Consider the following 243,848-nt stretch of genomic DNA (forward strand, 5'->3'; position numbering starts at 1 on the left):
TCCACATTGTGAAATTAAATGGTCAATTCTTAGTCCTGTTTGTACCTGGACTTTCAACAGGATTTCACAGAATGAATTATTCCTACCTCCTTAGATACTTGACTCAATTGGCTTCTAGGACACATGCACTTTGTTTTCTTCCTATCATCCTTAACTGTTTTTCCACAACCTCCTTTGCTGGTTCTTTCTCATCTATCCAGCTTTTTAAATTTAGCATGCCCCTAGACTTGATCATCTTTTCATCTCTATCTTCCTTACTCCCTTGGTGATCTCATCCACTCTCCTGGTTCTAAATACTTTCTTTCTGCTAATGACTCCCAAATTCATATCTCTAGGCTACATTCCTCCTGAACTCCAGGCTCAGATATCCAACTCCCTACTCTCATCTCCCCTTTGATATCTCAAAGTTAATATGTCCAAAACTGTACTTCTGATCTCCTTCCCATTATCAATCATAGTTCTGAAAAGAAACAGATGGCACACTTACATTGGGTAATTGAGGCCAATTTAATAAAGGATATTTACAGGGTGCAGGGCAACCACAAGGCACAGTGCAAGCCCTCTGTGCTGATAATGGAAGTCATTGTTCTACCCACCTTAAGCAGTGCAGGGAGAAAGAAGTATCTGGAACAGAGAGAGAAAACTGTGTGAAGAAGGACAATTGATAGTATCTGTGACCCTCGGGAGGGGTATGCAGCCAGCTTAAAGCAACTGCTTCTTCCCTTGAATCTCTTACCACTATTCCCCAATGGCTGAACATACTCGGAAAGAAAGCCAAAGGGCAAGAGATCCAATTGATGTATTCAACAGAGGTCAGCTTCCTGGGGCACAGAACAGAGTGGAGGTTAGAGAGTGGCTCTAGAGGGACAAATAAAAGATATCCTTCCCACTTACAAAACAACTCCACTAACAGTCTTTCCCATATCAGTTGACGGAAAAGTCATCCTTCTTGTAGTTCCAGCCAAAATCGTTGACTTCTTTCTTTACCTCACATTCAGTGAATCAGGAACTCTCATTTGAACTATCTTCAAAATATATCCAGATCTTGAACATTTTTCACCACTTCCACTGCTCCTCCTTGGCTGAGCTACCAACCTCCTACCAGGTCTCCCTACTTGAACACATGCCCTCTATAAAGCAATTTTAAACAAAGTAATCAGAGTAAGGCTTTGAAACATAAGTCAGACCAGGCCATTCCTCTGCTCAGAATTCTTCAATGGCTCCTACTCTCCCTCACAAGAAAAGCCCAAGTCCCTACAATGGCCCAAGAGACCCTGTAACCTACCTCTCTCTCCTAACCTCTCTGATCTCATCTCCTAATTCTCCCTTACTTGTTTTCCTTGCTCCGGCTTTGCTGGTCTCCTTGCTGTTCTCAAACACAGAAAAGAAAAACTCCTACTCTCAGGCCTTTGCATTTGCTGTTCCCTAGGCCTAAAACATTCTTTTTATGGATATCCACAAGACTAACTCACCTCCTTCAAGCAATTCCTCAAATATCAACTACTTCATGAAATCAATTTCAACCACTTCATTTAATACTGTAATCCACCCCAGACCCACCTGGCATTCCTGATCACCCTATTGTAAAAACTAGATAGCACTTTTCATCTCTTAACATGTTACACAATTTAGTAATAAATTGCTTATTGTATATTTTTTATTGTCAGTCTCCTTCAATAGAATGCAAGTTCCAGAAGGGCAAGGATATTTGTCTATTTTGTTCATTGATGTATCCCAACAATCTAAAACAGCTCCTGTCACTAGTAAGTACTTAATAAATACTTGTTTATTGATTGGACTAAATGGTCAAGTCAGGATTTGATCCAGAGATCATGCTTTCAATCATGACTCTATGTTGAAAACACTTTCAGACACTGTGGTCTTTTAAAATGAAATTCATGGGCTGGAACAACACTTTATGAATATTTATCTGAATAATAGTTCTTTAGAAGTTCTTAGAGAACTTCAGGTGGTAGAAGTCATTAACAGGCATCTTTGCAGAAATACAAACGCTAATATTTAGGAATCAAAAGAGGAAACTTGAGGGCAGATTTTATATGCCTCTTTTTAAAAAAGATGATTTGGAAAATTATACCTCTTACCTTTAACACATGTTGGAAAAATTAATATATTTTCAATTACTTAGAAAAGTAACATACACAAGTGATGGCCAAAAACATAGAAATTTAATTTCCTGCTTAAGAGAACAATAGTTTGTACAATCATGGAAGATCAGATTTGAATCTAATTCAAATTTCAATTAGTATATGAATTTGTTCCTATACAACTTCCTCAGGGATAAACTCAGATATATCATTGATGAGGCTTTCAGTTGACAAGACTTCCAGTTTGGGCAGCTGCTGTGAAACATAATCATTAGCTTAAAACGTCATGACCATTGTGAACTTCTTCTGCCTGGAGAATTCTAACTTCTCATACTCCCTGCAAATTCTGATAGCTGCTCTTCACATTGCCCCAAGATACCAATAAATTTCAATAACCTCTATAGTTTATAAGATCTGTGTTCCTCAGTCCAGGCTGAGGAACTACATGAGGAAATTTTTATTTAAATATTGGTACCAAGGCTTGGCCTTTATATTCTGACTCAGTTGATGTGGAATAGATATATTTTAAAGCTTCCTTGTTGATCTTAATGTGCAGGTGGAAATGACAGACATTAAGACTTGCTGGAATCTGGAAATTATGTTTTATCTTTCATATTTACACTTTATCTTTGTATGACTTGGTTCAATAATTTCAATTCTGAAGGCATTGATGAAATGCTTGCAATCTGCTGGGCACTGTGAGACACTAGAGATAGGGAGCTAAACAAAATGAATACATCTGCCCATGTGTAGTTTTCAGTATAATTATGAAGAACATGGCAAGGAACAAGGAATCACAATTCACAATAGTCATTTACACCTATAAGAACAATCATTTGTTCTCCCTCTACCGATAGAACTTGGGTGTAATGAGAGATGTATTTGATAAATATGTGTTGAGTATTTGAATAATGTCAGATACAAAAACTACTGAGTGTGGGTGGTGCAATGGTGGCTCAGTGGTAGAATTCTCACCTACCACACTGGAGACCCAGGTTTGATTTCTGGAGCCTGCCCATGCAAAAAACAAAGCAATACAAAACAAAACTACTGAGTGTGATGGATTAAGAAATTTGTTTCCTTTAACAAGTTCCATTCAATGAAAGTGAATTAAGCAGGGATTCCTTCACACCTTAGTGCAGATTTCTCTAATCATAATTTATTGTTGGATAGAAGGGATGCTGGGACATTTGACCTTGAAGAGTATTTTAGATTCCTTGCCTGCTCAAACAAATACCATGCAATGCATTGGCTTAAACAATGGGAATTTAATAGCTCACGGTTTTGAGGTTAGGAAAAAGTGCAAATCAAGATATAATCAAAGTGATGCTTTCCCTCCAAAGACCGTGGCATTCTGGAGCTGACTGCTGATGACCACTGCTCCTTGGCTTGTCACATGGCAAGGCAGGTGGTAGCGCGTCTCCTGACTGCCCCCTTCTCTTCCAGATTCTATTGATCCACAGCTTCTGGCTGCTCTCTCTGTGACTTTCTCTCTCTGTCTGAATTTCATTCTGCTTATAAAGGACTGTAGTAATAGGATTAAGAACACTGTGAATTGAGGTGGGCCATAACTAAAGTAACTTCATCAACAAATCCTACTTACAGTGGATTCATATTCACAGGAATGGGTTAAATTTAAGAACATGTTTATTTGGGGGTACATAGATCTCCAAATCACCACTGAGATGTATCTACCTTTGGGAATTAGAGAATTGTCTGAGATCAATGGTTGCATGGGAGGTCAAGGAAAAGAAGTGGGAGGTGAGAGGCAAGTTCACTCACTCTAGGTGCACTTACCTCTTCCTATCTTATCATACTTGGGGCCTCTGCACTGTTATTTAGCTATCTCCTTTTCATTCAGATCTCAGTTTTAGTATCACCTCCACAAAGAGGCTTCCCTAATCTCCCATACTGAAGTGGCTAGCAGATACTCTATCACATCAATCTTTTTAGGTCTTCAAAAAGTACTTTTTATCTGATATTTTTCAATTTATATGGTGGCTTATTTACTTTCTTTACACATGACAAGAAGAACATTTTTCATTTCATCACATTACCTAGAATAGGGATACTGAAGAATATTCAATGAATGTCTGCTGATTGAAATGTTCCTCTTCATTGTAAGTCATATGAGAATCAGCACAAATTTAACACTGTGATCATGTCTATGTTGGGGCAGCACCTGGGCCAGAAATTGAGTCCAGGTCTTCCACATGGCAAGCAAGAATTCTACCACTGAAATACCCTTGAACCTCCTCCATTCAGTTTTTAAATGTGTCTCCCTCCATATGTGTATATGTAATCTGTACAGACACACAGAGAAGCAGATATGTGGTATGTATATTACAGGGAATTTTGTTCACAACAATTTTCTTTTTTGGGGGGGTGCATGGGTCAGGAATCAAACACAAGGCTCCTGCATGGCAGGCAAGAATTCTGCCACTGAACTACCTATGCCATCTGTGCCTTGTTATTCAAAATGTCCTTATTAATCACCTTCCATATGCCAGGGAATGAAATAATCTTATTTTTCCAAAAAGGAACATCACTAAGACCATCTTCTATATACTTTGTACTGGCTATAGAAAAATATTGTTTGGGTCTCACATTTAAAGAAAGAAGTGGGGGCCAAAAGTAGTCCCAAAAGGCACAGAATGTATTAAAAGGTAACAGTGCACATACTGAAAGATATATTCAACAAAAAGACTCAATGTCCAAAAAATGAGGCTTTTGAGTCTGACTCCTAGCCACATAGAGCATTCAATATGTGTTTGTTAAATGAATGAATTTGAGAGAAAGAACAAAGATCAGATCAGCACAAGGGGCTTGTGGAACCAAGCGGCTTTTACTTAGCTAATCAATATTAACTAAGGATTGATGTTGCAAAGAAAATGGTGGTTCAGTTTCTCTTGTTTGTTTGCAGTAATAAAATAATTGTTAAGAAAATCGTAGAACTTACTTAGGGCCCCCAATATACAGACAATTGATTTTAGAATGACACGAATGATACAAATCATGATGTCTTTAAATTCAGCAGCTGTATAAATAGGTCTGAATTCCCTGGGGGTAACTGGTAAGAAGATGTTGTGGTTGATACCTTTAGCTTTGTTTTTCTTTTATGATTGGCTGCATACCAGATGTCTAGAAAAATGATGTCCAAGCAAAGAGAACTGAAAAACGGTTGCACGAACATCAGTGATACAAAGAAAGTAAAGGAGAAGAGAAAAGAGCCCCAGCTTATAAAGGATGGCCAGCGCAGATGAATGGCCTCAAAGGGACTAGTTCTAGTCAAGATGCTCAGATAGGCTTCTAATGGTCCCGTGGATGCTGGAACAGGCCTTATGTATGTGCTGGTGCATCTTTATTTGCATATCAAATATATAATTAACCAGCAATGCAGCAAAGAGATAGGGGAACAAATAAGAACACGACATTGAAAGGGCATATCCATTTCGTTAAAAACTGGAATACAACCAGACGCTAGTGTATACAAAGAACAAAGAATCATCTTTTTGTAGCAGGGCCAAAATCTAAAACAAGAGCAATGTACAGTCCTCGCCTGACCAATAGAACTCCTAGAGCTGGAAGACAATTTGCAGAACAACCAGCACAGCTCTCTACTTTACTCTCAGAGAAATAAATTAAGGCAAATCAGACAGACTCAACTAACACTAATCAAGCTTATGTTATGAACCATGTTATGTATGTAAATGATGAATTAGACCTGGTAATGTTAAGGGACTTTATCATTTAGATGAAAAAAGAGACCGATGATAGTTAAATTCTACATAATGTAGTGAGTGAAAAATACAGGTTTGTACAGAATGCTGTGGGAGACCCAGGGAAGCAGACTACAGGAAAAAAAGTTTCCCTAGTAATCTCAGGACAGTAGCATTTGGCAAAATTGTCCTGGAAAAAACAGAACCTATGGTCATCCAACTTATTTAGGGATTATCTACTCCCTACTAAGGCAGAGGTCAAGGAAAGATTTTGGATTTTATTTAAATGAGGAAGGAAGCCATGAGAGGGCTTAAAGAACCCTCATCATGTGGTCTGGTTTGTATTTTTAAAAGATCATTCTGGCTTCTGTGTGGAGATTGGATTGCTGGGAACCCTTTAGAAGGCTTCTGCAGTTGCTCAGGCAAGAAATGATACCTGCTGTAGTTATGGAAGGGTGTGGAATTGGGAAGATGGAGAGGAATAAATATAATAAATATATTGGAGGTAGAGTTGACAGGACTTAATTATGGGTGGGAGATAGGGGGTGAGGGAGGCTAGAGTCCAGCAACATAAGCTACTGAGCAATGAAGGTGTCATTTACTGAGATGAGAGTTTTCTTTATGTATCAGCAAAAACTTAGCTTGATCAGGTGCTAATAATAATAATAATAATAATAATAATAATAATAATAATAAACTAATGATAACAGCAACAAACTAACCTCTTTTGATTGCCTATGATGTGTCCAATACTATTCTAAGGGCTTTCCATGTCGCAGCTCATTTAATTTTTATAACAGCCCTATGAGGTAGGTATTATCATTATCGACATATTACAAATGAGTAAGTTATAGCACAGAGAGATTAAATAACTTAAATCATACAGCCAGTGAGAGACAGAGGCAGGTTTGATTCTAATGAAGGACCTGATTCCAGAGCTTACCTCTTAACCTCCACCATGCTCCCTGTCTATCAGTTTGACTTCATGATCCCAGCCCATATCCCTAATTCTAACCATTTGCCTCCAAAGCTGCAAGATGCAAGCTTTTGGAAACAAGTTTCTCAGGAGAGAAAGTGCAGGTTGACTCAACTTAGAATCGTCACTGAGACTGGAACACATATCTCTTCTTCCCCAAAGATGTTTCAGAAGAGAGCCACTGAAATCAGAGGGTCACACAATCATCCTAAATGCAACTGCAGTTCCATTGAGTGAGTGAACATTAATTCTGTGTTCGCAGCATTCGGTAGGCTAGGAGGGGTCATCCTTTCTTCCTCTGCCTTATTTTTCACATTTAAATTGATGGGAAGTCCCATGAATTAATTATCTGGGAGGCAGTCTTGCAGCATGGTTTAAAATGCTGTTCTGGAGCCAGATTCTTGGGTTAAGATTTTAGTATTAGCTGGCCCACTTTGGTGTACTGCTTAACCTCTTTAAGTCTCAGTTTTCCCATCAGGAAAGGCAATAATAAAACTATGCCGGAGATTAGCTCGCTTTTCACCAACTTCATTTTCCTTTCCTTCTGGACAGAAAGCTAGACTGTATTTTCCAGTCTGTTTTGCAGTTAGGTGTAGCCATGCAGCCAAGCTATGGCAGAGAAGGTAAGGACAGGAGCTATATATGCGACCTTCAGATCTGGCCCAAAAAATCTTCCCAGTGACACTCCATTCTTTCTCTTCCCTGCTTGCTGGGTGAATACAGAGAATCTAGTAGAGAATGCCAAGCCCCCAGGGATGGCAGAGTCACAAATTGCAAGTCTTTGAATGACGATGCAGAAAGCCCCCTGCTGAGTGGGAACATCCACATTGGACTTTGGGTAAACTTCTATTGTGTCAGGCCAGCTTCTGGGATTTGTTTATAAGAGCAGCTTGAATTACTTATCCTAACTAGAGCAAATGCATAGCTTATAGTTTTAAATTGTACTAAAGAATCTATGAAGTGTCTGTTACAGCTAGAGAATAAGGTATGCCTCCTCTGAAATCATGCTGCTCTATATTGTCTATGTGAATGACTATCTAGCCTACTTGTATACAAAAGTGGGGTGAATAGATTATAATAAAATCAGCAGATCAGCAGGGAGATGAGGACGTGTCACCTAGGGGAGTTCAAAAGGCTAAGCTCTGCAGGCTTCTCTCATCCTTCCCAGAGTCCCCATGACCTTACTCTGCAATTAGTGTCACCTCAACATGATTCCACAGCCTTGCTGAAGATGTATACCAATCTATTTATAACTACCTACAGCCTTTCTTTTGGACCCCATTTGTAGCACCCTGTGCTAGCCACTGGCTAGAAAAAAGACCTTAAAAGTTAGAAAATTGAACACATCAGATAGATTCAGAGATGTGTGTTTAGAAATTTAATTCATTTTTTTTTTCTTTTCTTTCAGGTAAAATGTTTGTAAAAATTGAACTGGGAAGTTTAGAAGTCAAAATACCTTTGTAATGTGTCATATGTACAGTAAGTTATTTTCCTGAAAAAGTTGATTCGCAATGATTATTTTTGTGAAACATAACACATATACAAAAAAGCAATAAATTTCAAAGCACACCGCAATAATTAATTATAGAACAGATTTCAGAGGGTGGTATGGGTTAGAGTTCCATAATTTTAGGGTTTTCCTTCTATCCGTTCCAAGACACTGGATACTAAAAGTAATATCAATAGAATGATTCAGTAGTCAGACTCATTTTGTTAAATCCCATCTTCTCTGTTATAACTTCTTTTTCTCCTTTGTTTTTTTTCCCAATCTTAGGGGTATTTGGGATATGCCTATTCTAACTTTTCCACATTGGAAGGGACTGTCAATAAAATGGGATGGGGGATGGAAGCAGTTGATGTTCTGGAGAGGCTGGCACCTCTGAATTTCAGGATTTATCTGTCCCAAGGACCTATCTGCAGATTGCAGGCTTTGGGAAAGTAATCATAGTGCCTAGAACCTTTGGAGAATCTTATATAATGCTCTAGGTTTCTGGAAGTAACTCGTAGGCATAACTATAGGTAGGGTTAGATTCTCAGCTACATGATCAAGCTTCACAAGAGCAAGCTTCAGGATCAAGGGCTAGGTCTATTGACTTGGGAGTTCCTAATATTTGAGACAGTGTCTAGGGTTTCCCTGGTTATAAAGTATAATAGTTCCATACATTTGCTCCCATCCCTCAAGGGACTTTTCAAATACTATCTGATTATCTGCTCAACATACTCTGGGATATATCTGGGCCTTACAATAAGCTCTACAGAATTACAAGCCCTCATTACCATTTTAGGTCTCCAGTATTTGGATTGTTTAATAAGCTACACAGACAGATTGAATTAGATTATGTGCTACAGAAAATTTAAGTTTTAGACAAAATAAACCTCTCTCCCTTTGGTCTCACAGAATAGGTAAAGTTATAAAATACAGACAATATCCTCCTTACTCCTATATTCTGATTTATCTTAGTCCTGACCTGATCGACTTCATTCTTATTTCTAATTGAAACTTGATCTCTTTCAATTTCTATAACAGTTGTTATATGTGACAATGCTGCCTTTTGGAGCTGCAGAACTCCTACTCTGAGTCTTAGGTGTCACACATATACTCAAAGTTTCAGCAAAATACCAGATCATACATATATAACTCAGCCTCCTAAAATCTAGAAATAACAATTAAATCTCTGGACTAAATGTGACTGCTGAAAGAGCTTACAATCTAGGGGTTAATTTTCTTTTAAGTATTTTCTAAATGTGACAACACAATATTTGCAGTTTTGCTTCTGGATTAATTTGAATCACATAATGTCCTCCAGGTTCATTCACATCACTGTGTGCCTCATGACTTCTTTCCATTCTTTAGCATCACAATATAGAATTATATGTTTATACCACAGTTTGCTATTATACTTCTCAGTCAGTGCATCCTTCAGCCATCTCCATCCATTGGCCATCATGTATTTAAAATCATTCTTGATAGATTCTTAGATTTTCCTTTTTTAAATTTTATTTTTTAATTTTTGCTGATACACATTATATGTTCACATACCATGTAATCATCCAAAATGTATAATCAATTGTTCACAATCTCATCATATAGCAGTGCATTTATCATCACAACCAACTTTTTTGTGAAAAATAACATAGATACAAAAAGGCAATAAATTTCAAAGTACATCACAAAAATTAGTTGTAGAACAGATTTCAGAGTTGGTATGGGTTACAATTCCACAATTTTAGGTTTTTATTTCTAGCTGCTCTAAGATACTGGAGCTTAAAAGAAATATCAATATAATGATTCAGCAATCATACTCATTTGTTAAATCCTATCTTCTCTGTATAACTCCATCATTGCCTTTGATCTTTCTCCTACTGTTTACGGGCATTTGGGTTATGCCCATTCTAACTTTTTCACATTGCGAGGGGCTGTCAATAATATGGGATGAGGAATGGAACTAATTGATGTTCTGGAGAGGCTGGTCCCTCTGCATTTCAGGATTTACCTGGTCCAGGGACCCATCTGTAGGTTGTAGATTTCTGGAAAGTCACCCTAGTGCATGGAACCTTTGTAGAATCCTATATAATGCTCTAAGTATTCTTTAGGATTGGCAGGAATGGTTTTGGTTGAGGTTTGGCAAGCTATGATAGCTAGCCATGTCTAACTGAGGCTTGAGAGTGAACTCCAGTGTAGCCTCTTGACTCTATTTGAACTCTCTCAGTCACTGATACCTTATCTGTTACACTTATTTTCCCCCTTTTGGTCAGGATGGCATTGTTGGTCCCATGCTGTCATGGCAGGCTCATCTCTGGGAGTCCATATTCCATGTCTCCAGGAAGACTTTCATCCCTGGATCTCATGTCCTAGTAGAAGGGATGGCAATGATTTCACTTGCAGAGTTGGGCTTAGAGACAGTAAGGCCACATCTGAGCAACAAAAGAGGTCCCCCGGAAGTGACTCTTGGGCATACTTATAGGTGGCTAAATTTCTCTGCTACATCCATAAGCTTCACAAGAGCAAGCCTCAAGATCAAGGACTTGGACTATTGATTTGGGTGCCAATGTTAGACACAGCATTAGAGTTTTCCCCCTATACCCCCAAATTATACACTCTTTGTACAAGAATCATACCTTTGCAGTAGTTCATGTAAGATCTTATTTATATTTATAGTGTTAATCAGTGGGACACATGGTCTATACAACCCCTTTTAATCATGTTCATCTTCAATATGATAATATTACTTATAGATCCACTAGTGAGCTGCCTTCAATTCTATCTATTCCTTTACATTTAAGTCCAACCTCATTAGCTAACTGCTCACCCTCTCTAGCTTCCCCATATCTCTAGGTCCCCTATATTCTGTATTTTAAACCTCTGATTTTACCTTTACCATGGTTATAAAAGTGGAATCATACAGTATGAGGTATGTGTCTGACTTATCTCACTCAGCATTATATCTTCAAGGTTCATCCATCTTGACACATGCTTTAGGACATCATTTCATCTTACTGCTGAATAATATTCCATCATGTGTACATACCTGATTTTGTTAATCCACTCATCTGTTGATGGCCATTTGCATTGTTTCCGTCTCTTGGTGATTGTGAATAATACTGCTATGAACACCGGTGTACAACTGTCTGTGTCACTGCTTTCAGCAGTTCTGGGTCTATACCAAGTAGTGATATTGTTGGGTTACAGGGCAACTCAATAGTTTTCTGCGAAACCACCAGTCTGTCTTCCATAGTGGCTATATCATTATACATTCCCACCGGCAGTGCATAAGTGTCCCAATTTCTCCACATCCTCTCCAACATTTGTAGCTTCCTGTTTGTTTAATAGCAGCCATTCTTAAATTTCCCTATGAAAATGGACATCTCTTCATGTGCTTTTTAGCCATCTGTGTTTGCTTTTCTGAAAAATGCCTATTCATATCTTTCAGCCATTTGAGTTGTTTGTTCTTTTGTTGTTGAGTTGTATGATTTCCTTATTTACACAGGATATCAATACTTTATTCTATGTGTGATTTCCAAATATTTTTTCTTGTTGAATTGGCTGCCTTTTCACTTTTTTGACAAAGTCTTTTGAGGCATAAAAGCATTTGATTTTGAGGAATTCCCATTTATCTATTTTTTCTTTTGTTGCTTATGCTTTGGGCATAAAGTTTAGAAAACTACCTTCTATTACTAGGTCTTGAAGATGTTTCCTTACATTTTCTTCTAGGAGCTTTATGGTATGCATTTTTATACTTAGGTGCTTGATGCACTTTCAGTTAATTTTAGTATAGGATATAAGGTAAGGGTCCTTTTTCATTCTTTTGGCTATTGATATCCAGTTCTCCAATCCCCATTCATTGAAAAGACTATTTTGTCCCGGTTCAGTGGATAGGAGAGCTTTGTCAAAGATCAATTTACCATAGATTTGGTGGTCTATTTCTGCATTCTCAATTCAATTCCATTGGTCAATACTCTATCTTTGTGCCAGTACCATGCTGTTTTGACCACTGCAGTTTTAGAATAAGTTTTAAAATTGGGAAGTGCTAATCCCCACATTTAGTTCTTCTTTTTAGGATGCTTTTAGCTATTCAGGGTCTCTTTCCCTTCCAAATGAATTTGATAACTAGCTTTTCCAAGTCTTCAAAGTAGGTTGTTAGAATTTTGATTGGTACTGCAATGAATCTGTAGATCAATTTTGGTAGAATTCACATCTTAACTACATTTAATCTTTCTATGCATGAGCAGGGAATGACTTTCCACCTACTTAGATCTTCGATTTCTTTGAGCGATGTATGTAGTTTCCTGTGTATAGGTCCTTTACATCCCTAGATACATTCATTCTTAGATACTTGATTCATTTAATTGCTATTTTGAAAGTAATTTTTTCCATAACTGACTTCTCAGTTAGGTCATTGCTTGTGTATAGAAATGTTACTGATTTTTGCACATTAATTTTATATCCAGTCACATTACTGAATTTGTTTATTAGCTCACGTTACTTTGTTGTAGATTTCTCAGGATTTTCCAATTACAGCTTCATGTCATCTGCAAATAATGAAAGTTTTATTTCTTTCTTTACAATTTGGATGCCTTTTATTTCTTTTTTCTGCCTGTTTGCTCTAGCTAGAACTCCTAGTAGAATGTTAAATAATAGTGGTGCAGAGGGCATCCTTGTCTCATTCCCAATCTCAGGGAGAAAGCTTTCAGTCTGTCTCCATGCTCAATGGGTTTGTCATATACGCCCTTTATCATATTGAGGAAGTTATCTTTGATTCCTACCTTTTGAAGTGTTTTTATCAGAAAAGGATGTTGAATTTTGTCAAATGCTTTTTTAGCATCAATCGAGATGATCATGTGATTTTTCCCTTTCAATTTGTTTATGTGCTATATTACATTAATTGATTTTCTTGTGTTGACCCATCCTTGCATTCCTGGTAGAAACCCCACTTGGTTGTGATGTATAGTTCTTTTAATGTGTTATTGGATTTGATTTGCTGGTATTTTGTTGAGAATTTTTAACATCTATGTTCATTAGGAAGATTGATCTATAGTTTTTCTTCCTTATAGCATCTTTACCTGGTTTGGGTATTAAAATGATGTTAGCTTCATAAAATGAGTTAAGTAGTGTTCCTTTTCCCTCAATTTTTTTGGAAAAGTTTGAGAAGGATTCTTGTTAGTGCTTTTTGGAATGTTTAATAAAATTCCTCTGTGAAGCTATCTGGCTTTGGGCTTTTCTTTGTAAGAAGATTTTGTTTTGTTTTGGTGCATGGTCCAGGAATTGAACCTGGGTCTCCCACATGGAAGGCAAGCATTCTACCACTGAACTACCCATGCACCTTCTGTAGGAAGATTTTTGATGCCTGATTGAATCTCTTTAATTTTTATTGGTTTGTTGAGATCTTCTATTTCTTCTTGAGTCAGTGTGCCTTCTTGAACCAAGGTACCTTTCTATGGATGCCTTAGATTGGACATTTCTATAGCCTTGCTTTAATTTGGAAATTTTCACAGCCTTAGTACTATAAACTTGCAACTTAATAAATTCCCCTTTTTAAAAGCTGTTCTGTTTCTGGTGTATCAGTTTGTAAACTAGAACAGATCTTTGTAACAGAGAACTGGGGTGCTGCTGCAGTTTGCAAATATCAAACACGTAGGAACGGCTTTTTAAATGAATAAGGGGAAGATTTTGGAGGAGTTCTGAGGAGCTTGATAGAGAAGGCCTAGAATGTTTTGAAGAGACTGTTGGTAGAAATGTGGACTCTAAGATACTTCTGACGAGGTTCTAGACAGAAATGAGGCACATGTTATTACAAACTGGAAGGGAGGTGATCTTTGTTTTAAAATAGCAGACAATCTGGCAAAATTGACTAGTGGCTTTGGCTGGAAGGCAGATTATAAAAGCCATGAATTTGGATATTTAGCAGAAGAGATTTTCTAATTAAATGTGGAAAGTGCAGCCTGGATTCTCTTTGCAGTTTATAGCGAATTGTAACAGAAAAGAGAGAAGCTGAGAACTGAATTCTAGGGTACAAAGAAACCAGAAATTAATGTCCTGGAAAATTCAGGCTTCTGGGAAGGGAGACCCCAGAGAATAGTGCCACACATAACCAAATATGGAACCAGTCAGCCATTTCAGAAAAAGCCTAGATTGAAGATGGAGTTATCCAGGAAGGATTTGTGGAAACTCATTTTGCCTGATGGGCATGATCTGAGGCTACTGCATAGAAAGCCAACAACAGTGTTGTGTGCTCTGTATAAACAGAACCACTGCCAGTCTGGACTAAGTGGGATAGAGAAGGGACATATTGGAGGAAAAATATCTTCAGAGGCAGAACTATGGAAGCTAAAATCTGAAGTCAAGAAACCTCAGGCCAGGAGAGTGGACCCACCCCAAGCACATGGAGAGGGTGAGTTTTCCCCGAAGGCAGAGGATGGGCCTTCCACCTCATTGCAGTGGAAGAGCTATGCTGACTCAGGCCTTGGAGATGGTAGAACACATTCCTTGGGGACTGGAGAGCCTCGCTGCCATCACATGGAGGGGTTGAGTGTGTGCCCTGGAAATGGCAGAGAGCCCGCATGCGGCTGCAATGCTTGGAGAGGGTGGAGCCAGGAAAGGGTGGTCTTCCCAGTGTCCCCCAAGGTTGTATGAGGAGAGAGGCAGGCTGCTGCACAGGGCTTTGGAAAGGGTGGGACTGCTGCTTTCTAAAGCCCTGAAGATAAATGACTCTCAGACTTTGAAATCTAATGGACTTTGCCCTGCAATTTTTTGAGACGGCTTGGGCTCACTGACCCCTGCGCTGTTATGTAGGTGCAGAGGGATGGGGCAGGGATGCATGCATGTGCAGGACAGGGATCATTTCACACAGAAGTGCATGTGAGCACTTGCCAGGCATGGGAGCAGGGCACTTGTGCCAGGGGGCTGGGCAAGGGTGCAGGTGTGTGGGGCAGGGAGGGGTCAGGTGCAGGGATCAAGAGATCGATACACAGATGTGTGGGTGCCTGCAAGGAGGATGTGGCTGTGCATGTGTGTGGTCTGGGGGGCAGGGTCCTGGTGTGCGCATGCGCAGAGCTCAGGGGCAGTGTGCATGGTTAAGCCTGCATAAGCTGGGGTGGATGTGGCCTGGATGCACAGTTTAGTGCTTGCCCAGGGCTGGAGGGGCATGGAGCAAGTGGGCACATGTGCATGTATGGGTCTGGAGGGGCTGGACTCTGATGTATGTGTGCACAGAGCTCAGGGAGTTTGGGGCAGGTTTGCGCCGGGCGGGTGTGCTTGGAGCATGGTGGGGTGGGGACGTGAGGGGGTTCAGGTGCCTGTGGTGTGGTCATGGGGTAGGGGTGGTGCACGTGGGTGTAGTGCATTCAAGGAATGCATCTTGGTTTACTTCCTTGTCCCTGTCTCTCTGTCCGTGCACTTCTGAGGGCTCTGGGCTCCATTTGGAAACAGATGAGTTAGGCTGTTTGTGCTAGCTGGATGGGCTACAGTTCTCTGCACCTCACATCTTCAGCATTTGCAATCAGGGCTTCCCTATGTGATGTGGGAGACCCTCCCAGGTCACTTACAGCCTGGAATTGTTACCCCAGTGGTTTTTCTGTCCTTCTCTAGCTGTTCCTTCAAGCAGGGGTGAACTCAACCTATCCTATACCACTATCTTCCTGAAACTAGATTTTCTTTTTAAGCTTTTTGTTATAAAGTCAAAGTCCCAGAAATGTTTCAGAGATTCAACAGAGCATTCAGCAGTTGGCAACTTGAGTTTCCCCCAATAGGAATATTTTGAACAAAAGGAAAACTTAAGTCATTTAATGGACTCACTTGTAAATTTACTTGTTTCTATATATCCTAACAAAATTTCTCTAGAATTATGTTGGCAAATAAATCTCTGGAATCTTGATTTTAATTTTTCCAGTTTACTTTCAGGTTCTTAAGATCTTGTGCTCTGTCATCCTCACTCACCATCCTGTGTTTCTAACAGTATCACAAATCTTATTTTATGATACAGAGTTGCCAGCAGATATATCACTTGGGTGAAATAGAGAATATTTCATGATGTTTACAATGGCCTTGTAGATAAATAAGTCTATCAGTTCAAAGATACTCATGTTTACAGAAACTTCTCATCATTGGAAATTTTCACCAAAAGAACCAAAATGTGCCTAAAGAATAGGGTTTTTCAGCTTCCTTAAAATGCATGTAATTATCATATAGATATAATCCCAAGGAAGCCACAGACATATGGCTTAGTCCCGGAGCAGTATTCTATTGAAAGATGTCTCATCCAGACAAGATGTCCAATCTTTGCATGCTAATTTCAACATTCATAAAGAGGATACAATACACAAACCACAAAGTTATTAAAATCATTTCTCCTGCCCTATTTTATAATTTTGCCAAGCCCCTGGAAGCCTCACACTTTCCTATACCAGGAGAATTACTTATGCTTCCAGACCATTCCCTCTTCCAGATTTTTCTCTTCCTAAAGGTAATCATCCTCAACAAAGGATATGCCTAGTCTACACTCCTTGGACATTGTAGTTCTCTTCTGTGATGTTTGTTTTTCTGTAAAAAAAATTCATCTTCTTTGCTTTCGGCCTTTCTATCCTTTCCTCATTCCGTTAATTTTGCAACATGCAAGTCCAAAGAATCTCCTGGAAATGTCGGAGTCTTCTCTTGTCTGCAAGGAAGGGTAAGGAACAGAGCTGGTCAAGTAAGAACTTTCTTCATATAATAATTACTTTAGAACCATCATATTTTTAAAGTACAATGCCAAACAGTGACCTAAAATGCACTTGTATAGGCCCATTTCCAAAGAGCATTCCAATTTAAAAGCAATGCTTTGTGGAAAATGGAGAAAGCCGTTTGCCTCTGGTAAATGATTCAAGAATGTTCAATATGATAGCACCATCTCTAAAAGGCGTCACACAGCTGAGCAAGATAACATAAAAGTCCCCTTCTGTCACTTAGTAAAAGAATAGCTTATTCTCCCACTGGGACTAAATTAAAAGATGCAGCTGATCTATCATATTTAGCAGCACTCCCATAATGCACAAAAACTTCTGGGGCACTGATTAGAAGGAGAAAATATCATCTGTCTGGTAGAAAGAATCTGTAACTAAAACAAAAGTATTCTTATCCCTGACTAAACATTTACTATCAACAATCTGTCTTCTGTATGTGCCTGGAAAAAACAACACTCCCAAATACACACACACACACACACACACACACACACACACAAATGTTCTCTTCACAATAAATCTGGTCTAATGAACAATTACTCAGGAATAATTTTTTTTAATCTTTTAAGCAAATGCTTTACAAACAAACACGAGGATTAAATATACTTGTTTTGGTAGAGGAGGTTCATGGATCACTTGTGCTAGTTTGAAAAAAAAGAGGAATTATTTTCTAAGCCCTTATTATGCTCATTATGTTACTTATTATTTGCAAAAATAGGTTTCATTAATCCAAAATTAACTGTCTAGGATCTTTACTCTAGGTTTCAATTTGACAAATGCACAGGCCTGATTTTTCTTATGCATGTGTAATATTTTTCCTGTAGACAAAGAATCTTTCTGTGCCTTCATCTTCAAAAACTGAAGCACGTTCATCCCAAAAGTTGTCATTTACAGCAACACAGATTCCCTTTCTTAAGGAGATCTAAATGTTGGGTGGCCTTGGGTAAAAGACCTTAGCCTTTGTGAAAATATAAACAAAGTATTTCTTGGAATAATAGATAAAATATATTTTACTTCCCAAGCTACACCATCAAAAGAAAGAAATTTCAATTTAAAAGATGCTATTCTACAATTTAGAAATTGTAATTATAATTTATTATTATAATTACTTCAGTTTAAATTTTTCTTATACACTGACAAAGTGTTTTACATTTGAAATAAATTAAGAAGGAAATAGAAAAAGCCTATTATAAACCAAATTCATGAAAATTGTTCTAATTTTCTTATTGTCTTGCAGTGGTTTGATACACACTGTCTTCTGTATGTGCCTGGGAAAAACAACACTCCCAAATACACACATGCACACACAAACACACACACACAAATGTTCTCTTCACAATAAAAGATGATATAAAAAATCCTTACGTAAAGTACTTTGGGAATTATTTGTTACAGGGAAAAGAAAAACATCTAATTATATATCATGTATACTATTAATAATTTATTGATTTGGATTTTGCTACTCTATAACATTTTTGTCTCTTATACCATTTATAACTTTTCCTTATTGTTTCTATGTCTTTAAATAATAAATACATGATATATTTTTACTTAGGAAAGCTTTTTTTTTGTTTTGCCTGGTAGGCACTGGGACTCGAACCCAGGTCTTTGGCATGGCAGGTGAGAACTTAGGCTCACTCTACTTAGGAAAGCTTTTAACTGTTTAGCTTGTTATATATGCCCCAACATGTCAAAATTGCGCTCACAGATGCTTAATAAAATTATCTGAAGATAAATCACAAACTATATATACTGACTTACATGGTAATAAGATGTTTATAAGAATAAAACTGAGCTATCTCTCCAAGTCTTATATTTGAATTGAATGAGACTCCCGATAGAATAAGTAGAGACAGTCTGGAATTCACATCCAAGAAAAGGAAGGTTGGAAGCAGTCCCAAAGGAGAATGATAAACATATTCAGTTTTTGGAAAATGGATCAGATGGGAAAGCAACTGCTCTTGTTTAGCATAGAAAAGAGGGTTTGTTCACACATGTTTCTCAAGCATATAAAGAGGAAGGTAATTAGCTATTTTCTCTCTCTCACTCTTTATTGAGAATAAATTCAAGGACATGTTTGTAGAAAATAATTGTACATAGTTATTTTTTTAAATACTTTGACCAGATGCTGAACCAAGTTAGATGCACCATGGAGAAAGGTTGTAGATAAATCTGGCCCTATGTAAATTGCTAAGCAGGAGGTTTGTTTCTATTCCTTAACTTTTAGTGCTTTGTTTCAATCCAATGACCTTATCTTTCCATCATTTAAGACACTAAAGATACTCAATTTTTAAAATCTTTTCTTATCTAATTTATCTCAATTTATGATAAACTCATTCATGTTATGATAGGTAACTTAGATTGTTAATACCTAACTGTATTGCTCCTCAGTTAAACCCAATAAATATTTCTTTAATTCCCACTGAGAGACAGGCTTCATTTGCCACTACTATGGAAGAGGTTTCAGAACAAATGAGCATGTGGTTAGAGGCAAACGTATTTAATTTGATAAGAGAAAAGGCTTTGATTCTTGTGTAACATACACTTAATGGTTATGAAACTACTGAATATTGTACATTTGCTTTCCCCCATCTATAGAAGAAATATTCTTAACCTCATAGGGTTATTATAATGACTCAATGAAATTATTATTATGAAATACTGATATTGTTGGTACTACCATTTTGATCTTTCCATCATCTTTGAAATTTGGAAACATTTAGAGAGAATCTGGGGATCATTTCTACTCAAAGACTACATAAAGGAAGGGAAAGAGAACAGTGGGAGGACAAGTACATTTTCTTATTAGGCGAAGTGGATAGATAAAAATAAATATAACAACAATATTAAGAATAATTCCTAACTTCTGTATGATGAAGATGGTGAAGATGTTCCAGGGTGCTGTTTCCCCATATATTCTTTGAGCAACTAGCAAAAACTGGCAGAGCCATCTTCCTCAAAACTCTAAATTAGTATGTTACAGAAACTGGGTCAGTGCTGAATCAAGAAAATACAGCTTATATGTTATCTCTCACAAAAAAAGAAAAAAAAGAGTAAGAAGAGTATAATAGGGAAATAGGATTTAGCAAACGAATGTGACTGCTGAATCATTATATTGATATTTCTTTTGGTGTCCAGTGTCTTGGAGCAGCTAGAAGAAAAAATGAAAAATCATGGAACTGTAACCCATACCAAACTTTAAAATCTGTTCTGTAACTACTTGTTAGAATGTACATGGAAATTTGTTGCTTGTTCGTATATATGTTATTTTTCACAATAAAAACAAAACATTAAAAAAAAAAGAAAATACAGCTTTAAGAAATGGCAAGAGAAGCTAGGAGCACCCTAACTGGCACAGTCTCCAAACCTCTCTAGCACCATATGGAGATCCCATGTGGATCTCTGGTTCTGTTCCAGAAGGAGCAGAGTAACTCCCATGTGTATACTACAATGCTTGGATGTTGGTGCCAGTCCAATGGGTAGCAGCCTAAAAGGAACAGAGGAGCAAAGTAGAATAAAAAAATAAGAACCTCCAGTAAAGGTAACCATATGAATAATTATAAATTCCAGTACTATTGTATTGTATTGTGGCATGTAACTCTACTTTACTTCTTACAGATTATAAAATACAAATACAAAAAGTAATTATAAATCTATGGTTTGGGACATATAAAATATAAAGATAATTTCTAGGAAGTACATTAAAAGGGGTAAAGGAACAGTGTACGGGTATGCTATTGAAGTTAAGTTGATATAAAATCAAATGTGATTATTACTTAACTAGGATGTTAAATTTAAGCCCCATGAAAACAGAAAAAAAAATCTGAAAAAATATATATACTGAAGGAAGTCAGAAGAGACACAAAATGGTACATTACAAAAAAGTCAAATAAATATTAAAGTAGGCATTAACAGAAGAATCAAGGGACAAAGAAATGGATAAGACACCAAAGACAAAGTAAAAATATTCTAGATGAAATATTACATTATCAGTGGTTACTTTAAATGTAAATGGATTAAACCAGCCAGTGAAAAGGTATGTATTGGCAGAATGCAAAAAAAGCATGACCCAACTATATACATTTAACAAAAGATTCACCTTAAATTCAAAACACACAAAAAGGATGAAATTGAAAGGACAGAAAACCATATACTAGGCAATTAGTAACCAAAGAAAAGTTTAGGTACCTATACTAATATCAGGCAAAACAGACTTTAAATAAAAAACTATTATGAAGGGCAAAGAAGGTCACCAAATACTGATGAAGGGGAGAAATCAACAAGAGATGTAACTATTACAAATATACATATACATATGCATATATATATATATATATGTATTCCAAATGGCAGGCACCAAAATATATGAAGCAAATATTGATTTATTTAAAGGAAGAAATAGTTCTATATAATAGTAAGAGACTTCAATACACCACTTTCAATAATGGATAGAATATATAGAAAGGTGATCACCAGAAAAACCAAAGCCAAATAAAGACACCAAAGAAAAAACATTTATAGACCCATATCTCTTATGAAAATAATTGAAAAAATCCTCAGGAAAAACTATTAGCAAACTGAAAGTAACAGCACAGGGAATGAATTATACACCATGTTCAAGTGGGATTTATCCCAGGTATGTAAGAGTGGGCCAACAAAAGAAAGTCAATTAACATAATATACCACATTAATAGAATGAAAGAAAAACAAAAAGCCATGATCATCTCAACTGACACAGGAAAGTCATTTGACAAAATTTCAGTTCCCCTTCTTGATAAAGATACCTAGAAAACTAGGAATACAAGGAAACTTCCTCAGTATGATAAATGGCATATATGAAAAGCCTGCAGCTAACTTCATACTTAATTGTGAAAGACTGAAAGGAACGAGACAAAGGTATCCACTATCACCACTGTTACTCAACATTGCATTGGCAGTTCTAACCAGAGCAATTAGGCAAGAAAAATAAATAAAGAAACCAAACTGAAAAGGAAGAAAGAAAAAATTTCTTCATTGTAGATGGCATGACCCTACATATAGAAAATCTTGAAAAAAAAAAAGCTCATAGAGCTAATAAATGAATTCATCAAAGTGCCAGAGTATAAGATCCACACCCAGAAATCAACAGTGCTTCCATACACAAGGAATTAACATTTTGAAGAATAAATTTAAAGAAAAAAAAAATACTTTTTTCCATTTGCTAAAGCTACTGGAATGGAATCTAGCAGAAATAGGGTGGCTTTTACAATGGGGATTTATCAGCTTACAAATTTATAGTTCTATGTCCATGAAAATGTACAAATTAAAGCATCAACAGGATGATATCTTTTCTGAAGAAAGGCTGCAGGCATCTGGGACACCTCTGTCACATGGGGGGGCCCCTGGCTGGTGTCTGCTGGTTCTTCTCTCCTGGGTTTCACTGCTTTCAGCTTCTGGCATCAGTGGCTTCCTCTCTCAGCTACTCCAGGGGCTTTTTCTCTCTCTAAACTCTCTCTGGGCTTTTTCTATCTTTTATCCTCTCAGAAAGGACTCCAGTGAAAGGATTAAGACCTGAATTGGCTGGGTCTCATCTCAATTGAAATAACCTAACCAAAAGGTCCCACCCACAACAAGTCTGCACCCACAGGAATGGATTAAAAGATGATGGGCTTGGGTGCATGGATGGTTCAGTGGTAGAATGCTCGCTTTCCATGTAGGAGTCCAAGGTTCAATTTCTGGACCATGTACCCAAAAGAAAAAAAAAAAAGATGATGGCTTTTTCTGGGGTACATAATAACTCCAAACCACCACAAATAATGTTTGTAATAGAAACTAAAAAAACTAAATATCTAGAAATAAATTTAATCAAGGATGAAAATGACTTCTACATGGAAAACTAAAAAACATTGCTGGTTTATTTGAATATCATATTACATGGGATCTTGAATAGGGTGTGAGATCTTGTTGGTTTATACAGGTTACTGTGATGTCCCAATATATCCCAGCATAATTTGGGCACAGAATAAAACAGCATTCGCAAAGTCCCCTTCAGGGACTGAGGAGAAAGGAGGAAATATTCAACTTCCCTATCCAGGAAATTGCTGATATTTGTGCAAGCAATAGGGACAATCAATTCTAAAGGCTGAACCCTTGAACATGGGGCTCATCATTATGAAACATTCCTACAAAGGAGAAGCTAAGCCTATTTATAATTATGCCTAAGACCCCCAGAGAACCTCTTTTGTTGCTCAGATGTGGCTTCTCTATGCCAATTTGGCAGGTTGACTCACTGCCCTCCCCACTGCGTGGGAAATGACTCCCAGGGAGTCATCTCCTTGACAATGTGGGGCATGATTCCTGGGAATGAGGTGGGACCCAGCATCATAGGATTGAGAAAGCCTTCTTGACCAAAGGGGGAAGAGAGAAATGAAACAAAATAAAGCTTCAGTGGCTGAGAGATTTCAAACAGAGTCAAGAGGTTATCCTGGAGGCAATTCTTATGCATTCTGTAGATACCCCTTTTTAGTTTGTTATGTATTGGAGTGGCAAGAGGGAAGTACCTGAAACTGTATTCCAGTAGTCTTGATTCTTGAACACAATTATATAACTGTATAGTTTTTACAATGTGACCATGTGACTGTGAAAACCTTGTGGCTGGCACTTCCTTTATCCAAGGTATGGACAGATGAGTAAAAGAATAAGGATGAAAATAAATAAATAATAAGGGTGGGGAGGATAAAGAGTAAAAGAAATTGGGTAGATGCAATACTAGCAGTCAATGAGAGAGATGGGTAAGGGGCATGGAATGCATGGGTTTCTCCTTTTTCTTTTCTTTTTTTTCTGGTGTGATGCAAATGTTCAAAAAATGATCATGGTGATGAATACACGCTCTGTGATGATATTGTGAGCCATTGATTGTATACTTTAGATCGATTGTATATGCTGAAGATATCTCAATAAAAATACATTTTTCAAAAATACTGCTAACAACATGAAAGAAGACCTAAATAAACGGGAGGGCATTTGATGTTTATTCACTGAAAGAGTAAATATTTTTAAGATGTGATTCTACCCAAATCAACTTACAGATTCAATGAAATCCCAATAAAAATTCTAGCAGTTTTCTTTGCAAAAATAGAAAAGCTAATCATCAAATTTATGTGGAAGGGTAGGGGTTCCTGATTAGATGAAAAACATCTAGAAAAAGAAGGATTCACGATTGCTGATTTTAAAACTTATTACAAAGCTACAGTAATCAAAACAGCATGGTACTACACAAGGACAGATGTATAGACCAATGGATTTGAATTAAGACTTCAGAAACAAACTTTCACACCTATGGCCTATTGATTTTGACAAGGGTGCCATGTCTGCTCAATGGGAAGAACAGTCTTGTCAACAAATGGTGTTGGGAAAATTGGATATCTATATGTAGAAGAATAAAGATGGACCCCTACCTCACCATAAACAAAAAAAATTTAACTCACAATGGATTAAGAATCAAATATAAGAACCAAAGCTGTATATAAGGAAAAAAAACTATAAAAAGTCTAGGAAGCATCTTCCTATAGGGAAGCATCTTCAGAACCTGTGTGAGGTAGTGGTTTCTCAGACTATACACCAAAGCTTGACCAACAAAAGGAAAATAGATAAATAATACTTCATCCAAACAAAAAATTTTTGGCATTAAAGGACTTCATCATGGAAGTAAAGAGACAACCTACAAATGAGAAAAAATATTTGAAAACCACATGCCCAATAAGGTTTTGAGATTCAGAATATATAAAGAAATCTTGCATTTCAACAACAAAAATACAAACACCCAATTAAAAATTGGGTAAAATATTTGAATGACCTATAAACACATTGAAAAGTTGCTCAACATAACCAGTCATTGAGGAAATGCAAATCAAGAGCACATTAGATATCATTTTTCACCTTCTAGAATGGCGACTGTTAAAAAATGGAAAATAAAAAGTGTTGGAGAAGACATGGAGAAACAGAAACATGCATTCATTGTTGGTGGGAATGTAAAACGGTGCAACCACTGTGGAAACAGTTTGACTATTCATCAGAAAGGTAAGTGAAGAATTACCATATGAACCTGTAATCCCACTTCTAGGTATATACCCTCCAAAGTTGAAAAGAGGGAAACAAACCGATATTTGCCCACCAATGTTTATAGTAGCAATATTCACAGTTGCCAAAAATGGAGGCAACACTAGTGTTCTTCAACAGATAAACAGATAAACAAAATGTGGTATTGTGCTAGTTTGAAAATATTATGTACCTCAGAAAAGCCATATTTTAATCCTGATCCTATCTCATGGAGCAGCCCTCTCTTTTAATCCTGATTCAACACTGTAGGTTGGAAACTTTTGATTAGATTATCCCATAGAGATGTGACACACCCAATTGTGGATGTGATCTTTTGATTAGATGGAGATGTGATTCCACCTATTGCAGGTGGGTCTTGATTAGTTTACTGGAATTCTTTAATAGAGGGAGCATTTGAAGAAACTTTGGAAATGACAGAAACAACAGAAGCCTCAAAGCTGACAAAAAGGGCAATTGTAGGTGCTTGGAGAACAATTGCTTCAGAGAACAGAGACACGGATGTTTGGAGATGCTTGGAGCCCAGAAGATGTTGCTAGATGTTAAGCTAGCCTGAACCTGGAGAGAGTCATAGGAAGCCAAAAGATGAAAGCCAGCCCTGGAGAAACAAAGTGAGGAACCCCTATAGGAACAGAAGCTGATAGCAATGGAGCCCAGGAGCAAGGGACCAGCAGATGCCAGCTACATGACTACATAGCTGACAGAGGTGCTCTTGACCCATCGGCTTTTCTTGAGTGAAGGTAACCTCTTGTTGGTGTCTTAGTTTGGCCATTTTTATAGGCTTAAAACTGTAAATTTGTAACTTATTAAATTCCCTTTAAAAAAGCCATTCCATTTCTGGTATATCACATTCCAGCAGTTTGCAAACTAATACAGGTATATGCATAAGATGGAATATAATACAGCTGGACAAGAGTAATGAACTTCTGACACACGCAACAACATGAATGAACCTTCAAGACAGTATATTGAGTGAAATATTGTATTATCTCACTCATACGAAATAATTAGAATAAGCAAATTCACAGAGCCAGGAATTAGTATGAGTTACCAGAGGCAAGAGAGAAGATGCTGAATGGTGAGTTAATGCTTAATTGGTACAGAGTTTCTTTTTGGCATGATGGAAAATCTTTGATAAGTGAATGTATTTAACACTACCATATATTATATGTTAATGTGCTTAAAATCAATTAATGTAATAAACATAGGAGTAGAATGAAGGAAAAAAATACATGATTATATTAATTGATACAGGAAAGGCATTTGACAAAATCCAGAACCCTCTTTTTAAATATTTTTAAATTGTGAAATATAACATATATACAAAAAAGCAATAAATTTCAAAGTACACCTTAAAAAATAGTTATAAAACAGATTTCAAAGTTTGGTATGCATTACAGTTCCACAATTTCAGGTTTCTCCTTCTAGCTGCTCCAAGACACTGGAGACTGAAAGAAATATCAATATAGTGATTCAGCAGTCATTCATTTGTTAAATCCTATCTGTTGTAAACTCCTCCTTCTCCTTTGATTCCTCTCCTGATCTTTAAGGATATTTGGGCTATGCCCATTCTAACTATTTCATGCTGAAAAGGGGTGATGACAATATGGGATAGGGGGATGGAATTAGTTGATGTTCTTGGAAATGCTGTCCCCTCTGGGGGTCAGGACTTATGTGGTCTAGAGAACCATCTTGACATTATAGGTTTCTGGAAAGTAAACTAAGAACGGGAAATTTTGTAGAATCTCAGATAGAGATCTAGGTGTACTTTAGGGTTAACAGGAATGATGTTGGTTGGGGTTTGGCAAACCATGGCAATTAACAATATCTAGCTACAACTTGCATGAGAGTAGCCTCCAAAATAGTCTCTTGACCCTATTTGAACTCTCTTATCCATTAATACCTTATTGTGCTACATTTCTTTTTGCCCTTTTGGTCAGGAAGGCATTGTCAATCCCACAGTGCCAGAGCCAGGCTCATCCCTGGGAGTCCTGTCCTATGTTGCCAGAGAGACTTTCACCCCTGGATGTCATGTCCCAAGGGAGGGTAATGATTTTACTTGTAGAATTGCGCTTAGAGAGAGAAGGGCCACACCTGAGCAACAAAAGAGGTTTTCTGGAAGTAACTCTTAGGCATAATTACAGGAAGTCTCAGCTTCTCTGCTGCAGAAATAAGTTTCCTAAGAGCAAGCTTCAAGATATTAATAGGCTTTGCCTATTAATTTCGGAGTCCCTAATGTTTCAGAACCCCGTATCGATAAAAACACTTAGAAAACTAGGAATAAAAGGAAACTTCCCACAGATGATAAGGGACATACATAAAAAAGCCATAGCTGACGTCATCCTCAATGGTGAAAGACTGAAAGTTTTCCCTCTAAGATCAAGAACTAGACAAGGATCTCATTGTCACCACAGTTATTCAACATTGCACTATAAGTCCTTACCAGAGCAATTAGGAAACAAAATAAATAAAAGGAATGTAAATTGAAAAGGAAGAATTAGAACATTCCTTTTTTGTAGATGGCATGATCCTATAAACAGAAAATCCTGAAAAATCCACAAAAAAGTTCATAGAGCTAATAAATGAATTCAACAAAGTGTTATGGAACAAGATCAAAAAACAATAGTGTTTCCATACATAAGTAATGAACATTTTAAGAAGAAATAAAATAAAAATCCCATTGGCAATAGGAACTAAAATAATAAAATATCTAGAAATAAATATGACCAAGGATATAAAGGACTTGAAAACAGAAAACTAAAAACATTGCCAAAAGAAATCAAAGAAGACCTAGAAAAATGGAAGTATATTTCATGTTCACAGATTGAAAGACTGAGTATTGTTAAGATGTCAACTATATCCAAAGTAGTTTACAGATTCAACTCAATCCCAATAAAACCCCCAACAAGATTCTTTGCACAAATGGAAATGCCAGTCATCAGATTTGTATGTAAGGGTACGGAGCCACGAATAGCCAAAACTAGTTTTAAAATGAAGAATGAAGTTGGAGGATTCACAAGTCCTGATCTCAAAACTTATTTAAAGCCACAGTCATCAAAACATTATGGTATTGGCATAAATATATAAACCAATGGTATAGAATTGAGAGTTCAGAAATCAACTCTCTCATTTTTGGCCAACTGATTTATGAGCAACTGATTTTTGACAAAGTGGGGCAAACAACACTCAATTAGGAAAAAAATAGCTTCTTTGACAATTGGTGTTGAGAAAACTGGACCTCTATTTGCAAAAGAATGAAGGAGGTCCCCTACCTTACCTTATACAAAAACTAACTCAAAATGGATCAAAAACTTAAATATAAGAGCCAGAACTATTAACTCTTAGAGGAAATATAAGGGAGCATCTTCAGGACTTGGTGGTAGGCAATGCTTTCTCAGATCTTACCCCAAAGCACAAGAAACAGAAAAAAAATAATAATAAATGGGACCTCATCAAAAGTTAAAACTTCTGTGCATTGAAGGACTTTATTGTGAAAGTAAAATGACAACCTATACAATGGGAGAAAATGTTTGGAAACTACGTATCTGATAAAGATTTAACATCCAGAGCATATAAAGAAATCCTTGGACTTAACAACAAAATTATGAATGACCCAATTAATAAATGGACAAGAACTTGAATAGATATCTGTCACAAAAAGATATACATATGGCCAAAAAGCACATGAAAATATGCTCAATTGTTAGCCATTAGGGAAATACAAATCAAAACCACAATGAGGTGTCATTTCACACCCACTAGAGTGGAGAGGATATATTCATTGTTGGTGGTGATGTAAAATAGTGCAGCCACTGTGGTGGACAGCTTGGTGGTCCATCAAAAAATGAGGCATGGAATGACTATATGACCTGGCAATCCTGCTTCTAGGTATATACTCAAAAGAATTGAAAGCAGGGGATTGAAAAGATAGATATTTGCACACCAATGTTCATAGCAGCACTGTTCACAATTGACAAAATATAGAAACAGCCTAAGTGTACATCAACTGATGAATAAACAAAAAATGATATTTATATACAATGGAATATTATTCAGTCATAAAAAGGAACAAAATCAAGATACATGTGACAACATGGATGAACCTTGAAGATATCATTTTGAGTGAAATAAGCCATGTAGAAAAGGTCAAATGTTGTATCATTTCACTGATACAAAACAATTAGAATAAGCAAATCCATAAGGTTAGAATCTTGAATATAGGCTACCAGAGGATGGAATGGGAATGTGGAATAGGAAAGTAAGGCTTAAAATGTGCAGTGTTCCTATTTTCAATGTTTTGGTAATGGATGGTGATGAAATTAGCACAACATTGTGAATGTAATTAAGGATAAAAGAGGAAATAGCCAACTGTCAAGAGAATTTGTGTCTAATATAGTGTATGAATGATAACAGTATGGTGTGATCTATGAAAAATACATTGAAAAAGTGAATAGAAAATAAAGGATGACTTAAAAAATATGGTGTTTTCTGTGAGTCTATTTCTGACTACACTGATTGACTAAGTTCTAAGAAGGAAAGCTCATTTTAGAAAGTAAATACTGTGTAGTACAATTCACTGTCCTATTTTATTTAATATCGGATAAATAAAAATTTCAGTATGGTGAAATAATTTAATAGTCACTTATAAAGAGATTTTATACAAATATGAGCAAGAGCAAATTGTTCTGAAAATTAAGCTTAACTATTGTAAGCATATCAGAATTATTGCAAATTTTGACGCTGCATCCAGCCTAAGTATATAGTTTCCTCTTTCTGAATCTAATGCTAAACAATTGCTTTAGTTCCCTGTTCTGCTCATGCAGATACCATGAAATTGGTAGGGTTAAACAATGGGAAGTTATTTGCACCCAATTTAAGAATATAGTTTCCTCTTTCTGAATCTATGCTAAACAATTGCTTTAGTTCCCTGTTCTTCTCATGCAAAAACCATGAAATTGGTAGGGTTAAACAATGGGAATTTATTTGCTCATGGTTTTGAGGCTAAAAGAAAGTCCAAATCAAGGTCTCATTAAGGCGATGCTTTCTCCCTGAAGACTGTGGCATTCTTCAACCACAGAATGTTGGTGATCCTTGGTCCTTAGTTTGTCACTTGGCAAGGTACATGGCCACATCTTCTTGCCCCTCCCTATCTTCTAGTTCCATTGATGTTCATCTTCTGGCTACTCCATCTGTGGCTTTCTCTCTCACTGAGTTTCAGTAATAGGTTAAGACCCATCCTGACTGAGGTGGGCTACATCTTAACTGAAGTAGCCTCGTCAAAATGTTCTACTTATAATGGGTTCACACCCACAGGAATGGATTAAGTTTAAGAACATGTTTTTCTGGGGGTACACACAGCTCCAAACCACCACAGTACATATATGTCACTTTTTAATCGTCTCATCTCTTTGCTCCTACTGTTCTCCGGAGAGATTTAATTAACTCTCTGAAGAGATTTAATTGTGTTAAGAGTTATGTATTAAAATACTTATGTTCTTCTGAACATTGGCATTGAACATTATGAACAAGTTTAATTACAGTAAGTTATTTTGATTTTATCTATGTTGCCTCTTTAGGTATACAGGTTTTTTATAACTATTTTTGAAATAATGTGGAACTTAGAGAAATATTTAAAATAAATACAAATATGAATCCACAGTGGTCCAAACAGCATGGTACTGGCATAAAGATAGATATATTGACCAATGGAATCAAATAGAGTGCTCAGATATAGACCCTCTCATCTATGGACATTTGATCTTTGATAAGGCAGTCAAGCCAACTCACCTGGGACAGAACAGTCTCTTCAATAAATGGTGCCTAGAGAACTGGATATCCATATGCAAAAGAATGAAAGAGGACCCATATCTCACACCCTATACAAAAGTTAACTCAAAATGGATCAAAGATCTAAACATTAGGTCTAAGATCATAAAACAGTTAGAGGAAAATGTAGGGAGATATCTTATGAATCTTATAATTGGAGGCGGTTTTATGGACCTTACACCTAAAACAAGAGCACTGAAGAAAGAAAGAAAGAAATGGGAGCTCCTCAAAATTAAACACTTTTGTGCATCAAAGAACTTCATCAAGAAAGTAAAAAAACAGCCTACACAATGGGAGACAATATTTGGAAACGACATATCAGATAAAGGTCTAGTATCCAGAATTTATAAAGAGATTGTTCAACTCAACAACAAAACGACAGCCAGTCCAATTACAAAATGGGAAAAAGACTTGAACAGACACTTCTCAGAAGAGGAAATACAAATGGCCAAAAGGCACATGAAGAGATGCTCAATGTCCCTGGCCATTAGAGAAATGCAAACCAAAACCACAATGAGATATCATCTCACACCCACCAGAATGGCCATTATCAACAAAGCAGAAAATGACAAGTGCTGGAGAGGATGCGGAGAAAGAGGTACACTTATGTCAAATGGTGCAACCACTGTGGAAGGCAGTTTGGCGGTTCCTCAAAAAGATGAATATAGAATTGCCATATGACCCAGCAATACCATTGCTAGGTATCTACTCAGAGGACTTTAGGGCAAACACACAAATGGACAGTTGCACACTGTTTATAGCAGCATTATTTACAATTGCAAGGAGATGGAAACAGCCAAAATGTCCATCAACAGACGAGTGGCTAAACAAACTGTGGTATATACATACGCTGGAATATTATGCAGCTCTAAGACAGAATAAACTTATGAAGTATGTAACAACATGGATGGACCTTGAGAACATTATGCTGAATGAGAGTAGCCAAAAACTAAAGGACAAATACTGTATGGTCTCACTGATATGAACTGACATTAGTGAATAAACTTGGAATATGTCATTGATAACAGAGATCATCAGGAGATAGAAATAGGGTAAGATAGTGGGTAATTGGAGCTGAAGAGATACAGACTGTGCAACAGGACTGGATACAGAAACTCAGAAATGGACAGCACAATACTACCTAACTGTAATGTAATTATGTTAAAACACTGAATGAAGCTGCATGTGAGAATGATAGAGGGAGGAGGGCTGGGGACATAAATGAAATCAGAAAGAAAGATAGATGTTAAAGATTGAGATGTCATAATCTAGGATGCCTAGAGTGTATAATAATAGTGAAATGTACAATGTACAAATTTTTTAAATGTTTTGGCATAAGGAAGAACAAAGGAATGTCATTATTGCAGGGTGCTGAAAATAGATGATAATTAATACTTTAAAATGTCACCTTATGTGTAAGACTAAAGCAAAAAATGTTTATTTGTTACAAAATTTAGATTTTGACTACAGCATTTCCTAATATAACTCATGTAGACAGTTTGATTGAATGTCATAAGTACTTGGAATCTCAGGTAGCACATGAGATTTTGTTGGTTTGTCCAGAGTGATCCCCCGATGAATCCCAGAATGATTTGATCAGTGACTGGAAAAGTATTTGCAAGCCCCCTTCAGGGAATGGTGAGAGTGGGGAGAAATTCAACTTCCCCAAGTTGAATTCTTGATATTCTCACAAGCAGTGTGGACAACCAAAGCTATAGGCTGAGCCCCCAGGCTTGGGGTTTGTTCACATGAAACTTAACCCCACAAAGGATAGTTCAAGTCTACATAAAATTTAGGCCTAAGAGTCACCCCCAAGAGATCCTCTTTTGTTGCTCAGATGTGGCCCCTCTCTCCAGCAACACGACAAGCAGTCTTACCACCTTCCCCCTCTCTGTGTGGGACATGACTCCCAGGGGTGTGGACCTTCCTGGCAACGTGGGACAGAGATCCTGGAATGAGCTGAGACTCAGCATCAAGGGACTAAGAAAAACCCTAGAATGAGCTGAGAATTAACATCAAGGGATTGAGAGAAACTTCTCGACCAAAAGGGGAAGAGTAAAATGAGACAAAGTGTCAATGGCTGAGAGATTCCAAACAGAGTCCAGAGGTTATCCTGGAGGTTATTCTTACGCATTAAGTAGATATCACCTTGTTGTTCAAGATGTAGTGGAGAGGCTGGAGGGAATTGCCTGAAAATGTAGTGCTGTGTTCCAGTAGCCATGTTTCTTGATGATGATTGAACAATGATATAGCTTTCACAAGGAGACTCTGTGAATGCGAAAACCTTATGTCTGATGCTCCTTTTAGCTACTGTATCAACAGAAGAGTAGAACATATGGAATAAAAATAAATAATAGGGGGAACAAATGTTAAAATAAATTCAGTTTGAAATGCTAGTGGTAAATGAAAGAGAGAGGGAAGGGGTATGGTATGTATAGTCTTTTTTTCTCTATCATTTTATTTCTTTTTCTGTTGTCTTTTTATTTCTTTTTCTAAATCGATGCAAAGTACTAAGAAATGATGAATATGCAACTATGTGATGATATTAAGAATTACTGATTGTATATGTAGAATGGAATGATATCTAAATGTTTTGTTAATTTTTTTAATTAATAAAAAATGTTTAAAAAAAAAAAGACAAGTAACCTAATTAAAAAGTGGACAAAAGACCTGAATAAATATTTCTAAAAAAAAAAAAAAAATACAAATAACTTTTTTCCTGAATAACTTGATGTTATTTGCCAACATGATGTCTGGTACCCACAGATATGCTAATATTTCCTCAAATATAAGGACATTCTCCTTCATAACCACAATAAACCATCAAAATAGGAATTAGCATTTATCTATCACTACCATCTAATCCACAGGCCCAATCAAATTTTGCAAATTGCTCCAATAATATTTTTTATGTAAAAAGGATCCAGTCCTGGATCACATGTTGGATTTAGTTGTCTTTAGTCTTTTTCAGTATGGAACAATTATTCAGCATTTCCTTGACTTTCATAATCTTAATACTTTCAAAAATTACAGGTGGCCAGTTATTTTGTAGATTGTCTCTCAGTTTGAGTTTATTTGATGTCTCCCTATGATTAAGTTCAGATTGTTTGTCAGGAACATCATAGAAGTGATGCTGTATTTTTCCCATTACAGCTTATCAGATGGCATAAAAGTTTGATTTACCCTATTACTGGTGATGTTGATTTAAATAATTTGATTAAAGTGGTGCCTGCCTGCCTTCTTAGCTTGTCTAGCCAGGATTTTGGTAGTCTTTTGTTGCTCTATTGTTGTTATGGTCTGTGGGCCCAAGGTGCTGCCCTGTGGGGTAAGGTATCCCCCAAAATGCAGGCCATTTAAGGGGCAGAGTGTGGGATCCAGGGTATTTGAATATATAAACAGCCTGCTGCAAAAAATGGCTGCCTGAAGAACTTCTAGGTCTAAAATGCTGGGAGAGAATGATTCAGCACCTGTTATATAACCATGATTCAGCACACATTATGTAATCTTTTGGCATGTTGCCACCTTTGTGTAACAATGGTATAAAAACATGTTGCTACGTAGATTGCAGTGCAGAACGGAATGATTAAAGCATGACCACTCTACCAGCAGCTCCTTGTACTTCATTTCAATTTGCTACCAGGCCAGAATGACCAATTCTTGAGCTGGGACCTGACAGCGCTCTTTACAAAAATGTGTATACACATATATCTATCTCTCAATATTGAAAACTATAAATTCAAACATATATCTCCATTTTCAGTTCAACACAGCAGGTTCCTTTTAGTTTTCTATTACTCTCTTCTTTGGCAGTAAGGAATCTGGCTCCCATTAACTTTAATATATTTACTTATCTTACATACTTACACCACCCTCCCTCCATATCTAGCCAATCTCTCATTATGGCCGCTGCTCCTCCCTTTGCCTGACAAAGATGACTTCTCTATCCCAACATCCTGCCCTAGGCTGCCCCACATGCAGATGCCCTCCTCGTTTGGTTGGACTGCAACATGATGCCCTGGACCTTTCTGGCACTACTTCCTACCTAATCCCCATAAGCCTACTTCACTCAGCCCAATTTAATGAAATTTGGACTGAATTGTTCAGTAATAGGTAGAAAGTGTCTATACAGTCTCTGTAAATTGTATCAAACCATGCAATCCTTTTCCATTCATGGGTTTATTGAGAAATAATTAGTAGTTCTAAGATAATTCAAACTAACCTCCATTAATTTATATTGGTTTTAGCATAAGAGAAACTGATTTTATTTTCTTGCTATTCTAGACACAATAGGTAAAAATTTACACTGGATCCTATGATTCCATAAAATCAGTCAGGAGGCAACATTGCTGGTCACAATATCAGTTGTTCTTAAATTTTTTGTAGCAATGAACACATTTGGGATTCTGATGAAACTATGGACACTCTCCCCAGAAAATTTCACATATATGTTTGTATTCAAGCATCTTGCCTTGATAGACTGATAGCTTATTTAATACTGATCATTATATATCCATTTTATTTCATGATGGCTCTGACACTGCTAAATGCTGAGTTACAACATTTAGAAAACATTCTTGGAGGATTCATGGAATGCATATCAATAATCTTTCTCCTTTATGAAAGGACTACTGGGCAACTTTAAGAAGACTCCATATTATAAAGACTTCTACCAAACTCAATGCTTTCTAAATGGTGAAAACTAACTAGCACACTGAGTCATACTATTTATGTACAAAGATGGACCTAAGAATATCAACTGCTGAATCATGGATGGACAATAAACAAATGAAAGGATGTTCAACTTTATGAATAACCAAGAAATCCACTTTAAAATCACAATTAGATACTATTACTCACTCAAAAGACTAGCAAAAATGAAGAGTCTGACATTACCAATATGGCACGATCCCCACTGTGGACCAATGTGGGCCCTTTATACATCCTGATATCAGACAAAAACAGTGGATTCTCTGTCCATTGTACATAATGGCCAACCCATGACACTAGGGTTTTAAAGCAAGAAAGAATGTATTGCTAAGTGCTAAGCAGAAGATCAAATGGTCTATGGGCCCAAAAATCTGTTTCCCAGAGTCTGAGTTCAAGGTTTTTATAGATTCAAACAAGGGGAGATGGACTGGTTACCATTTTAATAACAAGAATAAGCAAAAACTAAGAGAGATGGCAAGTATAAGCGGAAACAAGGGGAAACGGACTTGTTACCATATCAATAACAACTATAAGCAGCTACAATTTACAAACGTTAAAGAGTGGAGCTATGCTAGAAGTAAGCTAACCATTACAAGACAAGTCAGTTCTAAGCTGGTTAGTTCTGAACTGCTCAAGTTCCTTCATTAACATTAGGCAGATGCGTTGGTAATCACAGGACCTTAAACTGAAAAAAACAGATAAAGGGAGTATAAATGACAAGGGTTTTATAATTGCAAGCCCACAAGATAAAGACTATACCGTTATACAATCATTATCAAAGACCAAGCAACTGGATCACATTTCAGCAATTTTAGGCATATCCTTCTGGCTATTCTAATACTCTAGAATGTAAAAAGAAGTATCTATATATTGATTCAGTAATCATAATCATTTCTTAAATTCTAACTTCTCAGTTATAATCAGTGTAGATCAGCACAACCTTTTGAAAACCAATTAGGAATTTTAAGCAGGTGAAGATAACATATACCAAAAATCAGCAACCCCACTCCTGGTGTATAACCCAAAGAAAACCACAAGAAAGTAGAAATATATCAAACACCATTGTTTGTATTACTAAAATAATGGAAATAAACCAAATGTTCATTGGTTTATGAAGAAGAATGGATAAATAAACTATGGTACATTTATGATAAAATGAGTGAGCTGCAGCTTCCACATGGATGAATCTCATAAACACAATATTGGGCCAAAGAAGTCAGAGAAGTACTCATACAGTAAAAATCTATTAATATAAAGCTAAAAAAAATTAAAGAGTAAATTACATTGTTTGAGAATATTTGTGTATGTAGTAAAATGAGAAACATAGAATTGGAATTGTAGTCACCTTAGGGGGAAGGAAATTAGATAGGATTAGACAGAGGGCCACAGGGGACCTATTCTACTTCTTAAATCCACAGCTGGTACACAAATGTCTTTTCCATTATTATTTTTAATATCTTATGCGCATGTGAATATTCTTTTCCTGTTCTCAAATATTTAATTTTTAGAAGTTAAAAAGCAAATGCCTCTCGAGGTTCTTGAACATTATGATGCTATAGGTGATTGCTATTATTGTTAGGAGGAGTGGATTTTCTGAGGCCAAATATATACCAGAAGTTTTGACATGTTTCACTTACTCTACTTTTAAAGCAGATATTTTACCTCTTTCCACAGGTTTAAAAAAAAAGATTCAGAACACATAAATAATAGTCCAAAGTCTTATGGCTAAGTAGAGGTGAGGTAAACATTTGAAGTATTATCTTCCAGATTCCTGACTTTGGGGGCTTCCTGCTCTACCAAATGTTACAAAATGTTTCCACACGAATTAGTTCATTTAATCCTTTCAAACACTCCAATAGGGGAGGCACTGATAGTTTCATTTGTAAGATAACGGAACTCAGAGGGGTTAAATGGCTTTCCCCAGGTCTGGATCAAAGAACTTAAATCTAAGTTTTTCAGTTCCTAAATTCAGTGATTTCCTATTCAAGAACATGGAGTTCTCGCCTGCCATGCTGGAGACCTGGGTTCGTTTCCCAGTGCCTGTCCATGCAAAAAATAATAATAATAAAATAAAAATAAAAAAGAACATAGTTATTGCCACCTCTCTTCTTCACAATAAAGTCTAGACTAATTAGTGGAGAAGATTTAAATTAACTTCCGTTATGTAATAAATCTTATTACCTCCACTGTGTACTAAAACTACCTGTAAGAATTGATTAAAATCTTCTGCATCATTTTTAGCTTTCTTTCCACTAATACAAATAATCAAAGCAACATGTACCAAGAATGATTTTATATTCTGATAGCTTCGAAGTGCTGATTACTTTTCCTTGTTCCCAGATCCCTAGTCACAGGTCCTGTTTCTAAGGAATGTCCTGTTTCTAAGGGATGAGAAGACCAGGCAGAGGTTAAATGATTTGCCCAAGATCACAGAAAGAGTTCCTAAGAGAGTCATCTTTTCTGATTGCCAGTTCTAGGCCTTTATAATATAAATGAACTTTGCTTAGCCATGAAAGGAAGTTCCTACTTATTTTTTCCATGTCCTCCTCAACCTTTAGCTTATTCATTCATCTAATATGGATTCCAGAACTTTGTTCTGTTAGATTTAAGAACTTCTTAATCTTTGATGGCCAGAGAACCAAATGTATGGAACGCACACTGTCCTCCAGAATGCTATTTTGGTTCCACTTGAAAAAAGTGAGTGCAAAGGTTGTGACTGCTGTGACTCTGATTTTTTTATGATTTGCTTTTCTAGTATAAAATAATTCATGCAAAAAATAAATATAAAAACAAAACAATAAGACTCCATCATAGATTTGAGGTACAGCAATGGGAATTATATTTTATTTTCTCTGGAACATTGGTCTCTTCAAGTCAGTACGTGATAAGAAAATTTTGTAGCAATAAATATTGAAGTATAGTGGTTTTGAATCAGTGGTTCTCTTTAAATTATAACTTATAAACATACAGGAATTCAAGGTCCCTGTTTCTACAGCTCTAGGAAGCCTGAGGGCATCAGGTGAGGTTTGATGTGTGGAGATATATGAAGTGGGTGAAACAGAAAGCCTGTGAATCTTTTTTTACTTGACTGGGGAAGTCAGAATATAAATCTCTGTCAGTTGATCAGTTGATTGACTGATTCATTAATGGATATGCACACATACAAACAGACAAATATTCACATACAAGGAATAGCATGCAGACACATACTGACATTATACAGCAGTGAAAAAAAGCAACAGAAGTCTCTCATTTTAAAACTGCAAACAAGGGGGTGCAAGGGTAGTTCAGTGGTAGAATCCTCACCTGCCATGAGGGAGACCCGGGTTCGATTTCCAGTCCATGCACTTCCCAAAAAACAAACATCAAAACAAATAAACAAAAATTCAACAAATGGTGCTATGATAACAGGATATTCACATGGAAAAATAATGAAATGTGATCCTGTCATATAGCATACAAACAACAACAAAACTGCAATCTAAATCTAAATGAAGCTGTTGCTTGAGTTCATCTGGAATATAGTAAATGCTTTACTCTAAAAGCCTAATATTGGGACATCTGAGCTGCCATTCTAATGTCAGATGACTGAAATTTCGAATGTGACTATGTATCTATGTATCATGTACTATGCGCATTTTACATACATTCTCTTATTTAACCCACACAACCTTCACAGGAGGGAAATATTACTATTAGCTTCAGTATTAACTCTTCAGAGGACAATGAAGCTTGGAAAGGTTAGATGCCCAAAGTTACATGGCTGGTGAGTGGTGGAACCCAGATTCAGATACTCGCCTTCTGTCCCTTCACCCATGCCACGGTACTATGTTGACACATGCATCCCCCAAATTCTATCCTAACGTTCAACAATGTGATGTCATTCTGGTGGACTAGTGTTTTCTTGTTTCCAAATGGAATAACTTGCACACGTTGTATATTATAGGGAAAGAATAACAGCGTTAGGGTAGAGAAGTGCATCTACCTTCCGAGTAACTATACGGAAATATTATCCAGACCATGTCATGGTGATATCTTAAGTCCAGACCCAAGCAATTTAGGTGAACCAGAATGGAGGGTTCTGGGAGAGGAGGAAAGGGTCAGTTGAATATTACACTGTCCTGTTGCATTCATTCTTCTTTATGTATTCTCTGACCTGAGAGAGCACAAAATAGCAAGGTCAGCCAAACAGATGTGGGGACAAAGCTTACCATGTGCTAGCTTTCTCCAGAAACTAAAGTGAACATCAAAGTCAGCTTTGAAGTTTAAAAGAACTCATAAAGACAGCCTGAGGGTCTGTGAATATGTGAAGGGTGCTATTTCTTTGGCAGTGTGGTAGATTTTGAAAGGGGAGAGTGAAGGAAGGGGTTATGGTTTAATTGAGAAAACAGTATCTTTGGCTCCATTGTCTGTTACTTCCACACTTGTTTGTCTCACAAGGTGGTGAACTCCATGAAAACAGGCAGGATTTAGACCCTCTGGTTCTTTACTGTCACATAATGAATAGTTCAGCACAGGTACTATATAAGAATAATAATTCATTCATACATTTATTTATATTTATTAATAGTGATTGATTATTGATAGAGCACATGCTATGTACTTCTGTTCTAAGTGCTAGACATACAAAAGTAGAATAACTAAAGTCCTTACTGTCATGGAATAAGCAAATCAGTATAAATATATATAACATTAGGTGGTGTAAGTTCTATAAAAAAAAAAACGAAACAGAATAAGGAGAAAGAACATAGAGAAGAACAACAGTGGGTCAGGAGCTAGGAAGACACAGAGTGTGATCAAGGATGACCTCTCCACTAAGGGGGTATTTAAGCAGAGAGCTGATGGAATTAAGGGAGTTAGAGTGCAGATATGAAATAGGAGTTTAACATACTCAATAATTTTAATCACCTAACATCAGCACCTCCAAGCCCCACCTGCTTGAGTGCAGGAATTCCAGAATCTACTTCCCAAGAATATCCAGGAATCAGCAGACGCATTTTCATATGTTCATGGATTAGACTTGTTCATTGGTTTAATAGCCTACTATATACAACATAACCACATTGTGCAGTTTTTAATATCAGCTAGTAAAAACATTTCGTTCTCAGTTTATTGGCCATTTCTCCTAAATAGTGAATGGAAAGAGACTAGTTCCTATTTCCTACATATGAGACTTGAGCTTGTATGCTATTGCATACAAGCAAAAAGAAGTTTGAAGTTATTACTTCAACTTAATGAACCATTTCAAGCTGTTCTGATAGTATACCAAAGAAGTTTTCAGTCATATATTTAATCTTGCGGATGATTCGGTATTGGACCACATTCATTGGCTGCCACTGAACAGGCATTTAACTTACAGGCTGATTTTTGACACAACTTCACACTAAGGTGAGAAGTACAATGCCCTACGCTATGAGGGTAACAGATGATTACCCTCAGGGAGCTGCCAATCTGGAGAGGCAAGCAAAAATTCTCTACAGCTTTTCAAAAAATTTATTCATGGGCATGCTCCAGCTTGATTCAAATCTAGCAAGGCCCTATGCCAGGTGCTTTCACCTAATTCATCCCATTAATTCCTCAGAGGAATATACAAATCTACTAAACTGTCTTAAGGACAATGAGGCTTACTATTTTAACAGAATGGAGTAGCCCTACATTTTCCTACTCAATCTTCACTCCGCACAGGGGGTGTAATACTTTTCTTTAAAGCAAAGGTGTTTAAATGATCCAAAACTTGTATTTCTTTCTGAGAGGCGCTCATAATTTAGTCATATATATGTGACCAATATAATTATTCTATGGGTGATTTAAGGAATTTCTCCAGGGTAATTTTGATTATATTTAATTATTGCATTGCTGTCTGACTTTAGACTTTTATTCTCCTAGGTAAGATGTGGTTTTGCTCTACAATTAAAGTTAAAAATAGACACAGTTAAAGGTCTCTGGTCGGAATGAGCAGCATTCCTTCTGGACCCACTCACAGATGAGCTCTAAACGGTTTGTAATTAAAATTTAAAGAATGAAACTTTTAATCCTTCCACTGCTCTGACTTCAGCTTCTGTCCTTTCGTAGGACTCACTCATGCCATGGATTTTATAGTGCAAGTATAATAAACACATGTTATTTGCACTAAGTAAACAGTTGCATTTATAAATCTGGAATGCTGTTGAGAGACAACTGGCCTTAAAAGAATAATTTCCAGGCACCATTTATTGAAGAGACTGTTCTGTTCCAGGTGAGTTGGCTTGACTGCCTTATCAAAGATCAAATGTCCATAGATGAGAGGGTCTATATCTGAGCACTCTATTCGATTTTATTGGTCGATATATCTATCTGTATGCCAATACCATGCTGTTTTGACCACTGTGGTTTCATAATATTCCTTAAAGTCCGGCAGCGTAACTTCATCAAGAAAGTAGAAAGACAGCCTACACAATGGGAGACAATATTTGGAAATGACATATCAGATAAAGGTCTAGTATCCAGAATTTATAAAGAGATTGTTCAACTCAACAACAAAAAGACAGCCAGTCCAATTACAAAATAGGAAAAAGACTTGAACAGACACTTCTCAGAAGAGGAAATACAAATGGCCAAAAGGCACATGAAGAGGTGCTCAATGTCCCTGGCCATTAGAGAAATGCAAATCAAAACCACAATGAGATATCATCTCACACCCACCAGAATGGCCATTATCAACAAAACAAAAAATGACAAGTGCTGGAGAGGATGCGGAGAAAGAGGCACACTTATCCACTGTTAGTGGGAATGTCAAATGGTGCAACCACTGTGGAAGGCAGTTTGGCGATTCCTCAAAAAACTGAATATAGAATTGCCATACGATCCAGCAATACCATTGCTAGGTATCTACTCAAAGGACTTAAGGACAAAGACACAAACGGACATTTGTACACCAATGTTTATAGCAGCATTATTTACAATTGCAAAGAGATGGAAGCAGTCAAAATGTCCATCAACAGACGAGTGGCTAAAGAAACTGTGGTATATACATACGATGGAATATTATGCAGCTTTAAGACAGAATAAACTTATGAAGCATGTAATAACTTGGATGGACCTAGAGAACGTTACGCTGAGTGAGTCTAGCCAAAAACTAAAGGACAAATACTGTATGGTCCCACTGATGTGAACCGACATTCGAGAATAAACTTGGAATATGTCATTGGTAACAGAGACCAGCAGGAGTTAGAAACAGGGTAAGATAATGGGTAATTGGAGCTGAAGGGATACAGACTGTGCAACAGGACTAGATACAAAAACTCAAAAATGGACAGCACAATACTACCTAATTGTAATGTAATTTTGTTAAAACACTGAATGAAGCTGCATCTGAGCTATAGTTTTTTTGTTTGTTTGTGTTTTTTTACTTTTTTATTTTTTATTATTATTATTATTTTTTTTCTCTAATTATCATTCTATATCTTTTTCTGTTGTTTTGCTAGTTCTTTTCCTGAATCGATGCAAGTGTGCTAAGAAATGATGATCATACATCTATGTGATGATATTAAGAATTACTGATTGCATATGTAGAATGGAATGATTTCTAAATATTGCGTTAATTTTTAAAAATTTTTTTAATTAATAAAAAATAATAAATAAATAAATAAATAATAGGGGGAAAAAAAGAATAATTTCCAACTCTCTTCTTTACTCTAATGTTGAACATTTCTACATTGTACTTGACCTAAATTCCATGCTTAACAGCTTTCCCCCCCATGTGGCATGTTTTCAAGTGCCAGATATAAATGCATTCAGCTCAATGTGAATGTGTAAGTTAGTGTATTTTCAACTCCATACAAGATATCTTTTTTCCTTTTATTTAAATTTTCAAGGAAGATTTTGTTCATCTAGGCAAAATTTACTAGAATTTATTTGTACAAGCTATCAACTATAGTAGTTAAGTTCAGGTGTCAACTTCGCCAGGTGATGGTGCCCAGTTGTGCTGTTGCAGGGACTTAAATCATTAGCATGTGAATTTCATCTATGCCTGATTACGTCTGTGATCAGCTAAGGGGAGTGCCTTCCACAATGAGCAATTAAATTTAATTTAATTAGCTGGAGGCTTAAAAGGAGGAGACAGAAGAGAGAGAAGGAGCTCACACCCAGATGTTTGGAGATGCAGAAGGGAGACCCCGAGAAAAAGCCCTTTGAACCCAAGAGCCAGGAGTGAAGACCAGCAGACATCACTGTCTGCCTTCACATTTGACAGAGAAACCCAGATGAAAGCTTGCTGCCTTTCCTTTGAGAAACTGTAAATTTATAACTAAAGAAATCCTCTTTGTAAAAGCCTATCCATTTCTGGTGTATTGCACTCCAACAGCGTTAGCAAACTAAAACATCAACCAAATATCTCAATGTTTTCTTACCTTCATATGAAGAGCAGATGAGGGCAATAAAGGGGCCATGTGGAATATTTTGCAGCAAGATGATGGAGAAGAACCTGTTTCTGGATACCATGATAAAGTCTAAGGCAAAGCAGAGAGAATGCTGATATCCTATGGTTACTCTGTGGCTTAATCTTACTAATGGGTCATTCCGGAGAGTCAAAACACTATGCATGCCGTGTGAAAGTACTGTGTGCATTCTTAGGTGATCATAAATCCAGAAACAACTGGACCCAGAAATTATTTCAGAGCAGTCATAATTCTAATATTTTCTTCCCTTGCTTTACAGCTAAATTATTTGTTATGCCACTTTTTAAATTTTAACAAAAATATGCACATTGGTCATAGAGTAAAAATTCTTTAGTATACCAATATGTGAGTCTCAGCTGAAAACTCTACAGAAAAGTGATATTTGCAAGCCTTTACTATAATGATGGTGTTAGTAAACCATCATCAGTAGGAAATGAGTTTTGAGTTATTTTTATTAGGCTAGGTTGGGATGCACTGTGTTCTCTTGCTCATCCTCTCTGTGGGACCAATGTAAGATATTAAGCTTATTTAGGAAAACAATGTATTATATATTCTCCCATGAGCCAACCCTCCTCTCAAAGGCTCCATTAGAACACTATTTGGTGATGGGCTGCTAAATATACTTCTAAGGAGTCAAGTTTTTCAAATCTATATGGAATATCTAGTATGAGGATATTTTTTTTAAAAAAGAAAGCATACTGAATTCTGCCAAAAAATTGAGATTTAAATCTCAGCTCTACTACTCACTGGCTGTATGTCTTCGTATATATTATCCAAGACTCTGTCTGAATACAAAGGAATCCACAGTATTTATCTCACATAGCAGTTGAGATAATGTGAACTAAACCCTCAATAAGTGTTAAGTTTCCATTTTCCTTTGAAGTTCTACTTGTCATAGCAGTCTAAAAATAGTTAAATCTGTTTTTCACTTCCAACCAAGATGGAGTAATAGGATATGGATTTACCCACCTATCTAAAACAACTTCAAAATTGAACAAAATATATATTTTTAAAAATGGAACATCAAACAACAATGGACAGTGACCCTCAAGAGAAGAAAACAGCTTATAAGCTGTTTATTTTGCAATAAATTTCAAAGTACATTGCAACAATTAGTCATAGAACAGAATTCAAAATTTGGTATGGGTTACAATTCCATAATTTTAGGTTTTTATTTCTAGCTGCTCTAAAATACTGGAGACTAAAAGAAATACCAATATAATGATTCAGCACTCACACTCATTTGTTTAACCCGACCTTCTCTGTATAACTCCACCATCACTTTTGATCTTTCTCCCACTCTTTAGGGGCATTTGGGCTATGGCCATTCTAAGTTTTTCATGTTGGAAGGGGCTGTCAATAATATGGGATGGGGGATGGAACTAGTTGATGTTCTGGAGAGGCTGGCCCCTCTGCATTTCAGGACTTATCTGGTCCAAGGACCCATCTGGAGGTTGTAGGTTTCTGGAAAGTTACCGAGTGCATGGAACCTTTGTAGAATCTTATATAATGCCTTAGGTATCCTTCAGGGTTGTTAAGAATGGTTTGGGTTGGGGTTTGGCAAGTTATGATAGTAGCAATCTCTAACTGAAACTTGCATAAAAGTGACCTCCAGAGTAGCTTAGCTTCCTGACTCTATTTGAACTCTCTCAGCCACTGATATTTTATTTGCTACACTTCTTTTCCCCCTTTTTGTCAGGATGACATTGTTGATCCCATGGTGCCAGGGCCAGGCTCATCCCTGGGGTTCATCTCCCACATCATTAGGGAGATTCACATCCTTAGATGTCAGGTCCCATATAGGAAGGAGGGCAATGGTTTCACTTGTAGAGTTGGGCTTAGAGAGAGAGAGAGAGAAGCCACATCTGAGCAACAAAAGAGGTCCTCCAGAGGTCACTCTTAGGCATACCTATAGGTAGGCTAAGCTTCTCTGCCACATATATAAACTTCACAAGAGCAAGTTTCAAGATCAAGGGCTTGGATTATTGATTTGGGTGTCCCTAAAGTTTGGTACAGTATTAGGGGATTTCCTGATGGTAAAGTTCAATAGTTCCATATTGTTCCTTCCATCCCTCAAGGGACTTTGTCAATACTTTTTGATTATCTGCACAATACATTTTGTGATGTATCTAGGTATTACATTAAGCTTTGAGGATTAGAGGCTCTCCTTTTTATTCAGGGCTCCCTGTGTTTGGATTGTTCAAATGATCTATCCAGACAGGTTGAGTTAGATTATGTGCTACTGAAAATTTAGGTTCTGGACTAAATGAAACTTTCTTCTTTTGGTCTCAAAGAATAGGTGAAGTACTAAAATACAGTCAATGTCTTCCTTATTTCTGTATTCTTAATGACCTTAATTCTGACCTCATCAGTTTTGTTCATATCTCTAAATACCAAGTTATACATATATAAAACAGCACCTCAAAATCCAGAAATAACAATTACCACTCCAGACTAAACATGACTGCTATAATAGTTTACTATATATGATCTTCTAATTAATAAAGGTAAGTACCCTCACTTCCTTCTTCTAGCTTTTATTATGCTAGTTTCATTCTTTCTCTCTACTAATACCTTTCCAATATGTCCTCTTTTCTCACATCATTGTTGCAAGAAACCTTGAAGGAGAGCCCAACCCAGTTTTCTAAGATCATAGTAAGATCATTGAGATAGGGTCAACCCTATCTCAATCCCAATTTCCACTGTTCTTTTCTTACTTTTTGGTGGGAAAGTCCTCATTTAGTCATGACAAATCTAGTGGATTAGAGTGATATAGTAAGGGCCTAGATGAGAATGTTAATTTTGAAACTTTTCTCCTATATTTCATCTCTTCTGCCAAAAAGAAAAATTATGCTTTTCTTTAGTTAGCAACCAAACTTCATGTAGAAAAAGAATAATTGCTATCCTTTGCCTTTCAATTTTTGAGAAAAATGCAGCTTATATAAATGACAAATTCTATGAAATCAGAAAGAAAACATGTATTTTTCCTACAACATTTGTCTTTCCATGATCCACAGCACTGCACTGATCTTTAGTGTTAGAATGGGTTACAGTCCAAAATTATGGGAAATATCATAATATACTTAGGAAAATAAAAAATAAGCTACTTCTCAGGTAAAATGCATGTTTATATATGTGTGTGTATGACTGTACAGGATTCAAATTCTAAAACAGAGAAAGGTGTGCATAAATGCAAACCATAGAGTAATTAGTTGCATGTTAACTGTATAAGATCAAATGAAAATGAATTATAAAAATAAAATGCTTGAGTTCTTGCTTCAGCAGCACATTTACTAAAATTGGAATGATACAGGGAATATAGGCATGGCCCTTGCACAAGGATGATATGCAAATTTCTTCCATATTTTTCTGTAAGTATAATTAAGAAAGCTGAGTGTATGGTTGAAAGGGGAAGTCTAGGGACATGTGCATCACTAGAAGGAAAGCTAGACACAGGAAAACCTGTTATGGATGATGATTGTAGTTAATTGTACAAATAAGGAAAGTTTGTACATGAACTAGAACAAATGTATACCCTACTACCAGGTGTTAATAATAGGGTGGTATATGGGGAAAATGCAATTAATACAAGTAAGGATGATAGTTAACAGTAGCATTGTAATAGTCTTTCATCAATTGTAACAAAGGTACTATACCAAAGCTAAGCGTCAATAATTGGGGGAGTGGAAGGCATAGATTTTTTGGGGGGGGAGTCATGAGAACATTCTCAAATTGATTGTGGTTGTGAATGCATAAATATGTGAATATACCAAGAGTCACTGATTGTACATTTTGGATGGATTATATGGTACATCTACTTCCTTTGCTCAACATTATGTTTCTGGACTTCCTCCATATTGCTATGTGTAGTTGCAGTTTGTGCATTCTTGTTTCTGTGTAGTACTTAAGTATATAAATATATATCTATTTCCTTGTCCATTCTAATATTGATATGCACTTGAATAGTTTCCAGTTTCTGGTTATTATGGTTAGTGCTAATATGAACATTCCTATGCATGTCCTTCCATGAATACCTATGTGTATTCTTAAATATATTTGTTGTGTCATGTTTATTCAGCTTTGATACACACTGAAAATGGTTTTCTGAAGTGGTTCTATCAATTTAACCTTACAGCAGCAGAGAATGAGAGTTCCAGTTGCTCCACATTCTCACCTGATATTACTAAAGCACTTACTGAAATTTTTATTTTTATTGTATACTATAGTTAGAAAAGCAAAGTTTGAAACATTTAGCTTTTCTATATTAACTTATAGGAAAATGAAATAACTTGATTAATCTTTGCAGTAAAACCAGCTATATTAAATCTCTCCTGATTAAAAAGAACTTCTGAGAAAGACCCAAAAGATATGAGTCTACTCAGAATATTGTTTGCATGAGAAAGCACTAAGTGACATAATTGTTCTAATGTGTAAATCAGAATCAACCTATGGTTTTTGGCTGAAACCATAGGTTCTAATACTAGATTGGACAGTATGTGAGTTCACTACCATGAGGAAAATTTTAGATGGTTTGGAAGGATTGGAGTGAAGTAATTTCCCTGTGCTGGGTATATGAATCTTGGGCAGAATTCATTCTGAGATATTGAAAGTTAGATTTTCTGTATAGCTTATAATATGAAAATAAGTGGACCAATAATAGGCTAAGAGATTATTTTCAAAGTTCATTATTTAAGTGACCCCACATACCACAATTCTTTCCAAATTCCTTTCTGATGTCTATACAAATCATGCTACAAGGGAAATCAGTAAAGTCAAAAGTATATTCACATCTCCATTTCTATTTTGGTTTACCGAAAAATTAAAATAATTTTGGATCATTTGTCTTCATTTTTTTAATTTTAGAAATGATGAAAAAAATGGAGTTGACATAAGATATATGTGTCTCTCAAACTATGTGAAAGCCCAGAGCTATGACAATCCAAAGAACTATTTGACAGAAGCAGTGGTAGGAAAATCCATCCTTGTAACTCCTTTCTAAAAATCTGCCATCAGCAATTTTCCACTTTTCCTCACTGTCAGCTGATAACCTTATATCTGGATTGTTACCAATATCAACATTTCCCTCTCCTGGATATTGTTGTTAAATTTCTCTTCTGAAAAAACAATGCAAAGACATGCCCATATACTTTGCCATCTAGAGATCATCATACTTCATTTACTCATAACTCCTTTTATTAAAAAAATATCAGTTTATCCCTAAGGGAGTATATAAGAAATTTCAAAAGGAGTCTGGAGATAACAAAACTTTAGAATCACTAATGTGATCTCATATATAAAATATTTTAAAGAATCTAGTATAAAATTTAAATTAAATTTATAAAATAGCCCTCCCTAGATATCTCTAAGTATAAACTACATTTAAACTTGATAGGAAAAGTCATGAAATATATAATACCTGAATTTATTAATATATGAAGATTCTGTGAGCACATTAAGAAAATCATTCTCCTCCCCTTACGTTTAGATGAAATGACTCATGACTGTATTACATTTATATCAGACTATAATCTGTTAGTAGGAATGAACTCTTCTTTGTATTAATCATCACACAATAATTAATAAAATGCCATATATATATAGTTATATTGTGATAATGAAGTAATTATTTATTAAGAACTAAATGTAAAAGATGATAACTAAGTTGTATTAAGCACTTGCAGTGTATTAAATACTATGGAGGACCTTTTTTTTAACACTTACTTTTATCAGTAACCCTAGCATCATTTCCCCCATTACAGATGAGGAATCTGAGAATCAGATAAGGCAACTTGTAAAAGATCACTTGAACCCAGGTCCGTTTGACCCCTTAATCATCATGCTTTCTCAAAAGAAAGTGCCTTTGTCAAAAAAAAAAGTTATGTATGACAAGGGCATGCACTGGTCATCAAATAAAGACATATTTCAATTTGCATTTCAATCATCAACCACTAAAAGTCCCTTGGCAAATTAGACATTCACTTTAAGGCATCTCCTGACCACATTATAATGATGGTGGATTTTTTTTCTATTAAGCTTCTCATCATTTCAGGAAGAAGTCATGGTCTGCAAGGAAAAGCATTGTTGAAAGATGTACATTACTGGGCTTCCTCAATTTTGCTCCTGTAACAACTAAACCCCCACACTGGAGATGATAGCTTAAATTCAGGGATTACACCTGGGGACCCAGAACATGGGGTGGTTGGAAGGACCGATTTTGCATTCAGGTCAGCAAATACTTAAAACACAAGACACAGACAATAAACTGCATGGGTGTGGGAGGAGATATTAGATATGTAACTCAATACAATCCTAAAATGTTAGTCCTAATGACTGGAATTAAACAAAATTTTGTGGCTGTTCACAAAGAAGGAAAGGATATCACATGTCTTTGAATGAGTGATATTCAACCTTCAAGCATCCTGTATAGGACTTCTTTATAACATTGTGTCCCTCAGCTCTGAATCAATCTGTGAAGAATGATTTCAGCCAAGCTCCTCCCAGAAATTGGGGTTAGAGATCACAGCTGCTGAGGCTGTCCGTCCCTTGGGCAAAAAGTGGGCAATGATTGACACCGTTGCCTATCTCCATCAAAAATAGACAAAAGCAAGTGGAGTTTAAAAAACAAGAGGAATGATTAGGTGCTCAAGTGCTCAAGTGAAAATATTTCCTGATATTAGTAACTAGTAGAAATCACTACTACCATTTATTGAGCACTTGCTGTTTGCCAGGCACTAAGCTAGAATTATTTTAACTCTCATAAGACCCTGCATGAATAAGTACTTCCACCATTTTATAGATGAGGACTTGGAAGTTTGAAACAGTAAGATGCTTGCTCAAGCTCAAGCAATTAAATGGTGACTTAGCCAGACTAGCATCCCAGGCTGATATGACACAAAAAGTCAAGTTCTTATTACCACAGAATATTTCTCTAACTACAAACTTTGAAACATTCAGTTTATGGAATGATAGCAGTGTTAATATAGTAAACATGTTGGGAAGTACTGGGTTAAACTTTAAACAAGTTGCTCTACTACAGACTTCGTCAAAATGGAAGTCACTAAGCATTATGAGTTTCCAAGGGTGGGTTCTAGTTTCTAGCATTTTATAAACCTGCTTTACCACAGAAATCATTTTTAGCTGTCATAATTAAAATATCCAAGAACCCATGTTACATGGGACAGAATTTATGAAAATCTGTGCTACACTAATCTGCTTCAAAGCCTCCTTCACTAGTGACCTTAAAAAAAGAGGAAATTCCCAGAATCACAGAATCATGACGGTTCAAATTCCCAGTGGTTACTCAATTTCCCTTGTCTCCAACGCATAATGCCTTTCTTGTTTGTCTGTGTTGATGATGACTTTATGGGTGACCAATTCCACCTCCACATAACTCTCGACTATCAGGAGACTCTCCACTTTCTATCATCCGTGCTTTCTCCTACTAGGTACTCCATGATATCAATTCTTGCAATGCACACCCTCCCCACCCCCAAAACAAAACAAAATAGCAGAACAGGTCCCTTACTACAAGGTGTGGTCTCCATATATTGCATTTGCTCAGTATAGATAATAGCCAGGGCATGGTTGAATACAGCAAGTTCCTAATTTCTGCCTCATGTGGGCATGAAAAACCTGGGAGCAGGGAAATCCTAGACTAGGGGGCTGTTTGTCCACACCTCCACTGACACAGCAAAACAATTCCTGTCCAGTGGTGCAGCTTCCAAGAACCCCCACCCTCTGATACTTCCCATGGCCCCGGTCTGTGTGTGCATGAACAGAAGGCTCACAGTGAAGTCACTAGAGAAGGAGATAGCAATGCTCCCCCTACCTCCACAAATGTCCTCCTAAGTTGCTTTGTGAAGCCAAATAACAGTCTTGAAAGCCATGCTGACATGAGTGTCAGGCACACCCTAATGCCTATGAATTACGGCAAGTTGTGTTTCAAAAGTGGCATGGTTTGCACTCCAGCAGTGTTAGCATCATCAGACAAAAGACCACTACAGCTCCTCTCTGCACAACAAAAACTTTCTCACTAGTTGTATTTCCCCGTATAACTGTTGTCTAACAAAAATGGTATGTGTTTCTTCTCCCCTCCTTGAGATACGGTAATTTGGGAAAGAAAAATACAAAACAAACTAAACGAAAAGATAATATGGAAGTAACTGATATATCATTGTCAATTCTCTCAATGTCTGAATTCTATACTTGATTGGAAGTTTCTGGGAAGGAACCAAGTCTTATTTATTTCTCTAATCTGTACAGTTCCTAGCACAGTGATTTGTAGTTAATACGCACTCAGAAAAAGGCAGAATTAATTGATGAATTAATTTAATCCAATTACTTGATTTGAAAGAAAAAAAGGAGAAAAGTCATTAAGAGATAGACTCACCAATTTCAAATAAGACTTTTTCTTGGATAAATTTCAGGAATATTTTATAAAACCCTGCAGGACAATTAGTTACTTGGAAATACAATATGCTACTTAAAATTGTATTTAATTGAATTTAATAAAAGTGACTTTATGCCTTTAATACAGAATCTGCTTGAACCATCCTAAAACTATATTCTCCTTCTTAGAATTAAAAGTGTATTCAAATTTTCTTCAATTCATGATTATTTAGAAATTAGCAAGAGAAAAAAAAATGCCCATTATATAATCCTAAATCTATTTACATGAGGATGTGAAAGCTATTTTCAATTGTTATTCAACAATGTTTCTGATTTAGAAATTCATGATATTTCAAGCACAATCTGAGACTTGGATTTTAGGCTGCTAACTACCTTGGAGAGCTGCTGCTAAGTCCTCTCCCTCTTCATTCCATAAATAAGGGAATTGAAGCCCAGAGGGGTACAGTAGCATGCCTAATGTAGCATAGAAATTTACTGGCGAATTCAGGACTAGAAACTGAGTTTCCCAAGTTGCCTCTCTCTCTTTCCAGCTTTTCCAGACCTAATCTATTCTAGCCCTGTTGACCTGGGGCAACTCTCCCAATAGGGCAAAGTAACAGCTTCATTAAAGAAAGAAGTTTTGTGTTATGTTGTTTTTCTCTGAAAACGCAGTTTCACACCACCCCTTCATAGGGGTGGCTTTGGCTTTAAGAATTTTTTCCTTAGGAAACAGAGATCTTATTTGTGCCAACAATATATCACAAGAGGTGAGCAATTACACTGTGAGCAAGACATTGAAAGGAAGAGTTGTCTGATAACCACATACGGATAGTGACTAGAGGAGTAGCTTTAATAGTGAATTAATCCTTTCAAAACCACTTGAAGTTCTCCAGCCTTTTCTTCTATTATTTAAAAAACCATTGAGGTCCAGGAATTGAACCTAGGTCTCCCGCATGAAAGACAAGCATTCTACCACTAAACCACCCATTCACTCTTATTTAAAAAAACTTTTACAGGGTTAGCTAAATAACTTATAGGATATATCCCTTAAAGTTTTAGCATAATGAAATTTCTCAAACAGGCAAACCTGGTTAAATAAAAATCCAACCCAACAGAGTTAACCATATGAAATTTCCTTGAAAATACCAAGCAATGAAGTTACTGAGAGAAGGAAAAAGTTTATTTGGTTTTGGGACCCAGACTCTAGCTATAATTGTATCCTTAATAATTGGTTCTCTTGGTGATTACTTTGTTTTCTATACCTACTTTTTTTATTAGAGAAGTTGTGGGTTTACAGAGCAATAATTTTTAAAATACAGGATTCCTATATACCACCCCACCAACAACACCTTGCATTGTGTGGGACATTTGTTTACAACTGGTGAAAACACATTTTTATCATTTTACAATTAAAGTCCATGGTTTAATGTTTGTATGTTCCACAGATTTTTAAAAAATTTTTATTCTGTTACCATGTATGCAATTTAACATTTCCCCCTTTAATCACAACCCATTCAAATATACATGTCAGTGCTGTTAACTGCATTCATAATGTTGTGCAACCATCACTGGTGGTGACTTTGTTTTACTAGCTCAGCACCTTACAGAAAATGCTAAGTTTGGCACTTAATGGAAACATTGTGTTTGATACATTCTTTAGATAGACTTTACTTATTTTATTTATATATTTCCTTTTATTTTGCCATGTTTTTTGTATAAAATATGCAAGCATTCTATTGTCTTTGCCAGGAAAAAAAAGGACATCCCTATAACAACCTAAATAGCATCTACTCCTTAGTGGAGAAAAACTTTTTCTAGAACTATAGTATCTTCTGGCATGAAAGAGGTATATTTCCCAGTTCTCTAGGCTTAAAGGAATCAACAGATAGAGAGGAAAAGAGAAGCACGTGCCTGAAGTCCCATGTCACCCTGGGTCTGCTGCAGAGTCCCATCCCCCTGAAAAAGGAGGTGAGCCTGGCTGAGCCGTGGGGGCAGATGGGCGCTGTGACCTGTCACTCAATGTAAATACTGGGGTAGGACTCCACTGCAAGCAGTTCATGAGCCACAGAGCTCACCTCTCCAGAATGGACCCTGCGGGAGAAGACCACCATCAACTTCACCATCTGAATAGTGTTTTCTCTTGAAGACTCTTTTTAGCAGCAGCAAGGATTTCCTAAAGGTTGGGAATGCTCACATTTATTGCTTTATTTGCTGGCTGTTGAATTCAGGGAAAAACTCCACCATAAGAATTCCTTAGGAGCACTGAAAGGTCTTTTGTCTCATCAAATTCTGTCCTTTTACAGCGCTTTTTATCTAGAATTTCTCTAATTGTTAATAAGTCTAGCATTTGTTCTCAGCAGCCTTCTCTGCATGAAACACCCATGTTGGAAAAGTTCAAAAGGACTCTGTATTCTCTAAAAATGATCTGCTTGGGGGAGTGCATTTCTAATAATTCCAAAGCTCATTCTATTGTCAACATTCCTACATTTAAGCAATTGTAAAATCCACACATGTCTTAAGTAGCCAGAACTTCAAGGGGCATTTTGAAGAAATCTTCAGCAGAATCTGTGTAATTGGCCTTGACATCAAAGAATTCCTTTTCAATAATAGAGTATTTACAGCCATATTCATATTTATATTCTTCCAAAGAATAACATTTAGTTCAATTACTATCCATGATCATAGATAATCTTATCATTACCATCTACAGTAAGCTATTTTGATTAAAAAATCTGGTTCTAAATAATTGTCAAAGTTTTAGTGACATACACATATGCAGGGGCATTCAGTAGCATTATATTTAGTGCTATTATAAATAGTCAGATACATTTACTAATGTTCATTCAATTCCTGGAAACTTTCATATTTATATGATATTCTTAACATTATTCTTAACAATATGTCTAGTTTGACATTTTTTCTCTAACATGCCACCCATGATTTTTCTCTCTAACATACCACCCATGGCTACTCACACAATTTAACTCATATTGAGATACTGTGGGCAGTTGCATTGTATAGGATGCAGGCCCTGGGATGGGTTACTGCTATCCAAACAGATTTTGATGGGCAGCTGAACAGGCTCACATGAACTTTTAGCCAGGGGTCCTTGGCCAACCCCCACCACTGCATTAGCAGCCCTGTGAGGGTCCATAACCAGATGCCAACAGGCCAATAAACTGCAGGTCCAGCATGTAGCACAATTATTTGGCAACATCTCAAATGAAAGGTGGCAAAGTACAGTGGAAAGTGGCTTGGGAGTCAGACAGACTTAGGTTTAAATTCTCTTCTGACATTTAATCTGAAAAATAACCTTGGTCAAGTTATTTTACAGTTCTCTGACCTCCTCAGATAAAATTAATCACAGTGAGTTATAGTTTAGACACATATTTTGAGGAAAAAGCATACATCAGGTGTACTTTTTACCAAAATATCTATATTTATTTTTTGCTGAAACTGTTACGGCTGATATAAACACTTTGCAATCAAAAAACTTTAAAAATGTTTTTCTATTTTCACTAAACAGAGTTTATTGTAAAGAGAAATACTAAATGTTTTCAGTGTTACTTTTAGAATGCTACATATTTATAATATAATAATATTCTACTTTTGGAAAATTTAATATTTAATTTTCTTAAAAATGATATTAACATAAATTTTCCTTGAGCATTTTGTGCAATTCTCTTAAGTACACACTGATGATTTCACATGTACATATTCCTTTCATGTTCTAATAGCAGAGTTGTTTATCTCCTCATTCAATCAGAATATTTTAGATGAATATTGAAAAATTATTGGCATTTAGAAAATCATGTAATCAACAGGCAGGTATAGCTGTAAATGATATGCATATTTCATTACTTTTAAACTGTACTCATTTTTTATAGCAAATTTCATATAGATAACTTATGACATTACTTTTGATATACAGTTATATTTATAAATAAGGTACCTAACTCTGCTACATGAAAATTTACTGTCAGTATCTAAAATTTGGAAATGCAGAGTGCATTTCCATTTCCTATTGGTATATAATTTATGTATATGTTATCTGCATATGTGTTCACATATATCATTATAGATAAATACATAGTGTTATATATTAAATGTAATAGCAGTATATGCTACTAATATTTTCCTCTATCCCTTCCTCTAGCCACCATCTCTTTCCATTCCATCTCTTCTTCTACAATCACTAGTAGTTTTGATATTGGGTTGTCCATATTCATTAATTAATCATGATAGCATACACCAAATAATTTTGTTTCTGTGCTCTGTATTCCTTCTCATGGTCTCTCCATCCTCCCCTAGCTTCCATACCTAACCCAACATAAATACATAGGCCCATGTATATGCATGCACACATACACACACACACACACACACACACACACACAATGATTCGAGTCCATACCTATAGTGAGGGCTGCCTTAACCATATCAAAAAATTATCTCATAGAAAATATTATGTTTGTATATAGGTGAATTATAAATATAGCATAGAATATATATATATACATTTACATATGCATGTACCTTCAAGGATGCCCATATATAGAGCATGGGCATCCTTGCCCATGCAATTGTATAATTGCGCAATTATACAGTTGTATAATTGTGCAATTATACAGTTGTATAATTGTGCAATTATACAGTTGTATAATTGTAATTATTCAATATATACACACACATATTTTTGTTTCATCCTCTTTGGTCAAAGAATATGTTCCTTCCAGGTGATGGTACACAGAAGAGGCTAAATGTCCTCTTTGTAATCCCTGAGCCTGAGAGCAGAGAGATGTTGCTCACAGACCCTCCCTTTTATCTATAGCATTTTCCAGGACATAACTTGGAGCAGGTTAGAAGATGGAAAGAAGGAACAGCACCCATCCTCTTGGTATTTCTTTAGATGTGCAGCTACAGCTTCTGAAGATGTTAGGCTTGGATATTTTCCTATACTGCATTTATATTATGTCAAAATAAACACAGGCAGTAAGAGAGCTGTTTTTTTTTAACATAAAAGACATCTATTTTTTAAACATAAAGTCATTTTATTCCTAGCTCCTGGTAGCATACCTAGCCCATAGTAGGCACTCAAAAATATAGCTTAAGTGGCTGGCTGATGAATGAATGTAGTGTAAACTTTGTTCAAGTAAAGATTAACAGAAAAGTGGGAAAGAAGAAATTTCTCTTCCCCATTTTCAGGAATGTATTACTATGTATTCTGAAGACAAGGAAGAGAATTTGAGGTCTAGAACACATGTGATATCTCCCAGCTATGCAAAAAAAAACTTGATCAGTTTTCCACTGGGGAATCAGAGTCACAATCTGGTTACAGGACTCTAGACATGAAATGAGGTCAAATAGAAGAAATCAGAGGGAGATACATTAAGTCCAACCATACTCTGATCCCATAACATGTTGGGAAAGCAATAAAAACTGTGTTCTCTTCATGTAGCCTCGGTCAGTGTTCTAGTTTGCTAGCTGCCAGAATGCAACACACCAGAGACAGATTGGCTTTTAATAAAAGGGGATTTATTTAGTTAGTTCTTCATAGGAAAGGCAATTAACTTTCAACTGAGGGTCTTTCTTACGCAGGAAGGCACAGGATGGTCTCTGCTGGCCTTCTCTCCAGGCCTTTGGGTTCCAACAACTTTCCCCAGGGTGATTGCTTTCTGCATCTCCCAAGGCCTGGGCTGAGCTGTGAGTGCTGAGATGAGGTATGCTGAGCTGCTTGGTCTGTGCTACATTGAGTCTCTCATTTAAGCACCAGCCAATTAAATAAAACATCATCACAGCAGGCACGCCTCCTAGCCGACTGCAGATGTAATGAGCAATAGATGAGGTTCACAAGCCTTTGGCTCATGTCCACAGCAACAGAACTAGGTACCTTCACCTGGCCAAGTTGACAACTGAATCTAACTACCACAGTTAGTCTATGCAGAAAACCTACAGGCTCAAGAGAAAATGTATGGAAAACAAATCTCTTAATGACAGTCGAGTTTTATCAATAGCCTATTGATCCTATTGCAGCTAACCTTGTACTAATGATTGCTTAGGGTAAATGACATATTAAAGTCCCATAAAAATACCTTCCATGTATAGAGCAAACATTCTACTGACTTCCTAAATTTAATGCAAATCCTGGAAACAAAACAGGCTCTGAGATTTGGCCACTGCCACCTTTAAATAGAGTGGCAATCAAATCTTCCTCACAATCTTGTTGGAAGTGAGTTACCACTTAGAAATATTGACAAAGGATGCTTAGGATACATTTGACCAGGCTCCTCTAAAGAAAATAGAAATCCAGCTGACCTTCCTGATCTCCCCTGACTCAGCATTTGCCTAGACTGATGCATTTGCATACATTACATGCAGCCTTATTCTAAGTTGGTAATAAAAACATGGCAAGATGAGATACGCACCATGTTTCATGCATTTTAATGACCTAATATTTGTTAACTTGGAATGAAATATAAAATATATCCAGTTTTAGCACCCTAGCAAGCTGAATGCTTGGCCATCTGTTCATTTCCAGCTTTTATACTTCTTAGTCATTTTACTTCCACATTTAATTGTAACTGCCACTTTTATGCTGATGGTACATATCCTGAAACCCTTTTTAGTGTCTCTTTTTGGTATTCCCTATGATCATTCAGTGCATCTAAAATGATGGCTTAATCTCAATTGCTTTTAAATTTATGTTTTAAATTCAAGAAATGTTTTCTTGAATAACACATTTCTATTTTCCTTACCTTATTTCTTGCTTCATTTTTTACATCCGTTAACCAAGTCCTTGGTCTGGTCATCAGAACTGTATAATTTTTCTTTCATATCTTACCCTCTCTATTCTATCACAGCTGAAGCTTTCAATCACATTATCCTATTGCATGTATAATTTTGCTTTCACATTGCCACCTACTCTACTTAATTAAATAATTTGTTGACACACTCAGATTCTGTTTACTCTAAATCTAGCATTCTAGCCAAGATAATTACATTCAGGGCTACAAGACCTTCCCACGGGAAAATGCTGAAGTAGGGAAAATTTGTCTTTGAGCTTTCATCACAGGGCTTATCAACTCTATTTCCTCTCTTCTTTCCATCTTTTTTTCCTATCTTAGATTCCCAGGCTATTACGACAAATACCACACAGCGGGTTGGCTTAAACAACAGAAAAGTATTGTCTCACAGTTTCAGAGGCTAGAAGGCTTTCTCCCTCCTGGGGCTTGCTATTGTTCTTGCCAGCAATCCTTGGGTTCCTTGGCTTTCTCCATCACTTGGTATGTTGGCTCCTTTTTTCTTCTGCTTTTGTTAAATTCTGGCTTCTGGCTCCTCTCCATAGCTTTCTCTCTGTTATGAAGCCTCCAGTAATGGGATCAAAGTTCATTCTAGTTCAATTGGCCACACCTTAACTGGTGATAACATCTTCCAAAGGTCCTCTTTACAATGGATTCACAGCCACAGGAATGGGAATAAGATTTAGAACAATGTTTTTCTGGGATACATAATTCAACCTACTACACAAACCTCCTCCCTCTTCCTTCACAACATGAAGTGGTAATCCATCCTGGATATTCCTATCCATTCTTGATTTTAAATACTTTTACCCATTGTCCTTAAATCTAATTTTAAGTTCCTTTTCTTTATATGGTTTAAAAATATGGTGAAATTGGGTGGTGCAATGGTGGCTTAGTGGCAGAATTCTCACCTGCCATGCTAGAGACCCAAGTTTGATTCCTGGAGCCTTCCCATGAAAAAAAAAAAAAAAAAGGTGAAATGAACAAGATTCCAATTCTGATATTCCAATGAAAATATTAACAAATAAGAAAAACCTGTCAGCTCTTAAGCACTTAGGTTAGTTCAACTCTGCTGAAAATGAGATTTATTGTGTGTCAACTGTGCCCAGGGCTCCATGATTGGTGCTAGGTGTGAGAAGATGAGTAAGATTCTGGGACTTGAATTTCCAAAGCTTGGAGTCTAGTAAAGAAAACAGACACAGAAACAGAGAAGTATAATATCATATGATGCCATGACAATTATTTGTATGGACCTTGAGAGCACAGACAAAGGGCAACTATTCTCAGCTACTCCCCCTTCATCTACATATCCTGTTTCCTTTCTAAAGCAAATATTTCCTGATAAGGATCTTAAGGAATAATAATACCTAACAATTATTGAGAAGACACCATATACCAGGGGTTGACCTAAAATATATAATATATATCAGCTCATCTAATTCTCATAAATGACCCTATTAAGTTTATTTTTATTATTCCCATTTCATTGAAGATAAAAACAAGGCACAGAAAGATAAAATTATTTCACAGAGTCAGGCAGAAAGTGCTAAAGATATCATTTGATTCCAGTCATTTTGGCTCTAAAGCAGTGCTATCCAAAAGAACTCTCTGTGATAATCTAAATGTTCTATATCTGAACTGCTCAGTATAGTAATCACTAGGCACATGTTGAAATTGAACATTTGAAACATGATCAGTGCAACTGAGCAACTGAGGTTTTTATTCTTTATTTAATTTAATTAATGTAAATTTTGATAGCCATGTATATTGGATAGCACAGCTTTGACCTGCTCCTGACCTGCAGATCTGCCCCTGACCACTAGACTCTACTCCTGTCAGAACAAGGCATTATTATTGAGGTGAAAATGAGGGAGCAGTCAGAAAAAAATATCTAGTGTGAGCATCCATCAGAGAAGTATAAAGTTAATAGCTGCCCTAGAAAACACCTCAGGACCTGAAGGAATGAAAGCTCTAAAGGTGTAATAATCAACATGAACTTGAAATTTAAGGGATGGCACATCCTACCAGTTGTCTCTCATCAAGGCACTTCCATCTAGCAACAGAAGGTACCAGTTAGCTCAACTTTATTCTTTCCAGTAGTCTTAAGAGAAAGGATGGGAAAGCCCTTAATTACTTTATTTTACATCAAGCTCTGTGAATTACTGGTATACTAGACAAATGAAAAACATAAGTTAAATGGGGGGAGGCTCCTGACATGGATATAATATAAATATTGATAATAATAATAATGCCATAAGGCCATTTATTGAATATCTTATATAAGCCTAGCAGGCAACTTCCATGCATTTTACATTTAAGTTATCATTTTTTCCTCAAGAAGCTATAAGGTAGGAATTATTGGCTTCAACTTACAGATAAAAATATCAAAGTTGAGGGAAGTGGTAAAGCTTGTTCAAGGTCATATATATGGTGGAACCACACCTTGAGCTCCCACTTATCAGTCTCCATCCAAAGCTATACTTTTTCTTCTGTACAAAGAACCTTTCTGCTAAAACTGCCTCACAAACATCTGATATCTGGATGTTCAATTCCAGCCTCGAGACCCAACTTCAGTATCTCCAAATTACTTAAACAAGTAGAAGACATTGTGAAGGTTATTGGGAGGCTCTCCGTAAATATTGTTGCCCTTTATAATTCATCTTTTTAGACAAATTTAATCTTCCTGGAGCAGAGTTTCATTCATGTCATCTAAAAATCCTAAAAAAGTGCTTATAGAATCAGGAATAAATACCCCAATCTTTCACAGAACTAATCTGATTTTATCTATTAGTAGAAGTTCATTTAGTATCACATGTCAATGCGAAATCTCCATCGCTGTCCAACTGGTTCCCACACTACCCACAGACACTTTTCTTCAGCCTAAGGGTTCCCTCCTTCTCCTCCATCTGAAGTCTATGCATCTCATAATGTGCAGGTCAATTCTGTTCCTTGGCAAAGCCCTCCTGACTCCTCCAGCACCACTGGCCTCTCCCATCCTTGATCTTCCTCAACTATTAGGGACTCTGCCATACATTTTGATATGTACTCATATTCCATGATATATCAGGTTCTTTCATGTGTATATCTCTTGATATGTCTTATAATTGGAGAATATTGTAGAGGGGTCATGCAATGATCAGGAATGTTAGACTTTGTGTGGTCTCTAGTTTACTTTTTCCACATTCCACTGTGATCTCTTCCAGGGAGGCTCCATTCATTATCTTTGTACTTTGCTCACTGTTCTCAGTGTCTTCTTTAGTACCCACCAAATAGTGTGTACTGAATAACTGTCTACTGGGTGATATTCATAGTGAACTATGTGCCAGGCACTGTGTGAAATAATGTTTATGAATCATCTCATTTAATCCTCACAGAACCACACAAGGCGGGTGTGGTGGCACATGGCACACTGCCTATGCTCTCTCTTCAGCTGAAGCTCTCATTTCTCTGGCTCCCAGCTGTGTTGGTGGCTGGATCACTCTACAGGCATTGCCCTCTTCTGTTGAGTCACCCCACCAAGGCCAGGCTTCCTTCTCTGACTGGCTCATGCACAGGTTTAAAGGCTGACTCCCTTGCTTCAAAGTGGGTCCACTCTAAAGGCCATCCCAGCTCTGGAGCTCTCGATGGGATCAGTGAGACCTTTTCTGTGGCTGCATTGCAGTTCAATTCCTCCCTCTACCCATTCAGCTTCCCACATTCTTCCAAAGGTATCGATCCCAGGACATTCCTCCCCAAACACTCTGCAGACAAAGATTGTATTTTCCAGGGAATCAACTTAAGACAGTGTGCATCACTATTGTAATTATTCCCATGAAAATGAAAAAAAAAAAGGGGCTTAGGGAATTTAATTTTCTCAAATTTAATTAAGCAACGGAAGAGGAATGCAAACCAAAGCAGATTATCTAACTCCTGAACTCTTACCCATCATGATGCACTGTCTCCTTGCAGCCTTAAAAACAAATGCATGCACAAATAAATGACCACCTCAGCACTGTGAAGTGCCTCCCATTCAGGGTCATCGGTGCCTTTGGGCCTTTCACCAGGGCAAAGAAGAGGGAGTGGACTGAATCTGTGGTATATGCTCAGAAGAATACAGCAGGATCTAGGATCTCTAGGTTTGCCTGGGGCAAAGCGCCATTGGAATCACTATGACATGCACAGGCCTTATGAATGAAATGCTTATATAAAACTGAGATGAATAAACTACAGACAAAATAAGAGTATTTAAATTTTTTAAAAATTATTTTCTATTGAAGATAATGATCAGCTGTTTTTGGTTAAAAACAAGTAACCGAGGAAATGATTATAAATGTACTTATGCAGCATCTAGGTTAAACATGGGAAACAATTTTCTGACAATGAAGATTGAGTCATTTTAAGTATATTGGATGTGGAATCTTTTCCTATGAAATAAAATAATAATTATCAGAGAAGCAATAGAATATCTTGGGTATAACATGAAATATTGAGAACATACACTGTCATAAAAACTCCACATGTACAGAGGCTTCCCTAGCTCTTTTTGTGAGCCTTTGTTTGTGTGTGTGTGTGTGAGAGAGAGAAAGAAAGAGAGAGCACCTCTGTAAAAATTATTTTTCTAGAAGAACATTTTAATTTGAGGTGCATTCTAGCAAAATTCTGTGAAAGTTTGGACAGAACACATACCTGGCAGTCACAATATGCAGTAAAAGGCCCTCTTGTTTAAATACCCTGTAAGAGGAAAGAATAAGTGGCTATGAAATGCTTGCACCCTCCAAATTCTATGCCCATTTTGAATCTATATTAACTTCTTTAATCCCTTGTTTTCATTTCTCTCCTTTTCCTTAAAATATTACATAAAATCAAAATAATTTTTAAATATTTCATCTCATGAACTCATTCAACAAGTATGTATTATCTCCTACATGCCACCTGCTCTACTAAAAGTGAGGAAACTTTTGTTCTAGTTCTGGCCTAAAAGCATAAACCCTGAAGAAGCCATTTAACCTTTTTTTAATCTCTGTGTCCAAATCTTCAATATAAGACAAGATAATTGGTCTCCAATGCTTACGGGACCAAGCAAATAACATAGATGAACATTAAGCTGACACGCATCATTTTCATATTAACCAAAAAAGGCACATTCTTTATTTCCACAAAGAAACTTGCTCTCTTCATTTTTTAAAATATGAAGCCCTCTCAGGATATATTTTGTTTTACCATTTCTGACAGAATCAGAAATATTTCTTTTTTCCTTAACTCTATCATAAGAAAATAAGAGCCCACACGCAATGATGAATGCCAACTACCAACCACAATATGGCGCAACCATCAGGGAACACAGGTACAATGTCACACTAGAGAGCTCAGTTCTTTCTACAAGCAGCACTCACTGTTCAGGTAAGTCTCAGGATGCAGACTCAGCGCTGCTTAAATGTTCCAAATTATATACAGAAGCCCAATATGTAGATTTTTTATTAGTAATCCATCATTATAAAAATGTAGGTAATCAATTTTAAAAATTCTACGAACTCTATTTGGGGCATCACTATGGAGAACAAACCACATATGACTGGGGCCAGATTCAGCCTGGGGCCTGTCAATTTGAGACTTTGTGACTAGTTTATCTCTAAGCTGCCTTTATGCTTAAACAGTTATATGATTTTCATTAGGATCACAATGACATGAATCCAATTAAAATCACAGCGGCAACTGCCAGAAGAGAGAATCTCAATGTTACATGTGTTCTGAAAAAAAAGAGTCATCCTAAAAGAAGCCATTCATTATGTTAAATAAAATAGCTGGTAATAAGAAGCTAAGAGGAAAATCATTAAAATTTAAATCAGGAAGTATAAATGTTTAGGGGCTGGTTACTAACAGTCCATGTTTAGGTCCGTGAACTGACATACCTTTGATATTTGATACAACTAACATTGATCAAAAGTTATATACGTTTTCTAAAATGGAAAAATCACTGTGGTATATTATTGATCGCATTTTTGCATCAGCAGCAGCCATCAAATTCTATGTCAGTGGGCAAGTGCAAAGCAGTTTCTTGATAGCACTGGGCCATCTTATATTACTGGTTTCATGGGTTGAGTAGACACATGACTTTCATTAATATGCATCCACTATTGTGTCAGTTAACATATCACAAAGTGACTGCTGGTATTTAAAAATAGTTCCAGAGAACATAATTTCACAAATAGGCATGCCATTTATTAATTGTATGACCTTGGCATGTTACTTAACTCTCTCAACTCATTTCTTCACCTGAAAAATAGGAACTGTGGTAAGGATTAATCAAAACATTATATGTAAAAGGCTGACACAAGGTAGGCATACTCAGTAAATGTTGATTGAAATGAAAGAGTGTGAGCAACCAGATGGTTTTGTTTAGAAGATTCTGGGAAATCTAGGATAGGTTTCTCACCAGAATATCCTAACACACTAGTGTGGGAATAATTTGAGATTGTGCTGAGGAAATTGCACACAACCTAAAGCTCATCTTATCCCTACAAGCAGCAAAATCACCGAAATGTGAACTAACCCATGGGGTAAAAGACATATGAACATATACCCAAATAATAAAAGTGACTGAGAAGTTCCAAAGAAACTTTTCATGTTTTTAGAAACTAGATTCTTTATTATTTCTGCAGTTTGTTGTAAAGTGGCTGAATGTATTCCATTACATTATCAGTTTACCAATTGATAATGTAATTGATAATACCAATATTATCATTACCAATTGATAATGGTAAGAAAATTGATAATTATTTCTATTACACTTTACAACAAAGCAGAATTGATACAGCTAAGGAGTAGCAGGACTTTGAATTCATGCTATCCAAGCTCAGAATTGCCAAAAATTCAATTTATCTTATAAAAATATCAGAGACTGTGACAGAGACAATCTAACCCCATGAAACTCTTTCCTTCCATTACTCCATGAAATCATTCCAGGTGGCCAGTTTCTGGGCCATTGTAATCCTTCAAATAATTCCTAAAGTATGATATAAGAACATTCATCAGGAGTGGAGTTGAAGTTCGGGAGAAACTTTTAGCTGGTAGATGATTTTGTGGGGGAGAGATTCTGTCAAAATATGCAGTAATTTAAAATTTCTGACATTCTGAGTTTGTGTTAATATTTGGGCCTTAAGTGAAACATTTTGTTCTTCTAAGATTTGTATCTAACCACCGGTTCATTTTGTAATCTCCCCTGCCTAAAATGTGGTAGAGAGATAAGATAGCCCGAGATATAGGCTAACAGCTGTGTTTTTTCTGGCAATTCAAGCACTTTGAATATAGATCTTGGCAGTTAAAATTCTAGCCTGAAATTTCTGCACTGAAGTTCTTTGAGAATTTATCAGTTTGTTTAGGGAATTCTCAAATGGAAATGAAATTATTCATGTTTTTATAGGCGGTTCCAAATTCCAAATTGTGTCAAGGGTAAAATGTTTCTGTTTGAAAAGCCAAGGCAGACTTAAATAATTCAGAAGAGGATGATATAATGCTGCCTCAGGAACAAATTAACCAGCTTTAAAAGTTTGCTGATTATTTCTATAACTTTATGCAATAATTGGATGTAGTTTTTTCTTACCCTTAAGGAATTGGAATTTGGCTTTCATAATAAACCCATAAGGCCCAGTGAATTACAAATAGTTGTCATAAAGAAAGTTTTTATTTGTTTTTTTTTGTTTTCACATTTGGGAAGTTGTCTCTCTTATGAGTTCTGCCAGGGACATGCTCTATGGGTATTTCCATGGTTGCCGTGATTGTGATGTGGGTACCTATTTTTCTTTTTCTAAACAATTAAGACTTCAGAGTCTTCAAGAAGCCCAGTTGCCATACAGATTCACAGATTCATTAGCCAGACATTTTTCCAGGCCACATACTTCTTACCAGTCCTTCCTGCACTCATAATTCAAGCTATGGAATGGGAGTAGGCTACATAATATTAAGACCCAGAGAAATGTGGCATACATTGGAATTGTTGAGAAGTATTTGAAAGATTTTGAATTAGCATTGAGAATTTTTACACCCAAGTTTGTATACAAGTTAGGATTTCTACAAAGGCTATGAGCTAGCTAAACCGCCAATAGCATAGGAACCAAGGTCAAGTTTTGCTTAGTTTGGAACTGAGGAATTGAAGGTTTAAATTCTAGGTAAGGAATTGAAGGGAGATGAAAATATGTATAAATAGAAGAGTGAATTATACCAATGAGTAAAGGTCTGGTGGCTTTTAACTCAAAACCTTTGGTTTTTCCATGGCACAGAACTGCATGTGTCTGCAATTATTTTTTATGTGGAAACTAAGGAACTAATTTCAAACTACGCATGGATACCTGGGTCCATCTGCAAGCACAGAACTTGGTGAGAAGTGATGAGGAGTAGAAAACCACTATTCATCTTCAAGAGAAACTGATAAGAAAGCTATTCTTGTAGGCTCTGTGTGCCAAAATATTTTGAAAGCTCATGTTTCTGAAAGAAACTCTGACACACCCTGAACCATCATAGTAAAAGCATAGGCTGTTAAAAGAAAAGTTTAGGAAGAAAGGTCTTGGAACACAGCCTCCCCGGGAATTTCTCCCATCCATAACAGGAAAAAAAAATAGTGGAAAACACAAAACCAAATACTTTGTTCCAAGTGTGAAAAGGGGGAAAGAAAGTATTTTTTTTAAAGCATATAAAAGCCAAGTCAAACCTTTATTCAACCTGATATTGTTTGTGATTTGCTTGGTTTTATGGTATCAGTGGACAGTTTCAAAAGAAACTGAAGATGGGGAGATAATGTGATCATTCCATCTCCATTTAGAAGGGTCTAACACTGACGTATTAATCCTTACAAGGACTTAAAATTTGATATTCCAGGTTAGTAGATATAATTCTTTGAAAAAGCAGGTTTATTAAATAGAAGTTACTGACATAGCTTCATCAGAATGAACATGCTTATCCCATCCACTTCCTGTTTATTCAACTAAAATGACGCAAAGCTATCAATTTTTATTTCCTTGCAGCATTTTAATTACAGAGCATATTTTTCCATCTCACAACTTTCAAAACAAAGTGTTTTCTCCATTTATTTCTCTCAGCATTTGAGAAAAAGAAGAAAAGCTAAGATGTCAGTAATATATGAAATTTCATTATCTGTAGGACTTGCAGTAAATAACTTTATCAACTTAATGTGCTTGAAAGTTTAGTATAATTTATATAAATCTGCAAGTATCTGAACAGTTGTAAAGTTCAGAAGTCCTATTTTGTTATTTTCATGGAATTAAAAAAATTCTTCAGTGTGTAAATATATATACAGCATAAAATCCGCACCACCCCCCATGTAACGATTTGCTTATATTAAATGCATTCATAATATTGTGTTACCATCAACACTATTCATTACCAAAACTGTTTTACCACCCCAAAGAGAAATTCTTTACCCTTTAGGCAGTAACTCCCATTCTTATTCCACTCCACCCCCAAACCCTTGGTAACCCGTAATCTATTTTCTATCTCTATGTATTTGCTTATTCTAGGTATTTCACATACATGGAATTATACAATATTTGTCCTTTTGTGTCTGGCTTATTTCATTCAACATGACTGATATCTTCAAGATTCATCCATATTGTAGCGTGTCTCAAAACTTTATTCCTTTATGGCTGAGTCATGTTCCATTTTCTATATATACCACATTTTGTTTAGTCACTCATCTGTTGATGGACATTTGAGTTGCTGTTGTGAAAAATGCTGCTATGAACAGCAGTGTACAAATATCTTTTCAAGTCCCTATTTTCAATTCCTTTGGATATATACCTGGAAATGGAATTGACAGGTCATATGGTAATTCTATGTTTAACTTTCTAAGGAATCACCAAATTTTTTCCACAAGAACTGCACAATTTTACATTCCTACTAGCAATGAATGAATATTACTTTTTCTCCATAACTTCTCAAAAACTTATAATTTTTTGGTTTTTAAATAGTAGGCATTCAAATGGATGTGAAACAATCTTATTGTGGTTTCCCTAATGGTTAATGATGTTGAGCATCTTTTTGGCCATTTGTGTATCATCTTTGGAGAAATGTTTATTCAAGTCTTTTGCCATTTTTTTTAATTGGGTTGTTGTTTTTTTTGTTGTTTAGTTGAAGGGTTTCTTTATGTATTTTGAATATTAAATCCTTATCAGATATGTGGTTTCCAAATCTTTTCTCCCATTGTATAGATTCTCATTTTACTTTTATGATAGTCTTTTGCTGTGCAAAAGTTTTAATTTTGATGACGTCCCATTAATCAAATTTTTCCTTTGTTGTATGTGCATTGGGTGTAAAGTCTAAGAAACCATTGCCTAACAGAAAGTCCTGATGATGCTTCTCTACATATTCTTAAAAGAGTTTTATAATTCTGGCTTTTATATTTAGATCTTTGATGCATTTTGTGTTGATTTTGTATACAGTGTGAGGTAGGGGTTCACCTTTTTCTTTTGCAAATGGAGATACAGTTTCCCAGCGCAATTTGTTGTAGAGACTATTCTTTGCAACCGGTTTATGTATCTGTACTTGTGTCAGTACCATGCTATTTTTATTACTTTGGCTCTGTATTAAGTTTTAAGAACAGGAAGTATGACTCCTCCAACTTTATCTTCCTTTCCAAGATGGCTTTAGTTACTCAGGACACCTTACTTTTCTACATAAATTTGATGACTGGCTTTTCCATTTCTGCAAAGAAAGTTGTTGGAATTCTTACTGGGATTGCATTGAATTCATCAGTTGCTTTGGGTAGAACTGACATCTTAATATGTCTTCCAATCCATGAATATTGAATGACCTTCCATTCATTTTGGTCTTCTTTGATTTCTTTTAGCAATATTTTATAGTTTTCTGCTAAATTTATTCCAAGATTTTGACCCTTTTAGTTACTATTATAAGTTGAATTTTTTTTCTTGATTTCTTCTTCTGACTGTTCATTGCTAGTGTATAGACACTACTGATTTTGGGGTTTTGATATCGTACCCTGCCACTTTGCTGAATTCATTTACTAGCTCTAGGATAATTTGTTGTGGATTTTTCAGGATTTTCTCTTTATGGGATCATGTGATCTGCAAATAAGGAAAGTTTTCCTTTATCCTTTCCAATTTGAGTGCCTCTTATTTCTTTCTCTTGCCTAATGGCTCTGGCTAGAATTCCCAGTACAATGTAGAATAACAGTGGTGACAGTGGGCATATTGTCTTGTTCCTATTACTAGAAGGAAAGCTTTCAGTCTTTCACCATTAAGTGTGAAATTAGTTGTGTCGATTTTTTATATGTTGAGGAAGTTTCCTTGTATTCCTAGTTTCCTAAGTGTTTTTATCAAGAAGCAGTGCTGGATTTTGTCAAATGTCTTTTCTGCATCAATTGAAATGATCATATGTTTTTTTTCCCCTTCATTCTATTCATATGGTATATTACATTAATTGATTTTCTTATATTGAACCACCCTTGCATACCTGGGATAAATCCCACTTGATCATAGGATATACTTATTTTGATGTGTTGTTAGATTTGGTTCGCTAATACTTTGTTGAGGGTTTTTACATCTATAATTATAAGAGATATTGATCTGAAATTTTTATCTGTATCTTTATGAGGGTGACACTGGCCTCTTAGAATGAATTAAGGGCAATTTTCTATTTCATCATTCAAAATTTTCATCCTGTCAGATAAGAACCTTTCAATTAAAAGGAAGTAACATTCATTTATTTTGTAGATAATTATTAAGCATCTAACATATGCCAGACAACAAGTAGGCACTGGATATGAAGGTATTATCTAGAAAGAAAATGCCCCACAAAATCTATAGTCATCCAGGTTAGAAGATAGACAATTAAAGATACACAATAAAGAATTCTAAGGTATAAAGACACAGACAGTCTTATAGGAGAGCACATTTCAGAAGTATCAACCCTGATCCTGTGGAAGAGAAAAATCATTTGTGAATAGGACCTTTGAAAATGTTATTAGTTAAGGTGTGTGTCCAAACTGAATGAGGATGGCTTTAATTCGATATGGCGGAAATCCTAATACTCAAAGGAAATCAGACAAAGAAAGAGAAGCCATGGAAGCAGTCAGAAGCCAGAAGTCAAGAAAACTGAAAAGAAAAGGGAAAAGATGCTGCCATGGACATTGTCATGTGGCAGAAAAGCCAACAATCAAGGGCCTCTGGAAGCCAGTTCCAGAACACCCCAGTCTTTGGGGAGAAGGTATAGCCTTTTGGACTTCTAGTGTCAAACTGTGAGCCAATAATTCCCCACTGTTTAACCTCTTTTTTGGTATTTGTTTTAATAGCTGTGAAACTAATATAGGGGCCAAAAGAGTGTGATAAGGATGGGGATGGAAAGCAGTGGATAGATTCAGGAGACAAATAGGAGTAGAATCAATAGGAATTGCTGATTTTTTGGTTTTACAAAGTAGGAGGTTTGGTTTTTTGATTTTTTTGTTTTTTGATTTTACAAAGTAGGAGGGGGAACAGTCAACAGTGATTGCAGTAGTGGGTTACTGAATAGTTGGATGTTGTTGAAATTCACTAAGATAGAAGGCCCTTGAGTAAGAGAGGGTTTTGGGGAAGAGCAAGGGTTCAATTTGTGGTATGTGTAGTTTGATGTACCTGCGTGATCTTTGAGTAAAAATGTTTAATAAGCAGTTCAAATAAATGGGTCTGAAGCTAAAAAAGGAAGTTTGGATTGGCAATAAAAGTTGAACTTCTAGCTCAACACAGAAATTAAGCTGAATCTCAAACTGTTAGGAAGTCACAATCAGAATAGAACATTTTTTCCTTTCTATTTTCATGACACTTGGCATGCCACACTTACTAAGCATTAGCTGCTGCTGATGACAACTTCCTGGTGTCAGACTAGTCTTCAACTTGCAATGCTGAACTGTTCTGATGGGGGCCTGACCTAGTACAATTTCCAAATTGCTTGACAGCCAAAAGAGGTGAAAAACTCATTATGAGGCCATCTGTCCTGAGATTCTGTCCTGATTTCCAGGCCAGAGAAGTTTGAATAATTTTGAAAAAATTTAAATAGCACACAAAAATTGGTAAGTTCATTTGCTCTCAGACCCATATCCTAGACTCTTGTGCACTAAAAACCTCTAAAAGTTAAGCAAGGGGGCAGTATTAGCAAATAGATACTCTAACTGCAGTCTTAATTTCAGTATAAAATATAATTTAACAGAGAATCATGGGTTTTCTCATTAAGTTTACACACTTTTATCACTAATAATTTGTTTTATCTATTTCTACGCTGTCTTTATTCTTGAATTAAGGTATATTCCTATCCAATAAAGTTAAGATAATAGTAGCAATGGAATTAATCTACTAGTCAATCTGAATCTCCTGCTTATTGCAGAGACTCTTTCCTGGATTCAAATATTTTCTTTCTTACTTCTTTCTAGTCTTGTCCTCTTCTTTTTCTTTCTTTTCTTCTTTCTCTTTCTCTCTGCTCCTTTCCTCTGTGGTTTGTTTCTTTCCTTAGGTAAGGAAAGATCTGAGTCAGAAAGACATTTTGAGTCAGACAGATCTGGATTTGAATCAGAAATCTACTCTATTTTACTTACATGCTATGATTCTGCTTCCTAAGTTTTAAATACTTTTAAATACTAGTAATATCAATTAATAATATTGATGATTTATAATATTGCAGAATCAATTTGAGGGTTAAATGAGAAAATATATATGAAGTTCACTGCATAAAAATGGCTTACTGAAGTTATTTCACAAATATCATTTATGTTCTCTTTCAATGTGTTATTTTTCCTCCAATAAAAGGCTACTAGATCTCAGCATTATGAGACTTGTTGAGCATGGGTAAATCAGATTCAATGAAAACAGATAGAAATGAGATTCAGAGATGAACAAAAACATAATATTTCAACATGGTAAAGGAGACAGCTACTCTTTCAAGAATTTTAGGGTAAAGAGAAATAGAAAAATGAAGCAATACTATCAGTGAGAATCAGAGTCAAGGAAATACTTTTGTTGATGGTCATTGGTTATTTTTTATTTTAGGATGAGGTAGACTTGCAGATGGCCATAATAAGAGAAGGAATCCAACAGAAACAAAGAATATAAGAATGAAAGAGACTAATCATAATGAAAGATTCTATAAGAAATGGAACATAAAAGCAGCATCAATAAAAGTGACTGTAGCTATGAAAACAGCCAAGAATTCTCACCTGCCATGCGGGAACCCAAATTCAATTCCCAGCCAATGCACTTGTTCTAGTTTGCTAGCTGCTGGAATGCAACACACCAGATATGGATTGGCTTTTAATAAAAGGGGATTTATTTTGTTAGTTCTTCAGAGGAAAGGCAGCTAACTTTCATCTGAGGTTCTTACGTGGAAAGGCTCAGGGTAATCTCTTCTGGCCTTCTCTCCAGGCCTCTGGGTTCCAACAACTTTCCCCAGGGCGATTCCTTTCTGCATCGCCAAAGGCCTGGGCTGAGCTGCGAGTGCTGAGATGAGGTATGCGGAGCTGCTTGGGCTGTGCTACGTTGCGCTCTCTCATTTAAGCCCCAGCCAATTAAGTCAAATGTCACTCATCACAGCAGTCATGCCTCCTAGCCGACTGCAGATGTAAATCAGCAACAGATAAGGTTCACCTACCATTAGCTCATGTCCACAGCAATAGAACGAGGTGCCTTCACCTGGCCAAGTTGACAACTGAATCTAATTACCACAGTACTCAAAAAAAAAATTCAACAAATGCTCCTGTGATCATGGGATATTCACATGGAGAAAGAATGAAATGTGACCCCCCCCCACTACACAGTATATAAAAAATTAAAAATTAAAAATAAATAGCAACATGAACACAAAAATCCTGCTAGGGAATGCAAGGGGGTTCTTTGGGGACCTAGGATCATTATGACATGGGGCATCAACCAGACTTTTACTATTAGCCTGCAGTGTCAAGGATATCAGTGGATCTGTAGCTAATCAGAACTGAAGGACACTGCAAAAGTCTCCTATATGCAGTGCCTTTTCCTAATGCCTTAAATGACAATGGCAACTACTCATTTATATGTCAAGTGGTTAAGAGTTATATAGCTTAGTTAAGAGCCTGTGCTTTGGCATGCACAGACCTATTTAAATCTGAACTCCATCATTTACTTTTTGGTATAATCTTTAAAAAGTTTTTAAATTTCTCTGAACCTTGGTTTCCTTGATTCTAAAACAGGAATAATGATACCTATAACACAGAATTGGAAATAATGTTTGTCAAGTACTTAACGGTGTATTTACATACAAGACACACTTTTTTATTGTAAAATGTTAAAGTACTGTGATTTGCCTATTTACTTATTATTGAATACTTGTTGGCTTCCATTTCTTTGTATAAAACAGAGTATATCTGATACCATATACTTGCAGAGATTTGAACTGATATCATGATGACCATTGTTAGCTTAAGTGGTTAAATGAAGAGACTGTGCCAGGATTTGAATGTGAGTTGAGCTGATAGGGCTGCAACATTTCCCAGAAGAAACCTAGAAATTTTGTGCCACAGGCATATATGATGCAAAAATTATCCATGGTACCCAACTTCAACAAGAGAAACAAAGGAACATTTTTATTAAAGATTTCAAAGGCTGAGGGTTGATTGAAAATTTGGAACCATATTTCATCAGGTTTAAAATTCAATGTGATTGTTTCCCAATGTGATGGTGATTACCAACAAAAGTTCAAAATACAAAAATTCAGAGGTAAAAAAAGAATGTCTCATTCTACTATTTAATTTAAGAAACCATTATTATTACTGTTATTATTTAATATGTATTGTATTTAGTCAGTACTTTTTGCTAAGCCAAGCTATTAAAATACATTTTTAATGTAATAAAATCAGAATATATATGGTTTGGTTCAATAGTAGGCTAGTTTAAAGCTGCCTTTCCTTTATCCTGAGTTCATGTTCTATGAGGAAAAATGAAATGTAACATCTAAGTCCCATTACGTAATTAAATCAAATAGTGAAAAATATTTGCAAGGCTTATTGATACAGAAAAGAAGTGCTTCTCAAACATTAATGTGCATACAAGTTAGCTGGAGATCTTGTTAAAAGGCAGATTCTGATTTAGTCGGCCTAGGGTGGGGCCTGAGGTTTTGCATTTCTCACAAGCTTCCAGTTGCCAGAGGAGCACACTCTGAGTGGCAAGGAGGCCCTGGAGTCCAGCAGTGGGTATGGAAGACCAACCACATGTGCCCTTTCTTTCATGACATAGAAGGCATCCGAATGTTCAACTACCTGTTGCCTGTCACTTGGGGGTCTCTCATTTTTTAGCACAACAGCTCTCTGATGTTGTGATGCTGTTAACTGACTTATACCCATCCACATTTCTTTATCCAAATGATGGATTTTGAACAAATACCCAGAGGAGCCGTGGTAACAAGGTGACATTGTCTGTTAAGATAATAGAGCAAAATCAGGACCAGGAACCTAACTGATTATCTGTCAGAATCAGGCCATTCCTTCATATGCCCCTATGGTGAATCTTAAGGTAGGTTCTCTGTGGGAAATTATAGCAAATTTTTCTATTGAGATTTTTTTTTTTTTCTGGTGGGCCTCTAAGCATGGAGTGGTTCCTCTCTACTTTCTCTGGTATAAAATAAACTCAGATTCACATTCAGTTGCAATAGGTTTTATCTTTACATTGATCAATTATTTTTGAAATATTTCTAAACAAAAATATTTGAATAGAAGAAAAAACTTAAAGAGGCGCTATGTCCTGATTTCTTTTAAAATTATTTGCTTCACTGAACACAAGAACTGTAGAAGAACTCAATACTCTGGTTTATCTTAGTTTTTCTTAGTGTATGCTTTCATTAGATTATTTCTTCTTCTAAAAGCAGTCACCCTCTTTAGTTACTGAAAGCAGAATAATTGTACCCAATTGCCTTTAATTATGATCAGAGGTAGTAATATCGTATAATGATCTTAGGAAAGGTTGTCAAAAGTGTACTCCGCATGAGGATTTTCACTAAGCTGTGAGCCATCAGACATTTAAGTGTTTTATCTTTAAAACCAAATAGACTATCAGAGGTCCCATGTTTTGTTTAGGCAATAAACATCCTGCCCTAACCTTGGGTGAGTATGCAGCATATCACTTCAATTGTTGAGTGAGTGATGGTTGTAAGCAGAACAGTTGACACCTATACCAAACCATTATTCTTGAAACAAGGCAATTTATAAACTCAGAGAGGAAGATTTTGCTAGCTGGTTGTTTATATTTATATTTGCTACCTTGGGAGTGTAATAGCCTTACTTTAGAACAAGTTGTATATGTACAGATACGCCCTAAATTTTACAATAGAGTAAGAAGGTGTTTTTTTGTTTTGTTTTTTTGTTTTTGTTTTGGTCATTTCTATTTTGCTTTCTGGATATCCTAATTTAAATGACTCTTGAAGGGGTTTTGCAAATTTATCTTCTTACACTTCACCTATCTTCTGGGCTGAAGAGCTGGTGCAATTGCTTCAATAATGGAAACCCTGACTTATATTTCACAAGTATTTTCAAAGGCGCTGCAGCACAATGGGCACTATATCCTCCTCTCTTCATTCCCTTGATAAGTATGAAAACATTCTGGAGAAGAGGTAGGCACAGCCTGTCACTGAGAAGCCTGAGTTCTTGTTCCCCACGAGAGTCATTTATCCTGTCACTAACACAACAACGCCTTACTTAAACTACCTAGACAAAAATAGATCTTACCTTGAGCTGGAAAAGCAGTGGGATGGAGAAGTACAGAGAGTCAAGTCTAAATACTTCAGCTCTGTCTGTGAAAATGGTACCCCTTTTGTAGGTAACCTTGGCCAGGTCAGTTCACTTAAAGTTGCAAAAAATTGATCCACCTTTCCTTTTAACCAAGTAAACAGCCATTATTTTAAAAAATAATGATGAACAGAGACAAAGAAAATGCAGCAAATTAACTTGAAGTTGCTGGGACATAAGTTTAGCTCACAAATGGGATAGGAAATAAAATACTGAATTAAAAGCATGTTAGTTTTGAAACAAATAAATTCAGTTAATGATTGTATTATATCTATTAACTTCTTATAGGATGTAGCTATTAAAAGAAAACTCACAGTTTTGACAATTACCTTTGCTTCATTACTGTACAGTTGTTTTATGAGGATTGCTATCTTCCCAACTAGATTACAATTCCCTGAGAGCAGCAATCATGTCAATTTCATTCATGATTTAGGGAAAACTTATGAAACTTCTGGGCTGTCAATGAGGTAATCATGGATAAGAAAGTGGGAAAGGTTTCCAGTCTGGCCTCTAAGAACTTCTCCATATGTAATAAGGGAATAAATTATGCTCTTGTACTACCAAGTCTCTAATTCCTCCATTCCTTACAGTGGTACAGCTGGATTAAATTAGAAATATAGTGAGGACTTGGGGGCCAGATGGCAAAGACAAAGACATTTTGCACTCTTGACCCACCTTATATGTGTTGGTTCTGCTACTTTCATATCCAGGATCTGATTGGGGTATATTTTACCTTCCTTGGAGTTTAAATTCCTACTCTTTTGTTTTAATGAAATTGATGTATCTCTGTACAGCAACTCTCAGTTTAGGCATTTGTTTTGTAATTTAAAAAAAACCCTAATAACTACCATTTACTGAGTGCCTTTAAATGACAAGTATTCTAAGTAGGTTATATAATTAAATCCATCAAAAATTCTATGAGGTAGCTATTATTAGTTCCTAACTTAGAGAGCAAGAAATTGAAGCCTAGAGATCTTATCCAACCTCACACATCTGGAAAGTGAAGGAGGAGGATTAGCACCCAACTCTGCCCAACTACAAAACCTGAGCTCTTAACGTGGGAATCTCAAATATCAGCAACTTATTCTAACCTTGGAAAATAAAGTGTCTATATGCTTGTGAGGTTGAATGGCTACTGAATAAACTATGTACTGTCAGATAGTGAAATTGATAGAGCAATAATTTTGTTCATGCACAGCTAACATACTGCTGTAAATGTTGCTTAATTATAACTAAGATGCAGTTGAAAGCTGGAATGTAGTTGCAGAAATATAAATCCAAAGTTTTTGGATGATAAATTCTGCATAACCTACATGGCAACAAGAGATATACCAGATTCCTTAAAATGAATGTTTGTTCCTTTCCTCTATGATTTCACTCATAATAGAAATTAAAAGAACTGTCAATGAAGATCAAAAAGAAAGTGAAAAGAGTCTTTTCTCATGAGCTGGGAGGAGAAACTTGCAATATTCATAACACACAAAAACGATTCCTATAAATTAATTTTAAAAAGAAAAAGAACCCAATAGAAAAATGAACAAAAGACTTAAGGTGGCTCTTCAAAGAAGAGAAAACACAAATGGCCAACAGAAAGGAAAACTATATAGCCTCATTAGAAATCAGGGTGATAGAGCACTATCATGTAATATACACCAGATTAGCAAAAACTTACAAGTGTATTTAAGATATGGAACAACCCAAGCACTTACATATGCCTGGTATGAAGGTAAATTAGAGCAATCACTTTGGAAAGGAATTTTATCTTATCTAGAAAAGTAATATTTAATAGGGAAAATTTTGTCCATGTTTACAAGGAGACAAACGGTTCATAGCAGTATTGTGTATAATAGCATAAACAAACAAAAAAGAGAAGAAAAGAAAAGAAAAAGAAACTGAGAAAGAGGACAAGAAAATCAACCCAAATATCAATCAACATATCAACAGTAAATGGATAAGTAGATGATGATATAGCCTTGTGATAGAGTATTATTTAGTAGTGAAAATAAAAGTACACTCACATTTAACAATATGAGTGACTCTTGGGAATTAAAGATTGAGAAAACAAGCAGAAAAATACATAGAGTAAGATTGCATTTATAGAGCTTACTGGCACACAAGACTAAAGAATATAGCAAGGGAATGACAACACAAAATTCAGGTCAGAACAGGGATGAACTCTGAAGAGAGAAGGGGAAGGATGGGATATTTGAGGGGATCTCAAAAGATATCAAAGTTAAATACAGTTCTCTAAGGGGGAAAATCCAACTTCCCCATGTGATGAATTCCTGATATTCTCACAAGCAGTGGGGACAACCAAAGCAATAGGCTGAGCCCTCAATCTTGGTGTTTGTTCGTAAGAAACTTATCTCCACAAAGGATAGGCTAAGCCTACTTAAAATTAGGCCTAAGAGTCACCCCCCAGAGAACCTCTTTTGTTCCCCAGATGTGGCCTCTCTCTCTCAGCTGACATGACAAGCAAACTCACTGCCCTCCCCTTCTCTATGTGGGCCATGACTCCCAGGGGTGTAAATCTTCCTGGCAACATGGGACAGAAATCCTAGAATGAGCCAGGACTCAGCAGCAAGGGATTGAGAAAACCTTCTAGACCAAAAGGGGGAAGAGAGAAATGAGACAGAATTAAGTGTCAATGGCTGAGAGATTCCAAACAGAGTTGAGAGGTTATCCTGGAGGTTATATGTACACATTAATTAGATATCACCTTTTTAGTTAAGGTATATTGGAGAGGCTGGAGGGAACTGCCTGAAAATGTAGAGCTGTGTTCCAGTAGCCATGTTTCTTAAAGATGATTGTATAATGACATAGCTTTCGCAGTGTGACGGTGTGATGGTGAAAACCTTGTGCCTGAAGCTCCTTTTATCTACAGTATGGACAGATGACTAAAATATATGAATCAAAAATAAATAAAAGGGGGAACAAATGTTAAAATAAATTTAGTAGATTGAAACGCTAGTGAATGAAAGGGAGTGATAAGGGGTATTAGAAAAAATAGGGGAAACAAAGGCTAAAATATATTGGGTAGATGGAAATACTAGCAATCATTGAGAGGGAGGGTTAAGAGGTATAATATGTATGAGTTTTTTTCTTTTTTCTTTTTATTTATTTTTCTGAATTGATGCAAATGTTCTAAGAAATGATCATGATGATGAATATACAACTATGTGCTGAAATTACTGATTATATACCAAGGATGGAATGATCATATGGTAAGAATGTTCATGTTTGTATGTTGTTATGTTTAAAAAAATTTTTTTAATTAAAAAAAGTGACTTGAACAATAAATAAATTTCTACTGGGTTAAAACAAATAAATAAATAAAGTTCTCTTATTTTTAAACTTGGTGATGGATTCCCAGGTGATTATTGATTAATTGCTATTTTTATCTAGTAATAGATAAAACTTAGCAAATAAAATGTGTACTAATAGATAATAATAGTAGTAACAAAGTTTGTAGGAATGGTTGGTGATGGTTACATAATCTTCCCTATCTTTGGTAAATTTTAGCTGTCTCAAGACCATAAGAAAAGTCCATTTTTTGGTAAGTTTTTGTAGTAAGAAATTTGTTTTTTGCTGCTTAGAAAAGTGTATTGAGTAAATCTGAGATATAATAGTATAGTACTTGGAGGAAATTTAAGTTGTTTGATCCTCTAAAGTAATTAAAAAGCAGCAAAATAATGGCTCTGAAGGTTCAATGTCAATTTCAGGTTAAGGAGCTCTAATTACAACCTGTTGGGTTGATTGTAAAACATATTTTAAGTGAGATAGCTGTTTTATTGCATCAGTTATATTTTGTCTCCTTTCTAATGATTTTATAGACCAGTAGTAAAAAAAAGAAAACAGTATGACAGAGTTGCATCTGGACATGTTCCAAATATTATATAATTGTTTTATAATGCTTTCTCCATAATACCAACTGTTCATGTGCTCCATGTATAGCAAGGGTAAAACAGCAGCTATAAACTCAATGAAGTCATTTCCATCAACTCACACTTTTGAACATTATTGATCTCACCTTTTTCTCCAATACTAAGATATGAGACCCAAGCGTAGCAATTTCTTGTTGCAGTTGTTCATTTGCTCCCCATGCCTGTTGCAGCATGACTTGATCATTGTTTAAATGCATTTATAACTCCAGAAACTGAGGGCAGAAGAAAAAAAAAGGGCTGTGTTAGGCAAGAATTCTCTGTTTTATAATAAAAGAAGCCATTGAATGCCAAAGCCAGTTATGTAACAAACCCCAACAAGGTCTGCAAAATTCCACCAGAGAATGAAGCATGATGGGAATTCTCAAAGTCAGCTCTAATTTCTTTTTTCACTTCAGGAGTTCTTTGTTAAAAATACTATATTAATCATTAAAAAATGGTTTGGCAAGACTTCAAAAGTAGTTTAATCTGCTACATTTTATGGCATTTCACAGCCAATTCATTTTTTTTTAACAGTTTCATTCGTTTAATAATTACAACAGATTATCTGACACATTCCCTTTTATAAGCTGGATTTCCCCTCATGTACTATAGTTTATTTAGCTTTTAAAAAAAGTCTCTATTTCTTTACAGGATAGTTTCATAAATATTCACAATGTGGGATTTTGTGTTACATGTTTGTTCAAGGGGCCTTAGCCAGTACTGAATCCATCAACAGTAATGGTAATACACTTTGCTGGCTCTGCATCTTTCAGATTTTAATTAAAAGGAAGCCTGTGGCACTAAGAGGGTAACATATTGAAGATTTGTGAGTAGCAACATGGCAAAGAGAATTACAATTGTAAATAATTGCTTCATTGTCCAAATACTTGAGTCTCGCTGAATTCTGGGAGGCAGCGGGGTCCAGTGGAATCCGTTGGACAACATATCCAAATTTTAGTTTTCTCAAATTGCAAAGTGAAATGATAATACTGTTAACAAACTCAATTGCAGAATGAAATAAAAGACTTAATTTGCTAACTAAACCTAATTGTGTTTTGTTTCAGGGGCATTCATTTAAGCATTGTCTGGAATTTAATATCTTTAAGGTAATATATGCAGACCCAATTTAGTAATGCTGCTCACAGGGTGATCCATTAAATTTCAGTAAATGTCTGAAGTTCTGAAATATTTTCCTTAAAAAAGTAATATATATGTGCACATATATATATATATTATACATATACACTCACATATATCCATCACAGTAAACTTTTAATATAGAAATACTCTCCTTCCTCCAAGCTCTGGGTGGTATCTTCTCAGCCAATGAAATCTAGTCAGTACACAATGTGTACATTTATTCTTGGCTTAAGGGTATTGGTGCACCGTTACACAAAAGTCCTCTGCCAAAGAGAATCCCCTCATTTTTCTGAGTTAATAGATTCTAAAACATGCATTGTTTACTATGTTGTGGATGTTCTATCTACTTTTTATAGTGTGTTATGGTAAACAGTTTTGTAACATAATAAATGACAAAAAGTCAAAAAGTGCAAGCAATACTTGTACCTAAATGAGGTGGAAAAGGGGGGAAAGTAACCACAAGATACTTTCAAGGAAGTGAGGGAATGCTGAGGAACCAGGGTGTAAAGAACATTAAGCACTGAGGGGTGTGTGAAGGTCATTTTGACCTTCATAAACATCATAAACATCAGTGCACACTGGAAGGCTGACTGATGGAGTGATTGCCAGTGTTGATGGTTGAGAGCACCTCCTTGGGACTTTCCTCCAATGAACCCACATAGACATGATCCAGTGAGCACTGCAATTTCTGGCAATACGTCCCTGGAGTAAACCAGGTGACATGTACCCAAAAGTTTCTGGAGATATGATCTCTTTTGGAAAGTAATTTTTAAAATATAGCTTTTATTGGGGTAAAGGTCATTTGAGAAGCTGGTTAAATCACGAGGCACATTATAGTGCGGAAAGATGGAACACATCTTGCAAAAGGGTGCAAAGGCTAAAAGCATGTCAAGAGAGAGAAAATAAGTTGATCTAAATCTATATCTTATACTAACCTTGTACACTTTATACAAAGTGGAAGCGACCTCTGTCTAGGGAATTGAGAGGCTTAAAATGGCCAAAGAGGTGAGTAATTCAATCCATAAAGGCTGATCTTGCACAACCAAAAGTGATTGACACATAAAGTAAGTGGTTAATGAATGAATCCATGAATGGCACACATCACCCAAGTAAAATTAGCCTCTGGCTAGAAAGTGAAGGCCAAACTTGTATTCTACATAGTAGACAAAAGGTTAGAAAAACTGCAGCAGCGGGAAGATTCCATAACAAGTACACACCTTACCTCTATTGACTTTCAAAATAAGGTGATAGCTACATTATGCATCTAATCAGAAAACACAGAGCTTTCTTGTAGCTACTGAAGGAAGAACTTAATGGAGATTATTACATGTCTTTATGTATGTATATATATATTGTTTGCAAATACTTAACCCTGGTATGTCTTCTTTCTAGGTACATTTAACATGAAATGCATCCATGATAATCAATCAAATTGATCTTTAGAAAATAAAATTTGTTTCCAAAAGCTGGACTTGCCTCCCATATATTTAATTTTCATATTCTCATCAAACATTCCCCTCATTGTGATATCTAAGATTTTCAAATAGGGATAGAAAATAACTGAACTCTTCCACATTCCCTTTTTTTCATCTTCACCATTTCTGAACACATATATATTAAGGGAGAAAGAAAAGTTAAAGAAATATAAGAAAATCCTCTTTGTAACAAATAAAATAACTTAACCAATATCTACCATTTTACCTATTCCTACTGAGTCACTGAAGGTTTGAGGGCTAAAAGATTCAAGGAGAAGAGGAAGGACTGAGAAGGAATGGCATTTACTCTCTTACCAGTGACCAAGCTCACTGTTAGAGCTGGAGAGCCCGGGGTCAATAAGATCAGGTCCCTGCCATTGTGTAACTTTCATTCTAGATGTAGGAAACCTAACAAATAAATTCAGTCAACTGCTGATATTCATGGTGGTATATTCTATGAAGTCACTGCAAATTGTATTAGTGAATACTAAACCACTGTTTCTAGGGGAAATATAAGTTTAGGTTCCCACGAGCCTCTGGTCACATTTTGTCAACCAATTAATACATAGCCTTGCTTTTTCTTTTCTTTCTTTCTTCCTTTCTGTTCTAGTTTACTAGCTGCTGGAATGCAATATACCAGAAACAGAATGACTTTCAAAAGGGGGAATTTAATAAATTGCTAGTTTACAGTTCTAAGGCCAAGAAAATGTCCCAATTAAAACAAGTCTATAGAAATGTCCAATAAAAGGCATCCAGGGAAAGACATCTTGGTTCAAGAAGGCCGATGAAATTCAGGGTTTCCCTCTCAAGTGAGAAGGCACATGGTGAACACAGCCAGGGCTTCTCTCTCAGCTGGAAGGGCACATGACGAACACGGCGTCATCTGCTAGCTTTCTCTCCCGGCTTCTGGTTTCATAAAGCTCCCCGGGAGGCATTTTCCTTCATCTCCAAAGGTCACTGGCTCGTGGACTCTCTGCTTTGTGGGCCTGCAGCATTCTCTGCTCTCTCCAAATCTCCCATTCTCCAAAATGTTTCCTCTTCTATAGGACTTCAGAAACTAAACAAGACTCACCCAAATGGGTGGAGACACACCTCTACCAAATCCACTTTGACAACCACTCTTGATTAAATCACATCTCTAGGGAGATGATCTAATTACAGTTTCACGCACACAATACTGAATAGGGATTAGAAGAAACAGCTGCTTTTACAAAATGGGATTAGGATTAAAACATGGCTTTTCTAGGGTACATACATAGTTTCAAACCACTATACTTCCTTTCTTACTCTTTCTTTCATTTCATTCTTTCTCTCTCTCCCCTCCTCTTCCTTCCCCTTCTCTCTTTCCTCTCTTTCTCTCTCTTTGTTTTTGATAGCCAGGAAGTAGTTTATTGGTGGACACTAATAAACTTTGTGGGTAAATTGCAGGGCCCACCACTTGTCCAAGGGGCCATGATAGGGGACATATTTGACCCCACAAACATCTAGGATGAGATGCTTCTCAGTCACCATGCCTTTGAACTCATCAGCATTAAACTTGGTAAACTTCTCCTTCTTGAAGGTGTGGATTTTCTGTTGGCCAGGGAACTTGAAATCAGCTCTGCACAGTGCCTCAAGCACTTGCTTCTTTTTGAAGCTTGGTGCAGGTGGACATGATGACTTGACCAATGTGGACTCTGGCTACTGTACACCCAGACTTTTCAAAGGTACCTTGCATACCAGTCTGGACTCTAGATTGGGGATGGCACAAAGTCAGACATGACCATCAACAGGAGGGGACTGTCTCTAAGGTCCCTTAGGGAAATCCATATAAGAAACAAGCTGCTACACTGCCAAGGAGGCTTTTGCACACCAGACCCCACAGGGAAAGGGGGATGGTCAGCTTAATTGGCTATACATGTGTTTCTTTTTAAAAACACTGTATTTAACACATATTGTTGATTCATTACTACTGAGCTTACAGCCACAGCATTGTAACTAATGCCTGAATGAAGAGTATCTAATATGCAGATTTTCTCTATAAGGTACAGCACAGCATTCTTACTCTTAGGAACACTAGTCAGCACTTCAGCATTACTCTTGGGAACCACTTTAGTAAAATCCCAACAAAAAGCACAAAAATGCAAATAAAACAAAACAAAACAAAAAAACATGGGACTAAGTACACCATGAAAGAGATACTTACATATGATTTCTGAAACAAGAAGGCAGGCAGAGTACACTTTTGGTCAACCTCAACTTGTGAACATGCATATTGGGCAACTCAAATTTTTCACACTGCCATGTCTGCAAAGGACTGAAAAAACACAGCAAGTATTGATTTGGGGATTACAAATAAATTTTAATGAGCAGGAAAATTTGCAAATATGGAATCTACAAATAATGAAGATTGAGTATAATAATTAATTATAAAAGTGTGTTATGAAAAAAATAAATAATGGCTGAAAGGTAAGAAATAGCTGTGTACATATTGGGAGTGAAGACCTTTAAACAGAGTATCCAAAACAAAATGAGAATGAGTTGGGCATAGGAAGAGTGGGGAGGCATTTCCTAAAGAAAGGCAACCAGTACAATTGGTTCTGAGGAGGAAAGAGTGTGAGGAACTAAGAAGGAACAGAGACCCAAAGTGAACCAGAGTCCCTTCTGCAAATATCCCACTAGTTGATTTACGAAGAATGGACAGAAGGCCAGCAACAGACATAGAGGAGATGTTTCAGGGGCCAATAAGAGAAATGGGCAGCTGGGACCAAATGGGACAGAGGTGGCAGAGATGAGTGAAGAGATGTAGCTTGCTAATGGAGTGGGTATGGGGATGCAAGAATAGGGAACAAGCAACAGCGGCTCTCAGTTTCCAACCTTTCTCAGTGCATGTGGGTGGTCACTGATGCCACATACTGAGATGACCAGATCCAGAGACTGGGAAACAGGTTTGGGAAGAGGAAGGGTGGGGATGGGGGTGGCTGAAATCAAGAGATCAAGAATTCCATTTAATGCTCTTTTTATGGATTCACTCTGGGGATTTACTCTGTCAAAAGTGGCAGTAAATAGAAATTCACCTACAAATAACCTTATCACTGATCCTGTCAGAACCATGATATAAGTACTTTATAAAATGAGGGGATTACAAAAATTGAATACTATAATTATTCCTTTCAACCTGACATAACAGCAACCATGTGAGAACTATAATAAGTCCCACTCAAGGCATAGCACATTTTGAGGTTCTCCAAGGAAAGTATTCACTCTGTGTGGAAGACTCATTAATTTAATATCCAGGAATGTGTTGGTGAATACAATAGTACTAAAAATAAGTGTAGAAGTCTAAAAATAGTAGCACACATTCCTCTCCATAAAATGCTTTCTCTAAGAGATTAACAAGGGGTTATTACTCTTGTTCATGAATCCTGGCCATCAAACATGTGACCATCAAAACAAGTAATTTGCTAAAGCTCACAACCTGAAAAGTTATTATTGTTTTGTTTAAAGTCCATCATCTTTAGGGATGGGAGAGTTTCCCCATTTTCCTTGGACTTCCGTGCTACTGGAGTTGAGGAGATGCCTGGTGGTTACACATGTACTACCTTAGTTCAAGGTCTTGGCTAGAGGACAAATTATTAATTGTACCGCTGTCTCAGAGGTGTACAAGATCACTCATAGAAAGCTAAATACAGTCCTCGCGCTGTATTGGTAGTGCCAGTGCATTAATATTTCCATGTGCCTTATCAGCTGGTCTTCAGAGATGTATAATTCATTCTTGTATCTTTCTAGAGAAAGAGCTTTCCCAATCAGGTCAATTCAGCAAACATTTAGGGAATGCGTATCATGTTTTAGAAACTATGCCAGAGGCTGAGGATAGAGTTAATATTGTATTGTGTGTGTGCATGTGTGTCAAATTTCCACTTTTCTCTTTTTTAATAGTAGCTACTTTTTATTGAGCACTTTGTGTGTTCCAGTAAGTAATGTAAAGTTATCACACTTTAGGTAGTTTCAATGAATAACTCAGAAACAGTTATTTTTGCCAGAAATTTTATCACATGTATGAGATAGCCTGAATAGCTTGTCTGGATTTGCCTGGGACTGCCTTTGTTTTTCTTTTAATTTAGGTAAAATTCATTTAAAACAAAATTGACAATTTTAAAGTTAGCAATTTAGTGACATTTAGTACATTCACAATGTTGTGTAACCACCACCTCTATCTAGTCCCAAAATATTTTCATCACCCCAAAAAGAAACCCTCAGACTCATTAAGCAGTCATTCCCCAAACCCTCCATCTATTCCCTGGTAACAATTAATCTTTTTTCTGTATTAATGTATTTACCTAATCTGGATATTTCATATAATTGGAAATTTATGATATGAACCTTTTGTCTCTGGCTTCTTTCACCTAACATAATGTTTTCAAGGTTCTTCCACATCATAGCACTTACTGGTACTTCATTCTTATTTATGGCTCAATAATCTCACATTCTATGTTGTTTTAGTTTCCCCCTAAGACAAATCCTACCAACGGGTTGGTTTAAACAATGGGAATTTATCAGCTCACAGTTTTGATGCTAGGAGAAGTCCAAAATCAAGGCATCAGCAATGCAATGCTTTCTCCTGGTCTTCTGGGGCTGGCTGTCAGTGAGCCTTTGGATACCTAGGCTTTTCTGTCACTTGGCAATGCACATAAGGACGTCCTCACCTTTCTCTTCTGGGTTACACTCACTTTCGGCTTCTCCGTCTCCAGGCGGCTTTATCTTCATGAAGTTCCCAGTAATAGGGTTAAGGCCCACCCTCATTCAGGTGGGCCACACCTTAACTAAAAATAATCTTCTTTTTAAAAGGTCCTACATAAAAAGAGCTCACATCCACAAGAAGGGATTAAGATTAATGGCATGCTTCTTTCTGGAGCACATAATTCAACCTACCACATATGTATATACTACATTTTGATTATCCACTCACCATTTGAGTTATTTCCACTTTTTGGCTATTGCGAATAGTGCTTCTTGGGACATTCATGTCTAAGTTTTCATTTGAACACCTGTTTTCAATTCTTTAGGGTATATACATAGGGGTAGAATTGCTGGGTCATGTGGTAATTCTAAATTGAACTTTTTGAGGAATTTGCTAAACTATTTTCCACAGTGGCTGTACCATTAACATTCCCACCAGCAATATAAGCAAGTTCCAATCTCTCCACATTCTCGCCAATACTTATTTTCCTCTTCCTTTTTTTTAAGCATAGCAATCCTAGTAGGTGCAAAACAATATCTCATGGTGGTTTTTCATTTACATTTCCCTAATGACTAATGATGTTAAGCATCTTTTCATGTATGTTGGTCATTTGTATATCTTTAGAGAAATATCTACTGAAGTCTGTCCATTTTTAATTGGGTTGTTTGTCTTTTTTGTCATTGAGTTGTAGTAGTTCTTTACATATTCTGGATATTAGACTATTACCACATATATGATTTGCAAATATTTTCTTCCAAACTATATTATTATAACGATAATGATGTTTCTCCCTTTAGAACCGGTTTCCATAGCACTCATCACTTATTAGAATGGCTTGGGAGTTTTAAAAAAAATACCAACACCTGGACCCCATTTCCATCCTATTGAATCAGAACCTCTGGGTCCCAAGAATCAGCAACTTTAAAAAACTTCTCAGGAGATTCTAATACACATCCAGGATTGAGAACAACTATTCTTCACTCTTAGAAATTCTTGTCCTTTTGGTTGTGAAAACTGTGGGTCCCTCTTTCCAGAAAAATACAATCTGAACATTTATCAAAATAAAAATATTATGTATAATTTCAAGGGTCTGTGCATCCCTGACTTAGACTATAATCTTAGCAATGGTAGGGACTGGGTTTCTGTTTATTTTTTAACTTTGTGTAATTTTGGTCTGACCCTCTCTCTGCCCTCCCCACTCTACTTCAGAAAGTTGTACTGTGAGTATTGGTATAAGAACAGACATATAAACTAATGGAATAGAACTGGGGATCTAAAAATAAACCCATACTCTATGGCCAATGGATTTTTATCAAGAGTGCCAAGTACATCTGTGGTGGCTTGAAGCTGTATGGACCCCAGAAAAACGTGTTTTTAAATTTAATTCATTCCTGTGGATGTAAATCTATTGTAAGTAGGGCAGTTATTTTTTTTGTTTGTTTTCTTTTGTTTTGCATGGACAGGCACCGGGAATTGAAGCCTGTAAATAGGATATTTTGATGAGGCTACTTCAGGTATGTGTGGCTTACCTCGATCAGGATGAGTCTAACTTCTGTTATTGGAGTTCTTTACAAGAAAATGGAATTCAGACAAAGAGAGAGAAAACAAGAGACAGAGCAGCCAGAAGTTGAGTATCGATGGAATCTGAAAGAGAAGGGAGAGGCCTGGAGAGGTCACCATGTGCATTGCTGTGTGACCCAGGATCACCAACAGCAAGCCCTAGAACACCCCAATCTTTGGGAAGAAAGCATCTCCTTGATGCTGCCCTGATTTGCACATAATCCCAGCCTCAAACCTGTAAGCTAATAAATTCCTATTGTTTAAGTCAACCCATTTCATGGTATTTGCTTGAGCAACCTAAGAAACTAAAACAACATTCAATGGGGAAGAAGTCTTTTTAACAAATGGTGCTGGGACAACTGGATATTCATGTGCAAATGCGAATAATAATTCCATCTACCATACACCTGAGGCTTTGTGGAGGTTAAGTGACTTAATACATGTAAAGTACATAGAACATGGCTGGCACAAATTTTAAGCATATTACCAAGCAAAAGATAACAATGTATGCATTATTTCCTCATCTCTAAATTTTTGTGCAAGTTATTATTTCTAAAAGCATTGGCTGCTGTGCTTTCTAATCTTACCATGAAGAGTATATTTACCCAAACATGGAAAGCTCATAGATTTATGGGGCTCTGATTCTTCCAAACACAGACTTCCCGTTTTCACTCTAACTTATAATGACAGTGACTCAAAATCACTGCAAATCAACCTCCCTGGTTGCTTGAGTGAAATGACTCAGTTATCGATGTCCAACTCTTGGGCAACAGATGTTAAAGTGAAAAAATAACCCCATAACAATTTCCCCTAATTAGCACCTTTGTAAGTAAACTGAACAGGAAGACTGAACAGTGCTAGAAACTAAATTACCCTCTCATTTATCGGTGATCCTTCCAGCACAGCGTGATGAGTCACTGGCAAACAGAGATAACTCCTCTGTGCCTCTTCCTTGAATAAACAGGAACTTCAGTCTTCAAGGCTATATATTTGGCCATTTTTAAGGGCACTTTAATCATTCTCCATTTTTAAAAAATCTAATGTTCTCGTAATATCTTCTTTCTTTTTTCCTCTTCCCTTTCATTAACACAAAATGAGATAACTACACTTTTTACACAGTGATTGACTCAGCAATTCAGCTATTTTTTATGAGGCCCTATCAGGAGCAGCACAAAAATATTACAAAAATAAGAGTTAATGAGGTAACCTCTATGGCAAAAAGCAAAGGGGGGGGGGGGTGTTAAAAGACAAAACCTTAAGAAGGTCCCAGTGAACATCAAATGATAACAAATGATTACATTTGTTGTTCTAATATGAAATCCAACATTCATATGAGAATGTTTTTTCCTGAGTTACAATTCAAGATTACTTGAGAATAGGCTCCAACATCTCAAATATTTCATTTGTATGCCATAATTTCTATATGATTCAGTTCCATATCAATTTGAAGCCCAGGAGCCCAAAGTAAGTGTATTGTATGGAATTGAAGTATTTTTCTCTCTGTCTTAAAGATGAATTTATTCTTGGAATAAATTTACTCTTATCCAACCTTTAATATATAGCCATTATCACAGACTCTTGGGACTGGAGAAAAAAAAAAAGACTTAAAGCCCTAAAGGGCCCTCTACTCTCAGCCAAACCATTTTTGGAACCCATCAAGTAGAGAGGTTTGAAACCCAATCTTGGGATTCTTTAAGGATGCTATTTTATAACATCTCCCAGTAAATTCTTCTGTAGCTTTGACCATATAGAATATGGAATACCTGTAACGACATGTATTTCCACTCTTAAAAAAATATCTCATCTCATAGTCACATTTCTCAAAAGAAATTTCTTAGGTTATCAGATTATCTTCTTATTTTCCACATCATTTTACACAACTTGTTATAATGACATTTTTAATGAGTTCACTGTCACCAGTTTAACCTCTCTTATCTTCTCGCTCCTTTAGTGCATTTTCTTTTTTTTGTTTGTTTTTTTACATGGGCAGGAACTGGGAATCGAACCCGGGTCCTCTGGCATGGTAGGCAAGCATTCTTGCCTGCTGAGCCACCGTGGCCCACCCTCCTTTAGTGCATTTTAACAAATGATACCATTTTTATAAAATATTCTCTTTCTGTTTACAGGATTTATTTTCAAGCCGCCTTTTTGATGATGTTTGTTCACCATAGAGAACACTGCTGTGTGCAATGTTCTATAAAGGGTCCATACTCCTTCTGTGATGTAACCAGAAACACACACAAGTGATTCATCCAAGGTCATGGATAGCTGGAATATTTTTGCCTCAGTGACACGGAGTCAAAATCTCTTTGGAAAGAAAGTACAAATGCTGATTTATGAAAGTCTTTATCAGTTTTCATTGCTTGTTAGACGTACATTCCCTTGCAAAAGAACTCATAAATGTTTCTCTTTCACAAAGAATGTTTATCTGGTGAGTTTCTTTCCTATGCGTCTGTAGAGCAATGTGTCTTAGTTTAGTAAGTATTCACTGATGCTCCCTCTTGGCCAAGCACAGTACTCGAGGATGGGGATAGGAGGATGCACAAAACCAGACCCATACCCTGGAGGAGGAGGCAGAATTGTGGGGATCATCAACACATAATATCATTTCAGTACAAATGGCCAGTTCCCTGAGGAAAGAGTCCAGAGGAATGGAACAGTGTTAGAGAAGGCTTTCTGGAAGAGTTGCCGTAACAAAATTTCTCATTTAATTTTTAAGGAAATACCTATATAAAAGAAATTAAAAAAATAAAATTCAGTGTTTATGAGAAGTAGTCTGGATAGGGAATCTGGGAAGGTGAATATTGGAGGATGGGAGTAGGGAGAAGGTAAAGTATTAGTCAAATGCACCACTTGAAACAGGGAAAACATTTCCTTTTTGATGCTTATGCAGATTTGATGACCCTTTGCAGGTCTGCTTCCAACTCTACTTACTGTTTTTTCCCAAATACACAGACAGTGTGTTATTATTATCTGGATAGCTTTAAACAAACATATACCTGAAGCCTTATTTCCAGAGAATGGAGATCTAGAGGGGACCCTTGGGATGTACTTATAATGTAAGAACCCCAGGTGATTGTTTCAAAATGAATTTGCCCTACCCTCTGGATGTACCACATTTGGGAATCACATTCTAAACCACTGAATATAAAATTTTTATGAATTTGAGAACAAACAGCTTCCTCATCCTCTGCTTTTGGAACTTTTTGCCTGGAGATTCAGATGTCTACCAAATATAAGAAACCCTGGCCAAGACAGGATGTGTTTAATTTGTATTGGTCTCATTGGGTGCCATCCACATGCTAATTCAGGAACAGGGGTTTCTAGACAAAATAATTATACTAATAAAGCACTTCCATATTTGATATGAGTTTTAAAACACTTAACAGCAGATCCTGTCAGTATTCCCACCCTTATTCTGTGACTTTTTAATGGGTTTGGGCCTTTTCCATCTGCCAAAATTTGCATCTCTAGCTTGAGTACGATTTTTCAGAACTGAGTACCAGGGAATGAGAAACCCTCAAAGGCAGCCCTCCACCCAATCCTCAGGAATTCTTGTGTAAATGCCCCAGCTCAATGCTTCTGAGGCAGGGTAATTCTGAAGCCTGTGTTTATAGTTTCCTAGGGTTTCCCCACTGGACTAGGTTCTTGTCACTCACTGTAGTAACTAGCTTAACGACAATGCACCCTTTATTGTTTGCCTTCCCTCTATTATTCCCTGCTTTCCTACTGGTATTCCCTGTACCTCCTAAATAAACTTCTTTCACTCAAATTCTGATCTCAGGATGTGCTTCTAGGGAAACCCAAATCAAGAAAACACAGCCCATTAAAGATAATAATATCTTCAAGTTCTACTAGTATTTTATAAATACACTAAAAATAAAACTAAAGTTGCAAAATAATGAATATAACAGAGGTCAATTTAACAACAACAGTTTGTGCTTTATCAGCTATTTTGGGAAATAGACAACCATACAATTGCTTAATTTTGATCCCAGAAGCATAATATGGTTTGCACACACTTGGAGAAAACCAGTGTTAAGGCTTTCATCACAGAAGGATTAGTCGGTCGTCAATCCAGACAAGGGAGGTGTGGGGAAAACCTGAAGAGAGGTGTTGAATTTTTATGTACGTAAATGTAAATATGGATAATGAAAACTCTTGAGGGACTGCAGACCTGTTGCTTCTCCAGCTGACTCTGATCAGAGCAGAGTAGTTAATAAATCATGACACAGACATGTGCTTGAGCTAACTTGTGCCAGCTCAATAAAGCCTCAAAAATTTTCAGGAATTTTGCAAGTCAGATGACTTCACATTGCAGTTTGAAGTTGGCCATGCTGGGAGTATTTATACCACAGAAATGGACAAATACTACAAATCAGGGCTTCCTCCTCCTCCTCTTTCTCCTCCTCCCCCAAAGAGCCATCTCTTAAACACTTGCCAGCTCAAGACTGTATCATGTGGTTGTCATTTACTCATCCTATCATTTCGTCAAACTGACTGCAACAAGGAGACCAACGACTGGATGTAGGACACAATTCACTCTCCTGGTGCCCTGCAAAATTGTCTGGGATCGTAAGACATCAAAAGACATTGCTTAGCTAGGTGGTCTTTACACTGGGATTTGCAAACACTAAGGGGATTTGCAAACATAAATAAATTTGAGGGACTAAATTTCCAGATCATCAGCTTCCAGATATGGTCTTTCCAAAAACTGATTTGCTGAGAATGAGACAGACAACATCTCCCTAGATCTTCTACCACTTCATAGAAGAAAGGCAGAGCTCACACTTACACATAATTTGCATACTGACCAGTTCAAGGCCCCAAACAAAGGCATAAAGAGAAGCAGTGCTTTGGGAGAAAACCCCTTTCTTTAATGGTTAATCAAGGAACCTATCTTCCCTTGTTTTATTTACATATCTGTTAAGGTGACATTTAGTATGAAAAAGAAAGGTTTCTCAGTGATTTGTATGCTCCAGATGATTTGTATGGCATGTTAATATATCTCAAGAAAATTGCGTTAAGAAATAAAGGGAAAAGTTTTTAGCTCATTTTCTGATTTTGCTGATTTCAAAACAGCCTAAGAAATATAGATGAGGGACACTAATTATTCTAATTGTAACTGGAACATTTTATACAGCTACTCAAAATGTTAAGATACTTGGGAAAATCCATGGTTATAAATTTTACATTTCTTCTTTGCTATTCAGTATGCTTTATGCATAAGGACGTCAAAACATATTTTATCCAAACATAAGAAATATTTAACTCTATACTCACCCCTCCTCATCTTTTTCATTTTACAAAATTTTCAATATTTTCTACCTTTAATAACAAAAAATGTACTTATTTAAACTTGCAATTAAAAAATTTAGATGCCAACTTAAAAAGTGACTTAAAAGGTGCATAATTTAAAAAAGTCCTTTAGTGGGCACATGAGCAAAGAAGTTTGTTTGCAGGTCTAGGTCACTCCCAGAGCCCTGGTCATATCTTAGAGAGTTGGGCCTCTTTGTTTGGACTGGGAGGAAACGAGCACCCTTCCAGAATACCTAAAAGTTAAGAGGAGAAAAAAGAATCTCTTTGAAGAATTTACTCACTCACAGTAAGTGTTTCATCATAGTTGTTATTTAACAGAGAAAGTTCCCTTACTGAGTGAAATCAACTGAAATTTGTGAAAAGGGAACCTAGAATAGTTTTAAAACAGTGATCTTTGAGTGATGTGACGGTGGCTCAGTGACAAAATTCTCACCTGCCATGATGGAGACCTGGGTTCAATTTCCAGTGCCTGCCCATGCAAAAAAACAAAAAACACAGTGATCTTTGAAAAAAATTATATCTGTGCTGGTTTGAAGTTGTTACATTCCCCAGAAAAGCCAAGCTCTTTTAATCCAATCCTGTGGGGGCAGACCTATTGTTGGGTAGGACCTTTTGATTATATTGCTTCCATGAAGATGAGACTCCACCCATTCAAGGTGGATCTTAATCCTTTCCTGTAGCCCTTTATGAGAGAGAGCTCAGAGCCAACACAGAGAGCAGAGAGATGAAACCAGACACAGATGTCTGGAGATGCAGAAAGTAACTGCCCCAGCAGAAGCCAGAAGGACACACAGGACCCGAGAGAGCCATTTGAAACCAGAAGCTGGGAGAGAAGGACAGCAGATATCACCACGTCCCTTCCCAAGTGACGGAGAAACCCTGGACATCATCAGCCTTTCTTCAGAGTCAAGGTATCTTTCTCTGGATGCCTAAATTTGGACATTTTCATGACCATAGAACTGTAAATGTGTATCCTAATAAATTCCCTTTGTAAAAGCCACTGCATTTCTGGTTTATTGCATTCTGGTATCTTTAGCAAACCAAAACAATACCCATTTCCCTATATATCTGAATACTGACTATTTTCATTTATTTTAAGAAGATTGTTGAGCAGAAAAAAAGAAAAAATTCTTATCCACAGCCAAGGGTATATCTGTTGCTTTGTTTTCTCCAAGTGTAGCCAAAGTTACCTTTTCTTAGATCCTGTGATCTAAGTGTGCCTCATGTCAGCTCTACCATGGTGTCATACCAGATACTAGAGGTCTGCATTATTAATAGTATCACAGCAGAAAATCTGTTCCTGACACAGACTAAACCTGAGTATTTATGAGACACCTGCATAGTCATTGAGAGTTCGTGTTGGCAGGACATGTCAAATTATTGCAACTTCTAAGAACAAACCTGTTTTTCTTCTTTATTAGGAATTCCAGAAGTTATGGTCTCCTATAAAATTAAAATCACTTGGGGATAAAATTTATATTCCTCCAGAAAGTTCCTCCCAACGTTAAAGATGATGTATTTGTGAACTTCCTTCAAACTGGCACAGCAACAGTCATCTATGTTGATTGCTCCAATAAAATTATCAATTTAAAGCTATCTCATTTTGGCAATGTGCTGACTACATTCAGCCATGTTGGAGGTGTGTGGCAGATAAAATTCCCTTGATTGAGAAAAAAGGAAATGTTATGTTTGATAAAGCCAGTAAACAGGCCTTATCGAATGGCAGGTAGCAGCAGTGTCAGCACTTTGTTAAAAAAAACTACAGACATTGTCTTACTTTTCTGGTATAAACATAGGAAAGAATTCAGAAAATACACTGTGTTTCAGTGCAAAGAGTCTGTTTCTATTTTGTTTTCTAGAAATGGGAAAGAAATCTATCATGGGAGTTTATCTGTTTGCATGCTTAGGAAAGCTTATTTTAAAAAGTCTTTTCTCTTGCAAACATGTTAGGTAATGTGATGGTTTGGGGGCTTATGGACCCCAGAAAATTATGTTCTTAAAATTAATCCATTCCTGTGGGTGTGGACCCATTGTAAGTAGGATCTTTGGTAAGTGATCTTAAGATGTGACCCACCTCATTTAGGGTGGGCCTTAGTCCTCTCACTGGAGTCTTTTATAAGAGGATGAAATGTGGAAAGACACAGAACCTGAGCGAGAAAGCCACAGAAAAAGAGAAGAAGCCACCGAAGGCAGAAGCTGGAAGCAACACAACTTGAAAGAGAAGGGAGAGACCAGAAGATGCCACCATGTGCCTAGCCATCTGACAGTGTCCAGGACTGCGTTTATGATGCCTTGATTTGGACATTTTCACAGCCGCAGAACTGTAAACCTGTAAACTAATACATTTCCATTGTTAAAAGTCAGCCCATTTCTGATATATTGTATTTTGGCAGCTTCAGCAAACTAAAACAGGTAGTACTGATTTAGCCACTGCTTTTTACATTCAAGGCATGGAGTCAAATGATTAGTGCATGAAGAGAAATGAAAGATTTAAAAAATTATTCTTGTTAAAATAATGGGGAAAGCAAAGCTAAGAGGACCTCATTTTAGAGAGCAAGGGGAAGGGAATAAAAATGATTAAAGATTTTGATGATGAAATTAACTGAGCATTTCAATATGGAGGAAGACACTCAAATGGCATTTATGAAGGGGAGCAGCCATGAGTTTTGCTTATTAGTCAATGATGAGATGTAGGAGAGAAGGCTTAAGAATACCCCCTATTCATAGACACCTTCAGGGGCAGGTCCTCCCTCCTGCCTGTCGCTAAAGCCTCAGCAGTCCTGTACTTGGCAGAAGCAGATAAATGGCTACATTCCCAGCCTCTTTCTCTCCATCTTTTTCCATTTTCTTCTCTGTCTCCCTTCATGGTTGTGCTCACTTTGTCTGGTGGTCTGTACTCATCACACATCTAAGTCTGAGCAGCTTGTTGAGAAGCTTTAATTTGTTGTATGTAGAAACAAAATATCTTATTTCTTGCAATAATGGTTTCCAAAGATTCTGTTGATGCTATCCCTTTTTTACTCCTTGATGATCATCTGGTGTAATATTTTCAGCCATTTTTAGTTATCAGAACAATCTAATTCCAGTATTTAAGACCTGGTACATTCATTTTAAAACTTAAATGCTTCAGGATTCAAATATTTTTCCTTCCCTCTCCTCAGCACAGGCTAAGTTCATTGTATGTAAGTGTGTGTGTATGTGAGTGTCTTCAGAGAAGCATTTTGATTTGCTTTGGCAGGCCATTTCCCCCTCCTCTTTTCAGTGCTAGCTCCCCCAGTGTTAGGGTAAAGAGAAAAAGAAAGAATGACAATGCCTCCCCATTTGATGGGGCAAAGTTGCAATTTTCTGTATTGTCCTCCCTATTTCTCTGACCTTGAATAACTGGCTTTGAAGTTGTGTGCATGTCAGGGAACCAAACACTGGTATCCTGGAGGACACACCAAGGGTTCTTTAGAGGGCCATCCTTTCCATTGCATGGTTTCTGACTAGGGGGTGGACTCCAGCCATACTGCTCACCTGTTCTTGGCTTCCACCATTGGCCGTCAGACCCATACCCACTGCTGTAGGGAATTCCTCTCCCAGAAAACAGCCCAGCCACATTCCAGGGAACACATGCAACTTCCTTGCCACCCCAAATGGTGGGAGAGCTCACTGTATCTGTGCACCTGTCTTCTTGGCCTGTTATTTTGTTGACCTCTCCCCACATCTCAGCAGTAATGCATTCCAACTTTCAAAGAAGGGGTTATAACTAGCTTTTGACTTCGCAGATGGAGCAAAAGAGTTCAAGCACCCTCCAGAAACTTTCTTGGGATTGCCCTTATTGTCTTGGGAGATGATGATGTGTGTATGCAGAAGGAATAATTTCTCTCTACAAATACTGCACTTCCTTAAAGGCCACTTTTTATCTCTCAACCACCCATGTCTCCTTCTCCCTTATTAACCTGGATGGGGAGAGGGAAAGTGGTTGGCTACGGGGCTGGTTCTCAGCATGGCACCTCTCACTACACTCTTGGGAGGTAGCTGACTCAACTCCTGCTCTCATTCTAAATGAAGAATATGAGGTACTTGGTACCTTTAATCCCCCACCAGGACAACAAGAAAAGTACAATTTGGTATTCTGTAATATGTGGCTTGATCTGGAGCTTCTTGATCTTCTGTCTCTGCAAGAGAGTACCGGTCTCCTGCTCCTACCTCTTTTGATTCTCAGTCAGTGCTCCCAACTGATACTTGACTTTGGTCAGGCACTTTATTGGTCCCAGTATAGCACCTGGTACATGGTACTTTACTTCTTGTAGTTACAAGATAAGGACCAAAACCTATCATTAACTCAGACTCTCTGAGAAGATGGCAACAAACTGAGAGAAGGGGAGAGATTAAGGAACAGAATATCTGCTGATAGCTCAGCTTCTCTTTTCATTTTCTTGAGGACCTTTAAATGTATTTCAGCCCATCTTTACAAACAATAACCTTCTCTAGATGTCCATTGATTATACTACCTGTTCTGGTTTGCTAGCTGCCAGAATGCAATATACCAGAAACAGAATGGCTTTTAAAAGGGAGAATTTATTAAGTTGCAAATTTAAGTTTTAAGGCCATGAAAATGTCCCAATTAAAGTGAGTCTTTTAAAATGTCCAAATTAAGGCACCAACAAGAGGTTACTTTCACTCAAGAAAGGCCGATGAAAGGGGAAAGAGAGAAACGAAACAAAATAAAGTGTCAGTGGCTGAGAGATTCCAAACAGAGTCGACAGGTTATCCTGGAGGTTATTCTTATGCATTAAATATCACCTTTTTAGCTAAGGTTTAACAGAAAGGTTTGAGGGAACTGCCTGAAAATGCAGAGCTTTGTTCCAGTAGCCATGTTTCTTGAAGATGATTGTATAATGATATAGCTTCCGCAGTGTGACTGTTTGATTGTGAAAACCTTGTGTGTGATGCTTCTTTAATCTACCTTATGAACAGATGAGTAAAACATATGGATTAAAAATAATTAAATAATAGGAGGAACAAATGTTAAAGTAAATTTAGTAGATTGAAATGCTAGCGATCAATGAAAGGGAGGGGTAAGGGGTATGGTATGGATGAATTTTTTCCTGTTTTCTTTTTATTTCTTTTTCTGAATTGATGCCTATGTTCTGAGAAATGATCATGTTGATGAATATACAACTATGTGATGAAAAAAAGAATGTTCATAGTGTATGTTGATTGGTTTTATCAATAAAAATTTTTTTAAAAAAGCTGACGAAGTTCAGCATTTCTCTCTCAACTGGAAAGGCACATGGCAAACATGGCAACGTCTGCTGGCTTTCTTTCTAGGCTTCTTCTTTCATGAAGCTCCCCCAGGGGCATTTTCTTTCTGCATCTCCAAAGGCCTCTGACTATGTGGACTTTCAAGCTTTTCCAAGATGGTTCCCTCTTAAAGGGCTCCAGTAAGTAACCCCACCTAGAATGGGTGGAACAACTCCATGGAAGCCATCTAATCAAAAGTTACCACCCACAATTGAGGCAGTTACATCTCCATGGGAACAATAAAAAAACTACTGGGCAGCAATATTGAATGAAGATTAAAGGACATGTTTTTTCTGGGGTCCACCACAGATTCAAACTGGCATACTACCCATCAGAGACTCTGGGATAACTTCCCATCCTACCCCAACCTTGAGGAAAATAATTCACTGTATTCCCCTTTTTCATGGTTACTTCTACCATAAAAGTGATCTAAAAGATGTATGCTTCTCCCCAGATAACATATTCCTATTTCAATGACTGTATCAGATTTTCCAACTTTCACCATCTCAAGGGAGAGGTCTGTTGGTGAAGTTTTAGCAGCTTCATTCTGAGTTTCACCCGAGTTGCATGTGTATAATTACCATTATTGCAGAAATTAAAATGGGTATGCTAATACAAAGCCAACACATGGCAAATTACAGGCAACTGCCTAGGCCCCATGCTTTGGGAACCATAGAAATCACCGATGTTTGGGCAGCAGTTCAGAAGACATTTAGTGGAGGAAAACATATCTCAGTGGTTGAGGGGTGGAAAATATTTGAATATATTAGACATATAACTCAATCTGTCACTCCTAACACCATCACTAAGGAAAAGGGGGTAAGATAGCCCTTTCCCAAGAAGCTAGGCCTACTGATAATTATGCCTAATAGTCGCCCTCAGGGCACCTCATTTGTTGTTCAGATATGGTCTCTCTCTAAGCCAGGTGAACTGACTGCCCTGCCCCCCGGGACTTGACTCCCAGGGGGTGTAAGTCTCCCTGGCAACATGGGACATAACTCCCAGGGATAAGCTAGGACCTGGCATCAAGGGATTGAGAAAGACTTCTTGACCAAAAAGGGGAAGAGAGAAATGAGACAAAATAAATTCTCAGTGGCTGAAAGATTTCAAATATAGTTAAGTGGTTATCCTGGAGGTTATTCTTATGCATTATATAGATATCCCTTTTTAGTTTATGATGTATTGGAGTGGCTATAGGGAAGTACATGAAACTGCTGAACTGTGTTCAAGTAGCCTTGATTCTTAAAGATGATCGTATAACTATATAGCTTTTACAATATGACTGTGTGATTTTGAAACAATTGTGTCTGATGCTCCTTTTATCCAGGGTATGGACGGATGAATTAAAAAAAAAAAGGATAAAAAAATAAATAATAAGGGGACATAAAGGGTAAAAGTTGGGTAGATTGAAATACTGTGGGTCAATGAGAGGGAGATATAAGGGGTATAGGATGGATGAGTTCTTTTTTGTTTTCTTTTTATTTCTTTTTCTGGAGTGATGCAAATATTCTAAAAATGATCTGGGTAATGAATAAAACCACTATGTGATGATATTGTGAACCACTGATCGTATAATATGGTTGGACTGTATGAGTGTGGATCTTTCTCAATAAAAATATTTAAAAAAAAAAAAAGATTGCCTTTTCCCTAAGACATTCCTCAGGGAGCCCATGTATAACTTCTTTCCTACACACACAATGTTTATAAAATGCTATTATGTTAGCCCTTAATGATTTTAGTAACAAGATTCCACTTGTTTCAGAATGTTGACAGAGAAAGGAAAACCACAGAAATGATATATTTATTTGGAAGTAATTTCAAAACTCTGAAATTATGGAGCTGTTATAAATGGTCTCAGAGGCCATGACTTCCAGAACTTTTTCCAAATCTTGGATTTTATAGGAAGAAGTTACTTTTCCCAAGATTACAGATACGCACATGGAAATGAAAATAAATTCAAAATATGTCTCTCTCTTCTCTAAAGATTTATGTTATTAATGAGTAAGATAGAAACAGAACTGCTCAAGAAACCAATTGCCTTGTCCCCATTTTCTAAATACCTGAAGTACAACATCATCCCTATCCTTGATTATATTCTTTCAAACAAAGCACACCTAAGGTTATAGCTTTGATTTTTTAATTTACCTATATTGATAACAAATTGCTATAAATCATTGCATTATACAGCAATAATCTCTAATTTTGTCTCTTGGTGGCATAAAAGAACTAATCTGCCCTTCTCCAATTAAGTATCTAATTCCTAGGAAGTAAATTGCCCTTCATAAGTGAGCAAGTTAGTAAAGAACTAAATTAGAGAGAAAATAAGTATTTATTCCTTAGGTACTTAAAGAACAACTGATAGCAAGTCATTTTGTCTTTGTGAATCTTAATGTGCTCACATAATGGGGATAATAATAATTATATATAATTATACACATAGATTATCACAAGTTTATGAGGTTTATTTCTAAACACTGTCTGTAAGGTAGTGCTGTGCTATAATGTTTAACAGCATTATAAAGCTATGCTAGCAATCCTGCAGCTTCAGAATGTCCTGTAATTCTTGTACTATACAGCTATTAAGCTGAAAGTATGTGAATCTTAAAATATAAGATCTGTTTCAGGGCCTAACCAATGCTCTCCAGGCACATAATTCTGCATTTTCTCCAAAGAAGGAGGAAGTAAAAATAGCATCAGGAAGCTGCTGTTGGGGCCCTTATAATTGCCCAGCCTTATGCACTTTTACATTTAACTTGCATAACTATCCTTCGGGGTAAGTATTATTATTCCCATTTTAGAGACAAGAAAATTCTTATTTTCTAATCAGAAACAAGAGGGGAATTCTAGATCACCTCAAGTTTCCTCCAAATTGGTTATATACCCAGTAGAGGGTATAACATTTCCAAGCACATTTAAGGGGAACTTAAACCTATTAGTTTATCAGGGCCTGAGGGGTAGAATCTTGCTTGGGCTTTTGCTTCTTTTAACCTTACAACCAGGAGAGAAGAAAAAACATAAAGCAGCTAATTGTTTTATTCTATGTCACCTTTTACAAAGTTTTATTTTTTTGTATACTGTATCGTGGGGTTGCATTTCATTATTTTTCCATGTGAGTATCCCTTTATTACAGCAATTGTCGAATTTTTGTTTGTTTTGCTTGTTGTTGTTTTTTTTTTAAAGAAAGACAGAGAAGGAAGGAAGGATGGAAGGAAGGAAGGGAGGAAGAAAGGGAAACATTTTCTTATATTTTGTTTGTTTGTTTGTTTTTTACATGGGCTGGGGCCGGGAATCGAACCGGGGTCCTCCGGCATGGCAGGCAAGCACTCTTGCCCGCTGAGCCACCGCGGCCCGCCCCTTGTTTGTTTGTTTTAGGGGAAGTGCATGGACTGGGAATTGAACCAGGGTCTCCCTTATGGCAGGCAAGAATTCTATCACTGAACTATCCTTGCACCCCTGTCTTACAAAATTTTGATAAGGAATTACTTCATAATCTTGCTTCTAAAGGGAGAGTGGGATGATCTCTAGTTGTAGTCTGCTTGTAGGCAGCTTTCCTTCTAACACTGACTTATCCAAATGCCAGCTTCCTCATGAACATGTAAACAGCAAATACTCACCCTAACATTTGTCTAGGTGTGTTAGCAGCAAATTTGCCAGTTAACCTTTTGAAAATTTCCCTTTTCTTTTCCATCAGCAACACCACAATGTTAACTAGCTTGCAATAAATAGTTGTCCTTACATTTTACCCTATTGACTGAAAGTAATTCCTAGGAGTTAGTTGACAGTTGAGGTAAATCTTAACTTGTCTGGATTGATTTCACCGCACAGGGCAGCAGATACCTCTCTCCATCATCCCTATAGGAGCTGTTCCGCAATTAAGTGCAGCAGCATCCCAGGCTGTCGGAGAGAAGCTCACAGAGACCACATCATATTCCTGTGCCCAGCAAGTAGAAATGTATGCTAATGAACAAATGTGATAGAATATGAAGCCACAGGACCACAAAGATTTGGAATGAAAGCTCAGATCATGTTATTCCACAAGTCAGTCAGGACCTGCCTAGATGTAACAGATAAGTGCTGTGTAACAAATTGCCACGATTTTCATGGCTAGAGACAAAAGCCATTTATTATCTCGAGTTCAGCAGGCCATGAACTGGCTATCTCGGTGAGGTTCTCTGCTTCAGGTCTCACAAGACCAGTGTCAAAGTGTCAGTCAGCCTGAGCTTTCATCTGGAGGATATGGGAAAAAACTCTGCTCCCAAGCTCAATCAGGTTGTTGGCAGAATCCAGTTCCTCTCTACTGTGGGAAGTGAGGTCTCCATTCCTTGCGAGTTGTCAGATTCTACAGGCCACCCATATTCTCACATTCCTTATCACACGGTCCCCTCCATCTTCAAGCCAATAGAAAGATATGAAATCCTTCTCTTGCTTAGAATCCCTCTAAATTTCCTTCCTGCCACCAGCAGGAACAAGTTCTCTGCTCTTGAGGACTTGTGTAATTAGATTAGGCCCACCTGGATAATCTTCCTTTTAAAAGGTCAGCTGTGCCATAAAATATAATTAACCCATGCAAATGTTCCAGAAATAAGGGGACATGGAACCTTAGGGGACTGATTTTAGAATTCTGCCTACCATGGTGAGCAAGTAGAATTAATTTTTAAAAAATTAGTCTTGTCATAGGCTCAAAAGATGGAAATATTATAAATGTAAGCATGGGCAGTCTGAAACAATGATGAGAATCATGCCTAAATTTCTGTACACAGAAGTTTCAAAGTTTCAAAGTTGGACTGATATGGTATATTAGTAAAATACCAAATAAGTATCTTAAAGAAATCAATCAATGTCATTTGAAGAGAGTACTAAAAGTGCTTCAGCACATATTTTAGAGAATATGCTAAAATTTAACCTTGGCCAAAATATGAGGCCATTGTTGTTCAGCCAGACCCCATGTCCTTTGATATCCTTCCTTTACTCACAATCAGTGTCTTGAAATTAGCCCTGATCTGTCTTGCACTCCATCTCCTGGCCAGTGCCCCTATCCCTGAGCCCCCAGCACAGCTGTGATTTACAGCCTTGTATCGCATGCCCATCAGGCTACTCTGGGACTAAGCACAGTGGCCCTTCCCTGAGCAGGCCTGTACTGGCTTCTGGCTGCTCTGTAAGCAACCTGCGAGGATGTTCCACTGCAAGCTGGATGAACTCCGTGACTGAACCCTCTTTCACACCACATGTCAAGGAAACCTGCCCTGTGTTGAAAGGATCACTGGGTCTGTCCTGGATAAGCTTGCAGCTCTTCTGAATTCCCTTTTTTGGTATCCTATTTCTTATGCACTTTTTTCTTCCATTTGTATATGATACAAGTATATCATTTATTTATTTCACTCAAGTTGGTTGTTTAAAATCACCTGTGTCTCCTCTGTGTTTGGTAAATAATATCTCTTAGATTATATACTCCTGCAGAGTGGCAAGGAACCAACAAACATTAAAATGCTTTGTGAAGTATTTACCCAGGAATGATTATGATCATGGTGTTAAGATGGTCTCAGGAGATATGTTCCTAATTTAATGACTATATAACACCCAAAGCTATAAGGTTTATAAAACCCATGTTTATAAATGGTAAATGGTGGCCACATTGTTGGAAATTGGCAAGTTGTTGGAGGAAGTTATTGAAGTACCTTTTCCTGTGTGACTGGAACAAAAACCGTTATCAGCTAGTCTCTCAGTAAGCAGAGCCCCATGTTCCTATAGATTCAAACCTATCTCAGAGCCTGATGTCAAAAACTTCTTTTTTCTGATAAGCATCCATTTTTAATTTTGATTAATGATTAATGTATTTATGCAACTCAAACAAAGTTGTCTTCTTTAGTCACTACATTCAGTAAAAAACAAGAACAACAAAACAAGAAGTGTTGACCTATCTTGGCATTTTCAGCTGAAATGTAGACTTTGTGAAATTTCACACATTTTTCTAATAGGGGGCCTTAATCCAAGCAGAAAATTTTGAGTACTGTAGAGGCAATCATAATTTTATCAATTTTTAAAAGTAAAAAACATTTCTAAGTAGTTTTGTCCATAGACTGAAATGTCTTTAACATGGCTGAAATATGCTTTGTCTTTCCCCTCTATCTCATTGTGTAATTCATCATTGATTCCAGATAATAGAAATGAAGCAGTATGACAGATGTGGCGGTCATTTCCTGATAAGATTCCCAGAATCATCACACTCACCTTGAGAAGTAGACATGTGGAAGCCCCTGAGGGTAGAGAAGTGATGGGTTTTCATTCATCACCAGCATTGGTGCCAGACCTTTACACTGTCCGGTAGCTTTCCTGCCCACTGGATCAAAATAAAACTCTGTGGCCAAAATATTCAGCGACAGATGGCTCAGTTTCATTGCTATAATGTCCCCCTTTGGTCTCTGAGAGGATGACTCCTAGAATAGAAATCTGGCAAATCAGAGTGCTAACAGAAGCAGAATTTCCCCAGTCACTGATGAAACAAAGAACTTCCTTCTAAATTCTTTTCCTGTAACAGCACAGAGTAGCTTCTCTCCTCTCTTGTAAGCCATCTGACATGGTCATGAGTGCATAGGCTAAGGCATGTGTCCTAGCCCTCCTCTGACCCTGACTAGTTCAGTGGTTTCAAACCTGGCTCTCAGTTTCCTCATCATTAAATTGGGTATCATAATAGTACTTATCTTCTAGGATTCTAGTGGGGACAAGAGAATATAATGAAAGGATTTGTCTAGATACCCAGCCATAGCTAAACACTCAATAAATGGTAACTATTATTATTTTTCCTATTTGATTAATCTTGTTTTGTAAAAAAGAAAAATGCATATAGCCTAAAACAAGATGCACAACAGATTAAACCTAATAATGGGAATGATATTTTGTTATAATTGTTCATTCAGGTGGGACTTGGACTAAATTAGGTTAAAGCCAAGATTTTAGCAGAACTTAAGACATAATTACTTGCTCTTTACACAGTTGATGTCTCTAAAATTAAGAGATTGTGACCCCAGCCACACCTAAGAATCTCACCTAACAAAATTTTTCACAACGCTCCTTAGAATTGGTACTAAATTCCATTTTTTTTTTTGCTTGCTTACCCATTTGAGAAAATGTATGACTTTTTTCTAGCACACGTATTTACATGAAGATCCTGTTTCCTTCTAACTTGACATTTCCTAATCTGTGTCCTGGAGATGTGAATTTGGGGGGCTGTTTTCCAGTTCATTTTGGCATTATTGCTTCACCATTTGGCAGCTAACAGCCCAGTTTTACCACAATTATCTGAATAGTACCACCCCATCTGAAAGCCTTTCACAACTGCCTTCCTCTGCTCCATGGACGGCCTGGGTCTGGGTCTGCTCTCCTATTATGGTTCCCATCCCTTATGCTCCTAAAGGATGGCAGAAGGGAATGCGGGTGCTCAAGTCCAGACTTCAGTTTGGGTTTAGTCAATACGTTTCATTGGATTCTTAGCTTTCTTTTTTCAAGATTCTTTCCAAACTGAAAGCCACAGAAAGCTAATTATGTTCATGTTTTTTGAAATTTGCTCACAAGCTTTTTCTCTTATTATGATCAATTTGAGCATTTGTAGTTAATTGTTGGTTACTAAGATGCTATACATACATTACTTTTAATTCTTATAATAGCCCTATGTAGTAAGTGCTATGATCCTCATTTTCTAGATGGGAAAATGAAGAATCAGGAAATTTAAGTAACTTACTCAAGAATCCACAGCTAATGGCTGCCCTTCCTACTAAACCAAGATGCCCAGGAACACCTTTTGAAGGACATAACAGATGTTCTCAAATGTTAATATAGATAAAAGTCACTTGCAGCAGCAGAATTCTTGCCTGCCATGCCTGAGACCTGGGTTCATTTCCCGGAGCCTGCCCATGACAAAAAAAATAGTTACCTGACATGTTTATTAAAAGAATACCCCATGGAGTCCGTTCCCCAAATTCGAGACTCATCCTCCCCACCTTCCTTTCTGATTCAGAGGGTCTGGGATGGACCCAGGCTCTACCTCTTCAACAGGATCTCCCGGGAATTCTGACAGAGGCCACCTGTGCAGCACACCAGCTCACAAGACACAGCCTGGCTCTGTCTTCCCAGCCATGCACCACTCCAAACAAAGCACCGCTTTTCTTGCTTCTTGCCTCCTTAAAACCATAACTTAACTGAGTGCCAATAATGTCTTTTATAATAAAGCCAAAGCTGAGTGAGATTTTCCAGAATTCAGGTTTTGTTAAGAGGAGAATTTTAGCTTGTGGTTTGATATAACTGGTTCTTCTGTTCTCTTTCCTGCACTGATTTTTTTGTGTCATTTGATAAAATAACTTACCCTCATTGTGTCTCACTTTTATCTCTCCAAATGCAATGTGAAAATTCAGGTCCACCACTCACTCTAAAAGACTCTAAAGAGGAAAATTATGATGATGGAGAAGCTCAAGAAGATCCTCCAGAGAATCTGGTGTGAGTTCTCAAAATCTAATTAATCTCCAATACAAGTGTGACATTGATTTTATCATGGTCGCCATTTACTATACAATACACAAGCTATAGCACATTTAGTCAACATTTGTGAGTCTAGGGTGCAGTAGGTTCCAGTGTACAGACTTTGTGCCCTTGGTAAAATTATTTAAAGTCTTTGCTACTTGTTTTTTTGTGTATGATTTGGGAACAGTAATGACATTATCAACCTCATGGGGTGTTGAGAGTGCTCACTTAGACTTTAACATTAATAGTCAGTGGCAAACTAATTGGTCCAAACGTTTTAATTTTCAGTACTTTGGCTTCATACTATTTATAAATCAGCACATTCATTATCAACTCCCTGTAATATGCTGGGTGATTGTAAGTGTCAGAGGAAACAAATATGATATTGTACCTTCTCTTAAGAAAATCACACTTAAGTAGGGGAATCATCTTGACATGATACCTAAATCAATTGACTTGGGGAGATTTTTTACAACATATTTAGAAGAGAAAGCCAGATACAGAAAATTGTATATATTATGACCCCAGTTTTTAAAAATAATTAACAAATAGTTACCAACTCCTCTATGTTTTTATATGTATACATATAAAAAATATTTTTGCATGGCACACAATTTATAAATTATATGTATACATATATGCATATATGTCATTAAAACAGGTTACTCTGGAGAGTGATTAAAGAATAAAGGAAAGAAGGGAGGCAAAGGAAAACATAAGGAAATAATATGACTGTTTTTAAAAATATAGAGCTGTTCATCATAAAATAAGCATATATAATATGGCTCCATTAAGTAAAATGCTATGCATATGTATATAAATACACACATTCACGTATATGTAAATATGTATACATACACAAAGAGATCTATGAGAATAGTCAAAATACAAATAGTAGCTAGTATTAAACTTCAAGGTAGTAAGATTTAAGTGTTCTTAACTTTTTTCGTTATTGCTAGACATTTTTTAAATAATGAAAAATTGTATTAATAACTAAAAAATGATTTTGGGTGGGAAGGACTATGTCAAAATATTTATTATACTTGTCATTTTTTTTCCCTTCTGATGTATTGTTTTATTCCATCTTTTCCAAATGTCTGTAGCAGGCATGAATTACTTTTATACGGGGAAAATTATATTTTTAAATTGGTATCTTTAATGATAATAAAAGGCAGTGAAACAGAGATACTCTAGACAGCCAAAGTTGCTTCAATTACCCAAATAAAGCAAAATGTGCAACGAACTCTTCTTTCCCTTCTTTAATTTCCTTCGGTAGTTTTCAATTGTGTAAATCCTGAATTTGTTGAAAGAAGCTAGTTTTTAAAATACTTTACAGTGTGTTTCACTTAATTTTGCCCACTCATTCTTACTTCCTACAACATAACATGTCTAAAACTGAACTCATTACCTTCCTTCCCACCTCAACCTACTTCTCTTCCTGTCTCTCTTTTCAAGATGAATGTCATCACCATCCTCCAAGTTATTAAAAGTGAATAGTATTTGGGAGTAACCCTAGATTCCTTCCTCTGGTTCACTGGCCCTCTGCATCTAGTGAGTCAACATTTCTCTTTATCTCATCTGCTCTTCTCCAGTGTTACTGTCATCAGTGCTACTTAAATTACAGCAAATATCTTTATATCAGGCCTTTTGCGTCCATTTTGAAAATTTAATCAAGTATCTCAATAAAAGAATGTCCAAACTTCTTTACACACTATGTGAACAGGTGTCTTCACAGTGTCGCTTCCTTCAAAGAACCGGTCTCCTCCAAAACATGCTGTACCAGGAACTGTCAATCACAGTGCCCTCACTTCCCATCATATTACAAGGGCAGGCATAACCCAAACCAGGGTGTGAATGTGAGTCCTATCCTGTAGACTCAATTTTTGGTTTAGGGACAGGCATGTGGTTGGATAAGGTCATTCATTGTATCTGAAGAATTTCTGCTAGAGGGAAAGCTCTTTCATGCTTTTGATGTGTCACAGATTAATTTAATAGTCCTCCCATTAAAATGAGTTACCTTGAAGTATTCTCAGAGGCCCTGGTTGAATAGTACAGAAAGATACAGAGCAGACCAGTTCCTTTGTTTGTCTTATAAAATGATGTAGGTTTACATCCGCTTTAGGAAGCAATCTAAAAAGGTAACTTGGCTAGTAGTGATATATACTTTGTTTTAAGTGCAATTATTCCAAATAAAATAAGTTATTAGGTCAAACCCCTAATTTCAACTAGGCTGTCAATGTTTTCATTTCCCACATTTTAGGATTTCCATAGCAACTGTCTGTTTGGGGCTTTTAAAATGGATTTATAATATACATTAAGAAAATTATACATATAAATATATAGCTCTATAAATTTTCATAACTGACACAATTTTGCTACAGTATAATTCCATGTGCATAACTAAATTTTCATATCTCTAAGGGTGGGACCATGTTTCATTTTTAACATCACTTAGCTCAATCCTGGATCCAACAGTAATGCCCAGTGTTGACGTCATTGTTCTCTACCTACCAGACATGGACATTTTACACCAGAGCATCATCATGTAGAAAGACTTCTCCACCATATCTTTTTTTTTTTTTTTTTAAAGGAAAGACAGAGAGAAGGAAGGAAGGAAGGAAGAAAGGGAAACATTTTCTTGTATTTTGTTTTTCCGTTTTTTGTTACATGGGCTGGGGCCGGGAATCGAACCGAGGTCCTCCGGCATAGCAGGCAAGCACTTTGCCCGCTGAGCCACCGCGGCCCGCCCTCCACCATATCTTTTTAAAGCAATACTAATATTATCTAACATTTATCTAGTGTTTATAGGTACTATTATTATCTCAATTTTATAGGACAGGAAATTATGGCACGAAGAAATTAAGTATTTGATCAAGATCAAATAGCCAGTAAGTTGAAGAGCAAGCTTCCAAGATAAAACCTATTTTCCCAAAAATAATTTAAGCCATATAGTCTCCCCAGTACAACTATCTTTTTTTAGGGAATGAGAAAAACTTTAAGACCAAAGGATGGAGCCTGGTTTTCTTTAAAGAACATTAGCAGTGATTCAGCCTTGGAGGGAAAAAATAGTTGAATGAACTTTAATAGCATTTAATTATTTTTTTTCTGTGCTGTACGGCAGGGTTGCATTTCATTCTTTTTCCACGTGAGTATCCCATTGCTGCAGCACCATTTGTTGAATTTTTTGTTTGTTTGTTTCTTTTGTTTGTTTGTTTGGGAAGTGCATGGGCTAGGAATCAAACCCAGGTCTTCGCATGGCAGGTGAAATTCTACCACTGAACTACCCTCGCATCCCCTCTAACAGCATTTGATAAAGACCAGCAAGAGCACATGTTATAAATTACACTTACTTTTTGATTGTAGGCACCTGCCATTTCTATCTGGATTCTATTCACCCCTGTGGCACTGCCTTCTTGAATTTTTCCATATTGTTGCTTGTATGGAGTCTCAGGGATCCTTAATTTAATTTTTTTTCTGGGGGATGGGATGATACTTTGGAGTGGGCAGCCTGCCTCACATCAAAACGTCTTTTTTTTTTTCCTCAAGAAGATGGATGAGAAAGTGAGATTATTCATGGGAGCAATGAGAAAATACCAACCAAGAAAACTCCCATAACAACACATTTATTTAATTTGTTAAAAGGTAAGAAATCTACAGATTTTCAAACATATGTTAAAAATAAACCAACAGTTTTATTATGATAGTGTAATTTGAAAAGTCATACACACTTAGAGATTTGGGGGTTATACATCTATGTTCTGATTTTGATTCTCTTATGAATACTCTTACTAAAAAAAAAAAGCAGGCTGTACACCTAAGTGATTTATTTCCTTTCCTTAGTTGTATGTTTCTTTTATATAGCTAAGATGTAGGAAGAAAATTTGGTGAGACTTTAAATACAGTTGAAGTAGAGAAAATAATATACACATTAATTTGATGCCTCCTCAAGGCAATGCTCTTAAAGAGTATAGTTAATCAAATATCTTGATTCTGAAATAGATAGCACTCATGAATATTGTTTAGATTATTAAGATCTGCAGACAAGAGATAAGAAAAAATAATGATTTTGAAAGACTCCCTTGATTAAGATTAATGCATTGATTTAATTTTAAAAGAAAAACCCTAAATTATTTAATAAATTATTTTTTTAAATGAGATTTTCATTTTTTCTAGCTAACAAACTACAGCAGTTGTAAAAGATTTTGATACACAGTCAATATTAGGGAGAAGATGGTCCTACCCTTTAACAAATATCTCTTCTATGATGAAAAGTCTTGATGAATGTCTTTCAAATAAAGTGCAGCAACCACAATAGCTGCCAATCTGCAGTTTCTTTATTGAGGATCTGAATAACAATAAAGAGATAATTCCATTAATGTCAGCCCCAGCTGTTTTCCATGCAGCTCTGTAAATTACCAGGCAGGTTCCCATTGTGTTTCCCAATGGACTCCCCACCCCCACCCCACTGCCCCTGCAGGGAAAAATTCTCCTAACAAATGGTTTTGAGAAAGGGAGTTTGCAATTCTATTTAAAACCTGCACAATCATAAAATTTTAGAGCTGGAAAGTACCTCAAAAGTCTTCTCATCTAACTTCATGTTACAAATGAAGAAACTGAGGCCCAGAGAAGTTCAACAACTTGCACAGAATCATTCAATAAGTTAGCAACAAAACCACAATTATAATCTATGTCTACTGACTGTTAATAATAATAGCTAACAATTTTAAACATGAACTCTATGCAAGCACTGTTCTAAGTTCTTTATATTGATGTGTACCAGTCTATGCAATTGGTGGTATCTCCATTTCCATTTTACCAATGAGGACACAAGCTTTGTGAAGTTAAGTAACGTGCTCTGGATAACAGAATGAATAAGTAATTGGGTGGAAAGTTGAACCCAAGAATCAGAATCCAGAGCTCAGTGTTCATTTTGCCCATGGCCTGAAACATTTATCTACTTCCCAGCCACCTGAGTAGCTAGGCCCCCAAATAATGCTATTGCTGTCCAAATTTATTTTTCAATTCTTAAATATTTATTAGCACTATTATTTTATTCATTTAGTAACAGAATAATGACGTCCCCAAAGATGTCCACATCCTAATCCCAGAAATTTATGAATATGTTACTTACATGGCAAGAGGAAATTAAAGTTGCAAATAGAATTAAGGTTGCTAATCAGCAGACCTTAAAACAAGGAGATTATTCTGGATTATGCAGATGGGCCTATAGTGATCAGAAGATTCCTTAAAAGTGGAAGAGGGAGGCAAGAGAGGAGAGTTAGAGACTATGTGACTATGGAAGAAAGGCACAGAGATGCAGTGTTTTAAATTTTAAAAATGGAGGAAGGATGTGTGCTGGTTTGAAAGTATTATGTATCCCAGAAAAGCCAGGTTTAATTCCTGATCCGGTTTTATGGAAGCAGCCATTTCTTTTAATCCTGATTCAATACTGTAGGTTGGAAACTTTTGATTAGATTAATTCCATGGAGATGTGACACACTCAGTTGTGGGTACGATCTTGAATAGATGGAGATGTGATTCCACCCACTCTTGATTAGTTTTGATTAGTTTCCTGGAATCCTTTAAAAGATGAAACATTGCTAGTTTAATCCTTTAAAAGATGAAACATTTTCAAGTGAGTCAGAAATGACAGAAACAACAGGAAGCTACAGAAACAACAGAGCAGACAAAAACTTCAAAGCAGAGCTGACAGGCAGAGAGCAAAGATACAGATGTTTGGAGATACTTGGAGCCCAGCAGCCATCACCATGAGATGTTAAGCAACCCAGAACCTCGAGAGAGCCAAGGGAAGCAAAGAGGCTGAAAGCAACAGAGCCCAGGAAATGGAGACCAGCAGATACCAGCCATGTGACTACCCAGCTGACAGAGGTATTCCTGACCCACAGGCCTTTTTTGAGTGACGGTAACCTCTTGTTGGTGCCTTAATTTGGACACTTTCATTTCATTAGAACTGTAAACTTGTAACTTATTAAATTCCATTTTTAAAAGTCATTCCAGTTCTAGTATATCGCATTCCAGAAGCTTGCAAACTAACACAGTGTTTAGGAATGCAGGCGCCCTTTAGAGCCACAAAGGGCAAGAAAACAGATTCTCCCCTAGAGCCTCAAGAAGGGAAAGCAGTCTTGTTGACCCCTTGATTTCAGTCCAGTGAAATCCATTTCAGATTTTTGACCTCCAGACTAAGAATGTGTTGGATAGCATATTGTGGAACCAGTTACATCAGCAAGAAGAAATGTACTATATGCATACAGAAAAACAGAAGTCAATCTTAAAAACATAATGCTGAATGACAAGTATAAGAAACAGAATGAAGGCTGAGGCTCAATAAAATTTATGGAAATTAAAAGCTATATACCCTTGCGCGGGCCGGTAGCTGCTGCTGGAGCGGTGGCGTGTGGAGGAGAACCGAAACTGGATGGCTTCTACAGGGAGCCAGGCCTCTGATATAGAAAAAATTTTTGGATTCTTCAGTGATGGCGCACCACCCACCAAAAAGCCCAGGAAGCTCCTTCCCAGCTTGAAAGCAAAGAAGCCTCAAGAACTTGTGCTGGTGATTGGCACAGGCATCAGTGCTGCGGTGGAACCTCAGGTTCCTGCCTTGAAATCCTGGAAGAGGCTAATCCAGGCCTTACTAGATGCTGCCATTGATTTTGATCTTTTGGAAGATGAGGAGAGCAAGAAATTTCAGAAATGTCTCCATGAAGACAAGAACCTTGCCCATCTTGCTCATGATCTCATCCAGAAACTCTCTCCTGTGAGTATCCTCCTAAGTGCTGTGGCATTTCACATTTCTTAAAACCTTGATGAGCATGCTGAATGTAACAGGGATATTCATTTCTATTTAATCGATTTGTATAACATTTGACTGTTCTGCAAAATGTTACTTGATGGATCAGGTTCAGTGTAGTTACCTTGACCCCTTTTCCCTTTGGTTGGGTGTGTGAGTGTAATGACTGTTGAGGCCTTTGTATGTAGAAAAATTAGTCTACTCGATCCCTTTATCATGTACTTAGAATTATTTTTGTGGGTGATCATTGATTTGCATTTACTTGTTCCACATTCATTTCTAGAAAAATTATGTTCGCTAACATCCATGCCTTTTAGTGAACCTTAGAAATACTGGAAATATTATCATCATATAGATAAAGTAGGACTAGTTTTTAATGTTCTTTTAAAAGGTGATGACTCAAAAAATTTAAAAAAATTGAAAAACAAAACAGTTTTTTTTTTTGGCATGGGCAGGCTCCAGGAATCAAATTTTGGAATGTATTTGACTTGCTTTGAATCTCCACTGTAGAAGTGGAATTATTTTTCACTGTAGCATTTTTGAGTCTTTTTCTTGTTCTTTTCTCTGAACTGTAAAAGTAAGGTCATAAAGGCATTTGGCAAGGGTGGAAGAAGCTTCCATGTTACTAATAGCTAGTACTGAAAAGTTGTTTTCATGTCTCTTTAGCAATTGTAAAACCTTCATGAGCAGATGAAATAGAAGCATTAAATATTTTAATCGATATTCAAAAGGGAGCACATTTTTATATTCATGAAATCATTTAAACTGATTTGAATAATTGAAAGTTTCAGCACATCTAAATGCCCTAATCTCAGAGGGGGCCACCTATATCTAGCTATGGATTGTGTGTTTTGTTTAGAAATCAGTAACTTTCTTACTTGAGCCAATACATTTTCACTTATTTATTCTCATAACAATTCCATGTTATGAGAAGCTTTCAAGTTATTTGAAAGAATTCCATGACAGAATTCTGCCACTGAGGTGGCTCAGTGGCAGAATTCAGTGGCAGGCGAGAATTCTGCCACTGAGCCACCATTGCACTGCCCCAAAACAAAATTTTAAAAAGGCAGTCACTCAAAAATATTTATTAAGAATTTCAGTCTCATTTTTTGTCTTGTTTTATTTTATCAAACTGAGTTGAGTAGCAACGTGATAACTTCTGAAATAATTAAAGGGCCTCTGTGTCTAGCATGTTTTAAAAATTTCTTAAAAATTATGATTCACTTGAGATATATTTGGAGACAACTGAGTTGCTAAAGCATGTTCTAAATCTTAATAAGTCAGGGTCACCTTGAAAATAATATAATTCTTGGATACTAAAAAGTCTATTCTCAGGGATGAGGTTTTTTTTTTTTTTCTCCAGGTCCTAGAACTACCAGAAAGATATGTCATTAATGGTTAACCTAAAAGATAAGCAGTTAAAAGTAATTTTACCCTGGTTCATGACTCATTACAGAAGCTTAGGGTTTTTTACTTTTTCTTTTCATTCCCTTACCCTTAATTGAGACAAACTGTTACAAATCTAAAGCAGCATAAAGAATTAATAATTTTGAAAGAGCTCATGAAACCCCACTACCTCACATTATATACTAAAATTAAGTCTATTAGATCAAAGACTTAAATCTAAGAGCTAAAACTGTAGAAGTTCTTAGAAGAAAATACAGGTGTAAATCTTGAATTAGGCAGTTATTTCTTAGATAAGACACCAAAAATACAATCAAGAAAGGAAAAGAAAGTCTAGAATATATTAATATATATGTGTATATATGCTTAAGGATATATAAAAACTGTTTTAGCTCAAAAACAAAAAGACAATCCAATTGGAATGGACAAATAACTTGAATAGCTTTTTCTTCAGAGAAGACACACATATGACTATTAAGCTCATGAAAGGATGTTCGGTATTGTCAGTTATCAGGGAAGCGCAAATCAGAGCCACAATGGGGTGCCATTTCACGCCATCTAGGATGGCTATAATCAGAAAGACATGTTGGTGAGAATGTGGAGAACTTAGAACCCCTTACATTACTTATGGGAGGTGAAGAGGTATAGCCACTTTGGAAAACAGTTTGGCAGTTCTTCCAAAAATTAGACAGTGAATTGTAAGAATCAGTAATTCCACTCTTACGTACATGCCCATAAGAATGGAAAAATGTGTTCACATACAAACTGTACACGAATTGTTATAGAAGCATTACTCATAATAGCCAAAAAAGTGGAAACAACACAAATGTCCTTCAGCACATGAATGTATAAATAAAGCGTGGTATATTCATGGAATAGTATTCAGGCATAAAAAAAAAAGCTATATACCCAACAACTACATACTTAATAAATATACAAATTTATATACAAAATATATTATATACAAATATATTCAAGGATATTACAATTACATATAAATTCGAGTATATGATCAACTCAGTCCTGCTGCCTATGGGATGATGCAAATGGGAATGAGAAAATGAGAGTCAACAAGCTAAAATACATATATAAAACAATATAGTATCACTGCATGGGCTGTTCATGTGGTGTACCAAAAGCCAAAATATATATTTAACACAATTCTTTGTTCTACAATCCAGAATAAATGCTATAATATGAAATAATACAAATCAATAAGGGGTAGTGTGCCAGCTTGAAAGGATTTATATACCCTAGAAAAGCCGTGTTTTAATCCTAATCAATCTTGTGGGAGCAACTGTTTCTTCTAATCCCTACTCGGTAGTATAGGCTGGAAACTTGATTAGATTATCTCCACGGAGACATGGCCCCACCCATTCTACATGAGTCTTGGTTACTTTACTGGAATCCTTTAAAAGAGGAAACATTTTAGAGAGAGTCCCTTTTTTGAGAATGATGAGAGCAGCAGAGACACAAAAACTACAGAGTCCACCAGCCAGCAACTTTTGGAGATGAAGGAGAATGCCCCTGCACTTGCTTCATGAAGCAAGAGGCCTGGAGAGGAATCTAGTAGGCGTCACCATGTTCACCATGTGTCATTCCAGTTGAGAGAGAAACCCTGAACTTCATCGGCCTTTCTCGAATGAAGGTAACCTCTTGTTGGTGCCTTAATTTGGACATTTTTATGGACTTGCTTTAACTGGGACATTTTCTTGGCCTTAGAACTATAAACTAGCAACTTATTAAATTCCTCTTTTTAAAGGCCACTCCATTCTTGGTATATTGTATTCCAGCAGCCAGCCCACTAGAATAGGTAGTAATACACAAGCAGTTCCTAAATACAAACCCACTGATCAATGCAAGTCCTTAGTGAAAGTTTCACCAATACTTGGGAAAATGAGAAAAGGAATGACATTTTAGTGTACAGTGTATTTTTCTTAAAGCCTAAGTATATTCAATTTAAAGAACTGTCTTTCAGGCTAAGGTTATTGCTTTCTTTTTTTCTAGGGTAGAAAGAGGGGAGCTTTCCTTCATAAAATGGTGGTGAGAATAGATAGTAATTTTTTTTTTAAATATTCAGTCTTTTATTTAAAAACTATTAACAGTCATCAAGATAAATAAAGCTGTTCTAGAACATAAACTGTTAGGTCTATACTTATTCTGCGTATCCTAAGGGCATGCAGAAGTGGTGGATTGGATTTTGGATGCTAATAGAACAGGCAATAGGCAGTTATAAATGGATACATTTCATGCCAGGAGGGAAAAAACAGACAATTTAAGGACGTGAGGAGTTATGAGCAGGAATGTGGTACATATTAAGAATGGAAGAATAATACAATAAAATTACGCAATGTATATAAGATAGAAAAAGTTGTGAAGAAAATATCAGACGTGCACATAATGCATATGTAACATAAGAGAACACCTGTATAAAATTCCAGGTGTTTAAACCAATTTACACATACAAAAAATTCTGTCCAAGCTCTGAGCTTGCATGTGACAAATGTTTTCAGTGGACATGTTAGGGAAAACCAAAAAATACCTTCAAATAGTTTTTCTCCTACAAAAATGACATGAGATTTATTATTCCATACTCTTTCAGCCAGCAAAATGAGTTCTACAAAGACTGAAATATGAATAAAAAAGGAAAAGAAAAAGGAAAAAGGAAAGAGTCACAGTTCCACAAACTGTTTCGACTTAACAGCTTCAGTACCTTTGCAGAAGCATTTACACAAATATAAGGAACATTCATCCACAGCATTGAATATATCACAATTATTTGCAATTGACAGGAAAGTCTAGAAAACTTTAGAACCTACCAATAATGCTTCTAGGACACCAAAAAATGTAGTTCCAGTGGCTGCAGTGGCATGAAAGGTGTTCGTTCTATTCACAAGTATTTACAAGATCTATTCAGAATGGTAAATTGTTATGAGAATAAATAAGTGAAAATGTATTGGCTCAAGTAAGAAAGTTACTGATTTCTAAACAAAACACACAATCCATAGCTAGATATAGGTGGCCCCCTCCGAGATTAGGGCATTTAGATGTGCTGAAACTTTCAGTTATTCAAATCAGTTTAAATGATTTCATGAATATAAAAATGTGCTCCCTTTTGAATATCGATTAAAATATTTAATGCTTCTATTTCATCTGCTCATGAAGGTTTTACAATTGCTAAAGAGACATGAAAACAACTTTTCAGTACTAGCTATTAGTAACATGGAAGCTTCTTCCACCCTTGCCAAATGCCTTTATGACCTTACTTTTACAGTTCAGAGAAAAGAACAAGAAAAAGACTCAAAAATGCTACAGTGAAAAATAATTCCACTTCTACAGTGGAGATTCAAAGCAAGTCAAATACATTCCACATACTGTTTTTAAAGAAAGTACCAAGTCTTAATGAATCTGAGACCACTGAATGAAGTCTTTTAACTCTTCCCATGATGCTGAGAGGGCGCTTCATATTCTGATCTCTGAGTGAATCTCTTTATTCTCTGTTTAAGAAAAAAAGTTAAAAAGAAAAAAATAAATGCTGTGGGATTGTCAAACAGCTTATCTTCAGGATATCATTCAGATCTGATAAATCCTGATGGGAACTGGTATAATCAGAATTCAGTACCATCCACATTGGAATATACATGGAATATTGTTTTTTAAAAATATTTTTCTTGAGAAATCTTCACATACATACAGTCCATCCAAGTATACAATCAGTGGCTAACAACAGCATCACATAGTTGTGTATTCATCACCATGATCATTTTTAGAACATTTGCATCACTACAGAAAAAGAAATAAAAAAGAAAAAACTCATACATACAATACCCCCTTACCCCTCCCTCTCATTTATTACTAGTACTGCAATCTACCCTTTTTTTTTTAATTTTACCCCTTATCCCCCTCCCCATTATTTATTATCCTTATTTTTTTTACTCATCTGTCGGTACTCTGGATAAAAGGAGCATCAGACACAAGGTTTTCATAATCACATGATCACATTGTAAAAACTAAATAGCTATACAATTGTCTTCAAGAATCAAGGCTACTGGAACACAGCTTAAGAGTTTCAGGTACTTCCCTTTAGCCACTCCAATACCCCATAAAATAAAAAGGGATATCTATATAATGTATAAGAATAACCTCGAGGATAACCTCCTGACTCTATTTGAAATCTCTCAGCCATTGAAACTCTATTTTGTTTCATTTCTCTCTTCCCCTTTTTGGTCAAGAAGGTTTTCTCAATCCCATGACGCCAAGTCCCAGCTCATCCTGGGAGTCCGGTTCAATATTGGCAGGGAGATTTACGCCCCTGGGAGTAGTAGTCATCTTTTTATATTCTTACTTGCCAAAATTTAAAAAGATAGAGACTTTATATTAGTCCACAAAATCACTCCCTAAATTTTGTCTGGCCTCTAAAATCTACATGAGAACATGGGAACTGCTGAGTCAGATTGTTTATCTGGCCCCTGTAAGCTCTGCAATTTTGTGGATTTCTAAATGTATCACAACATGCCTGGGAAAGAACTGGTTTGAGAAACTGAATTTTTCTAAATAAAAATTAAATTATGGGTAAGTAGAGTTTTCAGTAATGATGAACCTAATCATTTGAACCAACTCTTCCACTACAAATGACTAGAAAAGCTAGCAAAGGATGGGAACATGTCTTTTGTGGTGAGGCCAGCATTTGGGCTTTTTCCTCCAGATCATCTGCTGATTGTGGACAAGGCAAATTAGAAGCTGAGCAGAACTGTGGACAGCATCTTGGAGCTAGGGCAATAAAAATTTAAGTCCAAACCTACCAAGGAGGCAGAACTGGTAAATTTCCCATGTTTGGGGTTGGGATACCAAAGGATACAGACAAAAGTAGGAGTAAACCAGAAATAGGCCAGATTTTTCAGAGACAAAAGCCTAACTTCAAATCATTTCAGTCTCTGAAATGGGATTAATATTAGTCTGTGTCTTTATTTTCTCTATCCTTTTGCCATAAGACAAAGTAAATTCACTCTGAGAGAATATAGCAAGTATCCTAGGTTTCAAATTGTTTTTTACAATTTTCAAATCAATGTCCACCATGCAATCATAAATAACTGGACATATGAGGAAACAAGATAACATACCCCAAATCCAGAGAAATAGAGAATAGAAACAGTCTCACAGAGTTCAACTACTATTCAAGGAAATGAGAATCAAGATTGAGAGTTTTAATAGAGGAATGGAAACTACAAAAGTAAATGGAAATTCTGCAGCAAGAAAATACATTAACCAAAATTATCACCTCAATGGAGATTAAACAACTGAAAATAAAATTATAAAACTAGAAGACAAGTAAGAAGAAATTATTCAGAATGAAGGACAGATACACAAAAGGATGAAAAACACAGTTAATAATTTAAAGGACATAGGCAAAACAGTGAGAAGCACTAATATTTTTCTTGAAGTTCTGGAAAGAGAGGAGAAAGAGGATGGATGGAACAGAGGCAATATTTAAAGATACAATGACTGAAAATTTCCAAAACTGATCAAAGTCATAAAGCCACAGGTTCAAGAAACTCTATGAACCCCAAGAAAGATGAATAAAAAGAAAAATCACAAAGACACATAATAGCAGGCCTTATGAAATCCAAAGACAAAGAGAAAACCTTAAAAGCAGCCAGAAGGAAAAAAGATTGTCTTCTAAAGAGCAACAGAAACAAAGAAATCCATAAGACAATAGAATATCCTTCAAAGACTGAAAGAAAATAACTGTCAACCTAGAATTCTATATCCAGCCATATATACTTAAAATTGAAAAACAAAAATTTTCAGATGATGTAAAGCTGAGAAAAAAATACCACAAGCCATAAATAATGAATACTAAATGTTCTTTAAATAGAAGAAAATAATTGCAGATGAGATCAGAGATGCAAGAAGGGATAAAATGCCATGCAAGGGATAGGTATATGAATAAATTGTTGTTGTATTTAATATACAACATTACTATATGTAAAAAATAATATATAACAGTAATGATAAAATCTTGTGGGTTTTTACTATAATAAACAGAGTGAATTAAATTTCCTGACAAATCATAGCATGGGAGAGGATAATTGGAGTTAAAATGTTCTAAGTTCCTTGTGTTGTCCTGGAAGACAAGTCAAGGATACATCTTTAATTTCTAAGTAAATCACTAAAACAATGTGTGACAATCAAGCCAATGGGGGGATGGTTAATAAAAAGGGCAAGAGGGAAAAGAAGAAATATAGACAAGCTGGGGTAAATAGTTATCAAAATTAAAATGGTAGATTTGAAACCACATACATCAGCAATTACCTTAGATATAAATATATAAAATATTCTAATTAAAATAGATTATCCCTAGGAATATTTTAAAAACATCTATGTTCTTTCTACAAAGATACAGAAAGGTTGAATAATAAAAGTATTTAAAAATAAATTCTAGCCAGAGAGCCAAATATTACATGGTACACAGTAAATTACTAGAAACTACCCAGAGGTCATAAAATCAACGTACACTTAAATGGAAATAATGGAGTATTGAAACATCACAAATGACCCAAAATCATGGTTAAGGAAAATTAGTCTAAACAAGGCTGGTCTAAATTTAGAACAAAATTATATATTAAGGTAAAGTTACAATAAACAAAGCACAGATAGGTAAAAACTCTCACTCACATGTTTAAAATTACACCCACTCTCCAGAATATATTTACCATTCTACACCCATCATGATCAAACAATGTAACGGTGATGTTATTAGAGTTCGGCATTAAACAAATATCATATAACTTGCTTCATTAGAAATTATCAAAGAAGTGATAACTTTAGAAGTCAGGATGATATTTAACTCTAGGGCAGAAGAAGGGGTTAGTGATTGAGAAAGGGCATGTGGGTAGTTGCTGGCATGCTGGCACTATAGTTACTATCTTTTAAAAAAAAAATAGCAGTCATTTTACTGACTGTGTTTCTCTTATTTTCCATTACAGTGGGATTCAGTTAGACTGGGAAGCATCTCGGAGACATATTCACTGTTCCTCCTGCTCACTGCATCCTCCGTCCTCAAAGCGTGGCATTTCCAATCTTCACCTTGCTGAAGTCACAAGGGCACAGTGACTGGTTTCTATGCAGTTCTGAACAACAGGTATGAATATGCAGTTTTTCATTAATTCATAGTAATTTTAGTATTATCAAAACATTAAACAAGGTAAACAAGGTAAAAGCCTCCATCACTCCCAGAATAAACTTAGTATTTGGTGAGCAGGGACAGTTTCTCCATCACTACAATATTAAACCATTAAGAGAAGCAGCAGGTGGGTAAGGACAAAGCCATGGTTCATATTAAAAAAATAATATCAGCTATTGGTAATTCACTATGTTCCATGCACTATGCTTTATCTCATAACAACCTCTGAGATGATATATAATTATTTTTCTGATTTTCAAATGAAGAAACTGAGGCTTATGGAATTTACAAGTTTACACTCATTACAAGCAGAACATAGAACTAAGATTTAAGCCTAGGCCTTCTCACCCTGGAGATAATTTTAGACCTCTTCAAACAGGCAGCTGTGCATAACAAAGGTCCAAACAGACAGAGGCTCAAGCTTGACCCAGCATAAAGCTATGAGTAACAGATCATGAAAATAATGTTTTTTTTCCAAAATTGATGAGTCTATGATGGTATTACACAGGCTATTTGTTTAAACTGTATTATGTAATAAAAGAAAAGAAAAACTAAGAGTGTGGAAAGCTGTTGATTTTGTAGGAATAATAATCACTATTAGATTATTATAATTAGAGGCCCCTCTCAAGGCCCAGCCTCTTCAGGCATGAAATTGAAAAGAAAAGAGATGTACATTTCCAAACAATCCCCACCCCCATAAACCCAAATTGCTTATGTGAAGTCCCTTGAATATCTCCTTTTCCAACCTACCTAGCTTTATTTTATTCATTATTTAGTTCCATTGCCTTTCATATCAAATCAATAGTTTTCAGCCTCTCACTAAGGTTTCTAAATCCCATTGCTTTATTCACTTTCTTCTCACTCTATTCTGTTTTCATTTTTCTGTCCATTTCACTCTTTTTATTTAATTCTGCTTCTGTGAACACTATAAATATTTCTGCCCCTCTGATTACCATAAATCCTCTGCCAACATGATCTTTATTTTTTTGGCCTCTAATATTGCTAAAATAAACACCATATTTGCGTGACAGCTAACATCTATATAACCCCCTTGCATGTATATTTGCAAAGATGTATTTGTTAGTTGGTAGAGTTTTTGATAATACTGATGGAGACTGATGCTATAGTATTAATTACAGAGTATAGATTTATTATATAGATTCATTAACATTTAATTACATATCTAGCAATGATTTTTAAAAAATAATCACTAGAAAGTAAATTGTTAAATGGAAAATAATATTAGTAATGATATAACAATTATGATGATAATGAATATGGTAATCATCACTATGATAATAAAGATGACAATGTTAAATTCATGAACTAAATGTCACTGTACTTGTCCAGTGAAAAGTACATTCCTTAGGTGGTAGTAAATACAACAAGCCTCTGATGTTAGACTGTAGTCATGCCACTAATATCGTCCTTTACAAAATCTCTTATATGATTTTTTAATTCATTGTATTTCCAAAGGCATTGCCAGATGCCAATGAATACATGAAGAGTATAAAAATAGAAAAATAGAACAAGTGTCTTGAAAGATTATCGAGTATAAACATGATTTCCTATTATCAACTTCTGGAACACTAGGAAAAGCAATTCTCATTAAACCCTGTGTTGTAGATGATCTAGGTTTTCATTGACTTATATAACTGCTTTTGTCAGGTGACTCTGACAGTACCATCTATCATTAGATGGAGTGCCAAAGGATTTTACGCATTGTTTTTATGTGGTTCTGACAGAACAAACAAGATGAGCGTAAAAACCTAGGAAGAGATGGAAGTATAAAGTCCTTGTTTCCTTTTTTTTCTGTGTTTCTATGCAACTTTTTCTGGAAGACAGAAAACAAAAAATTCACTGTGATCAAAGAAGGAGAGGAAGAAAAAGAAGAAAATGTGGCCAAAGTCAGGACATGTCAAAGAAATGGGGAAAAAAATAGTCTTAATTCACCCATTATAATTCTAGCTTCAGTAAGGATTAAGAAAGGGATATTATTCTCATGAATCCTAGAAAGAACAAAGAATTCTAGTCTAATAAATGAATTTGTGAAGTCAAACTCAATTTAAGAAAGTAAATTGAGTAAGAAATGCTAAGAATTGCTTTGAATCCTGGTTAATTGAACTATACTGGTGATCTCTTTACAGTGATGCATGCAAATAACATTAAAATACTTTAGTTCATATTCACTTGTCATTCATTTGGTCAAGCAACTCTGGTGGCCACTCTTCTATGATGAAGACTATTGATAATAAAAAAAAAGAATTCAAGAATACATATTGTTGACCATGCATCATTTTTTTAGTACTAGAAGTATAATAAGAACACAAATTTTGGACCCAAACTATGTGGGTTAAACTCTGGGTTCTACCATTCACTAGATGGGTTATCTTAGGCAATTTGCTTTATCTCTCTGTCTTAGTTTCCAAAGGGATACTTAGTAAAACAGGGATAACAATAGTGTCTGCCTCAAAGGGTTTTTGTAAAGATTAAATTAGCTAATAAATGTAAAGCCCTCAGAACAAGCACTATGTAAGTGTTCACTGCTGTTATTTGAAAGTTATTCTCAAAAAGATATTTGATTATCATGACACTCATTTATGGTTTAAAAAACTCATAAAGCTAGGATAGAGAACGCACTCTTAACCTGATGTATCAGTCATGAATGCTTCTGGTGGAAAGTAACAGAAAGTCCTATGAATGGTGGTTTGGGCTACAAAAACATTTTGTATTTATTTTACAAGAATTTAAAAAGCAGACAGTTTTAGAGCTTGGTCAGCAAGCTAAAAATATAACCCAGGAATCAGGATCATTCTCGTTTTATGGGCTGATCATGCTTAGCTGTTGGCTCTGCAGTCTCATGCTGGTTGCTTATGATTAAGGGGATTCCATAACCCTTGGCATCAAGATTGGTTTTTAAATCAGTTTTCTCAAATGGAAAAATATTGCCCAAAAATCTGTCACAGAATTTTGAGACCATTAAAACAAAGTTCAACAAGAAAAAATGTGGAAAGGAAAATGCCTATGAGTTCTCCTCTTGCATATGCACTGACATCCAAGAGGATTCAAAATCTCTCCCCCTTAAAACACCAGCAAATTTCCCCTCCCAGAAGAAATTAGTCATTAGTTTTCCAGTCTCTGTAGCCTGAGGTCACAAAATGACTGTTGGGTTAGCCCACTACCTGTGTCTAAATCTATAGGAAACCAACAACAGATGTCATGCATGTGGTGAGACACTAGAAGCATTCTGATTAAAACTCAGAACAAGAGAAGCAGGCTTAATCTGACAGTATTAATAATTAATAAATTACTATAGATTAATATATTATAGTGATATTAATATTAAGTAATAAATATTATTTTACATTTTTAAATTTAAATACAAATATTTTATGGAGGCCCTAGCCTTCAATGGTCCCAGACAAAGGCCATAAGACAAAAAAATTGAAGACACTCAACCAAAACATCAGATTAATTAGAATTAAATAAAATTAAAAATGCAATTCCTCAGTGACAGTAGCCACATTTCAAGGGCTCAGTAGCCATATGAGGCTAGTGGCTACCACATTGGACAGTACAGACAGAAAACATTTTCATTATAGCAGAAAATTCAATCTGGCAGTGCCACAGTTTATAAGGAAAGTTATCAGTATTCATCAACCTTTAAAATGTACATATATGTTGAATTCATAATTTGCTTCCGACAATAATCTATTTTACTGAAATATACAAATGCACAAAAGCGTAAGTACAAGAATTTAATTGCAGTTCTGTTAGCAGTACTCAAAATCAGAAATTATATAAATGTCCATCAACAGAGGGAGAGCTTAATAAATTACAGTACATTCATACTATAACATATCATATAGCTATTCAAAAGAAGGATGGAGATCTACACATACCCAAAAGGAAGGGCACATCATATATTGTTGGGTGAATCAAGAACTGTATGGATCACATGCTCATTATGTTTTCATTTTTATTTTCACTATCTTATGGATAAGTTGTATATATATACATATATATATATATAAATATACACACACATATATATTTATACATATTTCAAAACTAAGACCAAAGAGAGGCAAGTGAGCTGCCAAGGGTGCATTTCGGTTGACTCCTTATATTTTATATCTCAAATACTTCTCACTCTCCCTACTCCACTCTGACCCTGATACCTTTACAGTACATAGGAAAATGTCTGGGAAGAATCACAAATGGGTGAAGAAGTACTTTCATTTTTTACCCTATTCACCTCTCACTCTGTCTCTCTCTCTCTCTCTTTTCTTAAGGAAGGATGTGACCTGAAGGAAGTCAGTTAACGCGTTCTGTACCTAAGGGACCAGAGGAGACCACAGCTGTAGGGAGACCTGCTTCAGCCCAGGAGCGCCTTACAGTGCAGCGAAATGTTAATATCTGTGCTGGATTTAATGTGTTCAGCTCCACATTATTTGTAGAGATTTTACTAATTCTCTGACTCTTTGAACAGAGGAAGAACTGCCGGCACTCTTATTTCATAAATAATATTTACTCCCATTTATATTTTTTAATGTTAAATTCCCGGTGTTTATTAGTATAGCCCTTCCAGGCCACATTTTCTGTATAATTACTGTTAAATCAATTGAGCAAAATTAAACTACTCTCTAAAATCACAGGAAAAGAGCAATTGTTTTTTTCAAATAATTATAGTATCTCAGGTCACTGTTCTATATAGTGAAGCTCCTACTAATGGAATTTCTGCCATGTGTGAGTGATTTCAGTCCATTTCTTTCCAAGTCTATTTATATTTACTTCTGATCAATGTCCATGTCCTATGTTGTTATGCTGTTTCAATTTTTGAGCATTACATGACTGTTTTAAATGAGACTGAATAACCTTAGTTTTTCAGAAGACCATGTTTACTGTATCCTGTTGCTTTTAGTAATTAAAGCTAACAGTTTAGCTTCATTTCCTATGTGCACTTTTCATAAGAGGAGCCTGTGCTTTCAGATAAACGGTAGGAAGTGTGCTTTTTTGTATATACTGATAATAAATTGACCCAGTCCTCTTACTATTTATATATTATCTCCATATGGTGTGAAATATTTCCATTGTGTTTTGTTGTTTTCCAATGACAAGGCCAATATTTTCCTCTTCTGTTTTAAAGCCTCTCATAGCTGCGCCTAAAAAATCCAACCCATAATTCCACCATCCAGATTTGCTATTATAAATTAGTAAATGACTAAAATAAATAAGAAAACATATATTTTAAAATTCAGAACACTTTTTATTTTTTCCAAGTGTGATTTTTAAAATAAATGTAGTGCCCCTAATCCTCGCTGTGACTCCAGCAATTTACAATGGTCTGTTTACAGACAAATGAGACCTTTATCTAGTCAGCCAGATGCTTTGTTTCCACAATGCCAAACAATGGATTTGATAATTTTCTCTAATGACTTGATCAACTTTGGTAGCATGGGAATACTGAATGTCACTTAGAAATTAAAGTTAAGATGATGCTAATTTATAATTTTCACCGAATTTCCATTCAAACAGTGTGGTTAGTATTGCTTTGGAGAGCAAGCAAACTGAATTGATATTTTAATATTAAATAAACTGCTTTTGGATTCATATCTACTTGTAACTTTTACAGACATTTCTTGGGCTAAGGAAGAATGATATTACTTTTGAGGAAAAGGAATTAACTACTTTAAAATCAGTAGATTCATTCCATTTCATTCCTATGGTTCTTTATTTTTTTTCCCTCAAATTTTATTGCAGTATATTCACACACCACACAAACCATCCAAAGTATATAATCAGTGGCTCACAGTATCAGCACATGGTTGTGCTTACATCCCATTATCTATTTTTTCATCACGTAGTTGTGTATTTATCATGATCATTTTTAGAACATGCATCACTCCAGAAAAAGAAAGAAAAAGAGAAAAGAAAAAACCCATACATCTCATACCCCTTACCCTTCCCTCTCATTCACCACTAGTTTGCACTTTACCTAATATTTTTTACCTCTTATTCCCACCTATTATTTATTTGTTTTTTATTCTCTTTTTTTTTTCACTCATCTGTCCAGACCCTAGATAAAAGGAGCATCAGACACAAGATTTTCACAAGCACATGGTCTCCTATGGTTCTTTTTGGCAGAATTTGACTGATGAAGAAGAACATTGATTTGGTTCCTAGAACTTAAAGCAGGCCTTGAGAAATTTTAGTCCTTTAAGATAATTTGGTGAGCCATTGCTCATGTCTATTATTATAATCACATGGAAGCATTTAACAATATTTTTAATTGAATATTTTTAACATTTATTTCTAGACCTCAATTTACTTACCTATAAATTTATAATAGAAAGGTGGAAATAAATAGTCTCTATAGGACTAAGTTTCTACAATTCTATCTAAATTTTCAAATGATCTGATAAAAATGTATTTTTGCTTCTTGTGTTATTTGATATGCATGAATTTTCTTTAAAAAATTCTATATAATTACCACATTTCCCTGGCATTATTACAAATTAGCTACTTATTACTACTATATTTACTACCTATTAAATTAGGTGTATTAGTAAGGTGTCTATATTATTTGCAAAGGCTAGAAACACAATATCACATTAGTTTAAGCAAAATAAAAATTTATGACTCAATTATCTGGGCGATTCAAAGGGTTACTCGGTTCAGCTAGAATGGGATCCATGTTTCAGATGTCCTCAGATATTTGTCTCTCTCCATAGTTAATAAGCACTTCTTTCCTCTGTGATGGCTCCATTTCCAGGCATATCTCCTATGTGCAGGATCAAAAGTGGTCACCAATTAGCTTCATTTTTTTATCCTATGGATTTAGCAATCCCTTGTTGAAAAAGTACACTCCATACTTTCCTCATACCTCCAGAGCTCTGGGAGGGACTCTAATTGGCCTGTTTTGGGTTGTAGCCAAATCTGAATCAATTCCAGTGGCCCAGATTTGTTTTCTAATTGGTCTGACCAGATCATGAATTCTGTCCCTAGAGTCAGCTAATAGTTACCCTGACTGCCTGACTGCAACCATGTGGACTCGGAGTGGAGAGTGTTCCCAAAAGGAACAGGCAAACACTTCTGATGGTGTCCTGTAACCTCAGTCCCTAAGCAATTTTGTACTCTTATTCATCTTTTGGGGCACTGTTGTTGCAGGTTAGTCCAAAATGTTTATTTTTGTGACACTGGCTTGATACATTCCATTGTAAAGTACTTTACATGCAGTGAAAAAAAAATGTTAAAAAATAAATATGAACTAATTTTTTCCATTTTGAAAATTCCTTGTATTAAAATTTTACACATTGTTTTCAACTTTCTACATCTGTATTACCTCATTTAAATTAAATATGATAATGAACATATCAGTAAACATTCATTAGTTCACTTCCAAGGTACTAATATTTGAGCCCAGCAAATTTTCTGTTCATCCTTAAACTCTTTTCTTACCAATGTCTTCATAGGAAAAAAGTGTTCATTACACTTGCTATCATCTTCTCTTCAAGGATCTTCACCATGGAATCCACTTAACACCTCTACCTACTTATAATAAAACCTTTACATTATTATTGACTAAAGAGCCTTGTATAAAGTCCAAGACAGAATGCATTAATCAACAGTCAGATTCTAATGTGCTAATTACTTAAAAAAAAATTGGGGGCAATTGAACCTTCTAAATAAGTGTCTTAAAAACTATTTGAAATTGTCGATAATTCAAACAAATTAAGTACCTGATTTAGAGCCATAATTATGCTTTGCTCAGCATTTAATTTTATATAATTGATCGGCTTCATGATTTATCCAAAATGTTTTAACTGAAAGGTAATAAATTCTTTAACAACTCTTCACTTAAGTGAGCCCTTTGAGACAAAATATGCTGTTTTTGAGGTAAGTATGATTATCAAATGCAAATATGAATAGATTGGGGTCTAATGTGACTCATACTAGCTAGATATTGAGCCCCTGAAATATTCATATGCTGTAATTTAGCACCACTGGACATCTTTAGGCCACAAGAGGACCATTCACCAGGTTCATAATCATAAAGAACAAGTAGCACAATCTTTTAACTTTTCTCTTTCTTTTTTTTTTAAGGAGCATGACATTTATTTCTCTTGGCAGTTAGCCAGGTTCTGAGTGGGTGGCTTTTTGCTTTTTTAAGGCAAATTATGTAAATTCATTTAATAAATCAATGGTTCTAATTTGAAATATTTGTAATGCTGGATTGATGTCAGCCATCTCCTTTTCATGAGGATTTCAGGGAAGCAATGGTAACAGCAATCACTTGTCTTTAAATATATATATATATATATATATATATATATATATATATATTAATTCAATTGATTAGACATAGAGGAGACTCATGGGAACTTCTAATGGGAGAAATCACAGCAGAAGCTCTCAGCTCCATTGCATAAAGGAAAGTCTAGTGGGAATAGCCAGTAAAAAGATCATAACCCTCACCCTACCCACATTTCCTGAGGAGTAACAGGAGATTGTTGCTGAAAGAGAAGAAAATACCATTGGAATGACCCCTAGAGCAAAACCAAAGGCTGTGGGCAGCAGGATGCACTTTGGCTCTCCTGCCTTTATTCTGTTCTCCCCTTTGGATGGAATCTAGATGCCAAGGAAACTGATCATGAGGTAAGGAGTGAAAATGGGCAGAAGTGCCTCATTATAGAGTCTGGGTGGCCAGAGTATGGCCTGGAAATCCATCCACAGCAGCAGGATGAAGAAGTAAATATAGTATCTAAGAGCTTGAACTCTGGGATCAGACAAACCTAAGATCTAATGGTGGTTTTACCACCCATTAGTTGTATGACTGAGAAAGCTTTCTTATTCTTCTAAGCCCCCTTTCCTCATCTATAAAGTGGAGGAAATAAAAGTACCTATCTTGTAGGGTTATCATGAGTTCCTGGGGCAAAGCCCAGGGAACTGAGAAGGCTGTTGGGAAAGCTGATAGACAGCAGAAGGGGCAGGGGTGGTGGAGAAGAAGGACAGTGAGTGTCCCTCAGTGGAGTGAGCCACACGGTCACAGCAGCCATGCATCAGCTATCACACTGACCATCCCATTCACCAGTTAGCCACCTTTTAAAAAATGGAACATGTGTCTGCACTGCAAGACAGCACCTAACCAATTTTGAGAGTCCTTGAATGAAGTTTAGTCATAAACTAAAAAAATAGAATAAATAAAAACTTTGGTTTGAAAATAGTTTGTTTAAATCATTTTGTTTGTCTTCCTTTCACTAGACAGAATTCAATTTAAGCATCTCAAAATATATAATGCAATTTTGATTTCAAATATCTATAGGGAAATAATCTCCACAGTCCACCTGGCAAAATATCTTTACCTCAGCAGCTCGCAATTGTCAGCCCAGAGAGATTTTTTTAAAATCTGTGTGTATATATAGTGACCATTGTCAACAGCTAATGATATTCTATCTGTAATAGTCAGTTATTCTTTCTGAAGGGTTTGTTTCCTTTAACCAACTTCAAGATGCCAATAAAATGAATCTTTAATGAGAAAAATGTATAATAATATAAAAAGTTAGAGTCCCTTATAAAACATCATATTTTGAACATAGAGATTGTTACCACGGATGTGAATTTAAGTTCCCACCTTCTCACTAGAATTTAAATTGATTCTCATAAAAGATGGTAGTAAAGATGGTCTTTAGCTCTTCCCTCCATAATATCCATTGGTTTCATTGTCTTCAGTTCATCCACACATCACAAGCTTCCAGGAGCATTTGAAAAATTCCGATGGCAGGGCTCCACCTCCAGATATTCAAATTTAATTGGCCTGGGATGTGACTTATCATTGATTTGATCTCAGGTGATTCTAGTGCAGTAGGGCTGAGAACCAGTGATCTCTGTGGAATTATATATGCTAGGTGCAAAATACTTTTTCTCATTCACTTGTCCTTTAACTTCACAATTTAGTCGTTTTAAGAAAGATAATGATACGGACATGATCTCTTTAATTAAGAATACTTAAATGATTCTGTAATGGTTATCTGCCCTTTCATTTGAATGATTTAGAGACAAGTGATTTAGTAACTACTACATTTACAGTCAAATGTTCTTATAAATTGTATTTGAAAAATTATTGAAACTGGGCTCATTAGCTAATGAATCTTTTTTTTTTTCTATTAACCAAAGCAGACAAGAATTTCTATAAAAGTAATTAATGAACATTTTTTACCTTCCATAGAGGGATGTCTTCTCTCTTACTAATAATGGCACCACACTTCTCCCAGGCATCCATTCCTGAACCACACCATCTCTACCACAATGCCTTGTGGGCAAAAAGTGAGCACATTTTATCTTAAGCTTATAAATAAAAATCCCACATTTGGTGATGAGAGTTTGGGTGATGGATGCCTCCTTCCTGCATCACAGTGACCTTCATGTGACACTGTCCATGGGCCTCTGTCTCTCTGTTTCTGGGCTATCCAGCTTCCTACCTCTCCATCTTATTCACTGAACCTTCATTTAATTCATATTCATGAGACATGTACTATGTACCAGGCACCGTTTAAGACATGGACCCTTGGCAGGGAGCAAGGCTGGTAAGGTTGGTACTCTCATGGAGATGATTTTTCAGAAGGGGAGACAGAGAATAAACCACACCAAAAAAAGAACAAGAAAATAAACATCAGGTAGTAATTAATGATTTACAAAGAATGTAATATAGGGTGATGTGGAAAAGATGAGCATTGCTCCCTCTCAGTCAAGGAAGACCACTCCATGAGGTGATGTTTAGATTAAGTCCATAGGAAGATTCAGGACTCTAGGCAGAGGGACTATCTAGTTCATAGGCCTTAAGATAGGGGTAAACCTGGTATATATGAGGAACAACTACAACAAACATGTAGAATGCAGAGGGCAAGGGAGATAATATTAAGTATGAGACCAGAGAAGGAGACAGCAGCTTGACCATTTGGACTAGCTTCTTCATCTTGCCTTTCCAAACCCTTATATCCCTGATTCTCTTTAGCTTAACTAGAGCGTAACTCATAGCTTTGCCCTGGCCTCCGATAACTGTACCTATTCTGTCTTGTCCCTACCTAAGATTGCCTCTCAACCTAAACTCCACCTCTGCTTTCTCATCTGATGCATTCTTACTCTCCCAAGGTCAGCTTTCTTTCTGTCTCTGTATTCTACTGGTGCCGTTCTGTTTTATCACCAGCTGCTCTCAACTGACTTCCTTTCTTTGACCCCTTGCCTATGACTACATAGGAAAAAGAATCAATGAAATGGCACTAACACACACAAGTCCTTAACCCGATACAATGATCTCAGAATTTTTCATAGAGATTCTTTATTCAGTAAGTTAATAGAATTTCACCTTTCTATATTTGAACATTTTCCTGCAATATTTCAGTATGTTGCATCCAAATACATGAGCACTGATAATGTTGGGGGACTCTATCCGCTGAGGATTCTGCTTCATCTTTGCTTGGCTACACTCCTATCAACTCTTCTTTACATTAAGTCAATTGCCCACATTGGCTAACACTTGAGACCATGGTGCATGATTCTAAATCCTCCATAACATGATGTGAGGACAGCATCAAGACTCCCTCATACACCTCAGAATGAGAAAACATCTCTAGAAGAAATATCCCTTCCTGACCAACAGGACTTCAAGTCTAGCCATTTACTCTGAATGCTACTCAATTTTTCTTGAACATGTAATCTCCAGAACCAAATGTAATACAATGGGTGAAATCTAAAGAGAAAGTCAACTGAAACTCTCACTTCCTACCCCACCACCTTCCATGCCTTGGTTATATTCCCTTCTTCCTCTTCTTGGTACATATATTTTTAAAAACCAGAGTTTATAAAAAAAACCCATGCGTGAGCTCACTGGTTTCCTGCCCAAACTGTTCAATGAAATAATAGCTCTGTAGGAAATAGTTATTTCTTATAAAAAAATGTTTCCAATGTCAAATAAATTTGGGAAACAGTGTGCTTAAATAAAAGATAGAGTTAAAACTGGTTTATTTTCTGTTGTATGCTCAGAGCTTCTAATTTGCTAATATACATTGTGAATCACTGAGATAGGGGCATAGTAAGCAGAATTTCATAAAATTCATTCTCAATTTTTCTCATTCTCTTTCTCTCCCCATTACTTTTTGTCACTCCCTCCTTCTCTTGCTCTTTCTCTCAAAATATCTCAACTTGTATACCATGGAACAAACTACTTAGGGAAATTCTGTCTACTATGTGCCTTTTAGTCAGGTTCCCCCTCCCTGGTTATTGCTAGCTCTAAAACAACTTAGTTATTTCCTCCCAGGAATCTTTCATTCTCCCTTACCAAATAACAATTCAGTTTAACAATTTACAGAATATCACCTATTAAAGCTCACGCAGTATACGATCTTTTTAAGATCAGGTGGGGAATGTCGAAAGGTGCATGTCTGTATTTCAAATGCACTTACTCTCACTTGGAACTCCTAATATGCTAATTTTCTCCTCTGGCTTCCATGTCATTTTCTGTTGGCCTTGACTTTATTTTCATATTCTGGTTTTTACAATGACCAAAGATGAGATTAACCAGCTTTTTCCATTAACTTGGAAATTCTTCCTGTTAACTCAGCTCCTATATTAAATTTGGGCAATGTCATTTTCAATCCTTCAAAAGCCTTGGTGACAGGCCTGGTGACTCCCCTGTATCAGAACTCAGCAGAAAGAGATGCTGCTTTCAACTCTGTTGACAGTATAATTATTCAACAAGTAATTCATTTATTTATTGATCACCTACCATATTCTAAGAGCTACATGATGCACAGGGGTTACACGGATGAACAAGATATGGGCTCCTTGTTTTCTAGAGATGATCACAGTCCTGTGGAAAAGCCAGATGCTTATGCAATACAAGATAATTCTGTAGCAAGTTGCTTAAACAAAGAACTCTATTAAAATGGAAAATCATAACACAAATTACCTAAATGTTTAATGTTAACTTTAACTACTTAAATATACACTCACTCAAGAAACTTTACACATTGGGGCAAGACATTTTCTTTCATTGATGAATGGAATTTTGCATGGTCTTTCTTGTGTAACCATACTCATCATCTATGAGCCCTCATTTCAGTTTCTTTAAAATGAAGTAAGAATGTAACAACATGGTAGAAGTATCTGAGTACTGAAATCATTTAGGTTTTCAGGGTTTTTTTTCTGTCTTTTGCAGTTATCTTGCTCATATGTGCTGTATTCTGACAGCACATTTTATAGACTTTCCAAAGCATTCAAGTAAGTTTTCAAGAAACAATTTTCTTTCATTTCACATTTAACATTTCATCAGATTCAGAATATTTAATTAAGTTGCATGTTTTAAGTACTACTTAAACAAGTACTACTTAACAAGTACTACTGATGTAATCAGGTTTGAGTACAAACAGGACTGACTCTTGGTAAGCACATGTCCCGTGTCAGGGAGTAGGGGCCAAGAGCATGAGTACGAGAGAGAGAGGTAGTGATAAGTATGTTTCACAGCAGCATAGAATACTCTGTTTAATCGCTTAAGAAATCTATTCATATGACATTATTGCAACATAATAAGTGGTTTAATAAAAGTTTATGCAAAGTGTTATTCGTATATTTCGAAAGGATCCTCCCTCTTAGTGTTGTTTTGCAATTTTTACTAGTATTAATACTAGTACTGCCACTTCTTGGATGATTGGGGTTTTTTTGAGCTTCTTTTGTTAGAGAAGTTGTGAGATTTACAGAAAAATCTCTCATAAAATACAGAGTTCTCATATAGCACCCTATCAGTACCACCTTACATTAGTGTGGTGTATCTACTATGATTCATGAAAGAACATGTGTATAATTGTACTATTAATAATTGTTTATCATTTATAATAGGTTCATTGTCTGTGTGCTGCAGTCCTATTTTTGAATTTTTTAATTCTAGGAACAAATATATAACCTAAAATGTCCCCTTTTAACCACATTCGAATATATAATTCAGAGCTATTAATTACGTTCACAATGTTGTTCTACCATCACCCAGATTCATCATCAAAACTTTATGATTGACCCAAATAGAAACTCTTTACAATTTAAGCATTAATTCATTTCTTTTTTTAATCCTGGGAGATAGAATTTTCATCAAGCAGATGAAGAACTTGTCAGATGCCCTGTGTTTAGCTGACTAAGGCTTCCAGCAGATGGTCGGATTATAGCTCCATTACTATGATATTTTGATTCTGTGCCAGTTTCATAAATATAGTTCAAGAAAACATCATCTTTTTCCTCTCTGAAACCAGTTCAACATAATGTCTCTCTCATTTACCCATTAGTAAGAGGTCTAGTATATATTTTTTGGATTTTCTGAAAGTGTGTCTTTTTAACTTATAGTACTAGTCTTCCCTCCTATCAGATTTTTAATATTTATTTCTTTTATTAGTGTATGTGATAAGTTATTTCATTATAGCATTCCCGCCCTGCTTGGTGTTAGAATACACACGTGCATAGATATTGCAATGTACATTCATTATATTTATAATGCAGGTACTTTATATCTGCACAGATATTTTAATTTCTAAGCAACATTTTCAGTCTCTTTTCTAAATATTTTCTCATGTGAGTCACTGAGAAGCTCCCTCAGACTTATTTTTCTTTCTGTGTTCTATTTGCTCACCTCTAAAGAAACCGACATATGGGTTTATCTGGAAGTTTATATTTCTTTCTCTACATTTTCAATGTAGAACTCTTTTAAACAGGTTATGTAACCTCTAGGAAAAAAGTTTGTTCTTCCTTATCTTTGCAGTATGCATGTCATGCTAGCCAAGAGTCTACCATCCAGGATATTAAGTCATGGTCAGGTACCTAAACCCATTTCATCAGTACTAACTGCATTGTTAGCAGTTCCCTTCCCAGGGTTTCCTCTATCTTTTAAATGACCTGCTCCAATGAAAATGAAAACAATGAAAAAATGACCTAAACTCCAAAGTTTCCTGCCTAAGAATTCACATCCTTAAAGATGTTTCCCTAATCTTTTTAAGTGTGTTTCTTCTGTTCAGGAATGAACAATTTGCAAATCTGTAAGCTCCATTAATTAATTAATGCATTAATCTATACAACAAAAATTTATTTAATACCCAGGGACTGGGTTTTAAAAAGTTAATAAAGCAGCACATAGCTATAATCTCTATAATTCAAATTGGTATTACATAAAAGTGTGATCCAAAAGATATAGGAAGAGAGAGGAAGGAACAACTAACTGGTAGGTAGCAGAGTAGTGGAAGTAAGTAAGAAGGCTTCATAATAGGGAAAAGCTGAAAGTTTAGAGATAAGTAGGAGTCTGCCAGGCAGGCTAGGGAGAAAAGTGGATATAGGCAGACAGGATTTTCTGCAAAAGCATTGCAGTATGAAAACATATTATAAGTGAGGAACAAAACAAGGTAATAGATGGTAAAGCCTAAACTAGGGCAACACTAGTGGTAATGAAGAAGTGAATACAGTTGGGAACAGTTTAGAGTTAGAATTTACAGAATTCGTGGACCATTAGGAAATGCAAAACGAGAAAAAATAGGATTCGAGAATGGTTGTAGTTGTAACTACACTTTGAGCTTTGGGATTCCTCTCAAAGAGGACAAGAAGAAGAAAGATGCTGAAAAGTCAGGCAAGAAAGACAAAGACTGGTGAGCAAATCTAGGACAAGGCAAAAAGAAGTTGTCCAAATGCAAAGTTTGGGACAAGCTCAATAACTAGTCTTGTTTGGCAAAGCCACACATGCCAAACTCTGTGAGGAACTTTCCCACTGCAAACTTATAACCCTAGCTGTCATATCTGAGAGACAGGGGATTTGCAGTTCCGTGGCCAGGGCAGCCTTCAGGAGCTGCTTAGTAAAGGACTTAACAAGCTTGTGTCAAAACACAGAGCTCAAGTAATTTACACCAGAAACACCAAGCATGGAGATGCCATGGCTGCTGGTAAAGATGCATGAACAGGTCTGACCAACTATATTTTGAAAAATAAAACTTTATTGAAACAAATAAAATAAGAATGACTGAGTTGTGATGGTTGATAGACTGATGGATGATGAAGCTAAAGACAGATGCATGGTGAAGCTACTGTCTAAGAGAAGGAATTCAGGAGATGAAACAGGTTTGGGTGTTGGACTGACAATGAATTCATATAGATTTTGAGGTAGCTAGTGGCTACTCAAGTAATTGTACTGGAAAATATTAATACTAAAATAGAATAGCAATAGAAAATAATGTCATAGAAAAAATAATAGAAATAGTAACCGAAAAAATTATATAGCAAAGCAATATAAGGTTGTCCTTTAGGTTAAAACAGCAGTTCCAGCACACTTGCTAATCATGACCTTACTTCTGAATCATTCTTTTCAACTCTTTGTGGCAATATCTCTGTATATTACACAGACCCTCCCTGTATATTACACAAAGGCTAAAATCACCTGCAACTGAATTGACAAAATCTTTGTGCCCCTCTGTTAACTTAAAACATAGTCTGTAACTTCCTGTTAAAGCTATTATCACCTAGCAACTCACTACTTTAATGGATACTTTTTTCAGATATTTATGAGCGACAAAGGGATGATGAGTAAAATGTGATAAATGATTCCTTATTATCATTAACAAGTATTCCAATTTATTCATAAATTGTTTACAAGAGTTAGTTTGGCATTGAACATTTTGAGTTACTCATTAAATTCAATATAAACTAAAGAAGTTCAATATGTCCTCAATATGCCACTCTTGGCTGGAAGTAGTAGTATCACTCTCTTTTCAGATGTTTTAACACAACTGTAAAGTGGCATAATCTATGAAGTTAAAACTTTTTTAATAATCAAGAAGTTATGGACATTGCAAAATAGACACCAAAAAAACATATATGGGAGAAGGAATTCAGGTAACACAGAAATGAAAAATGTTATCATGGTATATACCCCAGAAAAAAGGTACTCTTAATTTTAATTCATTTCTGTGGGTGTGAACTCATTGTAAATAGCACCTTTTGAAGAGTTATTTTCACTTAAATTGTGGCTGAACTGAACTGAAAGAGGTTGGGCCTTAACTTATTCTGAAGGTTTTATGACAAGAAAGCCACGTAGAAGAGAAGTAGCTGGAAGTCAATGGACGTGGAAGAGAAAGAGAGGACACTGTTATGTACATTCCCATGTCATGGGAAGGCCAAGGACCCAAGGATCACTGGCAGCCAGTGCCAGAATGCCAGAGTCTTCAGGGAGAAAGCATCATCTTGCTGATGCTTCGATTTTGGACTTCGCCTAACCTCAAAATTGTGAGCCAATAAATATTGTTTAAGCCAACCCATTTTGTGGTATTTGTGATTATAGTTGGAAACCAAGAGAATAAACACTACTGAAAGTACTTAGGCCTCTGTCTCAGGAAAGGAAACGAAAAGTTCAGGCTCCACAGGAAAATTGTTAGGAGTGTACAGAAAGCTAAGCTTTCAGATTTCTTCTACTTCCCTGCTGTTTTCAAGGGCAAATCAGACCTGTTGAATCTTTTGGTTGCATCATTTCCACCCCCATGTTCATTTTTAAATGGAAACTGAAGACATTTTAATACAAGCTACATGCAGGCAGTGACTTGATTTAAAATTGTATCCCTATAGTTTAATATCAAGAGGCCGCCATTATACTTTCAAGCTCTCTGGAACTTTAAAAGAAATCACATAAAGATTTAGATCTAACAAATATGTACACTGGGAAGATCCTCCTTTTAAATAGTAGTGACAAAGACAGTAAAAACAGCCATACCTTGCAAAATTTATTTCAATATGCTGATTTTTAAAAAGCAGCTGATAAATTCTGAGCAAGGGAGAGTGCTGACCCAGTTTCTTTTGCCTCACAACTTGTAATTGCAGGCATCTTTGCTTCCATTTCCCTTTCCAATTCAAGAAAGGGTCATGTTTATATTACATACCAGACTTTCCTCCTTACTTCCTTTTTCATTGTGTTTTTACTCATTTCCTTTAGAGAATATTTATTTATCACCTACCATAAGTTAGGTCTTGGAAAAGCAAAGGCAAAGAGTATTTTTTAGACCTTCCTCTCAAATAGCTCATCAACCAATTGAGTAAATCAATAGCAATAAAAACTGGAAATCCCACCCTCAACTATAATGTTTCAATAAGTATCTAGAGAATTCAGATTTAAATCAAACAACTTAGAATGGCAGAGAGGTTCAATGATCTGATCTTTTCCTGCCTAACCCTTCATCTCACGATACCTATGCATATCTTTAAAGAACTACTTATAGCTTCCTGACTGTATTATGGTCTCTTTGAATTTCTCCTTAGAATGTAAGTACATGTGAGTAAAAAAAAGAAAAAAACCTGCTTCATGGTTCCAAGAACTGAGTAATTGTCTAATGTCATTTTCATTTGTAATTATTTGACATTAAGATCCAAATAGAAGTGCATTTTTAAACATGCCTTTCATCAGCTGTTACCCAGAATTATATGCTATAAAAAATTAATGATCAGTCTGAACCCTAGTGAATTGGCTTCTCAAACAGATAGAAGCAGTTTATAAAGGAAAACTTGTAGAGGTAAGAGTGATTCTATAAAATACGTTAGATCATATCACCTAAAATCTTATTCAGAATCCTCTGTGTCTTCCTAACTCATTTAGGGTAAAAGTCAGTCTTGACTGTGATCCACAAGGTCCTACAAAAGCAGGCTCCTGATTCTCAGACCTCAACAGCTACTACTATTTTCCCTCTCTCATTTTGGGGCAGCCACTCTTACTGTCCCCCAAACACTTCAGGCATGCTCCAGCTGAAGGCTTTGAGTGATTGCTATTCTTGCATTTCCCACTTATCTTCCTGATTTGCTCCCTCACTTCCTTCAGGTCTTTGCCTTCTCATATCACTTTATTTAAAAATAAAATTCCTCACCCACCCAGCACTTGCTTCCTAATTTATATTTTCCCATAGCATATATTGCAATCTAATAAACTTTACATTTTACTTTTCTTGCTTATTATCTGTCTCCCTAAACAAGACACTTAAGTTCCACAAGGGCAGGTATTTTAAAGTTTTGCTGTATCTCAACTACCTAGAATAGTGTCAGTCATGTGGTAAAAACTTAGTGACTATTTGCTGAAGAAATAAACTACTAGTTCAGTGTGACTGTCAAATCATGGTATTCCAAAATGATCTGATTGACCTGCAAAATTGTGACCATGGAAAAATCTTGCTAATAGTTATTGTTTTTTCCAGCAGGAAGCCTCTAGCAAACTCAGATACGGTCTGAACTGTTCCATCAAAACAGAATTTTATCAGGTACTAAAATTAGGGTTTGGTTTATAAGAATAATTAATTTATAACCAGTCTTTACCTGACACTTTGATTACTATAGCAAGCTGTGTTCAATTTCTTTTGCATAATTTTGAATCTGAGTTTATTCATGACTGCAACTTTCTATTCTACCTGGTAACAAAACAAACACTGCTATTTGGTAACAAACGATACTCATTGCTCTTTACTTTGAAGTGTGCTTTTTGTTGTTGAAGGTGAATACATTGCCCTACCCTTTGAGTTCGACATCTTAGAGTCTTCACCTGAAGTGGACCATATCAACCAAAGCAATCAACACAGTAATAATAAAACTGAACTACTGGATGATGCACCCAAAGAATCTTTTCCAATGGTCTTAATTCCTAGAAAGTTTTTATTGTTATTTCATTTTGCAAGTAACACATAAATATTTGTTTATTGTAAAAAAAAAAATCAACCAATAATGACTATAAGTTAAGAAGAGCAAATTTATCTTCACCTTTCTCCCCAATTCCATTCCCCAGATAACAAATATTAATAGTTTCACATGTATTTTTCCATACATTTTTTCTAAACACACACACGCACAGAGTTTTAGTTTGGAAGTATTCATATGTGCATGTGTGTACACATATATATGTATATAATTTGTGTGTGTGTGTGTGAAGTGCTCTCTTTACCTAACAGACCATCAGTGTGTATTGAACATTTTTCCATATATATGCATACCGAATTAAGAGATCATATATCTAAATTTACCCTATTGTCCTGGAGTAATTAATAAGAACACTCCCTCTTTCACTATCAAAAGTAGCCTAACTTGAACCATAAATTTATATGGTCCCTCATAAAGAGCTATCTGAATCCTATTAATGAATTTATAGCAGGCTATAAAACCATAATTTTCAAAATCATCACCCTATAAACAAACTTTTAGATATCACCATTTTTAATATCATAAACAATGCTGCATGAATGTCCAATAACATGTATCTTTGTGCATGGGTATGATTGTTTCTATAGGATGAGTTCTGTCATTCCAATTATGAAATTAAAGGGTACATATCAAAATTTTTATATATTGCCAAGTTGTTCTCTAAAACACTATGCACTTTTGTCCTTCCATTAACAGAACTCATGTCACCCATACTCTCAGCAAATCTGGATATTATATGTTTTTATGGCCAATTCAATAGGCAAAAAAATAATCTCACTCTTGTTTGAATTTACATTTCACTAATCATAATTGAGGTTGACTATTTTGTCATATTATTTGCCCATTTTTCACTTGGATTGTTTTTTCTTATTAATTTGCAGGTACTCATTTATATTAAGTATACATATAGGATATACGTAATATAGTAAATACTTTCTCCCAGGATATCACTGTATTGATTTCATAGCTACACCCTCTTTTTTTATTCTCCCAAAATAGCTAAAATACACATATGCAACTCAAACCATAAATATAGTATCAAATTTCTTATATATCAATGTAAGAAAAAAATAATATATATGTGTATGTATGTATGTGTGTGTGTGTGTATATCCTAAGCATACACAAGTGTTATGAACAAGTGACAGATATGGTCTGCCACTGGATACATTATGAGTCATTTCATTTTTATATGACAAATATTTATCATTTCCCCAGAATTTTACATTAATCCCTTATATTTTAAAGAAAATGTTTTATTTAAAATTTTGAGTATAATAAGAAATATTTATTAAATATTAATCACGTAGCTCTACACATAAAACCATATATTTTGAGAGAAACTAAAAATTAATAGGATACTCTTTCATCTTTAATGCTTTGACTACATCTCCTAATTTTATCTCCTACAAATTTCATCAGGGTTCACTTAACCTTCACACCTCATGGCCACAAATGGATTGCATTTATGTCATCCCAGCATGGAACTGGCACCTGAAGTGTTATTTGTTCCATTTCTTCAATAATTCATGAAGAAATGGAGACAAAAATCTTCCTCACCTGGAGAAAATGTTTAATGATTTCCAAAGGGAGAGAGGACAAGCAACAATAACAAAAAAAGACTTTATTCGTATTCTGTAGGCAAAATGATACCCCCTAAATACTTAAATACTTTTTCAAATGAATATATGCTGTTTGCCACAGTTGGTGGTCTAATAACTTTTCAGTCTGGGGTTTCTGTAAATGCTGTTTAATGAGGTATTATCTTTTCTCTGAATAAACCCACTGTTAGTTAAGAAAAATGAAAAATAAAAATAGAAACAATTAACAGCAGCAGGAACTCTGATTAATACAATGACCAATATAATTAATGCACTTTGTACTTTATCAAAATTCTGTTAAATCTGACAACAGGCATTAAAGTTAGACTTCAGCATTTTAATTATAATCTGATTCATGTCTAAAAAGAACTCATTTCCACACATCACTCTCCTTTTAACAGGTGACACAAAGGCCAAAACCATGCTGCGAGATGATGCTAGAGAAGAGTAACTGGAATAACTGATCTCTTCTTTAGACACAACTTAATAAGCTGTGGTAAATTAGCTGAATGGAAACTTTTACACCTAATTCATCTTCATTTAGGTACAGAGATATTCTCAAAGAAGACTACAAAAATTCTTTTTACAGTAACACCACACTTCAGTCTACTTTGAATACTAACAGCATTTCTCATAGTCACAAGAATCACGACTGGCGTTCCCTAATGACAATCTAAGAGTGAGGAATAAAACCTGGTGCTCCTACCAATTGACTGTGCAATTGCTATATTCCCTCAGTTTAGATTCAAGTTGTAATTATTAGGTGAGATTGAAGATAACATCTTGCTGGCTCATTCCTCTGAGTATCTCAAAGCATTGTCATCATAGCAGGAGCTCTGAATGGTAATCATCATCCATCTTTACAGTACTTCAGTGAAAAAATTTTAAAAACAAAAATCTTTTTTTTCCCCACCCCAAATCCCACCTCTGTTTGATAGAATTCAGTTTGCTTTCTGCCAAATTCAATCATTATCTTCTAGAATGCAGTTCTTGCAGAAGAAATCATTCACAGATTTTAAAAATAGATATTGATTCGAGGGTATTTAATAGTCTATAATTAAGGTGAAAATTTGGTATTCTTGACAGGTTTTCTCAATCACTACTTATTAATAGCTGTATTTTGAAATTAGAAGCAGGAGATTAAATGGTTTTTCCTGTCTGCCATCTGCTGATACTGAGAGAGGAAATGTTCAAATTCTGCCCTTCATCTCTGACAATGAATAAGCCTGTTACTCATTTAAGCAAATCAGCTCAACATCACCGTCCACCATGATTCCATGCAAGGGCTTTGGAACCAGACAAAATTGGATTAAATTTCAGTTCTACCACTTATTAATTATGTGACCTAGAAAATTACTTTCACTCTCCAAGTCTCATAAAAATGGAGATAATGATACTTACCACATGTTATTATCAGAATAAAAGGGGAAATGTTCAGCAGAGTGCCTGATACTTCTTAAATATTCAAAAAGCTATACATATCAGGGAAACCCCTGATATTGTGTCAAACATTAGGGATACCTAAATCAATAGGCCAAGCCCTTGATCTTGAGATTTGCTCTTGTGAAGCCTATGTATATAGCAGAGAAGCTTAGTCTACTTAAAGATATACCTAAGAGTTACTTCTGGGGGACCTTTTTTGTTGCTCAGATGTGGCCTTACTCTCTCTAAGCCCAACTCTGCAAGTGAAATCATTGCCCTCCCCCACTAAGTGGGACATGACATTCAGGGGTGAAAGCCTCCCTGGCGGCTCGGGAGATGACTCCCAGGGATAAATCTGGCCATGGCAACATGGGATCAACAACACTGTCCTAACCAAAAGGGAGAAAAGAAGTGTAACAAACAAGGTATCAGTGGCTTAGAGTTGAGAGAGTAGACATTGATTCAGGGCATATGCAGCTTCCTGGAGATAACTGTCCCAGTCCTGCAAGGTATTGCCACCAATCTGGTGCTGTAAGAGTCTTCAAAAGGCTATTCAGTCATTCTATGAGTCCAGCTGCTTCAGGATGATGGCGAACATGGTAAGACTAGAGCCAATTCTGGCACTTTGCTTGCCAGGAAGTGGGTTCCTTAATCAAAAGCAATGCTGTGTGGAATACTTTGATGGCGCGTAAGGCATTCTGTAAGTCCATGGTGAGTAGTGTCGACAGAAACATTGCATTCAGAAAAGGCAAACCCATATCCACATTATGTGTCTATCCAAGTTAAAACAAATCGCTGCCCCTTCCATGATGGAAGTGGTCCAATGTAACCAATATGCCACCATGTAGCAGGCTGATCACCTCAGGGAATGGTGCTATATTTGGGGCTTAGTGTGAGTCTCTGCTGTTGGCATACTGGGCACTCAGCAGTGGCTATAGCCAGGTGGCGTTGGTAAGTGGAAGTCCATGTTGCTGAGCCCATGCATAACCTCCATCCCTACCACCATGACCACTTTGTCATTGCCCATTGGGCAAAGGTAGGAGTGGCTGGAGAAGAGGCTAACTGGTTTTCACAGAACAGGTCATTTTACCACTTGATTATGAAAACCTTCCTCTCCTGAAGTCCCCCTTTGGTGAGCATTCCCAAATGGGAGACAAATATGGTTTTTGCCCATTCAGAAAGGTTTATTCACATATTTCTTCCCCAGACCTTTTTGTTGCCAATTTTTCCAATCATACCCTTTCCAAGTCCCTGCCATACCACCCAACCATCAGTCTGTATACAAACACACCTCTGGCCAGTTCTCCTTCCAAAAAAATTAAACAACCAGGGTGCATGGTCAAAGTTCTGTTCACTGGGAGGATTTCTCATCACCATTGTCCTTCAAAACATCCCAGAAAGGGGTTGTAGTGCTTCAGGTGTTCATTTTTAGGTGGTGACTGCATATAGTGCAGAACCATCTGTAAAGTGGGCTCAAGTTTTCTCTTCCTCATCAACCAATTGTAAAGAACTCCCTGAGACCATATCTCTGGGCTGTGAAAGAGAAGGTAATGGGGCAGGAGTGGGGGCCATGAGAATTTGGGCTACTTCCCATGTAATTTACTTAATTGCTCAAGCCCTATCTTGTATATACCATTTTCATTTTATGATGGAGTGCTGCTGTGCAACTTTATGGCTTGGTGGGTCAGTCAAAACTCAGTTCATGATAGGTAGGTAGGTCTCATGGTAATTCAGTGGCCCATGGCTAAGGATCAGTCTCTACTAAGGCCCAGTAATGGTCAAAAGCCATTTCTCAAAAGGAGAGTATTTATCTGCAGAGGATGGCAAAGCCTTACTCTAAAATCCCAAGAGCCTGTTTTGTGATTCTCCTATACAGGCTTGACAGAGGACTTAGACAGCATCTCTATTTGCCACTGACACTTCCAGCACCATTGGATCTGCTGGATCCTGTGGCCCAAGGGGCAGAGCAGCTTGTACGGCAGCCTTGACCTATCACAAAGCTTCTACTTTTTCTGATTCTCACTCAAAACTAGCAGCTTTTGTGTCACTCAGTAAATGGGCTAGAGTAGCACACCCAAATGAGGAATATGTTGTTTCAAAATTCAAACAGGCCAACTGGGTGTTGTTCTTCTCTTTTGTTGTAGGAGGGGCCAGATGCAACAGCTTATCCTTCACTTTAGAAGGGATGTCTCAACATGCTCTAACCACTGAACACCTAGAAATTTCACTGAGGTGGAAGGCCTCAATATTGGATTTATCTCCCATCCTCTGACATGCTAATGCCTTATCGATAAGTCTTGAGTAGTTGCTACTTTTTGCTCACTAGGTCCAATCAACATGATATCATCAATATAATGGACCAGTGTGATGTCTTGTGGGAGGGAGAAATGATGAAGTTCTTGCACACAAGATTATGACTTAGGGATGGAGAGTTGATATATCTCTGAGGTAGGACAGTAAAAGTATATTGCAGACCTTGCCAGCTGAAGGCAAACTGTTTCTGGTGGTCCTTATTAACAGCTATTGAGAAAAAAGTGTTTGACAGATCAATAGCTGCATACCATGTACCAGGGGATATTGATTTGCTCAAGCAATTATACCACATCCAGAACAGCAGCTGCAATTGGAGTTACCACCTGGTTGAGTTTACGATAATCCACTATCATCCTCCAAGGCCCGTCTGTTTTCTGCACTGGCCAAATAGGAGAGTTGAATGGGGATGTGGTGTGAATCACATCTCTGTATCCCTCAAGTCTTTGATGGTGGAACTCATCCCTGAAATTTCTCCAGGAATCCAGTATTCCTCCTGATTTACTATTTTGCAAGGTAGGGGCAATCCTAGTGGCTTCCACTTGGTCTTTTCCACCATAAAATCACTCACTCCTCAAGTCAGGGAACCAATGTGGGGATTCTGGCAGTAACTCAGATGTCTACTCCAATTATTAATTATAGAACTGAGGAAATAACTACAGAATGTGTCTCAGGATCCATTGGACCCAACGTGAGATGGATCTGAGCTAAAACTCCATTTATCACCTGACCTCCGTTAGCCCTCACTCTGACTTGTGAACCAGAATGAGTCTTCTGGAATTAAAGTCACTTCTGAGCCATTGTTTAAAAATCCCTGTAATATCTGGTTGTTTTCTTTTCCCAAAAGTACAGTTACCCTGGTAAAAGGCAATAGGTCTCCTTGGGTAAGGCTGAGCAGAAGATTAACAGTATCAATTTTTGGCAGTGTAACAGCATCCTTCCCAAAAGGTCCTGGCCTTAACCTCATTCTAGGAGTTCTAGGTCTGTAAACTGGGTCAAGACTGGGAATTGATTAAGGGGCTATGACTCTCTGTTTTGTAACTGATTAAGGGGCTATGACCTAGAACTCTTCTACTTATACAGCTCAAACAAAATTTAGTAGGCTGCCTAATGATTATAACTCTAGGTACCCCATGATCAACTCGCCAATGCCATAGGTTCCTGTGAATCAGATTATATTGACTGCTGCTTTGAGTATGCTGCCCATTGTGGTAACCATGACCATCTTGTCTTTGGTGATTAAGTGCTGCCACATGGCTTCTGCCAACTTGGCATCTGATCATCCCATGCATTTAAGGATTCCATCTCAGTGTCAACAGTTCCTATAGCAATATCTGACATACAGGGAAGGGGAACTGAAGAGCCCTTCAGTGTTGATGATGCTATTCTCACAAATTTATTTCTCATAGCCCTGTTATAAGTTGTGTCCTCTGAACATGCCTGGGGTGTGTGAGCAGGTCTTCACTGATAAATCCACTTTAATGTTCCAATCTCTCTAAGCCTTTGGATCACCTCATCTACATTATACTAGAGCAGTTCTGGCATTTCAACCTCAGATAGTAGGCCACCTTTGATCCATGTTTCAGTCAACCACCCAAACAAATTGTTATCACCTCTTGAGCTACAACACTGAATGCCAAATATCTGCTTAGTGGGCCCATATAAAAAAAATCCAGCCTGATCCATCTTTATATTCTATCTACCATTATCCCACATAAATAGTACCCATTCCCAAACATCTTCCCCTGAATTCTGTCTTTATAAATTGGAAAACTCATGCAGTTCTTTTGGAGTCTAGTGTAGCTCCTCATGGCACACACTTTGTATTTCACCTTTTGGGGCCTGTTGGGAATTTAGTCTAGCTATAGGTCTGGAAGAAAGAGGAGTAGTAGGTGTGGATCATGGAAAGAATTAGAAGTGTCCTTCAAGCCAAATACTTCAAGACATTCTCTTGCAGTTTCATCTGGGGAAACAGGATTAATCTCTCCAGACAGACAAGGGAGGACTGTTTTCTCAGGGGAGGTTGTTACAGGTTTAACAAGCACTGAAGGGTTAATCTCTTCAGGTGGAGGGTGGCTGGCAGACTCCTCATGGCCAACTGGAGGTCAGGAAACAGTTCCCTTAGGAAAGACTAAAGGTCAGGTGGTTGTTTCTTTATGGCAGACCAATACAGGTTCATCTAGTAAAGACTCAGCAGGATCCAGGGTTTCAATGTCTTCACTGCCATCATTTTCAACCCATATGTCCCCATCCCAACTTTTAGGATCCTGTTCTACCTTGTTAGCTGCCAGAATGCAACACACCGGAGACAGATTGGCTTTTAGTAAAAGGGGATTTATTTTGTTAGTTCTTCAGAGGAAAGGCAGCTAACCTTCAACTGAGGTTCTTTCTTTAGTGGGAAGACACAGGATGGTCTCTGCTGGCCTTCTCTCCAGGCCTCTGGGTTCCAACAACTTTCCCCAGGGTGATTTCTTTCTGCATCTCCAAAGGCCTGGGCTGAGCTGCGAGTGCTGAGATGAGGTATGCTGAGCTGCTTGGGCTGTGCTACGTTGAGCGCTCTCATTTAAGCACCAGCCAATCAAATTAAGCATCATTCATTACAGCAGGCACACCTCCTAGCGGACTGCAGATGTAATGAGCAACAACAGATGAGGTTCACGTACCATTGTCTCATGTCCACAGCAACATAACTAGGTACCTTCACCTGACCAAGTTGACAACTGAATCTAACTACCACAGATCCCAATCATTGTCAGTCAATGCCTTCACTTTAACAGCAGATACACTGCAGTGTTGAGAATTTAGTTTACATTGTAAATCTGCTACTAGCATAATGAGATTCCAAGTCTGGTGTTCAGAGATCTCAAGTCTGTGACTACAGGATATAAGATTTTCTTTCAGGGCACACATAGAAATTATACAAAATATAAAAAATTATATATATTATATGGGAAGTTGCAAATTTGAAGTCTTCAGCTATCCCTTTCTTTTATACCTGTATCCAACATATCTAGGAAAATCTGTCAACATCAATATAATTTTAAATGCCACAAAACTCTGGAGTTAAAAGTGAAGAAATGGTGATAGAATCCAGGTTTCCTCTGTCACATGGAAAAGGGGTCTACTGGTCCTTCACTCCCGGGTTCAGTTGCTTTTAGTTTCTGTGTGTCCTTGCTCACTTCTCCAGGGACACTGCACTGAGCTCTCTGGGTCCTGTGAGTTTTCTCTTAGTGTATCTGGTGTGTTTCTCTCTCTCTCTCTCTCTCTCTCTCTCTCTCTCTCTCTCTCTCTCTCTCTCTCCATCCTTCACTTGGTTTCATCTCTCTGTTCTCTGAGTTTCATCTGTCTTTTATCCTCTCATATATTCCAACAAGAGGATCAAGACCCACCTTGAATGGCCTAGGTCACATTTCCATGGGAACAACCTTATCAAAAGTTTTCACCCAACAATCAATCTACCCTATAGGGATGGGCTAAGAGAACATGGACTTTTATGGAATACATAACAGCTTCAAACCAGCAAGAAGGACGTTCATTCTTGTCTGACATTAACAAACCTTCTCCTAAGTAGCAATAGGGGTCACAGAGGGAGCCCCAATTTTGCTGTTTACCTGTGGTAATGAGGCACAGTGCATCAGACATACCCACTTAGTGGTAACAAGGCAGCGCCCAACAGTGTTGATGAAGATAAGGGGAGGAGAGGGGAGAGTAATAAGGCACCCCTCTCCTCCCACCAGAGTGATGTAACTAGAAGCCTGATGGGAAGCCTGAACTCCTATTCCATCCAGCACTTATGGGAGCTCACCCTCCAGGGTGTCAACAGAGGTCAAGTGGAAGAATCTGACCCCACTTGGCAGTAATGAGATGGCTCCTGACCCCTTTTCCCTGCCGTAGCCATGCCAGAGAAAGCCTTTCAAACCACAAGATTTAAATAAGGTTGAATGTTTCATAACACAATACTCCAAATATACAGAGGAAATTTTAAAAAACACTCTTCATACAAATCTCAACCAGAATGAGCAAAGACAATCAAGAGATACCAACAATGAAGTGACACAGACGTTGAAACTATCTGACAGGGATTTAAAGCAGCCATCACAAATAGTGCTTCTACAACCATGAACATGCTTGAAAGCTATCAATAAAAATAGAAATTCTCAGCAAATATATAGAAGTTATAAATAAGAATGAAATGGAAATTTTACAACTGAAAAATATAATAATATTACCTCAACGGATAAGTTCAACAGAACCATGCAGAGGACAGTGGAAAGAATCAGTAAACTTGAAGACAGAAAATTAGAAATAATTCAATATGAACAATAGAAAATAGACTGAAAAAAATGAACAGAACCTCAGGGACTAGTGGGAAAATAACAAAAGACCTATCTAACTTTTATCATCAGAGTCCAGAAAGAGAAGAGAAAGAGGGAAAAGGCTGGAAAAGCATTCAGAATATAATGGATGTATCATACCCAGGCTGGGATGGGTGGAAGGGCTGAGATTACAGTGCAGAACTACATGTTAAGTCACCCAAACTATGGAGGATAGTGCCCCTCTCCCACTGGCGTGGTAGTTTACTTTGGAATCACTTTCTCATGGGAGAAAGAAGCAATATCTACTAGGAGCAAGGCGAGGAGAGCCACATAAGCTCAAATTACAGATTTAGTCAACACATTCAGACTGCTGAATACAAGCTCCAAGCACAGATAAACCTGGACCAAGCAAGAAAGGAACCCAGAGGTCTCTTCCAGAAAATAGGAGTTGGGGCTTTGCAGTTGGCCAAATTTAGAATAATGGAAAAGGATTGTACCCCCAGAAAAGGGGCACATATAGCCAGGTACCAACTCTGGGTCTTCATTGGCAAACACAGAGGGTTAGGGACCAGCCCTGAAAAGGATTTAAAAAAAAAACCAAAAATTTTTAGCAGCCCATTAAAGAAAACCCTAGGTATTTTCAATTGTCAGCACTAACCCAGGCAAGGGCAGAATTAAGGGATGTCTGAGAGACAAAGTAACTAGTCACGTGAAGGAGATAATGCACTAAAGGGCGTATCTTCCCCCCAAAAAAGGGGGTGGGGGGCAGGGCCCAGCACAACTGGCAGCTCTCCTTCAGAGAATTCAGACCCCAGTCGTTGTAAATCAGAAATAGCTTAAGCCTGCCTTCTGCTTATAGCCACTGTCTCAACCATGCCCCTGGCAGGGACAAGGTCTGCTGAGAATTAAAAGCACTATACCACTTTAGGGCAGGCTAAAGAGCACCACCTGCTGGGGAGGATAGGAAAAGCACAGAATTAAGAGGCTCCACAGGAAAGATTGGTACCCTGATGGGCGTCATCCTCTGGGAAACTTAATACTGATTACAGTCTTTTCCTGAGACCTGGGCCTATCTTATCTGGGAAAATCTGGGGTCAATCATATCTGCAGAGACCAACCTCATAAAAACTTCCATCTAGGCAGGGCAAGAACCAGAGAAACAAGAACTGAAAAATTCTGATCAGTTAAGCAGAAGCTATGCTAGAGGTCTAGGATAATTTGAACTGAATGTCACAGAAAAGATAGAGAACAAAGCCAATCTCTAGGTAAAAGAGAAAAAATGACCTCCACAATAAAGAAATCAAGGAACCATGAAGTGCATGAATATGCATTATGGGTGCTCCACAAGGAGAAGAGAAGGGAAAGGGGGAAGAAAGAATAATCGAGGAAATTATCACTGAAAATTTCCCAACTATTATGAAAGACATAAAATTACAGATCCAAGAAGTGCAGCATATGCCAAACAGAATAGATCTGAAAAGAACCACTCCAAGACACTTATCAGATTGTCAAATGTCAAAGACAAAGAAAGAATTCTGGAAGCAGCAAGAGAAAAATAACCCATCACATATAAAGGAAGCTCAATAAGACAAGTGCAGTCCAGCAAAAACCATGGAGGTGAGAAGACAGTGGTATGATATATTTATGATACTGAAAGAGAAAAACTACCAACCAAGAATTCTATATCCAGCAAAACTGTCCTTTATAAATGAGGGAAAGTTTTAAATATTTTCAGACAAACAGACACTGAGAAAGCTTGTGAACAAGAGACCTGCTCTATAAGAAATACTAAAGGGAGCCTTGCAGAGAGATAGGAAAAGACAGGACAGAGGTTGGAAAAGGGTGTGCATATGGTTGAAAGAGGCAGGCTAGGGACATGTATGACACCAGAAGGAAAGATAGAGGCTAAAAACTGGGACCATGTAATTCAGCAAAGTGGACAGCAATCGTGATTAAATGCACAAATACAAGTAAGTCTTTATATGAGAGAGAATAAATGAATATCACCATTGTAAGGGATTGAAAATGAGATAGTATATGGTAAAAATACAATCAATGCAAACTAGGGTCTATAGTTAACAGTAACATTGTAATATTCTTCTGTTAATTGTAGCAAAGGCAATAAACCAAAGCTAAATGTCAGTAAGCAGGGGGTATAAGGGAGGGGTATAGGATTCTTATTGTTGTTGTTGTATCTCCTTTTCATTTTTTTATTCTTTATTTTTTAAATTTTTCTTCCTTTCCTTTTTTTGCAGAAGAAATGGAATGTTCTCATATAGATTGTGGTGATGAATGCATAACTATGTGATTATACTGTGAGCCATTGATTGTTTACTTAGGATGGATTGTATGGTATGTGAGTAAAATTGTTTAAAAAATAAACAGACTATAGGGTGCAAGGGTAGTTCAGTGGTAGAATTCTTGCCTGTCATGTGGGACACCTGGGTTCAATTTCTGCCCCATGCACTTCCCCAAAAAGAAACAAACAAGCAAAACAAACAAAAATTCAACAAATGGTGCAGCAATTTGGAGTACTCAAATGGAAAAATAATGAAATATGGCCCTTCCATACAGCATACAAAAAAAATAATAAACAGAATAATACAAGTGCTGGAGAAAATGTAGAGAGAGAGAGATGTGCCAATTCACTGTTCATAGGGAAGTATAATGGTGCTCTGGTAGGCACTGTGGTGGCTCCACAGGAGGCTAAGTATAGAGCTGCAACATGATCCTGCAATCCCATTATTATGTATATACTTGGAAGAACTGAAAGCAGGGACATAAATGGTCATTTGCACACTAGTGTTTATGATGGCATTATCCATGATTTGCAATAGAAGGAGGAGATGGGTTAAGGGTATATCAACTGAGGAATGGAAGGGCAAATTGGTGTATACATTAAATGGAATATTAGGTGGCTGCAAGAAGGAATGAAGTTGTGTAGTGTGCAACTAGGTGAATGAACCTTGAAGAAATCATGTGGAGTGAAATAAGCCAGAAACAAAAGAACAAATATTTTAAGTCCTCACTAATATAAACTAATTATAATTAGCAAACTGAGGATTGAACTCCAGAGCACAGGTTTTCAGTGGATAGAGTGTGGGCAAAAATTGGACAATCAACAATTGAGAACAGAATATTCAATAAAGCTTATTTAAAAGTTCTTAGATTGCAAGCTCTTTACAGCAGTCACATCTATTCCTGAGCTGTAATGGTTATTTCTAAATTCTGAGATACTGAGCTCTTTGTGTAGAGCCTGGTTGGTCCCTGGAGCTTTGGGTATCTGTGTGACATCTGAGACTCAGAGTTAGAGCTCTGCAGCTCTGAAAGTCAGCATTACTCCCTACAACAACTATTAAAGAAGCTGAAAAAGAAATCAACTTCATTTAGAGATACGAATAAAATGAACTTGATTAGGGCTAAGGTAAATCAGAATATAGGGTAAAGGAAGATACTGACTATACTTTAAAACTTCAATTTCTGCATGAGATCAAAGGAAGAGATGATTATTTGGTACAAAATTTATATTTTCTGTAGCACATTATCTAATTTAACCTGTATGGTCAGTTTATTTATTATTATTATTATAATTATTACCATGGGCAGGCACAAGGAATTGAACCTGGGTCTCTGGCATGGCTGGCAAGAACTCTGCCACTGAGCCACCATGGTCTGCCCATGGTCAATTTATTTAAACAACTTAATTACATGGAACCTAGAATAGTGAATGAGATCTTATTATTCTGTACAAGTTAATGTAATACCCTGATATGTCATCAAGTCTTTTTGGCAGAAAATAAAAAAAGCATTTGCAAAGTCCCTTTGAGGGACTGGAGGAAATATGGAAATATTAAACTTCCTCTCTTGGGGAATTCCTGATATTCTCTCAAGCATCAGGGACAACCAATTTAATAAGCTAAGCCCTCAATCTTGGGGTTTGCCTTTATGAAACTTATTCCTACAAAGAGAAGCTAACTTACTTGTAATTATGCCTAAGGGTCACCCACAGAGAACCTCTTTGTTGTTCAGATGTGGCCTCTGCCTTTACACCAACTCTGCAAATAAACTCACTACTCTCCATCCCTACATGGAACATGACTCCAAGGGATGAATCTGGCCCTGACATCATGGGATTGAGAAATACTTCTTGACCAAAAGGGGGAAAATAAATGAAACAAAATTAAGTTTCAGTGCCTATGAGATTTCAGATAGAGTCAAGAGGTCATTCTGAAGGTTATTCTTATGCATTGTATTGATATTCCTTTAGTTTTTGAAGGAAAGACCTAAAACTGTTGAACTGTAATCCTGCAGCCTTGATTCTTGCTGATGACTGTACAACTATGTAGGTTTATGGTGTGACAATGTGATAGTGAAAACCTTGTTGACTGACATTCACTTTATTCAGTGTATGGGCAGATGAGTAACAAAATAAAGACATATACACATACATATATACATACATACATAATGGAGGGGATAAGTGATATGGGATGTTTTGGGTATTCTTTTTTATATTTAGTTTTTTGGGAGTAATGAAATGTTCTAAAATTGATAGTGGTGATAGAAGCACAACTATATGATGATACTGTGAGCCATTAATTGTATATTTTATATGGCTTATACAGTGAATATATCTCAATAAAATTGCATTAAAATATATATAATGAAAGAAAATTCTCCAAATTTTGCAAAGGACAATCATATACAAAAACTGAGGAAATCATAAACAGAATAAACCCAAAGATTCTACATCAAGACATGTCATAGTCAAACTTCTGAAAACTAAAGACAAATGACACCTTATCCATAGGGGAAAGCAACTCAAAAGACAGATTTCTCATCATAAACTATGAAAGCTGGAAGGGATTGACACAATATTTTTCAAGTGCTGAAAGAAAAGAATTTCCAATGTAGCATTCTATAACTAATAAAAACATCCTTCAATTATGAAGAATATATCAAACTGTTATTGGAGGGAAAAAAACTAAGAGAAATTGTTACCAGCAGACATAATCTCAAAGAAAGCTTAAAATTCATAAAATAGAAACAAAATTGTAAAAGAAGGAATCATAATCTAATAGAAAGAGAAAGAGAAAGAAATATGGGTAAATACAATAGACTTAGTTCTTGAGTTTTCTAAATTGTGTTTGATTTTTGAAGTGAAATTGACAATTTTGTTTGATGTGTAAAAATATGTAAAATGCATGTATGTAAAAAAATAATTAAAAATAGGTTCAACTCATTCTATGAGGCCAGTATTACTGTGATACCAAAACCAGACAAAGATGTTACAAGAAAAGAAACTTGTAGATCAATATCTCTTATTAACATAGACACAGAAATCTCAATAAAATATTAGTAAACAAAATTCAATAACATAAAAAAATAATTATATACCCTGTGCAACCAGAGATGCAAGGATGGTCTAACATACAAAAAACAATTGATGTAATATACTATATTAATGGAATAAAAACCAATACCAAATTATCATCTCATAGGTGCATAAAAAGCACTTGATAAAATCTAACACCTTTCCATGAAAAAAATAATCAACAAACTAGGAATAGAAGGCTACATCCTTAAACTCATCTAAGAAAAATCTATTGCCAACATCTTTCTTAACAGAGAGAGAGACTTAATGCTTTCCTTCTAATATAAGGAACAAAATTAAGATGTCCAGTCTCACTACTTCTATTCATTATTATACTGGAAAGTCTAGCCAGGGCACTCAGTCACGTAAACAGATATAATAATAAAAGGAATCCAGATTGGAAAGAAAGAAGTAAAACTATCTACAGGTATACAGAAGCAATGCAATTCCCATTAAAATCCCAGTTGGATATTTTCTTTTTACAGAAATTACCAAGATGAGTCTGAAATTCATATGGCCAGGCAAGGGACCTGGAATAGTCAAAACAATTTTGAAAAGGTAGAACAAAGTTGGAAGACTCACACTTCCTGATTTCAAAACTTGCTACAAAGGTACAGTAATCCAGAATGTGTGGTACTGACAATAAATACAGATGTATAGATAAATGTAATAGAATTGAGAGTCCAGAAATAAACCTATATTCATGGTAAACTGATTTTTGACAAGGGAGCTAGGACAATTTATTGGGGTATCTTTTCAACGAATGGTACTGAACAACTAGAAAGCCACACACAAAAAAATGAAGTTGGACCCTTTCCATATGCCACACAAAAACTAAAATGGATCATGGGACTAAATGTAAGACCTGAAACCTGCAAAAATCTTAGAATAAAAGTTGGCTCTAATACGTGTGACCTTGGGTTAGACAAAGTTTTAGATATGACACCAAAAGCACAAGGTACAAAAGAAAAAAAATAATTAAACTGGACTTCATCAAAATTAAAAACTTCTGTGGCATAAATGATATCATCAAGAAAGTGAAAAAGACAACCCACAGAATTGGAGAAAATATTAGCAAATAATTTATCTGATAAAATACTTGTACTCAGAATATATATAAACTCTTACAACTCAATAACAAAAAGAAAACACAATTTAAAAAATAGCCTAAGTAGATATTTTTCCAGAGAAGATATACAAATGGACAATAAACACATAGAAATATACACATCATCATTAGTGATTAGGGAAAGGCAAATCAAAACCATTTCACACTCACTCAGTATAACAACAAAAAGGAAAAACAAGAGTTAGATATAATGTATAGAAATCTGAACCTTTAATGTAAAATGGTGCAGCCAGTACAGAAAACTCTTTGGCAGTTGTGTAAAATGTTAAACATAGAGTTATCATATCACCCAGCAATAACACTCCTAGGTAAACACCAAGAGAAATGAAAACATACATTCCCACAAAAACTTGTACTTAAACGTTCACAGTAGCAACAGTCACAATGGTCAAAAGCACAAACAACCCAAATGTCCTTGAACTGATGAAAGAATGGTATATCTACGCAATGGAAATCTGGCATTGAAAAGAATTGAAACATACTGTAAATGCTGCACATGAGTAAGCCTTGAAAATGTGTTAAGTGCAAAACCAGTCACAAAAGACCAAATAGTGTGATTCCTTTTATATGAAATGTTCAGAAGAGGCAGATTCATAGAGGCAGCACACTAGTGGTTGCCTAGGGCTGGAGGAGCTATGGAGAGGTAAGGGAATTTGTGAGTGACTGTTAATGGGTATGAGGCTTCTCCTTGGGGTGATGAAAATGTTCTAAAATTTATTTATTTAGTATAATTCTGTGAATATACTCAAAGTCCCATAAATGGGTGAATTTCATGGTATATGAATTACATCCCAGAAAGCTAAAAATGTTATAAAAATAAGCACAAAAATTTTAATGACACAGGTAAAATGATTATGTGATAATGTTAAGTAAAATAAATGCTGAAAGCAAGTTTATCTGTATCTATTCAACCATATGTAAACTAAATTCATAGAAATAAGTCTGAAAGGAAACATGCCAAAACAATTGTAATGATTGTTTATCTTTACACTTTTGTGTCATCTTAATTTTCTGCACTGAGTTGAATATTTTAACCAAAAAAAAAACCTTTTAAGACAATAATAATTACCCCACTTATTTTCCTTTTTTTATTCAATTAATAGCAAATTAATTTGTCCATTAAGATATTCATTTCTACATTTTCTTCTATTTTTCTATTTATTTTCTATCCCTTAATTTAACAAGAGGATAAGGTCATTTGTACCTGGTGAATAATATAAAATGTTGCTCAATTATTGGACAGCTGACTCCAGGATATGGAGATTTTAGATACAGGATTTGATACATGTGTATTTAAGAATGGTGTTTCCATCTCCATGACGTGGAATCTGGGAATAGTCAGGCAAAGCAAGAAATCACTTAGAAAATATACTTTGTTCTATTTTACTGAATCTCAAGCATTTCATATATACAATTTAGATAAAAAATTGGAAGAAAAAATTTATTTGGAGCATGGATGATCTTTCAACCAACTTCTCTGTATATTATAGTTAAGGCAATTAATAAATGCAAAATAATCTTGGAGAAGGAAAAATAGGTGTAAAATAATCATAATAGTAACAATAATTAGCATTATTGAGCATTTACCCTGCTAGGCATTGTTCCAAGCACTTTATGCTCATTACTTCATTAAATTATCACTACAGTCCTAGGAGATAAGTACTTTATCATCCCCTTTTCATTGGTAATGAAACTGAGGCTTATAAAGTTTAAGTAACCTACCCAAGTTCACAAAGCTAATAAAAAACAACAATTCAAACCCAGGTTTGTCTGATTCCAGAGGTGGAATTTTAAACCATAGAACTGTATATCTTCAATTTGCCAAAAACACTTCATTTTTTAAAAATCATAGCATGTAACCAATTCTCTTTTTCCTAGAATAAAGCAGATTAAAGATTTAAAGAAGGTGATGAGTTATAAAACAGAGAGTATTAAAGTATTATGTATCCCTTTCTTGCAAATGATAAATGAGATGTTTTGGAAGATGTTTCCTTCAACTTCAGTACCTTGTTTGTCATGCTGGACAAGGAAAGTTGATTCTACCACATTCCAGTCCCTTAAGTAAAAGAGCCACCTAGCCAAGCCACACTCCTTCCTCCTGAGGAGTGACCCCAGTATCTACATTAGAGTTCCAGATTTCCTCCAGCCTAGAGCTCTGCTCTTCTGAGGCTACACATACCCCAACCCACACATACACACATTTTTCTTTTTTTATTCCTATCAAACTCTTTATGGAGCCCTTTGCTTGGTGACTCAACTTAGACTCCAGCACATGCTGGAGTCTGTTCTCTGTCCTTATATATGTTAATACTTTTGATAGAAGATACCTCACTTGTCTCCTATCTCTGGACCCCAAGGGCCCCACCTTCACCAAACTACCCACCATTACCCCACCTACATACCCTACCCTGACACCTCCACACACGGCAGGGGATGAGGTCTGACAGGTATAGCCAGGTCATGCTAATGTGAGTACTCATATGGGTTTTCCTCCAGAAAGATTTTCCAGGTCACATTTGCAGAAGAGTGAGAATTATTTAATAGGCATAAATCTTTGAAAGAAGAACCTAAAAAGATCTGCTGACCTTTGGGGAGAGGGCACAGAGAAACCATGGAATGAAAAGAAGTTTTTCAAAATTCAGTCAAGAGTCTACATAGTCAGCCAAGGAAAAATCTCCAGAGAAGATATTCTTAAGCTTCTCTATGTCACTTATTTCAAGGTCTAGTTATGTAGTTTCCAGAAAGAATAGTCAAAAGGAAGGCAGTTGAAAGTCAACACAATCAAATTTAGACCCTAGGAAGAAATGTGAAATAACAGAAAACAGAGGAAATATAATTTAGGATTTGTTGCCATTGTTAAAGAAAGAAGAGGAGGTGGAGAGGAAGGAAGGAAGGAAGAAGGAAGGAAGGAAGGAAGGAAGGAGGGAGGGAGAGAGGAAGGAAGAGAAGGAGGAAGGAAACAATGAAGGAAGAAAAGAAGGGAATAACTACTAAACCTGGTAGGGAAGAAATTAATACTTTTCCCAAAAGGCTTTCAGGTGTTATTCTTTATTGGATTACCACCTCCATTAATGTTGTCAGCCAACTAGAATGTTGTTTCCTTTCCCTTCTCACTCATTTTCTTCCCATCCTCTAAATCTCTTCCCACCTTCTTCAGATCTCCCTGACTAATACTTTCATTAACTGTAGCATTTATTTATAGTCTGTATTGGCCCTTGATTCTTCTTGCCTGGTCTTTTGCAGTTGCTTCCTTCCTGGTTCCCTGTCCATCACCCTAACCCCCACTATGCTATCTCCACCTCCCAACATGCTTGCTGCCCAGTTCAGCACAGCTCCTATCACACCACTCACCCTACTCACAAAAATTCATAAAGTACAAATCAGCCTGGCATGAAAGTCCTTCAACAATTTGGCTTCAACCCATCCTGCCAACTAACCTTATGTTTCAGCTTTTAGCTTCTTATTAATAACACATGGCAGTTTTGATGTCAAACTAGCAGTAATGCCAATCGAGTTCCAGTCACAGGAACTTTCTTCTATAAAGAAGACTGTAAAAGAAGCATACCTCCATAGTCTAATAGAGGGAAAACTTACTTCAGCAATGAACTTTCAGTTATATCAAAAGTGATGTCTGCATTTACTCAGGCACTGTATAGAGAGGATCTAAAGAAGGGCAGGAAACAAAGCATAAAGTACTCATGAAATGACATTAAAAGCATTTGTATCAAAAAAAAAAAAAGCATTTGTATCTGAAGGTTAAGAACAGGTAATACTATTCATTAGGTTTTGTACCAAAACTGATAGGGAAATAGGATCTTCCAAATACATCCTTATTTATTTACAATCCTCCTCTTACGATCTAACTGGGACTGGACAAATTTACTCTCTTTCCTAAGATACAGATCTGGATGAACAGGGAATGAGAAATTCTGATCATGTTGAATCAGGTTATTGCCATATAAAAAGTAGGTCTACAATTTCCAAATAGACTTTCAAAATAATGGAAGGGGATAAATAACCCATCAAGCCAACATCTGCTCAAAGCCACGAGAAGATTCACTCATCAAAGGCACTATCAGACCTTTTATCTGACTGCAGTCAAGGAAATATACTTTAATGAACACAGGCGTTTTTCCCAACTACCGTTATTTACAGATGCAAATGTGAAATATAGTACTTCAACCCAGCTGTGATTTAATGCTCCTTATTTCCATAACAACTAGTTCAAAAGGATGGATCATTACACCCTCCAATAGAACATGTAATATCTTTTAAGAATCTAGGGACTTCTTTAATTGTTTAAATTAGAATAAAAAGTGAGTAATAAAAACTATAGCCTTTCTCCACAGGGGTAACAGTAAACAACCAAAGCATTTACTCATAGCAAACAAATTTTCATTAGTGTGTATAAACAAGACAATATATTTTATCTGATCCAAAAAGTTAATAACCCAAGAAAGGAAATAAATGGACTTGTTTTGCATTCATATGTAGTTAAATGCTTGTAACGCAAATAAATTCACTACTGATTTGACTTGTTTTGCAATGATAATAAAATATGAAATCCCTAAGCCGAAATAACTCATTCTATCTCCTAAATTTTGGATGCTTCCATTTTGAAGCTAAAGTGAGCAAGTAAGAATACTCGCTTTCTGTTTTTGTTTTCGTTTTTTTTTACACAAGTCTAAACAAGTCAAATGCTTTCTAAAATTTAAACATATTTTTTAAGCATTTTTAATTATTTACTCCATGTGGATTTAAAAAACAATTGTTTCAAGTAAAGTCAAACTCATTTGTGTATATAGACAAAATTGTTCTTTACCATATGGTTTTAAATTTCTTTTCTTTTTTTTATTAATTAAATAAAAAAAAAGAAATTAACACAACATTTAGAAATCATTCCATTCTACATATGCAATCAGTAATTCTTAATATCATCACATAGATGTATGATCATCATTTCTTAGTACATTTGCATCGATTTAGGAAAAGAACTAGCAAAACAACAGAAAAAGATATAGAATGTTAATATAGAGAAAATAATAATAATAATAATAATAAATTAAATATATATATATATAAAGGAAAAAGAAAAAAAAACAAAAGACACAAATAAACAAACACACACAAAAAAACTATAGCTCAGATGCAGCTTCATTCAGTGTTTTAACATAATTACATTACAATTAGGTAGTATTGTGCTGTCCATTTTTGAGATTTTGTATCTAGTCCTGTTGCACAGTCTGTATCCCTTCAGCTCCAATTACCCATTATCTTATCCTGTTTCTAACTCCTGCTGGACTCTGTTACCAATGACATATTCCAAGTTTATTCTCGAATGTCCGTTCACATCAGTGGGACCATACAGTATTTGTCCTTTAGTTTTTGGCTAGACTCACTCAGCATAATATTCTCTAGGTCCATCCATGTTATTACATGCTTCATAAGTTTATTCTGTCTTAAAGCTGCACAATATTCCATCATATGTATATATCAAAGTTTCTTTAGCCACTCGTCTGTTGATGGACATTTTGGCTGTTTCCATCTCTTTGCAATTGTAAATAATGCTGCTATAAACATTGGTGTGCAAATGTCCGTTTGTGTCTTTGCCCTTAAGTCCTTTGAGTAGATACCCAGCAATGGTATTGCTGGGTCGTATGGCAATTCTATATTCAGTTTTTTGAGGAACCGCTAAACTGCCTCCCACAGTGGTTGCACCATTTGACATTCCCACCAACAGTGGATAAGTGTGCCTCTTTCTCCGCATCCTCTCCAGCACTTGTCATTTTCTGTTTTGTTGATAATGGCCATTCTGGTGGGTGTGAGATGATATCTCATTGTGGATTTGATTTGCATTTCTCTAATGGCCAGGGACATTGAGCATCTCTTCATGTGCCCTTTGGCCATTTGTATTTCCTTTTCTGAGAAGTGTCTGTTCAAGTCTTTTTCCCATTTTGTAATTGGGTTGGCTGTCTTTTTGTTGTTGAATTGAACAATCTCTTTATAAATTCTGGATACTAGACCTTTATCTGATATGTCATTTGCAAATATTGTCTCCCATTGTGTAGGCTGTCTTTCTACTTTCTTGATGAAGTTCTTTGATGCACAAAAGTGTTTAATTTTGAGGAGCTCCCATTTATTTATTTCTTTCTTCAGTGCTCTTGCTTTAGGTTTAAGGTCCATAAAACCGCCTCCAATTGTAAGCTTCATAAGATATCTCCCTACATTTTCCTCTAACTGTTTTATGGTCTTAGACCTAATGTTTAGCTCTTTGATCCATTTTGAGTTAACTTTTGTATAGGGTGTGAGATACGGGTCCTCTTTCATTCTTTTGCATATGGATATCCAGTTCTCTAGGCACCATTTATTGAAGAGACTGTTCTGTCCCAGGTGAGTTGGCTTGAGTGCCTAATCAAAGATCAAATGTCCATAGATGAGAGGGTCTATATCTGAGCACTCTATTCGATTCCATTGGTCAATATATCTATCTTTATGCCAATACCATGCTGTTTTGACCACTGTGGCTCCATAATATGCCTTAAAGTCCGGAAGCGTGAGACCTCCAGCTTCGTTTTTTTTCCTCAAGATACTTTCAGCAATTCGGGGCACCCTGCCCTTCCAGATAAATTTGCTTATTGGTTTTTCTATTTCTGAAAAGTAAGTTGTTGGGATTTTGATTGGTATTGCATTGAATCTGTAAATCAATTTAGGTAGGATTGATATCTTAACTATATTTAGTCTTCCAATCCATGAACACAGTATGCCCTTCCATCTATTTAGGTCTTCTGTGATTTCTTTTAAGTTTTTTGTAGTTTTCTTAGGATAGGTTTTTTGTCTCTTTAGTTAAATTTATTCCTAGATATTTTATTCTTTTAGTTGCAATTGTAAATGGGATTCATTTCTTGATTTCCCCCTCAGCTTGTTCATTGCTTGTATAGAAATGCTACAGATTTTTGAATGTTGATCTTGTAACCTGCTACTTTGCTGTACTCATTTATTAGCTCTAGTAGTTTTGTTGTGGATTTTTCCGGGTTTTTGACGTATAGTATCATATCGTCTGCAAACAGTGATAGTTTTACTTCTTCCTTTCCAATTTTGATGCCTTGTATTTCTTTTTCTTGTCTAATTGCTCTGGCTAGAACCTCCAACATGATGTTGAATAATAGTGGTGATAATGGACATCCTTGTCTTGTTCCTGATCTTAGGGGGAAAGTTTTCAATTTTTCCCCATTGAGGATGATATTAGCTGTGGGTTTTTCATATATTCCCTCTATCATTTTAAGGAAGTTCCCTTGTATTCCTATCTTTTGAAGTGTTTTCAACAGCAAAGGATGTTGAATCTTGTCAAATGCCTTCTCTGCATCAATTGAGATGATCATGTGATTTTTTCTGTTTTGATTTGTTGATATGGTGTATTACATTAATTGATTTTCTTATGTTGAACCATCCTTGCATACCTGGGATGAATCCTACTTGGTCATGATGTATAATTCTTTTAATGTGTTGTTGGATTCGATTTGCTAGAATTTTGTTGAGGATTTTTGCATCTATATTCATCAGAGAGATTGGCCTGTAGTTTTCTTTTTTTGTAATATCTTTGCCTGGTTTTGGTATGAGGGTGATGTTGGCTTCATAGAATGAATTAGGTAGCTTTCCCTCCACTTCGATTTTTTGGAAGAGTTTGAGGAGAGTTGGTACTAATTCTTTCTGGAATGTTTGGTAGAATTCACATGTGAAGCCGTCTTCTGGTCCTGGACTTTTCTTTTTAGGAAGCTTTTGAATGACTGATTCAATTTCTTTACTTGTGATTGGTTTGTTGAGGTCATCTATTTCTTCTTAAGTCAAAGTTGGTTGTTCATGCCTTTCTAGGAACCTGTCCATTTCATCTAAATTGTTGTATTTATTAGCGTAAAGTTGTTCATAGTATCCTGTTATTACCTTTATTTCTGTGAGGTCAGTGGTTATGTCTCCTCTTCCATTTCTGATCTTATTTATTTGCATCCTCTCTCTTCTTCTTTTTGTCAATCTTGATAGGGGCCCATCAATCTTATTGATTTTCTCATAGAACCAACTTCTGGCCTTATTGATTTTCTCTATTGTTTTCATGTTTTCAATTTCATTTATTTCTGCTCTAATCTTTGTTATTTCTGTCCTTTTGCTTGCTTTGGGGTTAGTTCGCTGTTCTTTCTCCAGTTCTTCCAAGTGGACAGTTAATTCCTGCATTTTTGCCTTTTCTTCTTTTCTGATATAGGCATTTAGGGCAATAAATTTCCCTCTTAGCACTGCCTTTGCTGCATCCCATAGGTTTTGATATGTTGTGTTTTTGTTTACATTCACCTCAAGATATTTACTAATTTCTCTTGCAATTTCTTCCTTGACCCACTCGTTGTTTAAGAGTGTGTTGTTGAGCCTCCACATATTTGTGAATTTTCTGGCACTCCGCCTATTATTGATTTCCAACTTCATTCCTTTATGATCCGAGAAAGTGTTGTGTATGATTTCAAGCTTTTTAAATTTGTTAAGATTTGCTTTGTAACCCAGCATATGGTCTATCTTTGAGAATGATCCATGAGCACTTGAGAAAAAGGTGTATCCTGCTGTTGTGGGATGTAATGTCCTATAAATGTCTGTTCAGTCTAGCTCATTTATAGTAATATTCAGATTCTCTATTTCTTTATTGATCCTCTGTCTAGATGTTCTGCCCATTGATGAGAGTGGTGAATTGAAGTCTCCAACTATTATGGTATATGTGTCTATTTCCCTTTTCAGTATTTGCAGTGTATTCCTCACATATTTTGGGGCATTCTGGTTCGGTGCATAAATATTTATGATTGTTATGTCTTCTTGTTTAATTGTTTCTTTTATTAGTAGATAGTGTCCTTCTTTGTCTCTTTTAACTGTTTTACATTTGAAGTCTAATTTGTTGGATATTAGTATAGCTACTCCTGCTCTTTTCTGGTTGTTATTTGCATGAAATATCTTTTCCCAACCTTTCACTTTCAACCTATGTTTATCTTTGTGTCTAAGATGTGTTTCCTGTAGACAGCATATAGAAGGATCCTGTTTTTTAATCCATTCTGCCAGTCTATGTCTTTTGATTGGGGAGTTCAGTCCATTAACATTTAGTGTTATTACTGTTTGGATAATATTTTCCTCTAACATTTTGGCTTTTGTATTATATATATCATATCTGATTTTCCTTCTTTCTACACTCTTCTCCATACCTCTCTCTTCTGTCTTTTCGTATCTGACTCTAGTGCTCCCTTTAGTGTTTCTTGCAGAGCTGGTCTCTTGGTCACAAATTCTCTCAGTGACTTTTTTGTCTGAGAATGTTTTAATTTCTCCCTCATTTTGGAGGACAATTTTGCTGGATATAGAAGTCTTGGTTGGCAGTTTTTCTCTTTTAGTAATTTAAATATATCATCCCACTGTCTTCTAGCTTCCATGGTTTCTGTTGAGAAATCTACACATAGTCTTATTGGGTTTCCCTTGTATATGATGGATTGTTTTTCTCTTGCTGCTTTCAAGATCTTCTCTTTCTCTTTGATCTGACATTCTAACTAGTAAGTGTCTTGGAGAATGCTTATTTGGGTCTATTCTCTTTGGGGTGCGCTGCACTTCTTGGATCTGTAATTTTAGATCTTTCATAAGAGTTGGGAAATTTTCAGTGATAATTTCTTCCATTAGTTTTTCTCCTCCTTTTCCCTTCTCTTCTCCTTCTGGGACACCCACAACATGTATATTTGTGCGCGTCATATTGTCATCCAGTTCCCTGATCCCCTGCTCAAATTTTTCCATTCTTTTCCCTACAGTTTCTGTTTCTTTTTGGAATTCAGATGTTCCATCCTCTAGTTCACTAATTCTAGCTTCTGTCTCTTTAAATCTACCATTGTAGGTATCCATTGTTTTTTCCATCTTTTCTACTTTGTCCTTCACTCCCATAAGTTCTGTGATTTGTTTTTTCAGATTTTCTATTTCTTCTTTTTGTTCAGCCCATGTCTTCTTCATGTCCTCCCTCAATTTACTGATTTGGTTTTTATTTCTGTTCATATATTCAGCATTAGTTGTCTCAGCTCCTGTATCTCATTTGAACTATTGGTTTGTTCCTTTGACTGGGCCATATCTTCAATTTTCCGAGTGTGATCCGTTATTTTCTGCTGGCGTCTTGGCATTTAATCAGATTTCCTTGGGTGTGGGACCCAGCAGGTTGAAAGATTTTTCTGTGAAATCTCTGGGCTCTGTTTTTCTTATCCTGCCCAATAGGTGGCGCTCGTGGTGCTCATCTGACTGCGGGTCCCACCAGTAAAAGATGCTGTGGCTCCTTTAACTTTGGAAAACTCTCGCTGTGGGGGAGGGTCGCCAGCTGAAGCGGCTTGGGGGAGTGCCGATCCGAATGTCCCAGCCGGCCCGGGAATCCGCGCGTGGGGGGGGGCGTTAGCCGCCACGGTTTGGGGGAGTGCCAATCCGAATCTCCCAGCCGGCCCGGGAATCCGTGCGTGGGGTAAATTTCTTTTTTTAAGAGCAGGACTTTTCTTCTCTTATCATATGTATTTTAAACAAGATACCAAGGAGAGTTGTTCTTACAGTTTGAAGAGATGGCAACAGTTTTGACTACATTTCATCCCTCCTTACTCAAATTTTACCAAAAAGCATGTGCAATGGTGTGATTTTATTTACTGTTTCCCTTTCCTGGACTCATAGATAACTATGACTTAAAAGCATGGAGTCATGTTTTGTTTTGTTTTTTTTCCATATGTTTCTAAAGCACAATTGCAAAGAGAAGCCAAGAAAACACACCAATAACATCACAATGGTTTCAGTGACCATCTTTTGAGATGATGACCACATTCGGCTGGTGGTATCATTATTTTGTTTAAATACAGGAAGGTTGTGGCTTGTTCACTTTTCTAACCTCCACACCACCTTGCTGTGCACATTGTAGGTGCTTATTCAATATTTATCAAGTGACTGACAAAATAAATGAATAACTAATGACTGCAGCCATATATCTATTCAGAAGAGAAGAACAGAGCAAACTGATCTATATGCCCTTCCCAGATAAAAGACTAGATTATTATGGAAGTAGTTCAGATTTCTACATAACTAAGGTCTTTCCCAATTAATTTTATTCTTAAAATGACAAATTGAAATAGGAAAAATATCAGTGTCCCTCTGAAATTTCTTAGAATCCTTTACTATTGTGATGAAGAATAATGACTTTCAGAGTTTGGGGGTTTTCAGAGTTGAAGTCATAGAGAGGGTTTTTTTTAGTTTTAACATTAAAATGCATTCTCTAATCCCTTCTTCACACACATACACACTCACACACATGCACACACACAGATAAGTTGTTACATCTGAAAAAGTTTATCTCCTAATTGAAGCTTGACCCTTAACTATGGATGCTTTCCTAGAGTTTCATTTTTACCCCCACTTGATGCTCTCATCGAAGATTATATTCACTTTCATGGTTTTAATTTGCATCTATATACTTGGAAATTCTAAATTATTATCTTTAACACTGACCTCATCTTGAAGTTCAAATGTATGTAACCAGCTGCCTAGTGAACATCTATACCTGGATATCCCTTACTTTCCTAAATTCAAAAGTTTCAAAAACTCTTCTTCCCACTCTGCAACACCTACCAAAAAATAGGCTAAATCCTTTCTCTCAATTATTGACATTACCATCCATCAGGTCAGACAGGAGAATACCTTGGAGTTTGCTCTAGACCAGGAGTCATTTAACTAGAATCCATGGATCTGTTTTTATAAAAGAGGTTTTATTGGAACACAGCATCACCCATATGTTTCTATGCTACCAGGCCTGTTCCACATTATGATGGCAGAGCTGAATGTCAGCAGAGGTCATATGGCCCACAAAGCCTACAATAGTTACTATCTGGCCCTGTACTGAAAAAGTTTGCTGTTGTCTGGGAAGATGGCAGAGAGGAGTGGAGTGAGTTCATTCCTGCTCCTGGAAACAAGACAGGGGATGGGGAGAAAAGGACCAGGACTGTGGTCCTGGGGTGCTGGGAGTCGAGTCTGGGTCTCCCACATGGTGGGCACCCATTCTGCCACTGGAGTACCTGTGTACCTCAGCCTAGCTTCTAATAGACCCTTAAGAAGAACTGTATCTCCTACATGAGATCCAGACCTTGATTTGGTGGAAAATAATTGACAAACAAAGTGTAAAGGGAAACATTTAGCAAAAACCAAGTAAATACAAAACTTTAGAAGTGTGAAGGAAACCAACTTGCAAAATAACCATATCAGTTGCCCCAAACACAACAGAAAATCCCAAAGCCCATCAAGATCCAAGCAGAAATAGCCCAGTCAAGTGACCAAATCAAAATACCAGAAAGGACACAGAATATGGAACAGGTACTCAAGGATATCTATAAAGAAATAAAGGATAGGAGGTCCAAGAGTAGTTCAGTGGTAGAATTCTCGCCTGCCACACGGGAGACCCAGGTTTGATTCCTGGTGCATGCACTCCCCCCAAAAACAAACAAACAAGCAAAACAAACAAACAAAAACAAAGAAACAAAAATTCAACAAATGGTGCTGCAATAATGGGATACTCACATGAAAAAATAATGAAATGTGACCCCGCCATACAGCATACAAAAAAAACCAAATCTCAAAAAAACCGTATTAAAAAAAAGAAATAAAAAAATCAAGATGACACTAGAAGGGCACAAAGAAGAATTCAGAAGGTTAAATAGAAAAATGGCAGATCTCACAGAAATGAAAGATACAGTAGACCTAATTAAAAATATACAGGAGACACATCATAGCAGATTTGAAGAAACAGAAGGAAGAATAAATGAGCTAGGAGGTAAAACAATTGAACTAGAGCAAACAGAATAACAAATGGCAAGAAAGATGGAAAAAATGCAAATGGATCTTAGGGAAATGATGGACAACAAGAGGCACACAAATATAAGAATCATTGGTGTCCAAGAAGGAGAAGAGAAGAGTAAAGGATTGGGAAAGTTAGTTGAAAATTGAGTTGAAGAAAACTTCCCAACCCTTATAAAACACATGAATATGCAAGTCATAGAGGCTCAGCAAACTCCAAATAAAATAAACCCAAACAGCCTCCTCCAAGACACATACTAATCCACACTGTCAGGTATTGAAGAGAAACAGAAAGTCCTGAAAGTAGCACAAGAAAAGCAATCTACTACACATAAGGGATGACACATAAGACTGACTTCAGACTACTCAGCAGGCACTGTGGAAGGAAGAAGCCAGTCATATGATATATTTAAGATTCTGAATGAGAAAGGCTTTCAACCAAGAATTCTTTATCCAACCAAACTGTCCTTCAAAATTGAAGGAGATAGTAAAATCTTCAAAGTCAAAGAAAGATTGAGAAAACTAGTCAACAAGAGACCAGCACTACAAGAAATACTAAAGGGAGACCTGTCAGCTGATAAAAAAAAAAGACAGGAGAGAGAGGTCTGGAGCACAGCACAGAATTGATGAATATGATTAATGGTAATTTAAAGGAAAAAAGAGAGAGAGGTAAAATAATATACATATATCTGACAAATAAAAAACTAAAGGACGGGTGGGCCACGGTGACTCAGCAGGCAGAGTTCTCTCCTGCCATGCTGGAGACCTGGGTTCGATTCCTGGTGCCTGCCCATGCAAAAAAACTAAACAAACAAACAAACAAAACCCTAAGATAAAGACTGTAGAGTCAAGAACCACTTTTACAGTAATTACCTTGAATGTTAATGTACTAAACTCATCAATTAAAAGATACAGACTGGCAGAATGGATCAAAAAACATAATCCATCCATATGCTGCTTACAAGAGAGACATATTTTAGACTCAAGGACACAGACTGAAAATGAAAGGATGGAATAGATCTTCTATGCAAGCTATAACCAAAAGAAAGCAGGAGTAGCTATACTAATATCAGATAAAATAGATTTTAAATGTAAAGACGTCATAAGAAATAAAGGACACTATATATTAATAAAAGGGACAATTCACTAGGAAGAAATAACAATCATAAATGTGTACGCTCCCAAACAAGGACCTCCAAGTACATGAGGCACATATTAGAAAAACTGAAGGGAGCTATAGATGTATCGACAGTAATAGTGGGAGACTTCAATATACCATTTTCCACTATAGATAGAACAACCACATAGAAGATCAACAAGAAAATGCATTGCCCTAAATTCCTAAATTAAAAAACAAGAATGAGCAAAATTTAAGGATATAACTGCTTACCTGGAGAATTTAGAAAAATAACAGTAAACTAACCCCAAAGCAAATAAAAGAAATTATAAAAACTAAAGCAGAAGTAAACAAACTAGAGAACAATAAAACAATAGAAAGAATCAACAAAACTAAAAGTTAGTTCTTTGAGAAAATCAATAAAATTGATGGTCCCTTAGCTAGACTAATGAAGAAAAAAAGAGAGAGGACACAAATAAAGAAAATCAGAAACAAGAGGGGGGTTGTTACCACAGATTAGAAGAAATTTTAAAAATCATAAGAGAATATTATGAAAAACTGTATGCCAGCAAACTAGACAACTTAGATGAAATGGACAAATTCCTAGAAACCACCAAATTACCTATAGTGGCTCGAAAATAAATAGAAGAACTTAACAAACCAATTACTACATAAAAAGATCCAATGAGTCATCAAAAATCTTCCCACGAAAAAGCAAGCCCAGGACCAGATGGCTTCACAAGAGAATTTTATCAAACATTTCAAAAAGAACTAATGCCAATCCTGCTCAAACTCTTCCAAAAATTTGAGGAAAAAGAACAATCCCTAAGTCATTTAATGAAGCTAACATCACTCTAATACCAAAATTGGATAAAGACGATACAAGAAAAGAAAAGTACACACCAATCTCCCTAATGAACACAGATGAAAAAATGCTTAACAAAACACCAGTAAATTGTAACCAACACCACATTAAAAGAATTATACATCATAACCAAGTGGGAGTCATACAGGAAAGCAAGGGTGGTTCAACATAAGAAAATCAATCAATGTAATAGAGAAGAATCAGGTATCTAGCAATGATCATATTGATCAATGCTGATGAAGTATTTGACAAAATCCAGCATCCTTTCCTGATAAAAACACTTCAAAAGTTAGGAATTGAAGGAAACTTTCTCAAAATCATAAAGAGCATATATGAAAAACTCATAAACCAGCATCATACTTAATGGTGAGAAATTGAAAGCATTCCCTTAAGATCAGGAATGAGATAAGGATGCCCATTGTCACCACTATTATTCAACATTATATTAGAAGTACTAGCTGGAACGATTTGACAGGAGAAAGAAGCAAAAATCATCCAAACAGCAAAGGAAGAAGTAAAACTTTCATTACTTGCAGATGACATGATCCTATAGTTTTCTAACTTCTTAGAAATCTACAGCAAAACTACTTGAGCTAATAAACAAATTCAGCAAAGTGATAGGATACAAGATTAATGTACAAAAATCAGTCATGTTTCTATACACGGGCAATGACCTATCTGAGGTGACAACTAAGGAAAAAATTTCATTAAGAACAGTGACTAGAAGAATCAGGTATCTAGGAACAAGCCTAACCAGGGATGTTAAGGATGTATACACAGAAAATTACAAAAAATTGCTAAAAGTAATGAAAAGTACCTAAATAGATGGAAAGACATTCCATGTGCATGGATAGGAAAGTTGAATATCATGAAGATGTCAATTCTACCCAAAATGATCTACAGATTCAATGCAATACCAATAAAAATCCCAACAACCTACTTTGAAGACTTGGAAAAGCTGGTTATCAAATTTATATGGAAGGGAAAGAGACCCCCAAATAGCTAAAGATATCCTAAAAAAAAGAAGAGCAAAGTGGGAAGACTATCATTTCTTGACTATAAAGCTTACTGTGAAGCCACAGTGGTCAAAACAGCATGGTACGGGCACAAAGATAGAAGGACTGACCAGTGGAATAAAATCGAAAGTGCAGATATTGACCACCGAATTTATGGACATTAGATCTTCAATAATCCCCTAAATCCACTGAACTGGGACAGAATAGTCTTTTCAATAAATGGGCATGGGAGAACTGGATTTCAATAGCCAAAAAAATGAAAAAGGACTCCCCTACCTTACACCCTATACAAAAATTAATTCAAAATGGATTAAAGACCTAAATATAAGCCATTATCATAACACTTCTAGAAGAAAATGTAGGGAAACAACTTCAAAATCTAGTAATAGGAGGTAGCTTCTTAAACCTTATACCTAAAGTATAACTGCAAAAGAAAAAATGGGAACTCCTTAAGACCAAGAGCTTCTGGGGCTCAAAGGACTTGTTAAGAAGGTGAAGAGGCTGACAATTCAATGGGAGAAAATATTTGGAAACCACATATCAGATAAAAGCTGATATCCTGTATACATACAGAAATTATACAACTCAACAATAAAAGAACAACAACCCAATTATAAAATGTACAGAGGAAATGAATAGGCACTTTTCTGAAGAGGAAATACAGATGGCTAAAAAGTACATGAAGAGCTGATCATCTTCCTTGTCTATAAGGGAGATGCAAATTAAGATGACACACCTATAAGAATGGTGCTATTAAACAAGGAGGAAATATAAATGTTGGAGGGCATGTGGAGAAATTGAAACACTTACTCACTGCTGGTGAGAATGTATAGTAGGTCAGCTGATGTGGAAGTCAGTTTGGCAATTCCTCAGAAAGCTAAATATAGAGTTGCCCTATGACCCAGCAATGCCAATAGAGTTGAGGGCAGTGACACGAACAGACATTTGTACACCGATGTTCACAGTGGCACTATTCACAATTGCCAACAGATGGAAACAATCCTGGTGCCCATCAACACACGGGTGGATAAACAAGATGTGGTATATACATATGATGGAATATTATGCAGCAGTAAGGCAAAATAATGTCCTGAAATATATAACAATGTGGACAACCTTGAGGAAATAATGCTGAGTGAAATAAGTCAGACACAAAAAGACAGATACTGTATGATTCTGTTATTATGATTCTGGTAAAGCCTCCAGTGTTTTGGAGCAGCTAGAAGGAAAAATCTGAGATGAGGGAATGGCAGCCCTTGACAAATTCTGGGACCGTTCTGTAGTTGCTTATTGAAGTGTGCTTTCAAAATTATTTCTTTTTTCTTTGCATATATATGTTATATTTTACAACAAAAAAATGGTAGAAAGAAACAACTATAGAGAGCTATAGTAATATTGGATAAAATAAATTTCTGAAATAAAAAATTTGAAAATGCTTAGTAACATAGGTCATTACTATAGCAAGTTATGTTTGTGATAACTTTTTACTTGATATTTGAGAATGCACACAACTTTGAAAGTTAAATAAATGGAATTTAAAATAGTATTTAATATTTATAATCTAAGAAACTCTGATATCTGTATCTATAGATTTTTTTTCCTTCCTTGCTTTAATTTTAAATTGGTTTATGCAACATACTGTACAAACAGGCTTTAAAATGATTACTTAGATATTTAATTGAAATATGCCTATGGAAAAGGTAAGATATCCATTAAGATTTTCATGTGGTTAAGATTTTCACGTTACTTGTAAAAATATTTGTATCTTCATATTATTAGGAAAATGTTTAGTAACATAGGTCATTACCATAGCAATGTAGACATTTGTAATATCTTTTACAAAAAAAATAATTTTTTTATTTGATATTGTGAGAAATTCAGTTTTGACAGCTGATCAAATTGTATTTAAGTTAGTGTTTAATATTTAGAATTTAAGAACTGTGCTATCTGAATTTGTAGATTTTTCCCTTGTTAATTTAATTTTAAATTGGTTTATGAAACTGCACAAACACAGGTTTTACAATGATTATATGGATGCTTTATTTAAATATACCTATGGTTAAGCTAAAAAAGAAAAGTTTGCTATCCCCTGTTCTAGACCATTCCCTCTCTCTCAAATGGATAATGCTGCCAGTTTTCACTATTTCTCATTTCTCCCTACCATCTCTTAAATTTGGGCTCTTGTCATCTTTTACCTGGATTATTGCAACAACCTCCAAACCCTATCCCACCTCTATCAAAAATGTATCCCTCACCTGCCATCAGAGTAATAAAACTAACACATAAATCTAATTGATTTTATTGCTGGCAGATAATTCTTCATGTCTGGAACATTTCTGCACATCTTTTGAGCACAGGTACTGACAATTTTTATTCTAGGCAGTGTTTTCAAGAATATTTGCATACAAACAACCCTGGAAGAGACAGTGTCTCTCTGTCTGGGGCAGAGAAATTTATTTGTTGATGTGTGTGGTTTTTTTTTCTTCTTTTGCTGTCCAGTACAATATAGATAATATCTCTATCCAGAGCAAAGGTTGGGCAGATTTGCTTACAGTTCTCTTACACAATTTTGGAAAATCCTAAACTCTGGGCTCCTTGGCTGTGAAGCAAACCCACTATGTACACAATATCCTCCTGGACCCCCTGCTTCTTGTTGTACCCGTGGGACCTAGTGAGAAAAAAACCAACGTGAAGTTGAAACTCATGCTGCCTATTGTGCCATGAATAACAAAATTCTTTTTCTATTACCCAGGAGTTCCACATTTAACACAAGCATCCATGAAACTGTAGCAGGCTAATCTGTTAACTTGCAAACAGGGTAAAATCTCAGACTTTCCACTTGTTCATATTCACTCCTTCCTCTTTCTCTCAATCACCTAAAGACTGAAGTCCAGGTTCCTTAGCTTGTATACAAGGCCCTCAGTGACCTGAGTGCATCCATCCCTCTATCTCTATCATATGCCATTCCCCTTACAATGTCCATTCACACAGTTCATTGCTGTTAGTAGGTTCCTTATCAGAGCATTCTATTCTAGTTCTTCTCTCATTTGCTCATGTTCTTCCTTCTACATGAATTGCCTTCTTACCTACACAATCACATCCTCTTTTTCCCAGTCCCTACTCCTTTTCAAACTTTAAGAACATCTTAGGCATTACCCCCTTCTGAAAGCATTCTGCATCCTTAGGTTGACTCAATATCCTTCTGGTTTCCCAGAGTAACCTAAAAGGAACTCCATCATAGTCTTCACAATGCTACTGAAGTGTTCATTTGCATGCTGATCTTACCCATCTGGCCTTCGTTTACTTGATCAAGAGACAGTATCTTTATCTTGGTGCTCCTGAGCACCTCATTTGATACCAGCACTTATAGAAGCTCAGTAACAGTTCATTGAACTAAAAGGAACTGAAATAAACTAAACTAATTCATTAGCCCTATTGCTCTTAATTCTCACTTTGGAGAAGAGAACAAAAATAATTATTTTAACTTGTGTTCTTTACACCGGGAAAACTGTTTTCCTGTTTCAATTTTTTGAACTTTATTTTCTCTTTTAGAATATGATTCATTAAGCATCAAGAACTTCCAAAGGAGGTATGTATTTAATAAAACATTTATAGTGTTGGCATTTTTCCAAATCTAGTTTTATTCTCTAAACAATATTGAAATCGTCAAACAACTCCTGATACCAATAACTAATAAGAAAAACAATCCAATTAGTTAATAACAAACACTTGAGGAATATACGTAATAATGCCAGAGAATATACAGACTATATGGATAGCTTCAACATGGCCTTAATACACTGAGAACCACCTTAATAATCTGGGAACCCACACACCGAAGTCAGGGCACTGCACTATCAGCTCTAAAGAAAATATTTCCTAGCCCGTGTGTTAACTAGGTGGAGAAAGGTGTCACATTGTTCCAATGGGATATGCCATTGTGCCAATTTGAAACTGTTATGTACCGCCCCCAATTTTTTTTTAATCCTGATCCAATCTTGTGGGGGACAGCTGTTCCTCTTAATCCTGATTCAATACTGTAGGGCAGAAACTCTTGATTAGATTATGCAAACTGTGGATGTGACCTTTTGATTAGATGGAGATGTGACTCCACCCATTCAATGTGGGTCTTGATTAGTTTACTGGAGTCCTTTAAAAAGCAAAGGAGCCCAGGAGCAAGGGACCAGCAGTTGCAAGCCACATGCCTTCCCAGCTGACAGAGGTGTTCTGGACATCAGTCTTTCTTGAGTGAAGATAACCTCTTGTTGGTGCCTTAACTTGGACATTTTCACAGCCTTAAAACTATAAACTTGTCACTATTAAATTCCCTTTTTAAAAGTCATTCTGGTTCTGGTGTATTGCATTCTGGCAACTTTAAAAAACCAATACAGCCAACATCAGATTTTTCAGGATCATATCATCACATGAGTTGGGTAATGAGAAATTCACTTTTGGAGAGAATACAGAGAGCTCTGCCACCAAATCCTTTAGAATATTCCAAAATCCATTGTCGCGAGTACCTAAGGAGTTAATAACTGAGGAAGACAGCCCCCTTGATTGCTTTAAAAGCAAAAGAAAGAATAAAGAAAAGAAAAAGCATGGAGGAGAGGGACACTTTTCAGGAATACTAGATTTCTAAGAGTTCATCTATATAGTTTTACTTATGAAAATAAAATAATTCCAGGCAATGTAGTCTTATCTAGAAGCTGGCATTGGTATACTGAGGCTCTTAGATAGATAATCCCTGCAAACTCGAGTAAACCCATCAACAGCACAGTAGGTAGAGTACTGTGCCCTGCATTCCAAGTAAGGGATGTAATGTCTAATGAAACTTGGCTAAAACATTCCCATGTTGAATATTTTATCAGGTACAGTTTTTACACATATCCTGGCCAAAAATTTTGTGATGCAGCTTTCTACTGACTTTTCCAGATAAAATCTCTAGCCTCTCTGAACCTGGATTAAAAATCTTAATTTGAGAGTTCAACAATTCTATATCAGTAAAGATACATCATCAAAGATATCATTTTTTTAACATATGGTGGTAGTAAAGGGACATGTTCTGCCTTCACCTCAAGCTATATTATAAACCCAGAAACATCCTCCTCTCTAGTTCAAGTACAGAGCCCCAGACAAAGCACAAATACATATTGCACCAGGACAGCCGGTTCACAAAACTAACTTCCTTTTCTGAATCCTTTGCATACTAACAGTGAAAAATGTAATGTGTCAAGCTACATAAATATAACCCAACAATGTGTTCATGAATTAATAATAACTCAAGAAATATATATTTAGACTTCATATGAGTAGGAGTGGTTCCAGAATTTGAAATATCTTACTGAAACATTTGGCTAGATATAAAAAAATAGCAGAAACTATTTACTACGAGAACCCTTTTCTTATCCTATAGTGAATATTTTGGTATCAGATAAAAAATTCCTAATCTCTTTTGCTTTCTTATAGAAATCTATAAGCATATCCTTTTAAGGCAGAAGGAAAAGATTTTCAATGTGCTTATGACAAAATTATGTTCTGGTTTGTTTCAAAAGATGTTGATAGTGACATACATACATACAAAAGCCTCCATCTATTTTTTAAATCAAAATTTTGTGAAATAAAAAGTTTAGAATCTTGAAACATAATCATTGCACTCATCAAGATTCTAGGCACACAGATGCTCTGTGGAGAAACGTGTTCAAGAAAGCCAGAGAGTAGCTTTCCAATGATGTTGACAATGCAAGTTAATCACAATATTTGCAAAAGAGAGCTGCAACAAAAGAAGACTTGCATATCTAATTCACTAATTTTAATTACTCCCTGAATATCAAAGGGGATTTAATTCATTTGCATCAGACATTGGTGTTTGTTAATCCTGAAGAATTTATTACTTCCTTTCTGGCATTGTTTTAGAAGTACTTACTTTCTTTCTTTCTAAAAGTTCTGAAATTTGAACCTCACAGGTGCTAGCAGGTTTCAGAAGAATATCAGTGTAAAATCACTGATCTTTCAGGCTTGGATCCGTGGACAGTCACAGTGAGATTTGTTGTGGGTTGTCCCAGACACCAGCTAGGCTGATGGTTACGGGAAATTTCCTCCCAGCGGGAGTGGTTTCTTTGTACGCTGGCATTTAACGGGGCATGGTCAACTGCGTTAAGTATAGGTAAATAACAGCACATAAGCACTACATTCACAACAATTATTTATTGTTTGAAAGTTTGGGCTTGATTGATTTAAAAATGTTTATTATAATAGACCAAGAAAAATATTCAGGGGGTATCTTGTTACAAAAGTGTTGTTGCAACTGAAAAACGTGTGTCTATTTTTTGTGTCTGCAGACTCCCTCAACAACCACCTTATTTGCTCTGAGAAGATCATTTTAAGATAATAGTTCTGGGCTTGTAGGATGCATGAGAGAAAAGATTGTTTTCATGGTTGTTTATCAGTTCTACAATCTCAGAGACCTGATTTCATCACTAATTCTCTGACTCATAGCAGCTTTTTACTTTCCTTTCTGCAAGAGTTCAAGCATATTGTACATTCAGTTTTCAATATGGAGTTGATATTTTTCACAGTTTTATTTTACAGATTCATTTATATTTAAATTCATACCACAGATGCACCTTTAGGAGCTGGTTGGCATTACAGTGCTTCCTCTAGGGCAGATAAAAAGCACATGCATTTCACCACTTACTAGAACGCTCTTCTTTGAAAGGAGAGCCCATTCACTTTAAAGGACGAGTTTTAATGACAAGGTTAATTCCAAAGCAAGGACTTACAGACTTTTAAATGACCCATAAGAAACTAGGAAAAACATTCTATTTATAGTCAGTGCTGCAGATATAACAATTTAGGGTTTATTTCTATCTACTTTTTATGACCAAGGAAACAAGAAAATAAATGAGTCCTTTGTTTTTGATAAGAGAAACAGTGGCTGTCTATAATTAAGGAGCATATGTTCTTGTTTAAACCTGAAAAATATAACTTTATAATTCCTAAAAAATATTCCAGCTATAGTTAACTCTTTAAAAATTTTTTTCATATAGCTGGCATGATTTTATATTAGCTAGTTTCTGTTTAGTTTGCTGGAAATGCTAAAAGGAGCAGTAAGGTTTGCTTTCTTAATGCAAGGCACTCTCAGTCCAGGTCTTGCTGCCAAATCGTTGAATCTATACATTCAGATTTATCTGTCCAGATTCTTGTGTCTAAATGCATTTTACTCTGGACCATTAATATAGTTTTGACATATTTTATGTCTGTATGTGAGACTATCCTACTTTGATTATAATTCATCTTCAGTAAAATGAGATTGAATGACTTCTAATCTTTGGGTTCAAATTTTCTGTGTTCTAGAATTCTCTAAGGCTAGAGGTATCACCATTTTTAGTGGTAGCCTATTTCATGGTTGTACACGCCTCAAAATCTGGAGTCATTGCTTAAATCTATTCGTAATGACTTCTGCAGTAACAACTGAGGCCTTTTACGATAATATATATAGAAAAAGTTATTCACTGTTGTGACGGGAGAGAGCTACAAGTTGTGACAGATAGAAAAAGATTGAAAGAGAAATTATAGCAATGATTTAAGAAGTAAAAACTTAATAATCCTCTGTTGTGACTAAATTCAAATGCTATGAGCTAATGAAAGCAGAAAAGTCAAGTGTGGCATGACTCAGGGGACTCATATAAAAAGAGGAAAAATAAGAAGTCCTAACTAGGTCTCAAAATGATATCACCATTTTCAAAAGAGGCTGAACTTCCAAAGAAAGCAAAATAGCCAGATAGTCCATGATCCCACTGGTGTTCTCAAAGGAAGTTGTTTCGGGAAAGAAGATAAGAGAAGGCTGTCAATATTCTGGCAGTTAACTAAGGCTACTCATACAACATGTACAGGAGATTAGAGTGAGTAGAGGATGGATGAGACAGTAGAAATGTCATATCCCACATTAGCTTAAGACATTTAAAAGTTAGACTCACTGTTCATATTTATGCATTATTTTTCATGGTTTTATTATAGATATATATTTTCCCAGAAATACACCAATCACTTAACTGTGATTATTCCTGAGGAATGGCATTTTGGGGTGTGGGTTGGTTATGGAAGACTTTCCCTTTTTACTTTGTATAATTCTGTATTGTTTAATATCATGTGCATATATTACTTTTAATATATTTCTTTTGTAATTAATAAATAGAAACTATGATATATCTTGTAGTTTTTAAAAAAAAAAAACTCTCCTGACCTTTCGTGCTAAGAATCAGTTTATGACGGGCTAGATCCTTCTGGCAAGTTTAATAAATAAAACCTCTCTGCTTTCCTTATTTAGTGACTTTTAATCTAGAACAAATCATCTTAAAGTGAAATTCCAATGTAATATGGATCAGTGATATGTTGTTTATATTACCACCCCTAATTTTGTTAATGAAAATGCAGCCTGATATTTGACAGCCTGCTGGGGATATATGATCAGAGCAGAGGCTGCTCATTTCCCCAAGAGTTTGCCATAGGCAGGAACCTCAGGGACTGCCTTCACTTTCCATGTTTGCATTTCCCAATAAGGAACAAATGATGGAATGTAAATGGGCACAGAACCCTAAAGGACCCCAAATTTACCATATTCAAGGTGCAGATTCAGCCAGGGTTTAAAGCTGCTGTGAGCAGCCACTTACCTCTGTTTTGGCACCCCTTACAAATCCTTTTATCCATCAAAGTAAAAAATAATCATCCTATTTTCCATTTTGGTGCTAGGCTTGCTACTAATCATTTCATATGCATCTCATATACATCATATATATTGTGTCTAAAATGTAACTTCACCACACTTTCCTTTCATACTTCAGAAAATGTTGCATACTGGGTTCAGATTTAAAGACAGAAGTATGCATACACGATGTTACAGACTGTGCTCTTGGATCAACACCTGCACAAATGAAAGAAGCAGGATTGGGTAGAGAGAGAAAGCGGGCTCCCATTGAGTCCCTACAGAGCCTCATCCAGTCTTATAGGGAGCTCTGGAGTTCAGATGGCTTTCCTAAGTTGTCCTGAGTTGGGGCAAGGAGGCCAGATCTTAGTACCCCTCATCCCATGCAGGCAGGGTCAGCACCTTGGATGAGGTGGCTCTTATCAGCCCTTGTCAGCCCAGGGCAAATGTCAGGAGAGTTATTCAGTTGCAAGATGTCAGCCGTAATTCTTTCAGCAGCTGGGAGAGTTGAGTGCATGAGGACTGAGGGGTAGATCTGGGTGGTGCCCCACCGAGTCCTCTACAAGAAATATACCAACTTCTTTATAAGATATCATGTCAGCACTTATCAGACCAAATAATTCAACTGAGGCCCTCATTCTCTGTGATTCATTTGTATGATTTTTTTTTTTTTGGCATGGGCAGGCTCCAGGAATCGAACCTGGGTCTCCGGCATTGCAGGTGAGAATTCTGCCACTGAGCTACCATTGCACCACCCCATTTGTATAATCTTAGTATGCTGCTATGGATAAAAGATTTTCTAGTTAATTCATTATTTCCTTCAATAATATGCAAAGTACTGCTTACCTCTGGTGATATAAGAAGGGATCAGGCACAATGTAGAAGAACAATATTCATGTTATAAAGTATTTAACATTTGTTGAGTTTTACCATATGGCAGGATCTGTACATCTTACATATTTCTCTAACAACTTCATGAAGTAGGTTCTATCTTTAATCTCATTTTATAGTCAAAGTAACTCATGCTTGGAGACTTAGTAGTTTTCCTAAGGTTACTCAGCTAACAAAGTTTGAGGCAGGGTTTGAACCTAAAAAGAATGATTCCAGGGCTGGAACCCCTAACCATCAGACTTTCCAGCTTTTCCAAGAGGGACATGGTCTCATAGGAAGACAATTTCAGGAAAAAGTGAGAGGAACTGAGAAGCAATGCTAAGCAGTTGCTTAGGATGTGCAGGTGACTATGAAAAAGTAGCCCACCCTGGAGATGGAGAATATGTCCCAAAGGAAGTAACACCAAGAGGAGCTTTGGGTGATGGCCACAATTATCAAGCAAGAGAGGGTTAAAGAGCATTCTAGACTTAAAGACTGCCTCACACAAAAAGCAAATAAATGGAGTGAAATAATATTTCAAGGTTACCCAAGCATTAAAACGTAAAATGAAGAGTGGCACAAGGTTTAATGGAGATGGATATAGAACCCAGGTCATGGGGAGGTGGTATGGAGGGTGGCCAAGTGTGACCGGCTATGCACTGCTTTTCTGTGCTGAAGAATATTTGCTTAATTCCAGAGGACTGAAAGCCATTCAAAGGCTTAAAATAAGGAGAAAAAAGGTGGGATATGTGCTTTAGAAAGACCTCTGTACTTGGTTGAGGATTTAGGGTGCAGGGGTCAGATGAAGGCATGTAAATTAGATATGGACAAGGAAGAGCTAATTCTCTAAGATGACCGGCAGCTGACTGAGTAGTTGGTGTTGTTGCTAATTTACCCAAGAAATTCAGACTGTGGTGAGAAAAGGCTAAAAGGTAGATGTTTAAATCAACTAGGCATTTATTGAGTTTAAAAAGACTATGGGATATATAAATGTGCATGTCCACTGGGGATATTAAAAACTAAAGTTCAAATGAGTGGTGAGGGCTGGATATAGTTTAGAAATCTTTTAGAAAGTAGTAGTGAAACCATTTGGATAAATGGCATTGCTTAAGATGAGTCTAGAAAATAAGAGCAATGGACAGAGGGCTGAACCTTAGGGACAAGTAGAGAAGAGGAACTGTAAAGAAGGACAAACTTTTAGGAGGAGGAAAGGGTGTACAGTGTGTAGAGAGAGGTTTAAAAATATCAGAGTAGTCACCAGTGTCAAAGCATCGTGTACATCACATAAGTCAGGAGCTGAAAAGTGTTTACAGAGTTTGTTTTTTTTTTTGGTTGTTATAAAACCAATAGAGTTATAGTTTGGAAAACAGAATCATTCACATTTCCACCACCTAACACAATGTGCTCGTGGTTGTTATGTTGTCTTCCACTCGTTGTACATAGTTACAAGCACATTTTACATGTAAGTATGTACCTTTTTTCTTTTTATTTTAACATTATAATATATGCATTTTTCTCTGCTATAACATAGAATTTGCAATTAATTGATGGGTTCTTAATAAGTGTTTCAAATTACAATTTTGAGATACTCCAGACCACAGATCAATATCCTTATTTTGGTGAAGCCAAAGAAGAGGATTGTGAAACTTGAACCAAATTATCAGGAATAAAGAGGACACAGCTTATTTTTCTCTTACTATTACAGACCCATGGTCTTCTGACTTCTCTCACCTACACACTGCAGATATCACCCTTCTCCTTGGCCAACTGCATTCCTCAACTATTTGAAGTTAGAGATAGTATCATAAATTTGTCCATGTTTTTAGATTCTCTTATTAACACAGCACTCATCATCAAAAACACAGGTTAAATATTCCCGATAATGTGTTTTGGTTTCTGCAATTTTTATTGCATCTTTAATCATAATGAACAATGAGAATTTTTCTTCACATTTTTAAATTCATTCTTGCCAGAGAACACTGCAGGACTTTGGCAACAAGAGAAAATAAATCACTACTGCTTAACCAAACCATCCAGTCCACAGGATTTTTTAGTATTCTTAAAATAAATCTTTACTAACCCAGGAGAAGACAAGAGACGTCCTTTGGTCCCAGGTAAAATCCGATCATATTTCATAACTGTCTTATCTTGTATTATGGGTAAGGATATCTAGATTATCTTCTTATTACCTTTCTAAAGAGAAGCCCTAGAGCTGAGTAGAGAGACTGATCCAGTATAATCCTTGCAGTTACTAGATACAGAACTTGATTTGTACCTTTCCCTCAGATCCTTGACTTTTCAATACAACCCAAGACAACTGATAAAACTTTTTTTTCCTATTTCTTTGGTTGAAATTCTATTGCACTGAATTTTATTCCCATATAGATATAACAAACTATGAGAACATCCAATCTTGTAGGTGTATCAAGAGATTGAGTTCTATTAGGAGGCAACTTTGACCACTACTTATGACAGTGACTGGTAATTATCTATTTGATATCATTCTTCCTTTAGTAACAGATTTTTTTTTTTAGTGTGACTATGTACATAGCCAAAGATTACATTTTGCAGACTTTCTTACAGCTAGAAGTGACCAATGAGATTTGGCTGTGATTGTTTGACTAAGTTTCCCGGAAAACTCTTCAAAGGATGCTGACCCATCTGTGAGACATGCCCCTTTTGTCTTTTCCTCTTTCTTTCTTCTTCATTCCATTAATGGAAATATGATGGCTGAAGATTCAGCAGCCATTTTGCAACCACAAGGAAACACTGAGAGAATCTACATGCTATGGATAGTGGAGTAGAATAGTAGAAGGAATCACGGACATTGAGGACATTGTATAATTACTATACAGCCCTGGACTGCCTGCTTCTGGACTTTTTTTGTGTGAAAGAAAATAAACCTCTATTTTTTTAAGGTTGTTATAAGGTAATTGTTATTAACAATTCGGCAATTCTTAGCAGATTTCACATATGGCAGAAATAAAATGTGGTATATAGAATTGAGAAAGTAGGTGGTGAAGCTTAAGCTGAACTTAAAAGAAAGGAGAAGGAAGCAGGAAAGATTAAACCACTCCTTCTTATGCTGGGAGACATTTAAAGGACAGTGGATCTGAGAGGAAAATAAAAAACATGTTAGTTCAGGAGGGGCTGAGGACCACAGACCGGCTAGACTTGTTTTGTTGTGAGCCCTCAGGCAAGACAGCCAGCTTCTCAGTTCTTGAGTTTTTCGTCTTTCAAAAACATTTCTGTGTGGATAAAATTGATTTTTACAAAGACATATACAAAGTATTTATAACATGCTTAGAGACTGTTGACTGATTTCTGTATAACATTGTCAATGGCACAGGAGTTGTATTATGATACAACATTGACCTTTGTTCATAAAGTTGTCATAAGAATAACAGCTTTATAAAGGAATACTCTCTCACATCCTAAATTGTTGGCTAATCCCTATGGTTCTTACACAGAACAAAATTGTTCTTCATGACATATTTTACATGGTTCCCCTTGATGGTGGGAAGAAGCCCCTGGGCTTCTTTTGCCTGGTGAGAGTGTACCTTACTAAGTTTTGTACTGTTGTGCAGGGTCAGTTAATATAATATGTTGTCACTAAAGCTTTTGCTGTAATATTTTACCAAACACTGCCATAACATGAATACACTCATCTACCGATAGTTACAATTCAGAAAGCTACACTGGTTGTTTAGTCACTTAAGTCACCCAGGGGCCATATTTAACCATTTATGTAACACTGATGTAAGAAAGAAAAATAACTGGCTACAGTGAAAACTAATATATTTGTTTCTCTTTCCCCTTTTCTCTCCAGTACTGATCTCAGCACGTATTTAAACTTTCACATAACTGACCCTTTCCTTCAATACATTCTTTTTCCAACACTCCGTTCCTGTCTTATAGAGTCTTTAATAATATTAACCTGTGTTTCTCAAATTTCTTATGCAGCCATTAAGCATTTCAGTATAAAGCTAATCTTTCAGTAACCCAAATCCTTAGTAAAGGTCTAAACCTCCACGAGTGCTCTCAGTCTCATTTGATTTTGAAAACCTGACTTCATTTTCTAAAACCTGGTCCTGTTTAAGGAAAACAAAAACATAGATTAAATGCTGGGCATGTCAGAGACCAAATGTATATATAATCTGTGGAAGAAAGTTCTTAGGGGGAGGCTCTAACAGGAAGGGAGAGGACAGATCTTTATCCATTCCTGCTCCAAGATAAAGACTGGCTCCTCTTGCTCATACTTTCTTGTGTTTCCCTACCTGGGAGGGAGTGGCAAAAGTTAGGATCCTTCTCCAACCTGGAGACACCAAAGCCAAACAATGTTCACCCTGAGGAACAATCATTGAGGTATTGGTATATGTTAAAATAGCAGCATGAAAAGGCCCTGAGTCTTTGGATAAGGTAACTAGCTTCTATTTTAGTTATGGTGGAACTGTCTACAAATAACATTTAGAGGCAAACTTATTTGAGTTTGGACTATGACATTATACAATTGTACACCGCATGTTCTTATGCCAGATTTACAAGTGAAAACTTAACTATTCTACTGTAATTGAAGCCCATACCAGCTGGAAGAGGAAAAGTCACTACTTTTCCACTGGAAAGACTGGAGGCTGTTTCTAGCAAAGCAAAGCCTGTTATTAAAGTTTTTTAGTTAAATAACAACTTTGTATGTGTAAGCAATTAGCACCTGCCCATGCAAACAAGATACATAGAGAGGTTTTCAGAAGTGTGGGCAGGGGCATACATAGAGCTCTGTTTATTGATACCTCAGTCTTGAACTGCCTTATAGAGAGAAATCTGGCCCAGGACACCCCAAAGGAGAGTCAAGGACCATCAAACCCCATCAAATATTTTCACAAAGAGTCGATGTGGTAAATTGGATGTGATATTTAGACAGAGAGCTTCAAATCCTTGCTCTACCACTTACAGACCCTGATCAAAGGCAATTCACATATGAGCAACTATTTCCTCATCTGTAAAAGAGAGTGAAAAATACCTTTTCTGCATGGCTATGGGGATGTTTAGCAATAATATACATAAAGTCCCTGGCATATAGGAGACTTTCAATATATGGCATAATATGGTTAAAAGTATAACAAAGCTCCATGTTTCTCCCAAAACACATACAAACACACAAAAAAGAGACAAAGAGATAGTGTGAGAGAGACAGAGAGCGACACAGAGAAGGGGCAATAATTCCACACTGTACAGAAGAGGAGAACCACAGAAACATGATTTTGCTCCTTCACCACTCCTAGAATAATATATAACTTACTGGAGCTATGGGTTTTTTTTTTATCAGCAGTTGACTTCAATTCACAGGAGACATATTACTTTGATTTCCCAAAGAATAAGTGTAGTAGTCAGGATTCTCTAGGGAAATAGAACCAATAGGTGATACCTATAAATATGAGATTTTATAAAAGTGTCTCATACAACTGTGGAAATGCTTGAGGCCAAATTTCATAGGGCAGGCCACTAGCTAGCAACTCCAATAAAGGTTTTCAATGGATTTCCCAGGAGAAGCTGGCTGGCTGAAGTGGAGAGATTTTCTCTTCTGACTTCTCCTTTAAAGCTTTCAACAGATTATATTAAACATCACTCATTGAGAAAGACACTCCCCTTAGCCAACTGCAGATATAATCAGCTATCAATGCAATCAATGTGCTTTTTATTTAAGTCAGTGATATGTCCTCACAGCAACAGACAGGCCACCACTTGCCAGACCAGACAATTGGGCAGCATCACCTGGCCAAGTTGACACATGAACCTGACCATCACAGTTCACCCTTTGTCAACTTGGGCAGTTGTACGTATCACCTTAAATCATACTTGATCTCTAAATAAAGACAATAACAGATATATTTTTGCCAAACAATACTCAACACTTCTGCATACAATTGGAAATGCACCAATTCTCTCCAGAATAGGGTACAAGTCCTTGGATATATTCACTCTTAAACTTGATACCCTATAACTTAAATATTATGACAAATGCCTAATGATAAGGGGATAACATAGAGAAGAAAACAAAGATATTTGTCCTATGTACAAATACAAATGCTCACAAAACAAGGAAAAAAAATATTCATACCACTACAGTCCTTGTTTTTGAAACTGGTCACATAGTGATAGTTTATATTTATCACTATCTTCTTTCACTACCCATTCCATGCTCCCTTTACTCTCACCAAGTACTTCAGATGGCCATCATTCTTTGCCTGGTGGGGTGACCCAAAGTTTCTGGGCATTGGCAGTCTTGTCTGGGTTGGGTTGTTGCAGGTTTCCATTGACTTTAATCACAGGGCATGGTAGTACTAAGACATACCAGGGGGATCTCCTATATTCCAGGCAAATCCTTTTTTACCTACATTGTGTAATTGCAGTCCAATTTCACCTTGATAGTCAGGATCAATAACCACAGCCAGGACAATAATCTCCTTCTTGGCATACTGATTCAGAGCCATAAGAAGCCCAAATTGGCCAGTGGGAGTCTTAACCTCCAGTTCAATGGAATAGCTGTTGTGTCTCCTGGTAGAAGCATTCATTCTTCTGGATTTAAGATATGTAGGCCAACGTTGTTTAAGGCTGCAGGAACAGGAAGCAAACATCTTCCAAAATGAATAAGTATTTCCACCCCTTGATTCCTGGACCCATGATTCCTGGCAATGAAAGAAACAGTACTATAGAGTGGACACTGATTAAGAGCATACCCAGACTCCTGGAGAACACTGCCCCAGCCCTGCAATGTACAGTCACCAAGTTGGGGCAAATCGAGTCTTCAAAAGGCCATCCAATCAACCTATCAATCCAACTGCTTCAGGATGATGGGTGTGCTGGTTTGAAAGGATGTATGTCTCCTAGAAAAGCCATGTTTTAATCTAAATCCTGTTTTGTAAATGCAGAATAATCCCTATTCAACACTGTATGTTTGAAACTGTAATCAGATCATCTCCCTGGAGATGTGATTTAATCAATAGTGGTTGTTAAACTGGATTAGGTGACGACATGTCTCCATCCATTTGGGTGGGTCTTGATAAATTTCTGGAGTCCTATAAAAGAAGAAACATTTTGGAGAATGAAGGAGATTCAGATAGAGCAAAGCAGAACGACATAGCCACGAGAAGCAGAGTCCACCAGCCAGCGACCTTTGGAGATGAAAAGGAAAATACCTCCCAAGGAGCTTCATGAAACAGGAAGCCAAGAGAAGAAGCTAGCAGATGATACTGTGCTCACCATGTGCCCTTTCAGATGAGAGACAAACCCTGACCATTTCACCATGTGCCTTTCCAGAAGAGAGAGAAACTCTGACTGTGTTCGCCATGTGCCCTTCCACTTGAGAGAGAAACCATGAACTTCATCAGCCTTCTTGAACCAAGATATCTTTCCCTGGCTGCCTCTGATTGGACATTTCTATAGACTTGTTTTAATTGGGACATTTTCTCATCCTTAGAACTGTAAACTAGCAACTTATTAAATTCCCCTTTTTAAAAATCATTTTGTTTCTGGTATGTTGTTTTCCAGCAGCTAGCAAACTAGAACAATGGGGAACATGGTAAGATATTCCATGAGCATGTGCCATTCCCACATTTCATTTTACTGTGAAGTGGGTTCCTTGATCAGAAGCAATGCTGTGTGGAATACCATGATGGTGTATGAGACATTCTGCAAGTCCACAGATGGTAGTTTTGACAGAAGCATTGTGTGCAAGGAATGCAAACCTATATCTAGATTAGTGTCTATTTCACATAGGACAACTCATTGCCCCTTCCATAATAGAAGTGGTCCAGTGTGATCAACCTACCACCAGGTAACAGGCTGATCACCTCAGGGAATGTGCCATATCTGGGACTGAGTGTGGCTCTCTGTTGCTGGCAGATTGGGCACTCAGCAGTGGCTGTAGCCAGGTCAGTCCATGCTGCTTAGCTCATGCATTATCTCCATTCCTACCACTGTGATCACTTTGTTCATGAGCCCATCAGGCAGTGACAGAGTAGCTGGGGAAATTGGCTGGCTCATAGCCACAGGATGGGTCATCTTACTCACTTGATTATTAAAACTTTCCTCTCCTGTAGTCACCCTCTGGTGCATATTCTCATGGGACACTAATATCTTTATGTTTTTTGTCCATTCAGAAAGGTCTATCTACCTACCTCTTCCCAAGATCTCTTTGTCACCAATCTTCCCAGCCAAACCATTAGAACTCCTGCCAGTTCTCCTTCCAAGCAAAATGAATAACCAGTTGCACTGCTCAATCCTGCCCACCAGGAGGATTTCTCCTAACCACTGTCCTTCAGGGACATTCCTGCAGTGCTGTAGCTGTCCACTTTTGGATGGTACCTGCATTTAGTGAAGAACCAACTGTAAATAAGGCCTGAGTTTTCTCTGCCCCAGTCAACTGACTGTAAGGAACTCCCCAAGAGCCCATAGCTCTGGGCTGTAAAATAGATGATAAGTGACAGGAGCGGGGACCATGAGCATTTGTGCTACTGCCTTCAGGACCTGTTTGGGCCCTATCTCATATATACCATTTCCATTTTATGATAGAGTACTGCCGTACATGCCCAACTTCATGGCTTGGTGGGTCAGAAAACACCCAGCTCATAATAGGCAACTCAAATCTCATGGTAACTTGTTGGCCCATGATTAAGCATCCGTCTCTATCAGGTCATTATCAGATCAAAACCTGTTTCTCAAAAGGAGAGTAATTATCAGCAGAGAATAGCAAGGTCTGACTCCAAAATTCCAAGGGCCTGTATCGTGATTCTCCTATAAGGGTCTGCCAAAAGTTCCAGACAGCATCACTATTTGCCATTGACACTTCCAGCACCATTGGTTCTGCTGGATCATATGGCCCAAATGGCAGAGCAACATGTACAGAAGCAGGCACCTGTTGCAAAGCCTCTTCTTTTTCTAGTCCTCACTCAAAACTAGCAGCTTTTCTGGCCACTCAGTAAATGGGCCAAGTAGCATAACCCAATGAGGAATGTGTTGTCTCCAAAATCCAAAGAGGCCAATTAGGCATTGCTCCTTTTTTTAGGTCATAGGAGGTGCCAGATGCCAGATGCAGCTTATCCTTCACCATGCCTCACACCACTGGACACCTAGAAATTTCACTGAGGTGGAGGGCCCCTATATTTTTTGTTAGATTTATCTCCCATCCTCTGACAAGCAAATGTCTTACAAATAAGTCTACAGTATTTGCTACTTCTTGTTCACTAAGTCCAATCAACATGATAGCATCAATTAATGGACCAGTGTGATGTCTTCTGGGAGGGAGAAACAATCAAGGTCCCTGCAGACAAGATTATGACATGGGACTGGAGAGTTAGTATACTCCTGAGGAAGGACAATGAAGGTATACTGCTGGTCTTACGAGGTGAAAGAAAACTGCTTCTGGTGGTCCACAGTAAGAGCAATTGAGAACAAAACATTTGCCAGATCAATAGTTGCATAACAGGTAGCAGGGGATGTGTTGATTTGCTCAAGCAATGATACCACATCTGGAACAGCAGCTGCAATTGGAGTCACCGCCTAATTAAGTTTACAATAATCCACAGTCATCTAAGAACCCCCCATGTTCTGTACAGGTCAAATAGAGGAGTTGAATGGGGATGTAGTGTGAATCACCCCCCTGTATCCCTCCAATCCTTAAGAGTGCACTAATCTTTGCAGTCCATCCAGGAATCTGGTATTGCTTCTTATTTACTATTTTGCTAGGTAGCAGCAGTTCTAGTGGCTTCCACCTGGCCTTTTCTACCAAATGGACCTTAGTTCACAAGTCAGGGGACCAATGTGGAGATTCTAGCAGTTATTCATTATGTCTATTTCAATTATGCATTCCAGAACTGAGGAAATAACTACCAAATGGGCCCAGGGTCCTACTGGATCCAATGTGAAATGGACCTGAGCTAAAAGTGTATTGATCACCTGACCTCCATAAGCCCTCACTCTGATTGGTAGACCAGAGTGACATTTTGAGCATTCTGGAATTTATGTCACTTTTGAGTCAGTGCCTAAAAATCCCTGAAATATGTGATCATTTCCTTTCCCCAGTGCACTTCCTTGGTAAAATGGTCATTGGTCTCCTAGGGGAAGGCTAGGGGGAAGATTAATAGTGTAAAATTTTTGCAGTATAACAGGGTCCTTCCCCAAGGAACCTCATTCAAGGGCTGTGAGTCTGTAAACTGTCTCAAATCTGGGAATTGATTAAAGGGCTGTGACTCTCTGTTTTTGTAATTCAAGTTAAACTTTTGTTCACTTGACCTAGAACTCTTCTGCTTATACAGATCAAACAAGAATTTAGTAGGCTACCCATCTATTTTAACTGTAGGTACCCCATGATCTACTAGCTAATGCCCATAGGTCCCTGTGAGTCAGTATTTTGACTGCTGCTTTGAGTCTGCTGTCCATTATGGTAGCCACACACAGCCTGTCTTTGGTAATTAAGTGCTGCCACGTGGCTTCTGCCAACTCAGGATCTGATCATCCATATTGTATTTAAGAATTTCAGTTCAGTAACAGCAGTTCCCACAGTAATTCTGACCTACAGAGAAGGGTGACTACAGAGCTCTACAGGGATGATGGAGCTAGTCTCAAAAATTTATTGCTCTTAGTACTGGTGAAAGGTGTGTCCTCTGGACATTCCTGGGTATGTGAGCAGGTCTTCCATAAATCCACTGTAACCTTTCAATCTCTCTAAGCCTTTGGTTCCCCTTACCTACATTATACCAGGGCAGTTCTGGCAATTCAACCTCCTCCAAGGGTTGAATAATGTTGACCATTATTGGTAATGTCAACCATCTTTGATCCATGTTTCAGCCAACCATCCAAACAAACTGTTAATGCTCTTTTTAACACCTGAAACTACAAAACTGAATACAGAATCTCTGTTTAGAGGGCTCATATCAATAAATTCAGTTTGATCCAACTTTATATTGCTTCCATCATCCTTCACCCTTAATACCCATTCCCACACATATTCCCCCAGCTTCCGTACATATGATTGAAAAATTCATACAGTTCTTTCAGAGTATAGTGTACCTCCTCATGGGTCATACTTTGTACCTTACCTTTCAGGGCCTATTGGGACTTTAGTCTAGTTATAGGCTTGGAAGAAAAGAGAGGTAGTGGGGGTAGGTAGGTCATAAAAAGAATTAAAAGTGTCTTGCAAGCCAAGTACCTCAGGGCATTTCCTTGCAGTTTCATCTGGGGAAACAGGATTCATTTCTCCAGACAGAGGAATGAGGTCTGTTTCCTCAGAGGAGGCAGTTACAAGTTTAGCAGGCACTGAAGGGTTAATCTCTTTGAGTGGGAGTTAGATGGCAAATTCCACAGGGCAGACTGGAGATTGGAAACTACCTACCTCCTCAGGTAAGGTGGAGGTGGAACGGCTGCTTCCTTAGGGTAGACCATTACAGGTTTATCTACCAACGACTCAGCAGAATCTAGGGTTTCAGTGTGCCCACTGTCATCATTTTCAACCCATATGCCCCCACTCCAATTTTCAGGATCCTAATCCTTTGTAATCAATAGCCTCACTTAACGGCAGACACCCTGCAAGTTCGAGAATTGAGTTTATGCTGTAAACCTGCTATATGTACAATGAGACTCTGAGTCTGGTTTTCAGAAATCTCAAGTCCATGGTCACAGGACAGGAAATAAGATTTTTTTCACAGCACAAACAGAAATTTTTACATCTCTCATATGGTACTTAAGCTGCAAATTTGTAGCCTTCAACTCATTCCTTTCTTTTATAACTGTATTCAGCATATCCAGGAACAACCAGCTGACATCGTTGTATCTTTTAACTCCAAAAAACTCTGCTAATGTACAAAAACACTGTCACCCAGAGTCTTGCTTCACATAAGTGTACAATTAGCAGAATCAAATGGTGATATTTTGTGTATCTTTATTGCCAACTCATGCCATGGGCTGTCAGTGACATCTTGACTATTAGAAAAAGAGTCATTAGTGCCTTTAATCTAATCGGAGTAGAAAAACAATTGCAAAACCTAATTTTTAAGATTCTATTTCTCAAGAACCACTCCCAGCACCACACCTGTAGTAGTCAAGGTTCTCTAGGGAAACGGAACCCACAGAAGATATCTGTAAATATGAGATTTTATAAAACTATCATATGCAACAGTGGGAAAGCATGCAGCCAAATTCCATAGGGCAGGCCACAAGCTGGCAGCTCCAATGAAAGTCTTTGTTGAATTTCCTAGGAGAGGCTGGCTGGCTGAAGTGGAGAGAGAGAGATTCTCTCTTCTGATTCTCCTTTAAAGCCTTCAACTGATACATTAAACACCCTCCTTGTGGAAGACACTCCCCTTAGCTGACTGCAGATGTAATCAGCCATCCATGCAATTAATGTGCTGATGATTTATGTCCACAAAATGTCCACACAGAAACAGATAGGCCAGTGCTTGGTTGACCAGACAACTGGGCACCATCACCTGGCCAAGGTGACACATGAACCTGACCATCACAATAAACAAGAAATTTTATTCAAGGGAGGGGAAGAAGGAGAGAACCTCCATCATTCATACCCTCCCCAAGTGACTGAAACAGTCTGAATCCACCTTGCTGAGCCACCTGAGAAATTTTTTGTGAGAGCTTTGGTAAGTCAATCATAGAATGGAAAGAAGTGTGATATCTGAAGAGGAGGAAGCAGGTAAACGTTCCCTACCTTTCTACTTTACCACCCCTATACCACCCCTAACCATATATGCATGTCATTTTCCATAACATTATTTGCCATTCAAAAGGCTTACCTTACAGAAAAACTAAGCAAGGAACTCTTTCTTAAAATGCTATCTTTAATGCCAGCCATTTTACCATGACTCTGAGAGCACTACAGAGGGTACATGGCACAGTAGCCATGATGCTGACAACTCACAGCTGAGTCCCTCCCCAGGGACAGCCTTCAGTCAAAGGAAGCTGCTTTGCACCCTAGAGTAACCCTCATTCAGTGTCACCTTGAAGTGGGAGTACAAAGGCCCTGCACCCTTGTCTCAGTTCAGCATCCCTCTGTGGAAGCCTCTGTTGCATCTGCATAACAATTTGAATTATCATCTGTTTTTTTCTGAATTAATGCAGCCTCTTCCCTGCTTCCTTCTCTTTGCAGTGGGTTGAATGGTGGCCTCCAAAAGTTATGTCCACATCCTAACCCTGGAAAACTGTGACTGTGACCTTATTTGGAAAAAGTCTTTGAGATGTAATTATGTTAAGGATGTCAAGATGAGACCATCTTAGATCATCTAAGTGGGCCCTAAATACAGTAACAAATGTCATAAGAGACAGAAGAGGAGAAGGCCATGTGAACAGAGAGGCAAAAATTAGAGTGATGCAGCCACCAGGAATGCCAACAGCCATCAGAAGCTGAAAGAGGTAAGGAAGCGTTCTTCCCCAGAGGTCATGTGGCCCGCTTATGCCTTGATTTCTAACTGCAGGCCTCCATAGTATGAGAGAATAAGTTTCTATTGTTTTTAAACAGCCCAGCTTGTGGTAATTTGTTACAGCACCCTCAAGAAACTAGTACCACAAGAAACTAGTACATTCCCTAAAAGGTGTTTCTGAGAGCTCTCTCTAATAAACTTTCTGCATGCAAATCTCTGTCTAAAGCCTATGTCCAGGAAACCCAGCTACAACAGTGGCCTTAGTCAATATGGGATCTGGTATGACCTTACTGCTGGTGAAACTCATGACATAACTTCTCAGGAAGAGCCTGAGAAACAGGGAGGGTGGGTGCTGGAAGTATCCACTCACCAAAAGGTGATCATTTGGAAACCTGCATTTATCTTTCAGGCAGCCTGATGGAGGAGTTAAATGCCTAGGTATCTGGAACCAATTGTCTAAGTGGAACCCAACCTCTCTGTCACCTGTTAATTGCATCATATTGAACAAATCCCTTAACTTCTGTGTGCCATATAATCCTCCTCTATAAAATGGGGATAATAATAGTACCTACTTTATAAGGCTATTGGGAAAACTGAGTTGATAATGTACAGAATTTAGCTTAGTCCTAGTGTATGGTATGCACTCAATAAATGTTAGCTATCATAAAATATTTGGATGATCCATGTGTATCTGTATTTAGGAACACCAAGATTATCAGGGTGCTTTTATCAGTTCATTGCACATTTCTATCTCCATCCTATGAGGTAATCAGTTTCTTGAAGGTAAAGATAATGCATCTAATGATTAAATAATAATCTACACATTTATACACATCTATGTATATGTAAATTCCTATGTATTTATGTGGAGAATGTGTATGTGTCAATGTATCTATCTGAAACTAGCTCTGCAAGGATAATCGTAGAGAGAAGCAGATTGCAACGACCCTGGACAGAGTAACTAGAGGGACAACCATCCCACTCCACTGAGCTCTCCAATGATTTGTACTTTCCCCTGGTAAGGCCCTCAGCCTTGGTCTGAACAGCTTTGGCCCCATATAAAGCTGTACTATGGAGGCAAAGTGTTATTCTGCTTATTTGCTTTTCAGAATCGTGAGGGTTAATAAACCTTTTGATTTGTACAGTTGTAACTTTGACATGTTTATACTCATGAAGGGACTGAAACAGACACAAGAATGCCTGCTGCCCCCCTTCCAATTAAATCTCTCTTTATTAAAGTCACTTGAAGTATCTTGAAGTTAACAAGTTTGTCAGTGAGCATGAATTAAAGAGTCCCTCGGAAAAACAGTTTCTAAAAATTAATACCATTAAAAAATATGGTATTCCTGTTACTCATAACATCCTTATTTTGTGAATAAGGTTATGAGTATTTTTTCCCAACCATCTAGGGAGATATTATAGTAACATCATAAAATTTAAAGTTGGAGAAGACCTCAGAAGACATATAATTTAACCTCCCTCGCTTTTTAAATGTAGAAACCAATACTTTAGAAAAATTAATTGAATTGCCCAAGGTCACACAGAATTATTTTTAATGTTTTATGAAGTTCTGAAGATCAAGCAAAAACCAAAGTACCCCAAATATTTAACCAATTGTGTATATTTTAACTGATACAATTTAAGGCAGGACTGCAGTGAATCTGTGGAGAATTGAACTTAATTAGTACTTTGGGATGCAAAAGAGAAACCCAGCTTCAGCTCTTGAAACAATAACTGGATGCCTGCCAGGTGGTTTTGCATTTTGCACTTCTGGACTATATGTGCATAGAAAGCAGGAGAATAATAAAATGCCAGTCACTGTCTACTTCAAACGATTCAGAACTCATCCTGAGGACAGCTGAAAACTGGCTTGGGAAATAAGAAAGGCATAAGCACTGTTATCAAATACAAGGAACAATAACAACAATGCACATTAGTGGGGTGCTTTACAGATAACATAGTATTTTCAAACATAACCCTTTCCAACATTTTGATGGAAAAAGCACCGGGTGGGGAGGGTTGATGTTATTATTATATCTATTATTTTCAATTTACAAAAGAGGAAACTAAGATTTGGTTAAGAGAACTTCCTGGTCACAAAGCTGATATAGGACTCACATGTAGGTCTTCTCACTTGAAGTTCTGGGCACATTCCGCTATTCAAAGATGGTTATCCCCAACATTGCATCAGTTTGATGCTCTCTGTTGAGCTATGTCATCGTAGAGAATTAAATATGTAAGGAGAGGAGTGAAGTCAGAAATAGGAATCACTTTCTTAGTACAGTTAGATCATCTCTCTTCCCAGGACAAGATCACTCATTCAGTATTAAATTTTTTATGGGTGTGTGTGAAAGGCCAAATTGAGATTCCTTAGAAACTATCTGATTTAAGTAGTCAAGCACCAATGGAATTTTTGTGCTTATACTTAATAAACTCAACCTTTATTTCTTATGAATCCAGGATCACTCAGACTCTTTCTCCCAAGGTCCTTCCTGAACCAAGAGGTACACAGAGCCCTCCTTCAGCATGTGAAGGTGACGAGATTGGGATTTAGTGGGTAGGCCAATTGAATAGTGATCCCCTTTGAATTCTAAGCTGAATGAAAAAAACAAGCAAATTTCATGTGCTATAATTTTTTTTGTGATTCAATCTCTTTGTGCCCCACGCTGACCCAAGAACATTAATTGCTTTTACTGTCTCACCTAAACATTGGCCCATCTTAAAACAGCCAGAAAAAGTGTTCTTCAAACATAGTTTGACATAATCTCATATGTTTACCGGCTGCTGAAAAATAGTTGAAAGGCTTAGAAAGGGTCTTTTATGGTTACCTAAATGTGTATTGTGGTGTATGAGGCCTATACCAAAGAAAAACTATGGCTATTATAATCTATGAAAGTGATGCAGTTTATTAAATATTCTACTTATACTTAGTTGAACCTCTGAAGCCATTTTCAATTTTCTAACTCTGCATTAACAGGGCTCCTGGAAACTATCAAACCTGAATTTGTTAATAAAACAGACTCAGAGCTTCAATATATTATAAATGTGTATTATTTGATTGGAGGAAGCATAAAATTGATTACCATTATGTGCATCTCATATTTATTCTGGTTTGATTTGTGAGAAGCTATTCTTAAGTTGTTATACTTGTTAGCTATTCTGGTCTCAAGGGTGTCCGTTCATGGCATGCTGGAGGAATATATAACAGTAGGAGCAGATTTTTCTTAGAGCAAAGTAGGAAATATGCATGAAGTTTTCAGAACTTTGAATGCACTTCAATCTAGAACACATAATTACTTCATGCTGACTGAAATCAAGAAGTAAATATGCGACTAAACTCACAGACATAATTACAAATTGCAACCTGTGCCTTATCATTGACATATACACAAAGAAACTCTGCTGGGTTTCCTAAAATCATGAAACCTTACTTGTTGTAATTTAATGGAATTCTGAGTAACACTATGGAGTTCCCAGGCAATTTATGATGGCTGATAACATTGGTTGGAACTTGGGAAAAGTTTCTACTGACATTATAATATTTTCACAGGAACACACAAAAAATTGTTCCTCTCCTTTTCAATTTATTTCACTTTCCTTTTCAAAACAGGAATCAAAATAGTTATAATAACATCTGGATTCCTTTTCAGAAGTATGATGGAATTTTGAAAGTCATCAACTTATAAGTATAGCTTGCATTAATTTTACCTAAATGCATGATAACCTTAGGGATATCAGAAAGAAACTTGCCTGCCACTATCCTGCCCAGTAACCCAGCTTCTGAGATACTGCCTTAGGTTCCCTGAGTACCTGACATCTTTCTGCCTAGAAACATAGCATATCATTTGCAAACTGGAAGTTTTTACTCACTTATAAAAATTTTAAATAAACCCAATTCTAGAACTGGTCCCAAGTAATCCCACCATTTGTACTATATTATTAAGAAAATGCTTATTTATTATTCTTCTGTATTAGGTCTCCAAGACAGTCTTTCATACATGACAGAACATGTTCTCCAATATCAATAGTTTTTAAAAACCCTCCTCAAAAACTTTGCTCTTACTAAAAGAAACCTTTCTCCAATAAATTGTTTCTTACGTCTTCAATGACTCCCTATTTAATTCTGCTTTCCATCAGCTTTTCAGTATAGAAATGAAATACACTAGATTATAGTTTTTATTGTCGCCTCTGAAACTCTTCCAGTGAATGGAGGTCATTCTGAGAGTCTGTCAAGAATGGTTTAGCACAGCAGGTGATTATTTAGATTTTACCCAAAGGTTCTACAATATCACCCTTAGATTCTATCTTAATTCTTGGGACAATGCTATCCAGTCCCAGGGACTTACTTCCCCTTAACTATATAGAAACAGGCCATGCTCTGAATTTGAATGCATTTCCCTCAAAGTATTAACTTCAAAAGGTAACTTGGAAGTTAAATCTATATGAGAATATATGCAAAGGAAAAAAGTCTAAGAGTATATACTTAATGATTAGCAGAGTATTTCTGGGTCATGGGATTATGGATTATTTCACTTTTTCATAATATCTGTTTTATCAATTTTTCTGCTTGAGCATGTTTTTACTTTTATAACATGAGGATGATCCTTTAAAACAACAATAAAAGCTCCATTACTCATTGAACCTGTGGATAAAGTCAGAATTCCTAAACTTAGATTAGAAACCTTCAGAATATGACTCCAAATTGGCTCTTTACTCCATGCACCCAACCCTTTCGACATTTGCTACCATTCCCTGATTACACTGTCATCTCTCCTTTTGTTCACTGTGTCTGGGAAACCTTTTCTTCCCTTTTCTCCATACTGTGCCTATGCTTACCCTTCAATATCCAGATCAAATTTTATCTCCTCTGTCAAGTTTTCTATGACTCATCCTAATCCTATTTGAGAATGAACTCATCCTGTTTACATGAGAAAAACCAAGTATATTTGAGAATCAGTGGCAAGAAACTCTATACACAGAGTCAAGCAGATTGGAAAATTGGATGGGTGGCATCATTTTAATGTGAATAGGTGGAATAGTAGGATAGATTTGTTGAACATCCTTGGTCTTCTCATTTCATAATGGCTTTGGAGTCAGAGAAATCTAGGGTGGATAGCCCTGCTAGATAACTATAAATTCAATTTTTTTTAACAGATATAGAGCTATTTATATTATATATTCCTTCTTGAGTGAACATTGGTAATTTGTATCTTTTTAGGAATTGGTTAATTTCATCTAAGTTATTAAAAATAGTCCTTTATTATTCTTGTGTTGATGCTGATGGAAACCAAGATTAAGGACAGACTCACTGGATGTCTAGGAAATATAATTTAATTTATTACATTAGTGATGGTTGTTCACTTTTTCATTTGTAATATTGATACTGTTTTTTCTATTTTTTCTTTATCAATTGTGTTGATTTTTTCAAAGAACTTGTTTGTAGTTTTAGTGATGTTCTCTGTTGTTTTTCTATTTACTAGTTCACTGATTTCTGCCTTTTAATATTCCTTCTGCTTATTTTGCATTAAATCTCTTCTTTTTCTAGTTTCTAAAGACTATTAATTTAAGACCTTTCTTCTTTTCAAATGTAAGCATTTAATATCAAAAATTTCTCTCTAAGTACTTCTTTGGCTTCATATCCCATAAAATTTTATGTGTACATTTTCATTTGGTTCAGAATATTTTTGATTTTATTTTGTGATTCTTCTTTGACCCACGGGTTATTTATAATGTGTTTAAATTCCAAATATTTGGCGATTTTCCATACAATTTGGTTACTGTTTAAGATTGAATTCCTACTCTCTATCTGATCTTGGGTTTGAAGTTGTAGCTTTGATCTTGCTCTCTAGGCCTTGACCATCCATCCCTATGAGTTTTTAATCCCTGAAATGGGCCATCCAACTTTATACCCCACTCCCTTGTCCTTCATTAGTCCTCATGGATTCATCTGGATGTATTTGACTCTTGCCCTATCTTCTATCTGATCTGGGAGAGATCACAGACAATACTGAATTTGATAGGAAATCAAATAAAGATAAATTAAAACACTGACAAAGAGAATTAAGGGTTTGGCTGAGATTAGATAGATTATGCATATAATAAAGTGAGATTCTCCAGAAATGCTGAATAATTGAGGAAGAGGACACTGGAAATGTATAATAGGGCTCTTATTCAAACTCGGGTATTAGCAGAGTTGGTAGGATCAAGATGTAAAGGACACTCAGTTGCTAGTAAGACCCTCCTTTGAAATAGCCTCATAAATCTTTCAAAATTATGCTCTCATTTTTTCTATTGGCTTTTTGGTGAAGGTATCAATTGAGTCATGTAAATTAGATCCTCTATTTAATAAGGAGTCACTACAGAGAATAAATAACAGGTTCAGCAAAGGTGTAATACTCATTCTTCATCAATAATCATAATAATACCTGTCACTGGCAATTCTTCTAACACCCAGATATGTAATAAAGATATTATTTCCAATTATAATGAAGCCCAATTTCTTTCCCAATTTTTCAACACTCAAATTCATATTTTCATGTTTTATGTGAAGATGATAATGAGGAGAAGCTTTTTCTTAAGAGTCCTTATCTTTTAGAGACACATATTGAAATATCTGTTGATGAAATAATTTAAAAAATGACTAAATTTAACTTTTTCTTTAAAGAGAACAATGCTGGAAAATAATTTAAATGCATTTATTCTAAATTAAAAGCACATGATAGCATTTGTTAATCTACTCAAACTGTTGGGAAACAAGCTTGAACACCTATGATCTGATGTCTACAAATGAAGTCTTTAGATAGACAATCTCTATAATGATGCATACACTTACAAATTCACAAACAGTTCTGATAATTTGAGGAAAACTCATGATTAATCTTCATGAATGTCCTCTCTGTAAAGTATAACCTCTTTATCGTGTTTGGAGCAAATCACCAATAATCAAGAGGGAAGTTTAAACAGATAATTGAAACCTGAGATGTCATCTAATCTGATTACATGCAAAACTGAGGCTATATTAGGTTGTCTTTGTCCTCTGTGTTTCTTAACTCAACAGTGGGTCATGAATCCCCTTACAAGAAGGCCTGAAAAAAGTGAGAAAACAGACCTGATTAATAAAGCAAGAGCTGTATCTATTTATCTGAGATGAATATTGTCTCACTCTAGCTCAGAAAACACAGATCTTTACTCATTTGTAAAGTTAATATCTACTTTTTAAAATGTTGTATTTGTACTTATTAACATATAGCACTAATAGTATTCATAAGGTTTGAACTAACATAGTTCATTTCTGCTAAATCTAAGGAAAAGTACTGCAAAGATGCCAGGTATTTTTCATCAATACTTTTGTGGTAAGTGATTTTTAAAATCAGTCAATTAACTTGATGTTACAGAAGGTGGCCCAATCAATTTTACTATGGTTTTAAATTATTTTTATTTACAGGAGATTAAAAATAATTTGCTTTTTTATATTAATGCTGTGTAGCTATCTGGTACCACTTACTGATAGATGATTGATTATGTTATGTAAAAAGTCTTTGGATATCAGATTGGGAAATGCTGTATAATCACAAAAGATATCCTTGAGATAAAATCAGATTCCATTTTATAATCAACATGACTTAGAAAATTTGGTTGGACCACAAAAAGAAAAGGCACAGCAAAAGGTAAAAAGAAAACAAATGGAAGGTTAGAGGTTGAGGTTTTAACTCTTAGGAAGGATAAGAGTCAGTCCTAAAATCAAAAGTTGTTGTTTTTTATTATGAACATGGCACAAAGAGAGAATTAAAAAAAAAAATCTTGTCTTGCTGGCCATCTGTCCACACTCTGTGTTCTGCTGCTGCTCTGAGGAAAAATAAATACATCCTGCGTTAATCCTGGGAATACTCGTTTACTACTAGAGGTGTTCTCACAAATATGTCTTACTCAAGCCTTCTGCAGTCAGTTTTGAGAAAGATCTGACAAACAAAAGTTAAAAGTATTATGGATGAGGGAATGTGAACAGATTAGGAGCTTTGATAACTGGTTTAGCATTTTGTTTTTCTGTTTTGATCTCATTCTGTAACTCTAAGAATTACATTTTGATCTCAACAGAAAATAGAGAATACTGAGCACTATATTGTCCTAACTTTTAAAATGAAGCCTGAAAAGTCACTTAGAACAATGGCTGGGGAAAATAAAAACAAAGTTTGCTTTATTTCACTCTGATTGACAACGATATTATTGTCCACATATGCATGTCTATAAATACTGTTGCAAATCTTGCAGCTCTTTCCCCTTGAGTATAATTCAGAGATGGAAATAGAAGATCAACCCACCACCATGGATACTGACAACTCTGGCCAAGTGACCCAAAATGTATTGGTATCTGTTGCTGTCACTGGTGGATGCCAGTGCTCAGTCATTCTCATTAGGAAGAATAGCCCCAGAGAAAGGTATGTGAACCCACTTTCACTGCCCCTGCTCTCACCCTACACCTGCCCCTGCTCTGCAGGCTCACCTGAGGTACTGCACTCATGGACTCTGTTGTCTGTTCATGTAGGAATCAAGTGACACCAACACTGGATCCAAATGTTTGTCTCTAGGATATGCATATCTAACCTCAAGGGATCTATCCAAACCAAGGTATGAAAAATATTTTTTCCTTTCGATTTATCTTAAATAAAATATTTATATAAAAAAATTAAGAGAGGGCGGTGTGATAGTGGCTCAGTGGCAGAATTCACGCCTTCCATACCAGAGACCTAGGTTCAATTCCCAGTGCCTGCCCTTGTAAAAAAAAAAAAAAAGAAAGAGAGATATGAGAAGGAAAGGAATTTACACAAAAAATTATTCAAATTTCTTGTTCTTTGACCCACTACAGATCTTGAGTAAGTTGCTTCACTTTTCATTATTCATTCAACTAACATTTGCTGATGGCCTACTGCTTCAGGCATACTGAGGCAACAGGCATGCAAGGAAAAATGAGACACAATTCTTACTTTCAAGGAACTCACAATGGAGAAAAAAGGACATTTACAGTAATGCTGGGCAATATGGATTATGATAGAAGGAAATGAGGGGCCACTTAGGTGGTCACTAAGCCCAGACTGGGAGAGCGACAGTGGATTTTGAGGGGGCAAATCTGAGGTGAGGCTTGCAGATGGGAAGGAGACAACTAGTCCAAAGAGCAAGGAAGAGAAGGAAGGGTGCAGGAGGAGAAACGTGAAATGTTAATGGACTTACAGAGAAGAAAATGTTATCCTAGCACCCTACTTGGCCTCACATGAAAAATATTACATTAATATAAATGCCATTAATTAGCTTTTAAAGCCAAACTACATATAAAAGTAAAGAATCGCTGGTGGCTTCAGTCTAAAATACTTAGTAACATTGAAATCCCCCCCATAAAAGAAAATTATTACATCTACTCCATGACCCAGTGATTCTACTTCTAGGTATTTGACACAAAGAAATGAAGACATATCTACTTACACAGAGACTAGGATAAGGATGTTCTTAGCAGCTTTATTCAATAGAACTGAAACTAGAATGATTCAAATGTTGATTAACAATGGAAAGGATAAGCAAACTGCATATATTTATAAAATGAAATCTCAGCAATAAAAAGGAATGAAATGCTGATATATGGGACAACATAGATAAATCTCACAGACATTATAATGAGAGAAAGAAGCCAAACACAACAAAGAGAATACCATATGATTCCATTCATGTGAAATTACAATAGAGGAAAATCCACTCCATGGTGGTAAAGGTCAGATAAGTATTGCCTCTGCCAGTGGCAGGAGATTGGGAAGGAGTACAGAGGGAATTTTTGCAATGATGAAAATGATAGAGATTACACAAGTATATGCAATGGTTATAATTCAATGAATTTCACACTTAAGATTTGTGCCTTTCACTGAATGTCAATTAATATCTAAGTAAATGAAAACAAGTAGTAAATTTTAATTAGTAGGATTAGTAGGTTAGCTTTTACACAGGTATCTGTTAGGCATTCTGAGGCTACTTCCTGTGTATTCTAGGCTTGAGCAAATGAATAAATATTTTGAAAATGATATTGAGTCCTTTACTCATTGTTGGGGAATGGATGGGGTAACAAATATGGAAAAGAAGAAGAAAACTGTATTGTCCAAACAGCAGTCATTAGTCACGTATGCTTATCAAGCACTTGAAATGTGGCTAGACCAAATTAAGGGTATGCTGGTAAGTGCAAAACACACATCAGATTAAGAAGACTTAGTACAAAAATTAAACTATTTAATTAATAACACTTTAAATACATTGACTATGTTGAAATGAAAACATTTTGGATATAATGAGTTAAATATAATATATACATTTATAAATATATAGTATATTGATTTTGCCTGTTTCTCTTTACTTTTTTAAACACAGCTACTCAAAAAAATTTATCATATGTGGATTGTATTTGTGTCCACTGGAAAGCACTGAAGTATAATGTAGCTGTGGTGCTGGACTGGAATTGAAGCTATCAGTGTGAATTCATGGGTTTATCCATCTATTAATCAATTCATTCAATCTATTTTTTTCTCTGAGTGGCCTATGAAACAATGGTATTACCAGAGGCAACGAACATATCTAGAGCCCAGATCTTGGCACCAGTCTCCTTTCAAAGGGAACATAACCGCTTGGAAAAATGACTGATTCCAGGGCTGGGGCTGAGAAACTACAAGATGAGCCTGAAACATCATTTCACTAGAAAGTAAGGAATTGCTAGAAAATAATGAGGAATGTCAAATTTACACCAGAGACAATTTTAAAGGGATCCTACGGGCAAAATCTAGGATAATTTTTGAGCATCAAAATAAATGATGATAGCAATGGATTGTAACATATTAAATAAGTGCCTTATAAAAATGTACAGGCTTATCTCAGAGATATTGTGGTTTTGGTTCCAGACCACCACAATTAAGCAAATACAACAAAATCTAGTGAGTCACATTAATTTTTTGGTTTTCCAGTGTATATGAAAGTTATGCTTACAGTAGACTGCAGTCTATTAAGTATGCAATAGTATTTATGCCTAAAAGAAATTAAAAAATGCTCTATTTAAAAATACTTAATTTACAAATACTTTATTGCTAAAAAATCCTAATCATCATCTGAGACTTCACAAGCTGATGGTTGCTGAATGATCAGGGTGGTGGTTGCTGAAGGATGGGGTGGCTGTGGCAATTTCATAAAATAAGACAACAATGAAGTTTGCTGCATCAATTGACTTTTTCTTTCAGAAAGAGTTCTCCGCAGCAAGTGATGCTGTTTGATAACATTTTACCCACAAAATTGGAGTCAATTCTCTCAAACCCTGCTGCTGCTTTATCAGATAAGTTTATGTAATATTCTAAATTCTTTGTTGTCATTTCAACAATGTATACTGAATCTTCATTGGGAGTAGTTTCCATTTGGAAACCACTCTCTTTGCTTGTCTATAGGAGGCAACTTCTCATCTGTTAAAGTTTGATTGTGAGATTGCAGCAATTCAGTCACATCTTCTAATTCTAGATCTCTTGCTATTTCTATAATATCTGCAGTCACTTCCTCCACTGAAGTCTTGAACCCCTCGAGGTCATCCATGATGGTTGGAGTCAACTTATTCCAAACCTGCTCACTGATATTTTGACCTCCTCCCATGAATCACAGATGTTCTTAGTGTTATCATGAATAGCAAATTCTTTCTAAGCCGACTCTACAAATAAACTCATTACCTTCCCTCCTATGTGGGACATGACTCCCAGGGGTGTAAATTTTCCTGGCAATGTGGGACACAATACCTGGGGATGAGCCTGGCCCTGACATCATAGGATTGAAAAAGCCTTCTTGACCAAAAAGGGGAAAAGAAATGAAACAAAGTTTCAGTGGCTAAGAGACTTCAAATAGAGTTAAAAAGTCATTCTGGAGGTTATTCTTATGCATTATATAAATATTTCTTTTTAGTTTCTAGTGTACTAGAATATCTAGAAGGAAATACCTGAAACTGTTGAACTATACAACGTTAGTCTTGATTTTTGAAGAGGATTATATTATTACATAGCTTTTATATAGTGTGATCATGTGATTGTGAAAACCTTTTGACTAAAAATCTTGTGAAAATCTTTATCCAGTGTATTGGCACATAAGTAAGAAAATAAAGACAAAAAATAAATAGGGTGGATAAGGGATATGGGATGTTTTGGGTGTTCTTTTTTATAGTAATGAAAATGTTCTAAAATTGACTATGGTGATGAATGCACAACTATATGATGAAAATGTGAGCCATTGATTATATTCTTTTGATATGTGAAAATATTTCCATAAAATTCCATAAAAAAAGAATGGCAAATCCTTTCCAGAAGGTTTTCAATATACTCTTCCCTGATCCATCAGAGGAATCATTATCTGTGGCAGCTATAGTCTTACAAAATGTATTTCTTAAATAGTAAAATTCGAAAGGCAAATTAACTCTTTGATTCATGGGCTACAAAATGGATGCTATTAGCAGGCATGAAAATAACATTTATCATGTTATACATCTCTATCAGAGTTCTTAGGTGACCAGGTGCATTGTCAATTAGCCGCCATCACAGTTTGAAAGGAATCTTTTTTTCTGAGCAGATATTACCTTTGGGCTTAAAATATTTAGTGAACCATATTGTAAGCAAATGTACTGTCATCCAGGTTTTGTTGTTGCATTTATAGAGCACAGACAGAGTAGATTTAGCATAATCCTAAAGGGCCATAGGATTTTCAAGATGGTAAATGAGCACGGGCTTCCATTTAAAGTCATCTGCATTAGCCCCTAACAAGAGAATCAGTCAGTCCTTTGAAGCTTAGAAGCCAGGCTCTGATTTCTCCTCTCTAGCTATGAAAGTTCTACATGGCATCTTTTTCTAATAGAGCCTGATTTTTCCACACTGAAAATCTGTTGTTTAGTGTAGCCACCTCCATCAAATATCTCAGCTAGATCTTCTGGATAACTTGCTGTAGCCTCTACATCAACACTTGCTGCTCCCCCTTGCACTTTGATGTTATGGAGACAGCTTCTTTCCTTAAATTCCATGAACTAAAAGAAGAAATTTTCTTCTGCAGCTTCCTCACCTCTCTCAGCACTCACAGAATTGAAGAGAGTTAAGGCCTTGCTCTTGATTAGCTTTGGCATAAGAGAATATTGTAGCCTGTTTGATCTTCTATCCAGATCACTAAAACTTTCTCCATATCAGCAATAAGGCTGTTGTTTCACTTTATCATCATTGGCGTGTTCATTGGAGTAGTTCTTTTAATTTCCTTCAAGAACTTGGCTAACTGAGGCAAGAGGTCTAGCTTTGGGCCTACCTTGGCTTTCAACAGGCCTTCCTCACTAAGATTAATAATTTCTGGCTTTTGATTTAAAGTGAATGGCCTGTGATTCTACCGTTCACTAAAACACTTAGAGGCCATTGTAGGATTATGTATTGGCTGAATTTCAATATTGCTGTGTATAAGGAAGTAGGGACGCCCAAAGAGAGGGAGAGAAATGAGAGATGGCCAGTTCATGGAGCAGTCATAACACACATGTAAGATTTCCATCTTGGGTATAGTTTGTGACACAGTTTGTGGCATCCAAAACAACTACAATAGTAACACCAAAGGTCAGTGATCACAGATTACTACCACAACAGATATAGTAATGAAAACATTTGAAATATTGCACAAACTACCAAGATGTGACATGGAGATAGGAAGTGAGCATGTGCCATTGGAAAAACAGCACCAATAGACTTGCTCAAAAGGGTTGGCACAAGCTTTCAATTTGTAAAAAAATGCAATATCTACAAAATGCAATAAAATGAAGTGTGATAAAACTAGGTATGTCTGTAAATAAATGAGAAGGGAAAGTGTTTCCTCAAAGTACAATGTCAGCTAATAAATTCAGAAAGAAATGACAGGATTAGAATATCATCAATGGATACTAAATCTAGTGGGTAATTGTTTGATGAGAAACTGAATGACTTACCTAGTCTCAAAGTATCTTCCATAATTAGTTTCAAAAGGACACAAATTTTTTATTCAATTTATAAGTGTAATTTAAAAACTTTATGACTAGAAAATAATCAAAACGAACCCAAAAATAATTATGCAGTTTTGCTGCTTCTGTGTTTTTCAGTATCACTGACAGAGGATTCAAACTTTTTTTTCCTATTTGATAAAGGGAAATTAAGTTAAGGGTGGTTCATGACTCACCATTAAATGAAAAATAATTCATATATTCCAAGATCTGTATAATGCATAAGAGGCAAAAAACCTTCATAACCCAAATAACTTGGCAGCAGTGAGTGCAGGTAAAAATATTATTTATAAAATTAGCAAATTTGATCAAGAAATCTATAAGAAAGTAGTAAGTATAGGAAGTTAGAGCAATTTTTCAATTATACATATTATAGTCATACTTTAAAACAACATAATTTTAACGCCAAAAATTCTTCATCTAATTTTTAAAAACATAATACAACAGAAAGGTAAAAAATACTTGTTCATTTCATTTCATTTCATGGGGATAGGGAAAAATTACATTATTAAGTACACTCAAAAGGCAGAAAGACTGAATTAATTGCCCAAGTTATTTCCATATTAAAAAAAGCAGAAATTCCATTACCTGCATACACATTTAGAGGTGAAATAGTTTAATTTAAGTAACAAGTAGTCAGTAACTTGATGATACTTAGCTCAAAACTTTAAAGCCCAGTCATATGCCAGAAACTGCATAATTGAAAACAAGAGGATCAGGTGAATGTATCAAGTTGTTTGTTTATAAGATAATTGTTTTAAAAGATTTGAGTTGCTTACACACAAAGGGCATACAGAATAGATTATCCAGAGTGGAATACAATTTTTCGTGTTAGAACCATTGCAGATTTGGATGCATAGGGGAAGGTACCTGCTTTCCAGTTTTCTGAAAAAGCAAAAGAATGTTCATGGAATTGCCAGTATAACATCTGGTGCTGATTAACTCCAAGGGAGCTTGAAAAGAGGAAAGGAAGCTACCTTATGAAAGAGTTAAGTGCTATCATAAGGAATACACATAAGAGTGCAGAAACGACATTTGAATAAATAGAAATGGCAAGAAAATTGGCAAGAACTATGAATCTTTGAACCTCAAATTCACATTTGTCATCAGTATCAAAAGAGTCTCAAATCCTTTACAGTCCAAAATCTCTTGTCATTCACCAAAGTACTTTGTGAGGACTGTGTTCTCTGGAGAACACATTATGTTCTCTAATATACACCCAAGTGAATATATTTTTCATTTGATCATAATAGTCATATAAACCTAGTAAATGGGATCAATTGCCACAAAATTCATTGATTAGCTAGGTGGATGCACAAAGAAACAAAGATTCTGAAAGTTGGAAAGCACATTAGAAATATCCTGGTCCAACCCATTTCAACAAATCATAGCTGCTAACATCAGAAAAGGCATCTTTGACAATATACATTGGAATTCTGCTTGCATACCACCAGGGACAGTTAGTTCACCCTCTCAAAATACCATTTGCTCCTCTGTTGGAGATAGTTGTTGTGCAAGTTTGAAACTGTTATGTGCCCCAGAAAAGCCATGTTCTTTTCCTAATCCAGTCATGTGGGACCAGACCTATTGTTTAATGTATAATCTTTTGACTGGAATGTTTCCATGGAGATATGACACATGCAATTGTGGATGTAACCTTTTGATTAGATGGAGATGTGACCCTGCCCATTCAAGGTTCTTGATTTGTTAAAACTGAAGTTCTTTAAAAGGGTAAACATTTTGGAGAAAGCTCAGAAGTGACATAAAAGTAGATATTTGGAGATTGAGGCAGAAACAGCTGATATTTGCCATGTAAATTGCCATGTGACAGATATCAGCCTTTCTCCAGAGTCAAGGTATCTTTCTCTGGATCTCTTAGTTTGGACATTTTTATGGCCTTAGAACTGTAAACTTGTAACTTAATAACTCCCCTTTATAAAAGCTAATACATTTCTGATATATTGCATTTCAGCAGCTTTCCAAACCAAAACAGCTGATTCTTAGGACATGCTGAAAACTGCTGGGTTGTAATTTCCACCAGCTTTTAAAATCTGTCCTCCAGACCTCTTTCGTTGCTCAGATGTGGGCTCTCTCTAAGCCCAACTCTGTAAGTAAAATTACTGCCCCCCTACCCACCCATGTGGCCCATGACATCCAGGAGTGAAAGTCTCCCTGGTGGTATGGGAGATGACTCCCAGGGATGAGTCTGGCCTTGGCACTGTGGGATCAACAATTCCATTCTGACCAGAAGTGGGAAAAGAGTGTAACTAATAAAGTATCAGTGGCTGAGATAGCTCAAATAGAGTTGAGAAGCTACTCTGGAGGTCACTCTCATGCAAGCTTCAGTTAAATATTGCTACCTATCATAACCTGCCAAGCCCCAACCAAAACCATTCCAGCCAGTCCTAAAGGACACCTGGGCAATATATAAGATTCTACAAAGGTTCCATGCACTAGGGAAACTTTCCAGTAACCTACAACCTCCAGATGGAAGCAGGACTAGATAAATTCTGAAACCTAGAGGGCCCAGCCTCTCCAGAACATCAGCTAGTTCCATCTCCCTACCCCATATTACTGACAGCCCCTTTCAATATGAAAAATTTAGAAAGGCCATAGCCCAAATACCTTTAAAGAGTGGGAGAAAGATAAAAGGTGATGGTGGAGTTATATAGAGAAGGTAGGGTTTAACAAATGAGTATTATTGCTGAAACATTATATTGATATTTCTTTCAGTCTCCAGTATCTTAGAGCAACCAGATGTAAAAACCCAAAATTGCGTAATTGGAACGCATACTTGTCTGCTTCAGGGAATGAGGAGTGAATTAAATGACTGATAAATCTGAGAAAAGTACATTTGGCTTGGAGAGCTCAACCCCAGCTACACTCTCCTTGCTTGAGGAATGCTACAATAAAGCACATAGTCATGTCTTCTCTTCCATGCTGGAAGTTTTACAAGGAAAGGACCTCTCACAAGGAAGCATGTGTCCATCTAGCCTAGACTGATGGGTAAGTCTGCTTAAAGCTGGGATGTACTATTAGGAAGCCCACAGTTGTTGCACTCCTAAGCCACATTATCCATCCCAGCCGTAATCAGTAATAAGTATGGTATTTTGATCTCCATCTGTCCTATGCCTTGTGTATCTCTTAAGTAGCTTTGAATTAAGAAGCTACTTTTTAACCATGTTGACCTTGGAAAGTTATTTGACATAGTCATCATTACCCATATTTGTGAAGTTTGGGGGCATCTTTTGATTCTTCTTCTAGATGTCATTATTTTTATATCAACCTGGCAAAATTATAGGCATAAACTGCCTAGGAAGTTCCTGGCATTCAATTAAATTTCACCTTCTCTTTCCATTATTTTCATTTTAATTTAGTCACTATCCCACTGTATCAATAACTTCTTCCCTTCAATTCTCTCCAACATGTTATCTTCTATCCCTTGTCACTATCTTTAACACTTTCTTATCAAACCCTTCTGTCTCTCTTTATATTCTACTACAAAGTGAGTAGACCGTTAAAACCAAAAGAGCTTTTAACCAAAAAATTATAGATAGACAGACAGACAGAAACCCACACAGATAGATAAAGAGAGAGAGAGAGTCAATGGTTCATAAAGTGTATTCCCAGGACCAGTAACATCCACATCTTCTGGGAACTTGTTAGGAATACAAACTCTCAGGCCCCCATTTCAGATCTACTGAATCAGAAATTGTGTGTGGAGCCCAGCAGTCTGTGTTTTGCAAGCCTCCCAGATGATTTTAATGCCCACTCAAGTTTGACAACCATTGACCTAAATCATTCTGTTTCTGTTTGATTCCATTGCTTTCTGCACAGAGAATTTTCTTTCTGTGCCTTAATCCTTCTTATGATTATCAACCATTTTATTTGGTGTCATTATTAATTGTTTCATAACTCAATGCCTTACTACCACCATCTTCTTCCTAAAAGGAAAAGAAAAGGTAACTATTTAGCCTTCAAAGGATTTAAAAATTATGATACAGATTTTGTCCCTCCCTACTTACTTTGATTTATTGAAAATTTGAACAACTCTGTTTTAATTTAATTTAATTTACTGGTGTTCATTTTCACAGCCATGGTATAATATAAACCTACTTACAGGTCTGCAAATCTTTGCTCTGTGTTCTGTTTTTAATGGGCAAACAGAAAATCTCCTATCACAGGAAACTACAGGTAGCACAGAAAAAAAATTGATTTTCACAGCACAAATTTCCCAACAACTTGAAAAACATCAAGCAATTCAATTATACTAAAACTGTCATTCTATTTATTTCTCTGTGGGAGAGGTAGAATTCCTATGTCCTGAAGACCAGGGCAGGGAGGAGGAAAGGTGAAATGGGACCTGAGGGGAAAAAAGTGAGATGCTTCTCATTTCAAATGACCACAAAATATCAATATTTCATTTACTAAATGTACTTTTAAATGATTCATTACTCAAATTTAGCAAATGCCTAGGCACTGCAAATATTAAATGACTTTGGTACTTATTAACTTCCCTCCCACTATTTATTTATTTATTATTATTAGATATCGATTATTTCTTTATTATTATTAGAAATTGATTATTTCTTTATTAATTTACACAATTAATTTTCAATCAAAATTTTTAGACATTTTTGAATTCTATATATCAATAAAAATGTGCAACATTTTAGAGGAAAATGTCATTCTTTCTCACGCTGTTCATTATGAGACTTTTTTGTGGAAAGCAAGTCATTCATTTAAATTGTAATGGAAAGCATTTAGTATTTATTAGTGTGTACCAGTTTTGTTACCAAGGGAATATTTTGCAGCTATTGTTCATTCAATCTCACTTTCCTTGGGAGGGAGAGAAATGGAGTCCAGTGAGCCAAAGTCAATGAGTTAAGTCATTGTTTAGCTCCATTCTAAAGGCCTGCTTAGTTTCAATTTAGCCCCTTAGGGTCAATTTAAGATTCTCCAGCTAAGGTTTTTCTCTTTCACTGGCAATAGCTCGGACATCAATTGTTGGGTTTCTGATCATCTTCCACATGTAGGACTTTGGGAGGTATCCATGGTTCTGCTCAGCCAGCATGTGACTGTCTCAGACATTTTTAATGGGACCCTAGAGGTCCCCGGACAGGAACTTCCATTGCTCAGATGCCTCAAAACTGACCCCTTCCTAAGGAACAAGGGCCTTTCATGGTAAAGCAGACTTTCATGGAGCTGCAGCTTCAGATTTCTTCTAGGAACCTATAGTTACATGAACATGGCTATGCCTTCTATCTAGTGCTGGTAGGATTCCTATTTTCTGATTTTTATCTTCACTGAATTCTATCTTTTCTACTCCCTTCATCTTATAGAAGCAGCTCTTTTGTCTCATTTATTGATTAAACCTTTTCTAATCCCAGCTGATCAAGTCCCTTCTTGAAGTCCCTTGCTTCACCAACTAGTTTGGGCTACAGGACAGGTTATTTCACTGTCTTTTGAGAACACTATTTCGACCCCTTAACATTTCTTGAGTCTTCCATATAAATTCTTACCCACAGATCATCTTGCTTTCCATTTCCATAACTAAGCTACAAAATTTCTGGGAAAGGTTACAATACCATATCAAATACCATTTCTCAGTAGGCCTTTCAGACCCTCTTTGTTAGTTTGAAAGCTGCCAGAGTGCAATATACCAGAATTAGAAAGGCTTTTTTTTTTAACATGGGCAGGCACTGGGAATTGAACCCAGGTCTCTCACATGGCAAGCAAGAAAACTCTGCCTGCCAAGCCACCGTGGCCTGCCCTGGAAAGGCTTTTAAAAAAGGGAATTTAATAAGTTACAAGTTACACTTCTAAGCCTAGGAAAATGTCCAAACTAAGGCTTCTGTTCTTGTGGGGGTTCCTCACGTTGCTTCTCCAGGGCTGGTCATCTCTTGGCTTCCTTTGGCTCACTCCAAGTTCTGGCTTGCTTAACATCTCATGGTGACATCTGCTGGGCTTCAAGCATCTACAAACATCTGTATCTCTGTTCTCCAAGACTTGGTTGGCATCTGTGTCAGCTCTTCTCTGAAGTTTCTGTCAGTGCTGTCATTCCTAGCTCTCTCCAAAATGTTTCCTCTTTTAAAGGATCCAAGTAAACTAATCAAGACCCACCTCGAATGGGTGGAGCCACATCTCCATCTAATTAAAGTCACACCAACCATTGGGTGTGTCTCATCTCTGTGGAGATAATCTAATCAAAAGTTCCCAACATACATTAATGAATCAGGATTAAAAGAAACGGCCACCCTGACAAGATTGAATCAACATTAAAACATGGCTTTTCTGGGGTACATAATACTTTCATACTGGCATACCCTCCAATGGACTTTTTATGGCATCACCAGTAAATTCATTGGCTAATCCTCCTGACATGCCCTATCATAATCCCAGCTCCCTTATTCTATGCAGGTAACTTTGATCCTTATTGTCCTTGTACCCTTTCCTGCATCCCTCTCCCCCTTAAAATTTCCTTCTACTATCACCCTTTTCCTTTACAGGAAGCATTACCCATTCAACTTTTCTACATCCCTTGCCCTGACATTTGCTCAGCACTCTTTCTCTATCTCCTCTCTTCCTCTCCATCTCCTGAAAGCTTCCAATAGCTCTACAAGCGCACTCAGTACTTTCCTATGAAAAACAAGATGCAACAGCAAACAAACAAATATCAACTTTCCTGGGGTTTGCAATTCCTTCAGATTCTGATATTCTTTGTTTCTCTTTCAGGACAAATCTATTTTCTCCTGGACCTACTGAAAACTGGCTTATGCTTCATCACTTCATAGAAATTGCTTCCTTAGTGGGCACCAATGACCTTCAATCACCACAGCTAATGAACCTTCTTATTATTCCATTTACTTTTTCTTTCTTGGATGTTTTCTACTTCCACAGACCAACTCCTCATTATGAATTCTTTCTTTGCGTGGCATTTGGGAGACATACCATACTCTTATGGTACCTACTCTGTCTCTTTCAGGAGAGTCACTTCCTTCCCAACTTGCCAAAAGTCAACATTCTGCCAGGTGACTTTCTCCACATCTCTTTTCTCTAGATATTCTCTCTGTTGATCATGAACTCCCATATTTTCAACTATTGCTTTCTTGAAGATAATTCCAAAATCTAAATCCCAAGGGCCTACTGGACATTTCTACCCATATGCTCTAGAGCAGAGGTCAATAAACTTTTTCTGTAATGCTAAAGATAATAAATACTTTAAGCTTTGTGGACCATATAGTGGTGGTTACAATTACCCAACTATGCTGTTGTAGTACAAAAGTAGCCACAAACAGTACATAAATGAATAAAAGTGATGGTGCTCAAAAAAAATTTATTTATGGACTCTGATATCTGAATTTCATATAATTTGCATGTATCACAAAATGTTTTTCTTCTTTTGATTTATTAACCATTTAAAAATGTAAAAATAAATAAACATTGAATCAGTAATCAAAAGACTTCCAATAAAGAAAAGCAAAGAACCAGACTGTTTCACAAATATTCCAAGAAAATTTAACTCCAATTCTGCTCAAACTCTTCCAAAATATTGAAGAGGAGGGAGTACTCTATAACTCATACTATGAGGGCAACATCATTCTCACACCAAAGCCAGATAGAGATACCACAAGTAAAGAAAACTATAGACCAATATCTCTTATTAATACAGATGCAAAAATCCTCAACAAAATATTAGCAAAATGAATCCAACAGCATATTAAAAGAATTATACACCATGATAAAGTGAGATTTATCACTGGTATGCAAGATTGGTTCGAAAGAACCAGTTAATGTAATATACCACACTAACAGAATGAAGGGAAAAAAATGCATGTCATCTCACTTGATGCAGAAAAGTCATTTGACAAAATGTCACACAATTCTTTCTAAAAACACTTAGAACATTAGGAATAGAAGGAAACTGCCTCAACATGAAAAAAGGCATATATGAAAATCCACAGCAAACATCTTACTTAATGGTGAAAGACTCAAAGCTTTCCTTCTAAGATCAAGAAGAAGACAAAGGAGCCCAATGTTACCACTGTTATTCAACATTGTACTGGAAGTTCTTTGCCAGATCAATTAGACAAGAAAAAGAAATAAAAGGCATTCAAGTTGGAAAGGAAAAAGTAAAACTTCCCCTATTTTCAGATGATATGATCCTATACACAGAAAATCCTGAGTGGGTAAAAAAAAAAAAAAAAAAAACACAACAAAGCTTCTAGAGTTAATAAATGAATTCAGCAAAGTGGTGGAGTACAAGATCAACAGCCCCAAATCAGTATGCTTGTATACATAAGCAATGAACCATCAGAAGAAGAAATCAAGAAAAAAATTTCATTCACAATAGCAACTAAAAGATTCAAATATCTAGGAATAAATCTAACCAAGGATATAAAGGACATGTATACAGAAAACTACAAAGCATTACTAAAACAAATTAAAGAAGACCTAAATAAATGCAAGGATACTCCATGTTCATGGATTGGAAGACTTATGCTGCCAATAATACCCAAAGCAATTTATAGATTTGATTTAATCTCAATAAAAATTCCAACAATGTTCTTCAGAGAAATGGAAAAACCAATCATCAAACTTATATGGAAAGGTAAGGGGCCCCAAATGGCTACAATCATCTTGAAAAATAGGAGTGAAGTTGGAGGATTCACACTTCCCAAACTTAAAACCTATTACAAAGCCACAGTAATCAAAACAACATGGTACTGGCACAGGGACAGACAGACAGACCAATGGAGTAGAACTGAGAGCTCAGAAATCAACCCTCTCATTTATGGCCTACTAACTTTTGACAAGTTGGCAAAGACTGCTCAATTGTGAAAGAACAAATGGTGCTAGGAAAACTGGATCTTGATTTGCAGAAAAAATAAAGAGAACCCCTATCTCACACTATAAATAAAAATCAACTCAAAATATATCAAATATTTAAATATAAGAGGGAGAACTATCAAAATCCTAGAAGAAAACATAGGGAAGCATCTTTAAGACTTTATGTTAGGCATGGTTTCTTAGACTTTACACCCAGAGCACAAGCAACAAAAGAAAAAATATAAAATGGACTTCTTCAAAAACAAAAACTTCTGTTCTTCAAAATACTTTAACATGAAAGTAAAATGACAACCTATATAATTGGAGAAACCACATACTCATAAAGGATTAATATCGAGTATATATAAAGGCATCCTTCAACTTAACAAAAGACCAACAACTCAATTTAAAAATGGGCAAAAGACTTGAATATACATCTTTCCAAAGAAGATAGAGGAATGGCCAGAAAGCACATGTAAAGATGCACAGCATTATTAGTCACCAAGGCAATGTAAATCAAAACCACAATACCAATTCACATGCATTAAAATGGTTGCTATTTTCAAATATGAAAAAAAAATAAGTGCTAGAGAGACTGTGGAGAAATGGGAACACACATTCTTTGCTGATGGCAATGTAAAATGGTGTGGCCACTGTGGAAGACAGTTTGGCACTTCCTCAGAAAGCATATATAGAATAACATATGACCCAGCATCCCACTACTAGGTATATACCCCAAAGAAATAAAAGTAGGGACTCAAACAGATATTTACACTCCAAAGTTCATTGTGGCACTATTCACAATTGCCAAAAGATGGAAGCAACCCAAAATGTCCATCAACTGGTAAATGGATAAATAAAATGTGGCATATGCATACTATGCAACATTATTCTGCTGTGAAAAGGAATGAAGTCCTGATACCTGCGACAATATGGATGAACCTTGAAGAATGTTGAGCAAAATAAGCCAGACACAAAAGGACAAATACTGTATGATCTCACTGATTTGAAACAATCAGAATAAATAAATTCATAGAGTCAGAATCTAGAATATAGTTTACCAGGGCCAGGCTGAGGGTGAAGGTGGTGGTGGGAGATGACAGGGAATGGGAAATTAAGTCTTAAAATGCACAGGTTTCCTGTTGGAAACGATGATGATGATGATGGTAGTGAAACACTGTGAATACAATTAACAGCACTGAAATATATATCTGCATATGATTAAAAGGGGAAATGGTAGATTGTATATATGGTAAAAGAATCAAAATTTAAAAAAATCCATGGAATTACACTAGTGAACCCTAAGTTAAACCATGGACTTTAATTAATAGTACAATTATAAAAATGTGCTTTCATCAATTATAACAAATGTTCCACATCAATGCAAGGTATTGCTGGTAGAGTGGTGTGTGAGAATTCTGTAGTTTATGCGTGATTATTCTGTAAACCTGCAAATTATTCAGAAAAAGGAAAAAAAAGAAAAATTTTAAATGTAAAAATTATACTTAGCTTGTTGCTGTACTAAAACAGCAAAAACAGGTGGCAGACTCTCTTTATGCCAACTTGGCAGGTGAACTCACTGCCCTCCCCCCCCCCCATACACACATGTGGGACATGACTCCAAGAGGCGTAAATCTCCCCTGGCAACGTGGGACAGGACTCCCAGGCTTGAGCTGGGAACTGGCATCATGGGATTGAGAAAGTCTTCATGACCAAAGGAGGAAGAGAGAAATGAGAAAAAATAAAGTATCAGTGGCAGAGAGTTGAGAGTTATCCTGGAGGTTACTCTTATGGCTAGAGGGGAGTATCTGAAAATGTTGATCTAGCCTTGATTCTTTTAGACGAATGTATAACTATATAGCTTTTACAATGTGACTATGTGATTGTGAAAATCTTGTGTCTGATGCTCCCTTTAGCCAGGGTATGGGCAGATGAGTAAAAAAATAAGGACAAAATAAATAAATAATAGAGGACGATAAGGGCTTTAAAAATTGGGTAGATTACAATACTAGTAGTCAATGAGAGGGAGGGATAAGGGGATGGAATTTATGTTTTTTTTCTTTTATCTTTTTATTTCTTTTCCAGAAATGACACAAATATCCTAAAAATGATCATGATGATGAATACACAACTATATAATATGCAATGATTGCATACTTTGGATGGACTGCATGGTGCATAAAGATATCTCAATAAAAATATTTGAAAAAAAGAAAATATGCTAAAAAACAGATAATGAATTACAAATGATATTTATTCTTAATGCAGCATGATAACATGGCAATTAATATTAGCTAAAACACACACACCAAAAACAGGTGGCAGGGTGGATTTGGCCATCAAAGCCATAGATTGCTGACCCCTGTTCTAGAAGCATTCTCATAGTTACATGCTCCCCAGCTGTTTACTCCTCTCTCGCCCATAGTGATTTTGTTTCCTAAGACTTTCTCTTTATTTTAACTAGAATGTCATTTAGGGGTTTTAGTGTATTATGTAATTTCCTACATGTACAGATTTCCTCTAGAGTAGGCAAAGGGGAAACAAATATTAATACAGTATACTGATTTCCAGATAAGGAAACTGAGACCTGGGTTGGGATTTGTCTAAGATGTAGAGTTAAGCAGTGTTAAAGCCAAAATTAGAACTCAGTTCTCTGAACTTCTTAGAACAGGACTCTAGATGGTATACCATGCAGTAGTCAGTTGCCTATAATATGTGCTTTATATCTTTCAACACAAGAGAAATAGGAAATCTATCAAGGTTCTTTTCAGATCTGTGATCCTTATTATATTGCATCCCTCACCTCATGCTCCTCTAAGCATGTTCTCTGGTAAGTCAATACTTGGTTATGATGCTCCTCCTTAGCTTAGTTGAGCAGCCAGAAGCCAGTGGAATGGGGGAAACTATGTTTACTAGGGTACAAAGCAAAGTTCCATAGATACAACTTTGAAGTTGGAGTGGGAATGTTCATATATGTAAAGATCTAGGTAGCAACTACCACAGTAATTTTGTCAGTTGCAGAGAGAGTTATAGCTCATATTATATTGAAATTCTTTAAAGCATTTGCTTTTGTGCCAGATGTGTCAGGAGAGAATGGATTACTTTCCCATAGCTAAGGCTTATTTTATCTTCTTAGATCTATTTCCTCAGAGCTCAGAATTCTGTGCCCTACTAAGAATCCGGTAATATCCATTTAGTCTTTATGAGGCCAATAGGACCACAGATCATTTTGTAAACCCCTTTCCTACCTCTACAATTTTAGGAAATTTGAAACATGAATTCACCCTTTGTTCAAAGTCTACCTGTCTGTTTCTTAGGCATGGAACTATTTAGCACTATGTATTTTAACTTTTGTATTTTTTATATTGCTTTGTTAATCTCTATTCTGCTGAAAAAACTGAAAAAAACCTAAATTATACATGTTATTTTGCCTTAGGAAAAAGACAAACAAACTAAATACTAATAAAACAATTCAGCCATTCGTAAGAAACAGTCAGATATGACATCAATTGTGGATATGGAAAAAAAAAAGCCATGAATAGGTGGATATGATTCTACTCTTGTGTCAATTTATACTTAAAAAAAAAAATCAACGATGTTAACCTTTCCTTATGCTTCTTTCTTGTATTGAAGAGAGACCCTAGAAGATATCTAGAATAAGGGCTTGTTTCTTCAGGGTGCATCTGACTATAAGCAGAATTTGGCACTAATTAAAATGGGATTATCACAGGATAATATATACAAGAAATGTACTTCTGAGGTAGGTGCTCTTATTATTTGCCTTTAGTAGACATTAACAAGGTCGGAACAGATTTCCCCTTTCAAAAAACAACTCTTTGAAAAATATGTCTGGTTTTGGTAAGCATATTTTTCTGTTTGAATAGAAGATTAAATTAGCCATATAAATTTCTCTTAATAGAGAAATTCACTAGCAAAAGAAAACAGTTGAAAATGTCTAGAGTTGTGTTTCTGAAGAAAATTACTTTTTGCTTTTATAGGTTAATTATTCAGAATATCAAGGGGAAAAGACCTTACAACAAGACACCTTGTAAAATAATGTTTGTAATAGTAGTATTATAGAGTAGGCTAAGCTACTGTAAGAGAGCCCCAAAATTCAGTGGCTCAAAGAGCAACAACGTTTATTTGTCTCCCAGGTAAACAGTCTGAGACAAGTGCTCTGGCTTGGTGGGCAGCTCTGGCCCACTCAGTCACTTGGAGATCTAGGCTGGCAGAGGCTCTGCCATGACCATGTGGCTTCTGTGTTGCTCTGGCTGTTGCTATTTCTGACTGGGGAAAATGAGGAAGTCCTAGGAGAGGGATTTCCTGTTAAGCAGGTGAGGCAGAAGTTTCTGTAATCACTTGTACTCCTATTCCATTGGCCAGTATCCAGTCACACAGCCACACCTAGCTACAAGGGAGACTGGATAGTCTCTCCATATGCCCAGGAAGAGGAGAAAAATATATACTGTGGTTGGCAGCACTCTCCACCATTAACTCTGATTGTGAATTACAAATTATCAATAATATACATCACAATGTCTCTAGACTATTATACAAACACAATAAAATATAAGAAATAAGTTATTTTTTTCTACTATAAAAATATTCAACAAGGTAAAAACCAAGGTAGGCTTCTTTGATTTCACATCACTATATCAAAAAGATTTTGGTTATCCAGCACATAGGAAATAGCCAACTTAAAAAATGTTCTAAGAGCTGAGAATTTATTTTCTCAAAAATATGCTACTCTAAAATGGCCAGTTTCCAAAATTATTTGAAAAGGTCGAATTTACCTAATGAAGCAAATCTGCAATGAAAAGTAGTGGAAGACAATACTGTACTAACATCCTCAATGGAAGAACACTGAATTAGAAATAATTTTAAAAATATACCTTTATTTAGAAAACTAAGTTTAATTAGAGAAGGATATGGTGGGTGGGGGAGTGGGGAATGAAGCCTTTAATGAAGAATCAAAGTGAAACTTCGAAAAGTATCTTGGCAGTGGTTCTTTAGTTTGAATACGCACTAAAGTGTGTGACTCTGCTTTTTCCTCTCCAAGGTTTATCACCAGCAATGTCCTTATGTTTACCAACCATGAAGTAAAGGTAAATTTTAGGACAAAAATGGGAGGGAGAAAAAGAAATAATGAAGCGCAGTATATTTTATAGATTAACCAGGAAAGCATTTGAAGACAGAAAGGGAGAAAGAAAACATTTCATGTGTAAACACCTCCATGACTACATGAGTATATATAGAGAGAGAAACAGAAAGACAAAACAAACTGGGAGAAAAGGACAAAGTCTGACATATGCATCCTCTCTTAGGGAGATGGAAAAGAACAACTTGGGATTGCATTTTCCCCAAGTTCAACCACCAAGAATTTGATTATTGTCTGCAATGAGGGTCTCTTGTTGGGAAAGGCAGTATGCCAGTTGCCACAGGAGAGAAAGCCCATTGGTTGAGGGGAACTCAGGGCATGACTAACCTCTATTTCATTTTTCTTTAATTGGCACAAGGTCAGTTCATGGTTGAAAATTAAAAAAAAAAAGAAGAAGAAAAACTTATCAAATGGTAAACAGAAGCTTCTTCATGTCAGAAGATTCTTAAACTAGTCTGAAGGGAAATAAAAAGATAAATCTTAACAGGGGCCCAATGAATACATCCAGTCTTAGCCTCTTTGCATCTTTACAGTATACATTTGTGGTTTTTTTTTTTCTTTCTAGCTCATCTATTTTGGTTCAACTTGATCATGACCCTGCTGCTTACAGCCTGCCTTCTGAAGATGCTTGATCTTGAGTAAAAAGGTAATTTTCAGAAGCTTGATCTAGGGATAATTCCTGTATCTTAAATACAGTGGAGGGCTGTCCTCTGTGAGCCTGAGTTGACTGCTCACAGCCTACTGATTGCTGAACTCACCAAGGGAGACCGATTTCCCTGGCTTGACAACTGCATGTACTATAACAATAGAGACATGACACTTGCGCTTCTCAGAAATTTTCAAATTGCTTTCAAAGCAGTACTTGGTCTCATGGTGGAACCACCAACAATAAACCATCACCATGGGTATTGAAGGCCCAGCCCCTAAAGCCCAAACATGGAACAAAGGTTTCTTTAACTTCTGAAAATGAAAGCACCCTTTGAAAATAAACATAAATTTTCAGATTGGCTACAGACTATTTAATCAAACGCTTTTTGTAGTTTCAGAGAATATTAATATAATACCAAATATGTCGGCATAATTTCTCTCACAAATTTCTTTTCTTCCAGCTTATTGCATCATTCATTATTTTGCAGAGAGATAAAAGTTGACAAGACAAGACAGAGAAAACGGTGTGATGTTTAATAAAAATACCATTTAGAGAAGCTTTTTTAAAAAAATGTTTTTTGTTTGTATTCTGTCTCAACTCTTTATTCTGACTCTAATTAATTGCATTATCTTAAGCAAATCTTTGGATTTTATTACTCAACTAGAAAATGAAGGGATTGGATGAGATGAGCGCTAAGATCCCTTCCAGCTCAAGAGGCTGTGATTCTAACTTTTCAAGGCTTAAATTGTGCCAAGACAGAACTTTATTGGCAGTCCGCGATTACAGGGGGATGGAGCATACTGCTTCATGCCTATACAATGCCGCCCTGAGGGCTATCTCACAGCTGTGCTGGTTCTCCCTCTTCAAGGTTGCTTGGGGCAAGGGCAAGTCCAATGATACTCTGTACCCAGCTCTAAAGAGTTTCTGAAAGGCTGCCATGTGACTCTTAAGAACGTTTTCGTACACAATCTGGCCACCCTCTGCCGATTTAACAAAGTGACAAACAGGCATTCACAGTCAGCACCAAGAAACCCTTCAAATGCTACTCTCTTGCTCAGCCCCTGCCCTGCCACACAGAACTCTCATTCACAGCAATAATGCCAAGCTTGGACTCAGATTTCAAATAAAACACTGATTTATTTTTTAAATGATATTAAGACTAGCTTACCAGTATTTTCATCTGCAGTAATAATCTTTGAGTGAGGATGTTTATTGACAGAATGGACCAAAACCAAAACCAAAAACACAAAAGCAAACAGGTATGTGAAGGAAATGTTTCTGTCTAATATTCACGCACTTGAGGGCTAACGGCCACCTCTGGTGCTGGTGCCCATCTCTGAATCATCATTAGGGCATCGAGTCACCTCTTTCCCCCACTTCTGCTTAGAGGCTGGGTTTCTGGTCTCACATTCTACTCTTTGTCCTGCCACAAGATACTGTATAAGGAAAAGAATCTAACCTGAAACTTCTGGTTTGAGTAGCAAAACTATGGAAAATAGCTAACACAAACTGGGGTGCAGTTAATCTTTCAATGTACCCTATTTGGTGAATACTCACTATTAGCATCTCTTTTTATAGATTCAGAAACTGAGGCCCAAACAGATTAAATTAGTTACCCAAAGTCAGCCTCCCCATCACCACTACAGATACCCATGCTGCACACTTCACAGCTTGCTTAGAGTATCCTACAGTGCTCTGTTCTCTTGTCTGAACGAGTGGGGTAAGGGTAGCCAGGAGGATGAAGAAGGGATAAAAAGTGACAAACAGTAGTAGAAGACTTCAATTACTTTTCATTCTCAAATATTCTATCTATCCTTTTAATAACTGTTCTTCCTCAGACTCAGGTGTCTGAAAAACATATCAATTTCCTTTTCATTGGTCTAACAAGACCACTCAAACACCTCTTAGGGGAGAGTAAGTTTGAAAGAAAAGAAAAGAACTCCAAGATATTGTCCATGCTCAAAAAGGAGTATAATTCAGAACTTTCAGATCTTTTCGAAACCCACTTTATCTCTCAATGCACTTTCTCTTCTGCCAATATTATTTCCACATGTACCACAAAATCTGAGGGTCATCTGAAGCCTATTTTCTCTCTTTTCTAGCAATTTGAATTGTACGCATTCATGTTAATTCTGTACTATCTCTAAAATATATCCCAATGAGGGTCTTGAGCTTTCACAATAAAATATTTGTGTGCAAAATTAGTTCCCTCTCCAAATCACCACTTCTTTCCAACTCTTATCTACCAGAAATAAAATCATTAAAATTACCTGCCTTTGACTGCTTCTGCCTTTATCTTCCACTGATTTCCTTTATCTGCACAGCATTCAGGCTTGGGTGTCTTATCATCAAGGTCTCAAATTTTAGCTCCCATATTTTGTCTTGTCTTGCTCATTTTTTTAAATTAATTTTTTTGTAATAACTCCTTTCTATCCTTTATTTATACTTGCATAAAATGGCCAGATGAGACCAGATCTCTCATCTAGTAAAACCCCTTCAATATCATCATGATTGCTCTTTTATTACAAAAGAGAAGGGAGACTGCCATGCTTCTCCAACTTTGATTTAATTTCTGAAAGTTGGATTCTAATAAATAGTGTTTTTGTTTTAACTAATACTTCCTTAGGGAGTATCAGATGTTGAAATTAAAACATGAGGACTAAAAAATAAAAAAATCTCTGCCCTCAGGAGAAGAAAAAAGCTTCCTTTTCTAGGTTCACTCTCTGAAACTACCCAGAGCTGAATTGAGTATTGACTTCCGTCTAGAATCACTGGCGTATTGTGCAGTTTTTCCTTCAGTTTGACATGCTGTCATGACCTCTATTGGAGTGTGGCCTTCCCAGTTTTGAGTATCAAGGGGCAAAAAAGTAGCATGAGGCTATTTTTTCTTATGATATCAACTTTGTCCATTTGTTTGATATAGAGCTCTAGTGACTATAGAACTCACGGGATAGTGACTTTTTGGAAATCAATTGCTCAGAAATTGATATATAAATTGAATGCTAGGAGTGAACTCATAGAATAAAGTATAAAATATAAAAGAGAATTCTGCTTACTGAAGACTATGTTCCTAGTGCAAATTTATCTTAGAATCTTCTCTAACAATTTTATTGTTTGTTTTTTTTTTTACTTGAATTTTGATCTGCTCTTGGGTCATTATTAGAAGTTAGAGCAAGCCTATTCTGACATGCCTCTTCTCTTCCAGGGCTCCCAATTATTCTAATTTATGATTCATATTGAATGTTAGAACTAAAAATGACATTTGAGGTAATTTCATAAGCTATTGCTATAGAAACAATGTATCCCCCCCCCCCCCCGAAAATGTAGCCCTCGTGGAATAAACAGTCTTGCAGGGGACACAGAGGGAGTAGTAGAAGAGGGAAGGGGACTCCCATTGGCCAGCCAGATCCACCAATCAATGCTGGGGTGCAAAGGGGACACGCTATGGTCAAATCATCTGTCCCTCTGAAAGAGATCCAGGAAAGTGAAGAGCATACCCAAGGTCACAAAGCTAATAAAAGTGGAAGAACTCACACTAACTGAGATAAGTAATGATGAAAATTCTTAACTAGTTGGATAAAGATCTGTTCTTTTTGATTCACAATAAGGTGGAAGATAATTTAAAGAAAAGAAACAAGCCACTGTTGAAAATCGGTTTTGTGGCTGGCTAACACAGGCTGTGCTCAGTCAGGTTAGGGAGGGTGAAAATAGATAGTGCAGGAAGGAAGAGATGAGAGAAGCTGACTTTCTCTTTTCTGTTATCTCCAAAGCTTTCAGGTAATTCTGATGGAATGGCACTGCTACAGAAGGGAGATGACTTCAGTATGGAATTGCACCTATTTCTTCCCTACATGCAGCTATACTGAGTATTAAAGTTGGCAGTGGGTTGGGTTGGCAATGTGGAAGAAATGAACGGATTCTAGGGACTTTGGTTTCTTAGATTCCCTTGCAAATATGGCTATTGTAGAGGGTCACTTTTATCAGAGCTTTCCTGCTTTTAACTACTGACAAAACTGTTCAGCCCAATGACTTGCTTTCTGAATCTCCAGGGCCGCCACTCACTTCATTCTCAGTATGTGCATTTCTCTTAGAGTACAGCCTGGGTCATTTTCTAGGATGGTCCCTCACCTGTTAAAGGCACGAAAGACCAGGAATGTCTTTCAAAATGCATATAGTTATGTTAATCATAGTCACTCATGGGTTATTTTTTTAAATTTATTTACCCATTAAATCAAGCAATCATTCTAGAATAGAAAGTTAATCCATTTGTTGGGTGAACAGTCCATGATGAAGATTTGATGCTGCTGGACCTGCCCCACTCCTAATCCCAACTCCTTCATACCCAGGACACTTTGGGCACAAGATGAAAAGAACCTGCCTAACCCAACTCTCAAATTACAGATTCCATCCTGATTTGTTCACCTTGAACCACCTGTGCCCATAATACTCTTCATTCTCTCAGGAACTTCTGATTCTTGTCTCACTCTTTACATATTGCAGCAATGAGTTTGAAGCCAGACTTCCTGGATTTGAATCCCAATTCTAGTGGATTTCCCAAGGAATCTTGGGAAAGTTCCTTAATCTCTTAATGCCTTGGTTTCCTAATCTGTAAAGTGGGTATAATAATAATACCCAACTCATAGGACTGTCATGAGGATTTAAAAAGTTAATATATGAGAAGCACAAAGAACAGCACCTAGTGCGGCATAAGCAGTTTGGTGAAATAGAAAATTATAATTATTAGGTTTTATGAAAGTATCTTCTCACCTAAGAGTCTATGTTTGTAATATAAAAAATGGCAGAAAAGCTGTCTTAGGTGATAAGATAAATATAATAATATTAATGTTCCATGCACTGTACTGAATAATTTACACACATTATTCCATTTAATCTTCAGAACAGCCCTCTGTTAAGCTACTGATGCTATCTTCTCATCCCCTTATTTTTTGCAGATAAAACTCAGTCAAGAGAACTTAATTCACTTGCCCATGGTCATCCATGTAGAAAGAAGCAGAGCCAGGACTCGAATGTGGATCTATCTTGGTAAGTTTCAAATCTCTCTGCGAAAAGGGCCTTGGAGTTCTCTTATTAACAGTTGCCTCACTGTCCATGTGAGTTGGGAAAGTTGTGCTCTCCACAGAGGTTAAAGGGCAATAGCAGGAAGGGAAGGGTCTTTCCTTATAGGTGGCAGGAAGAAGACAATGACACCATCATTGTTTTAACCAGTTCACCTGTTTTCCACTGTGCCACATGGTGCCCATGTGGGCTGCATTGCCAGAACCACTCCTCTACCTCCTTCTCATTTGAGTACAGTATCAGTTAACTTCTCTTTCCCTAGATTAAAAAAAATTAGGATATTTTCCCCTGTCATCAGGGCTTACAGTAGCCAGGATCTTGCCACACCTACACTGACCCACCCATTCTCAGTTGTTGACTTACCTTCCATCAGTCTAACATGGAATCCGCAGAGGAAGGTCTGAGGAGGATGAAAGGCCAAGGAAGGGAGAAGAAACATCCCTGAGGTTGCTGGAGGTAATCACTTACAGCTTTGTCCCCACTTCAGTACCACCTCTGAAGCAGTCTGTTCACCTCCTTCACTCCCACACTGGGCCTCTGAGCCTTCACCCTGCACACAGCAGCCTCTGTGTGCTCCCCTGAAAGGCAGATGAATCAGCACCATGGCCTTTTTTCCCCCAAAGATCTACCAGAAGCACCTATGCTGGGTTTAGCTTATGGAACTAAATTTTAAAGAATAGCATAGGAAGGAGTTTTACTCTACTCCCTTACCACCTGGCCATCATATTTAATTGCCACACTATTAATAAAAATATCATAGAAGCTGAATGTTTGTAATATAAAAAGTGGCAGAAAAGCTGTCTGAAGAATGAGAACTATGGCTCCAAAGAAGGCCGAGGAAGATAGGAATCCTGACGGGAGCAAAGGGTATTTGCTGATGAATGTAAGGAAAGATAGTAAGGCAATACGTTTCTAAGACCAGTGGAAGAAAAGAAATGAGTGGGCTGGCAAGTGGTCCTCAGATATAAATAACAGGACCTAGCCCTTATGACTCCTTAGACCTTAACCCAAGGGTTCCTTTGCCCTAACTCAGACTCTCTGGGTCTACTCTAAATTTTCCTAACACCCTCAGATCATTCCCTGCCAACTACCTTTGCCTCAGTCCCAGAAGACACCATCGGCTGCCACTGTTTGGCACAAGAGGAGGTAAGGGAAGAGGGAGTCTGCAAGCCCACTGCTAGAAGCAATGATATGTTCCTAGCATTCCTAATTGTACTTTGAACAGTTTCCTTTAGAAACATGATATATATATTTGGCCTTTGCAGTACTTTTAGTGGTACGCTTCAGTTGTTACGGAATTATTAAGGGTTGGAATGGGAGCTCTAACCCATATATGACAGTGTTTCCTCATGAAGGGATTCTGTTGGTGCCCTGCCCAGATTCCATTCTGGGGCTGGTACACACACCCTGAGCAGCTGTGAGCATTAGCTGATGACCACCTCTGCCTCCTCTGGGAGAACTGCCCTTATATTTGGGGGAACAGAAGCTGCCTTGCCTAGGGGATACCACCAACCCACAGCCAATACCTGACTGGTACAAAAGGCCAGCCCCTTTGCCTCAAGGGCACCATCTGTGTGGTGCATTTGCTGCTCCAGAGTTCTCAACTGGATCTGGCTAAACTGGTCTCCAGCTGAGACTACATCCTTGTCTAGCTTTATTCCCCCTACCCTAAGATTCCTCCCTAATTCCTTTCTCAGGAAACTCCTTTTCCTGAAACCACTCCCTCTATAAATCACTTGCTCAAGAATCCCTTGTTTTCAGGTTCCACTTCCATGTTACTTGACTTAAGGCACATTTATTCTGCAGAGTACATAAATAATATAGAACAATTAAGAGGCCTTTTATACTCTTTATTGCCACAGAGTAGTCATATCTATCTCTAGGGAGACCAAGGGTGAGATGAGAAGCAACTTGACAGAACCCTCAAACCAAACTTGGCTACACAACCCAATGCAATTTATAGTGTACTCGAGCCTATTTCTAATATCTGCTCTCTTGCTGACAGTAACAAATCACTTTTTATCAAATCAGAAATGAAGACATTCATATTTTAAGGTAATTTTTCTTACTACAGAATATGAAAAATTATTATACTTATTAATATAATTAGCAATGTAGCATTTATTATTAACCAACACATTTGTCATAATTCTTAAAAATGTGGGTAAATGACTAAATTATTCTGTAATAATTATTCTTTCTGTGACAATATCTTAGAATATCTTAGAATTTTTCTCATTTGTTGGCTGCCTTCTTTCTGTGAACTGTAAACTCTGCTATTGAGGATGGCTGGGTCCCTGATAAGGAGACTCTGGTTAATCTAGCAGTGTTATAAAACAGATCAGATTTCCAGCGTACATTTAATAAAAATATAATTAAATACATGAAGGCCAATCAGAACATAATTTAATCTTTCTGCTATGAATCAGAAATCACATCAGGATCATCATTAAAAACCTCAATTATAATATTGAAGAAGTGTAGGGAGATTAGTAAGTACCATTTAGGTTGAAAGAATGCCAGACAGACCAGATTTTAATGCATGTATTTGCAAAACTGGTACCTTACTCACCGTTTTCCTTCAATAGATTTATCTGCGTTTAAACATTTACAGCACCAACCTCCTCTTGTAGACTGCAATAAAAGAACTGTGACTTGTGGGGGTGCAAGAACAGTTCAGTAGTAGAATTCTTGCTTGCCATGCGGAGACCCTGGTTCAATTCCCGGCCCAATTCCTGGCCCATGTACTCCCCCACCAAAACAAACAAGCCAACAAAAACAAAGAAGCAAAAATTCAACAAATGGTGCTGTAATAAGGGGATTCGCACATGGGGAAATAATGAAATGTAACCCCTACCAGCATACACACACACACACACACACACACACACACACACACACACACACGAAAAAGAACTATGACATAATTTTCATGGAGTTATCCTCTCAAATAAGGACCCAGTCTTAACTGAAATTCTATTTCTGAATATATTTGGATGTATTGTTTTAGTATAACTTGCTGTAGTTTTCATTCATAGTTTACACTTTTCTTTCTTTCCATACTGTACTTCATTGTTTAACAAAATATTATTGATCACCACCAGCCCCCATCAGATTACTGGAGGGACTTTTAAGTGGATGCTTTTGATTTGGTAATAAAACATTTTATTTTTTCTTAAGAAGAAAAAAACTTTCATTAAATTAAAAGTTTCTATGGATCTGAGAACTGTTGGTTGTTTCTAAAAAGTCTTTTTAATACTGGTCAAACAAATCACAATATTTATAGATCTCTACAGTGTTTCAGTATATGCACAAGATTTTAACTTAGTAATAAGAATATCATATTTACTTAACACATACATACTGAAGAGGAAAGGAGATACCATATCTTACTTCTTTTTCCTCCAATCTTTTCAGTAACATCAAACTAAATGAAGGATTGGTGGGATAAGCTAAAGAACTCTAAGAGAACCCATTTATAAAAATCTAGAACATGATTAAACATTAGAATAAATAGAATCATATAAGGGGAAATACATCATTGTATTTTCTTATCAGAAATAGGAAGACAATTATATGAAGACAAATATTACTATTGTAACAGTTCCCTTAGTCAGTACTTCAAATTCTTCCTGCTATTAACTCTTAAGGGTTTCCATGATTTTCATGCTAATATTACATCATTGACTAATAAAAAGCTTTTTTTTAAAAAATTTGTTTGTTTTTGTTTTCCCCCATTTAAGTCTAACAAGATATGCCAGTTTCACTATGTGCAAAAAATGTTCTGGAATATCATTGTTATACCTTCATCTGAAATGTTCCTCTTTTCCAGCCTAGCAAACAGCTGTTCATGTTTTAAACTCTAGGCCAGATGTCGCCTTCACTGGGAAGCATTCCTCAGTTTCCTTTTTCCCAAGCAAAACTCAGCCTTTCCTTAATTGTGCACTCATAGAACTTTATATTTATCTCTTTTAGGCCTCTTATATCACCATATTATATTTTTTGTTTATCAGTTGGCAGTTGTGTTTGGCTATCATTAACAGAACTCTTATTTTCCTTTCACATGAAAGAAATTCAAAGGTAGGCAGCTAGGGTTCTTCTTCATTTTTTTTTTGTATGGGCAGGCTCCAGAACTGAACCCGGTCTCTAGCATGGCAGGTGAGAATTCTGCTTGCTGAGCCATCACAGCACCACCCAGTTAGGGTTTGTATAATGGCTCCTTTCATCTTTCTGCTCTATCTTCTGAGAGTATGACTTTTGACTTCAAGGTTGCCTTGATGTCACAAAATTGCTGCTGTAGCTTCAGCTATCACATCCAAGTTCCAGGCAGGAACTTCCAAGGTGAGTCAGCCCTGTCACTCTACCACAACACACAAATAAAGACTTTTCTTGGAAGTTCAAACATCAAATACCATCCACATACTACTGGCCTATACTTAACCACCCCTATCTGCAAGGAAGGATGTGAAATCAAATTTCTTCAGTTAGGCACAACCCCAGGTTTCTATTACTGAGAAAGAAGGGGAGAAAAGGAATGGAAAGACAACCGGCATTATCTGCCTCATTTTCTTTTCTAGTTTACGCTTCCTTATCTGGAATGCCAACTCTTGAAAAGTTGAGATTATATCATATTCATTCTGTAATCCCAGAACCCTAGCACACTGTCATGGTACCTACTCAAATGATGCTTATTATTTGAAGGAAAAATAATGGATATCTCAGCTGTTTTTAAGTTAGGAGGGAGAAGATCAAAGATAGATGTAACAGGTGAATGATAGACATTTGTTTATTCCATTTATATTGCCATTTATTCATTCATTCATTTAACTGTGATTTCAACTACTGTTAACTGTTTCAGTCAAAGGCAGTTCCTGTGTTAGGCATGAGGATATAGCGATGAATACAATATAGTCCCTGGCTTTAAGAAAGGGACAGGAATGAGGCTGGGAGAGCACGGCAAGGGCTATGCTATTTCAGGGCAATATGCTAACAGTACCAAGAATGTCACCTGTTTGAGAGATTAGGGAGTTGCAAGTAGTTTATTAGGATGAAACACAGAGTGGGTAAGAAGTAGGGGGAGGAGCAGAAACAGCTCATCAGAAGCCAAATAATAAGCACTATTACAAGCTATATTAAGTCCATAATGTATTCTTGCCAGCAACACATATCTATTTGTCATGTCAAAATTTTGGTTTCTATGGACCCCTGGGATTTCCTCATGAAGGAATTTCCCAAAACTTTGCCCTTAATGAATTTTGACCTAATGATGATCACTCTCTGGAGACAAGATTCTTGACTAGTCTAAACTCTGGCTGCAACTGAATCCCAAGGGCCTCATCTGAGTATGGATCCCAGTGTCCTATTTTACACAATGTCGTTTCCTGATGGACCAGCTTGGGAAATGCCAGTCTAGTTAGACAATTCTCAGACTTGGCAATATGACACCACTGGCTATCATAAAAAAACCTGACAGGGACTTCCAGTGAAAGGGATTTATCTCCAGGAACTGTAGATGTAAACCATGTTTTTTTTTTTAATTTTGGAATATTAACACTTGGGGTTGCAGTTATATGGATCACTAGATAGATAAAGGCTTATCTAAGTCACTGACTGAGCAACCTTATATTGGTTATCCCAGTGATGATTTGACAAGCAACGAAAATACTTATCTCCTTCCGCAAGTAGCTAGATTCAACTCAATCAGTTTATAATATATATGGTGAGAAATGTATCTATATAAATTCCTTTTCTCCTTGCCTATGACAGAGAAAGAGATGTCCCTCTAACTGTGATCTTGAGTACATCTCTTTCCCCCTCCAATGAAATCAAACCATGTTTTACTTGGCCTCTCTGCAATAAAACAACAGGCATTATTCCCTGAGCAATACACTGTACTGGAAGCTTGATGTACATAGTCATTGTCTTGTTTATCACTGTAATAACCCTAAGAGGTGCAGGCAGGTCAAGTAAAACCCAGGACTATCTGTCTCAGAAGCCCTTTTTCTTTCCATGTGCCATGAGGCCATCAATTGTTCCCTTCTTGAAACTCCTTCCTTCCATGGCTTTCAAGATACTTTTTCCAGAGTCCAACTACTTATCTGGTCAGTGCCCCCCAGGATTTCATGATTTGAGTATTAACTTGCATACTCTGAGTAAGCAATCTCATCTTCCCTGTAGTGTGAAGCCTTATTCATATGACAGTACAAGCCTTCACAAGCCTTTTCCCTTTCCCCTGAGTTTAAGATGTCATTTTTTAATGGTCAACTCTAACCGCAAAAACTTAGAAACCAGTATAGACTCCTCCTCTGTCTTTCATACCAGCCACATTTATTCCTACACTCTACTCTGTAGCAGGATGCAAAACGGCCCCCAAAGATGCTGTTCTAGTTTGCTAGCTTCCAGAATGCAATATAACAGAAATGGAATGATTTTTTTTAAAAGGGGAATTTAATGAGTTGCTAGTTTTACAGTTCTAAAGCCAAGAAAATGTCCCAATAAAGCAAGGATATAGAAATGTCTAATCTAAGGCATCCAGGAAATAAGTTCAAGAAGGTCGATGACGTTCAGGATTTTTCTCTCAACTGGAAGGGCACATGGCGAACATGGCGACATCTGCTAACTTTCTTTCCAGGCTTCTTGTTTCATGAAGTACCTTCAGCAGCGTATTCCTTTTTCATCTCCAAAGGTCTCTGGCTGTGTGGGCTCTCTGCTTCTCCTGGCTCTGCTGTGGCTCTCTTCAAAATGTTTCTTTTACAGGGTCCCAGGAAACTAATCAAAACCCACCTGGAATGGGTAGAGTCACATCTCCCTCTAATCAAAGTTAAAACCCACAACTGGGCAACTCACATCTCTGTGGTGATAATCTGATCAAACTCCCAACCTATAGGTCTGAATAGGGATTAAAAGAACGGCTGTTTCCACAAGATGGATCAGGACTAAAACATGGCTTTTCTAGGGTTTATAATCCTCTCAAACTGGCACAGATGTCCATATCCTAATCCCCAGAAACTGTGAATATGTTAATTTATGCGGCAATAAGGACTTTGCAAATGTGATTAGAGATGAGGATATTATTCTGGATTACCTGGGAGGGCCCAATGTAATCTAAGAGTCCTTATATATAAGAGGGAGGCCAGATGGTCAGAGGTGTTGTGATGATGGAAGCAGAAGTCAGATATAGAGAAAGAGCTTTGAAGATGTTTGGCTGCTGGCATTAATGGAGGAAGAGGCCACGTACCAAGGAATTTGGGCAGCCTCTAGAAGCTGGAAAAGGCAAGTGTGACAGATCAAATCACATCTCTCATAAAGACTTCAAGTCGTAATCCCTGGACCTGTCTGTGGGTGTGAACTCACTTGTAAATGGGATCTTTGAAGATCCTATTAAGATCAGACCAACTGAAAGAGGATGGGCCTTAGTCTTGTATGATGGGAGTCCTTACAAACAATGGACATTGGGACATGGTTCATATTCTAGCTTGCTTGCTGCCAGAAATGGAATGGCTTTTAAAAGGGGGAATTTAATGAGTTGCTAGTTTACAGTTCTAAAGCTGAGAAAATGTCCCAACTAAAACAAATCTATGGAAATGTCCAATCTAAGGCATCCAGGGAAAGATACCTTGGTTCAAGAAGGCTGATGAAGTTCAGGGTTTCTCTCTCAAGTGGAAGGGCACAAGGCAAACGCAGAGTTTCTCTCTTGTCTGGAACGGCACATCATGAACATGGTCAGGGTTCCTCTCTCACCTGGAAGGGCACATGGCAAACACGGCATCATCTGCTAGCTTCTTCTGGCTTCCTGTTTCATGAAGCTCCCCGAGAGGCATTTTCCTTCTTCATCTCCAAAGGTTGCTGGCTGGTGGACTCTGCTTCTTGTGGCTATGTCGTTCTGCTCTGCTCTCTCTGAATCTCTCATTCTCCAAAATGTTTCCTCTTTTATAAGACTTCAGAAACTAATCAAGACCCACCCAAATGGGTGGAGGCATGTCATCACCTAATCCAGTTTAACAACCACTCTTGATTAAATCACATCTCCAAGGAGATGATCTAATTACAGCTCCAAACATTCAATGCTGAATAGGGATTAGAAGAAATGCCTGCCTTTACGAAATGGGATTAAGGATTAAAACATGGCTTTTCTAGGGGACATACATCCTTTCAAACCAGCACAGTTCAGAAGCTACATAAAACAGGAGAAAAGCAGACTGCACAGACTGATTTCTAAGAAATTACTACCAGAATGCTACAGATGCAGAGAAGGTAGGACCTAATAACTTGATTTCTGACTTCTAGCTTCCACGTCATGACCCAATACATTTCTGTTGTTTAAGCCAACCAATCTGTTGTATTTTAATTTAGGAGTCCTGGAAAACTAAGACAGCAAGCCCTAGAGGCTCTAGAAGGTACATTGGCCTACTGATGGCTTGATTTTAGACTTCTGACCTCCAGATTGTTTAAAAAAAAATGCTAGTGTTGTCTAAAGTCACTATATTTTTGCTAATTTGTTACAGCAGCAATAGGAAACTAATATATACTTTCTAAAACATCTCCTGGTTCTGTTCTCCCCTGTTCATTTTTATTGCTCTCCTTCTAAGTCTCTCTCTGGATTCTCCTCTTCTCTGAATCCATCCTAAATTGTTTTCTTAACAATCAAATCTGACTATATTACAGGGTTTGAAGTGAAGGAATACTCACCAAGTGAAGATAAGTTACTTCTGGGAATATAATTAAAAACCAGAAATAAATGTTGTTTACAAATCCAGTCAAGGACATTTGCTGTGATCTCAGGAAAGCTTAACAGGGATGTGATTATAGCGAAGAAAGCTTAAAACAAATTGTACTTTACTTTGAAGAATGCATTAACCAAATGTAGCTGAGAGGGGGAACAACTTTTTCTGGGGTTATCTAGCACTGGATGGGGCAGCATATTCACTGACTTTGGCAGCTACCAGTGAGGTACACTGTAGTGTGGATGTCAGAATACCTCACCAGGTAGGTACCTGGATCCTGAAAAGGATTTTTTCCTAAATTATGGACATGATTATTCAATCATAGTAGGTTTAATCCTGATTTAAATGCTGGTCATGTGAGAGTTGGCTGTCATGAGTCAGTCAACTTGTTCACCCCTGGATGAGTGATAAAATCGAGGTCCTGATCCTTGGGTGACATGTAACTAGATTACTGTTAATTAGAGGCAATTTGTTGTATTTTTATTATAGGAGTAATTACTTATAGTAACTAGATAACTACGTAGCTAATTCAGCTACTTCGTAAATTCCTGAATCTGATTTAACGATAGCCACATTCCTGCTATCACCCTGTTTAAACATCTCTACAAAAGAGGAATGTCACAGAAAAAAGAATAGGGGAAAGCTCTAAGGAAGAAGGAGTGATTAATACTGGCAAATACCAAAAAGGGCACAAGATGGGGATTAAATTTTTCCATTAGATTTAGCAATTAGGCAGTGACTGATGTTGTTTAGGGGAGGGATGATACACTGTGAAAGGCTAACAAGGGAATGAGAGATCAGGAAACACTAACATTAAGGCTAGACAACACCTTTGAGAACATTCTAGTAAGGCTAAGAGAGGATCTATGCCTTACAAAGTAGCCCTTAAATAACATTTCCTTAGGTTTTGCCTTCGGATTACAGAGAACGCCTCATCCCCAAATCCTCCAAATGTTGACTAGCCAAATTTGAATCTTACCATTTCTCTAGTCAACCCATCTCCAAGGTAGGGGAACTAATGAGCTGTGAAAGGTCGGAAAATAAAAGGGCAGAAACACAACAAAACAAATCAAGCCCTGAGTAAGGTAAGCTGTAACAGTTGTGCTTCAAATTTAATATTCTTGTATTTATGAGAAAAGTGAGTCCTGTAGAACTGAAGGGGGGCATTTATAATTAAGAAGCTTTCTTGCATCTTTTCCATTATCTTCACCCCATTCCAAATTAACTTCTGGGCTGAGTTGTGGATATGCGTGGGCACAAGCCTGGACCAAAGACTGAATTTTGTTCAGTGGCTGCAGTTAACCGCATGTAATAGAAGTAATAGCGCAATAGTAAAAACGACGTATCTGTATTTCTAGATGAAAACACTGGTTTTTTTCCTTGACTATTTTTAAAGGTGGATGAGAGAGAGAAAAAAAAGAGAGTTCTTCTGAATCTGAGCCCAGGTCTTTCTAAACTTTTGTTACTCACGTCTGATTCATCCGCAGTGTTTTTTCCTCTCCTGCCTCTGTCACTGCCTGCTGTGAGAAGGGGGACGCTGAATCACAGCCACTCCAGATGAAAAGCAATTCAAATCCAAGCCTGGGGGGATGGAAGGTTTTTTGTTTGTTTGTTTTTTCTCAATTTGTGTCTGTGGTAAAAGCTTACTAATTTCCCGGGTGACCGTGGAGAGCAGTTTTACAAGTCGCATCCCGGACTATGGAAGATTTTACTCCAGTGAGTGTCAGGCATTGGTTTTCTTCACCATTTCTGGCCGTAGCGATGCGGACGTGGGCCGCAGGCCGACTGGCCAAGAGTGCGGTGCTAGACAGAGGGCCCACGGCTGGTTGGAGCCGGGTGGGCCGGGTGGGCCGGGTGGGCCGAGCGGCCCGGCCGCTCTCTCCGCCGCTTTAATAGCTCCCACAATGCAGCGCTGGCGTCCCAGTTCCGTTACAATGTCCCTCCTGGCGCAGCAGCGCGGGCGAGGCGCGGGCGGGGGAGCCGCGGCGCGGTGGCTGTAACCCGAGCGCCCGGCCGAGGGGGGCGCACCCGCGCGGTTCTTCTCGCGCGCCCAGCCGCGCAGCCCGGTGGAGGGGCGGAGCCGCACGGCCGCACGGCCCGGCCCCCAGCCCAAAGGCACCAGCCGCGGGAGCGAGCCGGTCGCCAACTCTGCCGCTGCCGCGCTTGACCAGCCTTCCGCGCAGCGTTCCTCACAGCGCCCCGCAAGCCCTCAGCGCCCCGCTGAGTCTCGCCCGCCCGCTTAAG

At 36.7% G+C, this 243,848-nt stretch overlaps 1 protein-coding gene, 2 long non-coding RNA genes and 2 pseudogenes across 14 annotated transcripts; 2 read left to right on the top strand and 3 right to left on the bottom strand.

Annotated features, from left to right (window-relative positions):
- Nucleotides 1-15,285: 15,285 nt before the first annotated feature.
- LOC143691604 (uncharacterized) lies at nucleotides 15,286-243,561 on the bottom strand. 12 transcript variants are annotated; one of them, XR_013179598.1, is made up of 9 exons: nucleotides 106,699-108,465; nucleotides 89,832-89,946; nucleotides 85,768-85,878; nucleotides 81,075-81,200; nucleotides 76,985-77,129; nucleotides 72,664-72,765; nucleotides 63,931-63,975; nucleotides 44,030-44,128; nucleotides 15,286-16,951 (listed from the first exon to the last, which is right to left on the bottom strand). It is a non-coding gene; the product is annotated as an uncharacterized LOC143691604 (long non-coding RNA). The 12 variants fall into 12 exon arrangements; XR_013179604.1 differs by lacking the exon at nucleotides 72,664-72,765; XR_013179596.1 differs by lacking the exon at nucleotides 44,030-44,128.
- On the top strand, nucleotides 47,351-47,446 carry LOC143643015 (U6 spliceosomal RNA; annotated as a pseudogene).
- On the bottom strand, nucleotides 85,360-85,479 carry LOC143643044 (small nucleolar RNA SNORA70; annotated as a pseudogene).
- LOC143691605 (uncharacterized) lies at nucleotides 113,221-114,551 on the bottom strand. The gene is made up of 2 exons (XR_013179607.1): nucleotides 114,113-114,551; nucleotides 113,221-113,326 (listed from the first exon to the last, which is right to left on the bottom strand). It is a non-coding gene; the product is annotated as an uncharacterized LOC143691605 (long non-coding RNA).
- Nucleotides 115,372-124,313, top strand: LOC143689852 (protein FAM118B-like). The gene is made up of 2 exons (XM_077167946.1): nucleotides 115,372-115,756; nucleotides 124,180-124,313. Exons 1-2 carry the CDS (start codon nucleotides 115,418-115,420, stop codon nucleotides 124,285-124,287), a joined length of 447 nt encoding a protein of 148 aa, XP_077024061.1. The 5' UTR covers nucleotides 115,372-115,417; the 3' UTR covers nucleotides 124,288-124,313.
- Nucleotides 243,562-243,848: the final 287 nt, after the last annotated feature.

This window comes from Tamandua tetradactyla, chromosome 7 (genome assembly GCF_023851605.1).
Source record: "Tamandua tetradactyla isolate mTamTet1 chromosome 7, mTamTet1.pri, whole genome shotgun sequence".
NCBI classification, from domain to species: domain Eukaryota; kingdom Metazoa; phylum Chordata; class Mammalia; order Pilosa; family Myrmecophagidae; genus Tamandua; species Tamandua tetradactyla.

Coding starts and splice junctions, on each gene's coding strand:
- LOC143689852 (XM_077167946.1), top strand. CDS start 115,418: ATGGCTTCTACAGGGAGCCAGGCCTCTGATATAGAAAAAATTTTTGGA. Junction 115,757..124,179: donor TCATCCAGAAACTCTCTCCT/GTGAGTATCCTC, acceptor TTTCCATTACAG/TGGGATTCAGTTAGACTGGG.